Here is a 281,851-nt window from a genome sequence, read left to right on the forward strand (position 1 = left end):
TGATAGTAGTATAAGTTTTCCCGTGGGCTGAGTAATTAACGAAATTTACGTAACAAAAGTGCAATTCGCTTTTATCTTCCGTTTTCTACCTAAATTTAAAAAACTAGAAGTGCTAGGCAAAAATAAACCTGATTTTCGGAATTCTCGTTCAATTTTGAGTGGAAATCATGTATTTTTACCTAAATCTAGAATTTAGCCAAAATTGAAAAAGTGGGAAGGGTATAGCCTTCCCACTTTTGTCAAAATCTGCAAAAACGGACATCTCTTGGAATTCAATAAAAATTACACTGTATACACAAAATTGAACGCTGATTTTGATAGTAGTATAAGTTTTCCCGTGGGCTGAGTAATTAACGAAATTTACGTAACAAAAGTGCAATTCGCTTTTATCTTCCGTTTTCTACCTAAATTAAAAACTAGAAGTGCTAGGCAAAAATAAACCTGATTTTCGGAATTCTCGTTCAATTTTGAGTGGAAATCATGTATTTTTACCTAAATCTAGAATTTAGCCAAAATTGAAAAAGGGGAAGTGGGAGGTAGGTAGCGCCCTTCCCACTTTTGTCAAAATCTGCAAAAACGGACATCTCTTGGAATTCAATAAAAATTACACTGTATACACAAAATTGAACGCTGATTTTGATAGTAGTATAAGTTTTCCCGTGGGCTGAGTAATTAACGAAATTTACGTAACAAAAGTGCAATTCGCTTTTATCTTCCAGTTTTCTACCTAAATTTAAAAAACTAGAAGTGCTAGGGCAAAATAAACCTGATTTTCGGAATTCTCGTTCAATTTTGAGTGGAAATCATGTATTTTTACCTAAATCTAGAATTTAGCCGAAATTGAAAAAGTGGGAAGGGTATAGCCTTCCCACTTTTTGTCAAAATCTGCAAAAACGGACATCTCTTGGAATTCAATAAAAATTACACTGTATACACAAAATTGAACGCTGATTTTGATAGTAGTATAAGTTTTCCCGTGGGCTGAGTAATTAACGAAATTTACGTAACAAAAGTGCAATTCGCTTTTATCTTCCGTTTTCTACCTAAATTTAAAAAACTAGAAGTGCTAGGCAAAAATAAACCTGATTTTCGGAATTCTCGTTCAATTTTGAGTGGAAATCATGTATTTTTACCTAAATCTAGAATTTAGCCAAATTTGAAAAAGTGGGAAGGGTATAGCCTTCCCACTTTTGTCAAAATCTGCAAAAACGGACATCTCTTGGAATTCAATAAAAATTACACTGTTAACACAAAATTGAACGCTGATTTTGATAGTAGTATAAGTTTTCCTTGTGGGCTGTGTAATTAATGAAATTTACGTAACAAAAGTGCAATTCGCTTTTATCTTCCGTTTTCTACCTAAATTTAAAAACTAGAAGTGCTAGGCAAAAATAAACCTGATTTTCGGATTTCTCGTTCAATTTTGAGTGGAAATCATGTATTTTTACCTAAATCTAGAATTTAGCAAATTAATTGAAAAGTGGGAAGGGTATAGCCTTCCCACTTTTGTCAAAATCTGCAAAAACGGACATCTCTTGGAATTCAATAAAAATTACACTGTATACACAAAATTGAACGCTGATTTTGATAGTAGTATAAGTTTTCCCGTGGGCTGAGTAATTAACGAAATTTACGTAACAAAAGTGCAATTCGCTTTTATCTTCCGTTTTCTACCTAAATTTAAAAAACTAGAAGTGCTAGGCAAAAATAAACCTGATTTTCGGAATTCTCGTTCAATTTTGAGTGGAAATCATGTATTTTTACCTAAATCTAGAATTTAGCCAAAATTGAAAAAGTGGGAAGGGTATAGCCTTCCCACTTTTGTCAAAATCTGCAAAAACGGACATCTCTTGGAATTCAATAAAAATTACACTGTATACACAAAATTGAACGCTGATTTTGATAGTAGTATAAGTTTTCCCGTGGGCTGAGTAATTAACGAAATTTACGTAACAAAAGTGCAATTCGCTTTTATCTTACGTTTTCTACCTAAATTTAAAAAACTAGAAGTGCTAGGCAAAAATAAACCTGATTTTCGGAATTCTCGTTCAATTTTGAGTGGAAATCATGTATTTTTACCTAAATCTAGAATTTAGCCAAAATTGAAAAAGTGGGAAGGGTATAGCCTTCCCACTTTTGTCAAAATCTGCAAAAACGGACATCTCTTGGAATTCAATAAAAATTACACTGTATACACAAAATTGAACGCTGATTTTGATAGTAGTATAAGTTTTCCCGTGGGCTGAGTAATTAACGAAATTTACGTAACAACAAAGTGTCAATTCGCTTTTATCTTAAGTTTTCTACCTAAATTTAAAAAACTAGAAGTGCTAGGCAAAAATAAACCTGATTTTCGATTATCTCGTTCAATTTTGAGTGGAAATCATGTATTTTTACCTAAATCTAGAATTTAGCCTAAATTGAAAAAGTGGGAAGGGTATAGCCTTCCCACTTTTGTCAAAATCTGCAAAAACGGACATCTCTTGGAATTCAATAAAAATTACACTGTAACATGATTTTGATTATAACAATTTGAACGTAACAAATGTGAATTTTTTATTTGTTTTCTACCTAAATTTAAAAACTAGAAGTGCTAGGAAAATAAACCTGATTTTCGGATTCTCGTTCAATTTTGAGTGGAAATCATGTATTTTTTACCTAAATTGAAAAGTGGGAAGGGTGATAGCCTTCCTTTTTTATTTCAAAATCTGCAAAAAGGAACATCTTTTAAATTAAAAAAAAAAAAAAATATAAAAAAAAAAAAAAAAAATTTTTTTTTTAAAAGTATAAGTTTTCCCGTGGGCTGAGTAATTAACGAAATTTACGTAACAAAAGTGCAATTCGCTTTTATCTTCCGTTTTCTACCTAAATTTAAAAACTAGAAGTGCTAGGCAAAAATAAACCTGATTTTCGGAATTCTCGTTCAATTTTGAGTGGAAATCATGTATTTTTACCTAAATCTAGAATTTAGCCAAAATTGAAAAAGTGGGAAGGGTATAGCCTTCCCACTTTTGTCAAAATCTGCAAAAACGGACATCTCTTGGAATTCAATAAAAATTACACTGTATCACAAAATTGAACGCTGATTTTGATAGTAGTATAAGTTTTCCCGTGGGCTGAGTAATTAACGAAATTTACGTAACAAAAGTGCAATTCGCTTTTATCTTCCGTTTTCTACCTAAATTTAAAAAACTAGAAGTGCTAGGCAAAAATAAACCTGATTTTCGGAATTCTCGTTCAATTTTGAGTGGAAATCATGTATTTTTACCTAAATCTAGAATTTAGCTAAAATTGAAAAAGTGGGAAGGGTATAGCCTTCCCACTTTTGTCAAAATCTGCAAAAACGGACATCTCTTGGAATTCAATAAAAATTACACTGTATACACAAAATTGAACGCTGATTTTGATAGTAGTATAAGTTTTCCCGTGGGCTGAGTAATTAACGAAATTTACGTAACAAAAGTGCAATTCGCTTTTATCTTCCGTTTTCTACCTAAATTTAAAAAACTAGAAGTGCTAGGCAAAAATAAACCTGATTTTCGGAATTCTCGTTCAATTTTGAGTGGAAATCATGTATTTTTACCTAAATCTAGAATTTAGCCAAAATTGAAAAAGTGGGAAGGGTATAGCCTTCCACTTTTGTCAAAATCTGCAAAAACGGACATCTCTTGGAATTCAATAAAAATTACACTGTATACACAAAATTGAACGCTGATTTTGATAGTAGTATAAGTTTTCCCGTGGGCTGAGTAATTAACGAAATTTACGTAACAAAAGTGCAATTCGCTTTTATCTTACGTTTTCTACCTAAATTTAAAAAACTAGAAGTGCTAGGCAAAAATAAACCTGATTTTCGGAATTCTCGTTCAATTTTGAGTGGAAATCATGTATTTTTACCTAAATTTAGAATTTAGCCAAAATTGAAAAAGTGGGAAGGAGGGTATAGCCTTCCCACTTTTGTCAAAATCTGCAAAAACGGACATCTCTTGGAATTCAATAAAAATTACACTGTATACACAAAATTGAACGCTGATTTTGATAGTAGTATAAGTTTTCCCGTGGGCTGAGTAATTAACGAAATTTACGTAACAAAAGTGCAATTCGTTCTTTATCTTACGTTTTCTACCTAAATTTAAAAACTAGAAGTGCTAGGCAAAAATAAACCTGATTTTCGGAATTCTCGTTCAATTTTGAGTGGAAATCATGTATTTTTACCTAAATCTAGAATTTAGCCTAAATTGAAAAAGTGGGAAGGGTATAGCCTTCCCACTTTTGTCAAAATCTGCAAAAACGGACATCTCTTGGAATTCAATAAAAATTACACTGTATACACAAAATTGAACGCTGATTTTGATAGTAGTATAAGTTTTCCCGTGGGCTGAGTAATTAACGAAATTTACGTAACAAAAGTGCAATTCGCTTTTATCTTCCGTTTTCTACCTAAATTTAAAAAACTAGAAGTGCTAGGCAAAAATAAACCTGATTTTCGGAATTCTCGTTCAATTTTTGAGTGGAAATCATGTATTTTTACCTAAATCTAGAATTTAGCCAAAATTGAAAAAGTGGGAAGGGTATAGCCTTCCCACTTTTGTCAAAATCTGCAAAAACGGACATCTCTTGGAATTCAATAAAAATTACACTGTATACACAAAATTGAACGCTGATTTTGATAGTAGTATAAGTTTTCCCGTGGGCTGAGTAATTAACGAAATTTACGTAACAAAAGTGCAATTCGCTTTTATCTTACGTTTTCTACCTAAATTTAAAAAACTAGAAGTGCTAGGCAAAAATAAACCTGATTTTCGGAATTCTCGTTCAATTTTGAGTGGAAATCATGTATTTTTACCTAAATCTAGAATTTAGCCAAAATTGAAAAAGTGGGAAGGGTATAGCCTTCCCACTTTTGTCAAAATCTGCAAAAACGGACATCTCTTGGAATTCAATAAAAATTACACTGTATACACAAAATTGAACGCTGATTTTGATAGTAGTATAAGTTTTCCCGTGGGCTGAGTAATTAACGAAATTTACGTAACAAAAGTGCAATTCGCTTTTATCTTCCGTTTTCTACCTAAATTTAAAAAACTAGAAGTGCTAGGCAAAAATAAACCTGATTTTCGGAATTCTCGTTCAATTTTGAGTGGAAATCATGTATTTTTACCTAAATCTAGAATTTAGCCTAAAATTGAAAAAGTGGGAAGGGTATAGCCTTCCCACTTTTGTCAAAATCTGCAAAAACGGACATCTCTTGGAATTCAATAAAAATTACACTGTATACACAAAATTGAACGCTGATTTTGATAGTAGTATAAGTTTTCCCGTGGGCTGAGTAATTAACGAAATTTACGTAACAAAAGTGCAATTCGCTTTTATCTTACGTTTTCTACCTAAATTTAAAAAACTAGAAGTGCTAGGCAAAAATAAACCTGATTTTCGGAATTCTCGTTCAATTTTGAGTGGAAATCATGTATTTTTACCTAAATCTAGAATTTAGCCAAAATTGAAAAAGTGGGAAGGGTATAGCCTTCCCACTTTTGTCAAAATCTGCAAAAACGGACATCTCTTGGAATTCAATAAAAATTACACTGTATACACAAAATTGAACGCTGATTTTGATAGTAGTATAAGTTTTCCCGTGGGCTGAGTAATTAACGAAATTTACGTAACAAAAGTGCAATTCGCTTTTATCTTCCGTTTTCTACCTAAATTTAAAAACTAGAAGTGCTAGGCAAAAATAAACCTGATTTTCGGAATTCTCGTTCAATTTTGAGTGGAAATCATGTATTTTTACCTAAATCTAGAATTTAGCCAAAATTGAAAAAGTGGGAAGGGTATAGCCTTCCCACTTTTGTCAAAATCTGCAAAAACGGACATCTCTTGGAATTCAATAAAAATTACACTGTATACACAAAATTGAACGCTGATTTTGATAGTAGTATAAGTTTTCCCGTGGGCTGAGTAATTAACGAAATTTACGTAACAAAAGTGCAATTCGCTTTTATCTTACGTTTTCTACCTAAATTTAAAAAACTAGAAGTGCTAGGCAAAAATAAACCTGATTTTCGGAATTCTCGTTCAATTTTGAGTGGAAATCATGTATTTTTACCTAAATCTAGAATTTAGCCAAAATTGAAAAAGTGGGAAGGGTATAGCCTTCCCACTTTTGTCAAAATCTGCAAAAACGGACATCTCTTGGAATTCAATAAAAATTACACTGTATACACAAAATTGAACGCTGATTTTGATAGTAGTATAAGTTTTCCCGTGGGCTGAGTAATTAACGAAATTTACGTAACAAAAGTGCAATTCGCTTTTATCTTACGTTTTCTACCTAAATTTAAAAAACTAGAAGTGCTAGGCAAAAATAAACCTGATTTTCGGAATTCTCGTTCAATTTTGAGTGGAAATCATGTATTTTTACCTAAATCTAGAATTTAGCCAAAATTGAAAAAGTGGGAAGGGTATAGCCTTCCCACTTTTGTCAAAATCTGCAAAAACGGACATCTCTTGGAATTCAATAAAAATTACACTGTATACACAAAATTGAACGCTGATTTTGATAGTAGTATAAGTTTTCCCGTGGGCTGAGTAATTAACGAAATTTACGTAACAAAAGTGCAATTCGCTTTTATCTTACGTTTTCTACCTAAATTTAAAAAACTAGAAGTGCTAGGCAAAAATAAACCTGATTTTCGGAATTCTCGTTCAATTTTGAGTGGAAATCATGTATTTTTACCTAAATCTAGAATTTAGCCAAAATTGAAAAAGTGGGAAGGGTATAGCCTTCCCACTTTTGTCAAAATCTGCAAAAACGGACATCTCTTGGAATTCAATAAAAATTACACTGTATACACAAAATTGAACGCTGATTTTGATAGTAGTATAAGTTTTCCCGTGGGCTGAGTAATTAACGAAATTTACGTAACAAAAGTGCAATTCGCTTTTATCTTACGTTTTCTACCTAAATTTAAAAAACTAGAAGTGCTAGGCAAAAATAAACCTGATTTTCGGAATTCTCGTTCAATTTTGAGTGGAAATCATGTATTTTTACCTAAATCTAGAATTTAGCCAAAATTGAAAAAGTGGGAAGGGTATAGCCTTCCCACTTTTGTCAAAATCTGCAAAAACGGACATCTCTTGGAATTCAATAAAAATTACACTGTATACACAAAATTGAACGCTGATTTTGATAGTAGTATAAGTTTTCCCGTGGGCTGAGTAATTAACGAAATTTACGTAACAAAAGTGCAATTCGCTTTTATCTTAAGTTTTCTACCTAAATTTAAAAAACTAGAAGTGCTAGGCAAAAATAAACCTGATTTTCGGAATTCTCGTTCAATTTTGAGTGGAAATCATGTATTTTTACCTAAATCTAGAATTTAGCCAAAATTGAAAAAGTGGGAAGGGTATAGCCTTCCCACTTTTGTCAAAATCTGCAAAAACGGACATCTCTTGGAATTCAATAAAAATTACACTGTATACACAAAATTGAACGCTGATTTTGATAGTAGTATAAGTTTTCCCGTGGGCTGAGTAATTAACGAAATTTACGTAACAAAAGTGCAATTCGCTTTTATCTTAAGTTTTCTACCTAAATTTAAAAAACTAGAAGTGCTAGGCAAAAATAAACCTGATTTTCGGAATTCTCGTTCAATTTTGAGTGGAAATCATGTATTTTTACCTAAATCTAGAATTTAGCCAAAATTGAAAAAGTGGGAAGGGTATAGCCTTCCCACTTTTGTCAAAATCTGCAAAAACGGACATCTCTTGGAATTCAATAAAATTACACTGTATACACAAAATTGAACGCTGATTTTGATAGTAGTATAAGTTTTCCCGTGGGCTGAGTAATTAACGAAATTTACGTAACAAAAGTGCAATTCGCTTTTATCTTAAGTTTTCTACCTAAATTTAAAAAACTAGAAGTGCTAGGCAAAAATAAACCTGATTTTCGGAATTCTCGTTCAATTTTGAGTGGAAATCATGTATTTTTACCTAAATCTAGAATTTAGCCAAAATTGAAAAAGTGGGAAGGGTATAGCCTTCCCACTTTTGTCAAAATCTGCAAAAACGGACATCTCTTGGAATTCAATAAAAATTACACTGTATACACAAAATTGAACGCTGATTTTGATAGTAGTATAAGTTTTCCCGTGGGCTGAGTAATTAACGAAATTTACGTAACAAAAGTGCAATTCGCTTTTATCTTACGTTTTCTACCTAAATTTAAAAAACTAGAAGTGCTAGGCAAAAATAAACCTGATTTTCGGAATTCTCGTTCAATTTTGAGTGGAAATCATGTATTTTTACCTAAATCTAGAATTTAGCCAAAATTGAAAAAGTGGGAAGGGTATAGCCTTCCCACTTTTGTCAAAATCTGCAAAAACGGACATCTCTTGGAATTCAATAAAAATTACACTGTATACACAAAATTGAACGCTGATTTTGATAGTAGTATAAGTTTTCCCGTGGGCTGAGTAATTAACGAAATTTACGTAACAAAAGTGCAATTCGCTTTTATCTTACGTTTTCTACCTAAATTTAAAAAACTAGAAGTGCTAGGCAAAAATAAACCTGATTTTCGGAATTCTCGTTCAATTTTGAGTGGAAATCATGTATTTTTACCTAAATCTAGAATTTAGCCAAAATTGAAAAAGTGGGAAGGGTATAGCCTTCCCACTTTTGTCAAAATCTGCAAAAACGGACATCTCTTGGAATTCAATAAAAATTACACTGTATACACAAAATTGAACGCTGATTTTGATAGTAGTATAAGTTTTCCCGTGGGCTGAGTAATTAACGAAATTTACGTAACAAAAGTGCAATTCGCTTTTATCTTACGTTTTCTACCTAAATTTAAAAAACTAGAAGTGCTAGGCAAAAATAAACCTGATTTTCGGAATTCTCGTTCAATTTTGAGTGGAAATCATGTATTTTTACCTAAATCTAGAATTTAGCCAAAATTGAAAAAGTGGGAAGGGTATAGCCTTCCCACTTTTGTCAAAATCTGCAAAAACGGACATCTCTTGGAATTCAATAAAAATTACACTGTATACACAAAATTGAACGCTGATTTTGATAGTAGTATAAGTTTTCCCGTGGGCTGAGTAATTAACGAAATTTACGTAACAAAAGTGCAATTCGCTTTTATCTTAAGTTTTCTACCTAAATTTAAAAAACTAGAAGTGCTAGGCAAAAATAAACCTGATTTTCGGAATTCTCGTTCAATTTTGAGTGGAAATCATGTATTTTTACCTAAATCTAGAATTTAGCCAAAATTGAAAAAGTGGGAAGGGTATAGCCTTCCCACTTTTGTCAAAATCTGCAAAAACGGACATCTCTTGGAATTCAATAAAAATTACACTGTATACACAAAATTGAACGCTGATTTTGATAGTAGTATAAGTTTTCCCGTGGGCTGAGTAATTAACGAAATTTACGTAACAAAAGTGCAATTCGCTTTTATCTTCCGTTTTCTACCTAAATTTAAAAAACTAGAAGTGCTAGGCAAAAATAAACCTGATTTTCGGAATTCTCGTTCAATTTTGAGTGGAAATCATGTATTTTTACCTAAATCTAGAATTTAGCCAAAATTGAAAAAGTGGGAAGGGTATAGCCTTCCCACTTTTGTCAAAATCTGCAAAAACGGACATCTCTTGGAATTCAATAAAAATTACACTGTATACACAAAATTGAACGCTGATTTTGATAGTAGTATAAGTTTTCCCGTGGGCTGAGTAATTAACGAAATTTACGTAACAAAAGTGCAATTCGCTTTTATCTTCCGTTTTCTACCTAAATTTAAAAAACTAGAAGTGCTAGGCAAAAATAAACCTGATTTTCGGAATTCTCGTTCAATTTTGAGTGGAAATCATGTATTTTTACCTAAATCTAGAATTTAGCCAAAATTGAAAAAGTGGGAAGGGTATAGCCTTCCCACTTTTGTCAAAATCTGCAAAAACGGACATCTCTTGGAATTCAATAAAAATTACACTGTATACACAAAATTGAACGCTGATTTTGATAGTAGTATAAGTTTTCCCGTGGGCTGAGTAATTAACGAAATTTACGTAACAAAAGTGCAATTCGCTTTTATCTTCCGTTTTCTACCTAAATTTAAAAAACTAGAAGTGCTAGGCAAAAATAAACCTGATTTTCGGAATTCTCGTTCAATTTTGAGTGGAAATCATGTATTTTTACCTAAATCTAGAATTTAGCCAAAATTGAAAAAGTGGGAAGGGTATAGCCTTCCCACTTTTGTCAAAATCTGCAAAAACGGACATCTCTTGGAATTCAATAAAAATTACACTGTATACACAAAATTGAACGCTGATTTTGATAGTAGTATAAGTTTTCCCGTGGGCTGAGTAATTAACGAAATTTACGTAACAAAAGTGCAATTCGCTTTTATCTTACGTTTTCTACCTAAATTTAAAAACTAGAAGTGCTAGGCAAAAATAAACCTGATTTTCGGAATTCTCGTTCAATTTTGAGTGGAAATCATGTATTTTTACCTAAATCTAGAATTTAGCCAAAATTGAAAAAGTGGGAAGGGTATAGCCTTCCCACTTTTGTCAAAATCTGCAAAAACGGACATCTCTTGGAATTCAATAAAAATTACACTGTATACACAAAATTGAACGCTGATTTTGATAGTAGTATAAGTTTTCCCGTGGGCTGAGTAATTAACGAAATTTACGTAACAAAAGTGCAATTCGCTTTTATCTTACGTTTTCTACCTAAATTTAAAAAACTAGAAGTGCTAGGCAAAAATAAACCTGATTTTCGGAATTCTCGTTCAATTTTGAGTGGAAATCATGTATTTTTACCTAAATCTAGAATTTAGCCAAAATTGAAAAAGTGGGAAGGGTATAGCCTTCCCACTTTTGTCAAAATCTGCAAAAACGGACATCTCTTGGAATTCAATAAAAATTACACTGTATACACAAAATTGAACGCTGATTTTGATAGTAGTATAAGTTTTCCCGTGGGCTGAGTAATTAACGAAATTTACGTAACAAAAGTGCAATTCGCTTTTATCTTAAGTTTTCTACCTAAATTTAAAAAACTAGAAGTGCTAGGCAAAAATAAACCTGATTTTCGGAATTCTCGTTCAATTTTGAGTGGAAATCATGTATTTTTACCTAAATCTAGAATTTAGCCAAAATTGAAAAAGTGGGAAGGGTATAGCCTTCCCACTTTTGTCAAAATCTGCAAAAACGGACATCTCTTGGAATTCAATAAAAATTACACTGTATACACAAAATTGAACGCTGATTTTGATAGTAGTATAAGTTTTCCCGTGGGCTGAGTAATTAACGAAATTTACGTAACAAAAGTGCAATTCGCTTTTATCTTCCGTTTTCTACCTAAATTTAAAAAACTAGAAGTGCTAGGCAAAAATAAACCTGATTTTCGGAATTCTCGTTCAATTTTGAGTGGAAATCATGTATTTTTAACCTAGAATCTAGAATTTAGCCAAAATTGAAAAAGTGGGAAGGGTATAGCCTTCCCACTTTTGTCAAAATCTGCAAAAACGGACATCTCTTGGAATTCAATAAAAATTACACTGTATACACAAAATTGAACGCTGATTTTGATAGTAGTATAAGTTTTCCCGTGGGCTGAGTAATTAACGAAATTTACGTAACAAAAGTGCAATTGCGCTTTTATCTTCCGTTTTCTACCTAAATTTAAAAAACTAGAAGTGCTACGCAAAAATAAACCTGATTTTCGGAATTCTCGTTCAATTTTGAATGGAAATCATGTATTTTTAATTAAATCTAGAATTAAGCCAAAATTGAAAAAGTGGGAAGGGTATAGCCTTCCCAATTTTGTCAAAATCTGCAAAAACGGACATCTCTTGAAATTCAATAAAAATAACACTGTATACACAAAATTGAACGCTGATTTTGATAGTAGTATAAGTTTTCCCGTTGGCTGAGTAATTAACGAAATTTACGTAACAAAAGTGCAATTCACTTTTATCTTCCGTTTTCTACCTAAATTTAAAAACTAGAAGTGCTAGGCAAAAATAAACCGGATTTTCGGAATTCTCGTTCAATTTTGAATGGAAATCATGTATTTTTAACTAAATCTAGAATTTAGCCAAAATTGAAAAAGTGGGAAGGGTATAGCCTTCCCACTTTTGTCAAAATCTGCAAAAACGGACATCTCTTGGAGTTCAATAAAATATATGATTTTTATTCAAAATCAAACGCGGATGTCGAAAATCAAGTTTTTTAAAAACCCGGAATCTGTACTTAAAGAGTTATTCAAATTCAACGTGGGCTCTCTGTAGAAATAGACAGGCTTTAAGTCATGCTTTGTCAAATGCAGTCGCTTTGTAGTTAGCGATGCCAGCAGTATATGCTTTGATAATATTGTGACCCCGATTCACGAGTACTTGTGTGCTGCTTATGTTAGCTGACCTCTCAAATTTGCCAAACGTGAAAACAAACTTGATTTTTGTTACTGTGTTCAACTATGAATTGATATCATTCATTCCGTTCGATTCAGAGAATGCATAGTAACGGGAAAACCATTATTTTTTTTCCAAACTTGGTTATAACAGAACAGGAGTAATCCAAGCACCTGATGGTCCTAAAATGTCGAAAGTGATCTTATAGTCCTGAATTTTATTTTATCGCGTGGCGTAGTCAATTTTCGGTATTTCACGCCATGATAAACCCAAACCAATTGCTAGTTTCTGGCCTTTTTGGTGTATTCAACATACAGTTATTAAAACCGTATGATGCTGACTCCCAAACTTTACGCGTACAAGCTTACAGACGTTCACTTCACTTCGTTTACTGACGTTTGTAAGGACTTGTATTTGTTGGTTTTAATTATTACTGTAGAACATGGTTTGAAAATATATGAAGTCTATTGATTGATGGGTTTAAATTTAATTGAACGTAATTACAATTGTTATGGAGTTGAGCAAGTAAACGTGGAGGTTTGCGACTTACCGATGGGACTCATTATCAACATAAGGCAGACTGCGGTAACCGAATACGTTCAAGGTAAATATACAACGCAAATGAAAACAAATAGCACCAAGTTGACGCCACCTAGGTCTTCAACAAAAGACTCAAGAAAACAACCGGCAAATCCTACTCCCAAGTCGTCTTCAAAGCCGGCTCCCGACCCCACTAGGATAGTGCCTAAGCCAGTGCCAAAGCCAGTGCCTAAGCCAGTGCCTAAGCCAGTGCCTAAGCCAGTGCCTAAGCCAGTGCCTAAGCCAGTGCCTAAGCCAGTGCCGAAGCCAGTGCCGAAGCCAGTACCGAAGCCAGTGCCGAAGCCAGTGCCGAAGCCAGTGCCGAACCCAGTGCCGAAGCCAGTGCCGAAGCCAGTGCCGAAGCCAGTGCCGAAGCCAGTGCCGAAGCCAGTGCCGAAGCCGACTCTCAATCCCACACCTGCCACAACAAAATCATCTCCTGTTCCACCACTGTCGGACATGAAACCTCCAATAACTTCAAGACAGCCGCAGCAGGCCAACAGAGATATGGCACGTCCTATCCAAAGCAACGAAAGCACGAAACCAGCCAGTGCTAGAAAAAAACCCGTCATTAAACCAAGGGCTGTCCCCAAATTTCAGCAGCCGGTGGTAGAGGGAGTTGCAGACGAACCTGGCGATGAAACTGAGGACGGCGACAGTGAGCCGGAGGTAGAGGGAGTTGCAGACGTACCTGGCGATGAAACTGAGGACGGCGACAGTGAGCCTGTGGTAGCCGCTAAACCTCCTAGAAAGGTGCACAAAACTACCGATAAGGTATCTTGGAATCAGGTCTGGAGAAATGTCTTGAGATTTTACTGCTGTCTCTGCTACCCATAAAAATCTTGCTGCTACAACCCAGACAAAACCCCCAGAGCGTTAATGACGAAGCAGAATAAGAATCGTTCGAAGAAACCTGTTGTTCTAAATGAAAAATTTGGATTTGAATAAAATGCATTAACACTTGACATGTTTGTCTCTTAATTCGTTCTCACCTTGTAATCCTTGCGTTGCAATAAGCCACTTGTTTCTCTCTCTCGATGGCTATTAAATTAAAGCATTAAAAACAATGCAGAAGGAAAATTTCCTTTGTTATCAACTTACACGGGCTCTGTCCGGGACTTTAGGGGAGTGAGGGAGCTTCTGAATTATGACGTCATAATCGTGCGAGAAGGCGATACCCTATGATGTTGTCTGACGAAGTGGGAAGGGGATGACAAGAAACATCAATCTATGTGACATCTTTTACATTTCCCATAAATCGGAAGGCTAGGGTCATAAATAAAAGCAAGCTGAGAGTAAAATTTCTAAGAATCGTATTGAATAAATAAAAATCATTTCTAATTTCTTAACATACTTATCGTTTGATAATTAGCGAAGACGACAGTTTCTTCACGCTTTCAACCGCAAGACACTTGCTAGGGCACTGTAGACAAGAAATCTGCAACATGAAGGCTATTGTAAATCAAACTTAGCTTTTGTTTTTACAACCTGTTTTTTTTTTCACTGGAAAGGCGGTACCTTCTTCTGACGTCAATAATAATATAGTTGTTTTTCTATTTTGCTCCTTTTCACCAACGACCTGTTTGCGAACCTGCGTCAGCATTTCAAGGACATGCTTACCAGTCCCACCTAAAGCTGATTTTAAAAACCTACCATTCATGTTGTATATTGGGAGAAAAAAGAATAATGTTCATTTTTATATGTAATGTGCTAGTCCTTTCAAAAGAAAAATGAACCAGCCAAACCAGTTTGTCGATCGGATGTCTTGGGTACAAAATAATTCCCCTGCTGTATCCATGTCACCTTTTACCCTCTCAGATCCGCTTTAAATCCGTCCTACTCCTAAGTTCCGGGCTGTTCAATCTATATTTCTGCTAATGGTCTTTTCTCTTGGTTTCGTAATCGCAACATCCATTTGCCTTAAATACGAGAGCGGGTAGAAACCTAGCTTCAGTAAATTGCTAACAACCAACTGTGGATCAATAGTCTCCCCGTCACGATCAGTAAACTTCTTTTGGTTTATATTTTAAACCTATCATTGCTTCAACTACGGCAGTTAAAAAGTAACAGTTCAAGGTAATTAATAATCATATTAAACGTATATACCATTTACTGGATGTGACAGTGCTCGCTGACCTTTTGGTATGTGTGTTAGTGAAGCATTCAAACTGTGATCAATGAATTAGTCGCCAGCGTGCGCGTTACTTGCCTTTTCTTCGACAATTACTTGAACTGTTTTGCTTTCCAAGTTGGTTTTGGATGAGTAAAGACCCAGATGTTATATCTTTCAGTTGGTGTAAATACGCAAGGAGTTCAACAGTCGTGACGGGTTTCAAAAGAATAATCCAGATCTTTTTTTATCCGTCTGCAGGAATTCTCTACAATGCTAAGCTGCAAAACATTCTTCCAGACTTATGTTAGTCCGAAAATGAAGACGTTGGTCATTGTCTTAACTCCACTACTGCTCCTGCCATTAATTTTCAATGGAGCGGTAAGAACATTATTAGCTACCACAAATTCTAGAAAAAACAAAACAATTATTGTATAAAACGATTAATAGGAGGCCAGAGCCGGTTACTGTGTCTTACTCATGACAATTTTTTGGCTTACGTCGGCACTTCCCGAAGCAGTTACTAGTCTCTTGCCAATTGTACTTTTCCCGCTGTTGGATATTCTAAGTACGTCCGAAGTCTGCGCTCTCTACATCAAACAATCCAACATTGTCTTCTTTGGAGGCGTCGTGCTAGCACTAGGCGTCGAAAGATCAAATCTGCACCGTAGAATTGCACTCAGAGTCATCCTCACTTTTGGCACCAATCCTCGATGGTATAACATCCGCTTCAAAGCCTTTACCTGTGGCTACATGTTCTTTATCTCTTCAACAGGTTGATGCTGGGGTTCATGTCAGTTAGTATGTCGCTGTCTTTGTGGATCTCCAACTCCGGAGTTACAGCCATGTTGATCCCTATTGTGAATGCGGTAGTCGATGAGCTGTTTCATGTAATAAATACATACGTTTTTTTAATTTTTACCCTACTAGACAGTACAAGTAACCTATATAAATTTTAATCACCTGATCTTAATAGGACTCCATGGATGTAGAAATGGGAGCCAATAGCCTGGCGTCTCAACATTCCTCTATCGTCACCCTCCAGGAGACGGGACAGCCAACAAAACAGTGGTAAAAGTCTTGACATTTTATTATTTAGTTACTTAGATATCTAATTGTTGAATTTCGATGTGACAGCAGTAGATCGAATGACATCAAGCTAAAGGTCAAAGTTCCATTTCTCATTGCCGTCAGCTACGCCGCCAGCCTCGGTGGAACTGGCACCTTGATCGGCTCCGGAGCTCCATTGGCTTTCAAAGGAATTTTTGAAGAGTAAGAAAACGAATGAAATAATAACATGAGCGATTGTTTTCAATAAAGAGTGTTTACTTCACTAGCTTGTACGGTTCGGACACCGGATTAAGCTTTGCTACTTGGATGGCCATTGGTGTACCCGTTGCACTAATCACCACTCTTCTAGCTTGGATTTGGCTTCAAGTCTTGTTCGCAGCTGACTTCAAGTATTACGATCACCAAAGAGGCTCAATGTCGAAACAACAAAATTAATGTGTCAATTCATTTTAGGTCAACTGCAAATGATGACTGTGGTATGAGGAACAAAGAAGACATCAAGTCGTCCATTCGCAACCAATACACAGAGCTAGGACCAATGACCTACTACGAGAAATCCATTCTGTTTCTATTCGGTTTGCTCATCGTTTTGTGGGTCTCGAAGGATCCTCAGTTCATGCCTGGTTGGGAAGATCTGTTTCATCAAGAGTAAGTTTTTTTTTCATAATTACATACCACAGGCGGATTAACTAACGAACAACGTTTGATAGGAACCGGATTGGGGACGGCACTGTAGCCATTGCCGTTGTTGTTCTCGCTTTTATTCCTGCCATCAGAACCTAATTTCTTGTGCTTCCGCAAAGCGGGCGAAGGTAACGACAGCAAATTAATTAGGCAGAATAAAAAATCGCCAAAGAGACTTACCGGTAGTGATATTTTTATTTTAGAATCCAGCTCCAGTCCAGCTTTGCTAGAATGGAGTTACGTTCAGAGAAAATTCCCGTGGAGTGTTCTTCTTCTTCTAGGAGGCGGCTACGCCATCAGCGACGCTTCTAAAGTCTCTGGACTGTCTGTTCTGCTTGCCAACTATCTTTCTTCTTTGGCTACTTTGCCTCCATTCGCCGTTCTGTTGATCATGTGTTTCCTGACCTCTGCTATTACGGAAATAGCTTCGAACACAGCAATCGCGTCCATCCTGCTTCCCATAGTAGCCCAGATTGTAAGATACATCCTGCAATTTTTATAACATGAATCACAAACTCGATTATTAAATTTGTCTTTTTCTTTCACAGACCGAGGTGGCTAAATTGAATCCACTTTACCTGATGATGCCCGTCACCTTCAGCTGCTGCCACGCGTTCATGCTGCCTGTTGGCACACCTTCCAATGCGATGGTTTTCTCTGCTGGAAAGATGAAACCTGGAGACATGGTATTACATTTCTAATCACCTGTTTGTATATTTTAAAAAAAATTATCATGAAAATATTATTTACAGATGAAAGCTGGAGCAGTTATGAAAATCATCAGCATCTTTGTTTTATGCAGCATCATGGAGACAGTCGGTGTTGCGATCTTTGGTCTCAGCAATTCGCAACAGTCTAGCTGTATCGAATAAATAGGCTAGCTGTATCGAAAATTCTCGCCACTCAGCCGTTCATCCGCAGGCACCTTCAACCGAAAAGGAACAAACCTAAAAAGAAAGAATGTTATTATTTCTCCATCGCTTTCCTCTTCTGCCAAAACAAAAGGCAAATTCGTCATTCTAGTGATTTCAATCAATTTATTCGCAGAAACGTACTATTGTTATGCCGGTCATAAAAAAAAAAAAACTAAAATGCAAAAGTGATATAGTTTGTTTAAAATGTTAACTTTTACGCTTTGTAAATAAGTAAGTCATAAACTTGTTGTGTAAATAAATCTTGAGCCACTTAATATCTTAGAAAAGTTTTTTAATCATGACGAGAAGACTTACTATTCCACTTGATCCGCCCTCGCGCAAATAACTAACATTTAACTTCGCAAGTATAGTTGCCAAACCTGCGGTAATCAGAGACTCGAACTGAACACAATGAAACCAGGAGGTTGAAACGATAGTTCTAGGCACAAAATACATTTCCGCTTTTGTTGGGTTGCTGACGTCAACTTTCATTAGAAGATAACAAAATTGAAACGTTGATGTTGCAAAGTATGCGCTGTACCTTGTGCGGCCGGTCATCCATCAAAACCTTTAGAATTTTGGCGAAGGCGAAAGTGAACGCGTTGCTAATTAAAATCAGCTGATTGTTATCACTAGTTTGTTGCTTGCCTACAATAACTGTAAGCCGACTTTGTGAGCGTTAGAAGAGGGACGGGGGGTTGAAGGGTGTGGAGCAGGCTTATTTCCTGAGGGAGGATCGGCGATGGCAGCCGCCGTGATTGTGCCAAAAACAGTACAATATATACGAGCGCGTTCTCTTCAAAGGAAGCTTTTGTCATTAGAAATCCACTATTGTGCGAATTCCCTAAATTGAACCCTTTCATCATCATCATCACGATCGCTGTAGCTGTAAGTAGAGAGCAAAATGAGCAAAAGCGAGCCAAGTTGGCCGAGTCAAATGAATATAAGCTGCAGCTCCAGTGAACGAGAATTGCTGCCCCCCCCCCACCCACCCCCTTACGTATCTTTGAACTTTGGTAAATACGCGAACGGTAGATAGGGAGCTGGACAGAATGTTACTCAAACTCTTTGAGGCGAATCATCTATCTATCTTATATATTTGAGCAGGCTCTGTTGATGAAAGTTCAACCGTGCAAAGTAACGCGAGGCGGAAACTCGAACTCAAACGAAGCGCGCAAGTTCTCCTCTTATTCGAAACAGATAAGACAGAAGACGGGGCAGGCAGTGGCAAGCCGTCGGCGGATTCGATTTCTGGGCGAATGCGGACGAAATGCGAGTGTGCCCATCCTTTTACAAGGGCAACTCAGTTAATCGTTCCGGGTGATTGCCTTTGCCTAGATACTGTGCAACTTAAAAGATCAACAACGTTAAGCCTGGGCACGTACACGAAAATGGCACGGAGCACTTGCTCCTAGTAATTCCCATCTAATTATTCAATTTTTTTTTTTTCTCTTTCCGTGCGCAAGCGCTTCTCTTTTAGCATACTTTTTAGCGTATAAAAAGCGGACACATAAGAAGGTTCTACTAGGCCTATCACGAAAAAGGGGTGTAGTAACGGCTACTCTTCTTTCGCGTACGCGTATTGGTTATTCGCTCGGCCTATACGTTCCTATCGATAGGGCGCATGTGTACGTTACGTTGTGCGGGGAGAGGGCGGAGAGGCGGGGGAGGCATGAAAAGAGAGAGATAAGAGTATGAAGGCTGTCGAGAAGAATTGAAGAAGCGCTCACGCGGCCTATCATTGGTTCACAATCAATGCGCAAAAAGGTGGGGCCGTTTTTAGGAAATCCAGCGATGTCGGTGGGCGAGTCGGCGCAGATTCTCGTCCTATTAAATAGGCCCAGTCGGCGGAAGCCATCATGGATGGTAGGCGGAGTGAGCCGTGATCGACGGCAAGTAGGGCGAGGGAACATTACAAGGATATTGAATAAATATTTATATCTTTTTACCTCAAGCGTGACGGATGAAAATACGATGGTTGACGGGTACATTTCCACAACGGAATATTATGGTGGATGGCACCGCATACTGAATAGAATGTCATTTGCATTCCAAAGCTGTTGACTGCCGACTCCCTTCTCGTAATTCATTTCCTTCGTCCGCTGGTAGACGACTTAAATTCCTGTAGTTTTCGGATGCATTTAAAATGAAATTAGAATGATTTAGCAGCACTCGGAGCGGTACACAAGGCAATGAAAAGATATGCTACACTACCCACCCGCAATGCAGTACTTTCAAGCAATGCTTAATAACGAGCTGAAAATTGAAAGTTATGGCAAAACTGAGATAAACGGACTTTGTTTATCAAACATTCTGTCCGTGAATGGAAATCCATCCCCTCGTGGTGATTCCGTAAAGTTCCAATTCCAGAATGTCAAAAGGTACTCGCGATATTAATGCATTTCTTAAAAACAAAAATTGCAGCAAGTCAAGAGAGAAATCAGCACTTTCAATTCCCAAAATCTGAAATTATTCTACTTTCGTTGTTGATTAAACTTGAATTTGTTTTTTTTTGGTAACAGTGTCCTTCCTGATCTGAAAACAGCCAACGTCTTTTCAGTTTTGAGTCACAGATGGCGTTGCCTACCATATTTTTCGCCCTTTAAAACCTCACCATTCCTCCCACCTCTCTGTGGTAAAAATCAAGACATTTTACAAGAGCCGAGTTCAAAAATATTTTTAAAAATAACTCTTATCAATTATTACAGGAAAAATATGAGAAAAACTTGAAAAAAAAAACATGAAAATATTAATAACTTGTGATCGAATTCATCAGGTAAACAAGACGCGTCGAGTAAACAAAACACCGTAACCATAGCCGACCGCAAAAGGGAAGGGATAAGAAGCATCCAAAGACTCGATGACTCGACACGTAATCGGAATGCCTTTGACATAAGCCGCTAACATCTCACAACAATACCACGGCCGCGCAAGAACAACGACCACAACAAGACGAGTCGGTGTTTTGTTGTCGGCTAAAAACAACAAGCCCGACCCATTGGCCGTGCCGCCTAGCGTTTAAGATTGCCTATACGCACACACCGCAACTGTGGTTTTATCCCATGGTAAAGGTTCACTCGAATTCGATCTCTCTCTTTTATTTTTATTTTTTTAAAACATAGGACGAAGATACGCCGTCTTTCCGACAACGCAGGCAGAACAAAGCTTTACATTTTACAACAAAAAAATTAGTCATTAAATTACGCACCTGTTCCCGATCACGTCTCGACTCGTAACCGGATCCATCAGACGGCAAGACCACAATGTCAGCCGCCCTTCCTTTTCTTCTCCTGACTTTGTTTTCTGCGGCATTTAAAAGCGACTAGCCGGAGACACTGCGTTGCACAAAAAAAAAAAAAAATAAATAAATAATAATCAAAATTTGACTAACACAACGACATTGTTCACGAAAAAATTGTGTGCAGTCGACTAGTATGATAATGTATAGACACACCAAGTCCTTTCGGTCCGGATGTAAGTTCTATGGTTTGACACCGGACAAGGGTAATCAAACACAAACGCGGTGGTGGTGGTGGCGGATGGCACAATCGTCATCCGAAAAGTAAAAGACATTCAGTCGGGTATATCACGCGGCTACTGCATCCGTCATCACGATTCACTCTCACCACCGTCAATTCGAACCATGTGCCAACACCGTGATGGCCTCCGCCCCGGAAGATATCGTTAAACATGGAGGAAATAAAAATTCCGACACACAACTACACAAAATAGGAAACAAAGAAAAACAAATAAATTCAACTCAAACGACTACCTTCCTACCACGCCAGAAATGTCAAATAAAAACCAAAAAAATTTAAATATGGAAAATAATGACTCAACCCGCTGTTTTAGAGTAATTGCGATCTACTTGCGAATTTAAAAGAATAAACAGCGGTCTGTCATTTGGCCCAGCTAATGTCTCTAATTCCGTACATCTGATGCTACATTTATCCGTTTCATGCGGTTGTTTATCAAACGAAACGAGGGCGTGAAACTGGCCCGTCGTCAACGTGGCGCCCCCTGCTGTCCAAACAAAAGAAAATGGGCGACGAAACAAAGGTAACAGCTAGAAAGAAAAAACAAAATCCTATTTAAAAAAAAAAAAAAAGGTTTTGTGATGAAGGGCGGCCGACACGCCATACATTTTCGAAAAGTTGGATAGCTCTCAAATCCACACAAAAAGTTGACATTTGAAAACGCAAAGGGGCAGTCGACCACCGGGATCGTCAGTAGCAGGGGAAGGGGGAGGGAAAAAAATTATCTGAAAAAACATGTGGAAGGTGGAGAAGAAGGGAAAAGTATGGCGCATGTTTTATTCCCGCGTGCAACGCCAACCAGCCTATTAGAAGTAAGAAGAAAAAATACATAAATAATAATAATAAATAAAAGCAACGAGCAGGCAAGGGCGCGCGCGCGCACATGACAGATGTCACCGGGCGCTGATGACCGTTTCACGTGCGTCAGATGCGGCCGGGACTCTGGGACTGCATGTGTTTATCCAGTTTTTTGTTTCCCCCTTCTTCTTCAATTCAAAAAGAGTTTCAGTGCAACATTTAAAATAAGAAAAGAAACAAAAAGATGAGCTATATTATACATTCCCTATTCGGACCTGCGTGACTCTTTTTCACAATACTTTTCCCCCCTCCAACCCGCATTAAATCATCATTTTTCGTTTCCTTTGTTGTCTTCCTCGTTTGCTATTGGCATAAAGAAGCGAAGCGCGCGTGATGTTCACATCGACACAAAAAAAGGGGGGGATATTAAAACCTTTTAAGGTTGCATCATCCTTTCGGTTTTTCTCCCGCACGGTAGCACAGCGTGCCAAACTGCACGCTGCTCTATCTCGCCCAAGTGTTGATGAATACATCAACGATGTTGTTGTTTGGTGCAAAGCTCATAAAAAGAAAAGGTGAGTGGTGAAGAGAGTCGTTCCGCAGACATGGCTTTTACGACACGTCTCGTTTCTTTCTTTTTTCTCTCTTTCCTTTTTTTAAAGAATAAATCAAATGAAATGACGGGATCGAGCTACTGGACGGGAGCGTGAGACCGGTCCGCTCTGTCGGTTTGCGTCGGCGACCCTGATGACTGAGAGGTAGAAAGAAAAGGGTTGTCCCCACCGCGTCCCACCTGACTTTATTTTTTTGTGAATAAAATAATAATAAATAAAAGACCTTGTGCTTTCTCCCCTTCGATGCAATTAAGCCGTAAAAAATGAATCGGGTTGTTGAGAGGTCCACTTTTTTTTTTTCCTTCAAAAATGCCCAGAAGGAGTTTTCGATTCAAAGATCCCGATGTGTGGAAAATTCTTTTTACTACCTTGTTGTCCACTTACAACAAACAATACGATGACCAGAAAACCTCTTCTTCTGGACAGTGGGAGAAAATGTAACATCTTCAACGAGAAAAACGTAATACTCAAAATTGTGACGCACCAGCAATCTCACGTGGAGGTTTGGATTTCTCGACAAATACAAGCTCGTTAGTTACGGACTTTATGGTGATGACAGATGACATTTTCTAGAGAAATCGAGACAACCCCCCTCGTGTCCCTTTTTGTTTGTCTAGTGTCATTGGAAAAGTTTAAATCTCTTTGACAAGCCCTTGAAAATAAAAAGAGAAGGGGCATACACATTTTTTAATGTCATCTCGTGTTTTTATGATGTGCAATTAGCCAGGGCAAAGATGATCTTTCGGTATAAAATGGGGAAAAGAATAAACAAACGATAAAAAGTCAAGTCGCCCGTGGACCGAAAACAGAAACGGGTCAATACGAGTTTCGTCGGACTACATGAAACCCCAATATTCCTTAGTTTAAAAAAGGTTTGCCAGTTTCAAGTCCCACATCAAGCAACGAGTATTGAATAATGTTATGTGACTGACCTTATGAGGAGTCTGCGGTTCCCATGGAAGACATCGGGCACAGTATCCACTGAAGAAAAAAATCAACAATTTAATTTAAATTATCATCGAATAAAGTCAATGCAGAGATTGACTAAGTTGTGCTGTTGGACTAATATACTCGTAGTCTGATGACAAGAGGCTCCTTGAATATTGTAACAGTTCCATCTTTTCCCATTACAGGGAAAAGCCAAAACGGACTTTCAAGATCAGGATGACCTTTTTACAATTAGCACATCGTCAAAGACGGCCATTACAAGCCACACGTGGCAGACCATGCAAAAAGGATACAGAATTAGGTATTTTAAACGCTCATAAAATTACTTGTACCACGACTAGAAATTGTACGTGACTTACCACGAAAAGATTCTGCGTAAGAATTTGATTAACCTGGCACGTATAACTGGATTCCCTAACTACATCATTCCGAATGAATGTGACACTTACGCAGTTTCAATCTTCCAAACAAACAGGTGACTCACAATTAATGAGGAGTGGAAAAACGTTGCAAATTTTCCTAATACTGGCCTGCTTCCTGGCGGGAAATGGGGAAGTGCAACAAATGAATGAGAACAATGCTCATGCTCCTTAATTCAATCTCGTTGCTCTTTCTTTGACACTTGGTCTGTTCGTCATATATGTAGGTCTACTCAAGACACTTTACACGAATGAGGTATTTCCTGTTGGCATTAAATATACTGATACGTCAAGCTGATACGATCTAAAAACTACAGAATTATGACGTACGGCTTGGTTGTTCCATCCATTACGTCGCAGGTGAACACAAACGCAGTGAAAAGACCAATGGAGAAGAACAAAAACTGGATTGTACGTCCCTCTCCTTTTTATTTCTTCCGAGTACTTAAAACATAATCTTTTCTTCAATCAAAATAACGACTACAGATGAAATACGATTAAAGGCGGCTCAAAATAAACTACGTTTCTTGTTTCTTTTATTTCTTTATCGCCACCCAGTGGAGTCTTGAAGAGGGGTAATAGTGATGGCTCTGTTACGACTGTTTGTGTGCATCATGGGAGGGCACAGGTACAAACATACAGGTAGCTCTACTCAATGCATCACTGATGGTGGTCTTTGTTGATGATAGGATCAGACTAAGGAGAATTCCAAGGGTGAAGTTATATTGATAATGCACGAGGGTAAAAAAAAAAAGAAAAAGAGGATCGAATGTGTCACATAGACTAGCAGAAGAATAGAAGAACCCCACTCAAAATGGCTGGCTGCTTTGAATACCAATAAGATGTGAGTTGGATGGTAGGCATTCGAAAGCAAGAGTGCAATGCATTTGGCTGTCTTTTGATTGAATCACAAATGGTAAGAGAGTGCCAGTTAAAAGTGGGGTGCTGTAACAGCATAAAAATCTGTTGTACGACTGGCAACATCCTTACACGGCACCACCCATAGCCGAACAGGAGGAAAAGAAATGCAATCAATGTGGGGAAAATGAATTCTACTTGTCTGTCAATGGAAAGAGAAATGTCACGACACTTAATCGAAAGTGAACCCTCCTTCCATCTGCGTTTCATTTGATTTATTATTTCTCTTTTTGATCTTTCATGGTGGCGTCAGAGTGATGGAATTCCTGTGCCAGATTTATGCAAAATAAAATGGCCTGATTCGTTCACTGCAATTCAATGGGAGAAAAAGGATTAAAGATTCACACACTTTTTTTTTTTTTCAATTTTCGTTTATTCCACTTGTCTTGTCAACTATTACACGGACACGATCAACGAGACAGACACAGTGAACAAAAAGATAAAAAATAATAAAATAAAAATTGCGCACAAAAATGGGGAGGGGCTAACGTATGTAGGAACACAGAGCCATAAGATTTTGATGAGAAAATGTTCATACTGTTTGTTGTTTTGTTTTTTTACCTTTTGTGGGCCACGATGTAACACAAGTCGACAAAAAGAGGGACAAACGGCTGTGTAGTGGAGGAAAAACAAAAAAATTGAAGACGTAACAGTGTTGTCGGCAGCTATCAAACACATCTTTTTTGGATGGCGGGGGGCAGGGAGAGAAAAAGATACATTTTTTTTTTAACGCAAGATTATGACACGAACGTAATACAAAGCTTTGAAAATGTCTTTTTTGTTTTTCCATTTTTCCCCGATGAAAAATGTACGTGAACATTGGGTTTTTGTCTCCTTCCAAGAGTTTACGAAAAGAACATGGCAACAGGCTTTTACTTTTTTTTTTTTTTTTTATATTTATAATAAACGGGACCATTTTTGTTTGTTTCCTTTCACGACGCACTTTCACGAATTTTTTGTTTGTTTTTTTCTAGTCTCGGCATTTGCTTTTTAGCATCATTTACATACACAATCAGTTACACCATCGAGATCCAGCTTCAAGCTCGCACGAATCAAATTGTGTCATATTTATTTTTTTTTTGTCAGACAGGAGAGGAGGGCAAAGAATTCGAAAACGTTAAGAAATAGACTTACTAGAATTTGAATCAATGGCTGCGCAATGGGCGTATTGGGGTAGCCATCAATCATTGGATTGGATGGGGAGAATGCGCCGATTCGAAACTGGGACGCGCAGGATTTTAAATCAATTTTTTTCTCATCCAACATAAAAGACACACAATTTGAGTTATGTGGACAGCACAATTCCACTAGTAATTTTTTTTCTTCTCATTTCAATTATAATATATAATACGACGAAAAGGTGAGGGACATATCCGAAACTGACGATCGCGATTGTGAAAGAAAAATTCCGCATTATTTTTTTCTTCACATAATTCAAATTTTTTCTTTTTTTTTTTTATTTATTGGCCTTGATATTTTAAGTGTACGTACGTATGTTTTTAATAGAGCTTTTATTTTTCTTTACCGGGAGACTAAACGAAAGTATTGGGCGTTATGAACGACTGAAACTATTTAAAATGGGAAATTCATTTTGAGATCCGCGCTAAATAAAGAAATTTTTAAAACTTTTTGTTCACGTCACCGGGAGAAGTTGAGTTTGAAGCAAAACTGAGGAAAAGGATGGGAAAAAAATAACAGGTAGTGTTAACTTATCATTGAATCGACGACTTATGTTTCTGTTTTTCTTTTACAAATCCTGGACTTCCATGATTGTCTCGGATAGGAAAAAAAAAAAGCGTTAGGATCGGAGTGGACAGCAGAGCAATTGTTGAACGAAGTTAAGTAAAATGTTTTAGAGAGGTGCCGTGAGAGGGAGCACAATCTCCGTCGGCATCTGATTACCAGCAAAGGCAAAGCAATTCAATCAGGCAGGGGTGGAGGAATCGATATACTTTACGTTAAAAGAATTGAAAATAAAAATTACTGATGATAATAGTAATAATAATAATGGCAATAATAATAATAACAAAAACAATTGACAATGTTCGAATAAGGGCTAGACTGTAGGATAAAATAGGTGCTCTATCGTCCGTCTCGTCAACAAGTAAAGTCTGCTTTCGTACAAAGAATATAGGCATAATGATTTCAAAGTGTGTCCGTCTACAAGTACCCGTCGTATCGCATTGGTCTGCCTGTTGGATTGAAACGTCCCTATCAAATGAGCCGAATTTTGGTGTTTTTCTTTTAAAGATCAGAGGCAGAGAGAGTAAACACCGGTCCTGTTCTTCTTTTGTTACGATACCAGTCTATGATTGGCAAAAAAAAAATGCCGATTGAATGAAAAAGGTTTGAAACCGTTTGGGACGTCATTATAAAAGGACAAGGGCCTTAAAACTTAACGCCATGCTTATGATATACAATTCACTGTTTTTTTGTTTTTGTTTTTGAAAAGATGCAATAGGAGAGTCGAGACATCTAGAGAGACCAGGATTTAGAAAAAAACAAACAAAAAAACACAGAAATATATCAGTTACACAAATAATCTAGCCATGACATCGGATAGTGGCCCGGTATAGGTACAAGTAAAGTATGATGAAACATAACATTTTTTTTTTTTTTTTAAAAGAGAACACACAACTCGGTTTCGTTTCAAAGAAATCAAATGATCTCCCCCCACCTTTTTTGTTGTTGTTGAAAACAGCATATTGTAGAAGCTGCTGGATGTCTTGGCAGACACGTTCTTCCTATCTTGTTCTCTTTGCTTTCATTCCGGAGGAAAACAGATTACATCGGCTTCCTCTTCCCTCCTAATGCAAACACACACACACAGACACGATTGAATCAACTTGGGGAGGACAGGGAATTGAAAAAAAAGAAAAGAAAAAGAAACAGTGGGATGAGAGAGACACTTTGAGTCAAGGCGCGACGAACGTGAGAGTTTTACCGCGAAACAAATAGACGATTATTACTATTAAATCTTATTTTTCTTCTTCTTTTCATTAGAAAAAAAAAAAAAAAAAAAATGTTCTTGAATTGACACTTTACAAAGGGACATTGAACCGTGCACGATTAGGTTTCGAGTTTGTTTTGTTTTGTTTCTTTCATTCCTTATTCAGGAAATTCGAAATCTTCACAACAAAAAAACGAGAAAATGATAAACAATAATGTGGGAAACAATACAATTTGAATACGTTTAAAAACATTTGCCTTTTTTTTTTTTTCCATTGAATTTTGTGCAGTTTTCTGATGTCTCTCGTTCCAAACTGGGACGACGTCAACAAACGACTTCGTATCAATGCGGAGTCTGCTGGTGTTGCTGTTGTTGCAAGTGATGTTGGCTGGTCTGCTGATGTTGGTGGTAGGCCGCCTGAGACGATAGGTGCTGGCCAACCAGATGGTGCTGAGATTGTTGTTGCTGTTGTTGCTGCTGCAAACTCTGCTGCTGATGATGTTGCTGCTGCTGCTGCTGGTGATGTTGCTGTTGCTGCTGCTGCTGCTGTTGTTGTTGCTGCTGCTGTTGCTGCTGCTGCTGCTGGAACTGTATTTGCTGCTGGTGGAGGTGTAGGGCCGGATGCGGCTGGCCAGGCAGAGCGAAACCCAGCGCTTGGTGCAGCCGGATGGCCTGTTCCAGCCTGGAGTCCGTGTAACCGACAGAAGCCGATGAATGGTGAATACCACTGCCGTGGCTATGGGCACCCGACGCCGACGCAGCGGCCAATCTCAAAACAGCTTCCACTCCGGCCGCTTGGAGGCGACGTGCCACGGCCGCTTCTTCGGCCGTCAGCGCCGCGCTGGAAGAGTCATCCTGTTCCATATCCACAGCACCATTGTTACCATTAGCTGCTGCAGCTGCTGCTGCTGCTGCCCCTCCCTGTTGTTGTTGTTGCTGCATGGCGTCGTTGAGTTGTTGCACTGACATGGCCGCCCCTTGGCCGAAACCAACTGATTGAGAAGAGCCCAAATTCATGGCCGATCCGGTGGCTGTTCGCCCCAACGATCCGCTCGGACTCGTCAGCCGATTGTTGTTGTTGTTCATGACACTGGCGTGAGCCGAAGACGGCCCTGTAGCCGGACTAGGAGCTGCAGCTACCGCGACAGCCGGACTGGCTCCCGTTCCAGTCGATGTGGCTTCAAGACCCGCGGCTCCGGCCGTGCCGTGTCCGGAATCAGCATCGGAATGATGACTCGTCGCGCCAGCCGAAGGGCCCGGTCCAGGTGAATCTCCTCGCTCTCGAAATCGCCGCTCGGCAGCCGCTCTCGACAGCATGTACTGGGCAGCAAATTGATGTTTCGGTTCCATGCGCATTTGTTCCATGTGAGTTAATAGGCCTAAAGATTTTGGTTTTTTTTAATTGAAAAACAAACAAAAAAAAGGTTAAACATGAAGGTAACACAGTCACTTGAAATTTAAAAAAACAAACAAAACACGACCAATAATAAAAAAGGGGGGAGAATTATTGATGGATGTACATCGCCGAGCGGAAACACACACGTAAACGTCGAGGTATATAAAGAAGAAGAAAGAAAAGGAGCAAAGTCAGCAGGTAAATCGTTCTGATGCATGTCCGTTGCGCCACTTAATTGAATCACACAAAAATGCCATTCGTAGCTGATTGCTAGTGGTAGTGCATTAGATTATACATAATAACAACTTGCCCGCCTTCACCATTTTCTAGTCTCTCCGTTGTGACGGTACACGTCCATGTCATCATTTCGAATATTTATTTGATGAAAAATAAAAAAAAAATAAAAAATATGTGTGTGTGTACATAATTTAGAGTAGACCGAAGAAGGAAACAGTCGGAAAGCCTTGCCTCGCTTCCCTTTCCCTTTCCCTATCTGTGTGTGTGTGTGTGTGTGTGTCTCAGTTTAAAAAGCGATTCGACCACAGGAACGAACCGGCAAGGCCAAAACATGATACATTATGCTGATTATGTAAATAGGCAGCCAAGGGAAGAAAACTCTTTGATAATATAGCGAGACACGGAGAAGCAGGAAGAGAACAAAAATTTTTTATTTTAAAAAAGGAGGGAAATATATTAAAGATTTTGAAATTGGCTCAACCATTTGATGGATAGACCCCACAAAAAAGTTTATGGGTTAACCAGTCCAGCGAGATTGACTGAACCACATGTGTTTTCATGTTCAATAAATTTAAAAAAATGAGAGAGAGAGGGCGACACAGAGTCAGCGTTTCAATCAATAAAGCCTTGATCATTTCAACTGAATTTTAGACGGACGAAAATTTACGATCGGCCCTTTTTCGTGTGACCGTGTAGTAATAACGAACGTTGTTACCCAGTCGGATGTGTGGTAGCCGCAATTTGTTTTTTTTTTGTTTTGTTTTTTGTTTCTCCATGTTTGACAGCAAACATGGCCGTCGGCGCGCGACGAATCATAGCTCACGTACGCATAATACAGCTGCCGCTATTATGAGAAACGCAAAGGCCAGTATGAAACGGCCATACAATGCGCACACACACACACAAAATAGGGCGGCCCAGCAAGTTCGTTTAAAAAAAAAATAATCTCTACAACTAAACCACAACAGAAGGGGTTTCATTCTTTCAGTTTGGCTATTTATTTATTTTTTTCATTTCCCCGATTGGAAAATGTGTTTTATTGACATTGGAACACAAGCAGCGCCCAACGAACGTCCATTGTGTTTCAATGGAAACCGGTCAAGCCTACCCCTTCATCCTCCCCTCTTATATTCCATTGGAAAAACAACAAGAAACAAAAAAACAAAACCGGTCCAACAGCCTTTGCTTGCAGCCATGCGTGAAAGAATAGCAGTTGCACAGGGTCTATTCGAAATTCGAGTCTACTCGCTTTTAAAATCGAAATCAAAATTGCGAAAAAAAAAAAGAAAGGAAGAGAGACTTCTCTTACCGGTTTCGTGTGGAAAGACAGCCGGACAGATGGAGCAGGGCCACATGCGCAGGGCGGAGGTGATGTGGGCCGTCTCCGGATGAGCGGCCAGATGTTTGCGCAGGCTGCCCTCGTTGACGTAGTGTTTGCCGCACACTGGACAGGCGTGCGTCGGTGCTCGGCGCTTGACGGCGCTGGGCGCCGGAGCCGAAACGGCCCATCCGCCACCTACGCCGCCCGTCAAACTGCCCAGGCCGTTGATCACGTCCGACGCGACGCCCAGGCCGCTCAGCGACGCCGACAGGCTGCTGCTACTGCTAATTTGCTGCTGCTGGTGCGCGTTCGATTGTTGTTGATGTTGTTGCGACGCCAGCAGAGACGACACCGACGCCGACTGTTGTTGCTGGTGGACGTGATGGGCCAGCGACGGAAGCAGACTGTGCTGATGGGGCATCAACATCGACGAGCCGGCCGAACTTTCGCTAGTCGCCGCCGATCCTTCGCCTATTTGCCGTTATCAAATGAAATCATTTCAATTCGAATTCAATTGGAATCAAATGTAGTTTCATTATCGCTGATTTGGTCACTCGATGCCCTAATCTCTGAACAGGCCGTCAATCTGCCGACCGACTGTACATCAAACGGAAAAACTAAGGCGCAATCGGCCGTCAATTTAACGTTGAAATAGGCGGCCGTATTGTGTTAAGGCGCAACAGTATACACAACGAAATATTGATCTCTTTCTCTTCTCTCTCTTTGCATTTCATTCGTTTCATTTCTGTGTGTGTGTGTGTGTGTGGCGACTTTTTACGTATACATCAAGAGAAAGAGAGATGATTCGAATGATTCATGTTGTGTAGCAGCACGCAGCCAATGGGGGAGGGCATTGTGTAAATAGCTCGGCGTGCTGAATTTGCGCAGCTATTTTCGTTCAAAAAGGGAATCACGACATCTGTTTGCCTATAGGCTGAAAAACCAAAGAAGAAGGAGGAAACGAAACGGAAAAATATATGTGTGTGCGTGTGCGTGTGTGTGTGTAAAAGAAAGAAGCGAGTTTTACAAGGGGAAAGGAGAAAGAGCTTAGAGAGCAAAAGAAATGGAATCAAAAGGGAGAAGAAGAAGAGGGGGGACGGAGGGGACTTTTTAATCAAGTTGTCGGAATGGACTGCCAGAGCGCAGAAAGAGAAATAAATAATAATAATAATAATAATAATAAAAATAAGAGAAAAACGGGGCGTCGCGACGCTTTCATCCGAGTAGACGCTAGCGACGCTTCCTCTTTTTTTTTTTTAACTTTTGCATTTCTTTTATTCCTTTTACGTAGTCTCATTCGATTTTTTTCATTTTCTTTACAGTCCCCCTTTTTCCATTTCATCACATGGAGAAACAAAAAAAAATTTAAAAACAAAACAAAACAAAAAAGGCCTTTTTTTGTCTAGCCCCTTTTTGCCGGTTGGGTCGCATTGATTTCTTCCTTTCAAGAAACAAAATTTAAAAGATTGTCACGACGCCGACGCTGCTCTCTTACACCCTTTCCTATTCACGCTAAACTACATACATTTTTATTCTAGTTATTTATTTAGCATATTTTTGTCGAGCGCCATTAGCGTCCAAACGAGTGAGACACAAAGGATTGAATAATTGCGATTAAAAACGCAATTCTTTCGCGACGCTATCGCACTCAGTCGGATTGCAATCAGTCCGACCTCTTTGTGTAGTCTAGTAGCGCCCCATCAGCACAAAAAAAAACCGGTTTCTCTTTTTGTTTTGTTTTGTTTTCTTTTTCACTTGCTCCCAATTTGAAATTGAACATCTCGCGCGCCTACGATACACAGCCCCCCCCCCCAGGTTGTTACCTAATATATCTACCTGAGAGTATTCGTTCTATCCTTATACACATTTTGCCTTTTGTTTTCTTTTTCTTATTCTCTGATTATCTCTCTCACTTGTTCTTTTTAATACTTCCCTTCTTCACTTTCCTCCCTAACCCTGGAGAGGGCAACTCTGGCTGGCGTCGAACAGAGCGCGCTATATTTATACACATACACAGTATATATACATGTGTAGTTGCTACGGCATCAATTCATTATCTACGGCTTCCATCTCCCTATTTCGCTGTGTGTGTTGGCTGATGAACGAGGAGACCTATGCCTACACGACTCGCATTTTCTACGACATAACAAAAAACATGGGGGGAACACAACAAAAAAAGAGGCAAGTTTTTACTGGATACTCCCAGTCAGCCAACCAGAGCTTTTCTTTCAAACGCTTCCCAAATGTTTTCGCTTCTTTTACAATAGAAAGAAAAATATATAATAAAAGGAGGAGAGTTTTCAAAACAAAATGTTACACAATGCGGACTTTAAAAACAAAACAACGTAAGCTTCTCATTTCGGCTACGTACAATGCTCGTTAAATCAAATTGAATTAAAAAAAAAATCCCGTTTTTTATTTTTCTTCTTTTGTTTTTAAAGGGATGGGATCTACTTAGTCCAGTCATTTTTATCCACTTTAATGATGAAATTAAGGGAAAGAAAAAACGGTTTGAATATCGACAGGGTTTCTTTGCCCTAGACGTCATCCATGCCTAATCTGATTCTTGTTTGTTTAGACCCTTTTTTGTTTGGACGCAGGGGAAGACACGCCATGGATATAATACCCCACCCCGCAAAAGAATAAAAAAGAAAAAAGAAAATGAAAACATGAAAAACAAGACCGCACATGTATGGCCACATCAGACGGCACCGATGTCGCCACTGAATGTCGATGTAAAAAAACGGACATTGTAACAGACACAGTTGGCAGTTATCGTCGTCCCTTTTCGAGCTTCAGAGAGTTCCAACCCCAATCCCTTTATTCGTTTTGTCCGGACATTAGTCAATCAATCCTTCAGTTTTTGTTTTTACAGCTGAAGGTAAAAATTGAAGTCGCCTATTACGCGTCTCAAAGTCGCCATTGTCTTTGACTTCGCCTAGGTCCAAACACATTTCGATCGTTACACACAAGCGACTAAGCGGGCCGACGGTAAATGACTGCTAACGACCGAGTATACAATCGTGCAGACCGCTGTCGTTATTACCATAAGCGTGCGATTTTTTTTTCTTTTTTTATTATTATTATTATTTTCAAAGTTACACAACTCGACTCGCCCTGCAACATTTCGTCTTTGACTGGGAAGAAAAAGGGACATCTCGGATGTATGCCCTCGAGCATTTTATGCGCAAAATTACAACAACAGCAGCAAAAAAAATGCTTCATTGACGACTGGGTCCTCTTTTCATGTCAAATGAAATGAGGGCGAAAGAAGAAGAAGAAGAAGAAGAGACATCAGGCAGAAAAGCGAAGGCATCAAGGCAAGACGTTTAGGTACAATTCAATTATGCAGATTCTTATTCGTCCCGATTGCTTTTTTGGCGGTGTATTTAGCCACCGACCCATCCGTCCTCCCGCCCTTTTTTTGCTTTTTAACTTTATCTTTATTTTGTGTCTTCTCGTAGTCTTACTCCTACACACGCGCGCGCTCTTTGGTCCGTCGCCGCTTTCAAAATGGAATCAATCAGATTTCTTTCTCCTTTCTTTTCCGGTCAATTAAATAGCCGAGAGACGTTCGAAAATGACATTTTCAAAATGTCTACCCTCGCCTACCCTAACCCTCCCCTGGTGACGTGGATAATGTAGTCACTACGTGCGTAGGCTGAACAAGTGCATTCGATCTAGCGCCATTTATTCATCGGCCTCCTCCTCCTCCCCTCCCGCAAATAAAACAAATGCTGACACACACACACACACACACACACAAGAAAAGGGCGAACGTGTTCCAATTTCTTTTTTTTTTTTAAGACCCCGAGAGAAGATTCAAAAAGAAAAATTTGTTTACATTTCTTACCGGTCATGGAGGACGTGCCGGCCGAAGCGGCGGCCACAACGTCTTTGTGAACGTGTTTCATGTGTTCCATGAGGGCCTCGTTGCCGAGGAAGAGCTTGTGGCACAGAGAACAGCAGGTCGTGTTGGGTCCGCCAATCAGGGCCGCGTGCTGCACATCAAACGGACGAGCAAATCATTGAGAAATAAAAGAGATGAATGAATGAATGAAACGTTTGGTCATCTTTTATACAAAGAAGAAACTAATATAAGATGCTCATTGAGTCCCTGTTTGGATCATAACAGGCATACAACTAAACGTATACAAACTGTCTGTAGTAGACCTTTCAATACGTTCCATGTAGACAACATAGAAAGTACGTGAAAATTGGGGCATGCACTAATCAATCTACCGACTACATTATACGTCAAAGTACAAAAAAACAAAACAAAACTGAATTCATTTGATAGAAAACAATAGGGACTTTATAGGACTTGATTACTAGTAGGCCTATGGGAATCGTCAGAAAGATAAAGAAATGATCGGGGTAGAGCGGGGTAGAGCGGGGCAAAGGTCTGGAAAAAAATAAAAATGTACACACCCCCACAGAACAGACGCAACGCGTATGGGAGAGGGAAACAGTTTCGTTAGGCCTATGGGAGAGCGGCGTCAACGGCGTCGCTTCCCATCCCTCATTTTTTGTTGGTTGGCTTCTTTCTTTTTTTTTTTCTCTCTTCCCCATTCTTTTTTATTTAATGGACTGAGTGGCTCAGCCCTAAAAAAGAAGAGAGGTTTAAAAAAAAATAATAATAAAAATTGATTTATTGCATTTCCCCTCGCCAGGCGTGTGGGGTCGGATGCGTGGGCCGGAGAGGAGGAAATAAAACGTTCGTGATAGTTGAAAAAAAAAAGAATGAACAAAACAAAAAGGAGGGAGGAAGGGATAAAAAAAAAGGAGGGGAGAGATGAGAAAAAATGGGAGGGAACAATAACAGCAGGCAGGGCTGATGACGTCGGTCGAATAGGAAAAAATAAAAGTGGGGAGGACATAAAAAAAGAGAGAAAAATATTTAAAAGAATATAATACAAGAGAGAGAAAGAAAGAGAAATAAAAAAAGGAAGTCTCATCATAAAAATGGGGCCGCCATTGCTGGCGCGCTGGTGGTAGATAGGGAGGGGAGGGTGGAGCGTTCCGCTTCCGCTCTCTGCCCATATCCTGGGCGCCATTGGCCCACCACCACCCCCCCCCTAGAGCAGCCTGTGTTTAGACTCTTTTTCTCTCCAACATTGCATTTCTATATATTTATTTGATGCATGATAAAAACTCCTCCCATCTTTTTTTTTTCCCCCTCCCTCTCTCTACTACCTCCTCTGCCAGGATAACTAAGTAATAAGGGAAGATGGAGAGGCAAGACAGTGAATAACTTATTTCTTCCGCTTTTTTCCCCCTCCCCTGATTATTTAACTGATGATTTCTTTTTGTTACGTTCTCTTAATTCCGTCTCACTTTTTCTGCCTCTCGGAATTTGAAAAAACAAAACAAAAGTAGAGCACTAGAACGTTGTGTGTTGAAAGCAGAAACGAATATTATGATAAGGGCGGGTTTGCACACAAGACGCGCGTAGAAAAGAGAAGAGCTCAAATAAAAACGAGGGGAGCAAAGAAGGCAAAGAAAAATCAATGTTGCTGCTACTAGGACGACCAAGTCTACACTTTTAAAGCTACTAGACAATGTGTAAAAAGTTAAGAGGCGATAGATGCTGTATACCAAAGTCAAAACTCTAAATAACAAAGAAAAGGATGTAACAACGGGAGCGAAAGAGTCTAAAAAAATATGAGAGAGGAACTTTGAGGGATTTCGGCGAGCGCCGCAACATTAAAAAAGGAATGTCTAATTTGCATATAATTTTCTCCTTTTCGAGAGAACTAATCGGAACTAAAAAAAAAAACAAACAAAACCCAATGGATTGGGGCAACGAACCATTCGACACTGTGGCGAATGTCGTCGCGATTCAGAGTCTTCCTCCAACGAAGAATTCAAACCGCAACGACTCTTTTTCGACTATCAATTGGTTTCACGGCGTAGGGGGTAGGTGGAGGGGCAACACACACACATAAAAGACGAGACAAAGACACGAACAACGAAAGCTAACGTCAATTAACAATGAACGAATAGACAAATCACTTGAAAATCGGATGCGCCAACGAATCAACGGGCGAGAAATTATATTCAAATTTCATAAAAATGAGGAGTGAAAAAAAAACAAAAAACAAAAAACAAAAAGTTTGATTACCTTGGCCGTGTGGGTGCGCAGAGAGGACTCGGTGGCGAAGCCTTTGCCGCATATGGCGCACTGAAACGGCCTGTTCTTGGCCCGCTCCAGCTGGGCATCGTGATTGCGAAGGTGTTGCTGCAAATTCGACAGCTGGATGAAGGCTCGTCCGCATTCCGGCACGTGGCAACGGTAAGGTCTTTCACCTGAATCGAGAGGCACCCAAAAAAAAACAAAGAACAGATTTGAAATTTTTGAATCAAAACAAAAAGACATTTGAAAAGAATAAGCCGCCACGAAAAGAAAAGCGGAAGGGTATTAGTCAAAATGAAGAAAGAAAGACACGAAAAAAGGGGGCAGCCATCATTGACACACGAGTACATTATTCATCGTCAGAAGCGGCTTCACAGCTTCCGTTTTCTTGCGCTGCTTTTAAATGTCGTCCGCCTCCCCCACCCCACCAAACTTTTTCTTTTTCTTTTAAAGAGCAAAGACGATTCACCCATCATCAAATGCAGATGATGGGAACGTTAGCAGCCGGTTTTTTTCCCCCCACCCAACTGGCAAAGAAAGAATCAAAAATAAACAAATGAGAAGACAATAGTTGGCTCATTTTCTGGGAAAATATGATTCGTCAAACCATTAAAATCACATTTTTTTTTTCTGATTGTAAAAGGAAAATGAAATTCAAAATGAGGAGGGTGGCCGATAGCGATACACAATCATTTTTGACTTGAGGGAGGGCCGTGTTTTGCTGCACATATGACGGAGAGGTGAAGACGTCCAGCGCATGCTAATGAGAGCCACTTGGGGGCCGCTCTCTTTTTTTTATTTCATTTCTGACGTCCCTAGGCTGTGCGTTAATTATGAAAGCCGCGACGATACAGAGCGAACACAAGTTTTTGCAGCCGTTCCCAGTTTTCTTTCCCCCCTTTTTTCTCTCGACAACACATTTAGAACAAATAAAATTGAATTAAATTATTCGTACAGACATCGAATCATTTCGACTTGACATCAGGGCGTACTGTATACACGTCTTTGGGATATGCAGATTCGTATTTTTGTGTGGCTGTTGCTTCCCTTCGTTTGAAACATTTCTTATTACTCGCCAATCTCATCGGCCACATCGTATAGATTCGAAATCTATCGAACTCTTTTGCGTCCATGTCCAGGATCGGCGGCGGACGAGGGCGACATGAGCACGACTTTTCATTTGACACTTTGATTTGTTGTTGTTGTTGTTCTTATTCAAATTTAGGGGGGGGGTGCGGACGATAAAGAATGAAAAATTAAACATCACGTTTGTTCATTACGAACAAAGCCAATCAAGCGCCATGACTTTGTGATTTGCTCGCGTACGTATCTCCTCACAACGAAAACAAGATTTAAAAAATATTTGAATTATAATTGGCATCGCTCTCCCTCTGTGCTCGTAATAAATTTTTATTTTTCAAAAAATCGTATAGGTGTCTGTTACCAAAGTCAAAGAAATTAAAAAAATAAAACATGGCCGTTTCCATTCTTTTAAATCCACGGCTGAGAGACATATACGCAACTAAACGTGTCCATTGCGTATGGAAATGTTTCGATGACGTGGCACTATCGGAAGAGAAAGAAAACGGGGGGACGCCGACGAAGAAGAGAAAAAAAAAATGCAAAGCAGAAAATGCCTCTGTCCTCTTGCTCATCTGCATATCGGGAGGGGGCCATCGAGACATGAGTCGACCAGACCTCCTGGCTCCCCATTTGATCGACTCTCTTTCCTCTCTCTCTGATCATTTTTGAGCTTGGCTTTGATTTCACACGGTCATCGCAATGTGGGACCGAAGGCGCCCGGAGCAAACTGAATCGCACAAGAGGGAAAAAACAAAATCCAATCGGTGGAACACGCAACAATCCGTTGCTATTCTTTTTAAGAGCAGTAAACTTGTATAGCGGACAAACCGGTCGAGCCGGCGATGATGCAACAGAAATAAAATTGAAAAAAATTGAATAGACCGAGCTCGTCATTGATTGAAAGGCGGCCAAAGAATAGCGACAATGTTTCACAGTTGGGGCTATAGACATAAAACTACACGTAGATTATCTGCATGTACGCATCGCATTTGCATACGGTGATGACGACGATCGAATTGCCTCTCCCCCCATTATTTTTTTTATTATTATCTCGATTTGTCGTCAATAGAAAAAGAACTGGTTTTACGCCGAGATGTCCCCCCCCCCCTCTTCTACCCTTCGCTATAACTCCCAGCCCCCTTTTTTTTATTTTCAAATACAACTGTAAAGCCTACGATGACCAAAGAGCCGAACAGCGTAGAAGCAGAGATTATCAGTCACCCAGTAAACTATAAAGAAATAAAAAAAGCTAAACAAAGAAATAAATAATAATAATAAAATATCTGTCTGTGTTAAGAGGGGGGCTGGACGGGGGTGTAGTTGGCCAGCTGGACGAGACGGAATGAAAATAGACGCTGAAGAATCACGTGACCTACTGGTACATGCGTGCCGTTAACCGATGAATATACAACGAACGATGTGAAATACTTTAAATATTTAGAAAAATGTTGATGAAAAAGAAAAAAGGAAGAGGATTATTCGTTGGCAGCGACGGATTTCCTGCGGCTCAAGCGCCAAATGGCGTCCATCTTCTTGTTTGATCCCCACTTTTATTTGGTTTTTTATTTTAAATTTAGATTTCCTTAATTCAACAGACGTTATCCGGAAACAGCACTCGTTTCCCCCCCGCTTTTAAGCGCAACATCGAAGCTGGCTGAGCGATTCTTTCACGACTTAGTACGGACAGAGTGCAAGAGCCAAAAAAAGAGACGAAGACAAGGAGAAGAAGCTTCTTTTCACGACAATCGGCCATCGTCACGAACTCTTCCCCCCCCCCTCCTAGAACGAAAGAGGTTTTTGTTGATTGATTCAGGCCGTCGTCCTTTTCAAGTCTTTATTTGTACGTATATCCAAGCGCCGAAATGTTTATAATCCGTCCTTTTCACTCGATTCCTAATTCTGCTTGTGACTTGTTTCGTGAAAATAAAAAAAAAAAGAAACAAAGCAGCTGGTTTTTTAAAAAAGAAATTCTATTTAGTATGTGACTGCGTGTGTTTTTTATTTTTATTTTTCGTATCAGGACGACGACGCTCGGCAACCCAGCCTCCTTTTGCTTGGAGGTTTTGCGGAGATATGAAAAGAGACGAAACGACGCGCATGCACAAACGAAAATGGGAGGAAAACGAACGAGACGAAGAAAGAAAAAAATGTTGCAACGGCGCGCGCGACGCTAGTCCATTAACTATCGATAATCTTTTGAAATATTCAGATTTCATGCATTCCAAATTATTCGCCCCCCCCCCCCAACGTTATATTTAAAAAACAAACTCTCGTAACAACAAACAAGAGAAAGAGAAACATTTTGTAGCAGAGCAAATCTACTGCCGTGCACGCTGGATGGACTACAAACATCAACTGGCATTCAATAAATGATGGCTGTGCGTAAAAGCGTGTGGCACAAAACTCGAGGAGCGCTTTTTATACTCGCGACCTTTGCCCTTTTGTCCCGATGTTAAGCAAAACACGAGAAAGGCAATCGTCTTTCAAACGATTCAGTCCAAAGTGAGTGTATCACAACATCTAAAAGGTCCTGCAACTTTCCCGAAAGAGCCCACGGTCGCATTAAACAATGCATGTCCGTCTGCACACAGATACACATGTCTCCTATAAATGAATTGATTCGGAAAACTTAACGACCGACGATAGACGTGTCAACGGCACTTTCAAAGAGACGCAGCGGATGAACAGTATAAAAAAAATACACAGTGGGAGGGAGTCTCTTCTTTTCCTCGTTCGTCTCTGCTTTTCAATTTGTGGAGAAGCAAAAAGAAAAGGCAAAAGCTAAAAAGCTGCAGAGAGGAAAAAAAAAAAGAAAAAATAATAAGCCGATTGGCTCTGGAAAGAGGGGTGGCGTCGTCGAGCACGCGCACACACTAGAACATCAATCCGTAACAAATGAGAAACGGGCGTCGCTTTTTTTTTTCTATTCTATTCTCCATTTTTTTATTTATTTTAAACGATTATTTTAAATTCAAATTCTTATTTCTGTGAGGGGATTTGATTTTTGTTTCCCCGAGCGTGCCACGTCATCGACGTCGGATTTAGGGCGTTCCGCGGACGATTCAGAGTAGACGTCAATAATAATTTTGGAAAAAATGTCAAAGTCGAGTCATGGGAGTGACAGAAATTCGGGTCTGCTCGTCGCAGTTCATCACAACAGTCGAGGTCTTAGAAAGAAAAAAAAAACAAGGCGCTTGAACGGTCAGCCGTTTTTGCGTGTTGCGAAGTAACAGACGTATCGAATGGAAAGTTCTTGACGCACGGCACTGAATAAAGGGCACAAAACAGGAGCCAAGGAAGAGAAACGGACGAAAACACATTCATTTTGATTAGGGAAAAAGGCCGATTCTTTATGCACGAGTCGTCCCTCTTACAATTCACTCTCTATACACTAAACATAAGGCTTTTGTTCCGTCTTCTGCTACTCTGACTTTTTTCTATCCTTCTACCCATTTTTTTCTTCTTCTTCTTCTTCTTTTTTCTTTTTTCTTTTTAATTATCATTTTCGCCCGGGCTCCCCAACTCGTTTTCTGGTATTGACGGCCGGAAAAAAAGAGAAAAGAAAAAGAGTCGCCATCGTCGTCGTTTCTTCTTTTCTTCGCCCCTTCCATTCCTATTAGAACAAGTCACCGTGTGCTTGCGTGTGATTAGGTTCATTTTGGCGCGGCCAAGCGAACGAAAAGATGGCTGCCTTTATCTTTTCAATTAGAAAAGAAAAAAAAAACAACAAACAAAGAGGCACTTTTAACTCAAATTGTCAAACTATAATGGCCCAGTCCACATGTATAGCCAATCAACGGCCAACAGTTTTCTTTCTCCCCTCCCCCCTTTCAACATTAAGAAATGAAATTAATTGCGATAAAGAGCAAAGCCAAATCTTTAACAGAAGAAATAAAAAAATCTATGTCTTGCCAATCGGATTTCATCGGTTTTTACGGCCGAAGCGGCACGCCCTGGCCGTTCGTCGGCGTGACGACTGCGACAGGTTCCAGATGGCGGACTGAAACGTGACACGAACCGTGATTTGACATGACTTTGAACACAAAATGTCATTTGCAGTCAGCTGGAGACGGGCTCCCAGGAGAAAAAAAAATTTAAAATTGTGGAACACCCTGTAAGAGTTAGGCCTATACAACCCGACCGTTTGGCGCGCCAGTACGTAACATCATTCACGCTTTTCATCATTCAGAAATTGATTGACAATTTTTTTTATTTCCCTTTATTTAAACTGATTTTAACCTGATTGTCTTACGGCCCTGTTTCTACGTTAGGCTACTCGTAATATTATTGAAGTGCGAGCGCATGTACGCGTAGCGCTAAGAGGGCGCCAATCAAAGGGGCGAAATGAATTTGGCAATGACGCGATAAAAGGGAAGAAGACGGTTCATTACAAATCATTTGATGTCGTCATCCACCATAACAAATGACAAAAATTCAGACGGAAAGCGTTACGAAACATCAGCGGAAAGTCAAACAAATTGAAATGGATTCCTCTACTTTATCCGATATCTTGACATTTTACTTTGAAACAAAAAAATATAGAAACAAAAACGAGGTAATAAAAACGAATCCAATCATCATCGCAATGCTCTGGGAAAGCAGAGAGAGAGAGAGAGAGACGGGGGAGGGAAGCTAACGAAGTTACGAGACCGGGGAAAGGTAAGACGACCGCACCACCAAATACCGACCCTCATTAGTCATGGCTGATGTTATAGACCGGCAAGAAAACGAACGTGTAAACAACACGGCAGGCAAAAACAAAAGCCAAACGTGTTGCGTTTCTTTTTTCATTTTCTGAACAAAATCCTCCCCTCATCCAATTTTTCCTTCTTCGTTTCGTCGAGGTAACAGGTAGAAGAAAACTAACCGTATCATTCAGCCTGGTGTGCATTCGACTTTAATTGGCGAAATGAAACCGAGCACGACGAGACATCCAAAAACAAAACAACTCCCCACCTCATTAGACAACTGCTACTACCTTCTTTTGCACTCGTTATCCATTTTTCCCTTTCTAATTCGCAGGTATCTTTATTTGAAAGGGGAGAAATTCCGGTAGTGCGGATCTCGCGAGTCAATGTCAACAAACAAAAATAATAAACGTTGAAAAAAAAATTTAAATTCAAATGGGACAGATTAAAAAAAATCATTTAAATATTTTTTTTTTTTTTGGGTAGAATATAAAACCAACAATATCGTAAAATAGAACAAGAAAGAAAAAAAAAACGAGAGAAAGAGAACGTGCCGAAATGACAACAGCCAAGAGGTGTGGCACTATATCAGTTCCCTTTTTTTTTCTCTTTTACAGATTAAACCGAGAAATAAAAAACCCCAAAAGACAGGGGAAAAAAAAAGGGGCACTTTAACAATGAAAGATCCCCCAATCTCCATGATATAGTAATAGCAGTAGTCCAAGTAGCACAAACCAGTAGTGTTTGATAGTAAAAATAAAAAGGGCGATGCCCCTGATGCAATGCGTAAAAGGTGAGAAAGAAAAAAGGAAAAAAAAAAGAGCGTCTTTTGTTGGTGATTCGAACACGATCCACGCCCTTTTCACACAGATAGCGCGTACCGACAAACACACCAGAGCAATAGAGTGTGTGTGTGCGTGTACACAACAATCAAATATGGAAATTCCGTTTTCACGCTGCTGTGTCCACCCCAGATTCGTTTCTTTGATTTATTCCTTAGAATGCGTCGTCCAACGTCTTGATCCCCCCCCACATTCGTTTCACGCGACAAGAAACAAATGAAAAAACGTCGTCGATTCAAAGGAAAATTGGAAATGACTCGACGATGGTGAATCAGGATGTCGGCTTCGCCCTGAATCGAATAGCCTTTTAAAGAATCATGGGAACTCGTACGTTGGGCTCTGCCAGCAGTTGGGCAGCGTCGATATGAGCGGCTGCACAAAAGGAACAGTCGACGCCTTCGCAAGCAGCACACACACACAAAATAACGGCCAACGGCTCTCTTTGAATAACACAAACGCCGATATGCAAAGATCAATTTCACGATTCTCTTTCGGCCCTATACGTGCAACCTTATAATCCATGGTGATGTAATATCAATCCGTTTTTTTCTTTTTTCAATCGTCACGTCGTCTGTTCAATGGAAAAATAAAATAAAAAAGTCTCATCATCTAAAGGCATGTGAAACAACTGCTATAGACGCCGCTACACTATACAGTTGAAAGAACTGTAGAGGGGCCACCCCAACAGAGGTACCGGTGAGAGCGAAAAAGGGGTCCCCCCTATTTGCATACGACGGACGTGACATGACGCTGCACATCTATACACAAACGTTCGTAGGTATTCACAAACACGACACACACACACACTGTACAGAAGAATCCACTACTCCCTTTGCTCCTCGTCTTTCAAACGTAAAAATTTGCATATGATTTTTCTGCCCCCCCCCTTCTGCCGATGATGATGGACGAACAGAGAAAGAAAAAAAAGGGGGGCGCTATTTATCAATACACCTCTAACGTAAGAAATATTTTTTTTCTTTCTTTCTCGCATGTTCCGCCGATACTCTTCCCTACCCCCCGCCACATTTGCATATACATAGAAGAGCTCAATCATGTATACCGCCCCGAGCGCGGCATTCCCTTAGACTCAAAATTGTATACGTGTTACGCGAGAGACCCCAGCTGCTTTGCATGTACTCGAAAAGCCGCCAGATTTCTTTTTTTTTTTGTCTCACTCTCAAAAAATTCATATCTAATAAAATTAAGTGTTACATTGGCAGCCATTCTAGTAGCAGCTCAAACGCACAGTTCTTTTCTTTTCGAAAAACAAAATAGAATTTTGGAAATCTATAGAAGGAGGGGGGGCTGACTAAGATCGTCGAATTGCTATTTCTCACGTTCGGACGATGTTCTCACGACCCCCGTATATCCTTCCATCTCGATATATATCTATACATGTTTGATGGGCGTGGTCCACACACAGACACAGACACACAATCGTAAGATTTAAAGAAAATAATAGGATAGGATAGGAGAAATGAGTAAGAAAGAGAACTGACCTGTATGAAGGCGAGTGTGTTGCTGGACGTGACTGAGCTGCTTGAAACGGCGATCGCAATAAGAGCAACGATAAGGTTTTTCGCCCGTGTGGACGCGGATGTGCTGCACCAGCTGGTGGTTGGACGAAAACGACTTGAGACACTGCTGGCATTGGTGCGGCTTCGTTTCGCTCCGGTGGGCGTCCCGGGCGTGCATCTGCATCGCCGACTTGGCCATGAAAATCTAACATTTTTTGTTTGGAATTTGCGGGAGGAAGAAATTAAGAAAAAAGAAAATTCGATTATGATGATGTCATGTGTCAATCATTTGACAAGGAACGTGACGAATAAATCATATCAAAATTGCCATTCATGTCTAAATCAATTCGACACAAACAACAACAACAAAAAATGAAAAGAAACTTGAAATGAATGAGCGTTTTGAAACGGAACGAAACGCTGCTGAACTTGTGATAATACTCACCTTTGTCGGCATTACATTTTTTTTTTTTAATTTACAAAAAAAAAGAGACAGACGAAATAAAAAAAAAAGCACATCAATGGAACGTGCGAGCTTTTTTTTTTTGCGTCACGATACGTAACACATTCCAACATGCAAAAAAAAGAAAAAGGGGGGATTTTAAAGAAACCCCTACATACCGCAAAAGACACACACACAAAACTGAATAGGGAGAAGACCTGCGCACTGGGAAACAAGACACACGAATAATAACAACAAAAAAAAAAAAAAAACTAAAATTCTTGGGGTGTATAAAATTTGGGGTTGATCCCTTTTTTTTTATCTTCGTTGTTACTTTTGTTAAAAAAATTGAAATTAGTTTTTTTTTTTTCTCTTGTAGAAGGGGGGGGGGTTCACCCTTCTCTTGTTGCCTTCATAATTAGCCTCGTTGTTGTTACATAAAAGGCCCACGTCGTTGCACAAGACATCACACGCGCACTGATGCGACAGTCAAGACGCGTCCCTCCTCCATTTTCATTCAACACACTGGAAGGGGCGCTATAAATAAGAAATTTGAATTCGAAGGTCGAAAACATTTTTTGAAAAAAATCTTTTGATGATCGAAATCGTTCAGGTGAAAAATTATTTAAAAAAAAAGCGAGGCAACATTTTTTTTTATATCAAAATTTTTCTTCTCGTCTTTTTCAAATGAAATGAAGTAAAAAAAAATAAAATAAAAATGGAGGGGTTTCATCGTCGATTCATCAAACTCTGAACACAAAAAAAAGAGCTTGTTGTATCATGTAGCTACAAGGAGTTAAATAGAGCCCTTTTCTTTCCTCAGAGTTATTCTTTTCGTTGTTGTTTGTTGCCACGTCTACGTCAATGCGGTTCAGGTTCTCTTGGCGAGACGAATGATTCGGCAGTTATTATCGATGCGGAATTCAGATTTTTCTTTCAACTCTATTGTCCATTTTTTGTTTGTTGGAAATTTAATTCTGCGTCAGGTTCGGCTTTTCTTTTCGCCGTGTTATCGATCAGCCATCTTTCAATCTGAAACGTGGACGAGAAAACGAGAAGAATTTGAAAACGTGAACGCTCGTGTTTGAAACGAGTCGATCGGGAAAAAACGATAACGACACCATCGCAAAAGTCGGAAATCAGATCGAAAATAGTTGAATCCATCTTCTCCAAATTGATTTCTCTTGGATCAAAAGTCACACGACATGTCCCCACCCTTTTCATTTATTAGGAAAGGCCAAAGAACAGAAAAGAAATTCGATCGATAGTTTCGGTTGCTCGTTTTTAAAAGAAAAAAAAAGGAAATCCAATCGAAAGGCGAGCGGCCGCATTTTTTTTGTCCCCTCAAGTACCTGAATGCGCAATCAACTTGTCCGCATCCTAGTTGCACATTCGTTTTTATTTGATTTTGATTTATTTATCTTCTCGTCCCTTAGTTTATTATTCCACCCACTGGATGGCGGCCGCGTGTGACCCTCTGCCTTTTTCTGATTTGCGATGGCGGCCATCCGTGTCGTGTACAGAATTGTAGGGAATGGGAGGGAGGGGGGTTCTTGTGTTATGTTCAAAGCCTCGCTTATCTATTCACGATGCTAGGCAACCATCCAGTCACCCTCCTCCTCCTTTTCCTTTTTTCCCGCACAAACTACACAGGACTCAAATCCCTCCTACTTTTTATTTGGGGCATAATTCCTGGTATTTATTTTTTATTTTTAATTTTTTTGTTCTGTGTGCGTCCGCGTGTTTGTTTCATTCGGTCCGTTCATTTGCGTGCGATGACCGTTTCCTCCCCACCTTTTTATGCAAGAAAACTGTGTAATCAGCAGCGATTCACGGCTCCAATTTCAAAATAAACGAGCATGGAATAAACACCCCCATCCAACAGTTTTGAAAACCAACCATTTCTCTGTGCGTGGATGAAATATAAGAAGGGAAAAAACATGCGAATTAATGTCGGGTGATGAATAAAAGGCGACCATAAAAATTTAAGAAAAAAAAAATAAAAATAAATAAATAATAAGAAATAGGTCGACGACTTTTGGTAAATAAAATCTGAGGTCATTTCGTGATGTTGAAATGAAAGCCGGGGAAAAAGACACGCTGTGGACGACCTATCAAAATTCATTTTTTATGGATGTCAACCGCCGCAGCAGCGATCGAGAAACGGACCAAGGAACCAATGACCGATCCGGAGACTGTTTGGATTTGTGATGGACACGCGGGCAAACGAAATAAAATAATAATACAAAAAAACACAAACGAAAAATAGCCTGCGACAGCTGGTTGATGCCGCAACGATATGGCAACATCAAAAGACCCTTAAACTACGCACGTAGAGGCATAGAAATACGGAGCTTTTTTTTTTTTTTTTAAATAGAAAAATGATGTACGGCCACGAGCCAATTGCGATTGATTTTCTTTCGATCGCCGTGGAAAAAGCTCCTCATTTATTGATAGCAGAGGTCTCTGCATTCGATCACGGGGTTTGCGGTTATATTCGTCTACTGGCAGCAGTTGGGAGCCCATGTTATTTGACAGCCAAACGAAAATAAAAAACTTTGAATTTCAAAGTTGTCCTTCGATTTAGAAAGACCTCCCCTCCCCAAAAAAAGAAGAAGAAAAAAAAAAAAAAAGAGTCTTCTATTGTTTTAGAAAACCCTTTTGTTTTTCAATTGTCATTGATTTTAGATTTTCAGTTTTTCCGTTTTCAGTTGGTTGTTCCGACTGGCAGAGTCGGCCGGGGCAACAACAAAACGCTGATTAATCACCGATGTCAGTTGTGGTGGGTGCCGACGTCGGGGTAAATAATAAGTGAAGTAGTAAAAGCTACAGAAGAAGGAGGAAACACAAAAACATGTTTTTCCACCCATTTCCTCTCTACTTTCTTTCGTTCTTCCTCTATTTTTACATCATTTTTCAATAGCTGCAACCATCAGGGAGAAAAAGAAAAAGGCCTTTTTCTGTTCATGCTCTTGAGCGGTTCAATTTCAGCCACAAAAACAAGAGACGCGGGCCAAACAAAACAAAAAATCGATGAGCTTCGCAGAGATTAAGAACGGGCCGCAGAGTGGCGCGTGCAAAAGAAGAAGAAACAACAACAACAACAAATAAAAAAAGTTGTTGCGGCTGCGGGAATAAATTTATGTATTAAAAATAAAAAAGAGAGATGGTCGTGATAATATCACAGACTCGTTTTGCATTGCTGCTGGGCCAACTAGAAAAGGAAACAAAAATCGAAACGAAGAATAGGCCCTTCTTTTTTTAATGAGATTGTGCACACACCACGATCCAATCGTTTCTTTTTATTTCTTCTTCTTTTGCTTTTAATGCAACCGCCATTTTTTGTGTGTGTGTGCTTTTGTCTCTTTATCTCTTTTTTCTTTAAAAAGGAGGGCCAAGGAATTGAATAGTCGAGGGAGAGAGCACCTAAGCTGTCAGCTAAGAGATCATCTTCGCTATGCACCCAACAGTTCTAATATTTGAACTTGGAGCTGTGGACATTTCTGTTCCAAGTTTCTTCTCAACATCGAAATCAATCAAATCTTTCCCTCCCCCACGCAAAAAATCAATGAAAATCTGTTTCGACTTTGAGAGAAGAACTGCGAGATCACCTCAATACGTTTCACTCTAATTCGCAACGTTGAAAGTTAACACACAAAAAAAAGGGGGCGGGGACAAGATTGTCCGATCAAAAAAGTTTCAGAATTAATCTGCTTATATTCAAACAAGAATTAAAAATGATTCTCATCCGTTAGGGGCAGCATTCAATACAACAAAGAGCTAAAAAATAAAACAAAAAAAAGCCCTTGTAGAACTTGCAGACCGGTGTAGTAGGCCTAAAAGTACAAAGACTAGCTCCAAATTGTTCTACACGTTAGTTTTAGCTTTCATTTTCAAACATCCATTCTCTTTTACAACTGTCTTTACCTTCGGAAAGAATAGGAAGGATAGAGAGAAAAAAAAAGAAGAGTGCTGGCGCTCGATTATGCATAATAAACAGCTTCGGTCGTCAATGACGACCACGACGAATATGAGAAGCCCCCTAACTCGAACGCTCCATCACGATGAGAAAAAAGGGTTGGATGTATATTTTTTCAAAGAATGAAACAAAACGGAGAGTAGGGATCCTAGTTATAAACCCCTCCCCAGTGTTCTCAAGGCGAAGCCGGATGGTATGGTATGTATATATCGGTATTACAGCATACTATCACACACACAGCATATTTCAAATGTTACGTATGCATATGTAAAATAAGACGACAGGGATATATAAAAATTAAATTTCAAAAAAAAAAAAAAAGGAAGAGTGCCGGAAGGTAAAGCAAACCACCTTCTGTTTCCTTTCAGCAGCCCCCCCTTTCCTTTAAAAAAAAAAAAAAAAAAAAGTAAAAGGCATCAAAGGGTTATAGTAAAGGGGGTCCTTGTATCGCCATGTGTCGCCTTCATATCTGGTAGCCCTAGAATTTGCATATCAAATGAACGGTACAAAAGATTCATCTTCGTCGTTTCTCCCCCCTCCCGTGTGAAAACTGGCGTTCGCATCTTCTTCCTTCGTTCTTCTTCGGCTACAGGGGGACGACCCCACCCTCTTTTTTTATTACATAGTGCCGCATTGTTCAAAACTTGCATCAATTTTTTTTTTTTTTTTGCTTCTCAAACTGGAACAAAACATTCAATGTGGCAATTGAGAGCGCCAGTAATAATAGACAAGGACCATGTCATGATCCACAAGGATCTAGCGGATGAATATAAAGAAGAAATGATGCGTCATCAAATTTGTTTTTCCTTTCAATAATAATAATTTCAAAAAAGAAAAAATTAAATAATAAAAAAAAATACTCTAAAAGAATTGATTTCAATTAAAAATGACGCTGCAAAAAAATCTACGGCGTTAACTATCAAAAATAAAACAACCTCTTCCGAATTGAAAATATTAAAAAAAAAAGAATAGAAGAGGTTGAATATGATTAGATTTCTTGATATTGTAACTTAATCTCTTCCCTTGCCAAGTCTTTTCGACTATTCTTCCAAACAACCTTTGAATAATGGCCGGCATGGCGAGTTATACAAAACAGCAACAAACTAAACGATATCATGTCGCGCTTGTCCCTACTCTACGATACACACACAGACACAAGAAATCTTCTTCAAACGTCTTATCTTACCGGAGCCAAAGGGGGGGAGGCGACTGAGGTAGTCAAAAGAGAGAAAAAAAACAAGATACGTCAACCCCCTTGTCGCAGAGCACACGGAAACACATGTTTCGGCGGTTACGTAACAACAACAGCAGGACATTAGATGAGGGGGACAACAACACACACACAAAAAAAGAGCCGCTCAAACAAAATGGGAGATATAAAAACGAGACAAAAAAAAAATTTTTTTAATAAAAAAAAGTGAAAGGGTTTTTATTTTTTGATGTTGTCGATTGCCTCCTGTGTGTAAGGGTTACACGATAGCTATGCCTCTTTACACATTTTTGTTTTTTAGTACACCCCTTTCGGTTTCAACTCTTCTCTGACCATCATTAAAGGTGGGAAAGGGGAGAAAAATTTATTTTTAAAAAACTGGGGAGAGAAAACAGACTCCCATTTTTTATAGGCGATATTTGTTCACCAGCAACAGACGTGAAGAGTGAAAGTCTATACACGTACGAGAGATAGGGAATGAAAAAAAAAAGGAATAATTAAGTCATAGGAAGAGGGCGCCGTGATGACGGCAGGCCATCTGGCTAATCTGTGCTGCGCTGACTTAAAGTTAGAAAATTCTTGTTTTCCGTGTCCAACGAATAAAAAAAAATTGAAATTAAGAAGAGAAATAAAAAAATGATGTGTAAACTCACAAAAAAAAAATTAAGTCAGTCTGCGCACACCGTGTGTGGGAGACACACAGAGTCACAGTTTTTGGGGACAATGAGAGAAACAAAGAAAAGTTGGATAACAAAAAGTTTGCGTGTTCGGACCGACAGCGCTTACAACGACACACTCGTCTCTCTTTTTTTTTCTCCATTTCTCGAAATGAGAGAAGAATAAAAATTAACCCAGAAAAAAAAAGAGACGGGGTAATCATCATCATCAATCCATTCCCCCCCCCCCTCTTCCTTGTACATACACATACAGAGATAATCGCAAAGCCATCAACCCAAAAAAAAAAAAAAAACAGGGATCTCCCCATTTTTGTTTAAAATAAAATAATAATTGAAATTAAAAAAAATAATAATAATAAACGGTCAATGCCATGCACATAGCACACAAGACGAGACACATCCACAAGCGATTCACATGTTCGGCCTTGATTTACTACCTTCCAAAGTTGTTCCATCTTCCAGCGGTCGTCAAAGAAAGGGAAACTGCGCGGCGGTAGTTTCGACTGTCGGTAATCAAGAAAATGCACAGACCGACCGAACAAGGAAGAAAAATAAAGAGGGGGGGCGCGATAGACGCATTAGTATTACGTTCATTCACGATCGACTTCTTAATGAATTGCTACGATTATGTTATTCAATCCTAAATATACCGCAACGAGATGGATGGCCACCGAACATATTTGAACGCACAACACTGGCACACAATTGGCAACAGCTTCTGTCGATGTTTCACTCATTTAAGAGACTGCTAACATCATCCTTTTGTTTTATTCCCTACACCTAAACATGAGGACCGTTTGAAAAAATGTCCCCCCCCCCACTATTTTCACAAAAATAACTAACGCATGCGCATTTCATTTGACTGTTTGTCGTATTGTGTCCTTTTTTTTTCAAACTTTCACTCTCTGCTACCAACCCCCCCCATTAGAAAGAGATGGGGGGGTCCATGCACAGTAGGCCTAGAGAACAGTTGTACAACGAATAATAAACAGAAAGGAGGGACGTTTAAAATGCAACAATTCTATTCTCCTTTTTTTTTTTTTAAATTTAAGACGAAAGAAACACAACCGCCGATGTCACGGGAGGGCCACTTTGCTGCTGGGCAAAGATGACACACACTATGAAGACGGGGGGTCCCCCCCTTATTTACCTTTGCGCGTGTATAATCATGCGTCACTCTTTTTTCTTTCTTTCCTACCCTCTACTTTCTCGTCTATTTTTTTCTCTTCACCGTCAAACAGTTTCGCCTGACAGGTTAAGAGAGGACACACACACACAAAAAGACGCAAGAGAAATGAACAAGGAGAAAAATGAGACAGACGAACGTCAACATCTTGACGTAACGTGTGTGTGTGTGTGGGCTAACGGATGGGGGGGCGTTTGTGTTTATTTCAAGGAGGAAACTGGTCCTTATTTTGACGTAATCAGGTCGACATTATTACGGGGCTAGGCCTAGCAAAGAAAAAGAAAAAAGTGGGCGGTAAAAAAAATGGAGATGCTGTTTAGTCGACATTTTGGGGGAAAAAATGAGACAGAAATTGGCTTTTGAACAATCAAATCAGACGGCACGCAAACTGCACACAACAGATGAACGACCTGAAATGTTGCGAGATTTAAAATAAAAGATTGCGCCACGAAAGGACGACCGACATCAACAAGGTCCGTCATCGCTCGTCAACTCGGCCCCATTTTCTGCCACACTAAACGCACATTTTAAAAAAGAAGTGCGACTAAAGTACGCTAAACAGCTGTTGTTTTGTTTTGCCAGTCAAATTTAAAATAAATGAATAAATTCGGTGGTTAATCTAAAAAAAAAAAAAAAAAATCGATCTGCCATCAAATGAAAATAATACGACGCTATAAAGATGAACATCTCATTAAGATTTAGGCGCTCTAACGAGGTAAAAGGGCCTTTTAATAGTGGCCTAACCTGAAGATCTTGGACGAGTTTTTCCATCATAGACGGATCGTGAGAGACGGACGATGAGGTGCGGGTCGTGGCCGTCGACGTGGCCAGCAAATTGAGGGCCGCCATGGCGGCTGAATTGGCTTGCTGTTGTTGTTGTGGTTGTTGTTGCTGCTGCTGAACATTGCTGGACGGCGATGAGGACGGCCAAATGTCCACCACATCAGTCGCGCCATTACCGACGCTACCGAGACCGGCCAAATGGCCGGCCAGGCCGCTCAAACCGGCGTTACCCATTTTATGCGCGTTGGCGATGGCATTGCTGACCGTCTGCTGCAGTTGTTGTTGAAGCTGTTGCGGCTGTTGTTGCTGCGTCGCGGCCGCGACGGCCGATGGCGGCGGTGCCGGACGCACGCCAACCTCGGCCATGCTGCTGCTGGAACTGCTGCTGCTGCTACTCGAACTGCTCGAACTGCTACTCGAACTTCTGCTGCTGCTGCTGCCGCCGCTGCTGGCCAAACTTCCGTGATGGGCCAGACCGAGCGGATACGTCAGTGACAGATGATGGTGGCCGTGATTGTGAGCCGAATGCTGATGAGCCAACGACGACGCGATCGGCGTCGACGTCAACGAAGACGCTTGGCTAGTTGGCTGATTGGAAGAGGCCAACTGAGCCACAGTCTGAGCTGCAGCTGGTGGTCCTGGACCGGCCTCAGCCGGGCCGGCACAGGCCAACTGATAGGCCAGCAAGCCGACAGCCAGCTGGAAATCGTCTAGGCCGTCCGTGGCGTGGCTCAGGGGCTGCACGTTAGATGCCAACACCTCCAGAATGCTACAACTACTGGCCAGCGAAGACAGCCACCCAGCAGGCACAAACGAAATTGATTCACACGCACGATCTCCGACCGACTAATTTTCGTTTTCTTTTGTTTTTCTTTCTTTCTTTCAAGCCACTGGAACCCGACGCCGGAATTTCAAAAATCAAAAACAAACGCGTGCAACGATTGACCCGTCGGCAAATGAAATGTAAAGGCGTCGATCCGATTCACTCTGTTTTGAGGGGGAAAATGGACACCTCTTACGGATGGATCATTTGGCTCGAATTTTGATCAAACGCGCAAATGTCGAAATCGGCAACGTCCCAGTCAGTCCAGCAAAACGCCTCGACGTATTAAGTTTAGCGGGCAAACGAACGCACTGCCGTTTAAACAAGAAATCAAGTCAAAGCTCCTTAGGCCTCTCTCTCTCTTCCACCGTCTAATTTCGCGTGTTCAAAAGCAAAGGCGCAAGAGAGTTCAGCTCGAGCCGGAGGTTTTGGCAAGTGTGTGGGCCTGCGACGACCGGCGTCCAGCTTATTTACTCCAAAAAAATGTACTGTGCGGACTGCGACGGCGACGTCGAGGCGTCGTTCAACTAGAGCAGTAGGTACAGGAGTACAAAACTGGTGCACAGCGTGCGTGCGTCTGCATGGCGGAGGTGGGGGTTGGGCATCGCACGTAACAGACGTCTAAACGGCCTCTGTGCTGCCAGACAACCCAGTGCCGGTGGGTGGCGGTGGGGGGGGAGGTGGAGGCGGATTGAAAACTCTTTCGAGGCTGCGCGGGAAAAGCTGCGTCGCAAAGCGTTGGCCTCTGTCCGATCTGCGCGTGCCCGACAGTCACTTGTTTTTACTTCTCTACTTTGAATCGTTTGAGTTTCTTCCGTTCAAGAAAAGGACAATTGCAAACGTTGATTGTTTTCACCAAAAATATGCAAAACTACACTGCGAGGGATCAATCTAAGATAAAATTGAGATAAACGAAAGCAAATCACGAGAGTATCGAAAACAAGCAATCACTGGTCAGAGCAGCCCGTCACGACGTCGATTCACGCAAGGAGAACACCACAAGCCCATCACAACGAAGGGAAAAACAAAACAAAAAAAATTTGAATTCTTGAGGGAGGGGGGGGGGAGCGATTCCCGTTTACCGGTTAAAATGGCGCCAGAACAAACAATTTAAAACGCGTCCATTCCGGTCTAAACTGACTCAACTGTTGAAACGCACTTGTCACACACAAATCTAAGACGCGCCAATTCAATTGTTTTTAATTTTTCACAAAAAATTTTTTTTTTTTAAATTTTATTACGCCAATTTCGCTAATCAGCGCACGTCGTGTCAGCGGCCCAGGCGGCCATATACTGGCACACTCGAAGCGACACACTCACACACCCGTACCGATGATAGATACCCATCCTTCCCGTTCAAAAAAAAAAATCTTTTTTTTTTTATTTTCTGGTTGGTCGTCTATCCCCATCCTTTATTCTATTTCATTTCCCCTTTATAAAAAGAATATCCCATTCAATTTTTTTTTCTTTTTTCTTATAGGCTCCGCCTAACTGGTCCCCCCGAAAAAAAATTTTTTTTTTTTTTGCTCTTCCTTCCTTCCTCCCTCCCAAAACAGTAAGGAAGTTGCTGACATAGGATAAAGCCCTCTACACACACACACACACACTGGAATAAAAGGGGTAATAGGGTGGGTGGCTATGGAAATGCCACCCCACTTCTCCAGGTAAAAAAAATAAAATAAAATACAAACCTACCAGCCTATGTATAAAAACAAGAGGGGAAGACATCGAAAAGAAATGTGTGCTCATGAGGAAACAACAACGAGAAATAAAATAAGTGAAAGTATCGTTCGTCTCAACCGGAACTGAACGTCATCATCATCTGCTTATTTTTTTATTTGATTATTTATTTTATTTTATTTTTTAAATACAAGACCAAAGACCATAAAACTATTATAAAAAACAACCCCCTCTACTGGCGAGCTGTGCCAAGTCGTAATAGCCATTCTAAACTAGCGATAGAGACATTTCTATTATTATTCTTTTTTTTTTTATTAATCAACCGGTGGCGGTGGACAGTGTGTCCACACACACACAGTGTTTCGTCCAAAAAAATAAAAAATAAATAAAATTTTAAAAAAAAAAAAAAAAAAAAAAAAAAAAAAAAAAAAAAAAAAAAAAAAAAAAAAAAAAAACCGATAAGTCAAGTCTTCAAAAGATACATTTTAAAAAAAAATAAAAAAGAAGTAGAACAAGTCAGTGTGTTTGCTAAATTTTGTATTCCATTACATGGGCATATTGATGAAATGGAAACAAAAAAAGAAAATGAAATGTTTCATCAAAAAGCCCATAACACAAGAATGGGCCTTTTTTTTGTACAAATTTAGGCAACATAGAGATTTCATTTTGAAGGAAGCTGGATCATGCTTAGAGAAAAAAAAAAAAAACTTGACTGTAGTAAAAAGAAAAAAAAAAAAGATCATTCCTGAATCGAGTTTTTTAGAATGTTGAGGGGATGGTGTTAAAGGTCGAGTTGCTACTTGATGAATTATTTCATGATGATTGCTGTCTAGGGTCCCTTTTTTTTTTCCCGGGTTTTAATTTTTCTTTTTTTTTAAAAATTTTTTTTTTTTTTTAAAAAGCGAAGACAGATTTGGAAAATGACAAAAAATTTGAGTTGGATCCTGTCGCCAATATATCTCAGTTTGATAAGTCACGAAAGATGAAATTGGCTGGCCTGGTGGTTCCTAAAATAAAAAAAAAAAGAAGATCAGTACACAAAAGTTAAAAAAAAAATTATGAAACAAGCGGCATTGATTTTTTTTAACATCAGTTAACTGATGGTCTTTCCAATAGTTCATCTGTGTTATTATTGGAAATTACTTATTTAGCCTGTTCACATAAGATAAATAATGAGAAATGAGGCTCTTTTGTTGTATAGGCGGCACATTTGACATTCTGCACACGACAACTGATGAGTGAAACCTATGACATTCCGAACACAAACAAAGCACTTTTGTCTTATCTGATATTCAATAGATACAAATGAAAAGATAATTTCATGAAATTAAGATACAGAAAAAGTGGTAAATTTGCAAAATATTAAACAAGAGGTCGATTCGATCAGATAAAAAGACACAAAAATCGCAAAAAAAAAAAAAAAAAAAAATGATTCGAAAAGAAAAAAAAAAAAAAAAAAAATAGATGATAAAAAATAAAACAAGAAAAAGAAATAAGAGGGAAAAAAGAGGGGCAGATAAAGAAAGGAGGGAAGGAACGTGCTCGGCGCGTGTGTTCAAGATTTCCAATGCGTTCGAGTTGACACCGCCAAAAAGATGTTATCTCCCCACACCGCTATTTCCAGTGAGGTTACGTTGTCATTTGCCCCACGACTCCATTCGGTTTAACACCAACTTTTTTTTTTTTTCTTCTTCTTTTAAAATTAATAGATGAAGAAGTAAAAAAAAAAAAAACGAAGAATTCAGTAACACGATCCCGAGACCAACACCTTCGATAACACTCGGAAAGAGAAATAGGAAAACAAATGACTTGACCGTTTTCCCACGGGCCGAACGTTCAAACGATACGAAGGCGGCCATTTTATCTCTTCAATTTTTCTTAAAAATTTTCAAGCGCAGAAAAAATAACAAATTCGGATTGTTGAGGTGACAAAAGATTTGATTCAACAACAACAACAAAAAGATGTTGCTCATTTTTTTTATGGTGGCCGTCTGCCGTTTTGATCGCGTCGTAAAAAAAAAAAAACGAACGAAAAAGAAAAATGTCGGGACAACAAACACGACAACACAATTTTCGGCTGTAAAAAAACAAAAAATTATACAAGAGACACATCATCAAAGTGTGCGCCTCGATTTCAAGAAGAAAAAAAATTGGAGAGATGAGAAACAAAAGCATTTTCCCTCAGAATCAAACGTCTAAAAAAAAAAATTCAAAAGAAAGAAGAGAAGATTTAAAAAAAAATATTCATAATTCTTTCCCGGCAAACAATAAGAAAAAAAAAAATTGGGGGCCATTTTTCGTTGTCAAGAAAGAGAGACGCAACACTTTCTCAACCTGGGATTGTTGTGTTGAATAATGAAGATGGGCGGCACAAAGAAAGAAAAAAAAAGAAAAGGGCTGGTGTATATTTTCTTGGTAGGAGGCCATGACGATGCTCCGAGCCACACAGCGTTACCAAAAAAAGAATTTTCTCTATTCATTTTTTTCTTCTTCTTCTTCTTCTCCTTTGTAAAGAATTTTTTTCGTTTTTTTTTTAGCCAAGTCACAGAGAGAGAGAGTTGAGTGTAGAAAACGCAAAAGAAAAAGAACAACATTGTTCAATTATTTCTCCTTGTACAACTTCCGAAAATCAAAAAGAAAAAAAAGGGTGTTGTTTATCATTTTGCCTTCAAAATGGCGCGTCGATGTGAGCTCAAAAATGGCAGGAAAAAAAAAGAAAAATGCACATCAGCGCACGCGCTCTTTCGCAGCGTGAGGTGAGTTCGACGGACGAAACAGACTCCAACTACCGCGATCTGCCGCGCTGCCCGATGTTTGAAAACCGAAAACGTGCACAAAGACAACTAACCTCAGAATGTCCATTGTTGTTGTTGTTGTTAAAATGAGAGTCGGTCGATTCGATTTTAGGACTTATTTGATGCATGGCAGACGTCGGTGGGTGACCGCCGTCGGTCGAGCCACCAGAGCGGATGAGTTGCGACGTTTGCAAAAGCAGCTCGTCCGGCTGAGTTGTCACTTCGCGTGGCAACTGCATCGCCACGCTCACACGACAATGATTTCACCGTCGTTCAAAAATCACGAAAACAAAACGACGAATTTCGTTTTTGAAATGCACTTGTCAACGAGTCAAGAAAAAAACAAACACGGCGACACGACGCACCGACGCGCACTGCCACAAATTCCCGCACAGGCGACACGGGCAATGCGTTTGCCGACCGGGGGTGGGTCCTTTGCTCCGTAGAGAAAAAATCACGAAAAAAACAAACCAAACTAACAACAACAAGAACCAAAAGTAAATAGATAAAACAGACACCAAAGAGTAGAAAAGAGGGGGAAAACAAAAAAAATTTCAAATCAAATAAACAAGCGCAGCAGCCACAACACCACAAGGTGCGGCCAGTACCAGATGACCGACTGGTGGTCCGCGCGCTCTTTCGGCCCGTCTATGGGGCGCATGCGCCAACAGCCCAGCCTTTTCCTTTCCCCCCCTTTTTTTTTATACTTCTTCTTCTTCTTCTTCCTTTCTTCCTCCTCCCTCTTTCCTTTTTCTCCTTCTTCTTCTTTCTCTTTGTATTCAACCATTTTTTTTTTCTTCAGCATTTCAAATTTTCCTTCGTGTTTTTTATGGGAAAAGAACAGCGGCGGATGTCGAGTTTTGTTTTTTTTTAAATTGGCGCCGTTCATTTGGAAACGCGGGAATTCACGGCCATGATAATTTGCACATTTCATTTAAATTTAATTGCACTTTTTTTTCTATCCCCCCCCCCCTTTTCTTCAATTTAAAGAAACATTTAAAATGAATTATGGAAAAAGACGGTATGTGCGAGGCGGCATAGAAATGCAATGCCAAACAGACGCCGCCGCCAGCAACACCCTCTGGCGGCCACTGATGGCCTAGCTCGGCCGCATCTCATTCGGACTGAACGAGGCGCTCACGACCCCTTGTCCTTTTTTTTATTATTATTTTTTTTTTTCGTTTTTAAATAATTTAATATTACGGCCTGTACCGCTGCCGATACCTCCGAGCGATAGAAGACAAGAAAAAGGGGAAAGAAAAAAAAAAGAATCTCCCAAGGCTACCGAAGAGGCGGAAGAAGAGGATTAGGCAGAAAAAGATGAACGAACGCAAAGAGGAATAAAAAAAAAAAAAGGCAAAACAATAGACGAATAGAAAAAAGAAAGGATAAAAAAAAAAAAACATAACTTCTTTTTCCCTGGCGCGTCTTCACGCAACTAGCGGCTCGCAGCATCCCACGCGCAACAATACGATGGCGAAGCGAAAGAGGGAAGAAGAAGAGAGAATAAAAAAAGAAAAGAACAAAGGGCGACACATCCCCCCGTTCTCCAGTCTCTTCTCTTTTGATTTACTACTTTGCTGATCACTTGTTGAATAGACAATTAACCCAAATGAGATGTTAAACAAAAAATTAAATGCCTACATAAAACACTAACGGGAATGCATTTCGCCATTTCAAAAACAAAAAATGAATCATTTTCAAAAGAAGAAAAAAATAAAATAAAAAGGGAAGGCCAAATTGTTTTGATGGCCGCATTTATTCCAGGTGAAGATCCAAATGCAAACAAACATACCCCCCCCCCTTCAATCACCAACGTGAGGCCGCGTGCGGGACGTGACAGATCGGCACGTGGAATGATAAGCCCACCCATTCCGATGATGGATGTCTACGTGTGTGTGTGTCTGAAGAAAGAAAAAAAAAATCGCTTTCTCGCCGCTCGTATGCATTTTTTAAAAAATCTATACCTGGATGAATGAAGTAAAGCGCTTCGGGCGATGAAAGCCAGTTTTTAAAAAATAATAATAAAATAAAGAATTTTTCCTTTTTTTTTCTTCAAAAAGAAGAAGAACAAATTTCTATATCAACAACACACACACCTGATAAAAGAAGAAATGGTTTTTAAAAAAATTTAACGTTGCGCGTTAGTAGGCCTCACAATTCAAAAAGGGCCCCTTTTCCGATACCTCCCCCCACCCTCCCCCCCACGGTACAGAAAGAAAACGATGCTTTTCGTGTAGCGAGTAAGAGAAAAGATAATAACAGGTACGAGTCGAGAAACAGACAATAGCCCTCGAGCAAAATTTAAAAATGATAGATATTACGATTGAATAACCACAACATCATAGTGGGTTTCACTACACAGATTGCAGATTTGCAGCCAAACAAAAATTAAAAGGGCTCTCTCTCTCTCTCTCTCTTCGAAAAACCCTGTATTTTAATGTTTTCAAATGCTAACCATCGAAACCCGCCAAAATAAAAAAAAATAAAAAAATAAAAAAAGTCTTTTGGAAAGGCAGGTAGAAAAATGAGCTAACCATTTTCTTCGGTTCTTTTCCGCCCTTTGGAGGCAAGGGGGGAATTGATGTAATAACGACAAAAAGTTTCATTTTTAATAGCTCGAATCGCAACGACCGACCTCCACCTTCTTTTTTCATTTATTATTCGCATTGAAATGATTTCAATATTTTTTTTCGAATAATATAAATTGTTGATTTCATCGCCTTTTAAAATGTCTTTTGAATCTAAAAAAAAAGAATTGAAAATGGCGCCAATACGAATATTAAAAGAAAAAGTTAAATAAAAGAATTCAAATCGTTTTAAAGAAAGAAAGAAAAAAGAAAAATCATTTCCCCTCTTCACATAGAGATGTTTTGATTCAGGCTGCTGCTGCAGTTGGAACGGCAGCATAATGACAACATAATGACCGATATAAAAGTCGACATGGCCAAGAAAAGAAACAAATAAATATAACGGAATAAAAAAAAATTAAAAAAAAAAAAAGAGGACAGAAGATTCAACTGGAATGTTTCTGGGAAAACAACAAACAGAGAGAAGTAAAAAAAGAAACAATCTAAAATGATCGTAAAAGATGAAAAGAAACAAATAATAATCATAGTAATAATAACGAGAATCAAACATTAGGGGAATCTCTGCTCGAGGCCAACGAGTGTCAAACCACGACTTTAAGAAGAAAAAAAAATAAAAGAAATGATTCCAAAGATATCATTTAAGATTTTGAAGGGAAAAAAAAAATTATTATCCTATTTGATTTGAATCTCATTGACTGGCAACTTTGAAAATAACATCACGGCTGCGCTTCAGGGCTTTCAGACACGCCCCGAATGGAACGTCCTACTCGAAACAAAGCAAAAATTATTGGTTCCATCTCGAGAATGTGGAAAACATTCGTTCACTGACGATTCAAATCTCAAATTTTTCCATCCAACAACTTTATCGATCACGTTCTCTACCGGAGCCGTTCATTCAATCGGTTTGAGAAAAAAAAATGAAACGGGGGAAGAAAAAGAAAAATATGCGCATCAAAAATCAATTTGCATATCAATTAAAAAAAGATTTCCGTCAATCCCTTTTTTTAAATACTTAAGCCTAGAGTTAGTCTTAACGGCTTTTTATATGGCAACGACCAACAACTGTCTTGGAAGGACGGACCGTCCCGTCACCTTTTTGTCACGACCAAATGAAAACCACACATTACAAGAACCGGTTTTGCTTTCATCACGCGTCCGGCTACTAGCCGTGCGAAAGATCGTCAGAGCCTGGGAAATAAAAATGCTTAGACCGTTGCATTAAAGCTCATTGGCGTACCTCAACATTGCCATGCATCGTATCCGCTATGATCTCCTCCCTATTTCAATGCACCAGTCAATGACGAAATAAAGAAAAAAAGGGATTTCGATCGCAAAATAACAAAAGGACATTTGCATAAAAAGAGGAAAAGACCGAAATGATAACAGACAAAATATTACTATCGAATTTCTATGCCGTACGACGGCTACGACGCACATCAACCCATGAGAAAGCGGTCGGTGCCATTTAGTTTGCACGGCCAACGAAGGATGGCGCCATAATCTTACGGGGCCGTCCAACAGCAATGCGCAGCCGCCTAGCCGGCCTATCCAACACTAGATCCGCTGCACGAAAAACTTAAATCATCTATTTCAAACAAATTAAGTTAGGTCAATAAGTGGACATCTTCTGGGTTTCCATTTTATGCCTCGTCCATTTCCCAACGTTTCGTTGCTGTGTGCAATCCTCTGATCAATCCTCGAATGGTTTCCATCTTCAACTGCTTTGTCGTTAGCCAATCACCTCGCGTTCACATCTCATTTTGATTGCTCGCATTTTAAAAAGAAGCCAACTTTCCGAGTGTCTGCCATCGATCGTTTTTATTCCCTTAAAAATAAAATAAAAACTAAACTACGGTAAAGCGAAGATGAATTGAATTTTTACACAAATAGAAAACAACGGCGATGCAACGTTGTTTTAGGCAGCGCGTTATTACAGTTTGCTGATGATGTTATTGTTGTGCCAACTTTATTCAGCACCACCCACCCCACCCCCCAAAAAAAAGTCGCATCGTAAAAGAATAGACGAGAAAAGTTTTCGGGCTCGATATTAAAGCAAAAACCCGGCAGCTATGGGCGCTCTCCGTACACGCATCCACCACACTCATTAGCGCACAGGTAGCTACTTTTCTCTCCTTTCTCCCGCACAAATTCCATTGAAAATAGTTCATTTCATCAACAAAAAACTCGACGATGGCCATGTAGAGATTTTTAAAACAAAAAACAAAAAGGTCAAAGCCAGAAAACAAAAAAAATAGTTCCAGATTCGACCGCTCGACCGAGTGTGTCGCACCGTCTGGGACATTAGGCCGAGCGATATGTGAATGGCGAAGAATCGGCTCAAGTAAAAACCGTTGAAGGCGGTTCTAAACGATCGAAATTCGGAAAAGAATGAAAATAAATTTGTGAATTTCCATAAGGACGTGTCTGATCCGCTGGAAAGCAATCGGACTAAACAACGGGGGCTGTTGAATACATGCACGAGAGTGATGATGAAGAGTTGCATCGAAAAAAAATATCTCAAGATGTGGGGGATGAATAGCCTCCCCTCTACTATTATCATCGCCAATGTATAATACCCACTGCGGACTCAACGGTTAGGGATGTCCGCGTATGCAAATGAAGCGCCAACAGGGGGGAATTGCGAAGAGGGCGTTTTTTTTCAAATATTTTTAAACCCAAGGTGATCGGTCACTAAGTAACCGAATCCGACAAGGCGGACGATGTTTGCGGCTCTTGTTTATGCGCTACGCACTCACTGACATGACCACAACGTAAACTGAAGTAGATAACAGCGCAAACGTAACAATAGGCCTTGGAAACGATAACGGCCCTACTCAACATTTGACCGTCTACGTAATTACACGTAGCTCCCCCACCAAGAAAAACAAGCAAACAAACAATTGTGATATGAATGACGTAGAGCAATTTGTCCAATGTTTGACGTGTAAAAATGTATTGTGCTACTCGCTACCCTACTAGCTGGATTCGAAATCTGACCACCACCACCCCCAACCTACGAAATCTAAGGTTTTAGAGCTGGACAAACGTGACACTTGAGTGACACAGCAGGGAGACCCCTCACCTGTCTGTTGCAATTACAAACACACGGCCAGCAAGTCACCAATCTTTGACTACGCATTTTCAGACTTTCAAGTCAAACATGAAGCAAAACAAATAAACGTCTACTTTATGTCTTGTTCTTTTCGGAGGTGGAGCGATTAATAATATGCATTTACCTGGCCATTTAAGGTCTTGTCAGTTTCACATGCATCTCGTTGTGCCATTGACATTCGCGTGGCCAATGCAAATTCACGGACCAAAAGCAAATAATTAAACGCAATCAACAAAGATAGAATCAAGATGGAAAACAGGATTTGACGCATCGCGTCCGTCTTCAAATGATGCAACAAACAAAACGAATCAGAGGAACAACATCATAGGCCTAAAAAATAATGAACAAAGAAAAAGGAAGAGGGTCGTACGGGATGTTGTTCATCACCGGGGTTTCAAAACTGTACATATTTTTCGTGATGCTCTACTATATAACGGTGATTATACGTAGACTTTAGAATTTCCTTTTTTTTCTTTTTTTAAAGAAGAGAAAAATGACTAGTTTTATGTTTACACACAGTACGGGCCTATCGAGCGGAAGCCGAGTTCTTTCGCTCCGCAGACAACCACACAGCGGAGGTAGAACAAAAGAAAGGGTTAAATTAATTTATTATGTTACTACTACAGCATGTTTTGACACAGTCTCGTTGGGTGGTGTCGTAATAAATGTATACAAGGAAATAAAAAGACGGTAGACCTAATGCATTTCGCGCTGAGAGAGACGGTTTAAATTTTAAAAAAAAGGGAATAACTCTGAATTCTAATTCTTTTTTCTTCTTGGATTTGTTTCCCCCCCCCCCTATACGACAAGATACAGTTAACACACGGCACACCTGACCCGTACGACCCACCATTTTTTCTTTTCCTTCTTCAGAAACTGACAAGATGACACACACACACACACACACGACCGTCTAGCTGCTGCTGTCCAATCATTGATCCCACCCTTGGGTCTTGTCAGAGGTACACGATCGTCATTATTTATTCTATTTTTTGCCCGGCTGTGATGAAACAAAACAGTTATTTGTCATGACATATGTCACAATTCATAAGGGGGTGGACCAAAGCAAGAAAAAACGCAAAAAAAAACAAAATTGTAATTTTTCCCGTTTCTTACTGTAAAAGAAAGAAATAATTTCTTGGCTAGTATAACGTCAGTATTCGGTTGCTTCTCGGACTCGATCAACGCCTCGTCTAGACCGTAAGTCACAATCTTTTCTTTATCAATTAGATCGGGGGATATTCCAACGGGCCTATGTACACAAAAATTAGAACGACATAGGCCCCCTGCAATCATTTTTTATTTGATTTTAAAAACATGATAGTCAGTTATGGAGGGACGGCTGATTTGTGCGAGGAGTTAGTGAAACGCGAACGAGTTGATTTCAATCTGAAAAAGCCAGACACATCTGTGTGATGTGATTAGAATTCACAAGACACCAAGTACATCAGAAGACAATAGAGGGAGCATTGGGAGCTCGTCGTCATAATGGGGTTAATGCAAAACGCGGGCGACGACGCCAGACCAAGAAATATACGCCCATGTTTTTTTGTGTGTGTGTTAAATCGCAGAGTCGTCTTTAGTTCGCAGGACTTGATTACTTTCGCTGCGATATTCTTCTCAGACTTGTCTCTTGCAGCAGGCGCCAGTTGAAGCATGCACTCATTAAATCACGTACCCAAAAATGTATTTCGTTCCCAATGAACACGACGTTTGCAGCTTTTATAGAATCGACTCAATCAACATTTTCCCGCGCTGCTATTTAAATCCGCTTTTAACCCAACATCCCCAAATTTCTTGGCGATTAAATTTGATTTACCATTTTCTGTTTTTAAAGAAAGAAAGAAAAAGTTTTGGAACGCGATACATTAGCCAATCGACTCGCTACACACGCCCAATAAAATAACATAATAAAAAGCGCTTGGATCTCTCGACGCAAAGGTTTATAACAACAATCAAACGCCCATCAGAGCCGAAACTTTTTTGCGATGCCAAAAACAAAAGAAAAGTCCGCCGCTGGCCACCCAATTAAAAAAACCCAGCGTGAAACCTCACAGAATTCTTTGGCAACGGTGGGGAAAAATAAAAAACAGATCCCACTTTTGTTTTAACTAATCAAGAGACTGAACTGATATTCAAATGATAAGAAACACGAAAAACAGGGTTGAACGTTCGATAAATCTAATAGAAACATAATCACGACATTGCATATAGGCCAATTAGAAATCAAACTCTGTAGACCTACGTACGTAAAGAGTCTGTGCCGACCACGTAATTCTAGACGTAGGCCTTCTAATCAATTCGAGGCCCTCCCCATTAGTATAGGATTGCCAGATAGTTCCAGTACAAAAATTAACCCGGAAAAGGTCTCATTTTAAACGACATCGTGTAGCCCTACGTGATGAGCTTCACGATGTCCAAACAGAGATGGACAATATCGATTTTAGGTGTACACGTTTTGTTCAAAGGATTGGATTGCAAATGGAGAAAAAGAATCGACAACTCGCAACGATCGATTTTGACATCCCCCCCCCCACCCCATTTGGAGAGGGGGGGGGCTAATGATTTATCCGAAAACCTTATTGGTACATCAGTCAAAAAGCAGAGCTCGTTAGATTCACAAAGTCTTTTTTAAAAAAATAACGAACCCTTTCATTCGTCGGCATTGGAGAAGTTTCATCAACGGCAGCAATCAAACGTTCCTCATTTTTCTTTTAACAATTGAAGAGAGAGACAAAAATGCAAAGTTTTTTTTCTCTCGTTTTCTCATCATCTTTCGACATTTCTCGACGAGCTTTTTACGCGCATCTTTCATCATCAGAAGACGCGTAACGCAATTTCCCGAAACTACTCGCACAAAGACTTTCGCTTCTCTTCGATCACGAAAAACCAAGGAGCGAAATGAGAAATGTTTTAAATAAGAGTTTTGTTTATTGGCTGCTAGTGCCAACAATCTGAGAGCTAAGGGTCCTGCTCGTATCATGTGAAGATGGTCGGGTTATATAAAACAGATGATTAAAAAAAAGAGAGAACGAGGATCGAAGAGCTCGAAAAAAAATAGACAAAATGGAAGAAGAACAAGCGCGAGTTCTCCTTTTAGCTCAACGTCCCTCTAGCAGTTGCTGCCTTTTGCAATTATCCATCAACGCGGGGTGGATGTATCACTCGCGAAGGAGGAGCTTTTAACAAACACACACACAAAAAAAAGATGGGATGGAGCAAAGAGAGAAAACCGAAAGAGCTAAAGAAGAAACTTAACTTTTTTTTGTTTCCGGCGGGGAGGTTCCACCCCGGCGGCGCGCCGTTGCCCAGATATTGGAAAACCCAGCGAAACGAAACGAATTCGAAACCCTCTCCGTGAAACTTCAAAAGCTTTTTGCTCCGATGCTGAGCAGCGAATATGATCAATTTGTTTTTTTACTTTAAAGAATAAAAAAAAGAAAACAAAAAATGCACCGTTGATTGCTTTCTAAAAAAAAACAACAAGAAGATTGGATAAAAACAAATGTAATATTTAAGAAAACGTTCTTCATCCCGCTGATAAGATGACGAACGAAAAATGATGACGCGCAAGTCTCTTTTAATTTCTCTCTTAAAAACAAAACAAAAATCCGCCAAGAGTTGAAAGATTTAAAAAAAAGAGCTACTGCACTTTTGGAAAACAAGGAAAAGTGTTTGAATTATTCAACAGCTCCTTGCGTCTTTTTCTTCCGAAACTTGTTCGCTTTCTATTACGATTCTCTTAGTGCTTGCGTCTCGCTCCTATTTAAATATCAGACGAGGATAAAAGCTTTCATTTTATCTGTTGATGACTTGTTTCAATATAGATCGACACAACAAGACGAGCTCTCTTCCATGTTCACAGTTAATATTAACCATTGAAGTCTTACTTTAATAGCGAATGCAGTCAAAGCAGGTGTGTATGGGATGGGTGGGGAAACAAAGGTTTATTCAACGAGTCTAAGAAAACATTACACGATCCAGAAAGAAAAAAAAAGGATCTCGTAAACTTTGCGTAGCCTCCCAAAAATAGTCAAATTGCAAGTCACAATCCAGGTGCTTGCAATTATTGCAGATTCACCTGATTTTTTACCTGGTCTGATACAAGAAAGGGCTTAACGTTGTTGCTGTTTTGAAGTCTGCCTTTCTTTTTTTGCGGACACACCCAAACCGGCCGAATGACTTGGCCATTTTTCACAACCCACCAAAAACACACTGCCCCCACGTGTCATGTCACGACCCTTTCACATTGCAGATTACTAATTAATAAAGCGACAGTCTTATCCATTTACGACATGGCAAAAACTAGAGAGAGAGAGATGGACAACAACACGGCCAAGAAAATGTCCGGCTCGGTCTTGGCTTCATCGGACACTGACGGCATGTTAAAAAAGAGCGCCGTATCAAAAACGACGGTTACGCATTTTCCGATTACGGGTTGAGAAACACGCAAAATAAAAAATGGCTTACAATAAATACCAGTTGCATCATGATCGCTATGGATAATGGGCCTTTAGTGTAGCGAATAGTCATAGAGACACACGATTCTCTATAAAAAAAAACCAGTTTCTTTGAATACGAGAGCGGAAAACATGTAGCGTTCGCGATGATGTATTTTTTTATTTTCTTTCCCCCCCAAAATGTTGTGAATGCGTCTCTTTGGTTCGACAGGGATCGAACTCTACGTCGCTCCTTTTTTTGTTTTGTTTTATAGTAAAGCCTACATTTTTCTGGTCTCAAAATAAAACCGGTCAATCCCCCCCTCTTTCTTTTGCTTCCCTACGCAACCCCTTTTTTCTGCATGTCCACCGGCCTCTCCATCAAAGATTTCAGGTTCGAACACAGTGGACACACAATCTGCATACAAACTCTCTCAAAAGAGAACAGGGAGGGAGAGCGTCCATCTTTTCTTTCAAACGACTTTCAATAGAAGAAACTCGTTTCCTCCACCCCTTTTTCTTTGACTATTTACAATAGCACATTTAGAAAAGGTGAACTCAGCACATAGGGGACATTTCAATGATCGTCTTTTTTTTTTCCTTAAAAAAAAAATGGGAAAATAAAAAAAAAAAAAAAAATATCTTTAGAAAAGCGTAGATTAAATGGCAGATCGAATAAGCGCCAGGCCATCAAGTTTTCAACATTCCCACGAGAAGTAGCGCACACACGTCAACGCAAGGAAATGAAACAAGGACACACACACACACACCAGGAAAAAGAAAAAGCCTTTTCTGGGAGGTGCACATAGGAAAAGTCATTTGACGAAGAATTTCAGGAGATACTCAAAGAAAAAGGGAGAGAAGGGGAGAACCTCTTTTCATTATCTATACATCCACACACACACACACAGATGGTGCATGGCAGAGTGTAGGAGCAAAAGTCGTCGTCGATCTAAAACCAATTACTGCGCTGCATTATTTGCCCCCCATCCTTTTCTTCTTTCTCGCTCACGCTGAGAGTCGACTACAACGAACGAGATAAAAAAAAAGCACGGCCTAATTAAGGAAATATACAAGAGCAAAAATTAAAAAAAAAAATTAAGAAAGAAGATAGTCAGCAGACGTTTCGTTATTCTCATTACACTCGACTGCAGTTTTGCATAAATAAATGAACATGCTACTACTTTGATGTCAGGTTTATCGTCGCTGATTGGAGTTGATGATGCGTCAAGCCACGCCCATTCTCTTGGCCATTTTTTTTTTTTTTTCCAAAGATCAAAAGAAAAAAAAAAGTTTTGGTGAATAAAAAAAAGGCACAATCCTATAGGACGAGGAACTTAATTGGTCTGGAACGAATTGCAAAGTTAGGCCTACTGAAAAATCGGGGTAGGAGGCCTATCATTGGGAGCGCAGCCCTTAACAACCCCCTCTGCTAACCAATCGGCATCCAGTAGGCCTACCGGGGTACATATACGTCCGTGCGTTTATGAATAGACACGCACCGCATGACGTATACGTGTGTGTTGGCCCGTTGCGCAGTTTGAATGCGCGCCTTTTGAAAAACAAATTTTTTTTTCTTTCACCCCTCACCGCATCTCCCCCCAACTCGATGGAAAAATTCTCAACACGAAAACCCTTTTCGACCAATCCTCGTCAGCCATGGATGGAAAAAATAATGAAAGGCATAGGCCGCCCCCACCACAACATTTTTCATTAACATTTTGTTTTTCTTCAAATCTCCCCAACTCGTCCGCAGAAGAATTGCCATTTTCAATTCTTTCAAAAAACGCAAAATGTCTACGAAATTATTACTTGTGAAAAAAATGGTTAAGCAAGTGAATAATTGAACAGTCACATTCGCAGTAAATTTTATTAGGCGTTTTGTTTAGTGGGGACGGCCCGGTCAGAGAGACAAGAGAAAAGTTTTCAACTCGACGCGCGCGCGTCCAGACGGCCAATGTGCACGTGGGAAGGCAAACAGATGCTGATAATGGAAAATTGAGACTCTTTTTTAAGTTTCCATCTCACAATATCGAACGATGATGTAACCCGCATCTCAACCATTTTCTTTATTTCAAACATTTAAACAAAAAAAAAAGAAAGAATTGCGTTGTGCGCGCGTTGCTGATGCAAAAGTTTGAAAACGCGCAAGATAACAAAAAAAGAAACACGAGACATTGGATAACGAACAATTTAAGCGCACATTAAATTTCAAAGCGGGGTGAAAAACAGCAGTGACGCAAGCCTACCTCATTTTTTTTTGGTTTTTCAAGTGTGTACTTTTAACCCAATTTTTTTATTTTATTTTTGCATCCCAAATATGACGACGTCGAGTACAAAAACACCGGCCAAAGGGAGGCAATTCATTGAGCCGTGTGTGTACACCGTGCCGTGGAAAAACAAGTTTTTGTCAGACGCCATCAGGCTTCCTCTCTTCCATAATGAAAAGGTGATGCCTTTTCATAGAAGCACACACACACACACTTTTATAAATATGCATATGGGGGAGAAAACCGGTTTTATCCCACGTTTTTGAATTCAAAAACTAAATTTCTTTTTTTTTTTTCCTCAAACATTCGTTACTCTACGTGTACGCAAACAGCCCCCGCTGAACGAACCCCTTTCGTTTTCATATTTTTTTTTTTTGGTTGCCCCTCCCAAATCCAAGGATCACGTCAACTCGTTCCCTAGCGAAGCTCAAAAACAAGTAAACATCATCGTCTCTCTTTCAACATGTACGATAAACAAGTATATGGGGAAAATATCATTTGATTGCATAGAGGCAAAAGCGTTTCGGTTGGCAAAAAGACATTTTCTTATGAAAAGATGGAAGAGAGAAAGAAAAATAAAAAAAAGATGGACGATACGCAGCCATGGATGCGAAAGCTACATGCCCCTTTTCAAAAGTTTTGTAAGACGTCGACGACGTCGTCGTTTTCTCTTGTCGCGTTGATTCATCGAATTGAATCGCCGCCGACTTCATTTCCTTACCCTCCTTCCACTTCGCCGCTAGGTTTCTCATCCTTCTTTGTTCTATCTCTCTCTCTCGCTCTCTATATTTTCATTATAGTCTTTCGATCCCTTCTTCTCGTCAGCCTCTGATGATGAAAACGCAAAGCTCTATTTATAAAATATTAAGTCGGTCTCTCTCTCTCTTTTTGCGTTCCCCAGTTGGATGGTGAACGCGGCACATTCTTCTTTTTACTTGCACATCCGAAATCGTCACAAAAAGGAGATGAGAAAATCCCTCATCAAACAAGTTCCTCCTTCACATCCTTTTATCATAGACTCTCCGAAAACTCCAAACGTCCACCAGAGCACGTGCCTCGTTTCCTTAAAATGCGACGTCTCTTTTCCTTTCTTCCAAATAAAACCCTCCAAAATTTAAAAAAATAATTAAAAACATTTCTTTTCTATTCAGAGTTGCTTTAATTCAATCATCTTCACGACTCTCGAACCGTTAAGTATCAATTGATTTGCGCTCGTCTTTGACGATTTAAACAAAAATTAAACCAACTCATTCGAATTCAAATTCACATCAAGTTAGAAAGGAGAAAAATTTTAGCCTGACACGCGTGTTGTCCCCCCTTAAACACGCCCTACTTTATTATTCCCTCCACTTCCGTGAAAACGCCATCTTTTTCGTGACACACAACGCGTACACGTAAAAGTCGCGTTGTCATGGCAACACGTGAAAAAAAAAAGGAAACGAGAAGGAAAGGGGGAAAGACTCGATTCTTTCGCATGTGGGCGCTACAAATAGATAACGCAGAGCGTCAAAGAAAGGCCCCCACCGATCGACGTCGACACGATACGAAAGAAAGAAGGGAAAAAAAAGTGGGTGGAGTTTTCTCTCAAATCATTCCAATGGCGTCGTATTCACCCAATCGGGGAGCGGCTGATTCTACCCTCACAAAAAAAAGGGAGGGGGGAATTTAAAAAAAAAATAAAACTCCCTCCGACGTCGGGCTGTGTGTTAACACGACGCGAAACACACACACACACAGGGGGAGAAAAAAAGAAGAAGAAAAAAAGTTGGTGAAACAGGACGTCGAAAGGCTCTTCACCTTGCCCTCCACCTACCCCATGAAATTTGATGATGTTCTTCCTGCTATTAACCTAGTTATCCAGCGCGCGCGCAAGTTTTAGACAAAACACGGTCGCTACATTTTTGGTAGATTCGAACAACACCAAAAGAAACGTTTCAATTCGACTTTCAAATGAAGACGCGCTTTTGCGTTACGGGAAGAAAGGCGCAAATGCGAGGATTCGAATCAATTAAATGTCTGCTCTAATGTTCTTTCAGTTAGTGGAGGAAATGAAGCTTCTACTATTCGCGATTCACAAGCCCCCCACCCCTTTTTTTTGCAGAGTTTTTTAATGATCCTCTTCTTCTCCCAATCTCTTTTAAAATGTACAGAATTGACGTCACACCCTAGCGTCGCCTTTCGTTTCATCTTCTTAATTGGATCCTTTCCGTGTTCTCAATCCCAACATCACTTTCTTATTCTCTTTTCTTTTTCTTCTTTCTTCCTTCAAAAACTCTTGCCCATCTCACGAGTTTTCCCTGGAGCGTCATTCCATCATTGGCATCTTCATCTTAATTGAAAATGTCATTCAAATGAGCTTTCAACTTTATTCATCGACTTTCCACCGACGCCCCGCACAAAACAACAATTTCAACATCGCCAGTTTTAAATTCCAAGTGAAAATTTAAAAAGTACAATTTTATTTCACTAGTATCGAAATTCGACACCATCGAATATCTGCATGAAAACAAAAGTGAATCTAACACCTTGGCGTAATATTTCCAATGCACCGATTCCATTTTGTTGTCATTTCGAATTGGTATGGGCCCACTGTTGCTCGCTAAAAACAACACGGACGTGCTGTGTCTTTCGGGTTAAAACAAAAAAAGGGGGATTGGTCACGGGGTCGCAATAACGAAACCAAAGCATATGGCGCATTTTAGATATCCGTCATTGGCTAGAAAACAACAATGCAACTCGAAATCAATTGTGAATGACCCCCGTGTGAAATTGAACCAACTGTTTTCCCGATCACAGCCTTTTCGTTGGCCAGCGCGCTCCGTCAAACATTATCTCTGCGACACACAAAAGATTTAAAAAAAAAGACAAATAGACCAATACTCTTGAATTGTCTTCGTTTCTGGTGCACTGCGTACTGAATCTACTGTCGTATGCAAAAGGCCAAACGCACCCCTTTAACTCCGTTGCATTGCATACACAAAACCTTGGTTGCTTAGCGACCATCTTCACGGGAAAGGAAAAATAGGAAAATTCATAATAACATAGAAAACAATAATTAAAAAAAAATCAAGCCAATGGCAAAAGTAGTAAGTCCCGCGTGACTGCTTTTCTCATTGGCCGATAGAATCATCAAGAGGCGCATTTTCGAAAACGATTGCAACTATCCAACCATCAGTCCTTCAAAAGCCTGCATAATACTGTGTACATTACCAACTAGTCTACTATCCTTTTCTGATTTTTTATGTCGTGTATTCTCTCATTTGCCTCAGTGAAATTTCAAAAGATTTTCAAAAGACATTTAAAATCCCCTTGATGATAGATGCAAAGATGGATGGGAAAAGTTTGCTCCATTTCGATATAATCTTGGCAACGTTGAGCAAATGCTAATAATCTCGCCCGTCAGCTGGAAAAGAGATGACACAATTCTACCAAGAAACACACGCACATTTCATGAATAACGTATCGCAAAAATTCAAAAAAGAAAGAAATCCTTTTTAAATTTCAACGTTTACAAATATTATTTTGATTGGACTTTGATTTAAAGCTTGGAATCGGCGCACGCATAAAAGCTCACGTCTGATTGGCGGTGTATATGTGCGTACCTGTCGGGCGAATGTTTCATTAGCGGCAGAGAACTGAGAGCTCATTAAAACGCGAAGAACGAAAAAAATTGGACATGAAAGAAGTGGTGGACGCGTGCTCCTTGTTTTTCCATCCCGATCTAAACAAGAGTTCTAAGATGAGGTAGACGCGAGTCTTTTCTGTCTATTCCCCCCACCCTACCCACTTTTGTTAGCTCCTCTGTGTTAGAAAGATAAAGAGGTAGGAGGAGTCTTTGCAATTCAAATTCATTTGTGGCCCTCTCTTTGCATCATTTTCTTTCGTTAAAAAAAAAAAAAAAAAATCCATAGTTTTAAGAGAAGAGACGCACATTTCTCCCATGCGCAACTGATTCGCCAGCCGGAGCTCGTGTCTCTACAAAATAATGAAGGGAAACATAATCAGTACACGAATAGTTCATGCGCAAAACAGGGGGGAAAAAGGCAAGCTCCCACCGCCAAATGTATTAGTAAAAGAGGATTTAGAAATTTAAAAAAAAATGACTAGGAGGATCAACATCAATTTTTTTTATTGTAAACTCTTTTTAGAATTGAGAAATGAAAGTTATCCGATACGCCACCAGGGAGATCTCCTTTCGCATCATTATATCTAATGTCTCTCTACAAAGACCTATGCAGAGAGGCATATCATTTCAAATAAAATCACACTTTTATAAAAGCGTTACGACAATATTGCCATTAGATATAAAACGTCTATTGACAATCGATCGTATCTTTTGCTGCACAAAAGACGAGAAAAAGACCAACTCCCAGTTGGGGGTCGGGTAGACAGATCAATAGGCCTAAACTTGTTTTTCGAAGAACCGTAGACGAGAGATCATTCAACACGCAGTCCGTCCAGGACATTGAAATGAAGGCTGTGACGGAAATGGCATGTCCCTCATGTTTGTTTACATATCCAAACAAATTCAATTAAAACCGGTTTTGCCAATACAATACCATCCATTTTTCAAAAATTGAAAGAAAAATTATATGCACAATGTTGTGGGGCCTATATTCCGAAAACATCTGGCCCCGACATTGAAAAAAAAAATTGTGTTTCAAAATTTCAGAAAAAAATGGCCGCCATCTTGTCAACAACTCAAAGCAAAAATGGCGCGAAATTTTCAGCAGCTGCAACATTTAGAATTGCGATCGCAATTGAATTTTCAACAGAAAACCCAAACAAAATCGATTCCAATCAAAAAGTGCCCACTTCATAGAAACTAAAAAAATTGCCATCAAGAAAATGACGTAACAAGCAGACGAAATTAAAGATTGCAAAAAATCTAGTGTCTGGTGGATTTACTCGTCTAGAAAGATCACTACAATAGACACAAGCTTTGTTAGCAAAAAGTTTAAATTCTTCAAGTTCAAAGATGATTCAACACGCCTATAGACGAGTGGAAAATGCCCAGCAGCCATACGTAATCCATTCACGCGGCCGTAGCTTTTCATTTCACGCGTCCTATATCCAAAATTAACTATGCAAATTGATTTGGGCGCTTGTAGTTTAGACTCCCTTGCTTTTACCGTCTTAGTTCACTCCTTTCTACGTCGCGCGTGACGTTCACCAACACACACACAGGAAGCCAAAAGTCTTTACATTGGGCAGAAATCAGCGAAACGAAATAATTCGCTGCCAGACACAAAAGTCGAATGCAACTGAGGGCAGACATTTTGGACCAACAAAAAAAAGAGGAACACGAGGACGTGAGTCATCAAAAGAAAGAAAAGACGAACGTTGTTTTTCAATATGATAAAAAATGTTCGACATACTTGTGTAAACTCAAGGACATCCAGAAGAAAGATTCCCGCCAAAAATGTGCACACCCAAAAATCTCTTCAAGTTCGTACCTTTTGCAAGATTTTTCGACCAATTTCGTCTCGAATTGCTCTGACAAAAAACAAATATGCAAGACATGTGCAGACAAACGGGGAAAAATACGTGCAACACAAAAAAATTTCACTTACTTTTGGACGCTTTGCTCGGATCGCCCTAGGCTGCAACGTGGTTGGCACATGTTGGGCAAGTTCAGCAGCAAACGACGGATTCAACGTGAAATGGACTTACCTGGAAAGGAATCAAACAGAAATATGCATTAGTTCGTGAAACTTTGTTACGACAAACGATTGATTGGACGACATTTACTGTTGGCAAAACGTGACTTCAATCTGATTTTGAAATTTAGTTACGAGGTAGATGAAGTCAAGTGGCAACTTTCAAGGTGATTTGCAGTGAACTTACTTAGCTGATGCTCACGATATTGTTGAATGATGTGTCTCACTGAAATCAATCTTGCCTTCATGCTGACAATTACTTGTAATCATTTCCAACAACTGATCTGACCTTTTCTCAGATTCGGAGAGCTGAAAAAATGACCCGAAATCGCAAGTCTCCACTTCGCACATGGTCTCTGACTGGTTCCTAGAGCCTAGTACCTTTAGTAGCCGCTAGTGGCGTACGAGTACAGTACCAGTAAACCGCCCACGGCCTAAGGGGGGAAAGGGTATTTTTCGTTTTTCTAGGCCTCGATATTTTTCAATGGCCATCTAACGGTCGTCATTCCAACTCGCAAGAATAAAAATGAATCTAGTTCGCGCCTATTGGGCCCTTTCTTAAAAACCGCGCGTTTCAAAAAATAATGTTTAAATCGAAAGTTGCACATGACATTGCAATTGCTAAACATCCCTTGCTTTATGACACAGCCAAATGAAACTGAAAGAAACTACGAAAAAGAAGTTGCCATTCTGTCGTTACCAAACATTTTTCATGTCTGCAAAATTGAATTACAAAAAATACACGAAATGGAATAGAAACAAGGGGAGAGCCATAAAGGTTCATAGCCGGCCAAGCATGGCAAATTAACAGCTCGTGACGGACATAAAAGCACGTCGACCATCAGGCGCGGAAATTATATCGAGTGTGAAGTAGCTTCATTTTACATCGAATCCCAAATGGCAGATCGTTAAAACACGAAAGAAAAAAAAATAATAATTAGGATGCCGTTTCAACGTCAATAATCATCGAAAACAAGCATCACCTACAAAAAGAAAAAGACTACACGCAGTGGTATCTATGTATAACGACCAAATGATAGGTTTTATTTTTCCCGCTGTGGGAGGAGTACAACACGCAAAGACGTGGGAATGTTCCGTGTTTTCACGCTCCAACGGACCGTGGTTATAACACCAGCTGAGTAAGATATAAAAATAATCATCTTGAAAATAAAATAAAAATACGCAAGTAATAATCATCATTGAATAAACGACTTTTCTTGTTGTTGTTGTTGTTGCAAGGGCGAAACAACATTTTCTAATTATAGCCAGCTGCATTTAGTGCGTGTTTTTCCATTCGTAACTTTTTCGGTGCAAGCTGCAAAAGTGCTGGCAACTTGTTTCCAAAACAACTTTGAAAATGATCCATTGAAAATGTCCAGAGAGTTGGGAATTTTGACTGCGCGTTATATTTCTGCTGATTGCCGCCAGGGAAAAATCTACTCAGCTGGTCAAGCAAATATAGAATTCTTCAAAAAAAAAGAAAACTGCAAATCGGATGCAGCATGCTTGTAATGAGCGAGAACTTTCACTCGCACGAGTATTTTTCCGCAGAAATAAGGCGAGATGTTTACGAAACTTTCAATTCGAATTCTCAGTTTTCCATCACGTTATAGCGCTGTCTATATTTATTAATTCTTGTCTGTTAGTTTGAAAGTGGAATATATATATTTTTTTGTCTTGCTCCCCAGCTATGTGAACTGCGAACCAATTACCAGACTATGAAATATTATATGCATCAATTTGTTTGACGAGGTAGTTGTTGTCGTAACGACGTAACGAAGGAGACGGTTGGTAATTACGTTGCTGAAAAGTTGTGTGTTATTTTCCAGCGGGTCATAAACAATCGAGCAATCTAGGCCAGTCATTTATACGAGTTCTTGGTATAGTTGCAAATAAGCGTCCCAACCAACTGTTTCCTTTCCAATGTACGGCGCACGAAATACAGCGATTTGCTTAGTCACAATATACTAGAGAAGAAATTCATTTCTTTGAAATAAATTACAATTAAGGACAACACACGTAAAAAATGTATAACACGGCTTTCATTTTATGCACTAAACTATTGAGCTTAATTGCTCTCAATTATACATGCAGGTAGTATATAATCAGCAGTCATTCAACTAGGAAAAAAAAATCGAAGAAAAGAAGATGACCACAATGGATCGAACTCGTTCATCACTTTTAAAGAGCCTTCTAGCCGAGACATTGACCAGCAATTGGATTCAGCAGTTTCTCCAGTTAGATTCGTTCATTCATCATCATCAACGCCACCGACGCCCTTCCAGCATCACGCTCGTTTGAAAAGAAGAAAATGGTTTTATATCTCAAGACATTCCATCGCAAACCATGACTGATTTATTGTTCAATTTTATTCCTTATCTACTCAACTTTTTATTCCAACTGCAAAACCCATTTTCTTTTGAACAATTCTCTCTCTTCTATACGCTCGAGACTCTCTCCATCAAATCCTTCACTCTTTGCTGCGCTTGATGCACTCGAAAACGACGTCACTCACGACGGCGTGTTTTCTTTCTTATATGCTGCTTTTTGTGCGAGTGCTTTCTCAATCAAGTGATTGCCTGAAGGCACAGCAGCTCTTTAAATACTTGGCCCACACACACACAGACGCGGGACAATATTTTAGCGGATCAATAAAATGACTCTACTAACACGGACACGATCAGTTCTGTGTGCTGTATATTATATGCGAGCACGCGGCGGACGCGATAAAACAGGCCATCATTTTCATGGTAATAAGAAATGGATAAGCCTTTGAGAGTGCCTTTTATAATAGTGTTGCTGTAGAATGAAATTAAAAGTATAGCAAATGCACAGCTCGGCGGCAGTCGGCCGTGCAATTAAAACGGGGCTATAATTCATGAGTTTATTGGGCCCATGTTTGTGTCCTCACTAATCGGCAGTGAAAAGTTTCAGGCCGGGGGATGAGTATTTTGCATAATTTACGATAGGGAGAGAGAGAGAGAAAGGGGAGGCCGAAGACGCAGGCAGTGAAAGATGATTACGGAACAAACTTTAAAATGATTCATTTAGGCTGTTGATGCTTAAAAGGCGTACACATCCACCGCCGCCGCTACATAGGCACAGACCGGAAGAGCCTATGATGGTGCGCCTGCGCTCAAAACTTGAGGCTACTTCCCTTCCTTTTTGCGGAAATTATGTCGCCTTTTCTTCCCGCCCACGTTCCGGATGGCAGCCAATCACGGCAAAGCGTATAGCTGCAGAAAAAACATTCGGCCAGCGGCACACACACACGTCACACACACACAGTTGTGTATCAGACAGGAAACAACTGCCGTCGCTGCTGCCGCCTTTATTATCCACACCCTTTCATCATTCGGAAGCGGCAGCCCCCCCATCCCTCCCTTTTACTTTTCATCGTTCTCTTCTTCATCTCATTGGTCGTCGCGACGCCCTTTTCTGTCAGACACAAGAGACCCCCCCAATCCTATTTTTCAACCCCCTTCTCCTACCCAGGCTTAGTAATACATGGGGTGTTGAACGCTTTTCCATCCGGCCTATAATGCACCATCTACGGTGGATAGCGCGAAGGCTAATTATACATCCATCACATCGCAGCGTGTACAGAGCAGCAGCCTATCAAAGTGCAACTGTGGCAACATGGCGCTATACTTTACATACACGTACGATTATTATTATACGTAGCTGCCACCATAATTCATTATTGAAAGGCGGCAAAGCCCCTGGCCGAATAATACTGGTCGAGATAATAAGCGACATTTTGCCCGTGTAAAAGACTATTCGAATATTCATTGGCAAGGTATTAATTCATTCGCCATCGGGAGCGCATTCCTCGTTGCAAATGCACATCGCATTTAAATGTTTTAAGAGAAAACATGGAGGGCAACAAAAAAACGAAAACAAACAGTGGAAATAACGTGTCAGTCCGACATGATGTGGCCGGGCAATTTCGTCGAGTCTACGTGAAAAGAAGATCGTGACCGGTGGTCGTATGATTGTGTTTTATTAGACGTCACTCGCACGGCGATGAGAATAAAAGTTGCACTTAAATATCCAACGTATACCCAATGACGTCAATGATATGATTGACGAATCGGTAACTGATGGAGAGAAAAAAAGTGAATGTCAATGTGCCAAGCAAACGCCGTGTGTGGTCATCCATTAAACCAGTCGTTCGAATTTTCAATTTACATATATGCACTCCTGTTAGATATACTCGGTAAGATAAACTATACTCCACTCTTTCCTGATGGATTTAGACTTTTGAATAATCAACACGGCGGACACCGTGATCAGACCGCACGTGATCTTTTAAAAGAAATTTTGAAAACGTTCCAAGTTTTTAAACTTAAACAGCGATGATTTTAATTTAAGGCATGGTAATAGCGCTCAAGTATGAAAATTGCAAATCAAACGATTTTGAACACACGCGGGACGAATTGCCGTTTCTGTTCATTTCCAACATCGTTAGAAATGAAAAAAAGAAAAAATGGAAGCGACGCGTCACGACGCTGGGCAAAGCGTTGCCACGGGGATATCCTGATTGCCTTCCAGATGAGAGTCCCGTCACCTAATTTTCCGTCCCCCATTTTCGCTAAGAAAATAGTTGACTGCCAGCCTCTCATTTTACGCAATTTAATGCTCCAACGAGAATAAACGCGCGTCAATCGAAACAACTTGGCAACTCTCAGACGACGTACCACCTTGCTGGCATCTCACAAGAGAAAAGTAATAACATCAAACTGTCTAAACTGCTAAATAGGAATCTGTCAAACTAATGGCAGTCCAGCAGTAACACCGTTCCATTCGTAGAAATGATGGACAGCCCAAACAGAGGGAATCGTCGCGATAAGAAAATTAAGAGACAAACACACGATCCACAAGCCAACTGGCAATAGACTGGCAAAACATTCATCGTTCCCACGGCCAGTAAAATATCTACGTTTTTTTTTCTAAACTCTTCCTCCGACAAATATATCTAACCGTTCCCCCGATAAACAAAAAAAAAAAACTCGTTTTCTATACAAGTAAAAAGAAGACAAAAAATATTGGGTTTATAATGTGCATCTCCCCGAAAAAAAAGGGGTTGGAAGTTACCCACCGGTTTTTTTTAGCACAATATCGAAAACCATGTGTATCGACACAGTTATTGTATGCAAAACAGGTTTGAGACAAATAAATTCGTCGTCCTTTTCATTATTGCATATATCCGATCAGATGATGTTTTTGTTTTTTTTCTATCGCAAAAGAAATGTAAGAAGAAATAGAGTGTGTGATGGAATGAAAACCGGTCGGGATATCGCGCTCGGACATTTCACACGGGGTGAGGGGGTCTTTTGAAAATCACCTCCCCCCCGCGTTTCGCAATCCGATTGAACTTTTTCCATCGGAAAAATAAAAAATAATAAAACGGGTTTTTCTACAAATACAGTTCTACATTATAACATCTCATGTAGACTAATAAAACTCGCTTTTCTATACACATACCGGTAGTGTCCAAAACATGCGAGAAGGGGGATGATGGATGCGAAACAATTGCTGACCAAAACAAAATACATCCATGACGATGGGTTCACACGCTGCGAAGAAACAAAAAATGCACAAAGGGTTGGGTAAAAAAAAAAAAACAAGATTCGCCTTTATTTATTACACGAGAAAACCTGTATTTCTATGTGATGTAGAGTGTGTGTGTACACAGTCGATTGGCTGGGATTGAATCTTGGGAAAAGCCGTTATGCATTTCGGGAACTGGTTCATTATTATTATTTTTTTTTTACTTGGAAATGGATCCAAGGGCTAATCAACGGGTTATCTAAACAAAACCGGTTCACCCAAGTCTTCAAAATAGGCTAAATATATGTGGTGTGTATTTGCCTTTGTTTCGTCGATATTTCATTAGTCCTCAACATCGCAGTGACATTTTTCGGACGAACGTATCAAAACAAGTTTGGGTTTAACATTTTCCATTTTCTTGGCTAGTACGAGAGCGATACAAATCAGTTCTATATGGATTTCGTTATGTTGAAAAGAGAAAAAAGTGTTGAAATTTTCAAAATTTGCATTTTACAGAAAACTTTGTCGTTATTTCCATGGGAATAATAATGGAGGCATCCCGCTGACCCCTTCACGTTGGCCAACACGCATTAACCTAAAAAAAAACAAGAACTTGGGGGCAGGGTTTTTTGTTTTTTGCCAAATCTGATCCCCCTCCGGTGATGGAGAAAAAGAGGGAGCTATTCACCATGTTTGCATAATAGGTTGGCGACGACGCTTCCATCATCACGAAAATCGGCTCTTTTACGTAACAGGAACAAAAAGATGTTTTTTGGGGGGGCTACATTTTTTAAAAAATCTCTTTCTGTACGGAGGGGGGGAGAAATCTTTATTGGCTACATCATCGCTAAAAAATATTTGGACCGGTTTTGACCCCCTCCATCCAACAAACAAGAAAATGAAGTTTTGAAAAATTCAAAAAAATAAAAAACGGACAGACAACGGCCATGGGAACTTGTGCTGGCCGATTATTGATCGTGTACGGGAATGTAAAACTCGGGCGCTACGTGCGAAATGAGATTTTCCATATGCAGTTGGAGGATTGGTGCATGAGCCCCGTTGGCTCTTATTTGTACAACTCTCTTCTAATCTACATGTTCCTCTCCTTTGCCTTTATTACAAACATCATAATGTTGGCCGGCGAAACCTTCTAAAATCTTCAAGCCCCTGGGCAGCATCCGACAACAACAAAATCGCCTCCGACGAAGATTTCTCTCTCCCCTCTCTCGCTCCGTGATGACGGAAAACAATTAGCTAATGAAAAGAGGAGAAAGGGGAGTTGCCATGGCTGTGTAATGAGTCTAAAGAGGCAGTATAGCTCTTGGGGCTCTTTCCTCTTGGCGACCTTTTCTAAGAATACACGTACTGGCTAATATTTACTCTAGAAATATATCAAAGCAAGAAGATGTTGAACGGCCATGTTTTTTTGTGTGGGGGGGCGCCATTGTTGGCTAGATCTTTACCCCCGACTCTATAGTTTTTTTTCAAAGTTTACATATAAATCCTTTATTTTATACTTGTCGCACAACTAATAGAAATAAAAAAAAAAAAGATTTAAGTTGTCATGCCGAGAGACGAACTGGACTTTTGTGCTTTCCGTCAAGTTTACAATCTGCTGCGTGTAGCCTTGGCATGTGTTACTTAAAACTTGGGTCACATGTATAACTATATAGCGAAGCTAGTTTACTTTATATTATAAGGCGACATCTACGACCCAACCGATCCGACGGCAAAGAGAAATTCAAGCAAAAGGTTCGACGTTGCGCACCACCGCCAAATCGCGTGAAACTTGCGCCCCGGAACGATAAAGTTTTTTTTTTTTTTTTAAGTCCATTTCCTACATTTATTTTTGTTCCCTGAGATTTTCGGTTGGAATCACGTCTTGCGTTCATTATCAAGATCGCCGATTGGTCCTTTGCAAAGATGCCATTATACAAAAGTGACGAAACACTTTGGATCGGCGTCAAGATCTCGCTTTTAAAAACGCTCAACATAAAAATTAAAAAAAAAAAAAATTCATAACGCCATACAGTTTTGATAGACAGGCCTAAAATGGCTGTTGGCTAGGCCTCCGCCGCAACGAATTCCGCACGCGGGGAAAAAAAAAAAAAGAAAATTCAAATTTCGGGCATCTCTTTGAAAACACGAATGCATTTACATCAAAATAATCATTAAAATAACTAAATAACTAAATAGCGTCCCGGGAGAAAGCGCATCGTGTAATGCGCGTCTGACGCCAGCTGCAAAGCGACGCCGGAGACTCAGGAACTTGGCATCATAGAAATAAGATATGAAGGCGCGGGGACTCGCAAGGAAACTGTTGGCAATCCAATCAAAAGGGTTGGGTGCGCGACAGACGACGGCAAGAGCCTTAACATACTTCAATGCTATATTGCTGTTATATTGTCTTTGACTGATATGTGTCTCCTTGGTGGATGCCTACGGCTGCTCATCACAAAGAGCCCCTTCCATCACTTGATTACATTTCTCTGCTGGCCGAGTTACTTGACGAACCGAAGGATTTTCATCCAAAGCTTCGAGTGCATCTTTAACATAATGAAGACCTTCATTATGCAGGCTTTGCGCATCAAACAAGGCCCATCATCAAGCGCTAGGGCTGATGCGGAATAAAGCGCAATTGGAGACGCAGCGCATCAACATTTTCCCAATGTCCTCCTTTATCCGTTTTTTTTTCGTTTTCGTATTTTTTTCATTTATTTTCTAAGCAGGCTCTGTAATTGCTAATATGACGTAGACACACTCTGTTGGATGAATCTCCCTGGACGTCTTTCGCTTTGAAATGTGTACGATGATGCATTATGGAAAGGATATTTACATTTTCCTTGATAATCATAACGGCCAGCTCATGTGCCATGCTGTGTGTTTTGGAGCACATCATCCCGGTTATAAACACAACAAACCCCGTATTTAATATTTTACTAAATTTCTGTTAGTTTGAAAAATTGCGCGTTTTTTTTTTTTTTACATTTCACCGGTGACGTAACGGACAGTACGAAAATCGGCTTTTCTTTTATAATAGCGGACAGCTCTCTTAAAAAATCAGCTCAAATGCAACGGGACATTCTATCGAGCCTAAACACATATATAGGCTGTATATCCGTAAAGTGTTAAGCGGATTGGCTGATTGTTTGCGCCGGCAAACAAACAAAAAAACAAAGTTTTTCTAACGGGTAGGAAATTGTTAGAGTAGTGAGCCTCTTTGGAAATAATCCTTCCTTTATAGACACACATAGGCAGGGGCTTTGATCGAAACACGTAGAGCTCTTAGGGCAATTGCAGCAATCAAAGATTCATTCACATTTAAAAGAGATGAAAACTATACAAAAGGCTTATAAAATGGAGTAGGGCTATACAAAGTGTGAACCGGTTGGGGTTTGACTTTTGATTCAGTTGCGAAAAGGGTTTGCGGCTGCGTCAGTGAAATCAACAAAAGGTCAGTTAAAACTAACTACGTGCATACAATGTTATACACGCGTAGCCTTCAACACGGTCATCGTAAAATCTAATAAACGGGCGAATATCAAATGTCGTCGAGTTTAATTACTAAAGGAAATGGGATGCCGCCATTTTGTGTGATTGTTTGTGTGTCTAATATATTTAGGTCAGAGCAGCAGCAGCAGCACCGGCCAGATGAGCTCTATTGCAATTTAATTTGTTTATGACTCTAAAGGAGTTTCCTGTTTCAAAACTATACCGTTCAAGATGCGTGAAAGTCAACAAGGCCTAGATCGTAATACAATCTTCGGCATTTCTTACAAGAATTGACTCTTTTCCTTAATTCCGTACGATTGCGCGTTAGGCCTATACACCAGGAAATAAGAGACGCGCTAATATAAAATTGCGCGCGATAACGTGATAATAGGTAAACTTTGAATCCTGCCAAAATGCCACCGGCTGGCCATCAAAAATAAATTAGGAGAATCCTGAATTACCGGTGAAAGTTTTTGTATCCAGTGTGTGCCACCGGTGTGTTGTATATACGTACGTATATAGGGAGTCATTCTTTTTTGATACCCATAATAATATGTAATAATAACAATAGAGGCACGGTTAACTCTCTCTCACAGCCGGTGGAAAGCTCACATGAGCTCCTACCAAATATACACACCATAAACATGGCAAAAAGAATACAAGGAAAAAAAAAAAAAAGTTTTTATTGTTAGCGGTCGTCATGACCGCAAGTTCGGCTCTTATTTTCTCTCTTGTTAGAGAAGAAGCTTATGCTCCATTAGCTAGTCGATGAGTATTTTTCTGTTAATGATTCGATTGGGCTAAAAATAGCTTTCCCCCTATTCAAAGTTTATGGCCGTTTTCACGATCAAATGTTTTCAAGAGAAAAATGATTGCCGACGGAGGGAAAAGGACGCCATTTTGGCCGTCCTTAATCAAACGACAACAGACGATGCGCACTTGAAAGTCTCCAAATTTTAGACGGGCCATCTCAAGAAGGACGAGAGTTTCGAGTTGTGCCCCCGATGCGGGGGTTAAATTGGCGAAAATCTCTTCTTATTCAAGTTTCAAAACTCTGGCAGCTGGTAAAGGCTCTGTATAGAGACGGCCCAGGCGACGACGAATGCGTAGATATATGCAACTGCAGCAGTTGCCGATAAAGTTAACTTTATAAAAGCAATTAGAGCTCAAGTCTTCAAACTCTAGCGACTCTCGCATTATAGGCTAGCATATGTAAGATCATTTAGCCGCTTGCAAAACTTGAGGCGGACTCGATTGACTTGTGCGCACAAGACGCAAATCCAAATGTGTTTGGAAAAAAGACAACTGGCAGCGCATTTTCAATCAAAATTGCACATCAGCACGAAAATTTCACAAAGATTTCTGGCCTTTAATATTCAACAATTTCTGTTCATCAAAAGGGCGGGGCTAAGGGACAGAAGAATTTTTTCAATGTCATCTCGAAAACACGAACCGGTAAGACGATTCCTCTTCAAATTACTACCCCATCCTTGCTTTTAATTAAACAGTTTGCGCCATCAGGTTGCGGCAGCCATGTTTCAATTATAGAGTTTGCAAAGCGGAACGATTCCGCCTGGCATCTTTTCCGCATTGTTGCCAGCGCAAAAGGAGAAAACAAAAATGGCGGCTCTAGGTATCAGCTGTTCCCAAATAGTGTCGCCGTCTCATTGTTAACAAGCCTCGTATTTTGAGCAATGTGACGTACGAAAATAAATTGTTCCAGCCGGCGGGGATGTAACTGTGCCAAAAGAATTTAAACAGTTTTGATTCATACGCGCACGCAAAAAAAAAAAAACATGAAAAGAATCCAAGTTTATAATATTTGTTGTGATACACAATATGATGAGATGATGAACGGCGGACTCTTAACATCGGGGGGTTGGGATTTCTCCTCGACCAAGAGCTCGTTCATAATAAACTCAACGAGACAAGGATCAATCACAACGTTTCCACCCAACGTTTGTGTACACTTTCAAAAATGGAGAATTAAAACAACGAAATAACGAGAGTGTCTTGTAACGCCGGTTCAGCGTCGGGTTTCTATTTCGTTAGTAAAAAGAAAGGACAAGTCACTGATGGACGTCATTTAACATTTGATAGACACAGTCCTCGATGGAAATTGTGCAAAACTTTTCGACAGACTGAAAAAAAAAAGGTGATTGGATCTATGGACGTATAGCCAAAGTGACATCCATCATCCTTTAGCTCCATGTTTGACAAAGCATAAAAGAAAAGAATTTTTATTCGAAACTTTTATTTTTTTTTTTTTTGCTTTATCAATTTCAAACGCCAGCAAACTCGTAGCACCAGGTTTCTATTCAACGTCTGTCTGCATGGAGAGTTTTTGCCCCAAAATAAAAATGAACTTGGCAAATATTTCGACAGCGGAAAGTCTTCAGCGATTTCGCATCGAAATTTGACTCAAAGCTAAAATTCATTTAAAAAAAAAAGGTAAATGTTCAAAATCAGGCGAAAAGTGTTTCAGTCACCATTAAAATATGATGCAAAGTGTTCCACTTCAATCAAATGTAGGTGTAAAAAAATAAAAGACATTTCGATAGCCTTAGGCAGTAACCTATGCCGCCATCTAGTGGCCGATCGCTTCAACCCGTCGAGAAAGTGCATAAAGGGCGCTCAAATTCAAATCAAACATCCGTTTCCTAATCAGAAAAACGCTTCCCCACATTTCACCAAGAAAAGAGAATTAAAAACGAAAAATAATTCGACCAGATATTTTATTATTGAATTATCGTTTTATTATTTTTATCGTCAAGAAATGATTCTCACTTTTAATTAACGTTTTTTTTGTGTGTTTTTTCAAGCTTGAATGGAGCAGATAAAAAGGAGACACAAATAAAAAAAAAAGGAAAAGAAAAAAAAATCTTTTAAGGGGAAAAAAATGGGATGAAATGGAGATACTGTGTGTAAGTAGCAAACTTGTACAAGTGAAAATGGCATTTTTCGTGCGTGTGTGTGCACAGGAATTGAACACGACACTCTGCGCACACACACAGACACACGCACACACATACAGTAACATACACATGCGTATTTAAAAAAAAAAAGAAACAAGAATTCATGTTTGTTCGCTGTTGTCAAAAATCTTTTCTAGAAAAACGGTCAAACGGGTTTCCCAAATGTTTTGAGAAAAAAAGGAGAAAAAAAAAACTATTTTGAAATCGAGAAAGAGAGACCTGTTGGCACCGTCTCCTCTCCTAATAAATCGCCATCCAAAGACAAAACAAAACGACAGCACAAACATCAACAGAGAAAAAAAAAAAAATTAATTCGACCAATCCCCTAGATGACAAAACAGAACCGACAGGGAATTTTCAAAAAAAAACACAAACAAAATGGGGGAGCGAAATCATTGAGATAAAGAAACGTTGGAGAGGTGGGAAACAACACGCACGAAACGGAGGGATCGGAATTTTCAAACAAGTCAATTCACCTTCCCTTCCTTAGACGGAAAATACAAAAAGAAAAAAAAACAAAACACTTTCTTACGTATGTACAAGAAAGAAAGAAAAAAAAAAGTAGAAAACACGACACGTTTTTTTTTTAAGTTCTCCTTCGACGTTTTGTTATCGTGAAAATACACCTTTTCTCTTGATGTTTTCACGGAGGAGAAACGACATTTTTTAGGGGGCAGTCTAAACAAGTTAGAAACGAACGAGAGAGAAAGGAAAAAAAAAAAAAAAATAGTTCCAGTTCAGCGAAGAAGAAAAAAATAATTACTTGGAAAGAAGAAGACGAGACTCGCATATCAAATTGGGGAGGAGAGTAGACACGACATTTTTGCGCATTCAAAAATTTTCACCGGGCAATTTTCATATAACGGCAGAGACCATCAAAAAGGAGAGGAGAGAACAACAACACGACGATATAATCATAAAAAAAAAAAAAACGAGACAAAGAGTTTTAAATTAATTAGATCAAGACGGGCTTCCAGTTGCGTCTGATGTGTGTGTTTCGATCGAGAATATATTACGGCGTATAAACAAGCAATTTCAAATTGGAGATACTCTGTCACAAAAAGAACAAGCCACTGTAATTGAATGATTTCTGGAGAGAAAACAAAGATGGGGAAATAAAATGGGACAGTTTGAGGTATTTGAAATTGGAACTGGACGAGACAACGCCCCCAAATGAGCTTCGAAAAAAAAAAAGAAAGGGCGAACAAAATCTCTTTGTCTCCAACTCTTCATTAGTGTTTCCGATTAAATGTTTTTAATTGAAATCCGTGAGACTGGAAGAAAACACACACAAACTAGACAAACACGATGGATTGTTTTTTTTTGTTGTTGTTGTTGTTCAAATTTCATTTTAAAAAAAAAAGAACAAAACAAAAGGCACCCGTTAATTAATTATTACAAACTCTCGAGAGTTTTGTGATGGTCTTCATTATTAAATGACAAACGGACTCCTCCCACTTCACAAAAACAAAATCCATCAGGTAAAATGAAATTATCTCCTCCTCCCCCTCCCCTCCTCACCACGATCTCGCTCTGCAGCGAGTGGTTGGTGTCAATGGCGTTCGTTCAAATCGACAAGACACCAAACTGCTGCACGGTCGCTGGGCAGATGACATCATAATGCCCCCCCTCCCCAATGGAAACGAAGAGGAGCGATAGAAATGCGTCGCCGGAAATAAAATAATTTAAACGATCGGCAAAAAAAAGGTGTGACGAACAAAGCTGGAGGTGGTGTGTTTTGCGCCCCGAAAACAAAAAAAGGAAAAAAAAAAAAAAAAAATTTCAAAATATTCTATTGACCACCTTTATCTTTAGTGCCCAAACCGAAATCAAAATCTTTGCCGGGCGACATCAAATTAGCGGCCGCTGCTGCCGCCACGGCCGGATGATGCGGATGATGCGCGTGATGGGCGTAGTTTTTGATCTGATGCAACGAGATCAGCTGATTGGTGTTGAAGGCGTTGGCCGACTTCATCGATTCCATCGTCATCATGGCGCCTCCGCCCATCTGCGACGTGGAAGACGACGGCGTCGACGACGAAGAGGACGGCGGTTGTTGGGCCGTTTTGGCGAACGCGCCCAAAGGATCGTACGAAAAGTAGGAACGGGAAGCGGCAGCGGCTGCGGCGGCCGCTGCTGCTGCTGCCGCCACAGCTGACTGGACTCCCCCTCCGCCCATTTGGCCGCCGCCGCCGTCTCCACCTCCGCCGAGCATTCCACTTTGAATCGGCGTGAACGCAGATATGGATGATGATGACGTCTTGGAACTGTCGTATCCGCTCCCGACGCCGCCTCCAATTTGGTGCGGATGAATTTGCTGTGCCAGACGGTCGTCGTGCAAACGGTGTTCATTTTGTTGTTGTTGTTGCTGCTGCTGCTGTTGTTGGTTGTTGTGAACGCAATCGTCGTTCCGCTCGTGACCACTCGAGTGATTCATGACCGAAGGTTCCAGTCCGTTGGCTTCAACCGATTTGTTCCAGTAATTGGAATCCGCTGCATTCGCCGAAGCTGCTGCTGCTGCCGCCGCCGCCGCCGCCGCCGCTGCACCTCCCCTGGATCTTTTCTCCGGTCGTTCCGTGTGCTTTTGCATGTGTTTGGCCAGGTACGTTTCCTGAGTGTACGACTTTCCGCAATAATTGCAAATGTGCGTCTTGAGATGTTTGGACTCTTTGTGCTTTGGAATGTGTTCCAAAAGTGCCGTTTCGTCTTGAAAACACTTGTAGCACGAGTTGCACTTGTACGGCTTGTCCGTCTGGTGGCACCTCGAGTGCGACTGCAAATTGCTCAGCTGCGAAAACGCTTTGGTGCAGTGCGGATGGCGGCACTTGTACGGCTTGTCGCCCGTGTGCGTGCGGATGTGCTGCTGCAGGTGACTCAACTGGGTGAACTTGCGCTGGCAAATCTCGCAGCGGTACGGCTTGACGCCCAAGTGGATGCGCGAGTGCTGCGACAGGTACGAGCTGTTGGCGAACGACTTGGAGCACTGCGTGCATTTGTACGGCTTGGCCTCGCGCATGTGGATCTGCGTGTGGAGCTGGAGGTCTGCCTTGGAGCCAAATATCTGCACAAAATAACCAGAGAGAGAGAGAGAGCAAGAGACCAGTCCAAAAGACCAGACAGAGAGAGAGAGAGAGAGAGATGACTAACTGATTGTTTGATTCGTTTTTCCAATGTTTTCTTTTAAATTAAAATATAGATCTGCGGGGAGGGGGACGAAGGCGGGAGCTCTGTCTACGTTTGTGAAAATCCGACAGGGGGAGAAAGAAGAAAGAAAAAATTCTACTCCACAACCAAATAGCCATTACCGAAGAATCATCAAAGCGGAAAGTTATACTGACAAATTTTTTTTTTATTTTGAACTACCATTTTGGAAAGAACCAAGACACCAAAAAAATAAAGAGAAAAAGCAAAGTTTAAATATCAAGCCAATAGAAAAAGAAAAAGACCAAGTATCTCTGTCGTTGTCGTTCTTATTTTTCAATTCCCCCCCTAAAATGAATGCAAAGTCTTTACAGTTTGGATTTCTTTTTTCTTTTAAATGCCCCGCCCTGCGCACGGACCACACACACACACACACACCGTAGAAGCCCCAAGTCGATCGCCAGCATCGCAACATTTTTTGTCAACACTTTTTTTTTTTTACTTTTACATCACAAAAAAAAAAACAAAAACACATCGGGTGCCACAAATTCTTTGTTGCAAAATATTCACAAATGCACTAGTGAAAAAAAAATAAATAATGCATCTCCATTTCCTTTACGACGAAAAATGACAAGGATCGGGGTGGTTAAGGGATTGAACTCAAAAAAGGAAAAAAAAATCTGAAATCGATTGGTAATTTTTAAAAGCGTCGCAATAAGGAGGTTCCTTAAACGAATTATTTTAAAATAAACGTTTAAAATAAGGGAATTTTTTCAAATCTTTTTTTTATATACTCCTTTAAATCTGATTGAGAGAAAAAAAACATTTGGGTCGTGTGAATATCGATGACGCAATCAAATTGAAATAAATCTATTTTAAGAAAAACAAAAAAAAATTCGTGAGAAAAGCCAAAAGCAATCCCACGGTGTGCGCCCCTAATCACTTGTACGTCTGAATTCATTAACCTTTTCTCGCATCCGAAAAAAACAAATGTCTAAAAATAAAAAAATAAAGAGAAATGATTCATCAACAAGACGGATGACTGTACAGAGTTTCACTGCTCTAACACACACCTGTGGCTTAGAAAACAGCAGCACAGGTTTAAAAACAACACAAGAGTGTTGACTAGATTCGAAATGATTCGAGACAACAAGAATGATTGTCGTACGCTTAATCAACTCGTGTTGTTTGAAAGCGACTGCCAAGGTCGCCTTCCAACGAACGCAAAGAGGAAAAGGAACGTTTTCTAGTAGCTCAATGGACCTATTAAATAGGCATTAGAGAGGAAAGGTATAAAAGCTCATCATCATGTCTCGGTGCACACTAAAAAAAAAGTCCCAAAGAATATGGTCACCAGGCTCAGCCCGAGGGCAACTGAGAAAAAGAACTAAACAGTAAACCGGCAAGTGAACATGACTAACCGTAGAATGCGGTGGTATGTCTCTCTGTGTGTGTGTGTGTGTGTAAAAAATAAGCCCCTATCGACCACCTGTTACTCTCCAGAGGGTTTTTTTTTTTTTCCTCCTCCACAAGATACGCCGTGAGGGTCCCCCACACACACACACACAAAAAGATGGTCTCTATACAAACACTGTGTGTGTGTGTGTAGTAGCCTGAAAAGTAAATTACCTCTAGGCCATAAACTCTTGCCATATTGTGTGTGTATATATTTTTTTTCTTTTCGACTCGACAACGACTCGGATTTCAGAAAACCAAACGTGAGAGAAAAAGAAGAAAAAAATCTTCTTTCAAAGAGAAAAAAAGTGAAACAAATCCTCATGCCAGAAGGAAGAAAAAAGAAGATGATGGCTTATTTCTCCCCCTCCCCACCCCTTTTTTTTCTATTTAAAAAAGAAAAAGTGCATTTTTGCGAGAATGTTTTCTCTAAAAAAAAAGAAAAAGAGGGGGGAAATGGTGTACCTTGCCATCGCCATTGTTGGCATTGTCGTTTGGGGTGTCTGACCGGACGGAGACATTGACTGGTGGCGACGACGAAACTGAGGCAGCATTTTCTGCATGCTGTTGTTGCTGTTGTTGTTGTTGTAAAATGTGCTGTTGTTGTTGGTGATGATGATTCATCAAATCGTGACCAGACAAATGCAGTAAATGTTGATAACTTTTGTGGTAGTCCATAGAAGCAACTGCCGCCGTTGCGTACGGATTGACCAAATGACCTTTCATTTGGTCACCTAACAAGGCCGCCATTTTTTGTTCAACTTCACCCTAAATTCACACACACACTTCCTCAAATACGAAAAGAAAAAGTGGGGGACACTATTGGTCAACTAGACACACAATGACCCATTTTCCCTCAAATGATTGAGTTTTGGTTTCATCAATGGCCACCATGTCGTTCCGCGCAAACTATTTTGTTCACCTTTTCTTTTATGTTTAACAAAACAAATCTTCCTTTTTTGTGCTCCCAACACACCAGAACCGCCACGTGTCTGCCAATTCGCATTCACACACACACACACACACCCCCAAAAACAGAAGAAGACAACTTGTTTTCTTTAAATACGCACACCAAACGTTAAACACCAAGTTGTGTTGGGGAGATGAATGTTTTTTGTTGTTCTACACACACACACACACACGCACATAGGACACGATAAGAATAAAACAAAATGCCAGAGAGCAAAAGGACCACACGACCGGTTCGGTCCACAACTACCAACACGTCTGAGTGACTGCCTCTGCCCAACTGGTAAGAGAAAAAAAAAAAAAAAGATGGCCGGCCTCCTCTCTCTTTTTTTGTGGGGGGGATATATTTTTTTATTTTCCCGTTCGACTGGGGGGAGGAGACCAAGGAAAGAGAAAAAAAAGAGGCAAGCGAAAATAAAAATAAAAAAAATGAGAAAAGGCGCCCTCCGGTGGGATGGGGAAGCCCCATACAAAATGGTCCATAGCGGTGGCGCTGGTGTCTTTTTTTTTTTTTCTTTCAATGTCTCATCTTTCTCGTTTATATCGGGATCTTTTCAATAGAAAAAAAAAAACGGTCGCTTTTTTTTTTTTGGACGCCATTTTGCGAGGATGACGTCATCGATTGAATGAGAAAAGAATCGTAAAATAAAAAGGTCATGAAGCGTCGCAGAAAGAAACGCCCCGACTCGCTTTTGCAGGTGATGGGCGTTATCTCTACAAATAATTTCCCAGGCTCGAAAATGTACGCAAGAAAAATGGTCGAAATTCAGAGAAACGAGGGAAACCAGTTTTGGACGCACCGAAACAAGAAAGGAAAAGAGATCAACAAGTGAAACCGTTCGGCGAATTTTTCGATATCCCGACTACGGTTACTCTAGAAAAAGAAGTCTGCTGCTACTTCAAATCAACAACAGAACACGCTTCAAATCCCGGCCAAGGTCTCTTTGATTTTTTGTCTTCTTTCTATCCAACCCCAAGAATTTATTTCGTTTGCGGGCACAACATTCTTTTGACACGCAAATTGGCTCATTTGCTTAAATTTGAATTTCTTTATTCATATGCAAATTTTCTTTTTCAGACTAGTAGGCCTGTATATTAAAAGAAGAAGAAGAAAAAAAAAGAAAGGGGGGAGAGTTTAAAAAAAAATGATCGACTTGATACCCGCAACAAGGAAAAGGGCACGTGCGGTCTTTCAACCCTCTCCCCACTAAAAACACTACTAACGGATAATCATATATTCTATTTGAATGCAAAGTATACACGTTCCATTATTAGGTGCAGTCGAAAAGCTATACGTGCACAGCAGGTGCTAATTGATGTTTACGAGGTGGAACGTTCGAACTGAACAGCCTCAATAACCATCGGAATTTTTCGATCCGTGTGAATTTTCGTTCATTAAACATGTTGTCTTTAATTAGAAAATTGCAGTTGGGGTTCTTAAACAGCATGTGTTAATCAAGTACAAATCCGTTTGCTTGTTGCATCTGTCGAAGCTAAAAATAATATTCAAAAATAGGAACGCGATAAAAAGGTTTTTTCTTTCTTAAAACGGTCCGCGCTTTCACCTATTCTTGACTTGCTGCCACAACGTCCCGTATTTTAAATACAACAACAACCAAAAAAAACGGTTGCCCAGGCAAAGGAAAAAAAAGGAGCATCTGATTACATTGGCGGTTGTTGACGATTGCACATTTTCACCGTTTTCTAAAAATAGAAGAAAACTGGGTGTGGCCGATCAAATCATTCAATTTTACAATTTATCCTCCCTTCTGCCGTCCCACCGATTGTATGAAGAACTTGCTCCCCAACGTCCGACATGAGGGTTTTACAAAAGGTCCGTGGGAAGGCCAGAAATCCTCCCTCCCGCATTTTGGATGAGATCCTCCACATATCTTTACTAACAAAATAAAAAAAAAAAGCGAATGTCTCTTTTGTTGAGCTCCTCTTTTTTTATTTCGATTCTTCTTCGTTCGGGCCATCATATCTCCCTATATACGTATATACCTATTTTTAAATGTGTACGCGCCATTTCATGTCGAGAGATCCTCCCAACCTAATTTTTTTCTTCCCTTCTGTGTGTGCGATTCCCTTTCTCCTTTTCTTTATTATTCAGAAAAAATCATTCGGGTTTGATGGGTTTTCTTATCCGACTCATTCGTAATGAGCAACGCCGTGTGAGGGCGCACACGAGATTTCGAATGCCATCAGGAACATGGAGCGGAGAAGATGACAGGATTCTCACTTTTGTTTCTCATGTGGCGCACATCAAATCCTGTTTGCAACAGCCATTTTTCTTCTTCTTCTTTAAAATGTGTTAAGTACAGAGCACTCTCTTTTTTTCTTCTTTTTCTAATCTGATGGCACCTTATCATTCGGTCTCTTTATATGGGCACCCCCTCTCCTCATCCAGATTTTTTTTTTTTGATCGAATAAAGAAAATTTCGGACCGGACTGTGGGAATCACACACCCTTACTACTACCACTACTATTTGTAGACTCTATTTTTGTGTATCAAAATGTTGGGTGCACTTTTTTTTTTTTTTTACTTGATGGGGGGATTTCGATTTCATTCAAAACTGGTCTTGTTTATAATTCCCTCCCTTTTTTTGGGAGGGAAAAATAAAATAAAAAAAGACGAGGGGGATGAATGACGTCCTACTCTTGGATTCACAATCCAAAACACATTCTTTTACATCATCCCCCCACCAGCGAAAAACGAGTTTGGTTCAATCTTTCTATTTTTTCGTGTGTGTGCGCGCGGGGCAGAGATGCGAAAAACAGAGACGAAAAATAAAAACGACGTCGTTAGGCGTCGCTACAAACCGCGCGTCCAGCAGCGCCAAAGAGAGGGGGGGAGAAAAGCAATCCGTCATAGCCATTGAATGAGAAGAGGGGGGGGAAACGAGGGGTTACCAGGAAATATATGTAGGATGCTGTTGCTTCTTCCGGAGATCCGCACCAAAAACGGCGGCTTTTTTTCTTTCTTTTTTTTTTTTTTGGCACACAACAAGAAAACAACCCCTCCCGTTTTTATATCAATAGAAATGGAGGGGGGAAAAAAATACGAGGGGAAACAAAAAATATACATCTCCCCCCTTGTCCCAAAAAAAAGGACGACGGCGACGCTATGCGTACCGCATAATACATAGGGGGAAAAAAAATATATAAGAAGAGCTTTAGAAAATGTAATCATATAATATAGTGGGGAAAAAAAAAAAAAGGGACCTCTGGTATAGTCGATGGCCGTTTTTGCCCAACGTTTTTTTTCTTCTTCTTTCTTGTATAAAAACCACTGGTCCTCTCCCTACCCTTAGGAGAAAATTCAAAAAAAAGAGAGAAAAGTTGTTGTTATATAATATCGTCTCCCTCCTTAGTGTCGCATTCCGTCTCTCTTGTACGGTTCTTCTATGGCGTCCGAAGAGATGGATGCTGTCGTTATTTCCCAGGCTCTTTCACCGTTCGTCTTTTTTTTTTTTTTTCTTAATCTTTTATTTATTTTTATTTTTTTCTTGTGTCCGTGACGTAAGGGAAATGTGTCCCCTGGTCGAAAACTTTGAGGGGAGATTAGAAAAACGGAACTACTTTTTTTTTTAAATCCACAGGAGGGAGAGAAATTCACAACAGTAGTAGAATGTGGTGCCATCAAGGTGTAACTTTGATTTTCATTTAAAATTATTCAATTTTTTTTTATTTAACTGGCCCAATTTTTTTCGCCTCCCCCCCATAAACACGATTGAAAAACATAACGGGTATATTACACCCCACAGAAAAAAAAGGGCACGTGCCTTGAAAAATCCTCTCAGCCGGAAGGTAAATAGAAAAACATGAATACATTATTTTAAGAAAAAAAAAATAAAAGAAAGAAAAATATTTTTCTTTAGGGTGTGTCTACGTGTTAAATAGTATACATCACATAGGACGATGAGAAAATGATGCAATCAAAAACAAAAGGAGTTGCAATCAAAGTGGTGAAAGAGACGGATGGCCGATTGCGCAAGTAACTCGGTAGTTTTATACAGTGATACCCCCCACCTCTCGTCGTTGAATTATTCATTCCCAAACTGTTTTGCTACACTTTCCAGCTCTAGCCCCCCTTCTACTTGTTTATTTTACAATTCTCGTTTTGATTGGAGAAAACTGAAAAAGGCGATTACCTTCAGTTGGCTAGAATAGCGATGTGTAATCAACTTTTGGCTCCTAAATTAGAATAAACTTTCCTTTTTCTCGTAGATTTCGGATGATGATTCATTTCGTCATACTGCCACACTGTCATGTGCGTTTGTTATTTAGATCCAGAACGCGGCGTTCGTTATCTGTCGCTACCGTTACGACGCACGAAAAATGCAGTTTGGAAATATTTCAATTTCTGATGGAAAGATTTATTTCCACATGCCAAAAAAAAAAAAGGTCCCAGTCACACATAAATGAATATTACATTTGTTTTATTGTTGGCCACTGGTTGGCCCACTTCCATTCACCTAACGTACAAGTTTGTTTTGTTTTTTTAAAGCAAATGACCATTTCTCAGAATGGGGCAAAAAAGAAACGAACTGCCAATTTAAATTCTTTTTACTGCGAAAAATTTAGTCCGTTCCGTCCATTCATCATTCGGGGGGTTTTCGTTCGCTAAAAGCCATTTCCGTTTGGAATCATGTCGCTCCGAGATAGACAAATTGCAAACTGTTGTAAAAGACACAAGAAAACTCGAGTTTTAGAAAGAAATTGGCTAATATAACCTTGCCTCTTGTTTTTTTTTTGTCTTCTTTTGGACAGTTATACAACTGCCCACTTGTTTTTGTTATTTTTTTACGACTTTGCAAATCAAGAAAAAAATAGCAGAGCGGTCGTAAACTGTTTACGATCTTCCAGAGAGGCCTATGCAATTGTTTCCTTTTGGCAACAAGATCAATAAAAAAAACAAAAAAAAAAATGCGAAATACGGTGCCACTCATAAATCAAATGAAAAGGCCAATGGGTACACACTTTCGTTCTAGTATGTCAACGAGATGGAGTTGTACATGTACAACTTGTATCTCTTTGCAGCGGGGTATTATCTAGATAATGAACGAACCATTTGAGCGTACGGTATGCAAATGTTGTTATTACCAGTCTGCATTCCTCAAAAGGAACACACAAAAAAAAAAAGAGAAGCCAATCGATGAGGAATGGGGCCAAAAATTTTTCAGCGGGTCGACGAGTTATGTCAAAAATTGAACACACCTGCGCGGAAAACAAAACAAAACAAAAAGAAAAAAAACCATTTGGAAAACCAGTGGCTTTTAAATGAAAATCCCCCTCCCCCCAAAATCTATCTCGAAAATGTGTCTACGTGACACTTAACAAAGACATAACAGATCGCCAAGCAAGTCGCAATAATCGACACAACCGGTCCCACCATCTCGCCCAGTGAATAAAAATCCGACATTTTTGCTAGTTAACTAAATTAAAAAAAAAAAATCAAACACAACAAATCAATTCTGCCCCCCCCCTCTTTTTTTCTTTTTTAAATTATAGTTTTCTCTTTTACAGCTCATTCTCACACCCAAAAAAATAAATTAACGATACATTAAGCAGCAGGAATTTGTGGGATTGGACGCTTTTTATCTAGTCGCGTTTATTCTCGTTTACCTTAGTCCCGCGTGATGGTTTGACCGTGACTCTGATGCCACCACCCATTAAAAAAGTGAAAACAAAAACAAAAACAAAACAAAAAATCCTTGATGTGACCCAATTGTTAGCGGGTCGTTTTTATCTTTAAAATATTTGTCGTCGTGTCTTTACCAAGAAATGGAAAAAAGAAAAGCAGCGATGATGGACACACAAGAGCTTTGCGTGTTGCGCAGCGAAATTTGGCTAACAGAAGCGAGACCCGCATCAACTAGCGCGTCAAATTGTTCCGTCAACAAGAAAATCATCCAGAAAAAAAAAAAATAAATACAAAGGAAAACCTCCTCGAAAATGTGTAAAATTTTTTTTTGTTGGGTCCCAGGAAATTGGAGAAAGTGAAATGATAAAAAAAATAAAATAAAAGGAGCAGAAAAAGAGAAAGGAAGTTTAGGTCAATTGCGAAAATAAAGCAATTAAAAATAAGAGCCCGCGTAAGAGAATTGGAGGGGTTGGGTAAAAAGCGAAAAAAAAAAAAAAAAAAAGTAAAAGGTGAGCCACGCCTACCTGTGGGCACATCTTGCATTGGTATTTCCTTCCCCCGTTGGACGTCGATCCCGACATTTTGCCCCCGGCTGTCGAACCGGAAGAAACGATGGGCGCGATCGGCGGCGACTGCGATGACGAGCTGCTCGTCGACGCCGACGTGGTCGATCGAGGGCCTCCGACGCCGTACAAATTGGCGGCAGATGCCGAGCCAAGTTGTCCGACGACAACAGGAGGACCGTGTGAAAGTGAGACTCCACCTTCCATTCGTCCGTCCTGATCCAGAGTTCCACCTTAAAGATGAAATAAAATTGATTAATAAAAATTAAAAAAAACGAGTTTATCGATGCTCTGATTAACTGTGAAGCATTAACAAAGAGACACAAGTTAATTGACACTCGCACCAGACAAAGCAAATCTACTATGCACTTTGGAATATGTTGAGTCGTCACTGTCTCCTATTTTCTGTTGTTCGTTTTTTCTTTTCTTTTTTAAAGAAAAAAACCTGTTTTTTTGTTTAAGTTTTCATTTTTATTTATTGATGTTTCGTCTGTGTCGTGTTTGGTACAAGTGCAGTTATTGCGTGCTGGGAAATTCGAGAAGAAGAACCGGTTTTGTGATGCGCGTCGTCCTATCTCTTTTGTGAAGCCCACCTTTCAGTCTGGGCGACGCTTATCGGTTCGGACATTTTGCGTGTTTTTCTTTTTTTAAATTTTAAATCTTTGATAGAAAAAAAAAAAAAAAAAAAAAAAAGAGTCAACACTCAGATTGATACAGCCAAAAACATTTGCATGTGGGACAACTGACGCCCTAACGTATACAGCGTCGCATTATGCAACTGGCGACGCACCAATGCGCGTGTGGCATTCCACATGTTTACATCCAGTGGAATTTCTTTTTTTTCTTTCCAGATAAATATCAAATGCGGGAAAACTCGGACGATTTAATCTGCGATAAAAAAAAAAAGGAAAAGAAATAGAGGAAAGGTATTCGGCCGCTTGATTTCACGACACGCAAACAAAGGAGAAAGTCTGTGCTGAATCACCTGGGCGTCAAACGCCTTAGATTATCCAACTCAATAATACTACCACCACTCCGATACTACGAAAGAAATATGAAATCAGAGAAATGTAGAATAGGCAACACACCGAATAGAAAATTAATTACATTGCATATTCAAATCGATTCTTTCGAAATCTTCCTAGTGGGATGTGTATATATACAAGACGCTAATGATTTCCACCCTCCCCCCCTCTCCCGTTTAGCAATCAAAACAATTGGAATAAGGAGCTGCCCTATTGGCCGGTGGTATCGTGATCGAGATTTGAATCACGTGGCTCCCCCTCCTCCTCCCCCCCTTCGGCCGAAATAGAGCCCTACAGGTGTGCATTGATCAGGTAGCTCATTCTGTGCAATTGCCGTACAAACTATATACGTCCACTACGCATAATAGCCTGCGTTTATTTATACATCTAAACAGGGAGCGAACAAGAGATTTCTCTCTCTCTCTCTCTCTTTGCCTCTCCACGTTCCGTGAACTGATATCAATCGCGTGATTGATATAGTGAAAAGCGGCCGTGATGAAGCGCTGGCATATACGGCGCGCCATATAATTATTTTACTTCGTTTTTTTCTACCGCCGCTGGAACAGTCTTTTGTTGTTGTTCTTGTGGTGATGCCAGCATTTTTGCGTTCGTGATGAATAACCCCACAGCTCATGAAATAGCCTCAAGTGATTGAAAAGTTTATTCTTAGAACAGATCTCTGCAAACGGCTGAAGAGAGAGAACGGGCAAATAGGTACGCAAATGTCGGAATAGAAGAAGGACAGGTTATGGCCTCAAGCGATTACTTTCCGTTCAACCATTTTTCTTAAAGATTCCGTCAAAAAAAAAAGGGGGGGGTGTGCAACTTTGTCGATGACGACAGTCTCAAATGATAGGGGGGGGCCTTTAATCTGGTCGATATTCTTTGTTTTTTAAGTAACAGGTTTTTCATCAATTCTGTTTTGTCGGATCAAACGCATTTAACGACACACGTGAGACATGCAACCGCCGCCCACCCTCCTTTTTTAAAAAAATGTTTTCATCAAGTTCATTTTATTTTTTGAACGCACGCAACTCGTGAAATCTCGTCCGTACACTCGCAGACGAGCAGATGAAAACGCGGATAAAAAGGAAAGGGTGTTTGAGAAGGAATAAAATGGGTGATGACTTGTGCGTCTACGTCAAAATAATTAAAGATTTTCAAATCGTTTGAAAACGTAATTTTCACATAAAAAGAAAAAGTTGATTCCTCGCTAGGGGCTTGATTATCTGTTCTCACGCTTTTGATTATTGCTCTTACGCTGTCCGACAGGCGTCAAACACACCCCGTTTTTTTCTTTCCTTTCCAGTTTTTCTGCTGAACTATCGCCCAAACGTACAATAGGTTATCAACAGATCGTGATCGATAACAGGTCCCCCCCCCCTCCCCACCAAAAACCAAAAAGAGAAACTTTAAAGATGACGTTTTTATACGCAACAACATTTGTGAAACTGGTTGGCGAATACAAACTTACCAAACAGTTGATCGTACGGATCGAGTCTCATGGAAGTGCGATTGATAACGTTCGTGTATCACGTAAACGGCACTCGTCAATGACAAGACAACAAATCACGTTAGCCGCGGCGATTTGTTCACAACGGGACTGGCGCACAAAAATGGCAATTTTATCCTTACCAAGGTGGACACACCTCCTTCGATTTTCTGTTTTAAAAGACAGACATGGTGGGGATAAGACTCGGATAGTTGCACAGCCGATTTCAATTGGTTGTCCGTTTCACGCTGCCTAACGTGCTCGCTTCCCTTTTTTCAAGTGTTCGTTCTCGACCTGTTGCTCATATGGCATTCATTTCTTTTCGTTTGCGTGTTTCTGTTTTCACGCCGAGATTTTTTCTCGTCTGTGTTTCTTACGCGCTCCTTCCCCCCAACTCAAAGAAAAATTCAACCTCTTTGCGTAGCTCGAGGCGAACTTGTCGTGCAATTTATATTTTTCTTAAGATTTTCTTTTAGCTGCGCGCGCACGTTGAGTAACACGTTCAAAAGAAGAAAACAGCCGGGATGGGACCGTCTATCCGTGACGCCTGTCCCAGTCAAAAATAAAATGTTTCGTGTATCCTCACCCCCCCACCCCACCCCCCCCCCAAACTCCAAATGTTTACGACACCGCTGGCGTGTTATTGTTTTTACGACACTATGGCCGTTTTTTTCTTTCTTGTTTCCAGCCTCCGACTTCTTCTTTTTCCTGTCGTATATGAATAAATGCGTACAGTAAAAAATATTGTCCCTCCTCTTTTGTACTTGAAAAAATAAAATAAGGGGACCGGTTGCGTTTGTATTATTTGATTTAAACTGTTGCGCTTGCAATGGACAAGGCGAAAAAACATGCGCTGAAAATGTCGATTTTTCAATTGTGTGTTTCTATTCAGTGAGTTTTTGAAAAATATTTTCTTGATACGAGATGGAAATTGCCAGTCTTTTATAATAGCTCAACGGACCGGTTCTTTGAACGGGGGGGATTGCGCATTTGAAAAAATGTAGGGGAAAAAAAAAGAAGAAAAATTTCACATTCCAGTAGAACTTTGAATTCCTGTAGCCCTGCATCCAATAAATGAAAATTTAAACAAAAATAATCATAAAAAAATGCATCCCATTTTCTAGATAGCCAATCAGAAATGCTGCGATTTTGTGCGCATACTTTTCACAAAAGCGCCTCGCGTTATGAAAAAATCGTTCAAAAAAAAATTTTTTTTTTTTTTTTTTGTTTTCGATTTATTTCCGAAAATAGAAAACGAGTCTCTTGTGTCCATTTTAGAGTAGACGATCGTTGTTCGGGTTAGACGAGACGTCTCTGCCTTGTTCTAACCGTTGATAACGAACCCACAAGACGGCGTGTAGAGAACACACGAGAGATAAATGGGGCTAATAGTAGACACGTACATTCCTTAGCTAGTCAATCAGTTTCTGTTTTTACCTTTTTGATGCATGGAAGAACCGGTACTGTTACTCTGGTCGGACGAGCTCATTTTACTCTGCAAATCAAAGAAGAAACAAACAAACAAAAAAAACGAATGAAAACGAGCTTGAAATCATGTTAAACAATAGTCATATCATAAATAAATCCATTTCTCCCTTTCCTTATTGGTCAGTGTCTCCTTGTCGAAGACCTGCACGAACGAAACACGAAACAAAAACGGACGCGGCTTACAGATTTTTTTTTTTTCAAGACTCTCTCTCTCTCTATGCAAGACCTCCGACAAAAATTAGACAAAGAATGGGGGGATTTCATTCAAAGGAACGGGAAAAAAAAAGAAAGTGCGTGGTGTCTAGGCATGATCAGCTAGCGGGCGGATTGATTACGGCATGCAAATGTTGCTCGTTCATTGCCGCTCAAAGTCGGCGCGTCTGGTCAACATTTTTGTATTTTCTTCTTTCCGAAAAGCAAAGATTTTCGATTTGATTTTTCCCTTTTTTTTTTTCTCGGAAAAAACAGCATGCGTTGCTGTTTGTTGTCTTTTGCGTGTGCGACATGCCCCCCCTCCATGCTTGTTCAGCGCGGGAAAAATAAAGACGGACCGTGCCGACGTTCGTGACTCTGCACGAAATAGACCCACACTTTTCCCGCCTTTTACTCATTTCAATTCAACCAAAAATAAAACAAAGGCTTGTAAATAGAAAAATCAGGTGTTTCCAATGGAGCCATTTTTTTCTCACCCCCTCACAACCAAAGTTTTTTTTTTTCTCTTTTCTTTCAATTTCCCAAACAAAAAAAGAAAATACTCGAAAATCCATTTGAATCCATCCACTTTTTTTTTTAGAGCAATTGTCTTGTTTTTGTGTGTAGACCCTTTTATTTATTTATTTTTTTTTTATAGATGTACACAGACAGATTTATCCGAGTATAACCCCTTCTTTTCGTTTCTTGTGTTGTATAACTTGAAAAAAAAAAAAAAAAAAAGTTGGGCAACTTGTCCGAAAAGATACAAATTCTTCTCGCTTCAAAAAACAATTCGTCACGCGTTTTTGCCGACCAGAGAGACATAGTGTCGGTTTCAAAGAGTTGAATTGTTGTTATACAACATATCGGCAGGGGGACGGGGTTTGACGAATTTTCTCACAGCCGGAACGGATTCTCCCGTCTTCACACACAAACACACACACAGAAAAAAGGGTTCATTTTTATTTTTTACAACACTTTTATGTAATTTTTTTCTTTTTGAAGGGGGGGGGCTCTGTGTGTTAACCCTTTTTGGGACGGTGGTTGTCGTGGTGGTGTAGACAACTTACCGCCCCTTTTTTCAAAATATAAAAATCCTTCACCCCCTCCCCTTTAAAAAAGGGATTTATAGGTCTAAGTGAGTCCACAAGTAGTAGTAGGCCTATTACCTTACTGTTGTAAGGGTTGAAAAAAAGAAAAAAAGAGTTTTACGACATGACGAACGGGTTGTGTGTGAAACAACCGTAGTGGCCCCCTTTTCAACCCCTCCAATGAAATTTACCCTTTACCATAGTGCAGCTGAAAAGACACCAATCCTTGTTGTATATGTGTGTGTAGAATTCCTTTATAGTAGAGAGAATGTCTTGAGAAAAAAGGAGGTTTATAAACCCCTTTTGGGCCTGGTTTTTTTTTTAAACGCGCAATCGGGGTTCTTACACAACAATCGGAGAAGAGCAGACAATCAAGCGTGACCGAAAAAGGGTTTTTTTTCCTCCATAACATTGTAAAAAAAAAAATGGGTTCCTTTTATTTGTGGGTGTTATCTCCCAGAGAGATGTTTCAATTTCCCGCGCCCCCACTTGTTGGAACCGCATTAACCACCATCGGGACAACAAAATCCTTTACCCTTCCAACTGGGGAAAAAATATTAAAGGGTTAGTATACAACATCAATTTCCCTATATACTTGTCCAAAATTGGACAGAAACAAGACGGGAAAAAATAAAAGACCTAAACTGTCCACACCGCCCGCCATTTTTTTTTTTTTTACGACAGACACACAATCTCAGGTATATCACCATTGTAAAATAGGCGTTCCAATAACCCTTTTTTTTTTTAACACGAATTAATTTAAAACGAGTTTTTATTTTTAAATATAAATTTTAGACGTAATCGTATTAAATCCAATTAGCGAGAGAAGAAAAATATGACTGTGCGACACTTGTGATGCTTGAAATTCAAACGAAATATCAACTTATGAAAGGCTGGAGATCACACCGAGTGCGTGTTTGAATTTCTTTATTTTAGTTCCCCGTTTGCGTGACATTCCACGCACGTCCGTCTGCGTACGAAAACCCCGCGTGAGTGCATCCACGTTTCATCATCCGGTAACCCCATTTGTTTTTTTCCCCAAAAATTTTTTTCCATTTTTCACTGTCAACGAACAAAATATCTACCGAGAGTGCGCGCGTGATTGTTGCGTGTGAATGCACGCAATCTCTTGCGTAACTGCAGCAAAAAGAACCCCACGTCATTTATCAAACATTCATACAATTCCAAGACGATGGAAAGCGAAACACGGAGAGTGTTGGCTGTGGAACTAAAATATACAACATCCCACCTGCTGCCAGCGCCTGGCTTTCTATATTCAACAATGCAATTGGCAAAATAATTGAAAGAAAAAGGAAAAATAGTCAAAATCAAAATAGCGGCCATCGAATGACAACAAGACGCTCGACTTGTTTCAAATGCGGCATTGATTACAGGTCGTCAAGTCATTTTTTTCTACATCAGAAAAAAAAAAGAACCTGTCAGAATCTTACAGACTGTCCGGTGCACTGGAAAAGAGAGAGAGAGAGATGGCCGTGTAACAATAGAATCCCGTTGCAGCTGTCGGGTATTTGGGAACGAATGGCGACGTTATTGTGTGACCCTAAATGTAACGAGATCGTTGCATGTTGTTCATCTATTCTCTACCTGCCTCTCGGTCACTCCCGAAAGAAGACTTGAATAAAAAAAAAAGGGGAGCACCCCATTAAGGGCGATGATGACCCAAGACTACACCTAATGATGATGAACCTTCCTTTATCATTGGGCTCCTATCTTTTTCGATTATGATCCTAAAAATAACTGGCCTCATTTTTCTTTATTCTAAAAATATCTTTTTTGTTGTTATATTAATAGCTAGGCCTTAAAAAAGGGGGGAGGGGCCGGTCTATAGAGACAGATGGATTTCAAATGGAAAATGGATGATAGAATTACCTCGACGCCATTCCACATGTAGTGGACGTCGTGATGGTGCGGATTGGCGCTCGTCATGTGCTCCGCCATGACGGACATCCAGTGCATCAAACCAGCCTGAGGCTGCGAAGATGTTGGAGGATTGTTGTTGTTGTTGTTGATGGAAGACGCGGACGGACCGTGATGATGAGCAACGTGGTGGTTGTGAGTCTGATGGTGATGATGATGATGAGGTGCAACAGGATGTTGGTGATTGTTATTGTTGTTGTGCTGCTGATGCTGCTGTTGCTGTTGTCCACCGGTAGATCCTCCGCCGACGCCAACGGGAGTCTGTGCCGGTGTAGGCGGAGTTCCAGCTGATCCGCTATTCGGACTGGGCTTGGAGACATGCGCATGAGCTGCTTCCGGCGCCGGAGACCAGACAAGCGCCGCTTTCTACAATTTTCAAAATTAGAATTAATTATTTATTTTTTTTATTTCATTTTTTAGATTGACACGTTTTTATATTTTATATTTTAATTCTAGACGTAATGATAAACTTTTTCCTTTTCAATTATTGCAATGACCACCATGTGAAATCATCCGTTGAAATGCGGGTCCGAAAAATGCACACGATCGAATTTGATGATTGCGATGCAACAACAGAAATTTGGGCGAATTAAAAAAATGCCGAGATCTGTAAAAAGTGCGTAGCTATGCCAACGATTAACGTGTTCATTTCTAGTTTCTAATACAATTCAACGGCAATACGAATCCCCAATTGGATGCAATGCTGATTCACGATTCACAACGATAATGACCCACGTCTCTCGCTCACTCACACATTCATAGAAAGCTAATCATTAGAAAGGCATTCCGAGATTTTTTTCTTTTCTGTTTTTCTTATTGAACACTTGACGGCTTCAGGCCATGTAACGTACATACAATGGCCCAGTGCGTAATGTAGATAACAGGTCAGCGGTCTGTATCACACACACACACAGACACATATACACAAAAAATGTTTTAGCCGTCAGCAGCTGCTAATCAGCGCGCGGTATAAATTTCGCCTTAGACTTAAACTTTGTGAATCTACTTAAATTATAGACAGGTAAAAAGAGAGAAAGAAGTGCACCTGTGTTATTCAAGCACGCTTTTTGGATTATGAAAATCACGAGGCATTCTCGATTAGCTTGAGGCCCATTTTTGGACTGGGAAAATAGATGCATTCCAAATAATTTGAAGAAAAAAGAGGTGGATTCGAGAAAGAGAGTAGCAATAGTGCTGCATTAATTATACAAAAGAAGAGATCCCGATTCGATCGTGATCGTACTACTGCTGCTGCGGTGTGAGCCATCCACCTAACAAATCGTTTTTGTTTTCTTCTTTCAATGTTCGTTTTCTAAATTTGAGGGCAGGCCAACAAAAAGAAAGGTACCTTCCAGGTCTTAATGATAACAGAGTAGAATATGTATACCCAAGTACGAGAAAATGAAGATGATTAGGGTCGATCCCCAATCCTATGCTCATTTTCTTCGCATTCCGTTTTTCTTCAATCATTTTTTGAGGACACGACGAACAAAATAGGAATTTTAACTTTTTTCTCATATCCAAAGTTTTTTTTTTCTTTGAGGGATTGTCATTCAAGAAACACGCGCCACAACAACAACAACAACAACAAAAAAAAAGGGAACCACTTAACTGAAAAAAAAAAAAAAAAGCTTCCACTTCCTTACAACTGTAGAGCACGCGGCATTCATTCACGAAACCCAACACGTCGTGAAAAAAAAAAGGAACAAAAAATGAAAACGGATTAGAAGAGAAAAGAAAAGGTATTTTTTTTCTTCTAACCGACACACAACAATAAACAAAACGGGAAAGAAGAGAAAAAAAAAAACTCAAACTTTTGGGGGAAGCCCTCAGTTTTTTTTTGTGTGGGAAAGGCAAAATAAAAAAAAAAAAATAAATAAAAAATGAGTAAGATGGAAAGGCTTCAATAAAAAAACCTCTCCACGTTTTTTTGTTGTTTGTTTTGTTTTGTTTTGTTTTTTTCCCTCATTTGTCCCCTGTTAGAAATTGCCGAGTAATATCACAAGCGACCAAAATCAAAAAGCCAAATGAAAAAATATGAAGCAATTCTTTTTGGCATATGCTCTTTAATTTAAAATATTTTATGAACAAAATTATCTCGTCGTTTGACCAATTTTGAATGCCCAAGTAAAGAAAAAATAAAACAGCAATGAACTTGCTCTGAATTTCCAATGAAACAAAAAATTCGTTAGAAATAAATGGAACAAACATTTGAATTCGCTGCAAAGGACTGGCTGTGAATTTCCCACGAAAAATAAACGAATTTAATTAAAGAATAGACTGACTTATCAAACGAAACCGTTAAATGGCAGCCATAAATCATTCAGTTCGACTAACGTCAGTGATTAGTTTCTCTTTACAATGCATTTTGTTGTCGAGAGCAGCGACGTTCCACCACCAAGCGGTCACCTACGAAACTAGCTCGACATAACCTGACAGAAAAACTGGATGGACGAAAGCGCAAAAATGGAGTTGGCCACACATATAAGGGCAGTGCTGTCTAAAAAGAAAAAGCTCATCCTTCAACGTCGCCTTCTGTCTGTCTTCAAGAGTCCGTGGGAACAAAATCCAGTTTCATTAGCCGACCTGTCTCTCAGCGTATATAGTAGTCGTAGTACAACAAAAGTAATTAGTTGGTAAAATACACACACCATTTAAGAAATAGTGACGACACAGAATTTTTCAAGTCTTTTCCCTTTCTTTTCCTGACGTCGCACGTAAGTGGGAAAAAGTGTTTGAAACACCCACCGGATGGCGACACGATCACAACTTTTTTTTTTTTAAGCCAGAGGGGATTGTTTGTGCATATCGTTCAACACCATCGCATGATTGACACGAGGCTTGTACAAAATATACATAAAATATAAAAAAAGAAAATAATAGGAAGAGTTTTTAAAATGACAAAGAGCTTGCCGTCCGTTCACCGTCTCGTCGGTCCCTTTTATACTGCGGTGATAAGACACGTCACACACGCATACAAGAATAGGGAAGAACGGAACGGACAATGGCAATTTAAAAATCATAAAAAAGAAGTAGGGCCATGTCAGTTGACAAAGCTCTTCCTCGTGTAAGTCGTGCGTACGTCCAACAGACTAAAAGGCTAATCATAGAAATCGAAAGAAGGAAGCCCCCCCCCCCAAAATAAAAATCGCAATTAACTAAAATGTCCCATTCCTTCAAACGGATTTTATTTTCAAAAGGAAAAAAAAAAAAGTGTAAATAAAAAATTAAAAAATACTACGTGTCAATATTCAGATTAACAATTCTGAAGGACAACAGTTTTAAACGTAGATTTTTTTTTCAAGGTCTTTTTTTTTTAATTTTCTGTAGTCAGTCAGGCAATCTACACAAAAATGCCGGTGCGTTCATCCCGATCGGAACTGGCACGTTAGTCACGGTGCATTCTTTCATCCCCCCCCCCTCCTTTCTTTTTCTTTTTTTTTTCAATAGTTTTACACACACAAAAAAAAAGCCGGGACAACAAAAGAGGAAAACGGATGACGAAACGTCCGTTCCATTGTCATACAACCATTTAACCATTTTCGTTTTCATTATCCGGTCAAATTTTCTCTTGCCTTGTCCGGTCCCAACTTTGTTTTTAAAAAACGTTAATAAAAAAGAAAAAAGAAAAAGAAGAGGAAACAAGGCTAATGGAAACAATTCGGCAAGCTAAGAATAGTTTGATCGTGCGTACGGTATTGACCTACTTCCGTGTCTTGGTGTGTGTACCCACACACGACATTCGATTCATCCCCCGTTCTCTCTGTCTCTCTGTTTTCGTAACAAACTTCATTCTTGAATGAGAGTTGGAACGCGTGCGCAAAGACATACGAATTGCCTGTTGCGTCTACACTACAACTCTTGTCCCGTTGCTTAGAGAGAATTAAGAGGCTCTCATCACGGCTGGCCAAGAACAAAAAAGAAACAAAACAAAAAATGATACGACAATTGAAAAAACAATCTTTTTCAGACGAATTCAAGATCCCTCCTGTCGTCTACCTCATCGTACATTCACCATCAACAATTCACAGAGTTCTTTTTTTCTTTCTTCAAGTTGGCTCAAACTATTTCGAAATCCCCGTCGTCTATTCCTTTCGTTCTAAATATTACGTATTCCTGATCCTTTCATTTAATTTTCATGTCTAGCTGCCGTCTGCCTTCCGTCTGTCTGGATCCTGATTTCTTTTTTCTCTGCATTTGCAGACGCTCTTTTTTTGTTAAAAAGGAAGTTCCCCCTTTTAGCAGAAAAAATAAAAAAGGAATTCCCTTCCATTCGTCCGACTTCTCCAGCCAGTCAAAGACATAGTACTCAGAATACGTCCGTCTTTTCGGGATAGATGGAATACTGGACTCCGTCCCCGTAAAGAAGCCTGGGCATCAAACAAGGCGGGGTGGGGGAAAAAAAAAGAGGGGGGAGGGGAAGAAATAAATCAATAGTTCCCTCCTTTTTCGGTCGGCAAGTCCGTGATCGAAAGCTGGACGAGTGACGTCAACATCACTATTCTCTTACCGCACAGAAGCTGCCGGCCAAATCTTGGCCTTTTCAAGGCTGGAAACACAAGTCAATTTCGTTAATAACGGGACACAGCAAACGTTTTGACCTGGCCTCTCAGCTAAAGTTGTTGCAGCTTCTGAAATAACCGGAATTTTTTGTGTATCGTACGTGGCCATCAAAGGTAACTCATTTGCAACCAACTATTTATTTTGTTTTTGTTTTTGATTTATTTGGTTTACCCGCATCACTGGACTAGAGACCAAAAAAGAATGTTTGAAAGCATGGAATGTTTGGATTCTAGAATTTTTGAAACGAATTTTCATTCCAAACGAGTGAAAAAAAAAAGAAATAAAATGGAGAAGGGGGTGATCTTTGAAACGGAATGGAACGACACACATCGATCGGCTTGCGCTCGGGTCATTGTAGTCGCAGACGACGGGCAAATGCTGTGTTAGACATTCCCGCGGGATCGTGTCTCGTCTCCTTTTTCGCGACACACACACACACACACGGAGGGGAGAGAGGCAGTGCCGATTGATCCAAATACATTCACCCTCCCCCTCCCTCAAATATAAGAAGAAGATTATAGTCTCCGACATGGCTCATCTCCATCTTTCACGGCCTTTTTTTTCCTCTTTGAGATTGGCGCTGCCTGCCGCAATCTTCGTTCGTCTGCCGACTCGCTTTCGTTCCCCCTCTCCGCCACTGCTCTCTAATTGGCCAATTGAATCAATCGCCGACGATCGGCAAGCCCAGCAGAAAACGATGGGATCCATGGCGGTTCGCGCTATTTCCTATACGTGTAGTAAAAGATGAAGCCGTTTGAGGGCATTCTGCCAACTACGACTACGCATTCCCTCCCCCCTTCTTTTCTTTTGCTTCTTCCATTTGTTCGGCGGAGGATCGACTTACGGAGCAAGATCTCGTTGCGAGTTATGCCCAACAAAGCGAGGCCCGATTCTCCAAGTCGCAGCCTTTTTTTTTCTACTTGGATATCGTTTGATGATCTGATTGCTACACCTGAACAGAGAGACTTGTGCAATCCATTTAAGGTCTGATTCAATTCTTTCAACCAGACATGTCAAACAAAACGGATTTTTCTTTTTTCACAGTTCAAACTATTTTTTTTTTTTCAAAAATCGCTCCCATCAACTCTGCATTTCTATTATTTGGACGTGTTTTGGGTTGATTGAAACTCATCAAAATGAAAGAGAAATGCATCATCGAATAGTGCACTATCCAAAACACAGAGAGGAGAAGAAGAAGAAGAAGAAGAAGAAGAAGAAAAAAAGGTCTCTAGAAACGCCTCACACGAAAGAGAGCCTATTATACTACATAATAACATGGGCCTCTGCCTGAAACATTCCACGCCATACTGCACACACACACACACACACACACACACGGCGTTATGTGTTTATATTTATCCATCAAGTCGAGGGGGTTTAGGGGGAACGGAGGAAGAAAGAAGAGAAAGAAAGAGAAATATAAGCAAACGGGCATTTTTTTTTTTCCAACTGACCTGCTTCCCGTTCAGCACAACCATGTATAGGTTTTTAAGGTCCGTTTTAGTTTAGTTTTTTTTCAAAGGGGGGGAGGGAGTTTTCTTGCTGTTTTTCTTTTCCTTTTTTTTTTTGGTCACGGATATATTTGTTTTATCGACGTTCTATCGACACGGTAAAAAGAAAACTCGGCGACACGGACAGATAAACTCACGTGCACGGACGTACCGGTTGACAAACGATGCGTGTTTCTTATTTTATCCTTCCACAAAAGAGTAAAGAAAAACCATTTAAAAATGGAAATATAAACGAACGATCATTAAAAAAAAAAAAAAATCACGTTGCACTATCCGTTTGGGGTGAACGCTCCAAAAGACGAGCAAACACAATGCGAAAAGTGTGTAGTCCACAATTTTTTGTTTTTGGGGAGGCGGGCGAATTCGAAAACATCCAAACCAGCAGCCAGAGAGATCAAGAGTTGCAGCAGCAACAACAACAAAACAGAAACGCGTGTCACACGGCTGAGAAAGTGGTCCGAAGGGGTTAACACTCTTGTCGTTGAGTTGTTGAACGCTACGTCTCAAAAACGGCCAGTCGTTGGGCTCGTCATTTTTCACGCTGCCGCCCAGCAACACTAAGCCACCACGAATGGCGCGAACGGCAGGACTTGCACGACCGTCTCTCCTCTCCCCTTACGTTTTGTAGCGCCTAGTTGTACGTACGTACACACCCAAGAACCAGGGAGAGAGAGAAACGAACGAAGTAGGAAAGCTCTTATGGTATCCCGAACCTTTTTGGCTTGCCTTTGCAGTCGCTTTTCGGGTTAGTAGTCGAGGGGTTTGGTTCACATTCCCCATCTTCCTTCGTTTCGTTCTCTCTCTCTTTGCCCCACAATATTCGGGAGAACGAACAGAGAACAAGATATACACCCATCGAGCACAGACAGAAGCGGCTTGATTTTTTTTTTTCTGGCCTCCCTTCATCGGCTGACTGACAGCAATGCGCCGGTCACGAAAAAAAAAAAATAATAATAATAAAGAGAACTTTTTTTCTTTCTTACTGTTGTTGGCTCGCTTCTTCTACTCCTGTAGGCTATTTATTCTTTTTTTCCGCCCTTTTCAACTTCCTTTCATCACCTACGTCTTCTTCCCTTTTTATTTCTTTTTTTTTTTTTTTGCTTTACACGGCCGTTCTCCATGCCGAACGCGCCTCCCTCTCTCGGCCTGTTTTTTCAACAGCCAACAACAAAACACACAAACACAAAAAAGGAATCCTGCTTTCGAGAAAACAGAAGCAAAATGAAATGGAAAAATATTAATCTCATATTCAGTACAACCTAAGAAAGATGAAAAAGGAAAATGCCCTTACGCAAATCCGACCCCGAATGCGTTGTTGTTATTCAATTCTGCCAGTCGTACATCTATTGCATAACGCGAGGAGCTGCCTGGCCTTTTCGTTTGTCATTGACAACCAACAAGTTCCTCCTAGTCGTGTTTTGTTTTTGGAATTGTCCGTCAAGCAGCGCAGCTTTTTTTTCCTCCTCCCTCCTTATTTCTTTAATTGGCCTTTCGTAACAGCATTTTCGTCTTATCAATTGAATGTTCCCCAAACGAAAGATGACGGAAAAAGGAGATTGTAAAATAATAAAAAGAGCTTGGCTTATGTGCTATTTTTTTTTTCTTCTTCTTCTTCTTCTTCTCTCTCTCTCTCCCCCCACTTTTTTTTACTATTCCAGCGACCCTTCCTGCAAGCGCATAACGCGCCGCATGTGCGGTATTGATTTTTTTTTTCTTCGTATTTCACCGTCCCTCTATATCGCCCGGCCATGTCTAGGACGGATCAAGACGAGTAGCAAAAAAAAGAAAGAATACCAATCCATTTCCAAGAAAAAGGAAAAGAAAACATGCTAAACTTTATTAATTAGTACGTCTTTTTTTGTGTGTGTGTGTTGTTGCTGATGAGGTACACTTCCTGTCGTCGAGATGTTTGGGTAGCGTTATACACGTCAAAGGTGTACAGTATACTTGCGAAAAAAAGAACAAAAAGTTTGACAAGAACAAAAACCAAACGACGCGTTTCTTCTTGTTTTAACTCCACCTACTCGTGCCACACCTTTCACGCAAATCAGTTCTATTCGGTGTTTGTTTTCAAGAGCGTACGTCGTGACTTTAGAGATATCTCAAAGGCATTAAGAGGCTTATAATTGGAGCGGCTATGACCTTCGTAATGGCACAATTTTTTTATTAATTGCGTCCCAGAGATATGTTTTAAGACAATTAGCATAACTCACACAGCCTTTGGCCCGTTACGACATTAATCCGTGTAAATCATTTTGCAAGAAAAACTGTCAAACTGTTATCACATCAAAATAAAGCAATAAATGTGTCGTTCTTTAAAATTTGTTTGGTTTGTCTAAGTTAAAAATGATTTTCATCATCAGGCACGTAAATTTAAAAAATTTGAATAAATTCAAACTCAAAGAAAAATGAAAAAACAATCGTATTAAATGTGCCTAACGAGCCATCGCTGACTTTGTGCGAGCTGCTAGGCAAACTATATCCGTTAGATATCACAAGACGTTTCTCTTTTACAGTTTCCATGACAAAGTTTTAGAAAAAAAAAATGCAATCGAAAAAGCGAGACGACAAAACCAGTTAAGTAGTGGGGTAGTCTCGGATTTTCTTCTAAACTTTTTTTTTCTCCCTTGCTTCTTCGTCGTTCTATTGAAAACACTCAGGAGACGAAATTGAAAAAAAAAAATTTAACTTTATGTTTCTAGAGAAACACTGGGATACAAAGAATTAGAAAATATTCAAAGTTTGTTTTTCTAACAGTTTGTATCCAACAAACAATTTTTTTTCCCAATCGAACAGGAATCGTTTAAAAGAAAAATTTTTCCCGACCGTAGAAACACGTAAATGAACGTGGCTTTACTATCGGCGTACAGACACCACAAGGCGACTACACTTTGTGTGGGGTGTGTGTGCATCATATCGTCAACCACAACGATCAATAAACGGGCGTCAAAAACGAGTGACGATGACGTGTACAAAGTCACACCAAAAGCGATTGAGACGAAGAGAATGTGCAGACACCACGACAACATTTCGCCAATCAAATTCTTTCTTTTTTTTTTTAAAGAAAAAGGGGAAAGCTTTCGTTAGATGATTGATTTACCTGCACCACAAAATTCGCACCCATGAGCCGTTTGTATTGCGTCACGTCAGCCTATTAGGGAATGTTACGCTCCTCACCGCCCTCCTCGAAAAATTAAGTCGTTTTCAAGTCAAATTTCTCGACCTTATTGTTAAGAATGTCACTGGCCACTTTCACACTCCATCACACGAGCCGGAAATCCCACATCGACGGCCGCCCTTTTAGTCTCCACCTCTCGTCCGTCCCCCCTCCTTTTTATTTTGCAAAAGAAAAAGCGAGAGGAAAACCAGCCACACAACAAAATTGTTTGATATCAATTCAATAACGCACATTTATGCAAATAATAAAAGAGTTTTACCTTCCCCAAAAAATAAATAATAAATTGCATTTTGGAAGTCTTATTCGGATTTTTCAATTCCTTGTGTCACGAATGAAAATTCAACTTTTTTTCCCCAGAAGATGAGAGTCGATATTTTTTTTGGGGGTGGGTATTCAACGAGTTATATGGTTCAAAAAAAAGAAAAAGAAAAAGAGCAAAGGGTTATGGTTGTCATTGCCGCTCTCCGGCTGTTGCCTACATCTCTTGACATTTTCCGCGCTTGGCCCGTTTCATTTTGATGGCAACGCCAACGACGACCACGTTAAAATAAAATATACGTTAGCATTTCGTGTGCTGACGGTTTTTTTTTCTTTTCTTTTCGTAAAAACTTAAAAAAAATATATAAAAATAAATTCTGGAATATGAAAAGCGTCCACCGGCGGCGCACCCCACACAAATAAGGTGGTACATGACACGACATGACACGGCCGTTGCAGTTGTTGATACCCCACAAATAGTTTCGCCAGTTGGCATCCGAACCGATGGACAGACTCCTCCCTTTTTCAAATTTTATTACCAACTCTTGTATAATAATAAACACGTATATAAAAAAAAAAATAAATAAATTCACGATGGCTGGAGATCGATCCCACTGGATAGTTATTAATCGATGTGTGTTGTATCGAAAAATAGCAAAACATATTTTTTTTTTTAATTGGCAAAATTGTCCCGGCCTGTTCGTCTTGGCGTCAGTTTTCCAGCCCATCTGTCACGTGCCACCTTCCATATAAAGAGTTGAATAGATAGATGGGAAGAAAGAGAGAAATGTTTGTGGAGAGATTTCGTGATCCGAACCTTTTTGTGGCGCGAATTCAAAAGAGACAGATGCGACCTTTATGTGTCGTGCCTGTCGAAACAGTTGCCATACGCCATGTTACGCCAGATGAAAGCCAATGATAAGAAGGAAAAGAAAATGGCCTCTGTGAGTCTCTATATACATTCACTCCTATATATAGGCATATGTTACTGGCAAGAAAATCATAAATTAAATATAACTCCAGTACTGTTCTTATCACCTAACTCGAGAATCTATATAAACTCGCCCTGCCTGTTTTGCTCGCACGACGGACCAACCCACCCTCAGAAAGGAAAAAGAAGATGATGAATCGACTGTCCATCATCCTCCAGCTCGTCGTTACTCTTAAAAGAGATAAACCCGCATCAAAGAGAAGAAACTTTGAATGTCAAATGAAAAAGTGTCACACGCATAAACCCCCCCAAACAAGCAGATCGACTGGCAATCGCTTCGCGTGTCAGCATCGTGAGAAAGTCACTGAAAAAAAAAAGAAAAAAATCCCGTCAATTTTCACGACGATCCCGATCCGCTTTAGAACTGTTTGCAACTGCCGTCTGATGGCGTATTTATAAATATAGACGGGGAGGAGGAACGAATTCAGTCGGGCGTAAGTCTCTCCAACCATCAACGATGAAAAAAGGTCAAGGACAATGTTGGAAAACGACATAAATTCACGCAATTTTAGAGTTAAATGTATCGTCTATCCCATTGCTGGACGGAATGATCCGTACACAATCAAAATTTCGGGATTCGTGAGATTGACGCCTGGAAAACTGAGTAGGTGAACAGCATTGGCTAATGTTCTTTCGTTTGAAAACGTACCGCCAAAGTGCAACGACAGATATCCCCCCTCCCCCAAAACTGAGATAAAAATCCATCGGTGGCATTGAGGGTGGGGACAGGATGACAAGCGGAGCAAAAGTCACGCACACACACAAAAAAACGAAAAAAAACGAAATGCTTGACAACCGACTGACTGACGCCATTCACGCAGAAGGAGGAACGATCCAAGCCACTCACTCGTTCAAAGTTCATTAGTCAAATGTGACGCGTCGTTCTCTCTTTTCATCCGCTCTGACCCGCTCATTACACACGCCGAGAAGACGAGACGTTTTTTGTTTCCTCCCCGAAAATGCAAAGCGAACGCAGAAAACACGCGGGCAAAAAGAAAAGAGTAACCAACAGCTGGCGAGTAGCTCTCCCCTACCATCGGAAAATTGCTCTTCTACATCCCTCCGAAAAAAATGTGTAGCTAAATCCACACACATATTTGCGCGTATTAAACAATAAAAGAATGCGGGGGGACGATGGTTTCATCATCAAAGGCAGTTCAAACGTCGTCTAAAAATTCGAATAAGGACGTGAGTTTATATCAAACGCATTGCGAGATAATAATTGGGGTCCGTAGAACAACAAACAAAACCATGACGGAAGACGATTGGCATCATCGTCATGTAAGGCCTAATAATATTAGTATAAACGCTTTACACAGAGACGTTATCAGAAGGAAAAACAACCTCCCATGGTCCTTTCGACTGATATATTATTATCGTCCTTTGACTGCCTATTATAGTGGCACATGGTCGATGACACCAGGCAAAAGATATTGCGTAACGGACGCACACATAATAGATAACAAACACAGAAATTCTCATCCGGGTCGTAGAGTATCGTCCTTTCAATACAATTAGGCTGACCTACTCGGATTCTTTGCTTACTCATCTGGCTCGAGAAAACCGTCTGCTCCTTCGTTATTGAATACTGCGACGCGCATCAAAAAATCATCCAATGAAACTTTTAAAGAGCTACGTCCCTCCTATCTACGAGGAAAAGGGAGTTGTAGCCAATTAAAATGCACATTCTCAAATATTTAGCGATTAAAAGAAAACGAATCAAAAGGCTCTTTCAGTAACAAGAAAGGGGTCATTAGACTTTGATCCGTAAAATAAGAGACAAAGTCAAGGGACAAAAACATGTCCCGTCCTAAACGGAGAAGGGTGAAACAAATTGATTAGTTAAAACACTGGCGGACGAATTGCTGTTACGTGTATGGCGTGACACACAATTTAGTGGCGTCATCATCACGCAGACAGATGGAGAAAGATATACAAGACACGAAAGGTAAGCCGACATGCCAAGTGGACAATCACGGCCATTTTGTCCGCTCTTGTTATCATTTTTTATTTCGTCTCAAATGGGGGGAAAAAACAAATGAAACGCGTCACTCTTCCTCCATTCTTACGAAATGATGATGAGATTAGACGGCTCTCTTCCGTCGATGACGAAAGAACGTTTCGACCGAGACAAACAACACGGGATAGAAAGCGAGGGGGAGAGAGAGAGAGAAAGAAAAGAACAAGACGTCGAATCTAAAAATCGATGCGTAGAAAAGAGAATAACAACGAATTATGGACATGGATTGCGTGTACGGTCGCTCTGTGTGGGGCGGTTATATAAGAGGGGTAGATTAGATGCTCGGCCATCATCCACCACGCCAGCAGACGATACGGTAAAGATGCGTAGACAAACTAAGCCACACAAAAGGCAAAAAAAAAAAAAAAAGAGAAATAAAAAAACAAAACAAAAGACGATAGAATGCGCACAGCAGCGCCACAGCTGGCGAGTTGAAGAAAAAAGAAACGACGAGGAGAAACGGGTCACGGGACTTTGCGCAACCCAGTGGGAGCTGTTTGTCGTTTCGTGCGGAGCACATCATCATCATCATCATCCTACACACACACACCACCATCACCGACACAAGCCACACACACAAGCGCAGCCATCGAAACCCATGGTAAAGTAAAAAAAGACACGTCCTCCTTTCTCTCTCTCTTTCCCCCCTCTTTTCTAATCAAGTTGGCCAGACGTCGTCGAACTTGTGTAACGCGCGCAACGGAACGAGAATTATAGCGCTAGGTCGCGTCTTAACTTATACACAGACCTAGTAACATGGTCCAACCTCCCCCCCCCCTGCGTCTCTACATGTAGTTGTAAATGGTAGCGAGTGTGGCAAAGTCCCGATCTCTTTTATTTTGGTACGACACTGTCACGAAACGAGGGATTAAGAACGACATTGAAAACTGAGCGCGCTGCGTTGATAATAACAAACGATTAGGCATCGATTGGCAAACAGCTGAGGGTGTTGTGTGTAGCCAGTTTTTGAGAAAATGGAGCTGATTATGTTTTTTTGTATGGTCATTTATTCACGATTCGTGACTTGATGGTTCATACCAATGGAATGCCATTAAATTCAATGTGGGAAAAAAAAAGTCACCCTCTTTTATGAGGAGATAATTACTGATTAGCATTTTCACGAAACTAGTCCAAAGTGTTCCGTTGCTTAACGTGAAACAAACAAAAAAAATTGTAATAAATTTCAAGTTTTTTTCACCATCACGAATGAATGACTGACACAATCTTATCGGGAGTATAAGAAGAAAGAAAAAAAAAGGGTCCCCAGGTGTCTAGCTTTTCTCTTGCCAAAATGGAAGTATTTCAAGGAGACGATAATAATGAACACAAAAATCGACATCGTTATAAAAGAAAGAGACGTGAAATGGATTGCCTGGCTATCAAAAGATTGAAAGCACACGTGCTTAATGACTCGAGGTGCAATTTTCGTTTAGTTCCAAATTCCTCCGTTAAATCCTGCCATCAAAAATTGTCACGGATGCAAAAATTCTTTAACTTCATTCCACTTGCCATTATCGTGCCAATAACATCATCGATCGTTACATTTTAAAAGAAACGAACAAGTACGATGAGATGCTACAAGACTTTCTCTACAGAATTTGCCCCTTTCTCAGAATCGATCAGCCCCCACTTCGTTTTTTTTTTTTTATAAATGCGCAGCTCTTTTCACGGCAGACATCGAAACACTTTTCCAATAACCTGCTGGCGGGCTGCTGATAATCAAATCAACGGCAAATGGAGGTGGAAAGAGCCCCCCATTAGATTGGATGGTGATGTGTCAAATTCTGATGCTACTGTCCCTGGGAATCGAATCTTTTTTTTTAAAGCATCACCCCCCACCCGCCCCCATCTGGAAATGAAACGTAAGGAGCAGAAGCGAGTGGGGGGGGAAAAGAAGATGGAACGGCCAGCATTGCGTGACTGCGTAGGGCATCGAGAGCTTATGTAAATGAATGTAACAGTATCGGTGCAACTGCTCTGGTATCGAGCAAAGCTCTAGAACGAAATGTAGACGACATGGCGGATGATTGGGGCAACTTTTGGAAAGCGTCCTTCTCTTAAAAAAGAAATGGCGAACACGTATTCGGTTTACAAGTCTGAATTACGTTTATATGGTGAAACAAGGTTGTCGTCATCGTTGGTTACGCAAAAAGCTAATAAAGACTGCGAGATGACGGCTCTGGCCAACCGGAATTAAACCAGATGGAAAAACGGAGGCTCGTCTTCCTCGATACGCAAGAGAGACGAGAATTTTGTAGTAACACAGACAACGAAAAAAAAAAACTGTTTTGATGTTGTTCAAGTTGCTGACGAAATCCCATTTCCTTTGATCGTCGATAGCAAATTCAAAAAGAGCCAAAAATAAAAATAAATTTAAATAAAATCTACAAAATTTGCCTCCGTTGGATCGCATTGACCGAACGCATTGTTCGTTTTTTTTTAAATTGCGAGTCAACAACAAAACAAAAAATGAAAGACTTACGGCAACTTCTTCGTGGTGTCGCAAGTGATGATGGTCCCAAGGATAAGGCATGGCTGGTGGTAGTGGTGGCGGAAGTGATGGAGGCCGAGGCGGATTTGTTGCTCCTCCTGCTGCTGGCGCTGCTGCTGCTGCTCCTGGTGCCGGATAGCTGGTGGCGGCCGACGTTTCGTCGAGGCCGAAACCAGCATGGTTTGTGGCGCGCACGCCGCCCAGCTGCCCAGCCTCGTTTGCCGTCGAACCAGCCCACATATATTTAGTCCAAACACTAAGGGAGAAAGACGAATCAACGGAGCAGTTTTAGTTTTGTCCTTCCGTAAATCGACAACTGGAATGAAGGACGACAAAGACGAGACACTGGGACCGGTTCACAGCGCCGGTGTGCACAACACGACGCACGGTTTTCACAACGTTGTTCCGGTGCAACGCAGCCAACGGGAAAGAAGGGAAGGCAGTTTCGTTAAACCAATCAACGACTGGCCAATGTTGCTCTTCCAGTGAAATTAGACGAGAAATGGCCATGAAGGATCATGCGATGCAACTCGTTTCATTGTTAATCACGTTTGATTGTTTTTATCCTGGCGGGCCGAATTCTTCGCTGCCGACGGACAACAACAACAACTGCGGTGAGTGGTGGTTGACGACAAGTGTCACTTTGTGACCTTTGATCATCGGCAGGGGCAAAAATCGGTCGTGAGAGCCAACGGTGGCCGGACAGCTTATCTCCTTTTTTACTCTAGCCCGCTTTTAGCCATGAAAATAACGGCATGGCCCGGCTAGGCGGTAGCGCGCACTAAAAAACACGAAATCTTTTGAAAAAGACCCACTTTGTTCCCTATACAGGCAGGCAGGCGCACACACACACACACACACACACTGACACACACGCACACATGTACACACACGGAGGAATCCACAACAACGTTCTTTCTTTCGTTTCAGTTCTTCCTTTAATGGTCTGCGATTGACTCATCACTCTTCACTGTTTTCGTTGCCCTTATTTCTTGCGCCCCCAACTTGTTCGGTGAATCGACGAAAACGTACGGCGCCGCGCACAACACGACAGCAATTTTCACCACAAAATGAAATAGTAAATCCGAAAAGAAGGCGATGAAACCGACAATCTTTCAAACGACAGCCAATGGCTAAATAGCAACGGGTTGTATTTAGGAGCTCAAGCCGCTGCCGAGGCCCCCCGAACACTAGCGTGCAGAGTGCCATGCCACTGACGAGAAATACACCACACACGCGACAGACGATCGGTGGCGGCAGCAGCGGCGGCGGCTAAAAAAGACTTTTGACATGGACACACGCTATACGCCAGTTCACCAAGCATTGCGCGGCGCCTCTCTTTTCTTTTTTTCTCTCAAAGTGAGGATTGCAGATGTAAAATTTAGAAACAGGGGGGAAGCAATTAAAGAGCTGTTTAGCCGTGTCATGTGAAAAAGAGGAAGAAGCGCGCAAAAGCCAACAGATAAAATTGCAACGACGCAATCCTTGATGGGAAGCTAAAGAAACAAATGCTGGGAACGAAAGCTTGTTCTCCAAGACTCGAGCGATTGACTAACTCGTTCGACTTGTTTGACGATATCGCTCACCAGACTTTTCTATCGAAAGATAATCATTTCTTTTTGGGATGGAAAGAAAGAAAGAAAGAAAAAAAACTCGTCTGGGAAAAAACAAAATCTAAAGAGCAAGGACATGCGTCAGCTACACACAATGTTCTACGGTTCTAGTAGTAGTGTGTAGTATAGTATAATTAGTATCGGTAACCGGTCCATCTGATTGATGGCCGAACCGTGATGAAACCGGACCAAACTTTTAATTTCAAACAGCTCTCATCGCAGTCTCTTCTTCTTTTACCTCTCTAAACACAAACAAACTCTCAAAAATAACTCAAAACAAAACGTTGATTGGGAAACTTGAAGCCTCTCCCCCCCTTCCCAAAAAAAATGTCCGCATTATTTAGGCTGCACAGTCAACTCATTTCAAAGAGGCTGGAAAAGCCGGTTAAAATTAAATACGAAGCAGAGACGTTGCCAAGTCTGTATAGTAAAGATGCGTGTCGCCGTGACTTGTCCACTTTCGAAAGTTATTTTTGTCAACTCTATTTCCGAAATGAAGTAGGGAGAGCGAGTGAAACAAGAGCTACAATATTTTTTTAAAGGCTCCAAGAAAACAGGAAGTAAAAGTGTCCAACGAAAATGGACGACACCTTGGCGCAATTTAATGCACGCCCCCCCCCCCCAAAAAAAAGTGGAAATAGCGATGAGATAATTCAGTAAAATGAGTTTTAAAAAACAAGAAAAAAGAAGAGAATTTGTTCTGCGAAATTGGTCAATTTAGAAAACGAAATTGAAAAAACACTTTGAAGTAAAGTGTTGTTTTGCTTATATCATCAGTGACAAGGGATATCTCACGCAGATGACGTAAGGTATTATCTTACTCCCCCGTCTTTATCAGAACGGGAAGCAAAAATTGTCTTGCAACTGGTCGGACCATTTTCTTCCCTCTTATCGCGCTATTAGGGTGGACTGATTTCACCATTCACGCATCAGTTCTTTCATTCCCCCCTCTTGAACAAAAAAATTGGAGAGACTAACTCGTTAGATCAAGCCCCCCGTCGACTTAAAAGAAGGAACCACTGGCTGGTTACATAAAAAGGATAATAATAATTGCGCTGCTGCTGCGGGATATTAATCAGAGCACCATGAGACGGACCAGATCAGAGATTATTACAGTTCTGATGGATCACGAGTTGTCCGTCGGTTACTAACTGTTGTACTGCGAAAAGCTGCTGGGCATCCGGGTCGTTATTGCGTCACATCATCATGTGTTTATCCGGCGTCTTTGTTGTTCTTGATGTGCAGCTCGCCTTTGACCATTATGTCTTGCCCACTATCTCTGCCTCGCCTATGGCTTTTGAAAATATCCTCCCAGTTAATGCGCGATTACAGCGCGGGGCGGGAATCATTTTCGAATCGTGTGTTTCTTTTTTCCGTCTCGAAAGAATCAAAGGAGGAGGAATTGAGCGCCCTGCTGATTATGTACAACACGGCACCATTTGAAACTCCCGCCGACGCAATAACGCAAAGATGAATGAAGAGACAAAACAATGACATAAAAGAAGAAGGGGAGAAAAAAAGATGTAGCGAGATTGTGGAATATCCAACCGTTGAGAACGGACGCATTTCCCCTACGACGATCTGACACGAGCCCAACAAAGTAAGAAAGAAGAACGGAAAAAAAAAAAAGGTGAATTATGAAAATGAAGGGTATGGAATAGTGATGGAAGTAACAAGACAGATGACGATCGCAACTAGACAAGAAGAACAAGAATGGATGGCCCTATCAAAAGTATCAGAGACAAGCCCTACAACAACAAATTGATCGCCGCCCTTTTAACCGTCAGTTTCCACCACCACTGATCATTCACAACAGACTTGCTGCTGCGCTAAGAAAATAAAACGACCAAGCCCCGAATGATCATCGGGTTTTTTTTTATTGCTCTTTTTCCTCCCAAAATCAAAACGTACGTTTAATTCTTGCATCAAAGACGAAGCAACAACTCGGCCTTAAAAATTCGAGCACTTTTCTAGCCCAAGTCTTCCGCGAAATAACATTCTGCCACATTGGCCGATTGCATTAAAAAAAAATGAAACTTGAGAGGTTCTAGCGTAATAGCCGTTACGAGATGTGTCGTCTACAGTTAGCAGCAAATTCAACGCAAACATTGAGGGAGGGACCTATTTCCCCTTTTTCGCGTCTCATCCGCCAGCCATTCCACAATCTGACGTGCTGCATTGATGAAGAATGAAAGTATATAAGCAAATTTTACAAGAAGAGATTCCCCTTTTTACTCGCGTATGTCCTGTGTGGGTTCTGTTTGTGAATGCAACGGACGGATGGTGCTTTTGTACGTTGATGAAAAGGAAAGGGGAAAAAAAAAAAGGAATAAGAAACGAGTCCAGTCCACCGTGTGACCGCCGCATTAATCCGCTACCCTTCCGTTTCCACCCTCTTCCCACCCCCTTCTCGTCAGCAATGGTTCTCCGGGATATCGGTCCGAAAAAAAGAAGAAAAGGGTTTTTTTTGGTTGCGCGGAACATTTGAAGGAAAAAAAGGGGGGGAGTTGAAGATGACAGCCGGATTTGAATGTGTTGGGATCGGTGAAGCGCGACACATTTTCAGCGTGTGTGAATATGCGAACAAGCCAAATCCGAAATCCCTGCGTGAAAGACCTGCAAAGAGTGGAGAACGCATGAAGAAGAAAAATGAAAGAGACTTTGTCGTGTTGGCTGCAATATTCAAACTTTTTTAACAGCCACTACACCAAAACGGTTATTTGAAATTATTCCCTTTTTTTTTTCTTTTCTCCCCGTTCAATCTCTCGCGGCACTTCGTGAGCCTGGCTCACGGCGGACCTCCCGCCGTCACATCGTCTTTGGCCCTCTTTACTCTTGTCGATCCCTCCCGTGTGTCCGGCGCAATGGGAGCCATCCATCACGCACGGCCGTGACAGCGACCGACGTAAGTCACTGTATCCCGTCCGCGCTGGCCGACTCCGTTCCTGACATGCAAGGACGACGAACCGAACCGTTTGATGCAAGCGGTCACAGATATGCGTGTTTTAACATTTCGATTTCATCTTTTCAATTATAAACGAACAAATTCATTTCAAGTTTTTTTTTTTTTCAAGTACCTTTTAATTTCGATTGTTTCGTGATTTCAAAACGGGATAATCAGAAAGAGGGGGGAGCGCTACATTTTCGAGAGACAGAATTCTTTGCCAACCAGTGTAGGCCTGTTTTCCACCCACAAGTCAATAGCTGCCAGCAAAAATGTCTTTGCATAGGAAACGACCCAAAGAATCAGGAAACCAATTCGGCCAACCCTTTTATAAGAGAGACATCCATCCCTGAAAGAAAAAAAAATCCCCTTGAGCTAACAAAGAAATGAGACCACTCTTAGAGGGTCGTCTCTTTACATCTAGACAACAGTCTTTGCCAAAAAAAAAACCCGACTCTCAGTGAATGATGCAACCCTTTTTTCTTCGACCCATGTGTGTGTGTGTGTGTGTGCGAGCGCCATGTTCGTGTACTTTGTAGTTGTATTAAGTAGGTTTTGGATGCGTGCGATCTTTGGCGCCATCCATCCGGAATATGGATTGGAAAGAGACTTTTTATCCCTTTCTTTTCTATAGTTGGGTTCTTTCTTTTTCTTCCTTTCCTTTTTGGGTTTTTTTGTGTCTTGATGACATATACAAAAGTTTGCTCCATCGTCGGCTTTGCGTCAGTTTGGCCAGAGATGGATTGGGGAGGTCCGTGTTTCGATTAACGTCGAGGCTGCAATAAGGGACTGAGGGTAGACGAGCTGACTGTCATCCGACCCGTCGATCTGCAGAGACCAACTGAGAAAGAGCAAAACTCACGCCAATAGCAGCCACAGTCTTCCCCAACCACTTTGGCACAAGTTATCTCCAATAATGTTTTTCTTCTTTGCTGCCTATCGTTGACCTTCCTCCCATGCCTATACACACCACAGGAACACGAGAGGCTACTACTCTCTCTGAGAAATGAAGCTCGCATTGTTATGGTAATGGTTAGGATACAAAACATGAATAGCGACACGGCTATTTAACAACGATCCTTGACCCGGCAAACATTCGGCACAATCCACCAAATAAAACGAGGCGAGAATCACTTAATGAGCGTATTACAAGACATTCAACGTCCAAATGTTAAACGCAGATCCTTGTGTGTTATTATTTTGGTTTCTTCCAACTGCAATGGAGAATCGATTCACGCCCTAACCGGTAGAAGCAATCAGCGGCGGTGCTGCACCGCAACAACAACAGTCATCAATCGCGACTCCTCCTTTGCTTCCTTCTTGGAAAGCCAGACATTTCAGAGCAACAACGAAAAGCACGGACGCTATGGAGAAACGGCGGGGAGTTGTTTCGAGTTCCCCCATTTTTGGATCAAACAACAATCGACTGATTCGCTGTAATCCAATTTACAGCGCACCTTTTTTCTTTTCTTCTTGTTTTATTTGGTTTCGCTCGGTTGAATTATGGGCCACCTTCCAAAAGGAAAAAGCAGCGGAAAGAAATAGCTGATCGCAGTCGATGATCTACAAGCAATTTCAAACAAATAGGCGGTTCGCATATAAGCTATTATTATTGTCGCTTTTACGAACCCATTCCCTAAAATAGAAATCCACAGCATTTCAAATGATGACGCAAAAAAGAAAAACAAGTCGGCAGTCAATAAATCACTATTTCAAAACAAAAAGAAGCTCCCTGTCATTATTGGTTGCTTAAACCAAACAGGTGTGTGGGCTGCGTGAAAAAAAAATAGATGTCTCTTTAAATAATAAAAAAAAAACTCTGTCCATGCAATGAATTATTAGCGTGCCTTTGCACCGCTTAAGTTGTCCAGTGTGTGATTTGATTACCACCTAAGAAGAACAATGAACCTTCTAAAAAAAAAAATTATTTTTTAGATGGACGATGTTATAACTGCCCAGGTGAAATGAACGTCGCCTCAGAAAAATATGAATGATGAGTGCGCATTCGATGTGAGCCGCATTCCAATTCAAAAATGAATCTTGCTTGTCAGCAGCCTCTTTAATAATTACACTAGTACATATTCAGTAATTGCGACACCCTCGGGCACAGACCAACGGTTGGCCTGCCCTCAATCAAACCACCTGATTAATCACAAATCTAAAAAGGAAAAATCTCCGGGATTGTTGCTCCTCCTCTTTTATAACAATCGTCCCATTCCAATCGGGGCTAGTCACGGTTTAAAATCAAATTGAGAAAAGGGTAGAGGGGGCGAATGAGCGTGATGTAAAAATCGGTAATTTTTTGTGGTTTAGAAAAGAAAGGCGTCCGTTCATCGGCCTTTGTGGTCAATCGCGTGAAAACAAGAACCGAAACACGGGAGAAAAATGTCGAAAGGAAAAGCCGAGTGAAATAAATCAAATTTCAACAGATTCGAATGAGCGACAAATTGGGATAAGATGAAATTCTAGATGTCAATGTCCAACATTTAACGTACACCTGACACCTGGTCATCATTACCGGTCGTGTAGGGCAAAATAAGGAGCTCGTGTTTGTGTTAGCCGCGCAAAAAAAAAAAAATAGAAAACACTCCCAACGTCTTTGTAAAGCCGCAGTAATAGGAACCTTCCCTATCTCATTAAAGATTTAAAGGCCTAAAACGAGAGAGCATGTTGCTCAAGACGATCGCCGCATTTCGACAATATATACCCTGGCGCTTATTATATATTCAAATATTATTCAATTGATTATCTGACGTCGTCTTTTTGTTTAAACATGTGACTGAAACCGTGAGCTTCTTTTTCAAAGCTTAAACGGGTTTCAGTAATCAGTGCATCGCATATGGCGCCGCCATAGCAATCGAAGAGCCGGTTATGTTAAAAGTATATTAGAAGTCAAGGTTTTCTGTTTTTTAATATCACAAGTTTTCTCTAATGACAAAAATGACGACTTTTCTTTTGAAGACAATCGAAAAAGGACGGGCGTCAGAATCTTTTTTCTCCGAAAATGGATAGGATTCGAGCACAGCAAAGTGCTAACATCAACGAAATCAATCTCGCTACGCCACTGCATTAATTGTTTGAATACATTTAATACAGTTGACTGTCATTAGTTATTAATTCAACCACGAAACGTCAGTCTCTCTACATCGGCTACCGTTATGAATATTTAAAGCTCTACCATTTTCTTTTTCGGCTCAAGATGATTAAGAAAAAGAAACGATTGTCTTCACGCTAAACTTGAGAACAAATTTTGAAATGATCGTTGTGGGATCGCTTGTTCTTGGCCGTGCGCAATTCTTTTAGTCGGGACAGTTTTTTTTTTAAACCAAAGTTGAAGCAAATTCCCACAGGCTCAATCGGTGAAACACGTGTCATCGTGACGACTCCCCCTAACCCGTCCCCTTTTTTTTCTTTTCGCTATTTATACTGCGTAAGGGACCCGCCTGTCACGCACGTCCCGAAGACGCGTCTACCGTGAGTCGAAAATGGATGCATCCAACGTGTATACGCAGCTGACGGCTAACGATTTGGGACGATCTAGATGAAAGAAACTAAGTTGGAAACAAGAAACTCCGAAAAAAGAGCAAGTATATACATCAGCCATCGAGATGGTCGATCAATGTCAGTGTCGATCTCGCTCGAGGGAATATAAACATTCGAAGAGATGGCCTGCCTCATCAGCACAAACACTTTATAGCTTTTGCCAGAGCGACCAGAATCATCAAGATTTAGCTGTTGTCGTTGCATTGAGTTTTTTTTAAAGTAAGGACATTGCTGGCAATGCGGCAATAGAAAAAAACAAAACAAATATATATGAGGCCCTCGTTTGTTTGCATCTTAAAATGTTAACGACATAAAATGTGTGGCGTCAAAAGCAATCGATTTAAAAAACAAAAACAATTGATGAATAGGACTGGTGTTGGCAAAGAATCTTTCGTTTTTCGAAGGTGGGGAAGCAAAAAACCGGATCCAGGTCGGAATAAAAGCCAATTATTTCGTTTCATGAAAACGCTTGACAAACCCTTCGCGACTAATCCCCAAGTCTTTTCGATTGTTCTTCGCCTTTTTCAAAGAGCAAAGACTCGGGTGATGGCACTCTGATAAACACAGCGCCACGGAAAAATGTTTTCGACATCAAACCCGTTTTCCTTTTTTTAAAAAACGAAATCCATTCCATCAAGACACGCATCGACCAATTTACACAAAGTCGACAAGCTCCCCCCCCTGAGCTCAAGATCAAAAACCCACACACACAAGTTAAGAAACAAGCAATCAAACACGCGCATACAAAATTCCACAGACTTTCCTGTACGGTCGTGGTCATTCAAAAGAGGGAGCGAGAGGGCAAGGCAATTGTCAGCCTCGGCACATACGTACCATGTACACAAGAGACGGACAGACGGCATGCTGCAATCGAATACCTAGCTGGGATTCTTTGATTAAATCGATCAAATCTTATGGAACACTATACACACGTCACCTAAGTAGGGGAGGTTTTTTTTCCTTTCTAAATCAGCAATGTGAATCTATTCAAAGTTGAAGGACAAGAAGAGCCGATGCCATTGGAGTTGACTGACATTTTTCAATTCGTTCTAATCAAAGAGCATTCGTTACTGCTTCTATTGCCCTGTCACAAAACGACGACAGCCAACCTTCACAATCGACCCACCTTCATTTCCTTCGATTCAAAATTGAAAAACGAAATGAGGAAAAGTGAAAGAAAATATAATTTGACATTTAAGAGAAGAACAAGACCATAAGTGGAAGGTCCACTGTGCACGGGGAGCTGGTTATTCATGGGAAATGTTGAAAAAAGAAAAAAAAAACGAATTGAAAAAGTTGACATATCAAAAGCGGAGAGAGAAAAAAAAAATCTTCAGCAAGAGATAGGGGAGAATCGAGGTATGTAAACATGGTACCAGCACCCACCCTCATGATTGGCACAGATTGCAAGTGATGGATCGTAGAGCTGCATTTCATCTTTCGCTGACTTGATTTACTTGCACGTTTTTTATTTGTATACTAGAAAAATGCAGCATCTTTAAGAATAAATTTGGGCGGAATATCAAACAAAATGAAATAATGGGAATGGACTGCCGGTCTTTTGCACGTTCATTGAACAACAAGAGATCGAATTTCATCAAAAAGGAAAAAAAAAAAGAAAAATGGTCGCACGTGCGTCTCTTTTGCTACTGTAACAAAACAAAAAATCTGGCAAAAAACTGAGCGAAAAATTCAAAAGTATTTTCTTTTCCTTCCCGCAATTTATCTTTGACGAAGCCGCCCCGAGTTGCACCAGCAAATGAATAATGTCTCACATTTTCTAGACTTGGAAACCAAAGTTTTCACGTTTCCCACTACTTTTTCTTGTTGTTGGCCCCGTCTATTTGGGAATTTTTTGCAGAAGACGCATGTCATCACCCCCATTTAAAATAAATGAGGAATCAAGGGAGGAAAAAAACCAAACAAATAAAAAAAAAGGACGCGCTGACAGAAGGATAGGCAGATTATGAATCATTGACAATGACCAAATCTAGTATGAGGGAGTTGGCGAACCGTCTCGACTGCCGGTAAAACAACAACATTTAGAAAAACACATAAAGGAAAGTAAAAAACAAAAAACAGTCCTGGTGAATAATTCAAATAGGGAGTACGCAATTTTACTGGTTTCTGTCATTCCATTTCTTCCTATTTATAATCTAATATTGAACGTCGGAGAACGTCTGATAGCGCGCGACGCCCAAACAAAAGAGAAAAAAGGGGGAAAAAATATTATACGCAATCCAAAAACGGAGGAATAATAATGGTAATATCGAGAGAAACATTCCATCGAGAGAACGATTCACCTTTGTTTGCTGCCAACATTTCATGTAACTTTCTCAGCTAATGTCTGTGTGTGGGCCTTTCTATATACAATTCTGCCTCTTTCTGCTGCTTCACATGTGTTCCAAACCAACAAGACGGATGACCTCCTCCTCATCCCCTTTCCTCCCATCGTCCCGAATATCCCGACCGTCCCGGCTCCGACTTTATCCGTTTTCTCCGACTCGCCGTTTAATCCGCTCTGACGTTGGCTCGTCTCGTCATGGCAGTCTGCCATCTTCCTTTTTATTCTGCCTTCGACGTCAACCACCCCCTCCTGCCATCGTATCATTTTCAGCTGTGCGCACTCCCCACCACCCCCCACCCCTAAACAAGAAGACACATTCTCTCGATCCAGCGCGCCCATCCCAGTCAGTCAGTGCCGTAGAGCAGTCGGAGCTCGGGGCGAGAGATATCAGCCGACACACAAGAACGCGCAACCGATCGGTCATCTTTGATCGCTCCGTGAATAACCAAACGTGAGCAAGAGTTCCAGCAGAGACAAGAAGAGAAGGGTGTAGGTATAAACGCATTTACATAAATAGACCTTTTTACACGCAGACGAGTCACACCACCATACACTAACGTGGAGAGATAGCGATCGTATAGACGCGTGATACGTATACAGACGGATTTACATTAGAGGCACATCGGAACAAACGCCAAGTTCAAACGGACCCCATCACACAGAAACGCATTGATCCAAGTGCGAGATCGACGGAATATTTTGGCGCCAGGAATTACGCAGCGCCAATGTTCCATTGCGGTAGGGGCAAAAAATAAAAATACGTGCGGGACACAAATATCGATCCTTGCACAAGCCATAAGGCGACTCACATAAACTCGGTTATTAAAAAAAATAAAAGGCGGTCACATAACAAAGACAATATCGAAGAAATGATGGAAAAGAGGGGTGGGGGATATAAATAAAGATGATTTTTTTCGGTCGTTATTACACGATCGCCCATAGGGCCAGTATTGCGGGAGCCGTCGATTATACGTCCGCTAGCAAGTACTAAAGAAAACGATAATGGGATAGTCGAGATTCCTGCATGTGGGGTTCAATCACCTTTTTATCCATTGAATGATTAAGTTTGATGGGAGAAAAAAGATTCACCTCAAAACTGATGGACAAAAAACACGAGAATCGATGGACGAAATTCGCAATTAGACTGACGGGCCAAAATCCTTCGTTTTACCGACAAACGAATTTAAGTTTTTTTTTTTTTTAAGAAATATCTTAATGAGCAAACAATTTCTTGTTACTGGAGGGTAGCTGTAATGTAAGGAATAATAACGTGGTGATGGCGGGGAATGATCGATCATAGATAGACGAACAGGCATTTTTACTGGGAAACGGTTCCCTATAAGTTGACGTCGTGGAAGACGACACACAAACCAAATGGCTGTGTCGCAGATCAGATTAAAGACAGAACACGTACACACCTTTTAGTCTCAAATGGGGCTTTCACCTACATCAGCAAAGAGTAGTTTTTATTTTATTCATTTGTCCAATCCAATAGAATAAACAGGCGAGTCCGAGAAAAGATTCAAATCTCCCTTCTTTCCTTTTCCATCAAATAGAGAAAATGGATGATAACCCAAACGCCATTTTTCGATAGCAATTTTCCATCCCACATGGACAGTCGAGCTAAATTCTCATTTTGTTTACACATGAAAGGAAACACAAAAAGCCTAGCTGTTTAGCATCTACGTCACGCGACGCATTTCAAATAACGGGGACAAAAACATTGACACGGAATTAAGGGCGATCGTCATCGTAGTAACGGTAAAAATGTCGTTTAAAAGGTTGAAAACCCACCCACCCGAAAAAATCGGCAACGCTGTCTTCGATTTTATTTTTTAAATCCCGCCATTATAAAACAAAAGAAGTAGCCACCGACAGCCAGCCAAAGATACAAAGTGGAAATTCCCATCTTCAATATAGGAATTTGAATAGAATGCTTTTCTTTTTCCCGTGGAATAAAAATGAAAAATAAAATCGAATTCGCCAAGCACATTGTGAGCACTCGTCACCCGTCGTAGATGAGACCGCGGTCGTCGACAGCAACGACTTTGAAAGATGTCCCCAATTTGTTTACGACGGAATTCAATTCATATCTTTGTGCCGTTCTACGCTTCATCACTAAACGTGGTATGTTAAAAATGACTGACCCACATGGCCGAAACTACATGACCTAACAAATAGTCTAAAACCCGCATTTCTAGATGCTATCGAAACATTCCTTTGACTTGAATAAAAAATACTACTTGACTCTAGAGGACACTTGCAAAGGAAACAACGATCAAAAACTTTGGCGCCAAAAATGGGAGAATCACTTACTTTCAATAATGGCGGACTTTGTTCGACGCTGCTTCATCTCGTTGTCGAATCGGCTTCACCTCGTGGTCGTCTTTGTGCCCCTGCAACTTTCCAGGCTCTTCGTCATTACATGGAAATGGCGTGGTTGGATGGCTACGAAACGGCGTGGTTCAACGAGTGCAAAACGACATAAAACTAACACGTGTTCAGCACGCAGCAAGGGGCGCATAAATATAACGTACGTCGAAGAAAGTGGAACTCGTTGACGAGTCACATTTCTAAATATGGACATGTTCTCTTTCAATAGAAACGTAGTTCAATGTTCAGCGAAAAGATGTTCGGAAAATTCTTGGATTTGAAAGTTCTCTGTCTTTTATCACAATCGTTTCACAGCATGAGCCACATGTGAACCTTACGCCTTTCGCCCTACGACTCAACGACTGTCCAACGGAATTGCAGCAGCATTGCAATAATTTCGATTATGTTTCACCTAAATTTTAAGAAAGAAAAATTCTCTAAATGTTGAAATATTTCTAGATTGTCTCAATTTTAAAAGTGCTAAATATTGTCACGTCTCTGAATTATTATTAATCAAAATGGAGTTGAAATATTTGACAACACCACAAGTCGAATGGTGGACGGGCGAATCTTACCATTCCTCTTGACTGGTTTTTCTCAGTTCCATTTTGAAATAGGATCAAGTGACGAATGCAGAACGTGTCAAGGCCATTTCACTTTGTTGCACTCAGCAACCGTCGAGATACAGAATTCCAGAGTGGAATTATATATCGAGTCATACACAATCATACATTATAGAAAAAGAAAGCAAATTTACCATCTGCATATTAACTTACCGCATGTTTTTTCTTTGTTGCTCGTTATTCAGACACTTTCACCAAAACTCAGTTGGTGGCGGCCATTCTTGAAGCCATATGTGAAAAAAAGCCAACACTTATGATTCATAACCAGGAAAAAAAAATAGGGCACCACACTGAGAAGATAAACGCCTCTACTCCCGTTCTTTTCCTGTGTAATTTACCTATTAATTCATTTTTTTTCCCCCTATCTAGGAATTGGTGGGGGTTTTCCAGCCACTTCGTCATGTGTTCGTCTACGGCCATTTTGTACAGGGTCTGATTCTAGACGATGATCAAATTATAGGGTTATTGTACCGTGAAAACAACAGACATGGGGAACAATCCGAACGTGCAAAATGAGCGGAAGAATTAGGCCGACATGATTATTAGAATAACAAAGCAAGCCAAAGAAAACGTAATTCAGTTGTATGTAGCTACATTTACCTGGTAAGGCACACATCCTAGAAAATTACTTGCACAAAAAATACGACAATAATTGCTTCTTTTTAAAGGCATTTTGTTAACGAGGAGGCAACAAAAATAAAACGATTTGTTAAAGAAAACGCCCACTTGAAACAGTACGAAGTCCTTACATCGTTGGATGGGTATTAACGAATCTAATGCTTGGGTATAAGCAACGTGCACCTGTTGACGGATAATGATGCAACACTAAATGTGTCGGTGATGAAGTTGAAGAAAAAAATGTCTACCGTGCATGTTTCTCACGTGAGTAAAAGTCATCGACGCTGGATTCATTATGAAACCATTGTGTGTGTGAGAGAGAGTTGACGTCGAGCTGGATTAGCTTTTCGACAAGTTGGAGGGAAACTTTGCTTGTCGAGCTCGCTATTAAACGGTCGTGGCGTGATGCTATTTACCAGCCTCATTAATATCCAAGTTGTGTGCTCGACATTTTTCTAGTTTCGTTTAACATACCCCTCCCCCTCTTCTCACAGTTGCAACAACATCCAAGTTCTTGATGCCGCTAGACGTTTATCCATCACCTAAGAGGCAGTCATTTGCAAAACAAGGCCATCATGGACTTTTTGTTTTGTAGGGTAAGGGCATCACCGTACATAGTTTGGCCGTCTCTCACGTTCTCTTTCTGTTTCTAGATATGCAGATAAAGAGGCGATTTAAGGACTCGACGAAAAACTTTTGGAAGAGGAAAAAGGCGGGACCGTGTCCGTAGCGACAACTGGAAAACAATAAAATAGGTTGTATTTAAGAGGATCTGCGTGAAGTCGATGGTCAGTTTCAAGCTGACTGTCCATCCTGTTTATCATTATTCTTACGCACGCTATTTTAAAACTAAAGCAACAACACGTCTGATCGTTTTGGAAAGTGGAGACTTTTGAGAACCGCCCTGTTTCTGTCATGGGAGTGGCTGCAACATTTCGTTGTCACGAATCATCGTTCTATCCCCTTCTTGATCCATATTGAGCTAGGACAGAGGCTCACGTTCTTGTGGCCCATCAATCACGGCAGGGTCAAGACAGCCATGAATAATTCGTGCTCCTCCGTTACGGATACGTTTAGCCTGTTATAATTGTAGTGTGGTGGTGAGGGGGAGAATACGAGAATTCAATGATTATCATCAAGACAGTTAGGCATATTCGCATAGGATAATTACATTCAAATTTCTTCGTGTATTTCTTTACAAATTTAGTGTTCATTTAATGTTATATTTCGGTTTTGTTGCTATGGTTTCCTTACTTTTGTTTTCGAGATCCAATCACATAACAGAATTGAAGGTGAGGGGAATACGTAACAAGATTAGCAAAAGGATTTAAACATTCAGCAGCTGGGTATAAAAGTAAGAAAGAAAAATATCTATTGTAGGAACACGCATTTTTGTTCAACGAATGTTGGCGGGCAATTCGAGGGAGGATAAATAGCGTGGAAATGTCTCCCTATAAGTTGTAGTTTTTATTTTGAGCAGAGCAGAACGTACAACAAACAAAAAACCAAACAACTAAAATTTTTACCCACGATTTGTTGTTGTTGCTGTTTTGTTCTTTCCAAAAATTGATGCACCAGTTTAATATAACAATGATTTAACAGACAGGCGTATAAGAAAACCACTCGCCTTGCCGAGTCCATTTGGGATAGTCCCAAGTCGAATTTCTGTGTTTAGGCACTTGACGATTTCACTGCGTACGGGAACCAGCCCCACCCTCACAAAGAAAAAAAAAAAAGGCTCTTCAGCTGCGGAGGAGCTCTGTCCCTGTAAATCGCAACCCAATAGGCGAATTGTAAATACGTCTACCCAAAAGAAAAAATCAATGTTTGTTTTACCTTTAAATCCTTCCTCGGGGATAGCCGTTCGTGCATAGTCTTCCATAAGGGATGGATCTTCCGACGGTTCATCCGCCTGGAAGAAACGTACAACAAAATGAATACAAAAATGGGAACAACAAAACGTGATGGAATCATGAACATTGTCATTTGATTGAGAGCCAACTAATAAAAACAAAAGGAAAAAAGAACAAACAAAAAAAATTTATCTCTAGGACTCCATCCGTCTTTGCCTGTCGTGTTCTATACAAGGAAGTTGTAGTCCACGTTACACATGTTACCGACGACAATCAATCGTCCCCAAATCAGAAACAAAGAACAACATGAAAGTCTCGGCTGCATACACAGACATGGAACGCATGGACCGCAAACGCCGCAAAACGTATTCTGTACAAGGCAACGTTCTTCCCGTCCAATTCGTTGTAAATTAATGATGGACTTGGTGAGCGCCGGACGCATCTCGCTAGAAACATTCGCGTCTTACCAGGAATAAAAAGTGAGAAAATTGAAATCCCCCCCCTTTTTTAAAAAACATTTCACTGCTCATACCTGTCCATCATAAAAAATAGTCTTGCATAATCCCATGGTTTTATCATTTTCTTTTTAAATAAAAAAAAAATCGTCAACGGAGAGGATGAAGTTTCAAGGATAGAAACAGACAAGCGTCAACAGAGGGATGAAAAAAAAAAAAAAACTAGAAATTCGATTAAAACTATGGTATTTACCCACTACTGTTGCTACCACCACTATGGAGGTCGCCCTCCTCAAAAAAAAAAAAAAGGGCACCTCATCTTTCTCCCGCTGCGTCAACGATTTCGAACAAAACGCCGAACAAATCTTAGCCCCCTTGTTTCTTTCAAGGCTGTCAGTGCGGGAGCGGTTGAATTATTTCCCATTTAAAGTCAAAAATATCAAAAAGGAGATAACAAGTCAACGCCCATCATCGCGCGTTGTGTGTCGCCTTCTCATTTTCCGGCCGACATGACCTACTATCTCTCCGCGTCCATCCATCACGTCGCAGTCGAATTTTTCTTCATTCGTCTGGCTTATCTGTTACCTTATTTTTCAAATGCTGTTACTTCCTTGTCGTCTCGACAAACCATTACCGTAGAAAATCGATCGGCAAACAACTTCCCGCTTCCTGCCTTATTTATGTGCAACAGCGAGTCTACACGCGGCCGCGTTCAATTTTCCCTTTTCCCCCCTTACGGCCCCTGATTTTTTATTTATTTTTTTACTTCAAACATTCGTCAATGGGGGGAAAAAAAACAACAATCAACTAGCGGGAAACTCTGTTGTGTTACACCCCTATCATGTCCGTGTTTGGCTGCCACGGCTTTTTCTTGGTAGTTGTTTTCTTTACGAATCGTCCAAACATGTGATACACAACCACTTGTATCTGTGTCTCGCTCTTCTCTATCGCTCCCCCCTCAATTGTGTTCAACCGGTTGAGTCACAAGCCACATGGACAAATACGGGCGGAAATCGAAACGTAGCGATTCATCTCGATCCAAAAAGAATTAAAAAAAGAAAAGAAAAAAAGGTTTGGGGTTGTAATGTTACCTGAAGGATGATGACGGTGCCAGGGAAGATACGCAGGGAAGCCAGCGTGGCTTGGTTGTCGTTCAAGTCACGTCCGTTGCATGTCAAATGTTGGTCGAACGGCGCCACTTGAAACTTTTTCATAATCTTTAATGAAATTGAGGGAAAATGAGTTCCCATTTTTACGGCTCACGTTTAGAAATAAGAGACAAATACATCACGCTTGAGATCGAGTAAAGTTTGATCGGATGAGACGGTGATCTCTTTTTCTCCTCGCCCACGTCTTTGACGCGAACTCCTCCTGCTGGCCTGGTGCTGGCCCGTAGCAGCCGGAGACAGCGAAGGTGATGGGCACGACACGGCCAACGCTTGGCTGTCTAGTCGAGGCCTCTTCGTCTCTGATCCCATCTATCGTTGCGTAAAAATGGGTCACACACACACACACACAAGAGTAAAAAGAGAAGATGAACATTAAAAGGACCCGGATTCCTCTCCTTCCATATCATCCCTTCTCTCTCACATTCCACACGACTCATTTACATTCCATTCGGCAGGCGGCGTCAATCCTGCGCCACAGCTCAAGAGGATTACAGCCACATTATGGTACTATAAAATAAAAAACGGACCTCCAAGAGCGCGGGCTGCACAATGGCGTTAGCTCTTTGCCACGCTTGACGGCCATTCCTCCCTACTGTTTACTATATTAGGAGAATCGAGGTCATCTTTGTGTCAGTCAGCCCAAACTATCGATGATTGAAAGGGGAGGAGATTAAACAATAATCCCCCTCCCCCGTTTTTTATTATTTACATAAGTGAATGATGGACCGTTGTGTTGTGTGAGAGAGAAAGAGGAAAGTTGTTGTTTAAAAAAACAAAAAGTGAAACGAAAATTACCTGGAAGTCAGGATCTTCGGCAGTGGAAGATGAAGATGCTAAAATGGAGGGTGCGTCCAAAAGGATGTCGGTTAATGCACCAATTTTGTCAACTTGGCGGACGTAGATAGCTGCCCGGCTGTAGACTAGCTGCGACCGACGTTCCTCCTCCAACCGGTCCTCTAGGCAGCTCTCGCACACGGCTGCAATAAATCATTCCAGTGCCGAAATAGAATCGTTACACATTATTATTATTTTTTTTTGTTGTATACATGTCTACTACCCTATTCGAGTCGCTCACTCGATTTATTCATGCGGTACAAGAACTGGTAGACGGGGAGGGGGAAAGAAGAAAAGCATTGCGCAAAAAGACAAAAAAACAACACGCCTACTTCCGTCCGCGTCTCTTAATTTAACAGGACCGATGTCAGGGTCGATATACAACAAAAGGGAGGGGACGACAAGAATAATGGAGTCTTTCAATTGTGTTTCCTTTTTTTATTTCCCTTGTTTTTCTTCTTTCAACTTGGCGCACAAGAAGAGAACGGCCATTAACGATGGCGGAGGTGACTTGATCGACGCGCAAAAGAATTCTGCCGCCACCGCCCCGTTCCCAGTGAAGAAAAAAACTTAAACAAGAGCTCCGAAAACAAAACAAAAAAAAAAGTCGAAGCTCACCGCAAAAGCAATTGACGAGGGCGGCCAATTACAAATATCAGGCGCACCACAACAAGAAGTTTTATGGCCTTCGTTTCGCCTCCTCTTTCGACTCTTATGGCCACTGGACACGCGAGATTCACGCTGCCACTTCTCCCCGCCAAAACTCTCCCCTTTTCTTTTCGGCTACGGTCACAGCATTTCTCCAATCCAATTCCTCGGCTACTATTACCGATCACAAGGCTTCTCAAAGGTAATAATAATGATCGAATCGAGCAGAGCCATTCGGACGCATTGATTCACGACCGTTGATCACCCGATTCTTTTTGTTTTTTTTTTGCTATTATCTGAGACTGTTGTTCTTACAATGGGGACTCGGACTGCCGAGTCGTCATGTGTTATGTCTCTAGTTGTAACATGACAAGAGGCAAAAGAGCGTGAGAGTGGAAATGAAGCATCGGATTTTTATTTTCAGGTGATTTTCTATTTGCAACGTTTGCCTTTTGTATTGCAACAAGGGACATCCAAACCGCAAACGAAGAAGGTCGTTATCTCTTTTATAACAATAATGACACGTTACGTGCAAAACACACTCGCACGCACGCACGCACGCAAGAGAAGACGAGTGTTCTTTAATGGCATCGAGAACGACAACCGGCGACGATTCACACACAGCCGACTGATTTATGGACGTGAAGCGCTTACGTCACGACACACAACCCGTTTCGACTGTTTCACTTGGACAGCTACTCCCCTATTTACCGGCCCGCTATTGAAATCATACGTTGGACACAACAGCCGTCTCGATATAATGTGACATCATTTTCACATTTAAGAAGAAAAACGAAGGGGAAAAAAAAAAACCGGCGGTTGTTATCGGTTTGAGTTGATGATGTCCGACTGTCGGGGGGAACATACGATGTGACAGCAACAGGTTTCCCTTCCCCAATTTTGAAACGAAAAAAAAAAAAACGTCCACGACGAACAAATACAAAACGACGATAATAATTCATCAACGAAAAATAATCCGGCCGACGTCGGTGAGTGTGGAAAATGTCGCCCGCATAGCCGCACCGGTCCAAACAGAGCTTCTTTGGCTCTTTGGATATTTGTCCTTGGGCTTTTTTTTTTTTTCCCTTCTTTCTAAACGACGTAGAAAAAACAAATAAAAACTCGTTGCGACCGGTTCGAAAAACCGTACCGTTCCCTCGACCCGCATTTCGAGATCCTGACTTTCACAAATTGTAACATACAAATTTCTATACGTCCATGAACAACATCCGTCTGCGTGAATAGAACACGAAAAAGTCTGACGTGTCGCCATCAATAAACTACTAACGAATCGGCATCGTAGCAACACCTATCTCTACACCCTCCTCTTCTCAAAAAAAAAACGTTTCGATATCAAAAGACGGGCGACGATAATGTGACCGTTTCACATTCGTTTTCCCATCAGGGGGGGACATTCCAACGCCGCTGGCACGTATCTTTTAGAAACCATCGCAGACGACGCCTGCAAACTCACGCAGCACAAAAAGACCAAAGAAACAACAAAAAAAAAGAAAAATAATATAAAAGAGATAGAAACAAAAGGCCACGCCGCGCTCCATCGAACTCTTTGCAAACGGACCGTGGCATTTTCCTACTAGCTCTTGCAATGCGATGCGCCATTTTTATGCGCGTTCAAACTTTAGTGGCGAACAACCAGAACTGGCCAACTCGCCGTTCTTTACCGATGTCTGCGTGACGGCAAAAAAAAACAAACAAAAGAAAAACCAGTTACGAGCCTCTTTCGGATCGAAGAGAATCCCTTTGAACACGATCTCCAAACTGAGATATCGCGAAAGCGCATCAAGAAACAGAGAAGAGAAACGACTAGCGGGAAAAAAAGAGACGAGTCCGCGAAGAGCGTGATCGGTATGTGATGCACAGCGTGAATGACGCTGCTCCATTGGGTAGCATGTAACACAATATCATAGGAATAACGAAAGGTGCAGTTAAAAACAAGTCGAGCTCATCTCGGACGGTTAATTATAGATGTCTCTTTATGAAAAAGGAAATTGTTTAAAAATTCCCGTTGGCTTTTCAGATAAAAAGAGAGTGACGGCCCAACAGCGACACTTGTCAGTCACGGACAAGAGAATCCCGACTCGGTATGTGGTTTCACGTTCGAGTTTATCTTCAAGTGTACGTACCTGGTTCCGTGTTAAGAGAAACGCCAGTGCCATCTTCATGGACGATACGGCGCAAAAGAACGATCCTGTCTACTTTGGCAAATCTAGACAGCGCCTCCCATTCGTAGGGCCATAAATAAACGAACCTTCGGATGGCGGGGAAAATAGAGAGATGTGATTAAAAGAAGCCAAATTGATCGAAATCGTTTTACCTGGACTCGGATTCGATGTCTGGCGATGGCCGATGAAGCAGTCCTTCGTGATGGCACAGCAGCTGGGCGTTGGATAAACATGTGACTGGCTCTTTTCTAGAAGGATCCCTGTGACAGATAACACGTCATGGAATAAGCAAACTCACGTCAACCGATACAGAGTGCAATCAAAAATCACGAACGTTTACGATCCGTTTTCACCAATGGCAACAAGAAGAAAAAGACACGCAACCTCTCACAACGGAAAGCAAAAAAGGATTTTGTGAAACAAATAAAACGTCGGATAATGTCTGTCGTTAAAATGCATCAACAAAACAATCGTCATCACGAAAGACAAACGAAACCTCTCAACAAACCAAGTGTAAGAAAAACAAGTCAAGATGATTTCTCTCTTTCCAATCTTTTGTCTTTTTCGAAAAACAAAAGCCAAACGAAAATAAGAGAGTTGTAGGGGAAGCGTGTACGAAGAACGTCATCCATTCCGTCACACGAATGCGGGATGATCATCATCACTAGGCCATCGGGAGGTATGTAGGCTTCGCTAGTTACAACCCACCCAACGTCGAGAGTCTTTGAGCAATCAGTTCCGTACTGATGAAGCAAATCTTACCCATTTCTCGAAATTTCCTTTTGATTTTCTGATACATTTATCCCTTCTCATAGCATTCCGAACACATTTTCAATGGGCTTGTTCGTTTCATGCCCCCCTTGTTTTACGAGTACTTTTCTTCTATTGTAATTTGAATTTGACGGCTTTTTGCGTTGCTGTCGTTCAAATATCGCTATCGATTGGCTATTAATTTGGTACGGTACATTCATCGGCTAAAAAAAAAAAAAAACGATACCCGTGTAAACCTCAAAGACGTCAATTCAACGAAATGCACAAGGTTTGGTAGACCATTGAGGATACCGCCCTTTTGATAACCATCTCTTCCTTTACATAAATTGCCAGGGGAGAAAAAGAGAAAGCGACCACCCACCCCTGTTTTGCACACACAATCCGAATCCTTCAACCACGGATCAAAAAATAAAGTACACCGATGACGTCAGAGGCTATCGCTGATCAACGGTTTTCGACGTATTTTTTTTTTACGGATTATTTTCGCATACAAATAGCAATGCATTTTCAACAACCAAAAATCCGCCAAAATAAGAATGACGAGAAAATCCTGTTGACAGGGAAGCGGATCCCACAGGTTTCGCATATTATTTGGCCTATTGGTGGATTGTAAAATAAACATAACAAAAGCATAGCAAATAAACAGCGTCCCAACAAAAAGAAGCCCGACATTTTCACGGTAAAAAGGAATCAGATCAAAGTCTCGATTACGCGTCCCCCCCCTTTATCGAGGGCTATTGGAACTACAAAAGAAATGTGAGCGGATTCGAGCTCACTAAGGTGAAAGAAAAATAGCGCAAGAAAGTTTAGCAAAGACCTGCACAGCTGCTTTCGGCTGGCTCTTAACGACTCTGGTGAGTCCCGAACGCTAACGGCCGTGAATCTCCGAGGTGCGATCCGCCTCATAGCTCTTTCTTACAGCCAACCCCTTTGTCTTTCAAACGCGATTAACTATGACCGTCATTAACTTGCTCCGTCTACACACAGATTTTCAGTCCTTAGAAAAGAAAAAAAAAAGAAATCCTTCTAGCGAATTTAGCAAAGGGCAGAGGAAGTACTTTCGGCTCTTTTTGAAAGCATTGCCGTGTGTGTTTGTGTGCGAGTTGACACGCTGATCCGATCCATCGACTCGAAATTCCCATTCCAATGTGGAATATAAAGAGAGAGGTACACACCCCCTAGGACAGAGTGTAGTGAAAAAGAAAGAAAAAACTCGAGTGGCAAAGTAGTTTCGATCAAAGCTGTTGAAACAAACGGTTATCGACTAGAGGATTCCTCCCCCGCCTCTCTAAACACACAAGTCACTTTGATCGCATTTCAACAATCAGCCGATAATCAACAACACGACTTTGATGACTGGGCCTCTTTTTGGCGTCGTTCTTTTTTTCATTCCACAGAAATGGATAGGCGGGTCGAAATGGCGACATGATTGCGCTTCTTCTTTCCTCTTGGCTTTAGCTATACATAATACTATGTGCACAAGGAACAAAAAGAGGAAAGAGGTTATCTTCCACGTGATCGGTTGACTCCATTACGGTTAATGCGAGTCTGGAGACCCACTAAGCCTCAACGCGATAGAAGCCCCCGCTGCAAACTACACTATCACGCAAGGAAATCCACGTCGATCCGCGCCAATGTGCAGATGTCCTCCCGTCCATATCAAAATGATTTCTCATTAAATACTGAAATTTATCAATACATATGTAGTTTTTCCTTCATTGTCACTAAAAACTAGATCCAGCAAATGCATCATGTTTTGAATACACGAATCAAATTGCCTTATGATTTCCTATACGGGCTGCCAATCAAGTGGATTACGCCAATGAGACTCGTTGATGTAACAAGAACGAAATCGTACGATTACGTTGCGCTCGTGAAACTCGGAAAAATATTTCGAATTCAAATGACTTGGGCGAAGGAAAGAGGGCAGACACTTCCGAATGACGTCGCCCATTAAGCAACGCAACTGCAAACGCACAAGTGTAACAAATCTTGAACAACAACGGTGGCGGTTAATGACGGATAGAGTGTGCGACAGAACTCGTGAGTGGCTTTTGCGCGCTAAAACAACAAGACGGGTCATTAAATCGTCCCATAAAAAAGAACGACATTTCACGATGAAGAGGCACACGAAAAGGTGAGAAACGGCGTTGTCAATTACCAACAGGAAATCACGCTAACAAGAGCGAGACATTTGTTTACTTACAAGGGCCTTAGTAATCGGGCACAACATCGTCCTAACAAGCGTGCACAAAAAACCCCCCCTTTTTTATTCCAAACGGGTAAACATGTTTCGGTGTTGTAATACATCCGCCTTGCGTGAAGAGTGAAACATCAGTCAAGAGGTCGACAAACGACAATCTAACGAGGCCTACACGGTTCAAAGCCAATTCAAAAGTAAATCCCCCCAAAAAATAAATAAATCCAATTATTTTCATCTGCTGTGCGTGCGTTTCTAGCTGTTTTGGGTCGCATTTAACTCGCATTTTCAAACCTACATCTGCTGCATAGTGCAAAAAGTGAGTGCAGCAGCGGGCCGAAATTCCCGTTGGAATACATTTGCAACAGTGTCGACCTGGTTATAATAATATAATGGGGGCTTGATGTTACGGTAACTTTCCGTCGTCAACTGGGAGGGTTGTGCTTTGCATGGAACGTGCAATTTCAAAAGAAAAAAAGGACGCAAAAAACAATGCACCACGACAGAGAGCGCAGCAAAAGAAAAAGCAGGCCAGGATGGTTTGGTGATGGCCTTTTTCGCCCCTCACGGCCATGAATATTGGACGGAGGCGGGCAAATGTAATAGTAAAAAGTACAAGCAAAAGAAGAGGCGCCGCTAGCTTTTTAGAGCTTCATCAATTCAACTCTTTTCTCTCATTAAAACTTTCATTTCAGTCAGTCTGTTCCAGCCCCACTCGGCAACCCCATGGCATAGAGTCTGCGCGTGTGTGACACATGTGCATATTATACAATCTTCTAGCGCGATTGTTAAATCGCAATCCAGCTCTTTCACCTTTTCTTTTTCATTTTTTTTTAAATTTAGGATGAGGGATGAGGCGAAAATGCAAAAGCGCAAGTCGATCGAGAGGGGAAAGAAAGAAAACAAAAAAAGAAGTGTCAGTTGCAGTAATTGGCTGACAGCTTTCCCCCACCCCAAAAAATACCGGCAAAATATTAATGCCTCCCAACATCGTGCGGGATAAGGCGGTGAGAGGGGCACACTGCGAAACATTTGCAAAACTTTTCGCTCTATTTTGAATTATTTTTTTACATTAAAAAAAAAAAGCCATGGCTTCTATTTTCTTATTTTACGCTTTTAACTGTTTGCACTCTGCGCTATCCCGTCTACGTTCGAAACGGACGTGCCGGGAAAACGAGCAGTTCGTTAAGGAAACGTCGGTTTAGTTTCTATCGGGAGCACGTGCCGACGCGGATCTCTACACGATTTTTCCGTACCCCCTTAAATCGACACCCGCCTCTCCTTTGTATTTAACGATTCAACAACTTGTCCCGATGGTTTCAATGACAATGCGCAGTAATTAGTTCCAAAGCTGGCAACTCACGACATTCTAATCTCTTTTGTCGTGGTCGATACCGGCTTTTGTCTATTTTATTTTTTCTTCTTCTCTACATCGCAAGCAAACCAACAATCAGTTTGAAATCGCATTCTCCAGACAGCCAAGACATCGGCATTGAGGAAGAAAAAAAGGCCAAGGGAAAAAGAACGAAACAAACAGCGTGAACGATAAAGATTCAACGACACGGCCGATAGAAATCAGAAACGACAACAGGTGACGGGAACACATTTTTCAACGCAAAACTTCTGGATCGAATGTCAAGTGAAATTCACACGCGCACAACGTCGGGGCGGTGAATCGAGTGCGAGATGCAAAAGACATTGTTCTACATTTTAAACGCGCACTTTGCATACAATGTCCGCTTTTGAAACTTATCGCAGCATGGCACAAAATTCCAAATGTTTGCAATTCTCGTCTGAGAAACAATATGCCGATATGCTAATAATCAATTTCTAAACAACTGAATCTATTGACTAATCAGAAAATCCGCCAACGACATCAGAAATTCGGCCTGTCGCGTTTGCCTTTCAGCCCGAAAGATAGTTCCCATCGACCTTTGTGCAAACCTTACAATTTTGCTTGATTATCCCGATCGGATTCTTTAAAAAGATGAAACGACTAGCAAATTTCGAGACAAAAGAGTCAAAAGAATGTAGGGAAAAAAAAAATGGCATTTTCAAATCAATTGCCGTTGAACATTTTAGTGGAATGGCCGCCTGCAATTCGAGCGTGAGACCAAAAACGTCACGAAACCCGTTTGATTTTCGATTCGTCTATCGACTGCGAAATGCTAATGGCATTCCTGTCATTCTAGTGTCTTGGTGTACGGCTTTTTTCTGCGACGCGACATTGCCAACACACCGAAACAATCTACGGCATTCGACTATATTGGCATACTTTCGGATCGAGAGCCCACAGTTCCGGATTTTCTCCGGTAACGTGAATAAATAAAGGAAGAGTAAAAAAAACAAAAACAAAAGAAAGAGTAAGAAATGCGCTTCCTTCCGTGGCGGAGTGCATTGGAGAATGAGAGCAAGTCATCGAAGCTGATAATACACAACAACCCGGACAAGAGAGAGAGAAAAAGGAATAAAATCTAAAAAAAAAAAAGGGGGGGGGGGAGATTGACAGAACGACGAGGACAGATAGGAACGGGACTTTTGCCTGGATTGCATCTCAAGTCTCTCTCTCTCTCTAGCGTTGACAAACTCATCCGGATGACGGAGAGCGCCCTAAATGTTTAGCCGATCACGCGGGAATCTACGAGAATAATAATGATACAACATTATTTATTTCCTCCTACAAGCAAGGCGTTGCCTTCCAGCCCAGCAGCATCGTTCTTGGCACGACATGCCGAACGTTCCGTCAAGATGTCAGAGGCGCTTCTTTCTCTTCAATGCGCCACTCACGCGCCAATAGCAAAAAGTAAAAACAACAAAAAACAAAACCCAAAATAAAATAAACAATAAAAAACAAAACAAACAACACGAGAAGCAAATGTCAAGATAGAAGGAACCAGCGAAGCCTTTAGACATTCACTCCTCCGCCCACTCTGCCATCCATTCGTAAGCCAGAAGGTAACCAACTTGCCGAGGGCCCGACAACTGCCTAGAAACAATCTAGACTCAGCAGGGTGACGATACTTGCAGTTGGATTCACAAAGAAGTGCAATTGCGTAATCACTGGACCATACATGCTGGATAGCGAAGAAACCTACGATCTTCGGATGCGCAATAGAAACCTCCGCCCCAAAAAACGCCAAAAAAAACAACAACAACAAAATGTTGTGCCTTGGAAGAGAGAAAAAGGCAGGACAGCGAGGAGAAGACAGAAGAGCTGGCACAAAACAAAAGAACCCGATCCATCAAGCCGCTCGTCGGCATGGGGCCCAACTTGTGACAAATCAAGTAAAAATACAACTCCATCGAGCAGAGAGAAAGTTCGGCAAGGGAGGACAACACAACGCCATTGGAGATGCGGAGGAATCGCTTCATCAGACCAAGTCTACTGCAGAAATTGAACGCACTTACCTGACAAAGGCTCTCCACTTGTCGATCACTTCCTTGGCGATGACGTAAATCTCGCTGTTTCCTTCGGCAAATGGGTCCGGCCTGTTTTTACAACGAAACAGATCCTGAAGCACGGCTTTCTGTTGCATCGCCAGCTGTTTATTTGATTCCTTGGTTTGACCTTCCTGTTCCACCATTCTCTGTCACACGACAAATTCAAGCGTTTAAACACGAATTCGCAATGAAGGAATCCTTCTTCTCACCAATACTTACAATGCATTTTTCGCACGGGGATTCCGATGAGGAGAATTCTACAGCTTCGGGAAAATGACGATGTAGTATTTCCCAAACAGCTGCATGGATTAGTCTGCGTGGCCCTTCATCAGCAGTCAATTTATCTATTATAATGCGCCATTTGAGTTAGTTTGTAATCGCGTTATTGTTGGAAAATAGACAACACACCGTGAGGACACAGGAGATCTTCATTGAATCCTATTTCTCCTATCGAAGACGATGACGATGGTCGGTTTTCCCATTCTAATGTTTTCTCAAATTCCGCTTGCCATTCACTTCGATCAGGCTGCCTGTCGAAATACTTTTCCAATTCAAGTGAACCGGCCCCATTGCACTGACCGTTGCTTCTTTTTCTCTCAAACTAAAAATCACGCACAAGAACATAGTGTGAACGTAAAAAATTCATCGTGAACATCGATTTCTCATTCCTACCTTATATTTCGACTTGCTAGGTGCTTCACAGTGATTTTCACATTGATTGGTAGTAGTAGCTTTTTCGGAGCACAGTTCTCACCTTCACCGACTCTCGTTCGGAAATTATTCGTCTGTCCAAAACCATTTTCTTCCAGGAGCGTAAAGACTCTTTACCAATCCAGAAACTGGGTTGGCCCCTACGATAACAGATAGAAACGGATTAAGAAAGAAACAATAGTTTCGAGAATTTCGTTGATCATTACGGTTCGATTTTGTTTTTCATCAGATTTGTTATCAGTTTGCTTTCGTGGTCAAGCTGCGACCGAAGTTGGCTCGTAAGGCATTTGGTCGTAACGCATTCCCAACAGAGAGAGGTTTCATCCAGACGTTTGCCTCCGGAATACTCTTTGTACAACTCATCAGCCTTTAAAAAAAAAAGGATTAGAAAATTAAAGTTTCGAAAATCGAAACTTGATCAATCCAATTTACCACGCTGGAAGAAACGAGCTTGTACTCTCGAAATTTCTCAGGGTTTAGCTTGCCATGCTCACATAGTAAAATGGAATTGTCAATAGATCCTAGCTTCTCGTCATTGCCTAGCCAACTCATTAACCACTGGGTTGGTATAAATTCGCCTTTATCAAGCGAGTCGCAAGGAAGATTACCGTACTGTCGCTTCATTTTGGAATGCTTCTCTCTGCTCTTCTTCAAACTTTCATCCTAGTGTGGAAACTCATTAGACTTGGATGTCATTGAAGGAATCTGAACCAATGATTAAGACGTACTTTACGAGAAATCTTGTCGCGATTCCACTTTTCAAAGTTTTCGTTTTCATTGAACAAAGTAGTTTGAACCCAGGGAGGCAGAACGGCCGAAGGATCAGATAATTCGTTTGAGCTAGCAACGTGGCTTTCTGGTTTCGCAGCATCACGTCGGCTGTAAACAAGCATGTAAGCGTTGCTCGAACCATGACTGCCTTTGCCAACTTTGGGGCCAGTTCGACTCTTTTTAGAATCTATTAGAACAAAATTGTCATCCACATTGATGAGAGACAAAGAAGTAATAACAAAAACTGAACACTAGCTTTACCTTCCAAGTCTTCTTCGATGCCCAATTTGAAATTGGTACCCTCTATTTTCTGTACAACTTCATCATTAAATTTGTACCAAGTTCCTGAAATGGGATCCTTAATATGTGCTGCCGAATAACGTAAAATAAAGAGAAAAAAAAATGAAATCTCATAGAATTTTGCACAATGCTGTTCATGTGAAATACCAATATAATGCCCACTGTAGGCACTGGGTCCTCTGTGAATTAAGACGGCCGAAAGGTCATAATTCTGGTTGCTTTGCACCCCCCCCTGTGTTTTGACATAGTTCGACATGTCTATAGAAAACGGAAAATGCACTGTTGAACTGACCTTTTTCTTCAGTCCAGTTTTCCTGATAGATTAACACGAGCTTTCAATAGGTTTTATCAGTGATTTCGATGTGAATGTTTTCATACCGATCAAAGACGAATCGAAGGAGTTGAATGTTAAGCATCGAGGGCAAATGGCGGAGGCGGATGCTCCGCGTCGCATTCTGTTTGCTACTGCAATTTTCGCAAAAGTACTGATCTGTGCCTTCCAGTTTCTCTTCATGCAGAAACTCGGCCAGACATTCATCCAATGTTACGTCGCTTTTACTACCAAGGCTAAGGTCCAACTCGTAGAAAGCCGAGGGACTTGACGACTCTTTCTGGCATTTGGAGCACCTAGAATTTTAATTATCTGAGCACACAAAAAATAAACAATGTGTAATTTCAAGTCGATTACCTGGTTACGTATTCATATTCCCCTCTGAATTGATTAGGAACCATCGTTGAAACTTCTGGATCTGTCTGGAGCGACAGTTTTTCCTCCAGCAAGTTAAGAAATAATTTTGAAAATTCTTGTGCATCTTGCTGGGTGGTGGTATCTATTCCAAGTGATGCAATCAACAAGGTTGGATTAACACAGCTGTTGGAGAAAGATACATCAGTAGACTGTCTAAACTTACACACCTTACTATTGATAATACCTTCTTTTAGAAAACTGCATAAGAGCAAACAGTAGTTGTAATTTACCAACAGGTGAACTTGGAATAAACCCACCCTTTTCTAGTAAATCAAGAGTTCTGTTGCCTTTTTCTGAAGGATCAAAGAAGGGAACCCAGGAGTAGATGGCTTTGCGAAATATAGGATTGTGGAACCAAAGCTGCAGCAGGCTATTGATGTAGCAGGTAGCCCCAAGGTTGGTCAGCCCCACAAAATTTCCTTCCGTCCGAACAACATCACATGGATCCTCTGGTTCTTCATCAGTTACTTTTAACTCTTCTAACCATGCCTTCTCTCCTAACCCAGCAAGGCATCGGGGGTTAACTCTGCAATTTTTCCTAAAGAATAGCCAGCATTAAAGCTTGCAATGTTTTGAATGTACTTTGTTTCTTTAGCAAGTTGGCTGCAGCTTACTTGCATTTTCCAGGTTTGCATTTAGGGACTTTGAGTCTGTAAGAAGTGTGCATATGATCAATTGTTATGGCTTGAGCTTCTGTGCTATCAACCCACTGCCATGCTTCTTTGGAAGCCTGGTCCATTTTAGACATGACCTAGGCTGGAAGGTAAAGAGCTCAGCATATCATAAGTAAGTTTAACGTTATCACCGTCTACTGACCATGAAATGAAGTAGTAATGCCTGATGAAATGCTACAAATCAACTTTAATAATAAGCAAACAAACAATGTAAATTTGTTCGACACTCAACCCAAAACACCGGGTTTGACCGAGTAAGGCATAAAACTATAAAAAAATTCTAACGTTTCTGCCATCTATGCGCGGCGCTGTTAACCATTTAACATTGGAAACAACAACAAAGCAGAAGGTCACACAAGAAACCTCGTGCGCGTACGAAAAATGATTTTGAAAGATCTGTTAAAGCAACCGCCAGTTTCTATTCTAATTCAAGGTTTGTAAAGAAGTAAAGTTATTTTCATTCCATCGTTCTTGCAAATTTTTTTTCAATTGTAGATTCATTCTATGTTAAGGGAAGGCCACTGTTCCTCAGTTTGATTCACAACTATTCGAAAAATGGGTATTCTGTTCGTTACTTCAAATATGATTCGCCATTATCGTCAGAGAAGAGCGAAATGGAACAGCTCGAATTTTCCTGGCAGACTTGTATCTTTAATGAAAACCAAGATAGCTCTAGGACGGCAATTGAAAGCTGTTGGAGTTCAGATTTAGCCAATAATGGCAAACATCTTGTGGTTGCAATAGATTCATTATCTCCCCTTCTTCTGAACTGGACAGTTGGGGAACTTGCGTCAGCCTTAAGGAATCTCCAAAAAACAAGTGAGGTGACTTTTTAACAGTGGGCTACAGTTCTTGCCTAACATTCCGTTTTGCCATTGTTATAGCAGCAGTAGCTGTGGTTGCACTCGTCCATGGAGACGTCCACGATAAAGAGACTGTTCAAGCACTAAACTATATTTTCCATTGTCACCTAACTGTTCGGAAAGCACAGGGCCGTAACGTTTGCAGTGGTGTGTTGAGGAAAGGTAGCGGAAAGCTGGTCGACAGTGTAGGATTTGTCATTATTATTATTATTTTTAACTTCGATTTTCCTAAAAATTTATGTGTATAGGATGAATATTACAGCATTACAGACCAATGGGAGGTGAAAGATGTTGAAGAGGTTGTCGAACCTTCACCGAATGTCGTAGTAGACTCTTTGCCAAAAAATGCGGTACCAAAATCAACTTTCAAGCTAGATTTGAATGCAAAAGAAGAAGAAGCCAGGAGTCAAGTTGTTTTACCTTACATCAGGTAACTGATGATCAAAGTTGAACCATGGCAGTAGTCAGTAAAACTGGATTTTTATTCTTCTAGGAAGCAGGCAAGCTCTGCAACAAGTGAAACTTCGAAAGGCCAAATCATTTACGAAGCTGAAGCACCAGATTGGGATGATGAAGACCCTGACGATGACTTAGAAATCTGATTAACGTTACAATTATCAACTCAAATAAAACAGGTCCACTTGAATTAAACCAGTGTAATTACATATGTCATGTTTTAGTTTATTTCTGTGGCACAAAATGGCCATATGCCTTTGTTTTTATCTTCAATTTTTCGGTCTGAACTGTCAAGTCACGGATGACACAACGAAAGATAGAGAGCAAATGAGTGGACGGCACGTCAAGCGTACTAATCCCATATAATCAAATAATTCAGGTTAAAGAAGGGCGTAGGTATTAACGTCACTGTACTACAATTTTTCACGGGAGGAAACATGTTTCAGAAAATGGCGAAAATGCGTGCGAATGGGCACGGACGACACGTAGGTCGACAAAACAGAGCCATTATTTTGAATGTACACTTTGTTTTCGTAAAAAATAAAAATTATCATCACAGCTTTTAAGGGTGGTGGTGGTGGTGGTGGTGGTGGTGGTGGTAGAGGGGTGGGGAAAGGAACCCAGCCGACGCGACGCACTACTTTTCCTGTACACAGAATTGAACACGACAAACATTTACATTGAATGAGGCCTTGAATGAAAAGAAAAACACGAAAAACCAAAAAAAGGAAAAGTCTTTTTGTTGCGTCATTCGAAACAACAAATTTGACCGCCATACTGGACATTCAATCTACTACTTTTCCCTTTCGCTTAGATAAATTTTTTTAAAAAATAGAATTTGTATTTCATGCAAACGTCATATTGTGACTGCCACTTTTTACGGACTGGAAGCATCTTCATCCTGGCGGATGGAAGACGAGGCCTCAAGCGGCTGACCGCTGGCACATCCTGGCGCATTGGCTGGTAAAGTATTGGTGGCGATGGAGGCCGTGTCCGACCTCCGGCATAATTCTGGCGAGCTTGTCCTTATTCTTTCGCTACGCATCCACGTCTTGAGACTGCGGTCCACGTTGAGATCCTCGTCGCTAATCAATGGCTGTAGACGATCCCAAGCCGACCAGCGTGGAGCGGGAATAACGTTTCTCTCATCACTTTTGTCAGCCAACCAGCGGATTCGCACCTTTCAACCGAATCGTATCAACACGACGGAGAATAAAACAGAAATGCGTGCCAATTTGAATCACCTTATCAAAATCACGGGTACCGCCAACAGTGTGGCGTCGTTTGAGGCCAGACTCGCCGCTTCTCTGGACGAATTTTCTCGGCGTTTTCTGTCCGACGCTCGTCTGCCTCATCTCGCGCTCACGCGCTTTGGTATTACTCTCCGTTTTCTCGTCTTTCGTCAACGAATCGGAGCGCTTGACGGCTTTGCCGGTATCGGCAGATTTAGACTCGCGTTTCACGCTGACGCTCGCCTGTTTGATGTTGGGTCTATCGACTGGGTCGGCTGTTTCCTGCATGACAGATTTTTAGAAACCGAAATTTGTTAATGACGAACGGCAACTTCAAAAATGGCAAGTTGGGCGTGACTAGAAATCTCGTCTTGCCTTGGGCCCACTCTTTGGCTGGTCAGCGGCGTCGAGAGTCTCGTCCAGGTTCGATTCCAGTAAACGATTTGACTGCTCACCATCTGGCCCAAAATATGAAAATGTCAATGTCCTGAACGGTAAAAAAATGGCTCGTCACAAACCGGTCGTTGTTGCAGATTTCTTCGTCTCTTCCGTTTTGTTCGAACTGGCAGCGCTGGATTTTTTGGCTGGACTCGTCTCGGCGCTCTTCAGACGCGGATTCGTTTTGACGGGCAGTACTCTATTGGGCGATTGCGGCTGCATTTGGCCAGCTGACATTTGGCGCAGCATCCTGGGAGCCTGGAGTTCGCCGGCGCTCATCTTCTTGGCTGGGACGCTTTTGTTGAGTTCCACCGTCTTCGCTCGGCCAACAACAGCCATGGAAGACCGGCTCTTGACCGCCGTCGACGAAGGCGCCGTCACGGACTTGCTCGGCGACGTCCGAGTGGAATCGGTGGAGGCGGTCGCCACTTTGGCCGAGGCAGGCGATGATTCGTTCGATTTACTACTGGCAGACGGTTTAGGGATTTGAGATCGACCGACAGCGCCACCTCCACCGACTGTTGGCTGTTTGGCTGTTGTGGCTGATTTGGGGCCAGTGACGCCTCTCCCATTCGAGGATTTGACGGCATCGACTTCAACGACAGGTTTCTCATCGACCTTTTCTTCGGCCACTTGAGCAGCGTGATTGTCCTCCTCTTTCTGGGCAGCGTGATTGTCCTCCTCTTTCTGGACAGCGATGGCGGATAACGCTCGGCTCATTTGCGGCTCCTTTTCCGTATCTCGACATCGTTTTTCATCGGTGGCGATCGTTTCCACAGTTGGATCGATTTCAACTCCTTCTTCGGGCTGCTTCTCTTGTTGCTCTTCAGGTTTTTTATCTTGGTCCGAAGAGACGGAGACGTCCAACGTTGCCGTCGAATCAGTCACGTCTACGCAACAACAACAACAACAACAAATAAAAGACAATGAATTAGCGTCCATTTCTGTACAATCGAACGTCGTCAGCATTCCGCCAAACCATGCGGTTTGCATGCGTCTCTATCGAAAGAAATGTGGCACTAAGGGTCTAATCATGGAGATTTAAAAAAAAAAAAAATGACGTGAAAAAGGGGGAAAGATCATCCCGTGCAAAGACTAAATCGTGCGTCTAAACTAAAGACGGGATATCTTTTTTTTTTTTGTTTATCATCACACAAGAAAAGGGCCGGCACTTACGCTCCCTTCCTATTTCGATTTGTTTTATATTTTAGTTTGTGTTTTGTTTTTATGTATATATAAAATCCCCATTTGGTATGCATGGACCTAAATCGGGCCCAGTGACATCCAGGAACCTACACCCCGACAGTTAGAAACGAAAACGAACAGAAATGAAAAAACAAAGGTAAAAATCGAAACCAAAATGGGGGGGGAAACGAAAATTTGCAATTAAAAAATCATCTTTTTTTTTTTTTCATTTACAAAGAAATAAGAAGAGAGCTATTTAGTAGAGAGCCAACACTTACCGGAAGGATTGTCGGCCAGAACGTCGAGAAAGTCATCCGTTTCCATTTCTAATTTGGCTCGATGCCATGCAGACTCTACCTCAGTTTTGTCCAGGCGACGGGCTCCAGCAGATGGCGGAACGGGTTCGCCCTCTCTTCTCACTTGACGGGCCAAGTCTCTTTGTAACATTGCTTTCGTTTCCTGCATCATTTCGGACCGATAGTAATTTTCTCAACGTCAAGCGAACCACCGGAATTCAAATTACCTGTTCAAAGAGGCGAATACGCTCCTGGGTGACGGCACTTAAACCGGAATAACTTCGAATTCCGGCAGCATCGATGGGATGGAGTTTATTGACGACAAAACTTCCCGACGACGTCCGGCTGCGAAATGGCTCGGATGTGCCGGACGCTTGAGCCAGCCCATCGGCAGCCATTTCCGTAATTCCGGCCAAGTCATTCAGGGCTAGACTGGGCGACGGCGGTATGACGGTTTCGCCTCCAAGCGACGCCGATCGCTTCCTTTCTACCGTCGGAGGGGTCGACGGAATCTCTGCAGAGCTCAAACGGAATTCGGAAGCCTCCACTGGCAAGGCCGGCTGGCCTCCGGTGGAGCCAAGCTCGACTAGAGAATGAGCGGAGCCGGTAGGAACTAGTGCTTCGACTATTGTTTGAGTCGTCGCTATATTAGTAATAATGGTGGTGGTCGAAGTAACGACTGGAAAGGCTGGAGGGGCATCGCCCCGATCGCTCAAGTCGGGGCTGTCCAGTGACGTCTGTCTCTTCTTTCGCGCTGCTGCGATGATGGACGACACGATTTCTTTGGCGTAGGCATCTTTACGGTCATCCGTATTGCTAGCCAAATTACTGTTGCTGACCTGTCATCATCAACCAAAACCAATTACTCCACGACCGGATAATTAAACAACAAATAAATCAACAACAAACAAAAAAACCAAACCTGGGTGGGCGAACTGGGCTGTAAAGTGTCCACTTGGTCTTGATCGGGAGGGAAGAAGAATTCGACCTTATCGATGAGCGTTTCGACGATGCGACACTGATGAGACATATCAGTCACCATGGTAACCGTGCTGTCATCCCCTGGCCGAATGAGCGTCGGTCCAAAGACGATGGCTAGATTACGAGCTTCCATCTTGTTGACGTTACTCTTGCCGGCCACGCGCGACAAATGGCCCACGAGGTAGCGCAACGTGGAGTAATGGGGCTCGGGAAGCTCATCGACCAGCCGCTTGATGGAATTCAAACGGACTTGCTCCGGTTCGATCTTGCTGGCTTCGATCAAAGCGCCGTAGAGTTCCGACGTCACCAGCGGATCGGGCAGTTTGCGGAAGAAGGATTTCATCAGTGACGAGATCACGTTGACGTCATTCCAGCGCGGATCCGACTGATTGAGGCCGTCGAATCCACGGTTGAGCGAGTCGGAGAGAGCGTTAACGGCCACGCTGTTGCCCGGCACTCGATAAACGCCGACGCTCTCCAATCCGCGAGCTTCGACGATGCCGACGCAAAGTTCGACGATCAATGGAATGCTCTCCGACAAGGAGGAGCGAGGGCAGAACTCGAGCGGGACGCCAATGGTGGCCCCTTCGGGTATCATCTGCGGATGGAAAAGTCCAGCGGAGTTGGGCGAATTGCCCTGGATTTTCTTGAATTGCTGGACTACTTTGCGTCGCCACGTCGTCGGTTTGTTGACATTGGCCGGTGTGGAATGCGCGCCATCGCCGCTACCGCCAGATCCGCCGCTACTACCGCCGCCGCCGCCACCGCCACCGCCGCCGATGGTTCCAGGAAGACTCGGCTTTCGCGTCTTGGAGACGGGCGAATGTCCAGTGGGCGACCGGTTGCGGTGCAAAGTGAATCGACCCATGCGGCGTCCGTGAGCCATCGAATTATCAGCTTCCTGAGCCTGTCGGACTAACATCATTTCGCTGCTGCTGTAGCTGGACCCAGGGCCGTCTTCCTTGTCGCTATTATTGGCAGCCGTCTGCTCCTAATTTCGTTTGTAAAGAAGCAGAATATGTCAATTTAATAAATCAATAAAACAAAATAATAAAACAACAACTGCACACCTGTTGGAAACTGTCCAGCCAGAGGACCATATCGTTGTTATCTTCGCATTGCATTAGGTACTCGCACAGGCCGTTGAATGTGGAAAGACGCAGCACGTGCTTGCGTTTGGTGTAGTAGACTGCCACCTCGACGGTGCATCCTCGCAAGTCAATGACCATATCGTCGGCTCCAGTGCCCGGAGTGAAACTGCTGTTGTTGCTGCCACTGTTGTTGCTGCTGCTACCGGTGCCGTTGGCAGTGGAGGCGGACGAGGAGGCAACGTTACGATCTCTTGTGAAATGCACCGTGCCGCAACGTATCCGCGTCCACATTTGGCGCCAGGAACGGTCAGTGGATCGCCGACAATCGATGATTGTCTGTTTGACGTAGAGCCATCCTTCGCGTCCTTCCGTCTCGGACGGGCTGGGCGGATGAGCACCGGCCGCGCTCGAATTGGATTCGCCTTGCTGTTGCGATTTGGCAGCAGACACTTTTGTCGAGTCTCCAAAAAGCGAGCGCAATTTTTGGATACTGTGCGGCGGATGCGCCGGACGCCTGCGATATCAAACCAAAGAACAAATGGCGAATGGTGCGATTAAGACATGATTTCAACAAGCCGACCCAAAAACTAAGAAGGTCAAAAGAAAAGGAAAATGAAACAGAAGAGACCACCAGCAATTTTTGACCGATTTGCTGTGTACAAAAGGGAATTTATTTTATTTTTTTTTTTATTTTTTTTTTATTTTCTGTTTTGTATTTTTTGGAATGTGGTTTCTATCCATCCTGACTTCAAGAGACTGTCATTCGGGTCGGGTGAGGAGGAGATGGAAGAGGTTTCTCCTAACTTGTCTACAAATGAAAATCGTGCGATTAACAAAACAAACTAAAAGGCGGGAAAAGTCAAAGGAAGAAGAAAAGAAAAAAAAAAACAGAGAAAAGGACATTAGTACTGGGGGGGGGGGGGGTCCTAACGGAGTAGGGAGGGTATCGTCGAGTCACAATCTCATGCTGAATGATGGTGTGGGCTTTTTTGTTTTTTGTTTTGCATGTGTCACGGATGTTGTTCATCATCATCATCATCATCATCATCATAGTAGGAAGCTCACCGACTGGCCAGCGGTGGAGGTTGCGACGTCGCTTTGTTGGCAACAATCGAAGACGATAAGAGGGTAGTAGTAGTAGTAGTAGAAGAAGAAGAAGAAGAAGTGGCCATCCGCGGATGCGGAGTAGGAGGAGGAGGCCTGGATTTGTCTTCGAAATACTGCCGCAGGCGAGAAATCATGCCAGCCGCTGGCTGGACACGATCCACCACAGACACCATCACCAGATTAGTCTCCACTTTAACCACGGCCCACGAAGTCGAACTGTATGACACCATTGATAGATACATGGCCGAGAAAGAACGATCCGTCATGAAGAGAAAGAAACTAACGTCGTCATTCTGTCCCTCTCTTTTTTTTTATTTTTATTTGCGGGGTTCAACCAGGGAGAGAGAGAGAGAGGTGGGGTGGAGGGCAATGATATTTCTCGGGCCGACTCCCGGAAAGAGTTTGCGAAAAGAAAAAAAATAAAACAAAATAAAAAAGAGGGCAGAAAAGACTGAACAACAAAATGTCTCGCCTTTTCAAACGAAAAAGGCCGAATAAAAACTGAAACAAAAAAAAACAAAACAAATGGAAAACAAAGATGTTTCTCTTACCCTTTGGCTGAGTGCTCGTTGTTGGTGGGCGTAGACGTGGTGGTCGTGGTGGTCGTGGTGGTAGTCGTGCCACTAGTCACCACGGTCTCGGCTTCTGTTGTGACCGTGCCGATGGCCATCGGACCATCAACCGGGTTACCAGCTTGCGCTTTCAAATACGATATGCGTCTCATGCCCCGGTCAGAGTCGTCATCTAATCAAATGACCAAGACGCCGTTGAAAATGACATTCGACACTTCAGTTATTTAGCGCCATACCGTAAATCTTTTGGCGTCGATTGACGCTGGCCGTCGTTGCCGGTGTCGCCATTTTAGTAGCCGACTGGCTTTCGAGTTGCTGGACTGTCGCACTGCCGCTGCTGCTAATACTGCTCGAGCCTGGTGGCGAGAAACGACATTAATGAAGCAAACAGCGACGAATTGTTGGGTTGGATTAAATTTGAGAAAAAGAAAGAAAACCATTACAATGGGTGGAAACAAGTAGATCTAAAATGAAACAAACATTCCGTAGTTTTTGATTAGTGCAGCGATGGAGAATAAGAACCAGAGGCAAGACCAACCTGAGGAGGTACCTAAAGAAGCCATGAGCTGGTCGAATCGCTCCAAAACGGACAACTCAAAATCAGAAGCGATGGGACTAGGTCGTGGCAGAGATAATGGGCTACAACTTCTGGCCCTATCGGCCATGGCGGTGGCAACAATGTCAGCGTCGATATCAGTTTGCAAGCAAGGAGCTTTGGCAGAGGGACAACCAGTTGTCGTTGTTGGATGCAGCGCCAACGGCTGATGGTTGTTCAGGTTGTGATGATTGCCGGTTAGTTTCAAATGAGAGGGTCGCTTTTTAACGCGACTGACCGTCACAATGCTACTGGACGCACTCGTATTCGAGTTCTCATCCAGCGACGGATCAATCCGTAGTAGCGGACTAGTAGAAGCTGCTAGTATGCAATTCAAAGAAATAAAGAAAAACAACAAATAGGGAAAGGCAACAAAGCCAACAAACCATAAAATTATAAGGCATTCAAAACAGGAAAAATTGAACGACGAAAATTATTACAACACAAACAGCAAACGATGAAATTTAAGAAAAAAAAAAAGTCAAGCGGAAAAAAGAAAAAAAATTATCTATGCATTTTTTGTTGTTGCTGTTCTAAACGTCTAGTAAATGAGTTAGCGAGAAGGAGGCGCAGGCGAGCGGGCAGGGCGGGGCGGGAACGGGACTCACCGAAATCACGGACGGCGGAACGGTACGAGTGCTGCCTCAAGACGAGACTTTTACGCTCCTCCTCGTTCCACGTCACTTGTGCATCTACGATAATATACACACACACACGGCCATGTAGCCCGCATCAAATGATGTGTCTCATCGTTTAGTTTTTTTTTTGTTTTTTCTTTTCTGCTTGAAACATTCCCTTCGCCTCCCCCCGCTAGTTTAAACATTACCCTCCTAAAAAAACACTGAAACACTTGAACCTATCGGGCAAAGAAAGAGCAAACTCACCGTATGAATTGGGTGGAAATTCCAATTCTACCGCAGGCGGTTGACAATGTAAATTCGAACTGCCAATGATGACGGTGCGGTTCCCCGAACCGCCGATCGGCACCCGCTGAAAATCCGTCGCTAGTTTATCTTTATTCGTTTCAACAAAAAAGGAAGAGGTTGATGGTAAAAAAAAAAAATTAAACAATTATTATTAAGCGACGTAAACACAAGCGCTTCTTACTGGAACGTTCGGCGGCAGCAGCAGCGGCGGAGGCGGCGGCGGCAGCAGCAACGGCGGCGGAGGCAACGGCAGCAGCTTCCTGTTGTTGTTTGCCACGTTGAGCGATACGGGCCAGAAGGCCCTTTTCGGCGCCATTTTCAAACGGTTTGGTTCGCTTGACGACGACAGGCGCGTTGGCAGCCGACGTGGCCGCCGCCAATGGATGTTGGCCGGCTTTGGTGGGCGACGGCGTGAAAAACTCTTCGGGAGAGGCCAGCGGCGCGTGCATCAACGTCAACTGCCGACTCGGTTTCGATTCCGGCGCCGGATCGGACGCGATGTTCTCTTGGATGCGGGTCAGCGTCGACACGAACTGTTTGTTGCCAGACGGACTAGTCGTGTTGTTGTTGTTGCTACTGGTTACCGTGGTGGTTGTAGTCGTCGTTGTGGCATTGGTCGAACCGTAAAACGGTTTGGGTACCGTGTTGGGCACCAAGCCGAGGCCCACCGCGCCCGGCGACTGAGACGGGCTGACAGGAGGCGTAGCTCTTTTGGAGCTGAAAGAGACGGACCAAGGTTCGATGGACGTGATGCCCATCGGGATGATTTCTGTTTTCGTGACGGCCGAAGACGATGCCTTGTTATGATGCTGATGCTGATGCTGATGCTGATGCTGATGCAGATGATGGTGATGGAGCGGATGTGTCTGAGCTTGTTGTTGAGACGGCGTCGTAATGGCCGTCACCTCCGAAGTCAGCGAGTCGAGTGACGTGGTCAACGACGCGCTGATGGGAGGCCACACTGGCCGGGCGAATTTCTGCGGTTGGGCGTAAAATTCTTTGGGGACGGGCGGCGATTGCTGAGCCTCTTGAACGTTGACCCAGTACGGCAGAGCGGGCCTCTTCAGAAACTCCTCCTTCTGTTCGAAACTCTTCTTGATGCGTGTCATCACTTGCGCCTGTTGATGCGACTGTTGGTCGTTGCATTCCGACGCGGCCGAGTACAGACTGCCTTTGCTGGAATTGAGCGGAGAATCGCGAAGGTTCTGTTGCTGCAGGCTCGACACGCTGCCGTGGATCGCCGCAAACGTCGCCATTTCCATCGGATGCATCGGGTAGTGGAATTGTTGTTGTTGTTGTTGTTGCTGTTGATTGTGGGGGGGAAAGCTGGACGTGCCCTCTGAACCGGCGTAACGGGCGTGACCAGCGCTACCCGCCGCAGTGCTGAAAGTGGCAGCCGGGGCGTTAATGCTGGAAATAAACTCGCTCTTACAGGTGGGCGTTCCAGCGTAGGAACTTCGTTTCGAATGGGCGGCCGAATTGAATCCCGTGGCAGAGCCGGGATAGCATTCGACGCCTTGCCCGCCGGCTAGACTTCCTCGGCAACCGGCCGCACCGTTAGGATTGAAATCAGCCGATTTGCGCACGCTCTTGGACACGAGCGCGGCCGCCGCGGCGAGACGGGCCTGGGCCGCAACGGCTGCATCTTCGCTTGATCGGCTATTGGCCGTCGTCGTTGTGGTTGTCGTCGTCGTTCCGGCCGTCACCAACGGCGACAGGACGCGTCCGAGCGGCGCGCCAGTGTTTGGCTTTGGAGCTGGGCTCGTGTGGGATGTCGCTGGTTTCCTAGTTTCCACCTATGGCAATGAATAGACAAACGAGTCGTTGAAATCAATCAATCAAACAAAAAGTAGCGTGACGTTTCGGCATAATGGGCACCTGGAACGGTTGATAGGGTTTAGGCCGTGGCAGGTGCGACATGATGTTGTTGGGTTTCAAAGGGTCCATTACCATTTTGCCGGCCTGGTCTTCCGCAGTTCCAGCGGCTGGAATAACTGTCGCTGGTCTGGCGTTTGTGTACGGGTTGTGAGCCGTATCAGCAAAACACTAGAGAAACAAAACAAAAACAAACAAATGTTTTTGGTCAAGTCTGTTACTTGGCGATTCGATTGGTGTCGGTTACCTGCTGGAGAACGTCGTGCTCTTTCGGCATTACGACCAGCTGCAAATTGGGTCCACTTTTCTGTATCATCTGCACCACTTGGGCGTACGATTTGCACATGACCGACTCTCCATTGACACTCACCACCTGGTCACCTAAATTCACCAAACGATTGGATAGCCGTCATTAATTGGCCATCCATCACAATTTCACAAGAGAGAACAAAAAAACAAAACAAAACTATCGAAAGGGAAGGGTCCGGGCTAGACAGGATGGTATTGTGGTGAAAGAGAGTTAGGCCATATCATGTCGTATTCGATTCACGTACCAGTCGAAAGTCCGGCTTTGACGGCGGGTCCGTTTTCTCGAACATGCTTGACGAAGATGGTGTCCATCGGTATCATGGGGTCGAGCAGACCGGCCGACATTCCACGTTGCCATTCCTCGGGGCAATCCTTCAGAGTCGAAAAAAGAAGAAGAAGAAGAAGATGATGAAGAAAAAGAGGAAGAAGAAGAAGAAGAAACGAAAATGTATATCAAACAAGAGTGACAGATGGATATCACATGATACAAACATTCCAATAGCAAACAAATATACACAACGCACACACTCGATGGAACGGAGAGATTCTATTTAAGGGACTCATTTCCTTATGCGTGTGTGCGCGCTGATGATGACGGTTATGTCTAGTATTCCAATATAAGAGGGAGGGCAAAATGGGGAAAGAAAAAAAAGAGAGAGAAAGCAGCTGCTATATACGCTTTGAATTCAAAAGTGCCCCCTCCTTCTCTTAATCCCAATCTGAACGCCAACCAAAAATCCCATTTGGAAATGAATAAATAATCAAAAGAGAAAATATCTAGCACACAAAATGTGTTTTTTTTTTTTTTAAATAGGGATGCAATACACTTAAAAAAAACATATTCAAAGATTAAAAGAGAAAAGAGCCACTTGGGTCCGAGAGGTCTTGTCATCAAAAAGGGCGTCCGTGCTAGTTGAGTGTGTGTGTGTGTGTGCAATAGTCGGTTCAACGAATCAAACCAAACGAAGAATACAAGCCTCATATAAAAATATAAAAATAAAAAAGAAAGAACGGGCCGGAGGCAGGCCTTTCTCATTATATATGCCCGGGTCTCTCTAACTCGGTTCCACGACTTGACATCAAGGTGGGAAATGTTCTTTTTGAATTTCATCGTCACGAAACGATCGTAAAAAAAGGAAAAGGAAAAAGCGGAGCGATGCACAACAACGACGCACTAGACTACCAAACAATCGTCATAAAAATGAATGATGGCTCCTTATCTGTACACGTATACAGACGTACACAATCGGGTTCCTATGCGACAGACTTTATAGGAGAGTCTCGAATGCGTGGGCCACCCCGTCCCCCCTTACAACGACGATCTGGAATGTGTCCAACAATTTGCGTGCCGGAAGAAGAAGAGTAGAACATCCGTCCTTGCAAATGCAACGCTCCAAAAATGCTCTTTCTCTCTCTTTACTGACTCTCAGACGGGAAGGGAAAAAAGAAATAATAAATACAAAAAAAAAATCAAAAAAAAGTTCCAGCACGGAGTCTTGTGATGTGGTGTTTGTTGGTCCATGTCGACCTATCCACTCCCGCAACTCCCACTCGCGGTCTGTTCCAACCCTCCGGAGACGATCGTCCCACCGCCGAGTGGCTGTTTGTGTGTGTTTGTTGTTTGGATTGGAGAAGAGACTGCAACATGATCGATGGACCCGGTTTAATCCAATTCGGGTCAAGGACCGAAAAGAAAGAGCCGGGAGAAAGTCGCCATTACAACAGGCAAAAATGAAAGAAAAGAAAAAGAGGCACAGGGCCCATAATCTGTCCCCACTATTCTACTCTCTCTCTCTCTCTCTCTCTCTTCTCAGGGCTTACTTCCCAGCCCCGATATTATTATCCTTCCCTGCGGTCAGTTGAATTTTTCGTTCAACTTTCACAACGTTAGTGGTAGAAATTGTTGCCGTTGTTGGTGTGGAAACCTTTTTTTTTGTTATTTTTCATCGGCCTTCACGCTACACAACGCGAATGAAAAAAGGACCGGACGACTAAAACAAAACCGCTGGTGTTTCGTTTGGCTTTCGATAATCGACCTTAAACTCGTCGTGTTCATCGTCGTACATGCGGTCACGTAGACCGGCCCCACATTCGTAGACATTACTGATTCATCCCGTGCCGAAAAAAAAAAAAAAAAAAGAGTTTAATGTAAAACAACAACAAGAAATTGTGGTGACATATGCTTCCTTTTGCTGCTGCTGCTGCGCTTTATAACCCTTTCGCTACCGCCACACACACACACACACACAGAGATTTGAGAGAAGGAAAATCCAGTCTCTTTGACGTACCGCCAATCCGGACTTGGCCGCGCGTCATCCGATCAGCCGAGGCTAAATCGGGACTAGCCTTCGCAGCCTTGAAAGGTCTCCGACCGAATGAAGAGTCTCTCTCTCTCTCTTTTCGTCTCTTGCTAAACGTAAAGGAGAAGGGGGGGCTTACGCCAACTGGTTTGTTTGGCTTTTTTTTTCTTGTATTTTCTTTTTCTTTTTTCACGGTCTGGCCCTTTAACGACGCAGGCCATGTATGCAAGACGACTAGTAGTTGTAGTAGTATAGTAACATGAGCATTCCTCTTTCTTTATTCTTCCTCGGCTTTCGGGAGTGGCTCTCCGCTCCTGGCCGTTTTGTTTAGAGAGAAACAGACTCTCCCACACACACACACAAAACTGAAACCAAAAAAGAGCATTTCATGCATGCCGGACGCACGCACCTCGAGCTACCCCCATTGTCTTTTTTATTTTCCTCATTCTTTTGCAGGAAAAAAAAAATAAAAATAAAAAAGAGGAGGCATATACGAGCGGGAGGGCTTACGTACACAAAGTCATAGCATCAACCAGTCAACAGCCACCAAGGCCAAAAACAGAGGAAAACGTCTAAACAGAAAACAACTTACGGAAACAGAATCGGGCGGGTAGACGATAAAGTGACGCAAGGTAAATCCGAATCCAGCGCTGGAACGCTGGATAGTAATGCAGCGCGGTCCGCGGACATTGCGCCTATCTCCTCCTTTCAATAAATAAATAAATACAAGAATTAAATCATCAATTGTGTAATGAGAATTTTACATTTGTCGACACGTCTCATGTGAAAATTAAGAGAGAGAGAGAGAGAAAACAAAATTCACTATCCACACACCTGAATCTGTATTTGTAACCGTCCGCGGTTGAGTCGGCGCCGCCGCATTCAGCCGGTCACGGACGGCCAAAGTTGATATCTTGCTCGACGACAATTCGTTGGCAACAATCTGCTTACACGACAAACGACACAACCATCACCACAAAACCAAAATATATATATATTTTTTTTTAAAAAGGAACAAAATAGAAAGAGATAAAAACAATGTGAAACAAAAATTTAAAAAAGAAAACGGTCACGGTCCATCAATATGGACAGGTGCAACATTATCAGACGACAGATAAGCCTTTGGTCTAGTCTTTCGTTTCACCCCTGCTTACTCCCCTCCCCCTCCCTCAACGGTCGTGTTTAGAATTTTAAAAACAAAAATCTCCATCCCGCTTACCGTTACGGAATAGCATAGCGGAGAGAAACCGGATTTTTGTTTTGAAGGAAAATTACCTATTACGATCTGCGTGCACGGTTCCAGTTTGGCCCAATCGCAGTCGGTTTGGCGGACAAAGCGCAAACAGGACATGAACTCGATGGCAACAAAAATGTCTCAAATGATGAGCCGTGTGAATATAGACAGATAGAGGCGATAGACCGAAGAAGGTGAAAAAGAAACAGAGGCTCGCATTGTTGACGTTTGTTATTGTTGTTCCATGGAATATCCCAAAAAGAAAACTAACAAAATATCTGACCTTTCTTGGCCAACGCCACACGTATAAATAATCTATTGAATTTTCCTTTCTTTTTTTTTGCCCTTCTCTATTTCTGTTTACCTTCAAAATATATGTGTGTGATTACAAAAGTCTTTTAAAAAAAAAGACGAAATGTCGTTTGTCTAGCAAGTCATACACCCCACCTCCGTCCGTCGTTTTCCTGGTCCCTCGTTGGGGTTTTATCTCTGCGCTTGCGTGTTCTCTTTCTGGCTGGACCAAACGGCTAAAGATAGCATTAACGGCCGGGCGAGCAGAGGGAGAGCCTTGCGACAAAAACCATCTCCTCTCTCTCTCTCTCTTTCTCCTCGAGTATATAAATAAATTTGACGGACCGACTCTTCTTCTCTTATTTCCACCCCTTTTTTTTTGAACTTTTTTTTTTTTTTTTTCTTTTTCGCCAAATACACGACGGAATGTTCCGCTACAACTTTTTGGGTGCCACTTGCCGAGGCCGAAACAAGGCTCTTATTAGCTCCGACTTGTGTCTCTTTCTCTCTGTGTCTGTATAATATACCGCGCATTCCGGCCGCAGCTGGACTAACCAGCACACACGGACGCATACATACACACACACACACACGAAATACTAAGGAAAAAGGGGGGGAAAAGAAAGATTTTTTTTTTTTTTGCCGTCTAAATCGTTAAGGAATCGTTGAAAATAAACCGACCTCAGAGTCTATAAAAGGGCACTTCTCTTTTCGGTTTTTTTGGGGGTTTCGTTTTCCGTTCTCCTTCTTTCGTTAAAGGTTCCAACGTTAACCCTAGTTTGTTATGCCCACGAATGTTACCTGGTTTCACTTCATTAGCCGTTTTCTTCACTACAGCTCCCCATCCCGGACCTTGACGTAAAACAGAGATAATGGGTCAACAGTATATCTCTACCACTACTAACCCTCACCCCATTTTTCTTTTTTCTCTCTTTTAACTTTACGTGTTTTTTTTTTTCTCTTCGGTCAGATTTAAAGTTAATGATATCAAATGTTTTATTGTTTCTTTTTTTTATTTCTAGAAGTGAAAGGACAAAATTAGATTTGTCTATTTCCAAAGTCGATTTTTTTTTTCAATGGCTTCCTCCCTTTTTTTTTTCTTTCTATCTTTCAATTTTCTTTTGTCATCAATCCTATTCAGGTGGGCGTACCCGTATAATATAACCCGAAGAAAAATTTTACATAAAAAAAAAAAAGGGAAAAAGAATAATCAGTACTACTTCCAGCCGTACAAGTAAGAGACAGCGGCGACCTATAAAATATTTCTCTCTGCGCTGTTTTGAGCGTGTAATCCGTGAACAATTCAGACAACAGACAAAATTCTCCCAACTCCTGTAACTTTCCCAGGAAAAAATAAAAATAAATACTGAAATAAAGTGACAATATCGAGGTTATATACGGAAGTCGAAATAATAAGGGACCTCAAGAAGGAGGGGGAGTTTAGGGTTGGGGGTTCTTTTGTGGGTGCGAATCCAACTTTCTCTATTCTCTTTTGTGAGTGGCCGTGACGATCAAACTCGTCGGAGCGTGAACTTTACTCGGTAAAATGAGGTAAAAACGTTGAAGCAACTCAAAAAAAGGAAAAAAACTGGTTGAGCAGTAAGCGTCTCTCAGCCGACTTAACACAAATAACGAAAGACACACCAACAGAATATGAAGAAGAACGAAATCAACAAGAAATGGAGAAAAAAGAAAACCCCAGAAAAATGGTCGAGGCTTTTTGTGTACCTGCTGTTGTTGCTGAACCGTCGGCTTGCTGCTGGGCTCTGCCATCATCACGAGAGAGCCAACAGCCCAAACTGGTCGCCACCGTCTCAACTATCAAATGCTGATGTGATCAATCCCGGGCGCATTTTCCTCACTCCAGTCCTGCATTCGAAACCTAACCAAAAAACCAACGGCTGACGTCAGCATTCTTTCGATGATGTCATCTTCCATTAAACTAGCATCACGAGATTTCTCTCGTTCTCTCTCTTTTTCTCTCTCTTATACACATATACACACACAAAATTCCAACAGCAGAAAATGGAAGAAAACAGTCGATCGTCGGCTCTTATCGACCCATACCCACCCCCACACACAGACACACACAGACACACACACACATACAACGGCCCTCGACACACCGAGCAACGACTTCTTTCTCTTTTTCTTTTTACCTCTGGGTGGCGCCAGCCAAATGCTTTATATGCCACTTTGGGATTTGCCAGCTAATTACTCCACACCCAACACCACTTGAATTGATTTAAACTGGGTTACAACTACACAGCAGCAGCAGCAGTGGCGGCAGTAATACACACACAAACACACTCCAACCACACTCACACCCTCTCAACATACACACGGCGCGAAACTCGTCTCACTGAGCGTCGAGCGTCGCGGACAACACCAACTAAAGCCAACTCACGACTAAGGCCAACAGCGCCGGGATATTGCAGCGGACCAAATGACAAGAAGAAAACAAAAAGGAAATATCGAACACTCTCCGCCATCTAGCGGTCATCGGTCCAAATCAATCATAATGTATTTTCTCTCGTCAAATTTCGGCATCACATCAATTTTTAGGGGGGGTCACTTTATAACACGCACAGCACGCACACATTGGTGATTGAAGAATGCCAAGATGTTTGAGATTGTCAACTTTATACTAATAAATAATCTGTTGAAGTAAATTTTAAAGTCAATGGTCAATGGACAACTAACTACTACTACCGATTCTCCTCGTTGGCTAAGTTGTTTGCAATGGCCTGCTGATGGCCACCGTCGCTGACACCGGGTTGTGCCGACTTCTTGGTCATCAATTTGAGATACTGAAGCGCATTAAACGTAGCTTGCTTCTGCGCTTCTTCATACGACTCACCGCTGCCGCAAACGACAGCGATGGGAGTCAGTGACATTGTTAAAAGACACTGATATCGACCTGAATGCGTCTTTTCTTCGATGTCTACGTAGGTGGCGTCAAATTTCTGTTCTACAGATATCTCTTGCAACAATTTGAAGTAATCTGGATTAGGATCTTTCAAGACAATTTCCTGCGCAATGCAAAGCAAAATATTTTTTTAGCAAATTTAAAAAGCATTTAACAAAGACGACATATGAATATTTTTCGTACTTGTAAAGCTGTAATTTTTTCGCCCATGAGTTTTCTTAGACTTCGATGGAACTGCGTTATTTTGAGACCGTGGGAGGATTTGGTTGATTGGTTTTCCTTCAAGCCGCCACACCTCAATGAAGCCCTTTGCGCAATCTGTAAAAGTTGGAGAATGTTTATGACTACTATGGTTAAAATAATCACTTTCGATTGTAACAAGTTTCAATTACTTCATCCTCGTCCTCTAACCCGCCATGGTTCGGTAACTCTATAGGCGTGTCTTTAAGTTTCATCTGCATACGATAAGCCGCTTGCCTTTTAGCCAATTTTTTCGACTTGCCCACTCCAATTTCTTGGTGTTTTTCAACTACACATGTAATAACAAATTCCCTTTCATGTGGTAGGCCATTTTCTCCTTCAAGTATGTAGCTTGGTGGGGCCCATCTGTGTGATATGCACAGTTCTTGGAGATTACCTACTGGATTACCTGGAATACCATCATCTGCAATAATATGTACACAGTGTTAAACAAATATGAACAATCATAAATATGAAAATTGTAAATACCATATGGTGAGGTAACTGTCCTTAATCTGAAAAAGTTAATGTTAAATCATTAGGCACCAGTGTGTTGCATACACATTTTGAAAGAGAGCTCACGTGCCAACACCAAGATTTTCCAGCAATGTAGAACAATGACCACCCCAGATTTTGTCTAAGACTGCCTTAGCTGCAGCATGCTTGGCCTTTTTTTTAGATTGACCAGATCCCATTGCTACACAAAATTTATAATAGTGCAAGGATCACTTGTCATTATGTACAATTTTCTTAACATACCAACAAGTTCCCCAACGGAAACACGGTATTTGAATGTAGGTTCATGAATGGCACCCTCAATTTGAATTAAATCATATTTGGGGTTAATTCCCTTCTTCACATATAGCTCCTGAAGCAAGGAAACCGGTGTTTTTGCCGCACCCTGAGACAGAAAAGCAAATATGTAGACAATCGACAAGGAAATCAATGAAACATGTTTTTTTTTTTTTTCTTGAGACACCAGAAACTGTGGGAGACTTACCGAATCCATGCTCTCGGCTTGGATGCTTCCGTCGGCTTCGTCCGTGTCTTCGAGATTATATATTTTCATTTTCTTTTGAGAGGAAGATGCACAAGACAGTTAGTTTATTTTTAGATGTTGTTATGTGTTGTCTCATGTAGACGACGTGGGCAAGGAACGCCATCTGGAGACAAGAGAATTATTAAAAAACACTTCTACTTCCCAAAAGGATTTGTTCAAGTTTCAAAAAAAGATTATCAAGGAAACTAATTATTACATGTTTGAGATAAAGAAATTTATGAATGTTTCTTCTACTGTTTCAATAAACCAGTCTTTGTAGCTTATGTGTGTTTAATCTACTATTGATACCACAATTGCTGACCGTTTTTTAAGTCAGGTTTTCTTTTGTGCACATTTAGAGAATGTTTTTTTTTTTTTGCTGTTGTTGTTCAAGGAATAGAGTGTACGTGATGATGGAGACGTGAGTTGAGTGGCTAGCTACAAAGAATCTCTTGTTTGCTAGCGACGAGACTGGGCCTGAAGCCAAACCGTTTTTCGGTTGTACTAAGAGCATACTATCTCTATACGCACCAAGAAGCACTAAGTATAGATCACGAGCAAACGAGAACTGTGACTAGAAAGAGCAAGAAAAAACGAGAAAAACGCCAGGAGAAAGACGAAACTGACGGCTCATTGCTCTTGCAAGGAAACAAAAAGGAAACACATCGGCATTCCGTTTCTTCACTCCGTCTGTTTCGAATGCACCATGGGCCCAAGTGAAATATTGGCAGACATTTATCTAACAACTTATTTACCTAATAACCGTAATATTTTAGACCTAAATGTTAAAATGTGCGCAAAGATAAGACAAGATTTGAGTAATGAAACATGACTTCAGCAATCGTTCTTTTTTTAAGTCTTACTCTGATTTTTCAAAGCATAATTCTAAACATTGGAGTGGCGTTACGTGTATAATGAAACAGAAAATAAGCGTTTTCTATTTTAGAAAATTAAAACGCAGTATTTTTATCTCGGTTTGTCCATTTCTTTGATAACAAGGGAAATGGAGGTTTGCAGTAAATAAAGCCACTCGTCAAGGTCAGACCAAGTAATAAGGGCTTTTCGAAGTCGCCATTAGCCAAACAGACTTTTTTTTCCTCTTAAAAGGATATTTTGTAACTTCCTATTCCGCAAGATGCGTTTCTAGTTTTGTAGGGACTTCAATACGAAGGAATATGATATCACCATTAGCCATTAGCCTGCGGTTTTTTCTTTACGGCTAAGGTTATATTCCATCTAACGGGGAAAGCACATGGGGTGGCTAGCTTGCTACACAGAAACTTGAACTGGCGGCCAATATCTTTTTTCACATCTTTCTCGTAAGCTTAAAGTGCACCGTTCACATTGACAGAGTGAAAAACCTTAGAAGAATGCTGGAATTCCTCAAATTCAATAAAAAAATAGACCCAAAAATAGCTTTGGCCAACATCAAACAAATGTTTAAAAAAAAACGCTGTTCTAAACACATGCTTCGCGTTTAGCTCGCTTGGAGTCGTTCATCTGTCATCTAAATCGTGCTAAACAGCAAATTTTATTGTTGATCCGTCTTTGTTTACACAAGGACACAAGGATATCTGACACGGGAATTCCTAAGTATAGAATTAGTCAGTATATTCTGTGCCATCCACTTGTCTGTCAACTGAGTAATGTGAAAATTAATTTTGTTTGAGTTTCTGAATCTCATTTGTAAACACTACTCTCCTAACTGTGTTCTAAATGTGGTCTTTGAGGATGGTTGATCGTCTCTTCTGTTGCAGACCATTCACTCCTATTCTTATTGGAATCTGTGTGGGTGTAACCATTAGTTTGATTGTAACTAATGTCAGGATTGAAAATAATTGCCTGGAAAATATCTCTGTTTTACGGGATAGTTTTGATAGGAGTCACAACATTGATTCCATTTTCACTGATGACAGTAAAAATTTACAAGAGGAAAATACTGAAGACTTAAGTGATTACGATCCTAGAATCAACTTAGCTGGAAAACCTCATTCAGCTAAGAAAGAGCCCCAGACTTTAATAAGACCAAGATATTTGTCAACAGAGTTGGGAATCAAAGAAAAAAACTTTGTTGCTGTTCTGAGTTCAATCAAACAAATCCCTTCTCTAGGACTTGCAATCAATGAAACCTTGGCTCATCATGTGAGCCGCCTTGCCTTCTTTGTTGAAGTTGCCGGAACCGACAAATTGGATGTCAAAACTCTTCCCATTGTGGGATTTAAAGATAGCCAACAAGGCTTGCTGACTTTGCACACCTTAAAATATCTAGCTGACAAATTAGCAGTTGGATACAGTTATTTTTTTTTTATCAAAGACACAACCTATGTTGATGGGAGAAAGCTTGATAACTTGACAAAGCATATCAGTATTACCGAAAATGTGTATATGGGTTTACCTGGAACACATCCCACTTCAAACCCGTCTGTTTGCTCCTTGGGTAAGTTATCAATGATTTCAGATTTTTCAATTGACTTCTTGTACCTCTTTCACACTCCAACAGACAGTGGAATACTGATAAGTAGCTCAGTCCTTTTGGCAATTTCTCCGTTGCTGGAAACTTGCACGGAAGAGTTTGCGTTCAACTCAGACGATGAAAAAATTGGTCTTTGCATTTTCAAAGCCTTGAATCTTACCTGCCAGTCACAACTGCAAGTAATATTTGAGCTTGAAACAATGTTTTTGTACTCTTGTTAACTAGAATCCATATCTATGCAGGGACAAACCTTTCTGACATTTAACCTTGATGCCCATATTAGTGACGTCCGGCAACTGGAAAAAGCGTGGGAATCTCAACCGGAATTGTCTAACGCATTAACCTATTTTCATGCCAGAGAGACTGCATACTTTTTCATGCTCAACAAACAAACTTGCAATGTTAGAATAACATAAGACAATTTGGCGTATTATTACCTTAATTTGTTTCTCCTGGTCTTTTATTAGGTAGCTCTCCAAAATATCAAGTACTCTATTCGAGAGATGGAAACTTCAATATTGCGTTTAGCACCTGATGCCCCTGGTGGACTTCAGGCAGTTACATGGCCTGTTGGATATTCTCCACCTTCGAAACAAGACACTCGTTTTAGCGTTTTACACTGGGAGTATTTCAACGAAACCCATGTCTATTTTGACACCGAACACAGCGCAGTCAAACCACTGGCTGGTCCACATTTGCAAGACGTTGAGGTTATTATTCATAATAAATTGTCGTTAAAATTATTTTAAAAAATCCATATACAGGATGTTATAAATGCAGCTGTTAAAACTGTTTTGAAAGAAAGTCCAGAATTAAAGTACCTGCGTGTGAGTAGCGGTTACAAGAGATTTGATCCTACTCGAGGAATGGACTACATCCTCGATCTTTGCTTTTCAGACCCAGTCAAAGGCAAAATTACTCTGAGGTATTCTAATGGAACCTTATTTTGTTTTTTGTTTGTTTGTTTTTTTAGACATAAAATAGTACTTACGTCTTCTATTCTTGTAAATTTTGTAGAATGGAAGGTTGTAGACCAATCACTCATGTAGATACTGTGCCAATGCCTTACGTGACTGAATCATCTATTGTTCACATTATCGCAATAGTTCGGGAGGAGGAAGAATTCTCGGCAGCCGAAAAGTTTGTCGCTTCGTTTGGCAAAAATATGATGGCTAAATCTGATAAATCAGAATTGCATTTGGTGCTCTTCAACCAAAATACGGGAAATTTAAAAGCACTTGCGCAGACGTTGAATACGCAGTACAAAAAAATGGGATCTAAAATCAGCATAATCACGTACAAATTTTCTGGTTCGAACCGCTCAGCGTTGGACTTCGCCGCAGTTGACCTGATAAGCAGCAAAATGGAACCTGGAGCCCTCTTCTTTTTGTGCAGTCCGTTCACCGAAATCTATCCAGATGTATTGAACCGAGTACGGATCAATACCATCTCCGGCTGGCAGCTTTTTAGCCCTATTCCATTTGCAGAATACAATCCTGATGTCTCATTCCCCGGTTCATCGAAAAGCGAAGCACTTAACATTTCGACAAACCAGGGTTTTTACGATCTTCATGAAACGCAACATATAAGCTTCTATATGGCGGACTACTTGAGTGGTAAAAGCGTTGGCCTGTAAGAAAGTTCTTTCTTAATAATGACATTATGACCTTTTGTAGCACGAAAAGCCTTCGAATCAGAGCAACCGCTGGTGAAATCCGATCACGATCTTCAAGGGGAATTTTCTTCGCCCTATGAGACGATTTTGTCAATGTTTACCAGGATGCATCAGCTACATATTCTTCGAGCTGTGGAACCCCATTTGCGAATCCGCTATCACGAACGAAAATGCGAGACGAGGCGATGCTTACAGAGTTTCTTGCTCTCTCAAGGAACAAGATCTCAGCTAGCCCAGTTTGCTCTCGATCGAGAATCTCCTGCTGTAGCGGGGTAGCTTTTTCCATGACATTTTCTCTATAACCTGCTGCTTCAGTCCTACTAGCATTGTTTTGCTATTTGTGATACATACGAGTGCCAAGGCATGAAAAAGGCTGTTCTTATAACATTTCAATAATTGTGTTATTATATTTGTTATTTGCCTATGTCGTCTGAACCTTTTCTGACTCCTGTTTTTCGTTTAACTGTGTCGCATGTTGCTCACCATCCTGTTCTGCTCTCTGTTTATCCTCTTCCATTTGCTTCTTTTTCTTGACCAAATCTGATAGGTACTTGACTCGTAGCATACACTCCTCCTATGAGATTAATTGCAAACTTATTATAACGCACCGTTTACGTTTACGAATGATTACTTATAGTACTGAAGTAGTACCTTTGTTTTTTCTGGCACTGCTTTTGCTATGCGTTCCCATCTTTCAGAACATCCTTTTGTGTAACAAGCCAGAGCGGTCTCTAGAGATTTTTGTTGTTTTTGAGTCCAACCACTACTGCCGGGAACTTGTTCTTCTGCTCCCTCAATGCCATAGTTTGCCTGTGTAGGTTCTGCCAACAAAATATTATTTTTTCCTCCCCTAGTTTTTTCCTTTTTTTTCTCGACCCTCTCCTCCTCCTTCGAGTTTGCGTCAACTTCCTGACCTTCAAGTGGTCTGGGTGCAAGAAAATTGTGAAGAACTATGAATAAAGCATGTCGATTGAAAATGATATACCTGAAGGCGTTATCTTTTAATTTTCTAGCGAAATGAGTGACTTCGGTAACTGTTCGGTTAAGAGTTTCTGCAATCTTCTCCCAACGTTCTGTAGTTCCCACGGGATATTTTTTCATTAACTTGGCAAGCTCTGTTAAATCATCATCAGTCCACGGACCGGTGTTTACTCGAACAGGTTTAGTTTCGCTCTATAGATATTAATAAGCCACGATGTGATGAACAATTATATTTTGTATGTCACTGACGTATACCTGCTGCGGACAAGGTTCGTCAACGGCCTCTAAAACACGTTCTTCGGCCTCTCCAGTATAACTTGGCAAAGGAATAGCTCGTTTTCTTCGGTAACCTTTCTTCATCTCTTTTTCTCTCTCCATTTCTTCTTTCATTCGCTCCTCTTCTTCTGCTTCCAATTTTTCTTGTTCTTTCTTTGCTAGAGCCTCCTTCTTTTTTTCCCTTCTATACTCCACTAACCATCGACAAAAAGCAGGTAATGATATAATCATGTTAAATATCTGGAATGGAAGAGTATTCTTGTAGCTGGGTTTTGGGATAATAAATAATTGGTCTAATTCTTCTTCCACATCGTACTCATTCGGCTGCTTTTTTTTCTTGATTTGCTTTTGCAATTTCTTAAGTTTTGATGCTTTGACCTCATCCAGGGTAAGCTTTTTTTCAAAGTACGATCCCCAGGCAACTCCGTACTGTCCAATTGAGAATAAAACGAACAACCATATCGACAACTCCAGCATCCCCATTTTCCGAACTCGACGATAATAGTAGAGAGGGTTTCTCCAATTTGGTAGGCCTTCGACAAGAACTTGATCATATCTCGCTCGTTTTGCACCATCTCGTAGTATTTCGTAGACTCCTACCAGCTGGCGAAACTTCACCTCTGCATCTGTATTTTAAAAAATATATTAATTACAATTTATGGTGGAATTTTTTTTAGAACACATTTTAAAAAGGAACATTACCAGGAGCGTCATTTTTATCTGGATGCAACTGAAGAGATAAGCGTCTGTAAGCTTTCCTGATTTCTGATTGACTGCAATTCTGAATAATAATTTATATAAACAGGATTTAGATGATGGATAATATCTGTAAGAAAACAAGGGTAGTCTTTGAAATCTCAAATAAGTTCGATATGGCGATTTCTACCCCAATATCTCTACCACAGATGCCGGTAGAAGCAACATGCTATCTTCCTGAATGAAGGAATAACTAGGACACTTGATCAGTACTCACTTGTGGCACACCAAGCAGATCATAAAAATTTTGGTTGATTTCTTCAACCAGATCAAAAATTTCTAGTTCACTTTGATCCCAAGCACAACAAATTGAAAACATAGATAGGAAAACAAGTTAAACACATTTTTTTCATGGTGTTGACGTATAAGAATATCTTTTTAGCATAACAGGTCAAACAGCTGTCAAAACAACAAGTGAAATTTATAAAAATATCGTGCACTGCGGGCGACTGTCTTCTAAATGAGTTAAGCCAGCATGGCGCACGTTTGCCACTTTTTTCGTAAATGAATATTTATTTAAATAACTTTGGGAATTTTCTCACCAAAATACTATTCTTAATTTGCTTTTTTTTTCAAAGGCCAATGAATGTTTCTTATATTTGTTGACTAAATGAATTAAAATGTTGTGTCGATACTCGATAGACGATATGGTTTTTCCATCGCTTTTTCGATACGTCAACGATCTTGGTTCTGATTGGTTGTATGTTCTGTAGTTTTGCTTAGGTGGCTATCCGTGTATCGTGACGGTATACAGAAATTGTAAAAGAAAATGGCATTGATATATTCGTTTATAGTGCTGTTATTGGCTTCTTACATTAATGCCGACAAAGAAACTCTAGTACTGCTGGATAATCTTGCTATCAGGGAAACTCACTCGATATTCTTCAAATCTTTGACAGGTCAGTGTTCTTACTACAAATACCGGCACTGCCGGCGTGTAAACTTCATATTTGACAGCCACCTGCTCATTTTAATTTTTTAGACCGTGGGTATTCGCTCATATTCAAACCTGTCGATGACTCCAACTTGGTGTTAGCAAAGTATGGACAATATTTGTATAAAAATTTGGTTATTTTCTCTCCCTCTGTTGAGGAGTTTGGTGGATCCCTGAGCGTAGAAGCCATCACTAAATTTGTTGATGATGGAGGTAATGTCTTACATAAAACAAGTTCTTCTGTAGTTCTAATGTGTGGATCTATCTAGGCAACATATTGATTGCGGGAAGCAGCAATTCTGGTGATGTCTTGCGAGAAATAACAGCTGAATGTGGATTTGAAGTTGATGAAGAAGGGGCAGCTGTAATAGACCACTTGAATTATGATGTGCTTGATCAGGGCAAAGTACAGTTTCTGAGCAATTTATCAAGAAATGTTTTGTACAGATTTTTCTTTTTAGCACACAACTATTGTTGCAGACATTTCCAACCTTATTGATGCCCCGATGATTGTTGGTTCCAAGAAAACAGCCCCATTCCTGTTCCGAGGAACTGGCCTCATTGCTGATAAAGAAAACCCTTTGGTTCTTGAAGTACTGACTGCATCCAGCACTGCTTATTCCTACAAGCCAGATTCTCCTATTGAAGAGGTTATTTCTTTTTTTCTTTTCTCTGTGTCAAAGACATGCTCAGTAACTTTCTTTGAAACTAGTACCCCCATGCGGTCGGCAAAAACACAGTCCTGATTGCAGCATTGCAAGCTAGAAACAATGCCCGAGTTGTGGTGTCTGGTTCGTTGGATTTCTTCTCTGACGAGTTCTTCTCTTCTCCAGTTCAAAAGGCCTTGGTAGGCTATCAAGCAGTATGTCATTCATGAGTTAAAACTTATTTTTGTTGTTAAACGATCAAGGGTGGTCAACAATATTCCCAGATCTGGCAATCAAGATCTTAGCGAATCATTGACCAGATGGGTGTTCAAGGAGGAAGGTGTACTCAGAGTTGGCAAAGTTTCGCATCATAAAGCTGGCGAGAAAGATTCTCCTCAATACTACACCATCATGGAAAATATGGTAAGAAGTTTATAGCATCGTCTTGACTTAGCACAATGTAATATTTATGCTGGAACAGGTGTATGAAATCGAAATTGAAAAACTTGAAAAGGACAAGTGGGTCCCATTCGACGCGAAAGACATCCAGTTGGAGTTTGTTCGGATCGATCCTTTCGTTCGTACCGTGTTGACGCGTGGTGCTGATGGAGTTTTCCGCACCGAATTCAAAATTCCCGATGTCTACGGTGTTTATCAGCTTAAAGTAGATTACACTAGAGTCGGTTACACTTTCCTGAACAGCGCTACCCAGGTAAAGGCGTCACCCAATTCGTCGTTCCATTTTATAAGCACTCAGTTCTTCACATCAACTTTAACCTTTTATAGGTATCGGTCCGACCATTGGAGCACACGCAGTACGAACGGTTTATCGTCAGTGCCTATCCTTATTACGCCAGTGCATTCAGCATGATGGGGGGAGTTTTCGTGTTTAGCATCCTGTTCCTTCATTACCGCACGAACGAAGAAGTGAAAAAGAAGAGTGAATAGAGCGTATCCAAAGAGTCCATAAGTATGTGTGGTATGCAAGAAAGTGAAAACGAAAAAAAACTTGTCTGTTGTTGAAATAAAGGATGTAATTTCGACAAGAACAATGGTACACATTTTCTTTAGGGAGATTCTCAACATGAATCATTTATATAGATACCAGGGAAACTGTTAGGACGAAAGAAACAGGATAGATACACGATTTTTTTTTTAAGTTATTGCACCGCGTCACTGCTGATTTGAGCTGCCAGAACAAGATGTTTTTGCTTCATGAAGCTTAATTATAACTACGGTGGCAGAAGAAACAAGTTGACATAAAATGGCCAGAGGATGGGTTAACTCATAGCATTTAAAGAAAGCAAGTTTGGGAAAAAATTTATCCATGTAAGCTTAATATTGTTTAAAAACTAAATACAAATTAAAAAATTCGTCTGCCTGCTGAATATGAAGAATCTAGGCCGTACGGAATAGCTATCAGGAAAGGGCACCATTAATTACGACTCAAATTAACGTTTCTTTTTCTTTTCTTTTTTTTTTTAAATTCAAAAACCAAGCGGAAAATAGGGATGGAAGTGACTTACGTTACTCTTTACCTTCCGCTTCCAAAAAAAACGGGCGAAGGTGTAAACTTCTCAATCACATTACGTCGACAAAATATTCGCTCATATTGCATGGATTTGTCATGGCCATTCGGAAAGACTGACGCGATCCCGACATATCATCTGGAACTTGGTTCAACGGCCGGTCTCCACCTTGCCCACCTATCGGCCGCACGCCAACAGCAGGGCCATCGGGTAAACAGTTCACTGCTATCTGAGAATCCCCGTCGCTGCTTCCTGGGCATAAATCGTAAAAAAAATAAAATAAAAAATAAAAAAAAAAAAACAAAAAAAAAGAACAAAAAATAAAAAATAAAATAAAACGAAGCTGTTCTTTATTATTCCTTTTAAATACAAGACTCTTGATTGCATTCAATTACACACATGCCTTTTATAGGTTATCGTCGTATTTGTCTTAAAGAGACTGTATTACCCGTACTAGAGCCGCTGCTGCTTGACGAACCGTGGATTCCAGGTCCTACAGGATTCACTGCACCAACCAAAAGTGAAGGTGGTTGGCTTCTGTCCCCACCCATCAATCCGCTGCGCACATCTGACCCACTACTCCCTGTAAATACGAATTGATAGGTCAACATTTTAGAACACGATCAGTACAGTATGGCTGTAATGAACTTACCTGATCCACTATGGACGCTGCCTTCTCTCCCATAAGTGAATGTAGTACTTTGTACAGGCGCCGATCCGAGGGGATCACTGCTGTAGCTGTAAGGCATTGGCGCATAACCAGTGGGGTAATAAGGTATGTGAGGGGTGGCTCCACCGGGCACTGTGGCACCAGGCCCACTGCCCCAAGGAGTCGGCAATGGCAATGGAGCAAGCGTGTCCCTATCTGCTTCCGACGTCGTGTCATCAGTCAGACGAAGAGCCGAAACACCTGCATTTAAAAAATTTAATTATCATACCTCAAAATTTTAGAAAGAAACAAATTAGAGAATAAAAATAAAACGCGGTTTGATTTCAACTAACTTACCCAAACAAAGGTCTCCGAACACGTAATAACATTGCTCGGAGAACGTGTACTTGTTTACTGTATGCCGAATGTAACCAGCTCGCAAAAGCTGAGAAGCCAACTTGCGGGCATCACGGCGCTCCTCTAGTCCTTGCACGCGATTATGGAGCCAGTCGACAACGTCTGATCCAATAAACGCACTTGGAATTACTATTTTCAACCAGAGGCGATCTCTGACTTCTAGCCCGGAATCAGGACGCGCCATCGCTCGCACAATTGCGAGCATATCTGAGCGTACTGTAAGCGGTTGGGCTTCTTCAACTGGACCTATGACAAGAAGTACTTGAGAATAAGCCAAGTTCTTTAGGTCCGTCTGTAATGTTGTTTTGACATACGTTCGGTTTCTGGCATACTAGACATCATTGATGTCGTAGTGGACGACATTGTTGCTACCGATGGTGGCCTGTTTGGGTATTGATTTCCACCTGAAGTTTCGTTTTACAATTTATTTTGAAGGTCGTCTTAGTTGAACAACCGAAAAAATAAAAAATAAAAAGATATGTACCTCTAGCTGCTTCTGTGTGAGCAACCCATGCACCAGGATCAATAGGGCGAACCGGTTCGGTACGGGGTATTGTAAAGTAGCCTTTTGGATTAGGATCCCAACACTTCGCAACTACGAGTTTGATTGGACTGTGATTTGATAGGCAACCTTAATACCATGTAGTGAACAAATAAAATATATGAATGTTTTACCCAGGTTTTTGGACTACTTCCCGTAGGACACGAACTGCATCATCATTTGACATATTTTCAAAGTTAATATCATTGACTTGTAGGATCATGTCACCAGGTTCGATCCTTCCATCCAAAGCAACGGCACCACTACACAGGTAATGGATAATTATAGTTATTACAAAAATATCTAGCCTGCGTAGGTTTACGGCTTTACCCTTTCATTATGGATCCTACGTAAATTCCACCGTCACCACCTTGATGACTCTGGCCGACGATGGAAATTCCTAAAAAGTTGACTGTGTCCATGTTGAGGGTGACAGTGATTATATTGAGTGACATGGTGGAATCCGTGATACTAGAGAACGACGAAGCTCGGGATGAAAGGGGGGGTAGGCGGGGACGGCGACGATTACGTCTCCGGTTACGTCCTTGGCGAGACACACTGGTATGGTCTAAGGAAAGAAGTTCGAAACATTCTCTACCTTATATCTTTGTTTACTAATAAAACTTTAGTTACCTGTCGTTGTTGTGATCCGCGAAGACGCGTCTTCTTCAGAGTCAACGAAGCTAGTCGACTCCAGATCCGAGCTTATCATGGAAGACGATTCGTATTCGTGCCCGACTCTATGTCTCATTGCATTGTGACCATTTCGAGGCGCTTGAACTGAAGAAAAAAACAAAATGTTACTCGGAACGCGCAAAGTTTAAACTATTCCCCAGATTACACTTGAAAGCGACAATCTACGAAAAGCCATGCAAAACCAACTCACCATCAAAGCGATCATATTTTTCATAAGTTTCACGATGCACACGGCCAGAGCGGGGCAAAATGTGCCTCTCTTCATGGCAAAACATAAAGAACACAAAGAATTGCAGAAGAGAACGAAAATGAGATGCAACAGGACAACATCAACAAATAAACAAGTAGACGAAGGGTAAACAAATTTACCACTGTGCCTTGAACTGATGACTGATTCTGTCTCTGTAGCTGTTGTGTACTCCTCAGCCATACTTCTGTTGTGGCCAGGGCTAAAACAATCATTATAGTTAGCAGCATTGTTTATGTCAGAATGCTTAGTGACACTTACTGAAAAGAAGGTGGCCTTCCATCTGTAGTAGCAGTGCTCTCTGCACATTGCGATACAGAGTCTGAAATGCTACTTTCAGCAGATACTAGCTATAATAGGAAATATACATCTTTGACATCTATTACCTTACATTAATTTTTAAATGTCAATTACCCATGATATCACTCTGCCATTGAAACACGGAAGATGGGCATCATCATCAACAATTTCTTCTTTAACAACACTATAAATATAAACAAGTATTAGAAGAATCTAATTTCCTTCAAACAAAGAGAAATAATGGGAGCCATAATCTAAGAACGAATGACTGCCACTTGACAACGATTAAGAAAGGGGAAAAAAACAAGCAGCGAAACTGGTTTTACCCGAAATCGTCGTCCATTGATTTGAAGAAAAATTTGTAATTTGGGCGATTGAGAACATTCTTGAAATCGGCTAGTGTTACTTGATCAGGTGATATTGTAAGTTTAACAAGATATGGAGTTTCTTCTTCGTCAATATGGTAAATGATCTTTGTTTCCGCCATTAGGAAACTGCGTCGAGGCAACGACAACAACCAATCGTTTTGACAAGATTAGGAAAGCGTGATGGGCAGGGGCGTCAAACGCTACTACAATCTACGCACATCGATGAGTGTTGTGAATTCCCTCAGGGTTTCTTATCCAACATGGAGTCTCGTCTGCCTCGGCCAGCGGGCGTCGTCTTTTTCTTTTTTTTCCGATAACAAAATTGAACCTGTCCGCTAGGTGGCGAAAATTAAACTGAACGCCATCTGTTGGTCAAAGCATGATTCTTTTTTCAAATGCATTTGAACAGTGCAAATACTTTTGATAAATACACGAATCAATTACTACAATAAACAAAACTGTCTATTTCAATGAATAACATGGGCTTAAATGAGTTGTCAAAAGTTATTGTCAGTAACGAAGCAAAGGATTACAGACGTTGGTTTATGGTTGACAACTAAACGACGACTTCTATAATTAATCACGTGAATAAACCACCATCAGAACAGGGGAAAAATTCTCGACTAACAGGAGTTGTAGGAGCAGTGCCAGTCCCATCGTCTTCATTGCTTATCTGGTTATTCCACATCTCAGCGTAAACGCCTTTCATTGCCAACAGCTCTTCGTGACTGATGACAAAATGGTAAAATCACGGATTGATTAAAACCATTAGTAATTCCAATATAACCACACGTTATTACCTCCCACGCTCTGCAATGCATCCATCATGTAGAACAATGATTTGATGAGCATTAATAATGGTTGATAGTCTATGGGCAACAACGAGCGTTGTTCTGTTGGTACACACTCGTGCTAATGAAGCCTGCACAAATGAAATAATGAGTTAAATTGTTGAGGCTTTGATAAGGTGCAATCATACTTGAATATTGCGCTCCGTATGGGTGTCGAGGGCAGACGTAGCTTCGTCGAGGAGCACAAATTTGGGAGATTTAAGTAGCGTTCGAGCTATTGCTACACGTTGCTTTTCGCCTCCACTCAACTTTAAACCTCGCTCACCAACAACTAAAAAACAGAAAAAGAAACGAGATTCAGCCTACGTTTGTTGACTGATCCAAAAAGAAAAATACCCACCAGTTTCATATCCATCAGGGAATCCTAGAATACGATCGTGAATATCTGCTGCTTTGGCAGCTTCATATATCTCTTCCACAGTTGCACTAACCCGTCCATATTGAATGTTGTCCCTAAGTATCATCTCGTTTTGGTAAACGGTGGAACGAAAATGTTAAATAAACAGTAGGTATATTCACTTGATTGTGGTGTTGAATAAGACCGTATCTTGTGGTACAACGCCTATGGCCTGCCTCACTGATGTTTGTTTCACGCCTCGAATGTCTTGCCCATCTAATAGAATTGCGCCCTCTTGGACATCGAAGAATCGGAATAGAAGCCTAATAATCGTGGATTTTCCCTCACCTGATGATCCGACCTTGATGGATTAAAAACAAAAATAACAATAAAATAAAAATAAAAACCGGAATGAAACTAGGACACAAAAATTGAAATGTATTTACCAAAGCCAGTGTTTTCCCCGGCAGGACTGTGAAGCTGATATTTTTCAAAATTGGCTTGTCAGGTCGATAACTGAATGACACGTTCTGAAATTCAATGGTTCCTTCTTTAACTAGTAGGTCCTTAGCTCCGGGATTATCTTTAACTTCTTGCCGCTCTTTCAGAAGATCGAGCATATTCTCCATATCGATAAATGATTGTTGAATCATTCTAAAAAAAAAGAATATTTCATTTTCATCCAAACAAATAGGAAGGCATAATTTTACCGATAATAAGTTCCAAACCAATTCAATGGCGCGTAAAGTTGCACGATATAGGTTCCTTGGAAAGAAATGGTTAGTTTAGCTAACAATAAATCTAAATATGGTTGTAGTACTACCGAAAAGGACAAAATCTCCAACAGTCAACTGCTTTTCAGAAACAAAGTGAACGCAAAGAAGTGATCCAGCTAGAAGTCCAACGGTCATTACAACATTTTGAACTGTGTTGAGTAAATTTAAAGATGCGCTTGATCTCCATTCTTCTATCTAAAAATGAAAAATGTTATTGGGCAAATGCTTAGTTGAGGTTTCGTTGAAAACTAGGCTAAACCTGATATCTGATCATGATATCCTTATACTGCTCCACTTCATATTTTTCAGCGCCGTAGTATTTGACTGTTTCGAAATTCAAGAGGGAGTCAACAGCTCGCCCTCGTAATTTATTATCTTCTTGATTCATTTGTCTCTTATACTTTGTCCGCCACTCGGTAACTGCGATTGTTCCAGCTGGGTGATACGAAAACGTGCGGTAAGAACTGGAAAAAGCACGGCAAAGTTGCAAGTAAAGCTTACCCATATAAACAGCCATTGTGACGAATACGATCAAGCTGAACCATGGATTGAAAGCGGTTGCAAAGTAAACAATAGCGATGAGGATGTCGGCTATTGTAGGGAAGATGTTGAAGAGGAGATAGCTCAACAAGCTGTTGATCGAGTCTGTTCCACGATTGATGACCCGCAACACTTCGCCCGTTTTGCGACTCAAGTGCCAACGTAGACTAAGACTATGAAGATGTTCGAAGAGTTTGACCTGTAAAAGAAAATAGAGATTAGAACGTATCGTCCGTTTTTACATTGGGACTGTTATTTTACCTCTGTTTCTCGAGTTGTAAACTGCTGGATGGGGATCCACAGGAAACTTCTGAGATTGTTCAGAAAACCCACACCTCCCATACCTCCGCCTTGGAGAAACTTGACGGCGACATAGATCAGAACAAGATCCCACCGAAAAATCACGTTGCCATCAGCGGGAGTCATACTGTCAACTGTGACCAACAATTACAAATTTATACATTTTGGTAAAGGAGATATATGGTGCACCTTCAGTTGCCAATTGGATCGATTTTTACCTAGCATTTTGTAGAGAACTGGTACGTATACATTGGCTACTCGACCAGCACCAAGAAGCAGGAAACACATCAGAACCCGTATCTGAAGAGATGGAGCTTTTGCCGGCCATACGAATGGTAACAGAGTACGTAACTTTGAAAAAAAGTTACTCCAAGGAGAGGAACTGGAAGTAGATGAATCCGGCTGATGTTCGTCCAGAAGAGAACCAGCCTTTTTAGCAAACACCAATTGTTAAAATACTATTAAAATAAAATAAAAACTTGCTGTTGTGCAGGACTTACACTAGATCCAAATCCTTCTCTGTAGAGTCTTTCTGACGTGTACAACCCAGGGGCTTTGAGGCCAAGGAGGAATGCAATACAAGTGCATACAAAACGCACAACAAAGAGGGAAAATTCTACAACATCAGATGTGGTCTCTAAATCAAACCACCAGTCTTCATTTTTCATATTAAGAAAAGCCAAGTTTTGAGCAACAAAAGTAAGAGTCCAAAATATTAACAAAATGAGCCCATGACCCCTTGCAGGAATGGATGGTAACAAAGCATTTCTTTCCAAGTAAATCAAATGAAGAGATAAGGGCCAAACAATAACATTGCCAATAGTGTAGAGCAAAAGATACCCATATAGGACTCCATTGTGCACTAGATAGAGTTGGACTACACATTCCACTACAGGCAAAATAGTGAGAATTACGGCAGCCATAATTTGAAGAATAAATAATTTTGATCTCTGCCCTGATCTGGATTGGATGGGTGAGCCATATTTCCTATAAACTATACTCTCAATGGATCCAAATAGAATCAAGAACCCAGTGATGACGGATGTCGACACAGTATCGAGAAAACATCTCGTCAATCCATGGTTCACCCAAGGATGATTGAGTGTTATATTGGGTGGGCAATATTGGACAAAACCCTCCATGTCAAACTAAAACAGAAAGAAGTTTGAACTGTTTTTATGGCTTGCAATAATGGTAAGTTACCTATATGAACTTGGCTTTTAGCAAACAAACAGTGTACAAAGCAGATTATCAGCTACTGACACACTGTCAAAGAGTTAAAACTCCAAAACCCTGTAGTCCAGAAATCTATCTAATGCAACTGATGATTATTAGACTGTGATGGATTAGTAGACTTTCTTTAATGTCATTGTCGACTACCGCAACTCTTGCGTTACAGCGCAATGACTTAAATTGAGCCGAGTTTTGTTACACAAGCTAGTGGGCTAGTGGCGCGCCGCCAAACACAGGACGTGATGTTTTGCATTATTTTTTTTTTACACCTACCGATTTAACCGCCATCTATCGTACGCTTTTAAAAATTTTATTTTTTATCGTTCGTTTTCTAGATGGTGCCTGATGTACTTGAAACAACAAGATAAATAAAGTTAAAAGCTGTACATGTTTGTCGTGTATTGTTTTCAATTTTGACACTACGATGAGATGAATGTGAATAAGAAAGTTAAAAACAAAATTTTCAAATTCATCTTCCATAGAAGAAAAATTCAATTTCTCTTCTTGTTGGCTGATTTGCCAAATTGGCTTCGACGAGCGTTGCTGACGCATTTCATTTTCTCGCTGTCAGGCGCGCTGGTATATAACGAGACTTGGGATGAGAAATAGGCTGTACTGATCTTGTTTAGTGTGTCTGTATGACAGAAAGGGCGAGAAAAAAAATTGAAAATCAATCGGTTTTGCGGGGTGTGCCGTCAGCGGGCACACACGAGGCCTTACATCGGCGTCTACGTGTTACACCGGAGATTATAAAAGGGCGACAACACGTACCTGCAGATGACGTCAATAGGCCCACTATAGAGTGCAAGACAACATTGTTATAGATACACACTTATTGGTGTCTTCTTTTTCTTTGTTGTCGGTCTATTGTTGCCAGTCATTGGCCAAACTTGTATATATTTTAAACTTGGCGCGGCTTCTTTAACGGCCACGATAGACGAAAAACACCTAAAAGTTCTTTCCACTTGATCCTCGTAGGACAACTTTTTTTCTCCTCACCTTTTACTGGCCATCACGTGTAAAGACAGAGTCAGTGAGTCGACCAATCTTGTACGCTTAATCTTGCATATTCTTTTTGTGGGGGTTGGGGGGTTGAAGAAAAGCAGCAAATGATGAATGGCTGTCATTTAGTGTTTGGAACGTTCATTATCCTCCTGGCCATCATCGCTCTTTTTGCAGTAGGCCTCTCATTATAATCAAGACGTATGCCTTGCTGCTGTTCGATAAGATATTTAGAGCGTGCCTAATGAAAAATCGATATAATGCACCAAGGCCTACTACATTGTACACATCTCGTCTATCGATTTTAGATTTTTTCAGGAATAAGTCGTCGCATTATTTTTTGCTGCCTCACATCAATGGCCTCCCTAGCCATTACGGATGCTCCCTTTTATTTTTTTCACGCTGAAAAATTCCCGTTCCCAAAGAACGAGTGATCATCAGCCTGTATAGCAAGGCCTATATACGTAGATGAGAAAATGGTGCTCTCTCTCTCTCTCTATTTTTCACGCTAAAGATTTCCTTTCGTGTAATATGGTGGGGAAAAAAAGAAAAGAGGTTCCGTGATTGAGTTGGAAACGCGCAATCAAAGCCGGAGGGGCCATGCGTATGGCCTTCTTTTGTCTTGTTGATCGCATTGAGCATTTTCCCGCAGCTGGAGAATGAAGAACGGCAAGATTGTTTTGTTTTGAATTGTGCGTCTGCTGCGTGCAAGATGTATTATTTCGGCGTTGCGCAGGGGGAAATAAAAACGGCTCTCCTGAGAGACACAGCACACACACCCCACCAGCTATTATTCTACGTATATGTAGGCAAGAGCAAGAAAGTCGGCGTCGCGCAATCAAAACTTATAGACGCGCCTCCATCTCCGGCCTTAACCGACACGGGTGCATGTACATGTAATGAGAGAAAAAGAAAAGGAGGGAAACACGCGCAACTCAATGAGGGACTACCGTATATAGAAAGGGCAAGAGGCTTTTGTTTCTCGACTGCAGCAAGAAAAAGAAAATCAAAAAAATAAAAGGCCTAGAGCAGCATGTCGGCTTAAACGATCGTGTCGCGTGCACCCTGGCCAAAGACTTGGTCTTTTAACATGTATCGATCGTCTTTCTCCCCCTTCCGCCTACAATATATAGGTGTCATACACCAGCCTAGATATACACAGCTCTTGTTAGAAAGGCTCAACACACAGCGCATATATATACGTAAGCTATTAGTCCGTTTTCTAGCACCCTTCCTCTTTTGTAGATGTTGTTCCTTCCTTGATGAGTTTACTTTTCTTTTTCATCCAGAGTGGTACTTGCTATGGAAATGAGAAAAAAAAACAGCCGTGGATGGAGATTTGTCTTGTTATATTACTCTCTCTCAGGCTGTTTCTATATCGACCCGGAAACTTAAAAACTTTTTTTTTCCCCTTTTTCTTTTAAGGTCTATATGGATCCGGGTCAATTTTCTTTTTTTCTTGCTTAAAGAGCTATAAATATACAGACGAGATGTTTGTCAGTTGGACAGACCAAAAGTTTTTTTTTTCTTTATTTTTTTATTGTCGTTGCCTTTCAGTGACAGACGTTTTTCTCTGTGTGTCGATCGTTTGATAAAAATTCAGTTTCTTCTCCCCCTAGCAGCCGAAAATAAAAAAATAAAAAAAACTAGTTTCTCGTTACATTGATGCAGTACTGTCCAAAACCTAGCCATATTTTCTACATATGTATAGTATATATACTGTATATTTATTTACAAACAACATAAAAGTAAGCTAATTGGATCCGGCTGGCCTTGTGTATAGTGCCTAGACACATTATTGGCTTATGTCTACACGCTATAGATGTGCAGTACTGCATCTCTCTATACTTTTATGCAGCACACAAAGGAGCAGCAGTGGTCGATGTAATCGAATCATGGCCTCCTCCGCTTGATGTAGGCCTATATAGCCATGTATGATGTCATCATCAAATATTTGGTGCTGTATACTGCGCCCAAAAGTCTCATTAGTTGAATTACATCAACGCACACTCTGACGATCTTATATACCTTGGCCGTGTTTACTAATTGTTGATGTATACAGACTTAAATTTAAACGTGCGTGTGTGTGCGGACGATTGTAAGAGGTGCTATATACTTTTGGCGTGCGTGTAGTTGGTATAGTCTGATGATGTTATTGAACCTTTCACTCTTTTTTTTTCGGGGAGGCAGCTTTGCTTTGCTGCATATCAGATCAGCCAAAAGTCCGACTGTCAACCTCTGCGCTGAATTTTTGATTTGATTTTATTCCATTTCCCTTGTCGACCGTGCCTTTTATTTGATTCCCACTCCCTTTCTTTTTTTGGGTACACGTCTTGTGTGTACAGAGCAACTTGATTCGATTGCTGCCGACTCTCTTCTTTTTTATGTCGTCGTCGCACTTTAAAAGAAATCCTTACATAAAGAAAAACTCGGCTAAGATACAAGTAAAAATGTTTAGGTTTCTCTTTCCCCTTGACTTGGCAAACGAAAAGAGAGAGAGAGAAAAAGTTTTTATTTTTTTTTTTGCTTAAGAGGCACGGTAAGATAGCGGCCATCATGGATTTTTTTCCTTCTTTTTGTTTCGATATAAAAACAGTTGGACAGGGGCGGGAGAAGGGGTTAGCAAATGATGCTCAACTTCAAGAGACATGCCTTCGAAAATTTACATTTTTAGTGGCAGACTGCAAGTCGTCGTCGCTGTACACTTTAATGAGTGCGTGGAACAATGTCTCGTGTGCGCATCTATAGTTTCCACGGTTATTCATCGCTTGAAACATCGATCCCGACAGCTATAACTGGGTAATCACGTAGATATACTATACATCTCTCATTTGAAAGTCGTCATTTCCCGTTCGAAAAACGAAACACGCATCAGTTATATAGCAGCAAGTTTTCTGTTATTGATTTGGCCTTTTCTGTATGTAGACTACACGTCAATCCATAACTGTTAGCAAAAGCCCAGCAACCACTTCCGTTTCTCCATGTCGCTCACAGCTTGAGGAAAGTGATCGTCAAATAGGCCAGCTCCCTTTTATATACAGTATATATCTATACGAAAAAGGGAAATACGAGAATATAATGGAAAGAAAAAAAGGTGCTGACTCGTACGACGAACGCGATAACACAGTGAATAGCCTCCTCTCTCTCTCTCTATTTTTTGTGTCATTTCGATTTCTTTTTTATTTCTTCTTGCTTTCTCAGCAAGTCGCAGTCAATAGAGGGGCCTATGTATATATTGGTGCTCGTTGCTTTTCTATCCATTTAAGGCCGTGAGGACCCGCCTACATATTGAACAAAGTTCGACAGTAGTATATTATTAGAAAGATGGAACCAAGCACGTTTCGAAATTGTTGTTTAATGTCTATCGACTCTTTGACATGTAAAATTAATAACATACCTCGTCAAGTGTTGCGATAAGAATTTCCGTTTTTCGAATAACAATTTTTGTTCTTTTTTTATTTAGGACGGATGCCGAATCATCGTATAGTCTCGCCCATTTAATAAGGTAAGTTACTCGCGTGTTTAATTAGGACAGCTTTAGTTTCTTGTTGTTCTGTTTATACGAAAACATAACGTGACTGCTGGGCGGGAGTATACAGAATGGCAGTGACCGAGCATCTCAATTCTTAACGTATATATATAGTCGACGGCAAAACTCTGAAATTATCATATTCCCTCCCGTTCAGTCCCGCGGGACACACGCGTTCGCTAAATAACTTTTCCCGACATCGTTTGTCCAGCATAGATAGATCCAATACTGCTCTACATAGTACATGTGGCCAGCACGAAATTATGAATCACATGTTTCATCAAACTGCCAACTCTGATGGGTCCGGCTGCCCGTTTTCTTTTTTTGTTTTTCATCCAGTCAATTTTGGATAGTTCATTATATTCAAACTCCATCACCTTTTGCCCCTGACTGGTGTGTGTTATTTAGACGAGCACTTGGACTGGGATATAGAAAGAGAAATGCTCATCTAGTGCTGCAGCACGTCACGGAGGCTTCACGCAAAGCTATTACTATAAATGGACTTTTCGATGCGTCTAATGCTGTGAATTGGGCTGCTGCCTATCGATCCATCACGCTCGTCTTCTCAGTTCCGAGTCTGCTGCGTTTAGGCCAAATCTAAAGTCCTTCGTCGTTTCTTGTCGACTTTTATAGCATCACACTGACAAAGGTAGATACATAGTTGAAACAACGCCAGCGTGTAATCTTACGGTATCGAACGATTCAACGTCACGTTCAACAATATCCATTTGGAATAAGTCAAACTTTGAAAGACGTTCACGCCACTGAAATGTCATTGGCTTTTCTCATCTCCTCTTGGACATGATCGAATTTTCTTATTATTTCCCTAGCCTCTCCCCCCCCCCACCTTTTTTTCATCGCCACGTCTTATTTTCCGTGATTCAACAAACTTCCTTCTTCGCATCTTGACGTGGACGCTCGAAAACCTTTTCCGACTTTGCTGCGTGCTATAGATAGACACACATTTTGCTTCGCACATTGGACAGGTCCAATTCGATCACTTTGAAGAGCTTGCCAACCCCCGCCCAAAAAAAACGACAACTATCAAGTAAAAAGTAATGGACAGGCCACGACAAGCAGCGCAACTCAATTTGGATGTTCTTCGGGGAATCCCTGCTTCGCTTTCAGTCATTTTTGAGTAGATGTACTATACACATCCAAGCTGCTGCTGTGGCTTTATGTGCAACTGCACGCTTCGTTTGAGCTTCACTGGCGATGACGGCCAAGCCGAAATAGGAGGACACTATACCTTAGTCCCACTGTTCCCCGCTTTTGTGCGTATATATACTTATCCATGAGCGAGCGGGGGTTGTGTGTAATAGACACTACAGACGGAATAATAAAACACCGTCGAGTTGAGCGTCCGTTTCGATATCCATCGCCCCTTCTTCTGCTGGGGTGAAACTCTTTCGGGATGTGTGTGGCTGGACTTGAATATATCCGTTGGTGCTGGAGGGGGTTATGTTGCTATATATATCCTGTATACGTATATATATATATTCCCCGTGAGAGATAAAAGCGACGACGATGATGAAGGGCTAACCTGCCATCATCATCTCGTGTTTTATAAATCAAACAAAAAGAAGACGAGGCACGAGGGCTTTTCTCTCCTTGGCCAATTCCCTGAAGTTACCCTCCCATTTTTATGATTCATATTCTTTCAAGTTCGATGTCGCTGAACAATTGGAAAGCCCAATGCGTTGGAATTAAGGGTTTTAAAATAAAATAAAGGGGGGGATCTAATGGAATGTTAAACCATCTATAGCCCTATATATATACTGTATGAGAAGCCAATAGGTCTTTACGTCTATGAATGTTTGCTGGTCACGTCGAAAGAGACACGAATGCCTGTATAAGAGAAGCAGATACGTGGACGCATACAAAACAGGGGGGGTGCAAGCTCGTCTAACAAATGGGTAGGGGCGATGTCAAGAAAACAAGAGATGCAAATCCTGAGTTACTGCAAATAGCTTCTCCAAACCAATGTCGGGGCTCTATTCTTCCATCGCCATCCGTTTTCCACTTAACTTTTAGATGTCACCTCGTTTCTTCTTGTTCCCCTTTTTTTTTTGTGTACGGTATATACGTATATCTATTTTGTGTGTGTGTGTGTGATACACACCTACACGTGGATTAGATTCGCTCGGATTCGAAAAAAAGACGTCAAAGAGTGCCTTTGAACTTTTTCTTTTTCCCCCTTTTAGGGTAGGAAAAATATCTCTTTACCTATACGTCTGGTGTACATGTCACGGCAAAAACACACACACGTTGATTGCCAATGAAAAAAGTTGTTTCCAGTACGCAATTGCTTGCGGCAAGAAAACGAGGTCGGCGAAAACGATCATCAACTGGCGTTGAGTCGATTACTCTCTCCCTCATCTTATAGTAATAGGGGAAAGAGCGTCGTGAAAGTATATAGTGCGCTGTGGCAATATATTTATAGTTGCGCTCGTATCAAACGTGTGTATATATACAGTACCGCGCGTCTATAGATCTCAATTGCTTTTTCGCTACCCACTCACTCGTCGACTGCTTTCGATTGATTTATATACGAGTCGGCTCTATAAAATCCCGCGTCCGTGCGAAATAGACGCACGCGTTCGACTGAGGGCTTGAAGCACTTTGCCCGCAACTGGCAGAATTGACCTGTTAATCGTCCAATCCCTCGTTTCCTTTTTATGAAAAATGAGAAAGATAACGTTAATTATGCAATGACGAATTTTTGTGGCTAGAAATAAGGGGGATATTCGAAGCGGATCGATATAAGGAGCATCGCGTAGAAAAGAAGAACTTGTCTTGGTCAAGCAGCTCAACTGCTATCCCCCCCTCGTTTCCAAAAAGGAAGGATTTGGTACGCTGGAAACTTGCGGATCGCTGGAGCGTGCAATCAAACTATAATGGGCAGTGCGGCTACAAAAGACGGGAAAAATGTTGTGCAGACGTGCCGTGCATTGACGATTCAGCATTACGTAGAGAACCAGTTCCACATCATGCATTTTCGGATAGTCCAGCTTTTTTTTCTGGTTCCATATCGTTTCGTTATGTCGACGGCCATCTCGTTACTACACTCTGGACTTTTTCTTTTTTTTTTTTGTCTTTCCACCTGGCTGGCCCGCAATGTGGCTGGACCGCCTTGCAGCACGGAGGCCATAATTGTCATATCGCCAATCGTTTTCGAATCCATTATTCGCCAACCGATTGGAAATGTTGACCATCACATATCGATCAACTGCTCTATTTCTTGATCATAAAAAAAAATAAATAAAAAGATAAATCAGCACATTAATGGAGCCGATTTATTGGCTCGGACCCTTTTCGATAGATTGGATTGCTTTATATGGACGAGTTTGGTGCTATATGATTATTTTCTGTCGCTTTAAGACATGGCGTCTTTTAGATGTACGGCAAAATGGAGAGAGAGAGAGAGGATCAGTAAATTGATGCAATGAAATCGTACAACTTTCTTTTATCGCCGTATATACTCTATTATCAATCCCCCCCCTCGATACGTAAATGCGCTATTAAAAAGGTAGGGACGTCCTATCGAATTGCGATTGAAAAAAAACTGTTTAGATCCCTCTCTACTTGTTGTTGCCTAGCCAACTCGAATGGCATCGTATTCGACAAGGCCCTGCAAAATGAATTTGAAAAAAATCGAAATAAATCCGCATTAAAAAAAAATCCCCGCAGCCATAAAGATCCGCGCTGCTTTTAAACAGTCGACGCCAAATAACTTGCAACAAGGGTGTGATCCATCTGTCGGTTCTTTTTCTCGCCTTTTCATACGAGGAAGGGACCACATTTTTTTTTTTTTTTGTTACTAACAAACCGTTTGAGTATAAGAGCGATTTTCCAGTCGATCAGGCTTGTCATTCTGCCATCGTGGCGGCGTTTACAAAAAAAAGAAAAGAAAAGAAAACGATCGTTTTGGTTTTGGTGTGTCTGTAAAAAGCGCTTCCGACCTTCTGCAGCCCATTGTTACGCCCAGCTCTTCTGCTATTAGGTCGCTAAAAGAGTAAGGAACAGGAAGCTTTTGAAAATGTGTGTGCGCGATGAAAACCTTTTGTTGTGCGGCCTATTGCTGCCATCTATTAAAACGTTATCCAGGTAGAAATTGTGTGACAAATTCTTTGGTTCGTTTCCGGTTAGGAATGTGTTGAGACGTAACAAGTCTCCCTTCGGCATTTTTTATTTTTTCTTTTTACCTATGAGAAATGCTTGTCTTTGCCGTCAGTTGATAATGACGACAGTCCCCCCTCCGAAAAAATCATTCCCTTTTTCTTTCATTTCACAAGTAACATGCTCACGAGGACATTTATCAGTGGATTCCTCTTATCGATCGAGTTCGAGGATATCCGCAAGACTGCTTCTCTCTCTCTCACATCCAATCGCCGTGTTTTCTTGCTCTTGCCGCGTACTCTCTCTGTGTGTGCAGTGTGTCAACACATGATTGAACTCGGAATCGAATAAATTCACATTATTTGTGTGTGTGTGTGTGTGTGTGTGTGTGCCGCTAGTCGTTGTAAAGAATGGCGGATGCATCCACACAATTGGACGAGACTCAACTTATTGATTGATCGATTGACGTTGATGTACCCGGCCCCTTTAAATGTTGTGGACGTCGCTATAAATACAAAGACAACCTTTTTTCTTTTTGCATAACGGCATTGACCATCATCAAGTCGATGAGAAATCAATTTCCAGTCGTTTTTCAAATTTTTTCGAATTAAAACAGTTGCAGATTTCATGTTGAAATTCATAACACGAACACGTTTGCTTCTTTATAAAATGACAATGTAAGGAGAAGAGGCGTCTTTATTTCGTTCTATCAATCTTTCACTTTGTTGGCTTGCGTCAGATCGTTCAGTGGAGCTTCTTTCCGGTGACGAACCTTTTTTATGTGTTTTTGTAAATCTAAAGGTTAAAAAACGGGTCAGATTATTAAAGCCCAGGAAATTGGAAAGTGGAGACGGGTCAAGAATCCTCATAAAGTTTGGATGCGAAATCTTAGCCATTGCACGACAAAAGACGGCCGACCAAAAATATCATCTGCGCCAGTGAATATGTCTATATATACATGCATAATAATAACAATAATGGAAACCGTCTGCCTAATCCCGCTCTGATACGAGAGAGCCTTTTGTTGGACGGACCGAGCACTTAATAACGCTTTCTATATACTACATGCATACACATCAAATTGGAATCGAGAAGCGAATAGGAAGATGTGGCGAGTGTCTTCTTAAATCAGTCGACAGTGGCTGACGCTTTGAGCTTATAGAACTTTGACGATCCCCTGTGTGTGTCTGTGTGTGTTGACTGTCGGGTTGCGAACGGACTCGGTGACAAGTTGAGATGCGACACGAAGAGACTGTCATCAAGTCACACGACGTTGCAGGCCTTCTACGCACACCTACCTACTAGTCTACGGTGGAGTTTCAGTTGCTGGATGATTCCGGTTCGTCGGAGCAGAAAATCAAGTCTGTTGTGTTGGATGCACGTGAGTGCATGAAAAAACTCTCTGCGCGCACACACCGTGATTGCCCTCCACTCTCTGCATTTTTGTTTTCTCTTTTTTCGGGTCCAGCTCAGTGTCTCCAACTACAATCAAGTCCGTTCTAGCTACGTAAAAACTTGTCGTGGGAAAATAAGAAAAAGATAAGTACAACCCCCCACTAGGACTCGGATGAGTTTGTCAGATTACAACGATATGTCTTTTCTTTATATCATTTTTTTAAATACTGTACACTGTATATATAAATGGAAGGCACCATGAGAAAAACCGTACGAGATGCGTTTATTGTTAATTCGCTCAAGGCACTTGTTTCAAACATTTTTTTGATTAGAGCATCTTCATTCATCGTCTGATGAATCGACGCCTTCTTTTTTTTTAAAACTTCAATGAGTTTCATTGATTTTTCTATGGTGATGGCGAATGATACGAGCCCACTTGTATCAGCTTGCTAGTTGCTGTATAGATTAGCGTACTGTTTGATCCAAGTGAACGTGATCATTAGCGCCCGACGAATTTTTTCAGTTGGGCAATTACAGGACATTGACGGGCTCATTAAAATCGTCCGTTGGATTTTTCTGACTGTAAAAGAGTGACGTCTGAATATTTCATCGGTGAACAGCAACAGCTCGTCAAGTCTTGAACAAAAAAAGTCCATTTCACAATACGCGAGTGGACATTTTTCGTCTAACGGCGGATCGCTGCGTACACACGAAAAAAAAAAACCAACTCGGCTTTCATATTCTTTTAGCGAGTTGTTGAAAGAAACTATACATAGAGCACTGCGTTCGCCAGTTGAACGAGAGCAGAGGGGGGAGGTGATATATCCGGACCACAGTGGCGACATTTCCGTCGGGAAGCAGCAGCTGACAAAATGCACACCGATCCATCTAATATACAGTAGATACAGCGATCCATGTATCCTTATAGACTTTTTTTTTTTTTTTAAGTAGACACGTCCCTTTCCATATAGATTTTCGGTCTGAAAGAGGTGGGGGAAATGGAAATGCGAGACTTTGGCTGAAGAAGAAACGCTTTCTCCTACTCACTTTACGGAGGGAAAACGATCGTTTGTCAATCGCTTACGCAGAGGGAAATGGGGGAAAAAAACGATTGAAAAAATAAAAAAGGGAAGAGGAAGTCATTTTTCTCTCAGCACCACCAAAGAAAAAAAAATTGAATTTGTTGTTGTACTTGGGTGTAGGCAAATTTAACCCTAGAAATCCATTTGTCTCTTTGATAGTTTTTCAAAGACTTCGTTTTTACTTTTTGATACTTTTTAGAAGATGTTCAGGTCACGTAGAGTAAGTGTCTCGATTTTTGTAAGTAAGAATAGACTTTTATTTATTTTACATCGACAACTGAAAGAGAAACATTCAAACAATTTGATTGTGCTGATAGACGGATGCCATTGTCTCTGTTCCTATCGCCATAAAAAGTCGAAATAACGGCGGCAAAAAGTTCCTTTGACACATGTTATTGGGAAACGATAAATATTACACATTTTTACAGACGTAGTATATAAAGTCCCCACGATCTATTGGACGTTTCACATCGTAGTATGTAAAACATATTTGAATCTCCCTGTGTTTGGAGGAAAACGGCAGCCGCGCGTGATGATGGACAAGAATCGATCAACATCAGTCTATATGTACACACACATATATATAGCTGGAATGTCTATAGTCTCTTTTATTTTCTGCTATGTATATCTATTTTTTGGGGGGGGAGAGAGAGAAAAAGGCTGTCCGACAAAAGCCCTGGCCGTCTTCCTCTTTTGGACATGGAGAGAGAAAATGAGCGAGAGAGAAAAAAGGGCATTAACGTCAAAGAATGGTCATTCATCAATGCCAATTGGTTGGGCTGGTTCAGTAGTCTGCTATCCTACTGTATTATATACTGCCCAGCACCACACACACAGATATATAATAAATGCGCGGCGGAACATGTCGTCGTTTGAATTTTTAGACGAATACGTTCATCTTTTTTTCGTGTTGTTGTCTTGTCGTCATTCTTTCGTCTTGTTTTTTGAACATTTTCAAGTTCATTGGAGTTGTTGATACACCGGTCGGCTTTTGTTTTCCGATGCGTGACGGTCGTACAAACATCGGCCAGCACCGATGGTTTTCTCTGTGTGTCTATACACATTTGATTTTTTTGTTGGAAGTGGAACAGGTTGTTTGACACGAATTGTTGTATATACGTCTGGCTACTTTTGTAGTTCACGCGTGTTTGCATATTAATTCATTGGAGCAGACGAGGCCCCCACACGTTACGCCATCAATTGTGGAGCAGATTCAATTTCAAACGAGTCGATGGAGAATCGTCGTCTTTTTGTGCTGACTTGTTTTGTCGGGCGGTTTTAATCGACCCCCCGCGTGACAAACGTGAGGAGGAAAGAAATCTCGCGTTACCGCCTCGCTTGTTTACGACCAGTTTCACCTTACCGACTTGCAGCATTTGTTTCTATTCCAATATGCTGCTGACCGTTGGTTATAATACACAACAGTTCAAATATATTTAGAGACGCTTCGATTTTGTGCAGCGTCACATATCGCCAACAAACAAATGGGAAATGTTCGACCAACACTCGACAGCACTACACACGTTTTCATTAGGTCCTATAATCATGGAAAATAAGTTGGTCGGATTTCCATGACGACGTTCACGGAATCGGACGCACTAGGCAACAACAAATCGACACACACAAAAATGCGTCGTCCGTTGGGCGGAATTGCGGCAAGACGAACCGGATCCGATGGCATTTCTCGACAGGTATGACATCATTTACATTTTTTCATACGCACAGTACACGTATAGATATTGGGGAAATGTCTATGGCGCAGACGATTGTCGATAACCAGATAGCGGCATTCGCTTCCTGTTTTGATTATTGTTTTGGAAAGCAGCGAATCAAAGTTGTTCAACCGATTCACGGTTGACTAAACATCATAACGAAAGGCATTATGTTATGAGAAAACGATCGTATTTTGTTTTTTTTTCTCGTTGAATCTCTCGTTTCACGTCAACAGACGTGGCTCTCGTTTATTGGTTCCTGCCTTCCTTTTTATTGCCCGTTATTTCGAACAACAGTTTTTCTTTCATATATTTATTTTTTTAAATAATCGATTGTTGTACTTCCGACCTGGTTTTTTTTTCTTTTAAAAAACAATTTCATTTTATTAGCGAATTCCCCCAAAGTTCTTGACATGAAATTATCTTTTGCCGCCGTCCCCTTCATTTTTCGCTACCTTTTATTCTTATCTGCGCCATTGCGTACTAATGGCCTTGTTTTCTTCTCTTCAAAAAAAAAACGACCATCATATGCGAAAAGGTTCAGGTCGAGGGTCACTTTTTCCGTCTGTGGGAAACAAGAGAAATGAAGTTGCAGTGGGCCTACAGTCAACATTGTTAATGAGACGAAGGCCATCGTCAGACGATTGGCGTCACAGATTCCGAACCCTCTTTCGAATTTGTGCGGCCACCCAAGTTTAAGGACGAGTCGTTGTTGATGCCGTTCGACTCTGGCTCGCAATTAGGTGCGGAAGCGCTACACGCGTCTTTTGATGAGTACAATTTAAATATATTGCGTGTTTTTTGTTTTCGGGGGGTTGGGGGGGGAGTAAGTCACACGACATCATTAAAGAGCAATTCCTTTTTTTGCTTGCCTCTCTTCGAACAAGAAAAGTTTTTCTTTCCTCCAAAGTTGTTTTTGGTGTAGACGAGCCAATCAAACTTTCCGACTTGTACCAGTTGTTGTTGTTATTCCTTGTGTTCAAGGAAGGACTTGGGTAGCCCAAAGTTGTTGTGCCAAATGTCACCCCGTTTGCGCCGCGCTAATCTTCTTTTCGTTTTCTTCTGGTTCGTCCTGCAGAACAAACTCTGTATACGCCAGACAACTTTTTCATCGTTTACACGCGTGAAACTTTGCCCCCCCCCCCAAACACGTGAACATCACCTACTACTGTATACAAGTGGTACAGCCTTCTTCCGACTCCTCGTACGTTATACGCCTTCGGCTAATTCAAGTTTTTATTTGCGTACAGACTTTGTGCTGTATGTCTGGAAATCACCCAAACTCTATCGCTAAAAGTCGAAAAGAAAATAAGACTAGTGTTTGTTCCAAAACGATTGTTGTAGCCCAAGAGGCCAAAGTCCAAACCGAGGCCAACGTTCTGTAACAAGAAAAGAGAGCATCCCGATGTTGTGCGTTCCAGATTGCCACAGTCGTCGATCAATGACCACACGCAGAGACTGCAACACATCATCTATATGTACGCGTTCCATAAAAAAGAAAAAAAAACAAAACAGGCTTAAGAACGATGTTTGTTGCTTCCCGAATTGAAGTGGGGCTTCATATTTTTTTTTGTTTTCTTTTTGCTGCCGGTTATCGATAAAAGGCTCACAGATTTTCCAGCCTCTCCAAAAGTGACTCACATTTCATCCGAAATTTCCCACGACTTTGAAGTCACAAGTGCATTCACGCTACGATAGCCCCTGAATTTCCTTATTGACTGCAGAACTGAAACTGAGAGAAAATGTAGAGTTTTGTTCAGCCGAGCGACCAATGATTGAGCTTATGTTATATGCATCTGTCAAAAGAGGCAGCAACCAAGTCAACCCTCCAACAAGATGTAGAACGACTCGGTAAATGTACATTTATTAAATAAGCCGAAAAAAGAAACGCTAAACCGTGTCGACAGGATCGTGCATGCGACGACCCTATCGTTTTGCTTCATCATCGCTCTTTGCCACTTGCTTCCTCGTTCACCGTCAGTCTGGCGTACACGATTGCTTCGGCAAATCACGGCCCGAAATGGATTCAGTTGCACCGACTGGAGCAATCGAATCAACGTGTTCTTTGATTGCAGTGTGCGCCTCTCGTTAAACAGATAGGACGTATATACTACGTAGACCATAAACATATCTCGTATAGGGTATAGAACATTTTCCAGCAGCCGCGCGTTCCATCATGCGTTCGTTCGTTATTTAGGCCATGCTAATGACATATTGGTCTTCATTTCCTCTGGTTTTTCTTCTTTCTATACTGCTCGGCGCCTCTTCATTAATCACGTCCCCATGGGCCGACGTCGTCCGCCCTCCCATCTGGGACGGTGGCCAAACACCACTGACGTCTATTTCTGGCCGGGCCACCAAGAAATATTAGACGCACACACTGTTGTTTCAATGTAGATGAATTGTTTCGTCCAGCTTATTTATGGCTCACGTGGAAATGGATTGTCCAAGTCCACCAAGTCAAATGGCCAAGTTGTCGTTGGTTCTTGACAAAGTTGAGACACTTGCACTAGGAAATCATAAAGGGAAATTCGGTTATGAATTGTTAGGGCCAAAGGACAGTCGTAGAAGCTTTTGAAAATCTCCTCTTCGATGCATCCGATGTTCGTAATTGAAATCAAACTTATTTTCTAACTTGGATGTTCAAACTTTTCCTTGCAAAATTATAGTAACGTTCGCTCCGTGTGTAATCCTAACTGGAATCGGATTGAAAAAAAACCTTAAAAAAAAAATTGCTACAGCTCTAACCGTCTTTTGAATTCATATTGTATAGAATATTGGCCTGTGGAGATAAGCCGCTTGCTCTTTTTAATATTTAAAAAAGAATGGGGTGCATATTTCGAAACGAGGGCTAAATCGTTCATTTTTTAAAAAAGATGTTACTTAAAAACGGCAATGAGCCGCTTTGTGAGATGCGTTTCAAATCACCTGCTTAGAGCCATTTAATATTCATAGACATATCATTTTTTGGCTGGTGAATAACAAATTGATGTCGACGGGGGCCTTTGTCGCTTTTAAATGTTTTAAACCTTTGATGGCGTTTCTCTGTAGCGAAAATGAATGGCTTTTTTTTATTTTCGAAATTTCCGAGGACCGAGTGCGGATTTAGAAAAATCAAAGCGGATGGATATCAATTGCTGTCTGAAATGTGTCTCTTTCTCCAGATAAACTGGTGAATAATGGAGCCGAGTCATGATGTGTTTAATCCGATTTGTACTTAACCTTTACGGGAAATGGTTTAAATGAGTTTTGACCTGACACACGCGAGTCTTTGTTTGTTTTCGTGTCCATCCTCCGCGCACACATCTCAAAAAGAAAAAAAGCTTTTACGATTTGAATAAAAGAGGGTAGAGCAAGCAATGCACAGACAGAGCCATAATACTAACATATAGACATAAAAATAAATACAGCTGAGCAGCAGTTGGGCTAATCTTTCTGCTTTCCGTATACGAAAAGGACGAAGGGAAGGTTTTTGGTATCGCTCTGAAAAGGCATTGAGTAAGAGTAATAGGGCGAAGCAGCGCTGGACGAGTAAAGTTTGATCCCGTTTGCACTCAGCTGAAAACTTGGCCCGACAGTTTACCGAAAAGCCGGAGAGGAGCCCATTACCCACGGAACTTCTATCGGGCCAACTGTTCCCCTCGTTCTCTACCTCTGTGTACGCGGCATTAGACGAAGTGATGGAGACTTTGAATGCTCACCTTGACTGATTTAAAGTCCAAACATTTGCATCCCCCAACAATTTCATTCGAGTTATTGGTGTGGATGTGTTCGACTGGCCCATAACGCGCGTTTGCCGATAGCATCCAGCTGCCGTGTTTGTGTCGCTCGTCACGTCTCCAGCCGTTTATATCCGTGGCACCTTGTAAAAGTTGGCGCAGCAACTTTGGTTCCGACGGCTGTATTAATATACGCCAAGTCTCTTTACGTTTTTTGATGTCACAGACGTTTTTTTTTTTCGTTTTTCGACCAACGGCCATAGACTTTTGCTCTGCATTGCGACTGGAATTTGTTTGTTTAGTTGGTTTTTTCAATGAAGAGCTGCTATTTCCCAACAGTTGGACAACCTCGTAGCTCATCGTCTGTGTTACGCAGTAAGAGAGGGACTCGTCATGCAGACGATGACGTAACGCTTGTTCAATTCGTGTGTGTGAATCTTTGTTCCAGCAATCACGCGCTTTCCGGTTTGGGGTGAGAAAAGAAAGAAAAACGGAAGCCACAAGAAATTCGATTCAACCGAAATAAAAAAAAAGAGGCAAGACTCTTTAGGGTTATGGAAGAGAAATAGGAAAGAAAGCAGAGGGGGATTCAAATGAAAGAAACCCCCCTTACTGGTTATAATTTATCACAACGCCACAGCAGACGTTTCCACAATGAAGCGAGAAACAAACGCGATGAGAGACGCACGGGATTACGGTTCCTCCTGACCGTACATCAGCTGACACACACACACACTCCCATTTTTTTCGTTTTTTGTGCGAGAGAATGTTTGTCTATAGTCTCTTTACGAAGGTGAAACGCAATAAAAACAACCCAAAATCGGTCACTTATTTTTTTTTTTTGGCGACGTTTGTCGTCCAAAATGGGCGCAAAGTGCATTTTTGAGTCTTCAATTTTTGTTTTGAAAAAAAAAAAGAAATGGAAAACGATGGAGAAAGAATGTTGACAGCGATATGTTCCAGGCGCCATCGGTTGTAAACTGGAAAAAGGTTTTTTTTTTCTTTTTTCCTTCAATTTCTCTCTCTTTTTACGCTAATGGAAGTTGTTTGGCTTTTTCCAATCTGTGTGGGAACACAAAGAGTTGCAGCCAACTCTGGAACGTTGCAAAGTAGCTTTCCTCTAATTGTTTTTTATTATTTCTCTTTCCCAATGGCCAGGGAGAGGAAAAAGGTTTTCCTCTAAAGATAACTGCGTCTCCAATTTTCATTTAAAACAATTGCAGGATAATGTCGTCTAATGCCGTGAATAAAACGGATCGATGATGGACGTTTCGTGTCTGGCCAAAACGGCCTTACTCGAACCTCTTAACAAAAACAAAACAAAAAAGAAATGGATAAACGTACAAAATGTTGTGTTTGAACGAAGGCAGCGTACACGTATGATGCATCTATTGATTGAGAGAGGGCGTGGTTCGAGTGCATTTTCAATTGTTGCAATACATCCGCAAAGACCAGTCCTCGTTTTCCTTTCTCTACGCATATATAGCGGGCGATGTATGCCTTTCTTGAAAGCATTTGCATAGAGCGATATTATCATGTACGTCATGTGCACTTGGCACTATATTTTACAAGTCACGTGCCCAGCCGCTTTATATATCGAGGCTTCTCTTCTGCTTGGCAGGGTGGCGTACACACACACCAGCCGGATTAGAAAAATATCCATCGGAGACATGCACACAATAGTCTTTTTTTTCTTCTTTTGACCCTCTCTCTCTTTTTCGTTTAACACAACACAAAAGAAACAAACAACAGAACCTTTTTAGCCATCAGACTCCACCCTTCAATATTCTTTTTGCTATGAGCGGTTGTGATGGATGTGTGGTCGTACCACAGTCTCGCAGTCGACGTGTACGAAAAGGGGAGAAGAAGCGCACAGCATAACTTAATGAAGCCTCGAACGACACATCTAATCAGTGAACCGACGGGTCCTCCATCTCACTTTCCGATGTATTTAAAGATAAAGGCACTACATTTGATAGGGGATCATATCCATGAGGTAGAGACGATGAGGCCCGTTGAATCGTGGACCAATAAAGATATCACAATCCCTTTAGGATTTTTCCGATACGGTTCATTGACAGTTTTGTCAGCTCTTTCATCACCCTCCGTCTTTGCGGTGGAATATATATCTAAAGGCCAGAGTTGGAAACCAGCTGCCTCTTTTTTTTTTTTTTAACTCCCCCACCCCACCATTCGTTTGGAGATACGGCCGTGTGTGCTGACAGGGACGTGTAGAATTCATCAAGAGCAACTGTGTTTTTATTAGAAAACTACAATAGTCTCAACTCTTCCACAGCAGTGGAACAGAAGGCAAATGTGGTGAAGCCATTTTTTTTTTTTTTTAACTTCAAAAAAAAAAAAAAAAAAAAAAACCAAATTGCACCGGTTGTTGAACATGTTTGTCAATGACGTGCCTACGTGTGTTTATAATTTGATGAGAGACGAGTTTATTTTGTCTTGGTCTTTTCGGCTTGTTGACTCGGTTCCGGTTGTTTTCATTCACACAGGCCGAAAAAAAAAAAAAACTAAACAAAAAAAAACAACCGAAAAACCGCAAAACTACACCGACACACATCATCTTTCTACTCACGGCCATACAGGCAAAGGCGTGTTACCGGCTCGTTACACCACCCAACAACTCGTTCCAGTATGGGGGATTGTGGCGGCAGTCGGCTAATGAGCCCACAGACTTAACACGTACTGAACGACATTTCGCTGTTTATGACCGGAATTTTTTCATCGATTTTTGCTCTGAATGCTCAATACTCATTTCCAATTCGTTTGGCTTTGAAATCAAATTGGTTTTTGAATTATTTCACTCTATTATTACATTGATTTGTTTTTTGTTTTTTTCCTTTTTTTCCCCCCTATTACAAAACGGGTGTGTAGCAGCAGGTAAAACTCCATTTTATTTTCTAGAAAAAAAAAAAGTTCAACATTTGGAAGTTTGTCGAAGGAAAAATTGTTCCGTGAATCGCTCCCGGGGCATATTTTCTCTCGTCTATTTAAAAAAAAAAAAAAACATTTTACGTTTCGTTTGAGGCCTTAGCCGTTGGCTTCTTGCATATAAGCGGCGGCGGCGGCGGCGACTCCCCAAAGTGAAGCTAATGAGTTAAATACCGTAATCAACGCCACTTCACAGGGTCCACCGCTGCCGCCACTTGCCCTCAAGCAAAAATGCATCCATTTTTTTTGTGTTTCTTTTTGAAATAAAAAGGAAGGAAGAACTCGACAGAAATAAGGGGAAGGGAAATTTAAAAAGAAAAAGTGAGTTGAAAACCAAGAGTGACGTTTGATGGTTCCGACTTTTAAAAAAATTCAGTAAAACCAATAAAAAGAAGAAATGAATTTTATTAGACATTAAAAGCGATAGTCTAATGAAATGTTTCATCCATGATAGGCGATAAATGTTGCATCATTTGATTGTTGATTTTTTCCACCCCCCCAAAAAAAGTCTAGCCCTTTTTTTTCTTTTTTTGAATGTCACAGCACCAAGAAAAAAGAAACGTTCGATACGTTACAATCATGAACGCACATAAAAGACGCATCCGGGTAAGACACTTGATCGACTCCATCAACGCCATAAAAAAAAAAGAAAAAGAAAAAAAAGAGTCACCTCTTTTCATTTACACGTGAATGCACTGTGTTATTATTATTGGACGATGGCGTGCGATCGCAATCGAAATGAAGGGCCCATTTTGGCGGATGAGCTCTCAATCATGTCGCAGCCAGAAAAGAAAAAGGCCTGTGTGTTTCTACCTCGTTGGCTTTGGCCATCCGCGCTTCCTTTTTTCGACAAATAGACACACGCTGCGTCGCAATCTCACGACGCCACGCTACTTCGTTAGTGTCCGTTCCATCATTGTAACGCGGCTCGAGAGAAACAATAGCAGCTTTTTATTTTCGTTTGGGCGGTGCTTTCCGCGTCGCCATCCTTGATGACGTCCTTTAGAGACTGGCCTCTTGACGCAGCCCTAAATTGTTATATACTAGTTATATACCGGTACTGTATACTGTAGATTATGTAGTTATGGAGGGTGTATCGACGATGCTTCGAGTGTGATTGATCGGTTACGATTTTCGTTTGAGCTACGGTGTGGGCGCGTGCGTTCCGCAAGAAAAGAATGAAAACGAAATGGCGGCAATCAGCAACGTCTGTAATTTATAATTGACTGGGTGAATCAGCAGACAGTTTCATTTGAACGTGCCACTGGCCTAATGACTAACAACAAGAGCCTAAATTCCACGTTGGGCCTTTTCTTGATTATTAGGTTGGCAAATTGAAATCATTCATTTTCATACCTGCATACGTAATGTTTTGGAATAGGGGATGGACCAAACGTTACAAACAGTCAGCGTTTTTAACGAGTTCCTAGTATAACACAAATCAAATGGGAAAAAAAGAAATGATTTTCAACGTCATTTTCACAGCTAGACTCTATACAAGAATCGCCAAACATCTCATTATGTCGTCACACATCCACGTCACAGTGTGTGTAATCATCACGTGTTGACTCTTTTTTTCTGTTTCATTTTTCAAAGGAAACCCATTTTTCTTTTTCTTGATCGTTGGGTCATGACTAACCCGACAGACTGAAAAAAAAAAAAAATTGTCATCATGGTGTGAAACGAGGCGAAAGAGAGAAATTAGTTGTCCTCCCCCTTTTTTTCTATAAAACGCCAAGGCACAAAAGAATACGATATCACCCAGTAGCATCTTTTATTTTTCAAGAAACATTTCAAGAGCTGGAGGGAGACCCATTGTATTGGCCAGCATCTCTCTCTTTTTGCTGGCTCGAATGACCCAGACAAGAAAGAGGCCATCTTGCACGTAAGCGTCAGTTGGACATTTAAAGAATGACAGTGGAGGAGGTGTGCAATTAGTTTGTGTGTGTGGCACCCCCCCCACAGCAGCCATTAACGAAGCTGCTGCTGAATGCAGTAACGCTGGTCACGGACGATTGTCCAATACACAACTGCATTTTAAATTCAACTATTCTAAAATAGATGAGTTAATCACGTCATTTTTGTTCTAATACGAAAGTCGAATCCATTCAGAGTTCTGCAAACTTTGTTTTGAATTGACAAATATCAGTCAATGAAATTCCTTAATTCCGGGTCGGAAATCCGGCTGACGCGTCATTGACGCAGTCCTGATTAAACGTGTTATTACCAACTAGACGTCGTGTAATATACGAAAACTTGAAACGTGCCGGAGTCTCGATGAAACCGACAAAGTCATTAATGAAATTTACCTTTGGCACGGATTCTTGGCGCATTGTTTGGCGTGTGGCTTTGTGTAATCACGATGGCAGCACGTGTGTGTCGAACCTCCATAAAAAAAAAGAGAATTAAATTTCTTGTTGAAAGGAAATAGAGGGACGTGAAATAATTTGGTATGCACGACGTGGTGTGTCTTTCGTGTGTCCTTGTTTCTTTCGTCATTGACATATCAGCCGGACATTTTTCATTGTCTCTTTGTCTGGCGTGGATCCTCCTTGAACTCGGACGTCGTTTTTTGCGTTTGGTCAATAAATCTTTTGGCTTCAAAAAATCAGACCCCCCCCGCTCAATTGTTTTTTTTTTTTTAGCGTTTTCATCCGAAATGTTTGGCTGAAATAATTCGGCCGGCCTTCAATGGCCTTATGATCTGCTTCGTGGTCGAGATATTGGCCATGTCCGTCACGTATCGAACGGATATTCGTCAACGTTTGAAGATTTTTGCTGGCCAATCGAACGTTGTGCAGACATTAAGAAGAGAAGGACACGCGAGATGCTCGTTGACATTCAATCCTCTTCTATGCGCCTATTTCCCAATAAGAAGACGGCCGGAATTGGATATCGTCGTCAATCACGTTCAGCATTTCCTCTACCAGGATTTGTTTTTGTTTTTTTTTTTTGTTTAAATTTAAAAAAAAGGGGGGGCCCGAGAAACAGTTTTCAACTCTGTAAATTACGACTTTGACTTGAAGAAGAAGAAGAAGAGATGGGGTCACAAAGTCTGTTGAATAAAAACCAAAACATTTTTCTTGCTTTTCTTGTTTGTCTTGACATTCGACTCTGTGAAATGCTGGCCAGCCGAAATGTAGGCTCCAAAATAAATACATGAAAATAAAACAAGTTTTTACGTACGTACGCATCGTTTTGTGTGTGGCACAACTCGGGGGATTCGAATAACTTGAGGGAAACGCTTTGAAGCAGGAAAAACGGGCCGGATTGGGTTTCTTTTGATGACATATCAAACGGCGACTTGTTTATACAATAAACATTTTGTTGGCCAGCAGAGTGAAGACGTGTGAAATTATTGTTATAGCCTTTTTGGGTTTTTTTTTGGGGGGGAAACGGTCGTCCCAACTCGAACGGTGTCGTTTTCAATGTTTGAAATATAAATAGACCTACGCAGCAGTTTGTGTTTGCCCGGCTTTGATTTTTCGATTAAAGACCCGATTTGATTTAACTTGTCCTTCCTTACTTTTCATAGAAAATGCAGCCGCGTCAGTCGCTTTTTTTCGTTCTTCATTTGTTTGCTCGTTGGTGTCTCTCTCTCTCTCTTCGAAAATGCAATAAGGTTTTCCTTTTTTTTCCCCCTTTTCTTTGTAGAAGAGTGTCGTCGTAACGGATGCATCCGCCGCAGAGCCCCTTTTTCTTCTTTCATCGTGTGTTTTTTTTTTTGAAAGCTGGACACGAAAGGTAAGTGCTGGTTACCATCTTTGATATCAATGTGGATATGTTTTCAGTTTTTTAAAGAAATGTTGGGAGGGGTTCACAATATTGTAGAGCCATAAATCAGTTCTTCCCCCCATCCCCACCCAACAATGAAAAAGTCCAATATAAAAAAAGCCTCTCAAAACGGAAACGTCTGCGGAAGAACGCGTCCAATGTCCCATTTGGTGGATTGAACAAAAAAATGGATCGTGTTGAAACGAATCATTTAAATCGAGTCAATATAGAAGTTGGCTGTTTTTGATGTTTGGCTGATGGCATATTCGTTGCGTGTTCAATAGAAAAGGGAAATTTTTGGTTGTTGTTGTTGTTGGCCCGTTGCCTTTTGTACCGGCCGAGTTTCTCTGGTTGTGATGGGTGAGCTCTTTGCTGATAAGCGACAACAATTCACGAATCCTTCAAGTCATACGGGGAAAGAAAATGGGGGACCTGAGTGTGGGCTCCAAAGAGGTTTTGTTTTCTTCATAATCGATCAAAGTAAAAATGCGATGGGATCGAATGGCTAATGCAAAAGCCAATTTATCTGTAGACGTTGGCCTGTGTTGTGTTGCGCTACCATTTGTCGTTTGTTGCTATGCGCTTCTCTCCACCGGAATTTCCGTCATTTCTCTCTCGTTTTCTTCGTCGAAAGAGAGCGGCATCAAGAGATAGAGAAAGAATCCAATTACCAAGGCACGTCATCACGGCAGATTATGCCCGCATGGACATTATCACGCAGGCCTTTTTGTCGTGTCCCTCTGAAGCAAATTCTTCAGACTGTTGTTTGAAAGCCATTTTTTTATTCCTCCTCGCCGTCATTGCTTCAATCGAGACATTAATAAAGTCGACCTTTAGTTTTTGTTTGCATTGATTCAAAGTTAGTCATAAATTATTCAATTTGAACGTGTACGCGTTTCTTGCAGCGACCTTGTCACTCGGCGACTGTCGCCTTTGACGGATTTGCCGTGCGGATGAACGACTCGCCGACGGACGATAAGCGCACACCATTTAATGAGCCAGTTCTTTTTGTGCAACGATATTTCGTTTGGCTTTAGACCATCGTTTAGATTCATTAACATCATTTGTGTTGGATATTGTCAGTTGCTCCGTCGTTTGGCGCAAGTGGGGGACGTTTTCCTGGATTCTTTTCAATTCGTTCAGAGTTTTATTGCGTAGCGTCGTGTTTCGATTTTGCGCAATATGCGGGAGTGATGAATAGAGAGACAAATAGCTGCGCCAGTCTTTTGTCTTGTTCTCAAGAACATGTTCCTTATCAGGCCACTTGACGCGTTGTGACGAAGGTTATTTATCAAATTATTGAATATAAATAATTCAACTTTGCATTGTGCAAAAAACTGGACAAGGGTCTCTTTTTCTTTCTTTTATAATTCGACCCGTGAATAGTTTAACGTCGTTACACACACACAGACACACACACAGACACACACAAAGGAGAAATGAATTGAAAACGAAATAAAATGTCGTAATCGCCGGTGGTGTTTCCATCAACACCGACTGTTAATCTTTCTATTTTTTTGTGGGTTTCTCATTCACTAATTTATGTGAGCAAAACCAGTTTTGTGTGTGTGGGGGGAGAACAAACGAGAAGAAATTCGTGCATATCTAAAGGGCTTCACCGCATGTCATCTTTCTAGAATTAATAATCGATACACTATGTGTACAAATCAAACGGACGATCCATTACAACTCTCTGCTTCGTTATACTAAACCGGTTTTCATTTAACTACAACACAAATATTTTTTTTTTCTTTCAAGAGGGGAGGGGATTAATACAGGAAAGCTATTTATCTAAATGTCACTTCTCTTCTAGTTGTTCACACACACACAGAGATTTTCCGATATTAAACGGGTAACCGCATCGCCCTCATTTTTATTCTTCGTAAGGGGTGGATGGATACGTAAAAGAGGGAGGGAGGGGCTCAACTGTGACCAACTAATAACAATCATCTTTACGATGCATTTTGCCCTTTGCCTATTTTTGCGGGGTTGTCGTTCGTCCGATTTTCACCCCCCAAAAAAGACAGAAACCCTTTCCATTTATTTGAAAGAAAAAAAAAACTGTTCTATTTGTGCTGGATGTGAATCATGCTGGCGGTGTAAGACACACACACACACACGCAGTGGCGTGTAATGAGGTGGTAGTGTTGCCCCTCGGCTCATTATTGCTGTCTCGACTGTTGTTGTTGTGGAATTTTCGGCTTCATTTTTTTGACGTTCTTTATTTTTCGAAAAAGAAAAAAAAAAACAAAAAACAGAATAGAGTTCACTTGGAAAAGGTGAACCACCACAGTCTATATAGATATACCCCCCTTGACGTCAAAGTAACAGGATGGCTCGACATGAAAGAATAAGAGATGATGCGCATGTCGTGACAACAGTAGAAAGAAAAAGAAAAAAAAAAAAACCCGCATAATTACACAGAGAAAGACCAAGTCAGGTATATATAGACAACTACTACCCGACTATAGTACATGTGTATAATTATTATAGACTCGAGGTCTCCAGCTGGGCGATGCGCAACTTGTAGCTTATAGCCTTACTTTTTATTATTTAGGGTCACATATGCATATGTATAGTATAACCTTGTTCTTCTGGGGCTTTTTGTTTGTGTTTCCCTCTTTCGAAATGTGTGTACATTTGTTAAGCGTACACACATTTTTCATTCCGCCTTTTTGGGCTGTTCTTGTTGTACTGCGCTTCCATCTGCTGCTTACCAAAACGCACCTCTTCTCGTCTCCAATTTTGTTTCGAATTCGACCAGCAGACTAGTTTATTGGGCTGTGATTGCATTATTGTCTAATTGTCTGTGTTTAATACGACCTTAATATCTAAACCGCATCAGCTTATAATTTCCCGTGTCTCTGCGATGATGATCCGTATGAGACGCACAGACAAAACGACGTGATGCGCGTGAGTGACGGGCGCGCATCAAGAACCGTAACCAGCGGGTGGCATTTCCTTTTCGTGATGAAGAGAACTAGAAAACGAATTCAAAAAGGTTCCACGCACATGACGTTTTTACCGCTTGTCGATACGTTTTTAAAAATGTCTTGCCTCTATAAATAGAAATGGGATTTCCGTGTTGCTGCGGACACGCCTACGATCTCTGCGACCTTACATCATTAACTAATGTCTTTTCTCTTCTACCACTAAGATCAACACATATTTAAAATTGTTTCAAGTGTTTCCGTAACGGTAGACTATCCTTCCCAGAAGAGAACAAAAAAAAAAAGAAAAGAAAAAGAAAATAAAGGGTGGCAGATGATGAATACGACCTACCCATCAGGTTGATGATGCATCATGGGTACGTTAGTCTACATGTTGTATACGCACGACATGGATCTCTTTTTACATTTATTTTTTTCTTGTCTATTGCTCTCAACCCCCACGAGTGCAATAAAGTTTTTCTCTCCACATTGCAGCCCATCTGGCGTCGTTTCGGCCAGGGGAGGGGGAGCAGCTACTGATATTATTTGATTGTGTGTATCGTTTGTAGGCGTCTGTGTGTAATGTTTCATGTTCGATCCGTCACTGCTGGCCTAGCAATAACAACACTTTTTTTTTCCGTCGCCATCTTGCCATGTCGGATGTGTGTAACAACACATTTCTAATATAAATGTCAGACTTTGTTAGATTCTACTAATGGTTAAAGAAAATACTAGATTCCCCCGCGTTTGTTTCATTGCGGCTGTGTATAGGCGCCTGTGCGGATGATGGAAGAGTGTGGAATAAAACCAGAAAAACTAACAAAAACTAACTGGGACTGGGATATGCAACTAGCGCATAGAAACTATTGATTTCCCTGCTAGTCCTCCTATAACCCAAGTGCAAAGATGCGAGCCTTGTTGTCTGTCGCTGTCTCTCTCTGTGTGTGTGCGCGCCTTAGAGGAAACGCTCAACTTGTACGGTACGTAGAAGGATGATGGCGCAGGGGGAGGGGTAAAATCACGCGTAGACAATGTCAACATTGACAATGAAAATCTGTCTGTGCTCTGTGATGCGACACGAGCGTTTGACATCCAAAGTGTAGGCAACTGAACTAGACGAGAGCGTCCAAGATCCACTTGCTGAAAGAGCGGAAGGAAAGGCGGATGGGCTCCGTGCCGTTCATCTGAGCCAAGGGAAAATGTCGAGTGTCAATAAAAGAAAAGGTGCCGTAACGAGAGCCAATACGTTGTACCTATTCCCTACCTCCTCTATTTTGCTGATGTTGTTGTTGGTGGTCCGCTGTTATTATGCATTAGACTGGTCAGCGTGTCTAAATGACGTCATACCCAACGGCTATGCCAGAAGGCACGTGTTTTTCATCCATTTTCCTTTTTTTTTTTAACTAATGTGTACGTTCTTTTTTTTCGTTTTTTTTTTTGTTGTTGCTTTCATTCAGTCGATTCTTTTGTGTGCAATTGATACGTACGCGAACATCTGTTCGAACCGATAGGCGGGGGCTGTGATTGTTGCAGCCGGAGCACAACTGGATTCTTTTGTCCCCGCCATCCCTCCTCCTCAAACACCCGTAGAAAAAAAAAAAAAGAAATGAGCAGTGATATATATACATGTACAAGAATGGAGAGAAAGACTTATTGGGCGTGTGTGATATACGAGAATATCAAAAGACTTGATGAAAATAAAAAAAAAAAAGGGAAAAATTGGAATTTATTTCACAATTGGGTTGGATGGATGTGCGTCTTTTCCCCCCACAAAAAAAAATAAAAAACCAAAAAAAAACAATCCTTTTCTTGTTGTTTGCCTGCTGTCGATACACTCAGTTGTTTAAATAAAGGCTCAGCTCACACACATCGGACATGTACACCAAACAAGCAGCTATTGCCAAATATATACGTATGTTTTTGCCGTTTTTATTTCTTTCATGCCCAGTTGAGATAAACCGAAAGAAATGCTAACACGTGATGATGGAACAGCCCACCATAAAGGGACACTGTTGTTTCGTGATTGAATGAAGAGGGGGGTCACGCCCGTTTGCCAGCAATCGTACGCACGTTTTTTTTCCACAACCATTTTCTTCTCTCTGTTCTTTTGCTGCGTGTGCAACATGACGCTATTCGATTGTTATACGCATATCCCGATGTCACCCATTTTTCGCTTCGTCATTCCGAGTTCGATGACGTTGGCTTTGGTGGCAGATGTTTGTCGTTTGAGCGCTGGCCCTTTCTGCCGACTTGCTCCTATTCTCGTTGCTGTTTATCACCGTTAGAATTCAAGTCAATTGTTTCCGTTGCACAGTGATGTGCGATTCGATGAGAAACTACATGAATCAATTTTGAAAAAAAAAATAATTCGTTTCTCGCAGCATTTTCTGCGACTGTTGATGGCGACGGGACGGACGACCTCCCGCGAGCGATGGAAAAAGGAATAAGGGTAGCCGTCGGAGCGTGAAATGAGTCCGTTACGGCGGGGCCCATCTACAGACGTGGCCCCGGCAAAAATGTTGCTGACGCCCACACCAATTGCAGCCAACCCCCTGAACGTTTCATTTTTTTTGGGTTCTTTTCGTTGTTTGGAACAACAAACGAAATGAAATGATGTCGACAGTAGCCCTCGTCTGCTGTAATAGACTATGCATTCGAAATGAATTGTTTCGACCGCTTTTGGGTGTACGGGTTGCGTGTATAATTTGCTCGTTAAATCTTGTATCGATAGCTATTATTTGTGTCGTCGATCGACAGTTGATTATGCATAAGAATCGTTAAATCGTTAACGTGACGAACGAAAGGGCTGGCCCAATGGCGGCGCTGACGATAAATGGACACAAATTTGACACGACAAATGACGAGAAGGAAATGAGAAGAAGAACGAAAAGCAATGGCCAGACAGCAACTGTTGGCTCCTTTTGACGAAGCAGGAATCAATAACCATTGACCGAAAATGGGAGAAAGACGTGAAACAATCAAATTATATACAACTTGTGTATTTTAGAGAAGAGAATCCTCGACATGTAGACTCGAATCGATCAAGAAGGGATCATCCATAACTCTTTTTCCATGTCGTGTCAAAACACACTGTCTTCTCTGCTATACAGAGGATAACTTTTTTCTTTTCCTTTTTTTCTTTTTCTTTTTCTTTTTCTTTCTTTGGGGGGGATGGGGATGGATGTATCCAGCGGCCAAGTGATGAACCCGAGAGCGAAATAGACTCGAAAACAATCGATTTCTTTTGGCTCGTCTCTTTCTGTGTTGCTGTTCCGGCACCGACTTTTGGGGCAGGGGACATGTAACCCAGTAGTACGTGACGAGCCTTTGTAAAAATTGAAAAAAAATAAAATAAATAAAAATTGTTCTTCCCCTTCCCGTTTCTTTTAATTCCTACGAGTCCTTGATCCAGCCAGAGATCCTTGAGATGTCGAATCGCGCCTAATTCAATGATTTTATTTGTCGTGGAAATTGCATTGATTTTTTTGTTTATTTTAACGTCAATTAGAGGAGACGGTTTGACACACGAAACGCAATGCGAATCGGACAGTGGGAATAAAGAAATGGAAACACAATTGGATTTGTGTGTGTGCGTGTTTTGCAGTGTAGCAGTAAATGTCGTCATCCATCAGGAAAGTCGATTCGTTTTCAACTCGACGTTTTTGTTTTTCACTTAAACACTTTGCCATATTAAATAAATAGAAAATGTTCAGTTTCTTTTTTAGACGGCTGATCTTTTTTTCGGTTGTTGCTGATTACAGCAGCAGCAGCAGCAGCTACTTTCCAATTTCCCCTCCGCACGGGGGGAGGGAGGAAAAGAATTGAAGCCAATAATAGAATACATTTTCGGTGTATATGGGGGGAGGAGGAGGAGGATGGAAATAAAATATAAAAGGAAAATGCAATAACTTTTGATGATTTTCTCTTTGAATCGCTTGACTGCGTTGCGTCGATAACTTTTTCGCATATTAATTAGAACATGTTCACCTCATTTTGCCTCTTTTGAACTTTTCAGTAGTACAAAGGCTCATTATATTTTTGTATTTTTAGAGATAAAGAGGAAAAGGAATATACTTTGCAACAAGCATGCACCAATATCACAAGAAATATATGACGAATTTTGAAAGGAAAACGTGTTTTTTCTTGTATGTGTGTGACGCGCGGTTGTCCCTAATTGAGTCGATTCCTCCGGCTATAAATAATAGCCCTCAAGGGGGGGACGACGACGATGACATGATGACAAAGGCCTCTAGAAATTCAGCTGGGCGGTCTTTGCTACCTACTTTGGAGAGAAATGCGCTCAAAACAAACGGATGAACCGTGAGAATAAGTCGACCAATCTCCTTCAATTTCTCCAATCATTGCCTTCGTTACGTTGCACGGGGATCAAAAGGTCATTTCTTTTTCTGGATGACATGTAAGGCCGCCACTTTGATGCAGCCTCGCCCCAAGAGAAACAAAAAAAAATATATACGAAATGTTGATGATGAAGCAGAAAGGTAAACAGGTCAGAAGATGCCACCCTCTTTTTCTTATTCCCTGGCGAAACTCGATTTAAGTTTCCGTTCACCTGAAAAACAAGTTCACACGATCCACTTTTCTTTCCAAACACAAACAAACAATGATTATTACATAAGACCGTTTGTGACGTGCACATGACTACTGACTTTTTAAAGATCATCGTAAAATTTGCCCATTTTCTCCATGCAAAATCCATACGTATTTGTTTAAAAAGAAACAATTCTGCTATGAGGACAGGTGAATATTTTCGATTAGGTGTCGTAATTATTCAAAGAAAACACCCCCCCAACAAAAAATGGCTGAAGGTTTTCGGCAATGGATTTAGAAGCGGTTCTTTGTTGTTGTTTGGCTTCACCTTGAAAGTTTGTCGCCACTGAACCAAAGTGGGCCCCTGTTTAAAACATAAAACAAAAAAAAACATCGACACCGACTCTTTTTACGGTGTCCCTTGGGCGGCAGAATATCACACGCTTCTCTCTCTTTGATGGAAATGTATTTGGCTACTGCCACTTGTTGGCCAATGTCATCAAATAAAATGCGGCCTATGCTTGCCCCCCCTTTTTTTCGCATGTCCATATCACGCAATTTGCGAGAATGCGCTCAGCGATATTTGGAAGAATCAAATGAAACGAGGCCGTGTGAAAATGAATTGTCGTCTCCCCATAGAATTTGAATTCTCCGACGAGGCCAGCCGTCTTGAGAACAGGAGAACATCTAGTTTTCCATCCGCTGTACACTGCGCACCTGAGACAGTGTTATTGCAACAATGTCCACGTCTTCTTCCGAGGGCGGATATGATATACGTTGAAAAATGCGATGCCAACTTTGATGATGAGAGTCGTTACCGACGTCGACTCGTTCGTGATTTGCTGTGCGCGTATACACGCAAGAGGCAAGAAACGAAAAAGGCGTTGCTACGCGACCGTTTTCACGAGACGCACCTGGATTTCAAACGAACGCAATTTCATCTTTTACTCTCCTTTACACATTTAGGGCTGTTTTTAATGGAAGCGGGAATTTGGAAAAATAAAGTCCGATCCATCATCGGCCGTGTCGGGACACGGGGGTCTTTTCTAAATTCATTTGTTGTTTTGTTTCATTTTTATTAAAAAAAGATTTTAAAAATGGCAGTTGGATCAACAAATAAAAGAAAATGGCGATACATTTGGCATTCATTTCCACGATGACATTAGCACACATTTCTCGGTATAGCATCCGACATGATTTTCTCTTGAAATTTGTCGAGTACCAGAAAAATGTCACATGAAAGTCCTAACCGAATTGCTGGAAAAGAGCACGTCATGGAACAATCGACATGGACGCGATTGAGGTGAAATGTCACCCCACTGGAAACCAAAAATAAAAGTTCACGGAAAAAACAAAACAAGAAAAACAAAACACAAAAAAAAAAATTCGGTTCATCGTCGAGTTCAACAACAGCAATTGAAAACATTCTTTCGAGTCGCTCATAAACACGACAGAGGAAAACCACCAAGTCACGACATTTTTCAGACGACCGCCGAACTTTGCAATCAACCCGCAGTTGTGTTTCTATTTGATTCTCGTGATCATCATTTCCCCCCGTTGACAGCTCGACTTGTGTTTTTTTCTTTCTCAATTTTGACTCAATTTCCCACTCTCCGAAAACAAAACAAACATAGATGATGATGTATTTATCAAGATAGCTCTTTTCCCCGTCCACTGATGCCACTCTGTAATCAGCGAGCGTTCATTCATTGCGACACACACAAACGGATGTCTGTCTGCTTTAATTTTCATTATTTTTAGATTTTGTTGTTGTTGAAATTTTAGCCATGTTCGTTGGATGATGACTGCCACTGCCACACGACAGTGGAAGCCAGTCCAGGTCACGCCATTGCCTCGTAAAAACCTGGAACAAACTCGTCCAGCAGCTGACACTCGACGTTTCACAATAAACAGAGGGCCTCCTACTGTTTATAATATATCATCACTTGGAACGTAGGAAATAATAATGAAGCGAGAAACAAGCGACTTGGAAAAAAATTATGTTTTTGTTGTCTTTTAAAGAGAGAAAAATGAAAATTCAGGGAGACAAAAGAGATTCTTAAAAACGAGACGATTCGTTCCAGCAAGAAAGAGACAAACGATGATGAAATGCAATGAAAACCACACGCATTTTTCGTCTGCTACGCTCTCTCAAACTCCAACTTTCTTTGAGCATAGAAAAAGAAAAAAAGATTGAAAGAAAAAAAACGTCCCAATTTTCTCCAGGAAGAGAACACACACAGAAAAAAAAAAAAAAAAATAGTTTCTAATAAAGATCTAATAAAACGTTTGTTTAATGACCGTGTCGGGGGGATACAGGGGCGGGAGGGAAGATGTGACGTGAATGAGAGAACAAACGAACCAAAAAGTGGATAGATGAAGGGGATCTACGTTTCGAAGAGAATGAGAAAAAACTAAAGTCCCTCTGATGAATTCACGATCGCTAATTAAAACTAACAAGCAAAGACATGTACTCGCCTTAGAGCTGCCAATTAGCAAATGATAAAACAAAACAAAAAAAGAGAAATCGAATCAGTGATATGAGTCGAATTCGATTATTTGGAGAAGGAGTGAGATTTGTCGTCTGCAGTGGCATCATGTTTCACTGGAAATACACCGTAGGCAACTAATGACACGAGCTATGCAAACAAAAGAAACGCTAAAAACAAAATGTGTTGCAAGTTCAACTGTTTTCCCTCTAATGACTTCCACGGAAATTGAATTAAACCTGTCGTCTTTTTGAGAGAGAAAAAAGAAAAGTGTTTTCGCAAAGGAAAGACGAGTGGTTACCGCCATTGCTCTTACGTCTGTCGTCCATTTGTCATTTCGTCCTTCACAAAAGCTTTTCCTTCTTTTTCCCACACGAAATTACTTTTGTCCTCCAGTAATAAACGTTTTTTTCTTTCTTCTTTTCCTTTTCAAGTATATCAAAGCAGCTTCAGAAAATCTCGGTTAGAAGCCAAGAAAATAACAGAAAAAAAAAAGCAGTTTGACACGATCCTCTGTGTGTGTAACGAACTCGACGTTCGTGAGAATCAGAAACGAGACCTGCCGCGGCTTCATCCCTCCATTCAAATAAATAATTCTCTTTCTTTTAATTTTCTTTATTTTTTTTTTGTATCATACCAAGTTGGGTTGTTAGAAGAATAAAGAAAAAAAAATGACTGAATTTCTTTTTTTTTAATGTAGATAATCATAGAGTAAACTTGGCACGCCTGCTTTCTGTCTTTCTTCCTGGCGCTCAAATCACTCTGTGTGTGTTCCCCGCTTTGCTGCTCGTCTTTTTCCTTTCGACTGATTACATTTCGGAAAAGAAAAAAAAAAAAACGTTTCCCAGGATGGTGACGAAGGTAAGGCTCCTCTTTTTTTTCTTTTTGCTGTGATTTAGTTTTTTTTTGTAAGTTTTGTTTGTTTGCCACACCGAATGTCGTGTAACTACCGGTACCGGCCAAGCCTCTCACAGCCAACAATAGAGATCATTATTTCGTTTTTTGTTTCGTTGTTGAAGTGCAATGGACTTGAAGGTCAACAACATCAATGGAGTCTGTAAAGTTCCCCGTTTTTTGTTTATTTTTTCATGCCCCTCTGTGCAAGGCTACATGGCTTTCTTGTTGATTTAGTTATCTTGGTCGTTGGTTATGTAGGCCATGCCAGACTATTGGCATATCGTATTACAAAGAGATACAGTTTGTTTCATCATCCTTAACCAGGTTCTCGGTCGTTTTCAAGTTATTATTAAAAGACAGACGAGATTCTATTGAGATGCTGGCGAATGTAATGTGATTCTTGTTCGATCGCTTTCCCATTGCTCTAGTATACTGTAGCCGCCATTTTGGACCGCGACCCCCCTTCTCCGCCCCCACACCAAAAATGGCTGTTTAGCCTCAATCCTTAACCGAAATGATTGACGTTGACAATGCGTCTGCAGTCTCTGCACCGAAATTGATCAGATTTTGAAGAGGTCAAATGAAAGAGCTAGTTGTGGTGGGGGTGATATGGAATTAAAATAGTTGAGCTACCTGGCGAGGCGTTTTCTTCCTTCAATTAGAACCAATCGTTTGGAAATGATGACATCTATTGGTTTTCTTATCGTGCCCCCCTGTTGCCCATCTGTAATGTCTGTGCAGCACACGACACAATGCTCAATCAACTTTAATTAGACACGGGCACGATTCTTGAGTTCAATTACGTCGTTTGCACGCGCTGCCACCAAAGTGATGAACCTTTTCCCGATTTTTCCCATTAAAAACACAGCAGAAAGGGGATTCATTTGCCTCTTATCATTTCAGCTCGTATTTCTTGAAGCCTCGTCTCGTGTAAATGTAGATTAATTATAGGACCTACCACAGTTGAAACATATTTTATCCGCTTGATTGAACACGGAAGGTCAGGGCGTCCGAAAAAAAAAGTTCTTCACGCTTTTCCAATTGCGAGTGAACGTTGCGCGGTAATTGACATCCGGACTAAAGTATTTAAGTAAAAATAGAAAGAAAAAATGGTGTGCTGTGAGAAACACGGCATTGATTCCGTGCTAGACATCTAATGTTTTTTAAGGGCTAATTTATAAAGGTATATGTGTGTGTGTGCTCCAAAGTTGCTCAGAGGGGGGAGAGCTCATTAAGAAAGTTGCTATAGAAACCCCTAAAACAAAACGGATGAAAAAGAAAAAGAAGAAAAACCCTCCTCCTCAAAATGACTTTTAGTGAGACTTTGAGCTGGCGGGAAAGCACAAAAGTTTGGCTGTCTGAACAAAAGAGAGAGAGAGATGACGTAAAATTAGATGAAAAGTGCCGTTGGTAACAAGTTGGAGTTTCGTCTGTGCTCCGCATCGCCCACCCGTCAAACGTCAAAGACTATTAGCGACGTTTATCGGATCAATCCATTTTAACTGCACTCCCAAATGGCAATTGAATTAGATCGTCCTACGCATCGTCGTCTAATGCATCGCATTTTACGTCTTATTTCTTTCTTTTTTTTTAATTATTTAAAACGTGACGAGCCGAATAGGTTCGAGGCATTTTTTGTTGTCTCAAAAATTGTTGTTGCCCCCCACTAAAGTCTTTTTTCTTATTTGATTCCAAAGCGCAGGTGGCAAGTAGTGATGAATAGTCAGCGAGCTCGAAAAAAATAATTGTGAGGGAAAAGTGGGTAGGAAATGTCTTTTGCGCTGCCTCTTTTATAATAATCATGCGTCGCTTCTATTACAGTCGACACACAGCGTTCGTGTAATGTATTCACGGCCGTCCAGGTCGTTCGTGACACCTGTCAAGAGTCTCCGACTTGAGAAAAAAAAAAGTCTTGTGTGGGGAGACCTTGACAGTCCTTGACCGAATCGTCCCTTTTTTTTTGTTGTTCTTGTTCTTTTCGGGTTTTTGCTCCAAATCAGTAGATGTAGATTCCCACTTTATTCAAATAAAAAGAGGGCGTGTCAGTCGCCACTGATAATGCCACGGATGTTGTTCCGCGTACACACACACACACACAGATGTATATAATGTTAATAATAATAATGGTATTCATAAAGAAATGGTAAAAAAGAAAAAGATTAGGGTTGCATGATAACACCAGGTGACGTATAACTGACAGTAGTACAACCTTTAGAAAATATCGTTCATCCGTACATACTTGTCCATCTCGTTATTTCCCGCTTTATTCACGGCGTCCGGTTTTTCTTTCCCTCTCCTAGCGAAAGAAATAGATAAACACGATGTGTTTCGTCACTTTTCTCTTTTGCTTCACCAGAAATCCCATCCCCCTCTTTTTTTTTAATATTTTATTTTATGACAACAAAAAATGAAAATGAGCTATTGATGCTATCGTCATCGGTCTGTTGGTCTGACGAATTGAGTGACACGCATCCTGTTTTTCTTCTCGCTCTACACGTGTACATCGTATTCAATTAAATTTATCTTTTATTGTGGAACCCGTCGCCCGAATTATTTTGTTTTTTTGTTTTTCTTTTTTTCTTTTCGAAATAAAAGAAACCTATAGTCCAATTTGGTTAAAGAACCCGCATTGCAACAAATCATCGGTTGTACGACAGCAGCAGACGACAGCGAGCTGTTTTATATTTTTTTCAAACGTTTCATCTATTGTAGCCTACACCCCCGGTGATGGTACAAGTACCATCACTAGGTGATTTATTACCCGGCTAATAAATCACCTCATTTACGTATTATCGACATTTACGCAACACCTTGTCGACCTCGGCCGAATTTTCAGGCATTTTATTTCATTCTTTTTAGCAATTGAAATATTCCGAGGCACATCATGCAATAAGGGCTTTTTTTTTAAATATATATATATTTACGTCACGTAAGCTGAAGGGGGGTAGGGGGCTGTCAACTTGTATATATAGCGGCACATTAGAGACATCCCTCTGCTATTATATATATTTGAAAAAAAAAAAAGAAAAAAACCTGTTGGATGGAGATTAAGGAGAAAAAGGTAAAAGATGAAATTCATTGTTAAACTAGAAACCGGCTCCTTTTTCTCACTACCAAAAGTGAAATATCTACGGCTTTCAAAAGATGGATAGGGAAAATCGTGAGAATTCCAATGCGAGATTAACAAACCTCTCCGTTTGTCTGATGGCCTATATAATATTTACAAGATTTTTCCTTTTCTCTAAATAGCTCGTCTCCGCCTATGATGTCCATTCAGTTATGTGGTTTCTACCATCTCGTATAGAGGTTTCTACTATCTCGTATGGATTTCCAAAAAAATTGTTCCAGCTCGATAGGTTCGTTCTTTTTTTTTTTACTAATGAGATTTGCTGTTCTATGACATCGTAAAAAAACAGAAAAAGGGAGAAATTCTTCCCCAAAAGTGAAGAGCTTTTCTCTTGGAAATGACCAATTTCAACGATAAATAATCATTTTGATACAACAATTTTGATCGACCTCCTCCGACTTGAGAGGAATAACTCTTTGAAAAGTGTTGAAATGTTTCCCACTTTATTTTCCTGCCGCCTATGTAATTACAGACTTCAGGTCTAATGTACCTGAAATCCAACTGGAAGCGACGACTTCTCCCAGCCCTCCGTACGCGTTCAAGTGACCAAAGAGAGAAATGATTATACGTATCTCGAATGCAAATTTCTTTTTCTTTTTCGGGGCGTCGGGTTCAAGCTCTCCCCCCAGAAAAAAAAAAAAATAAGAATCCCTCTGTCCTTGCAGCCGACAAAGAGGGCGCTGAAAGGGGCACCCCAAAAAGCTATCTATAGTCTATGTGTGTCATTAGGGAGGATGTAGTCAATCAACTTAACGAGCATCCGAAAAGGTTAACAATATAAAAAGCGAAATTATTTTTCTCGTATTTTTCGAGCAGCAATTCACTAACGTTTGTTTACACATTGACTGAAATAAAAACTTCCGGCCCCCTGTAGATTTTGGCCCTGAATTTTTTTTTTTTTTTTACTTTCAAAAATCTTTTTTTGAAAATTGAATATTATTTGTTTATTTGTTGGGAATGACGTTGGCGAAACCAGAATGCTTCATTAAGTATTCAATCGATTTGAGATAGCCCTCGTAACAGACACACTGCCCAAAATCTGGTCCCTCTCAGCGTGTTCCTCCAATGTCCGCAATAAAGCCCTTCTTTTTCTTTCTTATTTTTTTTTTTTTAACTGAAAAAAAAAAAAATGAAATATTTAAGTGGGAGTCTATAGCGATCTCCCCCCCCCTCACTTTTTTTGTTGTGTTGTTGATGCCATATAAGGTCACATCATCCATCAGGAGGAATGTGGATTTTTGTTGTTCTTCTTCTTCTCGTGTATTTGTTTATTTATGTCAGGCATTTGAATTCACAGACGGACCCATTTTCTTTTGAATAATTAAAACTGAGACAAAACAAATAACAAAGAGAAGCTGTTGCCATTATTTATAGCCAAATAAAGTCATCGATCATTTTGGAGTAGAAAATGAATTCAAGGGGGCACCACAAAAATTGCGTCAATGCAGCAAGGAGAAAATGAGGAACGTAATGAATTGCTATTATTATTGTAATGCCCGATGTAATAAAACAAGAGAGGCCATCGAGTACGGCCAAATGCCAGAGGTTCCTGCTTATTTTAATATTTGAAAAGAAGAGCAAAGAAATAGGCCATAAAAATGCCTTTTTTCAAGTCAACTCTAAAGTCTTGAGAAGTTGACCCGCCTTTGACAATACTCGGAACAGTTGAGGTGTTTTCTCCGACTGTCGTGACCCGTCGCCCTTCCTTCATCCATTTTTCGCTTGTTTTTATTTTTGAACAGAAGAAGAAGAAGAAGAGAGGCATCGTAAATAATAAATACAACTATGTGCACTCTGTGTGTACACAAGCTAACCAGACAAAAGGAAAATGCCGTGTGTCCATCGACCAGTAACAAGTTTATGACTTTATTGGGTCTCCCTTTTCTTTTTATTATTATTTCTTAAAGGAAAAAGAGGTTGATGGCAGCGGCAGCATTTGTGTGATCCCCTCTTGCACCAACATACACGACAAAGTCTAAGAGAATGAAAAGCTTTTTTTTTAAATTTTTTTTGACGACATCTTCTTCAATTTCAGTTTGGGGGGGAGTTTTCTCATTTCAGATGCCACCGTGAAATACAAAGTCTCCCCCTTTTTAAAAATTTCTCTTCTGAAACTGCCGTATATAATAATGGTATAATAAGATTTTATTGTCTCTCTATTTAATTTGAAGGGGACAGGAAACTAAATTGAATGAACTTGTGATTTGTGTGTCTCATTCGGCATTTTCTTGAGGCTGTCGGCGTAATCAGGATTTCCGGTCTCGAAATTCTAGAGACATTGGTTCGTATTCTAGATTCAGAAAGCCAAAACATTTGCGACATTCTCCATTTAGCTGTCGAAAATTGCACCTTGTTTTCCCCCAAATTTTCCCACCGCACCACCGCACCACCGCACCACCGTATCCCCGTACGCACTCGTTTTGAAAGGGTAAGCCGCATGATAGCGTCGCCGACTTGCCCAAAATGAAAACTAAATGTGTGCAGGTCTAGGGGGCTGTTATCGATCGACTACTGAGAAAGACCGAACACCATCCCCTATCGGGAAATGGAACGAGTCTTAATAGAGATAAATGCGCCCTGCAGATTTCATAGGGTGTGCTGTATGGCACTATTCTTTTATAGACGTAGACTCGACTGAGGCCTTTTCCCCTCTCTCTGTCGTCTACACCGACTAACGGACATCATAAAGCTGTTGAAGCGCGTAGGTCGCACACAAAAAAATGTCGGATGAAACAGACATTTTTCATTTTGTTTTTGAAAAAGTGAATTTTCTAGTTTGCAAACGGCCTTTGATATTCGAGCTGAGCTCCTCAATTTGAAAAGACGGGCCTCATATTTGCTGTGCTGAGCCTTGATTGCACACAAGTGGCGCATAGGCCTAGCCTCACAAGACAACTTCAAAAGTCCTTTGCTGCCATTGCGTTCAGTCACACAGCCGCTGAGTAGACTAGAATCTTTTATTCGCCCTCCCTCTGAAAAAAAAAAAAAAAAAAAAAGAATCCTCTTGATTTTCTCCGGCTGCTTTTCTTTTTATTTCAATACAGGAGGACGGATATATAATCAAACACACAAAAAAAAAAGAAGGAGGAGGGCATGATACATACTGCCGCCGACATAATGAAGCTCTGCGAATAAAAAGAGGAGGGGAATATCTTCATGCACATAGACGCAGAGATATCGAGTGTGAATGAGAACATTGGAGAGGCCCGAAGAAATCAGAATCTATTTTTTTTTGTTTTTTTCTGAATAGCTGAAAAAGATCGCTGAGGTAAGGGACACTGAACGCTTGATGACACGTAGGCACGTCGTGCCTAACCGGAGAGAAAAAAAATATAATAATTCTTACATGATATCAGACGACTCGACTATTTTTTTGCCTCTTCTTCTTCTTCTTCTTCTTCTTTTTCTTCATTATGATTGACTTATCAGCCCTCCCCTCTTTTGTGCTATACTCTTTTTTTCTGTGTGTGTCTTGCCGATCTTTCAATACGATTCATTTTGTCTCTTTCAAAAATTTAGGCCTCTCGCTATGAAATGCTAAAAGAGCTAAAAGAAAAGAAAAAACGAACGGCGACATCGGGGGACCCTGGGAAATGTCGCACACGACCTGTTCCACAATTTGCTCCGTCTTCAAGTGGGCAAAAGCCGAAATTTTGGAACAAGGTCCATCTCGCCCTATAAACAAGAACGTTGTTATCGTCCAGGTGCGTATCGTTTCTTAGTTTTACGTTAGATATGCTTCAAAAGGATGTTGACAGACGGGTGTGTGTTGTTTCTCATTTTGGGTACAAGATCAATCGATTTTTCGGGGGGTAGGAGGACAAGTTGGCCCAAAACGTGTTTCTGTCGGGCTAACCATTTATGGCCTGCAACAAGAAACAGTTTTATTTAATTAAATACGACCGATTTCAAAGCGACATTCTTCCTGTGTCGTCTCTAATGTTGCACGCGATCGGCGTACTTCAATATCGATCACGCATTGACAACTGTCTTTTCGCTTGTTCGACATTTCTCGCCGACAAAACAAATCCCTCGATCCACCAGTTTCGAATAAATACAAGGGAAACGTGTTTGTTGCACTTTCGTCATCAAACGGAAATATACCATCGTCGTCGTGATATATTTATTCTTTGTGATTGCCCGCTAGCGCCATTGTGCGGTGATGTGTTGTTGTTTTTTTTTTTTCTAGTCAAGAAAAAGAGAAGAAAAAAAAAAGACGAAGGCCTTCGAATGATGTTCCAGATGGGGCATATAGATTTTTTTTTTTTCTTTTCCTGAACCTCCACATAGACTTTCTTCTTTTTACACATTCTTTGCCAGAAAAGAAGAAGAAGAAGAAAAAAAAAATAAGGTGGAAAGGAGAGAGAAAAAACTTTTGCCTTGCGGGCCAGAAAAAGAAAAATGTTTTCATTTTACAATGGCTGCTGTTGCTGGCCGTGTTGTCTGTGAATCGCTAGCGGTGGCGCTGTCGTTCATTGCCCTTATGCTCGCCTGCCCCTCGAGGCGTGTTGGAAGCCTCCCTTCTGGCGTGTCGAGACTTGGCCGCAGCGGCCAAAGACAAGTCAGTCGACGCCGAGTAGTGCTGGTGAAAGCACGTACCTTTTCCTCCCTCTCGTTCTCTCAACAACAAAACATTTTCCCCCCTTTTTTGAAAACGTGGTGGTGGCGACCCCCCCTCCCCCATTAAAAAAGAAAACGTTACGAAAAAATCACGAGACATTTTCTTTCGTGTGTGTGTGTGTGTGTGTTCAATTCCAGTTTTTTGTTTTTCCTTTTCTTTTGGTTGATCAACTCATGGATTCGTCGTGTCGTCTCGTCTTTCATTTCGCCCAGTGAAACTATTTCGAAACTCGTTTCCCTTACCTTCGAAAAGATCCGTGGATTATTTATATTTTAATTTTCGAGCCAAATCGCGTGGTGTTGGTGGCATTTTGTTTTTTTCGTGGTCTTGGAGACACACGCTCCAGACAGAGGGAAATCTTTTTTAACCCCCTCCCCCTACAATCGCAGGTATCGTATTGTTGTTTGGGTTGCAAACATTTTCATTCCACCATCTTTGCTTTCCATCCTACCCCCACTTTTTTTTAGGGGACTTGGAATGGCGGCCATTTTTACCCCCTCATTTCTTTCTTCAGGCTACTGTTTTTTTTTTCTCTCTTTTTTTGAAGGAAAAATTCCTTTTTCTGTAATCGGGACAACGTTTCCTGGGGAAAAGAAATGAAATTGGATATTAAAAATTCAGTGAATCTAAAATTGAGAAATGATTCATTTCGGGAGGTTCCTTTTTGTTACCTGGCAACCACCACGTCAGACGTGTCTTTGATGGATTCGTTTCACTGAGAGAAAAAAAAACGTTGGCTGTTAGAATTTCAAGTTCCATTGTTAAATTGTTTAAATTTTGTCTGAACACAAACAGAACGAGAAAAATCAATGGTGGCCGTCTTTTGTTTTTAAAAGTTTCTCGTTGATTAGGGGGGTGGGAAAGGTTTCCCGTCGAAAATGACCCGTGACCATGTGTGTGTGTTCTTGTGGTCTTTCACGGTGGCGGCCATTAGCTTGTCTCTTTTTCTTCCACCGGCACACGGTCATTTCTCTCTCTCTTTTTGAAAAGGAAATAATAATAAAAAAAAGAACGTGTCGAAGTTGAGATTTACAACCGACCAGCAAATAAAAGAATCTTTGTACAAAAAGCTAATAATAAATTCTTTTCTTTCTAGACGGAACGTCTTCGAGTGTGTTTTCAACGACTCGTTCAAGTGAGACCAATGACATTTCAACGGAAATAGCCGATCTCCTTTTTGTTTTCTGGTGTGTCGTTTACGGTGTGCCAGTGTTTTGTGGTTTCGTGCAAGACAAACAAAAAAGAGAAAATGGGAAGAGTGAAGAAGAACTTTTCGATTGCGCAGCATCATCGGTTACGCTTCTTGTGGATAAATCTTATCGCCCTGCTGGCCCACATTGGCCTATCCTCTGCTGATTACGGTAAGTCTCCCTTTTTTTTATTTAAAAACTAAAATGTTGTAATAAGATCCGGAAGATCCGTCCCTCCATGACCAGAAAACACGCAGGTGGTTGCTCTATTCCGCGTGATCCGTTGTCGTTTTTTTCTTTTTCATTGTCTCTTCTTGTGAAGACCCTCAAACACTTGTCGATGGAAACTAAAAATTCTGGGGCGGAAGCCACCAGCGTCGGAATTCAATGCCCCCAGCACTTCCGCCCTAAAACCCCCCTCTGAAATAATAATAATAAAAAAAAGGTTCTAACGTAATGAACCTCCTCTTTTTCTTCCCTTATCAAACTGATTAGCTCACCTCCAACGAGTAAGTAGTAAGACCCACTAGATTGTACACACACACACCTGAAGGAGGGGGGCTATTTCTCTTTCCCAATTTTCTTATTTGAAAAAAGAAAGAAAAGGCGTAGGTACACAACCAGGTAGAAGATGTTCTCTTCAAATGCTCCGGGCATTGGTTGTGAAAGAAAAGAAGAAAAAAAAGGGGGCGCTTTTTGTCTCGCTCAACGTCCGATCTTTCACGCTGCCGCAAAATTTTTAATAACGAAAAACTTTGTACACTGTGTCCAGTTTTGATATTGTTAACTAAATAAAAGAGTAGTAGGTCAAGTAGTGGGGGAGTCTTACCTGGATTTCCGTCACACACACACACAAAAAGTTGGTGCGGAATTCTTTTGTCTCGATAGGAGGAAAATGCCCCGAAGCGAATGTTCTTGTGTACTCTTGCGGTAGCGGCCGTGATTCTTCACTCAACATTTTCCATCTCTTAAAAAGTTACTCGTCGTTGTGCGTTCCATTTTCAGTTGGTGCCGTTCGTCCGGATGGCACAGAAACGCAGAAATTTATGTGAGATTCTTCTCACCTGCTGTGTTTGGTCTTTCTCATTGGAAATAAGAGAGGGGGAACAGATAGACATTTAAAAAATTATTTAAGATTCTGAAGATTCGAGCCACAAAGTTCTTTTCGCTTAAAAAAAAAAAAGAGCGAAACAAAACCGAAATTAGACCGCAGATGGTGTCGGAATTGACCGAAACTAATCAGCGAGAAAAATAAAGCAAGGGGTTTGTGTTCTCGTTTCCGCAGCACAGAAATTGCGCCCGTCCGGCTGGGAAGGAAACCTTTTGTTGTACGCAACGCCGAATCTTCCCGTTTTCTCTTTGGTGGGGGAGGTTGTCCAGTTGAAATCGGCAAGACAAAAAGGATGGGAAAGAGGAGTAGGTTACGAGGTGAGAGAGGCAGGCGCGAAACAAAAGTCATTTAATAATAAAATGAGTTGTTTCTCTCGTTGGGTGTGCAAGAAGACGCGCCCTTTGTTGTGCGATGTCGGAAGAACGGAATCTTTTGTCGTGTCCATTCGACTACCAACTCCATCATGCACATGCCAACCCTGTTTTTTTCCTTTCGAGTCATGGGGGTTGGAGCAGTTGTGTGTCATTTGAGAACGAAGGACACGACCAAATTGGTGTTTCTTTTCGTGCTGTCGGGTTGTGCGCCCCGCTTAGGGTGGTCGCCTTTAAACCTTGTCAAGTTTGAAACAAAAGAGGAGCGTTTCTTTTTTCAGTTGTGTAGTGGTGGGTGGAGAGGGACCACCTGTTATGACAGAGAGGAAAATGCAATTCTTTTGTCGAACGCGACCTGATTCTCCGCTTTTCTGTTTTCGTTTGTCGTTGTGGAACAGATCGCCTCGACTGATCAAACTCAATAGTCTCCATCAACCGTTTCGCTCTTTTGTTTTTCTCTTCCGTTTTGATGAACTTGGAAAGTTGGCATTTTTTCAGGGACCCCTTTTTTTTATATCTTTCTTTCTTTTTTTTTAGCAACGGGAGGGCGTTTAGTTGGCCGAGAAGGCCAGGTGGCGCGCGCGTTTCTTCCTAAAATCCCCCAAAAGACAGGGAAAAAAATGGCAGCAGGTGGCGGCCGCTCCATATTCACAAAATTTGGAGAAAAAATGAATGCCCCCCCTCAGCGACTTGTCTCTTTTGAATACCATTTCTCTCTCTTGGCTGTTGTTGTTGTTGTTGTTGTTGTGGCAAACTTTCTATCGCCGTATTTACGTGTGTGTGTGTGTGTGTACAAGTGGCGTGGATGGAAAGGTAAAAGTGCGTGTGTGATTGAGAGGGTGGTTGGATAGGCAGCTCGTCTACGCACTGCTTGATGTTTGATTCTTTTTAATTGTGGGGCTGAGGCTTGTTCCATGAGCGCATGTGGGGAGGAGGAGGAGACACACGAGCCATTGGGCATATTATTTTCGATTCTACCAGAAAGAAAAAGAAGAAGCTATCCACACATCTCAGGTATCGACTAGAGAAATTCAAAAACATTCCTGTGGCACATGTTGAATTCCCACGAGCATCTTATTTACGTTTATTAGCTTAGTTCGATTTTTTTATTTTTTTTTGGCAAAAGAAATTTCCCTGGTGTCTCTTAAATTCAAGTTTTCACAATTTTTATGGAATGAAAAAAAAATAGGGTTTAATAAAGAGGGCCATTTAAATAAAAGGGGGCAGCCTCTGGTGGGGTTCTGCCTGTCTGAGACGGAGAATTATGAAAGCTAAGGGACTTGTACATAAGGAGGAACCCCAACAAAATAGTAATAATAATAATGCCACAGGTCTCTAACACACACACACTGGCAGTCTCTTTTTCTTGTCTGTAACCCTGAGGCGAATTTGTGTGGCGGCTACTTGCTTCTTCTTTTTCAATGCAGCATACAGACGACGACTTATCCACCTCTTCTTTTCTCTTCTTTCCATTTTTCTCTCTCTCTCTCTCACCGCCGTTCTTTTTACACCCCACCGAAAAAGAAGAAAGGAATGTGCCCAAGCTTCATTTTCTATATGCCAAAGAGAGGTGTGTGTGTATATCTACGTTAGCTGGCTAAGCAAAAAAAAAAAAAAGGAACGACTTCAACTTCATGTTTTTTTTTACTTGTCCTTTTTACTGTCCAAAATGACGTGGATACTGAACTGGGGTCCGACAACAAATGGTCTAGAAAGTCACGTCCCAAGTTCATTGTCGTTTTTTTTTTCTTCCTCTCTTCTTCTTACCAAACCAACGAGTTGTGTCGTGATGATGTGCTTCTTTATTTATTTTTACCTTGACGCCCCGAGGACGACATCGAAGAGGTGGGAACCTGGAAACGGGGTGAGATCCCCCTCCCTTTTCAATCGTCGGAGAAACAATTAGCCAAACTGCGTAGAAGGGGTTGAAGCTTATCTTTGAGGTTTCAAAAAAAATAAATGCAGGGGGTTTAACAGATAGGTAAAGAGGGGTTGATGGAGAAGAGAGAGAAAAAAAAGAGGGGTTGTTTCCATGGCTACCTGTGAGTTAAAGATGCCCCAGCCCCTTCAATTTTCATTTTCTGCCTATTGATTTTTTTTTTATGCGATAAAAGTTTTTTTTTGTACACCTGGAGAGAGAGAGAGAGACGAGAAAAAAAAGGTGAGCTGAAGGGGACGTTTTTCTTTTGTTTGTGTCCAATAGTTGGACAGGTGATGCCCAATGCTGTTATTGTTGTTGTTTTTTTTATCTGGGGGGGTGGTGGGAATAAGAAAAAAAATAAAAGTGCGTTTCCGTTTTGGCTCTGGCGTAGCTCATGTGAATAAGAGAAAGGTAATCAGCCACCGGTGTGGCAGGATCTTCTTTTGATTGCCGTCCCTCCGTCGTTTTTGTGTGTGTGTTGATCTTCAAAGGAAAGCAAACAAATACAAGGGGCGACTATAAAAGTAGGAGACTCGAATGAAATATTACAAGATTGACGACTATTTTTGTGTACAGGGTGAAAAGCTTCTTTTTCAAAAAAAAAAAATAAAAAAACGAGAGAAAGGAAAGATGAAATCTTTGAAAGATAGCGTCCGTTGATGTTGTTTTGTAGCCGCTTGAAAAAGTTTTAATAATAATCAAGCCATCGCAGGCACAGCTAGCCCTTGCTTGCTCTTATTTATGATTGTCTCTTTTCTTTTCTCTTTTCCATAATGGAGTAGCGGATTAAAGCGTTGCAAGATGAAAAGAATGGCTAAAGGGGGGATGGGGAGTCATTTCAAATGTATCAAGAAGAAGAAGAAGAAGTAGCATCTTGTGTAGATAATGTGTTTTCTTCTTCTTTTTATTCATTTTTGAATAATGGCGTTTTCTTTTTAAAAGAATTAGAAAAGCTTAAAATATAAATGAAATCCTCCTCATCATCGTCAAAGATGTTTAAAGATTAAATGTGGAAAATGAAGACGAAGAAGAAAATGGAAGCCGGAAATGTGTGGACCGACGCATGTTTGTCGAAATGTGTGACGATTATGACGACATTTCGTGTTTTTTTTTAAATGTTTTATGGAGGCCCTGCCGGATGCATTGAATTCCCGTCGTCAACTCTTGGAAAAGAAAAAGAAAAAACGAAAAGGAATTCACCTCGAATCAAATGGTGAATTACATTTGATGGTAATGAAACGTTAAAGAGTTGTAATGACGTCGTGCTGGCTTTAAGGACCTCCCAACTGGAAACGGGAGAGCGAAAAGGGGAACGCGCGCAGACGTAAATCTTTTTGGCTTTTCTTTTGATTGTGTGTGTGTGTGTGTGTGTTACGAGAAAGACCTTGGAACGTGATCGTCTTTTTCATTCCCGCTTTTTATTTTTCGATTTGAAATTTCTGATTTGTTTTTTTCTTTTTTGGGGAGAAGGGGGAATTTAGCCTAAAGCAAAGCTCGAGCCTTTTTTCTTTCTTTTTTGGATCTCATCCATCCATTATCCGCTGCGTTTGGGATTTTTCTTCTACCGGGCACAAAAACAAAACATCACTGATCCCGAGTCCAGAGAGTGAAAATGCGCGTGTGTTGTCTTATTATATTCAACAATGTGAGTCTGCTGCCGCCCTTGGGCTCTTTTGTCTGTGTGTGTGTGTGTGAAATGATCGAGACAACGTACAGCAACGAAATACCATTTGAGTTTGATCTCTTTTTCTCTTCTCACCTTTAGACAGGAAACTGACATTCTCTCTGTTTTCTGTGCCAAGTTTTGGTTTCTTTTTTCGTTGGATGATCGCCCCCTAGAGGTGATTCAGTCAAAGATCCTCGCCTCTTTTGTATCGACTTGTTCTTTTTAAAGCTGAAAACAACAAAAATTGACACTGGCACCCAGAAAACACAAAAGAGAATGCGCTACTGCGACCTTTTGTCTCGATTCTCCAGCGTTACGCTAGACGAATGTTGGAGCTCTTCGTCGTCGAGTTTCCTGTTGTTTTTTTCCTCTGTAATTATTGAAATGAGATGGCGTGGAATACAGCGCAATGGGGTGTGTAGATCGACGATTCCAAAGAGCGCAAAGACGAAAAGTTAATGTCGAAATAATCGCTTGTCTTTGTCGTTTTCGTGTCCTATTCATTCAACACAACTATTTTTCGTGTGTGTGTGTGTGTGTGTACCGTAGGCAGCAGTCGGCGAGAGACGCAAATCAACTTCTTCTTCTTTTGTTGTCTCGATTTTATTTTTTTGGACAAGGGAAGCAAAAGCCAACGAAAAAAAAAAGAGGAAAAAAGAGGAGGTGTTCTTGTTACATAATGGGGTTGGTCCTTTTGACGTTGAAGAAGAAATGGGGTCGGTCTTGTGCGTTCCTTTGTGTCAGGCCCTCTTTTCTATACGTCGTGATAAATGGTGGCTCCTGTCTTTTGTTCCTCTTGCGGAAACGATTCAACCGGGACCGTTTTGGATTGTGTCCCACGTCCAACTGCTGTCCCCCCGTAGAACGTCGCGCATTCATTGTAACAATGCGCACACAACGGAATAAGAATCTTGTTCTCGGTTCGCACATTGAGACGCGAGGGCCAAATGCGGACCGATTCGTTTCGACCTCATTGAATTCGTCGTCAACAACATTCTGTACTTTCGCAGCTCCCAGGTGTCGATTCGTTTGAGGAATGCCAACATTCTCTTCTTTGTTGTACAATAATCGTCTGTCGTTTATCACACATTTCTTGTTTTTCTCTCCCCAACAGTTGTGCTGCTCGATACGACCAAAGAGGATTCACTGGACTGGACTCGTTATCCGTTTGGACCCCAATCAGCAACGCCCGGGGTGAGTTACACTTTCAACTATTTTTAATCGCCTGTCACATTCAGAAATTTTTTTTTTTTTCAAATTAAAGAGAAGAGGGGGAGGGATCTGAATGAGTTGGGTATGGTCTGTTTGCTTAGACGATTGCAGATGATGATGAGAGAGGCAACTCGGCGTGATGCATTATTCATCTCCCTCGACGCCGTTTTTGATTAGAAAGTAAAAGACTTTTCAGCAGCAGCTGATGGCAAAATAACTTGGACAAAAAAAAATAAAGAATATAGGGAAGGGAGACGTCAACTTTGCGTCGTCGGAATATTCATCATCCTGTTGTATTCTTGATTGGATTTTTTCCCTCTCTCTTCAAACAAGTCAACAACAAACTTTCTTCTGTCAACTTTCAAACTATATATCCCCCCACCTTTTGTGATTTCACGTCGCCAGTTTCGCTTTCGGGTTCTCTAGTTTCCAACGTGAAGCCTCTCTCCCTTTTTTTTAGGCCCAATGTTTCGCCTTTTTTTTTGGCTGTCGTGTTTTGTTTAAGGCTTCCTTGTTTCCCTCCCATCCGTCGTCTCAATGCAATTTGTCGGTGTTCTCTCCATCAAGAAACAAAAGCTCCTTTTTCTTCAACGTGGGGGCAACTAGAAAAGAAAAAGACGACACCAGTTTTCTCTTTGTTGAAAGAAGAGATTCACTCTGTTTTTCTAAGTAGATTGGACTGTCTGCCTCTTTTTTTTTTTCAGGGAAAGGACTTCTCGGGTTTTTATTTTGAGGGGGGGCTGTTATGGTGTCCACGTTAAGTAGAGAGTTCACCTGATAGGTAAACTTTGAAAAGAAAAAGCCAAGGAAGACGATTATGTTGACCTTTAAGCGAACTGTTTTTTTTTTACATCGCGGTGGGACATTCAAAGTATTTCTAGTGGGAAAAAAGCGGTCACGATTGATGGATTCGTGATTATGGATGATCGTCATCATCCGGTTTTTTTAAGAGGCAAAATCGGGAAGACATCCATTTTATTTAAATTGATTTTTTCTTCAAACTTTTGCTTCTTTTGACATTTTGGAATGGGGGAGAGAAGAATTGACCAGATCGACTAGTTCAACAGTCTTTTCGATTCTTTTAAAGGCTTGTGATAATCATCAATATTTTATACAAGGAAACCCATTTTTTGTGCAGTTGTTGATCGGGTTTCTACATTTCTCTGCATCGGCTAAAAAAAATAGAGAATGAATTCATATGATCGCAGTGTGTCCCGACCAGCACGTTTCAATCATTACATTTCCATTCTTTGCTGGGAAACGGTGCGTACGTCGTGGACTTATTTTATCTGACCAAAGAGGGGCTGAGTGTGTGTGTGTATGCTGAATGAGGAAGAGACGTGGAGGGGAACAAGACATTCCATCGCAGCTCAAGTTTTTACGGTTGTGGGAGGAAGAGAGTAGGTGGGGAGGGGGGAGATCATTCCGGACTGCGTAGGTTTTTCGTGGGAAATGAAACGCGGAATTATAAAGAATTTTCTTCTTCCCCTTTGACCAACTTGTGACGCTCTAGCGCGTTACCTTTTTATTTTTTTTTCCCTCTTCGTTCTTTTGTGTGTGTGTGTGTGTGAGCGTTGCTAAAGGAAAAAGAAGCCAGAACAGTTGTGTTCGTTTAAAAAAGAACGAATAAAAGAAAAAAAGGTTCTGTCGGGTCTGTTCCAATTAAATGGTTGACCGCGGGGATATTATCAATGTAATGGAGCGGTCCACCGGTCCAGCACGTTCTCTCCAGGGTTGGGTGTGTTGCAACATGTCGATCGATTTTCCTCTTCTTACCCCTAGGAGAAAAGTACAAGGCTGGAATAAATAAGATGTGTGATTATCCAGCAGAGGGGGGGTAGTAGTAGGAGCATCAAGAAACCGGGGGAGGGGGAGAGAGAGAGCAGAAGAAGAAGAAAAGGGTGGGGCATCGTGACTGAAATCGAATGAACAAGAAAACGGCCATTGTAAAAATCTCAAATGGGAAAGTCGGGTGAAATGGTCGAAACACCAAAGAGGCGGATTTTTCTTTCGTCTTAGCGAGAAAGCCTTAAAAAAAAAGAGGAAATGTTTCGACACACGAAGAAACGAACGTCTTGGCCAGCGGAGCAACGCATCATTTTCTGCACTTTCGACCGACACGTTTGCTACTTTCATACAGCACGCGGCCGTGTCTGTTTTTAATGCGCGTTGTATGTGTACATAAATAACAAGACAAAGCGGGGAACAAAAAGAAAACGAAGCGAAATGATGACGTATGAATAATAAAAAGGGAATTCAGTTGAGAGATATACAACAACAACAACAACTGAGGCTGCTAGATCCAATGACCCCCTCAAGTGCAAACGGGGAGGGACGATGGAATAAATGGGGAGGGGTTTAAGCTTTTCGATGGTGCCAGAGTGAATGAATGGTAATGTCGCTGGAGGCTCTCTTTTCTCTCTCTCTTTGAAAGCTACGCCTCGCTGACAGACGTGTAGTTGAAGTCGTGATTGATACGAAGAAATGACGATGACGGGAGTCGGTGAGTGCCCACAGGGGCAATCAAACAACAACCCCAGGTAACAACAACAGCAAAAAACCATCAGAGCGTCACTCTTTTTTTCGTTGCTCCCCCTCTCGTCTCAACGTTTTGATTGCACTTGCCTTTCTTGAATAGTTTGGTGTCGTGACGTCGTTCAATCGGCAATCAACCGTTATCAGTTGGTGTCACCGTTCACTGGGAAACAACCAAACAATATTATTATTTTCAAGGATTTTTCCATGTTGAACGGTGGATTCACCAAGTGACCACTTCCGTCTCGCCACATTTTTCTTTTTTTCCTTTTCTTTAAATTTGAAAATGTGTAAACGCACACGTGAAAACGCGCGCAATTAATAGGCAAAGTGACAGCGCACGATAGCGATGAAAACCAATTTTCTCTTTTCTTCTTGAATCAACAAAAGAAAAAAAGAAAAACGAACCCCCCGCTTTGATTTCCTCAACAATTTTGTGGCTCTTTTGTGGCGAGTAAGAGAGGGAAAAGAGAAAAAAAAAATCTGACATTGGCGGCGTCATTGGGCTTGAATTCAGTGCGGTCCCCCGTTAGGAAGAGACCAAGGCAAACCGTGCACAGCTCTCACAACAGCAGGAGGAACGCTACAAAAAAAAAAAAAAAGGGCTGGGAAATCCAAAAGGCTTAGCATTCTATAAATAAATATTTATTTTATTTTTTCCTTTTTTTAAATAAATTCTGTCGACCGAGCTGGCCCAGAGTTGAAGTAAAAGAAGTCGAGTCATGTCGGAGGCTCCGTGTACAGACTCCTCCTCCTCCTTCCCAGCGACAGTTGCGATTGTTGTTGTACACATATAATATGAAAAGGTTCTTTTTTTTTCTTCATCCCATTCATTTTTGAGGGAGTGAGTTAATTTCCTTGGAGAAATAGAAGAGGCTCCCGCCATCATCATAACCCTCCTCCTTCTTCTTCTTCGTCTTTTTCGTCTTCTTCTGTTTTGTATGCTCCGTTATTATTATGATGATGATCACCGGGGCACTCTGATGGGGGATTTGTCTCGGCTGGCCTATTTTCTTTTCTTTCCCTCGGCCGTCGTTGTCTTTTTTTTTTTTTTTTTTTTTTTTAACACGGGGAAGAAAAATGGAACAAGAAACAGTTTTTTGTGTATGTTGGAGGGGTACATTTTTCCTCCCCCCGTTGGGACACCATAACTAACTACTACCCCCGAAAGAAGGGAGCTCAATTGCACGGTTTTCATTTTGTTATTTTTCGTTAAATGTAATAAGAAATAGCGGTTAGCGGATTAATTATTATTTACTAGACGAGACTGCTGTGTAACTGGTTCGGTTGAGATTGTTTAGATTGGCGCCAGTTTGAAACAACAAGTTTGGTTGTTCTTAAGAATTTTGGAAATAGTTAACTGATCACCTTCACTAGAAAGAAAGAAAGAGAGAAAAGTTAAGGGTTTATTCTTTATTCCCGTCACATGCACACTCATCAATGCACCGACGAGAAAGAAAGAAAAGCAAGAAAAACAAAGCAAGAAGAATACCTTATCAGGTCCGGCTCTCTCTCTGTGTGTTGCGCCCGACGTTCTTGTCCCTTTTTTTTTCTTCTTCTTCTTCTTCTTCTTCTTTCAAAACCCAAACGTCCGGGCAATAATATAAATCGCTCTCTTGGTTCTGCGACAGCACCTGATTCTTATCTTCTTCTACTTTTCTCTTTCCTTTTTCAGATGTACACGCACAGAAAGACATTCTACGTTGTTTTGTTGTTTTATTTTGTTGCTTTGCTTGGACTTTTTGGTGGTGACTTTTATTTACGAGTTCGTAATGCCCGTCGGACTCAAATGAGAGAGCCACACAAACCGGACACACATAGTCGTGCTAGTGTTATTTCGCCGTTTATTTGCGTCTGCCAGGCAAATGTATAAATTCGTTGACTTTTTTTTTTGTTTGGTTTTTGACGACGACGACGACAAGTGAAGAAACGGAATGTTTTCCTTGTGTGCGCGCGCGTACGGCTGGATTCGAATCGAGCAAGACAAACGTTTGGTGACGTGTTTAATGCGTGGGGTCTTTGGCAAAAGATTTATTTGTATTGGAGGAGCTTTTGTTTTTTTTGTTTTGTCTTTTTATTGAAAGGCAAAAGACGAATGTGTGAGAGCCTAGCAATGACATAGTCTGGCTGTGTGTGTCTTATCACCTGCATCGGGCAACCAACACCCAGCGTTTCGATTGGTTGTTTTGTTTCCTTCACTTGTTTTTTCCTTTTTCTTTCTGGCGATAAAAAATACAAATAAGGCTGGCGTGTATGCCTAACCCAGATATTCTTTTCTTTTGTATCGTTGGCAATGCCGAAATGAAAGGGAATTTTTCTTTTTCGATCCGATTTTTTAAGAGGAAAATGTTGGGCTGGCGATGCGTTTCACAATGAATGGACTTTGGCCAAATATGTGCTGCTACACATTGACGGAAAAACCTCCACACACACACACACGCGCACTCAAAAATGGGGTGAATGAAATGATGAATCTAACCAGCAACTTGAAACAGAAAAATAAAAAAAGGGGGGAATAAAAAGCGTCAAGTCACGAGGAAATTGTCTATGCGTAAAGGCAGCGGCCAAACAAGATGGCGGCGACACGGTCCGTGAGATTTTATTGACCGTTTGCTGTGTGTGTGTGTGTCTTGTCGTGACAATCGAGGGGATCCGTTAGACCACCTCAACACACACACACACCGGGGTCATGTGCGTGTATTTTTTAACGGCTGTTTAGTTATTGTCACACACACACACAGTTTCATTGTGTGTTTCGCATCTAGCGGCTTCTTCTTCTTCTCAAAAACAAGACGAATAAAGTTTTTCCCTTCGTATTGTGCTGTGCTGTACGCGACTTTGAAGGGCCAAAAGAAATGGAGGAAGAGAGAAAGAAAAAAATGTGGAAGACGAATGACCACAACCCAATAGGCTATAATGATGGTCTTGGTGTGATAAAGGCTGGAATAGTCGTCGTCTACGTTCGTGTGATACATTGATGCTGTCATGCAAGGACACCGGCTCCTATTCCATCTTCTTGTTTGTTTCTTTTTTTTTTTTCTTCTTGTGGCGACCACCATTTTCTTTGTTACAAACACACGGGCATATTTATTATCCTTGTCACCTTGTCGGTCGATGACACGCTGCACCGAGATTTGAAAAACCACCCACCCAAACAGAAAAATCTCGCTGCATAGCCTCCCACTTAATCTTTCCCTTTTGTCGTGATTTATTGTGAATGATTTCGATCCCCAATAGATTTTTTTCTTTCAGGGGGGGTTGCCTCAGCAACGCTAGAAGACGTGGCCGTATAATAGGGTATCTATTAAAAGCTGTTCTCGTTAGTGCTGACAATCTAGGGCGATTGTAAAATGAAAAAAAAAAACACAAAAAAAGTGGACGACTAACGAGAGTCTTCCGACGAATAAAGTATAGACCGACCGAAACATCCCTATTCGGATGATGGTCGATGATATCTCTTCGGCAAAGGAGCTGTCGTTGTCCTCATTAGTTAGTTCTAACCGCTCGACTGAATTTTCCTATTTGATTCGGCTGTGCGCCCCATCCCCCGTTTTGGCACACGTCGGCGAATGATGGTGAAATCCAAACTAAAACATTTGTGTTTTTTTTATTTGTTCTGTCTTTATTCCGCCAGTGGGTGGAGGAGAGTTTCACCAACTTCGAGAAGGGCATCAATTGGAGATCGTACGTGGTGTGCGACGTGGCTTACAACAACGTCAACAATTGGCTGTGGACGCCGTTTATCGAGCGAGGCGAGGCCAACCGCATCTACATCGAGATCAAGTTTTCGATGCGCGACTGCTCCCTCTTTCCCGGCACGGCCCTCTCATGCAAAGAGACGTTTTCCTTGCTCTACTACGAGTTTGACGCTGCTACGCGCGAACCGCCGCCTTGGGAACCTGAAAGCTACAAGCTCATCGACCGCATCGCTGCCGACGAGGGACGGTTCACTTCATCCAACGAGGTACTACGTCTGTTTCTTTCTTCTTTTTCTTCTTCTTCTTCTTTAAACTATGTACTTCGATACGACTAACTTTTTCAGAAATGAAAGGGAGGCAAATTGATTGTAGCGTCCATGTTGCCGCTGCAAATCAATGAGACCACACACACACACACTAGAAAAAAAAAAAAAACAAAGTTTCGGTGGAATTTGAGTGAAATGAATGTGCCATTGTTTCAAAGTTTTTTCTCTTTCTTTCCTCACGACCGAATCAAATTTTCACCAACACGAACTTTGGTGCTCAGTTTTCATGTGGTGTGTCGCGGTCGGTGTGGGATTGAGAGTGTTGGTTCGTGTACAGCATATTTTCAGCAGAGAAAAAAAGGGGTTCAAGTTCAGTTGTTGAGGAAGAGAGAGGATCTTTTTTAGCCGTTGCAGCAAAACAAAAAAAAAACCAAAAAAAAAAAAATGATGACAAGACCAGCTGGAGAGTTTTGTTGGGCGGCGGTTGGGAGCAAGCTTTTCGGGCTGTGTCGTGAGTGCGGTTTGTTTTTCTTTTGGTCCAGCTGTTTGGCTGCGGCATCCGCTAATGACTCAAAGAGGAAGGGGAATCTTTTCGTAGAGTGACTTTGACTTGAAATGTGCCAGCAATAACAACAACTGTGTTTGCTTTTCAAAGAGTTTGAATTCGCCGTGATGTAAACCCAACAGATGGCACTTTTTGTTTAAAAAAAAATTCAAAACCAAATTAAAGTCCAAATCAAAATCCAAAATTTCTTCAGGTCATCATCAACACGGAGGTGCGTTCAATTCCGGTGACAAAGAAAGGCGTTTACTTTGCGTTCCGCGATCAAGGCGCCTGCATTTCTTTGTTGGCCATTCGCGTCTACTACATCACCTGTCCAGAGGTGACGGCCTCGTTCGCCGCATTCCCTGCCACGCCTACCGGCCGTGAGTTGACCTCGATCGAGCAATCGAACGGCGTCTGCGTGGCCAACGCCGTCGAGGATGCGCCGCCTAAATACCTGTGCAAAGGCGACGGCAATTGGTACCTGCAGGGCGGCGGTTGTCTCTGCAAGCCGGGCTACGAGGCCAACGCAGACAAGCAAACATGCAACGGTATAATAATCATTTTTTTTTTTTTTTCTTCTTCTTCTTCTTTTCTTCTTTTCATACGCAACTTCCACTTTTCTTCCATCTCTCTCCCCCCTCCACTCTTCATCTTTTCTTATTTTCTTATTATTTAGCCACGGTCTGGAATCTCTTTCTATTCGACCCTTTTGCCCGTTCTTCTTACTTTCTTAGTTTCTTGTTTCCTTTTTGGAGATCAACTTCGATTCCATCATTCCACACCGTTCGTTCCGGCAGATTACCAACAAGAAAAGAAGAAGGCAGAAATGTGTATAAATCCCCAAAAGCTATCTTGACTATAACTATATATAATATCCGGGATTTAGCTACGCTAAATCGTCTGACATACTTTTTTTTTTTCTTTTCTTTTTCCAACACAGCGTCCCTCGCTTTTCCAGCTCTATACAAAATTGGTTGGGCTGGGAAAATTGTCGGTTATTGTGTGTGTGTGTGCTTTGGCATTTTTGCTCGGCTTTTGTGGGTGTGTTTGTAACGACTTTCGACCTTTGCGAGAGAAAAATGCTCTTGTTACGTCGTCATCTTGTTGCGTTGTCGAGGTCTTCGAGGCCAACGCTCCAAGAATCTTCTTTGGCCTCTTCGTGTTCCCGACTCGCTTTGACTTCTTCTTTTGTCAGTCGGATCGCGTTCACACGCCTTTCTGCAATCAACGTTTTCGTTGCAAGTCCTGCCATCTATCAGCTTTTTCCTACCTACTCTTTTTCCATTGGGGGGGTAGAGAATGAGTTGGGGAGTTTAATTTATTGTTGTATTATTTGGAAGCGAGAGCGAAGACGAGAGGTCGAAAAAGAGAAGCCGAATGTGACACGGGAAAAGAATAAGACGAAGAAAAAGATAAACATGCCACGTCAACCATCTGTCATTTCAGGGCCCAGTGCCCTGAACACACACGTACGGTGGTAGAAGAAGAAAAAGGAAGAAAGAGACGAAGAAAAAAAAAAACAACCTCTAGACACTAATAGAATTGAAATGGAACCCCCCCAGAAAAAGGGAAAAGAATTTGTTTTTCTTTTTGGTCTTTACCTAAGTGACGCAGATAGGAAAGAATAATAGATAGATGTATAAAAGAAATATTTAAATATATTTATAGATATATTTTATACATTGCCCGAAAGTGTAGAAGGGGGGAAAGATGAAAGAAGCAAAGAAAAAAATCCCTACTCTTTTTTATTTTTGGGGGTTATGGGGGCCTCTTTTTTTTTTTCCCCGTTCCCGTCGATGCCGGCCTTTGATAACCCAAAGATATCTCTCCTCTCTCCATGTTTGCTATACTACTCCTTCTCACTCAGGCTTACACACATACACACATACACACACAGAGGAAAAAAAAGGGGGGATTGCTGTAGAATGTTTAATATTTCCTTTAAAAAATGTTTTTTTTATCTTGTTTCCTAGCAAACATTGAGGATGTTTTCCTACTAGAAAGAAATTACCATAGCTGGGTGGCGCAGTAGCTGCTGACTTTCTTCTTGCATGTCCTTCCAACTCAATCCATCAAATATTGAGGAGAAAAAAACATTTGCTGCTGCCACTGCAATTGCTACGCTCAGTCAGTCAGTCAGAAAAGTTTCCTTGGCGGGGGGAGTTGGGTGGAAGGTGATAGATGCTTGAAAACGGTCGTTGATTGCATTCCCTCGCTAGACGAAGACATGTTGCATCAAAACTATTTGCAGCCGATAAAAAAATCAACAAAAATACTTGGGAGGGAATAAATCACCACGTTTGCTTTACAGAAAAAAATGTTGGGCCTTCCTCAGGGCATCTTTCGTTAAAGAGCCAAGAACTAGAAAGCGCCTCTACGCGTGCGCTTCTTCCTTCCAGCTTCTTTGGGAAACGACCGGACCCGCGTCGTCCGTGATGCATGGCGTGACAACTTGACCAATCTCGTCCTTTAGATCACTGTCACATCAGCCCCTTTTCTCTCTCTCTCTTTCTCATTTTGATCCTCCGCTCGGCTCCGTTCTTGTGTTCAACCGTACGGAAGAAGAAGAAGAAAACATTCTCTTTTTCGAAATAATAATAATAAAAAAAAAGGTCGCCCTTTTCTTTCTCTCTCTGCCATTCGACTCGACTCGTAAATCACCCAGCAAAGATCAGTTACCCCTCATCAGACCCGTCTACCGAGCTGCTAGCAGAGCCGGGGCCCCAAAGGCCATTGAAATCGCGCAGCAGACCTTTTTTCTTTTTCTTCTTCTTCTTCTTCTTTTATAGCAATTGTCACTAAGCTTCTTTGACATGGGAAACGGTCGACGCCCAGGTAGGCAGTCCTTGCCAGTAGGGAAAGAAAGAGAAGAAGAGGGGTTGAAATGTTTCTTTTTATGGCGTTGGTGGTTGTGTACTAAAGTAATATAAAAGAATTTTCCATAGCGAGTCTTTCGTCCAAAAATACCTTTTTTCTTCTTCTTCTTCTAGACATCCTTTTGGTTTTCCTCAACTCTTTTTCGTTCTGTTTTTCCTGCTTTCCTCGTCGCCAGATCCTCATCTTTTTTCAAGGCTGAGGGGAACAAGGAAGACACATTCTGATGAGCTTTAAATAACCCCACGAAGAATAAGAGAGAACGAGATTTTGATTGTCTTGTTTCATTTCTTTTTCCTTCAGTGTGTCCGCCGGGCAAATATAAGCACCGCAGTGGCGACGACAAGTGCCAAACTTGTCCAGACCACAGCATGGCGCCCTACTCTGGATCCTCGGAATGCCGTTGCAATCAAAATTATTACAGAGCTCTTAAAGATCCAAAGTCGATGCCATGCACGCGTAAGTTTTTTGGGGGTTTTGTTTTTTAATGCGCAATCAAACACTCGATTAACTAACGTCTATTAACTTTCTCCTCACAAAAAACTAACAGAATCTCCATCGAAACCGCAAAATTTGACGGTGAATTTCGTTGACCAATCGACGGTCGTGTTGTCGTGGAATCAGCCGCACAACTTGGGCGGTCGCTCAGACACGGTTTATCGCGTCGTCTGCGATGCTTGCAATGTTGGTGTTACCTACAATCCGCCACAGGTAAAAGACCACCACCACCCGCCAAATGAAATTAGAGAATAAATAAGAATTGTATCGTCCACACCAATTGAATAGGGGACGTTCAACGACACGAAAGTGACCATCAGCGGCTTGAATCCCGTGACGACCTACCGGTTCCAGGTGTTTGCCGACAACGGCGTTTCTGACCAGGTGCCACCGAACGAGCATCAATTCATCGACATTGCTGTCACCACCGAAGCCTCTGTCCCGTCCAGCGTCTCCAACGTGCGCATCATCAATGTCCGTCCGACCGAATTGACGCTACGCTGGGATGCACCCGACGACCCGTACTCTGACATTGAAATGTACGAGGTGCGCTACTTCCAAAAGGGATTCGAGAACAATGCCAGCAGCATGCTCATCAACCGGCCGGAGTCGGCCTTCAGCAGCCTCAGGCAGCAAACGGTGTACGGGTTCCAGGTGCGAGCCAAGACGACCCACGGTTGGGGAGAGTTTAGTTCGCCCGTCTTCAAAACCACCGGCGCCGTACTGGCCACTTACGAGCACACGGAAGAGAATCTACAAGTCAGGATCATTGCCGGCGCTGTTGTCGCTGGTATCATCATCGTCGTCGTCATTATCGTCGTCACTGTTCTCTATCTGCGCAGGTACATTTCTTTTTTTTAAATTTTTTGAATTGAAATTCTTCGCTTTATTTCAAATGATTGATTTTGAAATTTTCTCTTTCCTTTTCTAGGAGCAACGACGAATGCAACAAGAAACAACCCAGCGATTGCGATACATTAGAATACCGCAACGGAGAAGGTACGCATCTTCTTAGTTTCTCGTTCCATCAGCATTCCACCCATTCCAATTCTGGTAGTTGTAATACAACGTAGTGTAGTAAGAAGAAGGATGGGGTTGGATAAGAAGGGGGGGGGGGATCTTTCTGCCTTTCGCTATGTATATGATAATAAACCTCTCACGCTCTAGAAGCTTATGGGGGAGCCTTTTTTTTTTTTTTATTATTTATTTGCTTGTGTGGAAGTTATGAGGACCATTTATTAACCAATGGTTTTTTTTTTTTTCTATTTTTCTTTTTATATTTTGTGCCATCTTTGGTTTTTCTCTCCCTGCTTGGTTTTTTGTTTTGTTTTAACTACTCCTTGCTACCACCAAAACCAAACTACCCGACTACTACTACTACTACTATCACCACCTTATACCTGTGTGTATTTGTGCTGGCTGTTGTGTTGGTACCGTTACACAATTCCAGGACTCGTCATCACTTACAGTAAGTTTTTGTTGTCTTCTTCTTTTGTTTTATGTGTTTTTTGGTTTTTTTTTTCATTTCTGGTGGGCACTCCTTCTTTTCAGACATTTGCTATTTTTTTTATTTTTTATTTTTATGGGATACTTTGTTCTGTTAACAACTGGCGGGGTGATGAGGGATCGACGACCTGCTTTTTTCCTTATTTGCATTCGTTTTCTTTGTTCGTTTGATTATGTCGCGTTGTGTGTTTTACTCTTTGGGACATCGTTACTTATTTTTGCAAATGCTTATTTTTTTTTTGTCCTTTTGTTTTGCCCATTTTTTTATTTTTTTTTTATTATTCCAATAGTGCACAATCACCTGGACAGTCCCCCGATTATACCCACGCACACCAATGGAAGTAAGTAGCGAATTCTTTATTTACATTCCCCCCCCAATGTGTTGGTTGCTTTGTTTATTTCTCTATGGCTTTTGCTGGGGAACCATTTTGGGCTAATTGAGTTAGCATTTGACTTAAAATTTGTTGTTTGATTAAACTGCTCGATTTGAAAATTCAGAAGAGAGTGAAGCGAATCTGGCAATTTCATGTTTTTCTTTTATGATTTCGTCATAAAAATAGTGACGACGCCGCTGTTCACACAAGCAAACGCGCCGCGTTCCTACGTTGACCCGCACACCTATGAGGATCCCAATCAAGCCGTGAGAGAATTCGCCCGTGAGATCGATGCCGCCTACATCACCATCGAAGCCATCATTGGTATGAATTTGGAACTTTTAAAAATTCAAACTCGATCACAAGATGAATACCTGATCCGTAACGATAATAATAATAACAACGATGTTGATGTTTTATAGGTGGTGGCGAATTTGGCGATGTCTGCCGCGGCAATTTGAAGCTGCCTCAACGTCCCGAGATGCTCGTTGCCATCAAAACACTAAAGTTGGGCAGTTCAGACAAGGCTCGCGTCGATTTCCTGACTGAGGCGTCAATAATGGGCCAATTTGAACACTCGAATGTCATTTATCTGCAAGGCGTCGTCACGAAATCCAATCCCGTCATGATCATTACCGAATACATGGAGAACGGATCACTAGACACTTTCCTTAGGGTATATATCCATTAAATGATGGCAAATTTTATTTATTTAAGTTTTGGAAATTAACAAATTTCGTCATCATTCAGGCCAATGACGGCAAGTTCCAGGTTCTTCAACTATTGAGCATGTTGCGTGGCATTGCCAACGGCATGCAATATCTTTCTGAAATCAACTATGTCCACCGTGACTTGGCCGCTCGCAATGTCCTCGTCAACTCGCAACTTGTCTGCAAAATTGCCGATTTCGGATTGAGTCGCGAAATTGAGAGCACAACCGAAGGCGCTTACACAACCAGAGTACGTCCAACATAAAAAATGAAATATTGAGAACCTGTAAAAATGTTTCCCTTTTGTTTTTGTTTTCCTATGTGCGTCTTTTAGGGTGGAAAGATTCCCGTCAGATGGACAGCTCCGGAAGCCATTGCCTTCCGCAAATTCACATCAGCTAGCGACGTTTGGAGCTTCGGCATCGTTTGTTGGGAGGTCATGTCGTACGGCGAACGACCGTACTGGAACTGGTCCAATCAAGATGTCATAAAATCCATCGAAAAGGGTTACAGGTAAAGTGCCTCTTATTTTTATTGCTTCCTTTCTTTGTTTTTGTTTTTTCAGACTTGATTGCTCCCTCTCTCTGCTACTTGTGTAAAAAGGAGAAGAAATATCTTAACTTGTTTGTTTGTTTTGTTTTAAAAAAATGCTTTTTGCGTAGATTGCCTGCTCCGATGGATTGTCCCGAGGCCATTCACAATCTCATGTTGGATTGCTGGCAAAAGGAGCGAGCACACAGGCCAGCGTTCACCGCCATTGTAGCAACTTTGGACAAATTGATCCGATGCCCTGAGCTACTCCAAAGACTGGCACAGAGCAGGTAACACACCCAAGCTTCTTTTTCTGTAACAATTGCCAAAAACAAACATTCTTATAACACATAGAATTTAAACAAAACAAAAAACACACTGGATTATGGTGGTGGAATTATTTAACAATTAAACTGATTGAAGCTTTTTTCTTATTTTTTTCCCTTTCCCATATCCTGTATGTCTCCCCCATTTATTTTGTTTTCTCTCTTTTGGTGGTTGTGTTTGTCTTTATCCCTTGATTGTTTCACCTGGTGACAGTAGGCGGCCTCCCCCTCTCAATCCCTACTACACCACAATCCCTTCTATGCACACCTTACCTCTAGGGATGCCCAGTCTGCCCAACATATCCAACGTGCATATCCCATCCTATGCCATGCAACAGCCCACCAATAATTGGGGGACTCTGCATTGGGCTTGAGAACAAAAGAAAAATTCGAAAGAAATCTCGGCAGCAGCAGCGATATATACGGTTGTTCCAGACGTTTATCGCAATCAACAAGACATCATCATCCTGAATTATTATCATCGTTATTATCCTATTCTTCCTAATCCTCGTCTTTGATTCCTTAAAAAAAAATACTTCCTCCCTTCTTCCACGTGTGTGTGTGTGTGCGCGTGCTACTATTTGTGAACGAGAGAAACAACTCACGACAACACGACGCAAACGTTAAGCAAAAATAAATTTGAATTGGGTGTCATGGGCGACCGCTAGATGGCGTGGTGTTGGTGGCTTTTCGTTACATTAAAACACAACCACACACGTTTTCCCGACCCGACAAATGCAAGCAAAAGTCGAGACGAACAAGGTAACCTTTAACAATGAAGTGCAGACATCCTTGCCCTTTCCCTTTTTTTTTTTTTAAATTACTAACCCAAACGTAGAATTTATAGTAGCTTCTTTTCATAATAATGATTGTCGTTTGATTGTGAATCGTTCACCAACTAACCCGTTCGTATTCATCTAATCTAATGAATGATAGGCACACGGAACCATTGTGTCCAGAAGCTCCAGACATGCTGCAATTCAAATCAATTGAAGAATGGCTGGCATCGCTGAAGCTGTCGCGTTACGTCGACAACTTCCAGCAGGCGGGTGTGACGACGCTGGACGCCGTGACGCGCCTTTCTCACGCCGACCTGTCTGGACTGGGAATCGTCTTGTTGGGTCACCAACGCAAGATCATGAACAGCATTCAGGCTATGCGAGCCCAGTTATCTATTAGTATGTCGGAAGGATTCCTTGTGTGAGTTCCTGTCGGAGCTCCTGCTGATTTTGCATCCGCTATTACTACTGTTACGCCAACCAATTCCCGTTAAGACAAGGGGCAAACAAAAAACAGGCGCAGAGAAACTGATCAAGTGAGACCACCGACGTGGATCCAACAACATTTCGTGATGGTGGAAAGCAGAAAAACAAAAAGGAAAAGAAGAAGAAAAAAACATGATAAATCTCGTGCGCCAGCGTCCGACATTGCGCCCCGTCTACTCTCTTTGTGTGTGCGTGTGTCTGTGTGTCTGTGTATTAGCAAGAAAAAGAAGGTAAACCAAAAAAAAAAAAATTAAAAAAATGCGTGTTGTTTGGTGAGCGGGAGGGTGAGATGAGAAAGAAAAAGACGGTGCAACAACAACCGGAGCTGCTTGGTACTTATGTGATCGACTACATCAACTGGACCGTATATGAACCGGCATGCGGTTGCTGTCAGAAAACGGCAGCATATATTATATACATACTATACAGTTTCGTTGTTTGTGTTGTTGTTGTTGTTGTTGTTGTGAAATAGGGGAACCACCGAGAAAGAAACTGAGAAATATCATTCCCTTCATCCTCGTTTACCACGTCTCTCCATCCTGCCGGAAAACATTGTACATTAGTGTAAATTATGATATCGAATCATTTTGTCGCTTTATTCTCCTCCTTGTTTTGTTTTTTTCAAAACATTTTTTTTTTGTTTCCTTTTTCTTTAATTGCAATTGTTTGTTTTAAAATGTGAAAAACAAACGTTTTTGAGTCCATGCCCTTCGCGCGCCCCCTGAAATTTGAATTCTTTTTACGTTACGTTTTTTTTTTTTATATGCTACGTGTACTCTACTTGTATCATATAACAAGAAATCAAGAGACAAAACTACAACTTAAAAAAAAAAAAAAAAATAGCAGCCAATTTGGAAAAGTCCTTGAATTGATTTGCGTGTGTCCACCGCCAATTGAAAGAAAAATCGAGAGGAGGGGAATGTTTATTATTTTTTTTTTTTCTCAAGCAAAATGTTTCACGCCCTTCTTTTTATTGTTACAATTAACTTCATTTTTACAAAACGGTTTGAATGGCCCTCGACAAAAACGACACGTAAAATCCTGAAGGGAACTCTATCCGATCTCATTCTTGTTTTGCTACACACACACGTTTATTATCATTTTTTATTGGGTTTCTCCTTTCGCCATGTCCTTCTTTCCGATCAAAATCCCCTCTGTCCACTGGTTTTTTAAGTAACACATGAGAAGAAATATTTTCTTTAACAAAAAAAAAAAACATTAGAAAAAAAAAGGAAAACAACCACCTTATCCTTGGATTAAAGTGTCAATTTGTAGAGAAGAGCCTGTTGGCCACACTCTCCCCTGTGCCACTTTGCGTAAACGCCACCCTCCGCACACACACACACACAAAAAAAAAGAGAGAAAATCAAAGCCACACGTAACGAGAGAGAGAAACACACAAAAAACGACGGATTACTTTTGATATTCTTTTTTTGCGTGTGTGTGTGTGTGTGTGTGATATGAGATCATCCCGTTTAGAAAAAAGAAATGTAATTAAGGGCTTGCTGGCAACCACATTCTATTCGTACACGACTCTCCAATGCTTTCCTTGGGAAGGATTGATGATTCGCTGTATGTTGAATCACTTCATTTTCTTACTTCATTTGGTTTTTTTCTTGGTTTGGTCAATGCACGTTTTAAAAATTCTCTCGTTCGGTTTGTTCTCTGTCCAAGGTTCCTAAAAAAAAAACAACAAAAAAACAACAAAAAATCGTGCCCAGCTCTTAATTACTTGCTGCTCTCTTTATCCTTCTGGAAATTAGGTTTTTGTTTCATTTTTTTTTGGTTTAATTGATTATTCTTTCCCTTTCTTTTTCTCACGCTGAAATTATCAACATGAGCACAATATTAGCCATACAAACAACAGATTTTCAAGCCTAACTAAGCGGTACTAAAAATTTCCACCTCTTTTTTTTTCTTTCTTTAAATTTTAAAATCGATTATTAGTTTTCGATTTACTTGGCGATCTGTGTTTTTCCCCTCCTCCCTTTTGTTTCCCTTCAATCGTTGAGTTGGATATAGATACTATACATAATGATTCTTTCAAGTGATGCAAGACAAGTAGTTTTGGGGAAATAATCGTCAAGTCAGCCGTTTCAACTTCATCGCCATTGTTATAATATGCCCTATCCATCATACTACACAAGTGAAGAAATGAGAAAACAATAACAAAAAAGATTTAATTTATTTCTTTATTTTGCTACGCCTCTTTTCCGTTTATTTTTCCCCGTTTGTTGTTATTTCAGTAAGATGAGCGAAAGAGAGATTTGAAATGCGAAAAGCCGCAACGTCGTAAACTTTAATTATTCAGACAATTTCTTTCCCCTTGGTGTAAATCTGACGTGAAAACAAGAAACTCGAATTCTGTGTACTGATGATGCAGTGTGTATTTTTTCTCCTTTCCTACCCTTTTTTTCCGTTTGTTTCTGCGCCAATAATTATAAAGAAAATGGAAATGTTAAAAAAACACACATTTTGTACATGATGTTGTATGTATGATGATTGATTATTTCATAATGAGAATATACGAAATCGAATGTAAAACTTTTGGCAGGGCAAAATCGACCAAGTTTTAATAGACTCGTTTTTTTGTTGAAGCTCCGTTGAGCATTGCGTATTAATCCGTCGCATTATTATCCAACAACGTCGACCGCACATGGAATTCATTTTTTTTTTTCTTTCGGACGTGATCATTTTCATTGTTGTGTACGGCCTTGGTCAATTTGACCGAAACCAGTGGTAAAAACACAGACGTATTGCGCGTCATTTCTTTTTTTCTTTCGTTTTCCACGCCCGGATTCACGCTGGCGTGCACGCAAAAAGCCTTTGGACAGCCATGAACTAGCCAGTACGTGCGACACCTGCACAGGGAGGGGAGTAAGTCCGCCTATAGAATGTTGTGATTATTTCGTTCAATTCTCTCGGCCGAAAAGAAAGAAAAACACTTGTAACCTAGATTCAAAAAATACATTTAAAAAAACAAAAAAATGTTGCGGTTTCGCCGGAACCACATACCATCAATTCGGATAAAATTCCTATACTGCACCACCGCCCAACCTTTGAAAGAATTTTTTGTTTATTTCTCCCCTCTGTCGATTTTCAATTGTTTCTTTTTCAAAGTAAATAAAAGGGAGGGGGGAGCGTCATGATTCTTTGCGGCCAGGTCTGAAATAGCCAGCAATGGTGATTTTCTACACGCATTACGTACACTGCAATGAGTGTATCCTGTCTGACAAGATGACGACGCCTCGTCTACCATCGAGAAAACGGTTTTCGACCCTTGTGGTATCGAAATAGTTGGTAGTTTAGCATAACAATAGGGCGACTCCCGTTCAACGTCAACTTCGATTGTCTCTCTAGATTTGAAAAGAGAACGTCTTTACATCATTGCAGCACTTTTTCTTCTTTTGTTTGGGTTGGCCGACGGTCATCACGAAAAACTAGAAACAAAAAAATGAAAAATAATGAAACGGGACAACAAAGACGTAAATAATAATCGATCGATTCATTCAATGCTCCAATGTACCAAATGAGGGGGAGGGGAATGTATTTATTTTCTGTATCCCTGTCGGCGGCGAATGTAATCTCGGCAATCATTACCACAATATGTAAAATAACCGACTCGATATGTCGTGACACGTCCGCTTCGTGATTTACCGTTTGAAAAAAAAAAGGACGGGGAGGGACTACAGACGATCTTAGATGCTAATCAACTGAAAGAGAGAAAAAAGATGGCGTCACTCGTAAAGGCGAATGTTTAGTGGAAATGCGACAGGTCAAAATGAACTCTGTGGAATGTGTCCATCTCACAAATTTCATGATAAAACTGATGGACCACGTTTCAGGTACGAACAGACGGTGGCATAATGAGACGACTCTTTGTTTCGTCTGCTCGATCAAAAGTTGCCAAGTGGTTTCTCATCCGCTTACTTAATGAACAAATCAAAGCCACGTTTTTTCTTTCTTCTAATCTCCTTTAGCTTCTCCTTGATGTCGTGTGCATTCAAGATTGAAGCCACTTGAAAAGGAGGGCATGTCAATGTTTCCAGTTCAATAGCAGTAGGTGAGCCGCCGTTTTTCACTCTGCACTAGCAGCTCCTGTATTTATTTTCTGCCTTTTTTGGGGTTTGTTGTTGTTGTAGAGGGCCTGAATGAAGTAGAACGCGGCGAATATAATGAGAGCAAAAGATAAAAAAAACAACAAAAGAAGAAGAGAGGAAAAGAAAACGGATCACAAAAGATTTGCCTTCGTCTCCAAAAACTGGAAAACACAACAGAACCGGGAAAACAAAAAACTTGAAAAGCTTGGCGAACTTGTAGCTGCTTCAACATGGCCGCAAGCAGTCGAAACATTCCTCCACTTGATGTGTGTGTGTGTAAAAGAGGATCTACTACAACAGGATTTATACATTCGTCTGTGTGTGTGTACCGAGAACGAAAAAAGTTTCTTCTTCATTTTCATTTTCAAAGCCCTGTGGTGATGGTGGTTGGTTCTTCCTTTGTTTCTCTCGTTTTCCCTCGTGTTTGTACTACAGCATACCTGCACCACCCAATGCCTCCTCCCCCACCACGTCCGCTCCTCCTGCACAGCGTTGCATTGTGTATGTACTACGAACAGACGGTGGCGAACGAGGGCCAGTCTTTGCCTGACGGTCATGGGAGTTGGATGTGTGCAGTTTTCGATCGCCGTGGTACGTGCTCAAACATTTGAAATCGCCACACACACACACACACACACACAGAACAAGTACCCAATTATGTTTTGGAGTGGATGACATTTGAAGACGACGAGTAAATCTCAAAAGGGAGACCTCCTTTGTCGTTTGCCCCCCAGTGAAAATTTGTTGTTGATCCGCCCTCTTTCGTTTTTTTTTTCAATCGATGGTGTGGAATTCCTATTCGTCTTGAATGCATCCAGACACGGAAAAAGGTAAATGTAACGGCTGTAAATCAACGACAACTACCTGAAGTTGTTGCATTTTTCTGCCTTTTTCCTTTCTTCCTAGTTTCCCTCCTTTTTTATTTTCAATCATCTCGGCCATGTTCTTTCGCGTATGCTGTTTAGTACTAAATACGTGGGTTCGTGTCGACTGCAAAGGTCTCCAGGTGAAGGTCATTTCTTATTCTTCTTCAAAATTTGGTTTCGTCAAACTAAACGGCCTTGTCAGCTCACACACTTGTCTTTTGTGTGTTTCATTTTTCCACCACACTTCCCATTTTCTTTTTCTTATTTTCCTGGAAAACAAATTCTAGGGTATTTGATAGCGTTTTGGCCTTTCTCACAGTCGTTTTACGATCGAAAGGGAGGATATATTAATTGAAGCTTACCTGTAACTATTGTTGTTGCTCTTAATGAGCTCGTTTGGAATTTGTGACCCAGAGAACGAAAAACAACCTTTAAAAGATGGCGTTGTCAACAAAAATGATTGGGTTTCTTTCAGTTTTTGTTTGGTTTTCAATTCCCGTTGAACCGACTCAATTCAAACGCGTCGAGCACGAACATTTCCCCTACCTTTTGGCTTTTCATTTCTCTCGCGAACAAGCACCCAACGATTTCCACGGCCAAGGCTGGAAAACTAAACTGTCCTCTCTCTAATCTTTTCCCCTTAGAAAAAACAAAAGAAAAAACCCCAAGTTGTTGCTCCGCTGGTTGTAAATTTCTGTGATTACATCTTAATGTGTGTACACGTTAACGAGCGATAACCAGGTAAGAAATAAGAAGGACGACCTTGCCTTTTTGTTTTCGTCTTGGATGCGGTCCAGGCATCACCACGAGATGAAATTCAAAAGACAAGAGAGAGATTGGCTAGAGAACTTTCTTTTGAATTGAGGAAGCAGCTGGAGTTGAAAGGCTGTGCAGAGAAAAGAGAAGAAAACGGCAAGGTCAAATGCAAATTCTGTCCAGAGAGAGAGAGAATATCTCATATCACGCACGGCTATACATTCCTGCTTGTCTGTGTGTGTGTTGTCTTTATAGTTTCTTCTTCTTTTGTACATTCACGTGAATTTTTCTTCCTTTTTTTCGTTCCTTGAGACTTTTTTCCAAGTTCTCTGGTTTTGCATTTTTGAACGTCGAAACCGGCTCAAATTGCTCGAATAGAGAAGGGCGAACGCCCGTTGCATTTTGTTTTTAACCGGTTCTCGTTCCATTCGAAAATTCACCCGATACGTGCTGACACAAAATATCACCCCACCTCCATAACCATGTTAGAAAAAGAGAAGTTCTATGAACCTTTGTGACTTGTTTATCCGCTGGTTTCTGTCTGCTTTTTTTTTTTCCTCTTGATTTTTCTTTGGACCGGTGCGTTCGTGCGCGCACACACCCAACAGGCGGAGTTCGATTAAGGACACACACACTACGCGTCGAGAATGTGGCGACGTTAATTGTTGTTGAATTTCAATAACTCGACTGTAGGCAGCTCTGAAGTGGGAGGGTTAGGGGATTATTGCTGGTCCGCAACGCGTTTGGTTTTTGGTACCTAAATCGTCATTGAAATTTTTGGATGGTCTCCGTCGGTAGATAGGGGGGGATTAAAATTTCGACCCCACACAATGCAACAATAGCAAGAATACCACCTTTATTTATAGTGTACGAGTCCCTGCTACATTGTTGCAACTGACAATTTTTCAACGCATCCGCCCACCCAGCGAAACCCCCCTGTTATTTTTCGAAGCTCTCAATCGAATCGATTGGATGTTATTATTGTGCGTGTGTGCCCTCTATTTTGACAGCACGTTCAAAGTCATTCGAAACTGCTGTGTGTCATCGTCAAAATAAGTCTTTGGTAGGCCCCTGCAAATCGTATTTCTCTTTTTAAAGCTGTGCAACAACTCCGCCCTTTTGATAACACGCTTCAACCTATTTTTCCCTTTTTTTTTTATTTTTTGAAAACTGGTTGATCCAAATAAGGAAGCAAGGGACAGACAGACAGTGGGAGGGAGAGAGAAAAAGGTGTGTTTGTTGGGGGGGATTTCGGATCAGTTGATGTTATATAAGAATTTTATTTGGGCTTCACACTGTATCCAATTATTTCCGCTTCCGATCCAGCAGTTTGACCGTAAATCCAATTTTTTTGCGTGTGTCTCTGTTGCCCCGTCCCCCCTTGCTACGTAACTTGGCGTATCATTACGTGCCATTAAATAAAAAAAATAAAAATTTCATTTGCCCATTAATTGTTTATTTTCTTTCAATATATAGGGCGATAAAATTCTCATTGGGATTCCATGAGTCACATCGCATCAGAGTTTTGACTTGGAACAACAACAAAACAAAACAAAAAAAAAGAGCGGTAGCAAGAAGAATGGACGGATCAACTGCCATCTGGCTGGGCCTGACGTTAGCCGCCCCGTTGACTCTGGTGCCTGAGATCGCCCTGCTCCGCTTGATGCATTCCAGACGGGCCGCTTGGCATCCGTTGGACGTGCTTTTAGTTGCCCTATTGGTGGGCCAGCTGTGCTGTACTCTGGTGACCCTGGGTCTGAGTGCCACCGCCCTGGCTCAAACGGCCGGTCTCCTACCTGGCCACGGTACGCCCAGCATGGTGGAAGGTGAAAGTACTAGTCCATTTGTAGCTCTGGAACTGCTTCATCATCATCGAACTCCGCTGTGTGCCGCCCTCATCTCCTTCTGGGCTGCCGCCCACACCCTTCACGCCGCCACGCTGACGTCGATGGCCGTCGATCGGGCCATGACCATTCGATGGTCGTACAAGTACCGATTGAGCGTTCGACGCACCCAAATTCGTTACCACGTCGTCGTCTTGGCGGTCGTCAGTTTGCTCGTTGGCGTTGCCACTCTGTTCGCCAGCGGAATCGGAACTTCCTCCTCCGCGTCGTCGCTATCGTTTTTAGCGACTCCGCGACCGTTACCAACGACGACCGTAGCAGCGGCGACAACGTTGCCACCTCCATTGCTTAACGACACTATGACCGACTCTGCTTTTATTGCCGAGGCCGCCGTCATGGCCATGGAAGCCAATTATTGCTCATTTTTGCCCTACACGTTCGATTCGCGTTTCGCCCTGTTTTGGCTCTGCTTGCACGGCGTCCTCTTCTTGACGACGCTCACCGCTGGCGCCATCGTCTTCGTCACCAGCGTCATGCTTCGATGCTCAAACGGATTCTCTGGACGGCTAGGACTGGCCGGCGGTTCTGGTTCGGATATGCGCACGTTGGGCAACGCGTCCGACGGATCGTCCGCTACTCTGCCACTTCCGACGACGACGTCTTCATCGTCGTCTGCTCTGCCCACGCTCCCAGCACCTCCTCCTCCGCCCCGCTACACTCCCGGACCGGTGGCTTGTCTCAGCGCTGGCAATGTCGGCCAGCACGGGACGGCCAAAGTGTCGCCCACTCCGCAATTGACGCGCTCCAGTCATCCGAATTTCATGTTCGGATCGACGGACAAGAATTTCATGAATCTCTTGCATCATCACGAGAGCGGGGGAATGTTGGCCGACCATCACAAAACGGGCACGGCCGATTTCTGCGCTGCAACTGTCGGCGGAGGCTGTTGCGGCGGCGGGAGCTGGAACAGACAAAGGCACTCGACAGTGGCAGCTGTGCTCATCGTCGCGTACTTTACTCATCATCTCCCATTGCTGGTGAGTTTGCAATCCCCTTTCCTTTTTCTTTCTATTTATGCATAGCCGTCTCATTATAATAAGCCACACTGAAAACCGATTAGCTATTCATTGATATTCATTTTTAAATGTCGACTGGGGAAAGAAAAAATTTTTTTTTGAATAGCCTATTGATAAAGACCCCATGGCGCGTGTGCTCGGCCGCACTTTGCTTATCCCCCCATCGCTTCCGCTCTTCACACTCGGATGAAGCGACATCCACTCTAATTCCAAAACGGTTGAAATGTTTCAAGAGGTGTTTTCTCATTCTTTTTAAAATTCCATCTGATCATCGTCTATTTTTAACGGCAAAGGGTTTTTAATGCTGGAACTCGTGATCGATTTGACCGCAGTTCGCTCGAAAGTGCCCTATCGTGGATCTCAATCGTTAACGCTCGTCTTACGTCACTAGCGGTACACAAACTTGTGTGTGTGTGTGTGTGTATGGTCTATGTGCGGTCAAGGTGTGCATAGGGTCACGCTTGGCGGGAGAATCGAAATGGTCAATGGTTGCTGCTTAATCTTGAAACACCTGCTCGCATCGTAGAATTGACCGACCGAAAGGAGCGAACGTATAGAGACCTCAAATTGTAGCAACCGAGAAATGTGGCAGGTGTTGAAATTGTTGAAGGCGAGACTGTGCGCTCATCCAAGCGTCGTAACGTACTGCGACAAATAGCCGTAATGAAATAAGCCTTTAACATGGGATGATGAATTCATTTTCATACATCTTTTCATTTGAATTTCATTTTTTTTGTTGTTGAAAAACTCATTTCAAATATTAAAGAAACATTGCCAAGTGTGGCCCACACACTTTGCTAGAAAGTTTGGGCATTAAATGGGAAAACAAAAAACCAACAACAAAAGAGATGGATTGACTTTTCACTCTTTCATTTGATTTTCGTAAATGGGTTTGGCCCCGGTTTCATCCACTCGTTTTTTTGTTTTTTTTTTTACTTCAAAACTATCTATTTTTTCTTTCCTTGATGATGAAACAAAATGAGCAATGAGTCGTTGATGAATTTGTCCAATGGTGCCAAAAAAGAACCGCACGCTCAGCGTGATGCCTCAACAACAAGAAAACGAACCATTCCAAAATGAAATTTAAACAAGAAAAAAAAAAAAATGTCGGGAGAACGGCAGTTGGTTTACTTTGGAGCCAACATTTTTTTTTTCTTTTTTCATTTTACATTTGAAAAGTTTGTGCTTACAGTTGAAAATGGACAAATTCATCGTGCGTGACTGGCAGTGAAGAAAAGAAATAAAAAATTGTCCTTCCCTTTTTTTTGTGTGTGTGTTTGCGCGATGACATTCAAGCTCACGGTCATTAAGTAAAACGCCTGGAATTCAAACGGTCGTTTCTCGCTTATAGAGCTCCCCCCTTTTTTTTTCAAGTTTTATTCGTCGTGAAGTTCATTCCTTTTTTTATACACTCGCCCTTTTATTGTTTCTATCTCGGCCATATTCCACCATCCGAATCAGATGGACAAGATGATCTAGTTTTCTCTCGTCCTTTTCATCAACAAAATATCAAACAAAGAAGAAATGAACAACGGTATTTCGAGTATAGCATCATTCAGACGGCAAGTAACGCGGAACTGAATAACCTCCCGAAATGCCGTAACACGACTGACGACTCGGAACCTCCCACTCTCTCCCGTCCAAGTCGACTGGCGTACATCGAAAATAATAACCTTCTCGTACCGACTTTGCCCCATAATAGACGACGTTCGGTTGAAACCCTTTGCTGGAAGGCCATTTTCCACCCCAAAAAGAGATGCGGACGAACGGACATGTAGGGATATTATTAAAGAGGGCACTCTTTTTTTCTCTTCACAACTCGTCGATTGTTGGCTAAGAAATACTCACGCTGAGCTATGGAGCGTCGCATCTCTTTTGTGAACGAAACGAACGAAAAATAAACCAAGAGCCAGTTCATTAATAGTGAAATGAGAGGGTCCAGCAATCGAATCCTCCCTTTTTATCTGTTCACGCCGTCTAATCATGCCAAAAATTGGGACCGCTCATATGTGCTGGGCACGTCGAGTGAACGAGTACCTAACGAGGTACTGTGCCACCATTTCCCCTCTGCGCCATGCAATTGTCTCTCTTTATAACTATTGGTGAGTATATACGTCTCACTCGAGGCGTAGTCCGCCGGGCAAAACAAAAACAAGAAGGCGACTCTGTAGCCGCATCGGAAAGGAGAAACAAAAAAACAAAATTGAAATGACTGGCACATAGCCACAACCTTCCTTGACTGGACAATCAGTTGCTTGTCTATGTGTAAAAACAAAACAAAACAAAACAAAAAAACAAAAAACAGAAAAAAAGGCAAACCGCATTGGCCAGCAAGTAAAGAACTCGATCGACGAGTAGACGTCCATGAAAAGTCCATCAGAAAAGCAAGAAGCAACGACAAGAAAAAAGAAAATGGTTTATTGCCCTTTGTTAGTAGAGAGCTGCTAAACTAATGATCTGATTGCCAAAAGGGGAGAGAAATGGACGCGTTGGCCAGTCGCTGAAAAGTCAGCCCTTTGGCCATCTTCAACTCTTATTTTAGCTGAAAGCAATTCGAATTTTGCCGCCAGTCAAATAGGCAAGGCACAATGATGCGGCACCACGGCGTCGACACGCACGCAGCGGGCTAGCAGTGAAACAAAAGACGCTAGCCCAACGTTTTGCTGTTTTGTTCGTTTTTAATTTCCAGCAGATTTTCTCTATTCTCTTCGTGGCTTTTGTGTTGATTTTTGTTCAGGCTTTTTTCAGCGGTTTGTTGCTTGAATGTTTGATAAAGCAGCAGACGATCAGGTGTCTTTTTGGCCTTTAGCATTCATCGGCAAGTCTCGCAGTCCATTGTTGGATTATTCATTTCCTTCATTCCGCACATTTCTGGCTTTTGCGGCAGCCGAAGATCAGAAGCCGGTCTCTTATTCTTGGCTCCACCTTCCTCGTTTTATAAAAAAAAAATAAATAAAATGAAATCCCATTTTTATGATTCGTTTGCGTGTCGCCAGTCGCCAGTCGCCATTCCATCCAACGACGTCCATCTTCCCGAAAAAGAGAAACAAGTCGCTTTCGACTCTTTTCCCCGCCATCGCCACTAGTCTGAATCATTCGCCAGATATATAGCACACACGGGTCATTCGACTGACACATTCTTCACCCGTTTTTCTTTTTCCGCTTCGTTCGTGAACGAGTCGATTCTCACTAGTTCGTCAGCTCTCTCCAATCTAAAAAACCTCGCCCCCTTTTTTTGTTGTTTTTGTTTGCGTCCCTCTTGGCCATGGTCTTTTTTTTTGTTTGGACTTGATAAACCACGTACCCGCTGGTTATTCAAGAGCCTCATTGTCAACACCAATCGGATCGTTTTTTTTTTCGTTTTGTTTTCTTCTTTGGATGTTGGACACGTCGGCAAAGGAAGTACGTCACAGTCGAGGAAAGACACACACAATTCGACATGAATCGACCAGCACAAGTTTTCTTTTTCTTGAACATGAACATGATACCCTCTTACATCTTTACATTCGCTTTCTCTGGTTTTTGTTTTGTTTGGATCGGGGAGGGTGGGTTGTTCGTGCGCCGCGACCAAGGAACGAGGGGACACACACAACAAAAAATGGATCCTGTAGAAAACGCGGATGTTGTGTACGTTACACATGTTCGCTTTTATATCGGTAATAATCTTTTCCTGGGTTTCATGCGCAAACGGTTGAGGGGAAAGAAGGAAAAAAAAAAAGTAGAATAAGAAAGCGATGGAAGAAAACGGATTCGAAAGGAAATCGAGAAGAGGGGAAGGCAAAAAAATGTCGGGTCTTATTTTTTCATGTGTGGCTACGTCAACAAAAATCTTTGTATTCAACGAAACCTTACTCTTCATTTTTCACTATTTTTTTGTTCCCTTCTCCCTGCTGCTTATCTTTGTATTATTTTGCGCGTGTCTAACACTTGAACACGAACAGCAGCTGGAGATTAGAAGAGCGTCCAGGTGATTGCATTTGCGGAGAAAAGAAGAAGACAAATGTTTGTAGTTGGAACGTTATCTACAGCGCAAACGTGTATAGAATGACGTCTCTATGTATCAAATATTATTGATAATCTATTTGTGCGAGGGGGAGGGTGTTATGAACGATTGTGCACACACACACACGCACACGTACAAACGCTGGGGTCATGCCTTTACCAGATGGGACTATTAACCCTCCGTAGCTTGCGGAGCAACAGCCCCGGTAAAGTTTTGGGCCCCCACAGGTCAGAGCTCTTTTTTCTTTCTTTTTTCTTATCTCTTTTGATATTTCTCAACTGGACAACACACACACACACCTAAGAACTAGTTTTTCCCTTTCTTTTTTCTTTCTCCCCTCTACGGGTTTGGATAAGTCTTCTGACTTTTGTTGGGTTTCTTGGGCTTTTTATCTCCGTCTCGTGCGGCCGTGCGCGTTCCATGATCTATCCCATCATCCTCGCTGGAACACCATCGGCGACCTTGGCTCCTCTAATAGGGACGACGTCGCCATAATGGGTGCCCCTTTTTCTTCTTCTTTTTCTTCCCTATGTATATATACATTTTTTAGTTCTTTTTTTTTTAGTTCTTTGATGTAGAAATAGGGAACAGCAGGGAAGCGGGACTAGACAAAATATGGGCTCTTAAGTCCCTCTCAAGTCTTATCCAGATTACGCCTTCAATGTCTTCCCTGGCCTTTTTCCCTCTTCTTTTTTTTTATTAGTTTTTACTGATACCTTTTTTTTTTTCTCCTGGCCTTCTTTTCCCCCTCTTGAATCGGTCAATTACGTTTGGTTGCTGCTTCTGACTCTTGGACTGGCTCTTGGAGGAAGAGATGATTATAACCAGCGGATCCCCAAAAGTTTTGAAAAACGTCTGTAGCCTACGATGTTGATGCAACAGCTTTTTTCCTGCGTTGTCTTTCATTCTCATTAAGAAAAGAAAAAAGGGGAAACGGTTACAGAGGAACGTGATCCCTCATCTGTGTGCGACTTAAAAACAAGTTTTAATTTTCAGTTGTTTTCTTGCCGAAAACTTCTTCTTTAAAAAAAAAAGTTAGGATGTGTGCTTATTTATCATCAGTGCCATCGCGTTAGATTGTCGTTGGATCCCATATCCAAACAAAATTCTCGTTTATCCAGTCCATTGAGTTACGGGCAATTGGAGAATCGGAACATTGAAATACGGACGAAAAATAATCTCTGAATCAAAACCGAAAGAAACAAAAAAACCATGGAATCCAATGAAAACCAGTTGAAATCGGACCATAGAAAAGAGGTTCCCTTTTTCGACTCATTAAACAACTGGCCGCGTTTACGAGAACTGTACAAGAAAAAGTAGAAAGTCGGAAATAAATTCAACGAAAAGCGGATTGAAAAAAAATAGGGAAAACTCTGTGCGACAAGTTACTTCTAAAAGAGAGAGAAATAAGCGACGGGAGAAAATGTTTCTTGCATTTCGGGCGACATTCGAATAATAAGGTAAACGCAGATTTCTTTTTCTCGACACTTTTTCCGGCCCGTCACATTTCAACGATTTTCATAGACAAACACCAGTTTATTCTTTCAACGTCGTACTTGTTTTCAACAGTCGAGTCTTGATCACATGGACAAGTTTGAGATTATTTGCGCTCCGAGAACGTGACGGTGAAAGGAAAAGTGTTGACAGGGTGAAACAAAAAATAAAAAGAAGAAACAAGCGTTGCCACAATTAATTCTAGCTCGTTAAGAAGGGAAAGCCGAGCGAAATCAGTTTCAACTGTAATAACAAATTGAAGCTGTGTGGGCTCTTAAGAACGAATGGGGGGAAAGTTTTTCTTTTTTTTGCGTCCGACCAAGTGCAATACGACTGGGGGGACTTGTATCGCGTTGGCAGCCCAAGGCGTAGATTCACGACGACGCCAATATAAAAAGAAAAAAGGTAGAAAGAAGAAACGGAAGTAAGAGCAAGCCCTTGAGGTTCTTTTCTCTGCGACATCCGATACTCATTTGACGTTTTTTTTTTGTGTTTTCTTCTTATTGCAATTACATTTTATTTCTCACATTCCACGGTGCCATCGACCGCATCCCCCTCCTTTTTCTAGTTGACGATGCGATTGAAACAAAAAAAATTGGTTTCGCATCCCGAATAGTTGGAACGAAAAAACCCCCCAAAAAAATCGATATTGCACGAGGAAAGAAAAGAGGCAACCCTTCAACCAGTTAGCAATCTTTTCTCTTAAGAAGATGTAGAGAGGTAGTAATAGAACCTGCCGGTTATCATCATTTCACGTCCACGTCGAGAGTTATTTAGCTATGAAATTTTGAAGAATTCCTCCACCTATATATCTGTACACGTTATCATCCCTTTCTCATCTTTCAGTTATTTATTATTCCCCCCCCCAAATGGAATGGGCGTCGTCCTTTTGTGTTCGTTGCCCACTCATCTTTTCTTCGTCTTCGTCTTCTTTTTTGATTATCACGCAACTGGCATTCGGCGCGACCATTCCGCTTTTGAATATCTGCATACCTTTCGTCATCATGGCAGCAGCTGTTTTCGCTATTGTTGCAGTGAAAGTCATCTCTCGCTTCAAACTGCTGAGGTGGTCAAAATAATCCGCCGACGAGTTGGAGGGCACGTCCAGCGCACTCACACACAACAACGAAACACATCAACAAAAGAAAAAGGCAAAAGAAAGCCAACGATTTGCAAACGACCGACAGCCACCAGCAGCAAGGTCTTATCCTATTTAACAACATCGTGAAAAACGATAAACCACAGTTGTCGGTACGTTAGACTATAGAGAGAGAGAGAGAGAGAGAGAGAGAGGAGTACGGGCATCGTAAATTTGAGCGGCCATCACGATCGTAATGGATGGAGCCGAGCAAGGCGCATTGGCCCCAGCCGAGAGAGGCGACCACTTTCTCTTTTCATTCCACCACCGTCGTCGCCGATGGCCATCGATATAATAACAGCGGTAGCAACACACACACACAAACTGCTCTCATCATCTTTCAGATTTTTGGATAACTGCCGGCTGTGTTTTATAAGCGACATTGCTTATCGTCTCACCTTTTTTCGGGCCCTCTTTTGAGTCGCTCACCCCCTTCCCTAAAGCTCTTTATTTTTCTTTAGTTCTTTTCGAAATGGCTAAAAGTCACGTTCGATTGATCAGTTGAAACAATCCAACATTTCCCACCTTTTCTTCTTTTTCATCGAAGCGTTGACGATTGCAAGCGGCCCAATCAAACGAGATCTTGTCGTTAGCAGTTGACCCAGCCCAAGTGAATAGAAAGAAAAACGGGTCTGACGTTTTTATTTTTTTCAATGACCCTGCGTGCGTTTCCTTGTTTGAAAAGAAATCACGTTTATTGGCCAGTCAGCTACACATGCCCAAGTTTTTCCTTCGTGTCAAAATCGGGGACACGAAAATCAAGTGGAAGAATATAATAAGGGATTTCTCGTTTTTTCTTTGCACGATGCACTAAAAAAGACGGGATTTTGTCTTCATTCCTAGAAACAGTTAAGAATTCATTTACCCCAATTCTTTCAAAGTCAAAATGAATTTTTCGAAATAAAAAAAAAAAATCCATCAAATAGTCACGCTTCCATATTCTTCTTTCTATAAGGAACCATTTTATGTTCACCCATTCACGGACCGTTGGCGCCGCGTTCGGCTGATAGCTTGTCACGCTCGATAATTGTTCCGTCGTCAACACCCAACCACATCACGCACGATCGACAGACAGACATAAAAATGAAATTACCGTTTGCTGAAGTGTTTTTTCTCCCTTTTGAGGGGCCTACAGCAAGCTGAGATAAAAAGATGCAAATAACACTCGGATATTTCCCTTTGGCTCCTTCAGCCTATATGGTTTATCATTTTTTTTAAATCTTAGTTTCTTTTTATGAAATCAATTTTTCCTGTCGGCAAGGCAACATGCTGACTTCATGATCGTTCCTCGCTAAGAGTTCGCTTTTTCCGAAATTCACTGCAGTTGGGGGAAACAGCATGTGCCACGCATTAAATATAATCACGCAATTTCATTTGAAAGCGCATCGTACGTATCATTTGAATTGTCGAACGCAACGCCCTTTTTTTTTATTTTATTTTATTTTTTATAGAAGGTCATCAGCATAGAACGTGAACCTCACAGCCAGGGGAATCCCGCCGTGATAATCGAAATTAATTCGGAAAATCAAAGCCACAAAAAAAGTTTTGCCATGTTCGTTTAATACGTCAGCAATGACTAAATTTACGTGAAAAAAAAAAAAATAATAATAATTGTAGGGCAGGAACATAATTTAATGTAAAAACGAGTCGTAAAATTGAGTTCACGAGAATAATTGATGCGCGATTCCCAGCAGTCGATGAGCTCGTTATTGTAATCAGAAGAAGAACAACGAGTTCAAACAGTTGTTTTTGTTTTAAATCCCTATAGTTAACGTGCAACCGTACAAACTCTTGTAGACGAACCGCTATAAGAGGATCGTGATTGACGTGGATGTGGGTTACTAGAGATGTAGGACGGGCCAGCCTACATGTGTATGAACAACATTTGACAGAATCTAAACCAGCCGATGGGAAAATGAGAACAAGCATCAACAAATGAATGTTGATGAAAACGAGAAATCAAAAAGGAAGAAGCCATTTTCGACTGAAAGAAAATGCTGGCAGCCAATCGAATGGTGAGCTCGTCATCGCGTAACGGTATAATTCAGCCAGTTGTCGGCAACACCAAACTCCTTGACCCGTTGGCCGTTTGTCTTCTGCCCTTCCGCCTTTGCCTGTTCAACAACAAACATTCCAGTCCAACTCCTTTTCTTTTTTTGGTTTTTTTCATTTCGCTTCTTGTCATAAATCGCGTCACTGCAGTTGTGCCAAAGGGGCGAACACACCAGGCGGCATCGTATTCACTAACTTTGTACCTACTACGTACTAAAGAATGAACGAATACGTACGCTACGTGTGTTGAGGCGGAGCGGAGAAGCTGGAGGTGTGGTAGTGTTGGATGTTTGCACGTTTCGTTTCGTTACGACCTTGTCCAGTAAATACGGAGCTCATTCTTTTCTTTTAACCTTTTGTTTATGGTTCGTTGTATATATTTGCCCTGCCCCAAAAGTCGTGTGTTGAGCCGGCAAACCCTTTGATTTTTGCGCCTTTTGTACGATGGTGTGGTGGCGTCTTTTCACTATTCGGCTCGTCATCCCAACTTCTTCTTCTTCTTCTTTTTTAAGACCTAAAAAAAGGGAGAAAACCTCGAGTTCAAAAAGAACAAGAAAAAAAGGAGATGAGATGGAACTTGAAAGAGGAGGAATGATCAAGAATATATCAAGTTGTATATTTGACTGGGATAGATAAGGACATGTTAGAAATGGCCCTTGGGTAAAATGAAAAGAGGGGGGGCTCGAATAACGGAAGAGTGCGGTAACCCGAGTACACATTTGCATTATTGCGGCTTCTTCTTTTCCTCATAGACGTCAAAGTTTATATTGTTTTTCAAAACGCGACATTCCTGTCTTCTCTAATTTATTTATTTATTATTCAACCGCACAAACAATTTGATTTACTGTACATCTTTGACTCGCTTTCATATTTATGAGGCTGCCATCGATCTGGCCAGCAGCGAACCATTAATTTGAAGCAAAATGTTGGATGACGGCCTTCAACACACATTTTGAAAGTGAAAAAAAAAAATCTATATATTTTTAAAATGCAGCCAATGATCATTCGAACACCGTCAGTAAAAAAAAAGGGGTTGATGTGTATATGGTCTTGGCTGCCCCATTGGGTATGATCTTATATGGCTAAAACGTCCTTTTGCATTTCTCTTTTCGGAATATACGACTCTGACTGTGTGCTGTCCAGAAAAATAGAAAATATATCACGAGCTGCTTGATTGAAACATTTCTCCATTTGTAATGCATAATGCATATAAACTGGCGGTAGATAGGGAGGGGGGAGAGCTGTACAGCGAAAGTTTATCTTGTATCCAGCTCTCGTTTTTCTTCCTTTGGCGACTGGCATAATGAGGGAGGTGTCTGTATCACTATCCTCTTTCGGTCGTTCACGTTTTACGCCGACAAAGCACCAGAGTCGGGGCGGACATAATATGTAGTGCACATTTTCCACTTTCTTGTGCTCCGGCCTTTTTCTTTTTGGTATTATTCCTTTCTGCCCACGCACGTACGTCTACACGCGTGTGGCTAAAAAAGAGTCCATGTGCGCCAAGTCAACATGTTTCCTAATAATGCAGCTTTAACAGACGCTTTGAGCAGACGTGCAATGCCATGAAACGACCGTGCACACGCAACGCTCCATCGATCGATATTTCCCCCTCCCCCCATTCCTCTGCCAACAATCCGTAGCAAAGATTTTTTAAAAAAGAAATGCGTAGGAGATCTATACATATTGTGAATGGAACGACACGAAAGAGAGAGAGAGCTATGGTAATAGACACGATTGAACAATTTTTTTCTTCTTCTTCAAGGATTCAATATCGTCTAATAATGAGACTATTTGAAAAATGTCTTGCACCACTTTCTCTCTTTGTATAGAGTCATGTATACTAGTCGTAGGACTTGATGCGAGCGGCTTAATTATGTCGTGTCAATTGCCGCCTAATAGCCGCAGCACAAATTGGAAATCGATACGATCATTAACGAAGGAGAAACGAATACAATAACATGTCGTGTTTTGTTTGTTTATTCGTTTGTGAAGGTATTGACGACGTTGGGCACGTTTTTCGTCGACATTCTGCCGGCCGGTTGGCCTTTTTCTGCCCTCATCTTGGGCTTGTCTCTTTTCTCTGGCCTCCTGTTCATGGCCGTCCTCGTTTTTATCGACCCGGTCCTTTACGCCTGGATGGTCGACTCGCTAAGACCGGCTTCACGACGCATTGGCGGCGACCGACATCGTCATCTAAACCACCACCACCACCAGCACCACCAGCGCTCGCCCGTGACGTCCGAATCGGCCACTCTGGAACCCAATCTCATCGCTCCCATGAAACTCGGTACATAAACGACAAAAAGAATGGAAACAAAATGCTGTTTGACGGAATAAAGTCGTGAATAAGCGTAGCGTGATAACAAGCTATTTTTTGATTTGTGATTTGTGATTTGTGATTTCTGAGTGGAGTCGCTTTAACAACTGCCTTTTATTTTGTGGAATAGACGATGACACCCGTTACCGGATGAGCCAGATTTATTCACAGGAACCGACTGAAGCCAAATTCCCTTTGACTAACGGTTCTCTTTTCGTTCACTTGATGAATCCTTCGTCGGGCGATGGCAAACGAGGTACGTCATCGACACTTGAACAACAATCTCATGTCGGCAGCATTGCAGATTTTGTGTAGCGTTCCTCTTTACTCACCGCCGTTCTTCCCCCTTTTTTTTTTTTTCCTTTTTTCTTACGGTGGACGTAAATAACAGGCAATCGGCGTCCATCACGAATGGGCGTTTCGGCCTACGACCACCGCCCAGCTCAGCAACGAGGAGTTAGTGTTGCTTCATCGAACGCTGTAATGGCGGCTCAACAGCCTCACATTGCCCAAGTCGTTTATCCCGAAGCCATTAAGCCGCCCCTTATGACATTTATGAGCCGCGCTAGGATCCTATCCATGACGTCGACCATCGACTCGTTTAAAAGCCAAACCAATGCCGACGGCAATAGCTCATCATCGAGGCAACAGCAGCAACAGCAGCAGCAGCAGATGGAACCGTTCTACAACGACCCATTGTCGATTGGCGCTCCGCCTTCGTTCGCCGACGCGGAGGAACAAATTGCCGATGCCCCCGTTCATCACGCACCCGTAACCACACTCTCGAAATTCAAGAGTCACGAACCGATTTACGCCTCGCTGTCCGAGACGCTCAGTTCGAGTCACACGCTCGACAGTGTCGAAGGCCCCGCGGCTCTGGACGACGAGTTGCGGGCGCGAGAAATGGATGAAGACGACGACGACGACGAGGAAGACGAAGGGTCAGCCACCGAGAGCGCCGGGGATGATTTCGAATTCCACAATATAAGGACGTCGCGTCAGACGCTCATCGCGCCACAAATGAACACGAACGGCTCTGCAGCAGCCAGCGCCACTCCTGAAGTTGTTTTCGCATTGGAGGATTTGAGACCGCGTTCAAGAGTCGCCCGTTCGGCCACTTATCGCATCCTGTGCAACGGACTGGACGTCAAATCAGCCGGCAAACACGACATCAACAACACGGTAGAAAACGCCGTGCTGGCGGCCACTAGCGAAAGCCAACACGGAATCGTCACCTGCGTCACCATTCAGGTCGATATTTCATTTGTTTTTGTTTTTCTTGGCTGCTCTCAGTGCCCGTCCGTCATTCGAGAGAAGGGCGAATAGTAGTAGTTGTAGTAACGCGTTTCTCTCTCGTTTTCAAACAGATCGGTCAAAAGGAGTTGCAGCCGAAGGCATTTGGAGACTCGTCGTCCAGTTTACGACGTTCCAAATTGCTGACGTCACTGTCGATGAACGACATCGACGTGCTTGGCGAAAGTCAAGAAGACGAACTTTGCGGCAGACTGGATTGCGGTGACGGAATCAGTAAATTTGACGTTTGCCCACCTATGCGCAGTGACTCGCTCTTTTCGCTGTACGTGGACGCGTCGGAGCCATCGCAATCGTCGCCAGAGTCTTCGTTATCGTCTCCCTTCAAAGAGACGAATCAGTCGTTGATGTGCTCGGCTATTGAATTGTCCAATCAGCTGGCAAACTACGAAAGCCAAGCGCGACGACCCGCTCTTCGACATCACCTACAACAACAACAACAACAACATCAACATCCACCACCGCCAATGGTTAATTTACGTAAAAAGTCGAGTCATCGAAGTCGTGCAGCCGTTCTCAAGCGGTTCCAGCAGAGAGAAATGTCGTGGCCGGGCCAAGTTAACGGTAGCCATCAATCGGGCGCACCTCTCAAAACGGGCAGCGTCGTGTCCATCGCCGCGCTCAAAGCCGCTCTAACCCAATCGCCCACGTCCCACTACCTGGACAACGGTGATGTCTACTATCCTCAACGGCAGCAAGTGCACAAGCAGCAGCAACAACAACAACAACAATCCAAAACGGTTTTCGTCAGCGATTACATTTAAACAAGATTGTCGTGACGAGTGTAGGAGAGGCCAAGCCAACAACGTGACTGGGTCATCGAGAGGAAACGACGAATTTTTGCTATTCATTTTTTATTTTTATTTTGTTGTTGTTTACGGCACGTCGGCGAAAAGCTTTAACAATCACCACACACACTCTCTCTCTTCCTATTTCAACTGGAAATGTACAATTCTAGTGAAATGGCAACCGATGTATTTAACGACTATATATATATATATATTATATATATTATTTGTCTCATCACTGTATAGAATAGTGTGCAACTCGAACGGTTGCAATTGTATGTGTACATTACTTACATCCCATAGTGTTTTGTAGGACGTGCTGCGTGGATTTTCATTTTTCATCACACATTTTCCAAGCTGGTTTTCCCTTTCCAGATTTCACCGTGCCCTCCTCCGCTCATGCGAAAATACGCGGATGAAAGACTTGTTGTATAGACTTCCATTTCGACATAAACATACAGGGGACGCATCATCAACAAAAAACAAACAAAACATGATGAATCGTGAAGAAGAAGAAGAGGAACAATTAAATAAGGGAAATAAACATCGGGAATTTTAAACGAAATCATTTACGTGCTCTTTTGGCATCCATCATCAGCTGTCTGTTTCGTCAGTCAGTCATCCCTCCCATTTCATCCGTACTCCCTTGAATAAGGTGGCTGTGTTTGTTTGATTTCTACTCGTGTGTTTTTGTACGACAGTGCTATTATATCGTATTCATTTGAAGACCCATGTTTTATGTATCTACGTACAGTATATACCAATGTATATATTCGTATGTTTGTGCGTGTGTGTATTCAGCAACTATGCGTTACAAACCAGTCACCTTTTTCATCATCAAGCACTTTCTACACACCTTAAAGTTTGCGTTTGTTTTTTTGTTTTTTTTTTTTTTCTTCGTTCTCTCTTTCCACATTTATACCAATCCGGGTTTCTTCTTCGTGTGTAAATATTCGAATTTATTATCAAGACAAACAAAGAAATAACTCGAATCGCTTCACGTTCTATTTATCTCTCACATTAAATAAGGCTGTGGTCGTCCATTGTAGATTGCTGACGACTGAGAGAGAGTGACGAATGAGAATCAAAAGAAAATATTTTTGCACACACAGACACAAAAGAAGTCGGTCAAGTGGAATTAGCATTGTCTGTCGTTACATTTCAATAGAGTTGAGGTAGCTGTCATCGTTGTTGTCCTCTTGCAATCTCGCCACAGTCGACTGACTTTCCAGGTTGTGATTTGACCAGGTTGACTGCAGTTGGGCATCCTGCTCAGATAGACGCTCACCTTTGGTCATGACGTAAAAGAAAAAATGGAATCCATCGCCAAAGGTCTCTGTGCCGATATTCCATCCGTAGTGCTGACGGGCATAAAGACGTTTGCGAAAATGAGGCTGGGCAAATGTGATGGAGATGAAACGGCCGTTACTGCTCAATACGTTGCTCACCTGCAATAAACCAGAGATAAGATCGCGATCACCAATTCAAAGTACTTCAGACTGCAAATAGTTACTTGAATGAGAATCTCATCCATCAGAATTCGGCTATTCTCCGACAAACGCCAAGGATCGCGTTCCCCCACCAGCAGAGCGTCGAGTGTGGCCTTTTCTAGCACTACATCAAAGCTGCCGCTTTCGAATTTCAGGTCCTTGATATCCATAACAAGCCACTGCATTGATCGAGCCTCAGCTGATCGATTCTTCATATTCTCGACAACCACAGTCGAGTAATCGACATTGGTGATTTTGTGAAATCCGTCCCGATACATGTCCTCGCTCAAACTGCTATTACCGCACCCTAAGACAATGTTGTACAGTGTCAAGGACTACTACTACTATACTACTACTTTTGATAAAATACTTTTGATAAAAAACATATTATTTGTATTGTAGGTTAAATCATTACCCAGCATTAGAATACGGTCGGTGGGTTGCACCTCCTTTCGGATGAGGTCCTTGAAACCAGCATAGCTTTTACACCATTCGAAGGATTCTTCAGTACCGTAACGCTCATTCCAATAGGCCATCGACGCGTAATCGGTATTTTTATCTGGCAAGAAAGACATGACCTAAAAAAACACAATTCACTTAGCTGGTAAATCACAGTGGGAGTTTTGAAAATTCAAGAGTTGCGAATTTAGTCGCTAGGTACCGCCACGTCTTTGACAACAGAGGGGTAGCAGAACACTTTGACGAACCGACAACCTCCTTGAATTCGGCTCAAGGAATAAACGTTTACTATTTCACGTGGTGTCTAACACGAATGTTACAAGATCTTTAGATTAACGTAAGGTGAACACAGTGTACGTTTTGGACATTGCACGATGAAAACGTTTCATACCACTTAGAATTGATTCTTCACCTGGTAGAAATGCACAACGTGTGGCTGAGCGTTTTGCTTTTAGCACTACCAGGCAGAGACATCTGGGTATCATAAAAATTAACTACTTTACTAATTTTGGCTGTTTTTAATACTTTCAGGAGAAATGACGAACAAATTTGTGGCTTTTTTTGCTACGCCTAACGGCCAGACAACATCAGCTGTGGCAGTTTTGGTAGCCACATCTTCAGCTTTATTGGCAAAATATTTACCAAATTCTTTACTGGTGGAGCAATCACGGGAATTTCTGCAACTATTCAAGTTGAACAATCTCCATCCGTGTTGATCAATCAATTTGACCACAAACTTCTTTTGCTTTGTCTTTATTTTTAATCCACTCTAGGGGTGGTTTACCGGTTCCAGTGTCTGCTGAAACAATTCAAAAAATAAATCAAGTTAAAAGTGATTTGAGACTGGAAGAAGATGTAGCAAACAGAATACCTACAGAAAAAGCCTTTACTGTTTTTGGTTTTGACGTACTCCACATTGGGTCTGCTACTTTTAAGACTGGAGCCCTGCTTGGAATACCCGTCAATTTTTCCTATAAATCTTCCATCAGCGAGGCAGACAAGAAAAAAATAGTTGTAAGATGCCATTTACATTATTTAACCAATCCCACCTTGTTCTTTGACTTGCGCACACACTGGAAAAAGTTAATTAGCTGGATTTCCCTTTCTTTTGTGGCAGGTAGGACAACAGACTGTCCACTGGAGTACACCTGAAGGACTAGCACTGGAATCTTCCTTGATTTTGTCCGATTCGGCTCAAAAGTATGCAATAGCCCGAGAAATGGCCAAAGCAAATACCCACCATGTGGCAATCCAAACGGGGCTCAATGGGGCCGCCGTCTTTGTCTATTACTACTTGACTTATACGTTCAATAGGAGAGCAAATATGTTTGCACGTCCTTTGAAGCTTCGTGTCGTACTTTACTCGCTATTAGGCTCTATAGCGTTTACTACATGGTTATTCTTGAAAGATTTCACAACCTATCGTTGGGAAGAGAAAGGGGATGAAAAGGCAGCCAGCGTATCAGAGGAATACGCGCAAGGGGCCCTCGAATTCTACAGCAAGATTTTGCAAAGGAATTTGGCAATGCGATCCCTTCTTGGCGATGAAGGACCCAAGTTGTATACCAGCTCCGGTAATGATCGTGAGACTTTTCGAACCAAACATGTCCCCTTTGTGGTCCTTCGAGACAGAGCTGCAGCTCGTTGTGAATCTTTTAAAAAGTCAAAAGAGCCTGAAGTACCGACTCCTACATAAATGGGATGAATAGTAATTCATCCCATTTCTATTGTCTAGCTGCCATTAGCTGTCTTGTAAAAGTAAAATAAAATTTAAATATCCATCTAAGGATGCAAAAGGAACGACTTTTTCTTGTCTTTGGGGTATTCTTAAGTCATATTTCAAGTAGTAGAATAACAGTTTTTAACGAATTTGAATGTTTTGTTTAGTAAGTTGATTATCTAAAGAATTTGGATTTTAATGAATTATGCAATAATCGTAAGTGCAATATAATTATAAATGAGTTACCTTCGTACATGAGTGATCAAATTGTTATTCTTAGGCGATGGTGCTTTCCGTTTGTATTTGGCGCCAAAATATTTGAGAAACGCCATCTAGATCGTTTTACAGCAGAGCTGCAGACGACTCATTCATTGCGCGGTTTCTACTCTTCAAGTCATTGGCAAATTGATACTTGGGAAAATCAGTTCACAAATGAGATCTTAATCATTCAACACAAAATCAAGGGATCCCACCAGGTTAGTTAGATAACTCTTTATGAAACATGCATGATTGGTAGAAAATAGGTCTTTGGTTCATTATCCTAACTGTATATAAGACTCAGGCTCAAATATTTTATGTATACATTGAGACGTGTATTGTGTCAACTTGGAATCAAGAAAAGTAACTAATTGATAATGAAGAAAAACCTGGCCAAAGGAAATGAGAATCACGATTTCTACTCTGTTTGAAAGCGATGGTATGGGTTTTGCTTAGCCAAAATATGACAGTAAAATTTTGTAAAAATATTTAGAATACCAATTAGTATACTACAGAAATGAAAAGAATGGATAGGAAGAGCAAGACATCTCCAGTTAGTTTTCTAGCATTGGAGAAAAGTCCTTGTTGCCTGGGTGTGTCCAGCGAGTTGCCTCTGATACCAGGATACCAAGGTTTGAAGGTAGTCTGTTGCCAAACAAAGCTGTTGCTTCTTCGTGTAGTAAAATCGTTGAAAGCTGGTCTTGTGCTATCTTGCAAAGGAATTGATGTTTCCCAGATTTCTTTAGCAGTCGGTCCTGCAGCTGGACATTGTGCAGAATTTGGTCTGAAATGGTGGTGGCAAAATTTTATTCTAACCATATTAATAGTCATTGGGAAGGGCAAGATACTAACACATAGTCCTCGCATTGCTTAAGAAGGAAGGCCAATGATTTTGAAAACATGTCTTTGGTAAACTGGACTGCTCTATCGTCTAACGATGCCCGACAGTTTCTCTCGGTTGCTGATAACATGCATTCGCGGAAAGCGTGATGTGCACTGTTTGAAAAAGACAGCGATAGATTTAGTTTTCGAAGGATAAAGTGCTTGGGATTTTTGTCGAAACTTGCCAGCAAATTTGAATGTTGGAAATAGAGAGCGCCGAGACTTGATCGATCAGGTAATTAAGCTGCTTCCGACACTTTCCATCATCCGTCGCCATGGATTTGATGCACGGTGCATGCTTCAAATAATCTATTTTAATAGTGGGAACGAGAGAGAAAGAGAATAAGTTTTTTTTCTACTTTGATATAGCCTTATTTAAAAACTCACCTGCTTGATAATTGGGATTCGAGCACATCTCGTCATTTTTTACGGCTTCATCTAGAGCGATTTGCAGTTGTTGCTGACGCCGATCGCTCGTCAAACATATCAGTGCGTAGCCTCTGATGCAATCGATGAATTCGTTTCCAATTCTTTCGTTGTGAAAAGCAAAAAGAAAAGAATCTCGTTAGATTTGAATTGTTTCGCTCAAAAGTGGTGGAAGACAATTCGCGCCTTCCAAATGTAACGACCTGCAATG

At 41.2% G+C, this 281,851-nt stretch overlaps 18 protein-coding genes, 4 long non-coding RNA genes and 1 pseudogene across 51 annotated transcripts in view; 11 read left to right on the forward strand and 12 right to left on the reverse strand.

The window, feature by feature from the left end:
- The first annotated feature begins 12,973 nt into the window (after positions 1-12,973).
- On the forward strand, positions 12,974-13,965 carry LOC116919044 (anther-specific proline-rich protein APG). Its single transcript, XM_032924909.2, has one exon. It carries the CDS (start codon positions 12,974-12,976, stop codon positions 13,835-13,837), a length of 864 nt encoding a protein of 287 aa, XP_032780800.2. The 3' UTR covers positions 13,838-13,965.
- A 763-nt stretch (positions 13,966-14,728) lies between these two features.
- Positions 14,729-17,756, forward strand: LOC123466747 (annotated as a pseudogene).
- LOC116919045 lies at positions 15,631-23,715 on the reverse strand. The gene is made up of 12 exons (XR_006641507.1): positions 23,660-23,715; positions 21,234-21,498; positions 20,988-21,114; positions 19,729-19,901; positions 17,616-17,812; positions 17,444-17,540; positions 17,046-17,352; positions 16,857-16,973; positions 16,440-16,801; positions 16,074-16,360; positions 15,854-15,991; positions 15,631-15,770 (listed from the first exon to the last, which is right to left on the reverse strand). It is a non-coding gene; the product is annotated as an uncharacterized LOC116919045 (long non-coding RNA).
- Positions 23,716-24,138: 423 nt separating this feature from the next.
- LOC123466748 lies at positions 24,139-24,626 on the forward strand. The gene is made up of 2 exons (XR_006641508.1): positions 24,139-24,350; positions 24,412-24,626. It is a non-coding gene; the product is annotated as an uncharacterized LOC123466748 (long non-coding RNA).
- Positions 24,627-25,361: 735 nt separating this feature from the next.
- LOC116918771 (zinc finger protein 91) lies at positions 25,362-136,386 on the reverse strand. Of its 7 annotated transcripts, none has more exons than XM_045166895.1 (12): positions 136,258-136,386; positions 135,626-136,094; positions 122,854-123,118; positions 107,803-108,216; positions 104,579-104,636; positions 100,586-100,857; positions 45,165-45,387; positions 37,041-37,225; positions 36,728-36,808; positions 34,761-34,917; positions 30,905-31,387; positions 25,362-29,341 (listed from the first exon to the last, which is right to left on the reverse strand). In XM_045166895.1, exons 3-12 carry the CDS (start codon positions 123,100-123,102, stop codon positions 28,305-28,307), a joined length of 3,159 nt encoding a protein of 1,052 aa, XP_045022830.1. In that variant the 5' UTR covers positions 123,103-123,118; positions 135,626-136,094; positions 136,258-136,386; the 3' UTR covers positions 25,362-28,304. The 7 variants fall into 7 exon arrangements, with proteins under 7 accessions (XP_045022830.1, XP_032780424.2, XP_032780425.2 ...); XM_032924533.2 differs by having other exon boundaries at positions 122,854-123,643; XM_032924534.2 differs by lacking the exons at positions 135,626-136,094; positions 136,258-136,386 and having other exon boundaries at positions 34,770-34,917; positions 122,854-124,090.
- On the reverse strand, positions 88,593-94,712 carry LOC116918772 (zinc finger protein rotund). Its single transcript, XM_045166900.1, has 2 exons — positions 93,911-94,712; positions 88,593-91,910 (listed from the first exon to the last, which is right to left on the reverse strand). Exons 1-2 carry the CDS (start codon positions 94,193-94,195, stop codon positions 90,642-90,644), a joined length of 1,554 nt encoding a protein of 517 aa, XP_045022835.1. The 5' UTR covers positions 94,196-94,712; the 3' UTR covers positions 88,593-90,641.
- Positions 136,387-136,765: 379 nt separating the features above from the next.
- On the forward strand, positions 136,766-138,113 carry LOC116918774. 2 transcript variants are annotated; one of them, XR_004391641.2, is made up of 4 exons: positions 136,766-136,908; positions 136,974-137,187; positions 137,418-137,519; positions 137,577-138,113. It is a non-coding gene; the product is annotated as an uncharacterized LOC116918774 (long non-coding RNA). The 2 variants fall into 2 exon arrangements; XR_004391640.2 differs by having other exon boundaries at positions 136,974-137,519.
- Positions 138,091-153,971, reverse strand: LOC116918770 (ubiquitin carboxyl-terminal hydrolase 48). Its single transcript, XM_032924531.2, is given in 22 exon segments — positions 138,091-138,688; positions 138,760-138,835; positions 140,323-140,448; positions 140,518-140,709; positions 141,196-141,377; positions 144,027-144,151; positions 144,218-144,325; positions 150,445-150,623; positions 150,697-150,821; positions 150,886-151,078; positions 151,150-151,209; positions 151,211-151,328; positions 151,395-151,555; positions 151,621-151,851; positions 151,917-152,146; positions 152,221-152,328; positions 152,407-152,573; positions 152,638-152,886; positions 152,948-153,130; positions 153,192-153,545; positions 153,622-153,763; positions 153,824-153,971. Coding segments are annotated over 21 exon segments (3,324 nt in total). The 5' UTR covers positions 153,756-153,763; positions 153,824-153,971; the 3' UTR covers positions 138,091-138,665.
- LOC116918773 (elongator complex protein 5) lies at positions 153,969-155,211 on the forward strand. Of its 2 annotated transcripts, none has more exons than XM_032924540.2 (5): positions 153,969-154,114; positions 154,177-154,500; positions 154,569-154,729; positions 154,793-154,974; positions 155,038-155,211. In XM_032924540.2, the coding sequence occupies exons 1-5, from the start codon at positions 154,063-154,065 to the stop codon at positions 155,144-155,146; spliced, it is 828 nt and encodes a 275-aa protein (XP_032780431.2). In that variant the 5' UTR covers positions 153,969-154,062; the 3' UTR covers positions 155,147-155,211. The 2 variants fall into 2 exon arrangements, with proteins under 2 accessions (XP_032780431.2, XP_032780430.2); XM_032924539.2 differs by having other exon boundaries at positions 153,970-154,114; positions 154,566-154,729.
- LOC116918769 (rho GTPase-activating protein 21) lies at positions 155,186-171,816 on the reverse strand. Of its 11 annotated transcripts, none has more exons than XM_032924523.2 (22): positions 171,592-171,814; positions 171,161-171,314; positions 168,742-168,850; positions 168,500-168,612; positions 165,853-165,979; positions 165,546-165,679; positions 165,374-165,469; positions 163,605-165,219; positions 163,382-163,510; positions 163,106-163,189; positions 162,441-162,818; positions 162,139-162,258; positions 161,882-162,074; positions 161,289-161,546; positions 160,203-160,737; positions 159,074-160,123; positions 158,379-158,990; positions 158,134-158,314; positions 156,751-157,560; positions 156,608-156,690; positions 156,245-156,514; positions 155,186-156,180 (listed from the first exon to the last, which is right to left on the reverse strand). In XM_032924523.2, exons 2-22 carry the CDS (start codon positions 171,206-171,208, stop codon positions 155,878-155,880), a joined length of 7,248 nt encoding a protein of 2,415 aa, XP_032780414.2. In that variant the 5' UTR covers positions 171,209-171,314; positions 171,592-171,814; the 3' UTR covers positions 155,186-155,877. The 11 variants fall into 11 exon arrangements, 10 of the variants coding, with proteins under 10 accessions (XP_032780414.2, XP_032780412.2, XP_045022828.1 ...); XM_032924521.2 differs by having other exon boundaries at positions 162,441-162,815; positions 165,302-165,469; XM_045166893.1 differs by having other exon boundaries at positions 162,453-162,818; positions 165,302-165,469.
- Positions 171,817-171,938: 122 nt separating this feature from the next.
- Positions 171,939-174,758, reverse strand: LOC116918418 (RISC-loading complex subunit tarbp2). Of its 2 annotated transcripts, none has more exons than XM_045166901.1 (8): positions 173,963-174,758; positions 173,602-173,764; positions 173,361-173,502; positions 173,184-173,298; positions 173,091-173,116; positions 172,754-173,025; positions 172,545-172,679; positions 171,939-172,464 (listed from the first exon to the last, which is right to left on the reverse strand). In XM_045166901.1, the coding sequence occupies exons 2-8, from the start codon at positions 173,668-173,670 to the stop codon at positions 172,141-172,143; spliced, it is 1,083 nt and encodes a 360-aa protein (XP_045022836.1). In that variant the 5' UTR covers positions 173,671-173,764; positions 173,963-174,758; the 3' UTR covers positions 171,939-172,140. The 2 variants fall into 2 exon arrangements, with proteins under 2 accessions (XP_045022836.1, XP_032780012.1); XM_032924121.2 differs by having other exon boundaries at positions 173,858-174,758.
- A 161-nt stretch (positions 174,759-174,919) lies between these two features.
- Positions 174,920-178,768, forward strand: LOC116918414 (chondroitin sulfate glucuronyltransferase). The gene is made up of 7 exons (XM_032924114.2): positions 174,920-176,077; positions 176,141-176,292; positions 176,356-176,514; positions 176,581-176,823; positions 176,878-177,038; positions 177,131-177,729; positions 177,790-178,768. The coding sequence occupies exons 1-7, from the start codon at positions 175,357-175,359 to the stop codon at positions 178,062-178,064; spliced, it is 2,310 nt and encodes a 769-aa protein (XP_032780005.2). The 5' UTR covers positions 174,920-175,356; the 3' UTR covers positions 178,065-178,768.
- On the reverse strand, positions 178,171-180,270 carry LOC116918416 (dnaJ homolog subfamily C member 1). Its single transcript, XM_032924118.2, has 6 exons — positions 180,019-180,270; positions 179,748-179,826; positions 179,025-179,671; positions 178,774-178,961; positions 178,440-178,713; positions 178,171-178,362 (listed from the first exon to the last, which is right to left on the reverse strand). Exons 1-6 carry the CDS (start codon positions 180,118-180,120, stop codon positions 178,210-178,212), a joined length of 1,443 nt encoding a protein of 480 aa, XP_032780009.2. The 5' UTR covers positions 180,121-180,270; the 3' UTR covers positions 178,171-178,209.
- A 216-nt stretch (positions 180,271-180,486) lies between these two features.
- Positions 180,487-182,431, forward strand: LOC116918417 (dolichyl-diphosphooligosaccharide--protein glycosyltransferase 48 kDa subunit). The gene is given in 9 exon segments (XM_032924119.2): positions 180,487-180,700; positions 180,784-180,948; positions 181,005-181,141; positions 181,197-181,385; positions 181,448-181,582; positions 181,646-181,660; positions 181,662-181,805; positions 181,864-182,094; positions 182,169-182,431. Coding segments are annotated over 9 exon segments (1,308 nt in total). The 5' UTR covers positions 180,487-180,570; the 3' UTR covers positions 182,331-182,431.
- LOC116918415 (segment polarity protein dishevelled homolog DVL-3) lies at positions 182,397-186,414 on the reverse strand. Of its 3 annotated transcripts, none has more exons than XM_032924115.2 (14): positions 186,088-186,414; positions 185,876-185,945; positions 185,723-185,811; positions 185,584-185,663; positions 185,405-185,473; positions 185,152-185,298; positions 184,849-185,086; positions 184,653-184,781; positions 184,462-184,589; positions 184,292-184,381; positions 183,918-184,223; positions 183,564-183,821; positions 183,360-183,494; positions 182,397-183,163 (listed from the first exon to the last, which is right to left on the reverse strand). In XM_032924115.2, exons 1-14 carry the CDS (start codon positions 186,246-186,248, stop codon positions 182,964-182,966), a joined length of 2,100 nt encoding a protein of 699 aa, XP_032780006.1. In that variant the 5' UTR covers positions 186,249-186,414; the 3' UTR covers positions 182,397-182,963. The 3 variants fall into 3 exon arrangements, with proteins under 3 accessions (XP_032780006.1, XP_032780007.1, XP_032780008.1); XM_032924117.2 differs by having other exon boundaries at positions 182,985-183,159; XM_032924116.2 differs by lacking the exon at positions 185,405-185,473.
- A 159-nt stretch (positions 186,415-186,573) lies between these two features.
- LOC116918413 (ATP-binding cassette sub-family B member 6) lies at positions 186,574-190,408 on the reverse strand. Its single transcript, XM_045166899.1, has 14 exons — positions 190,137-190,408; positions 189,434-190,081; positions 189,152-189,362; positions 188,895-189,067; positions 188,595-188,832; positions 188,353-188,528; positions 188,141-188,288; positions 188,028-188,082; positions 187,764-187,971; positions 187,500-187,678; positions 187,321-187,433; positions 187,109-187,251; positions 186,930-187,051; positions 186,574-186,857 (listed from the first exon to the last, which is right to left on the reverse strand). Exons 2-14 carry the CDS (start codon positions 190,073-190,075, stop codon positions 186,710-186,712), a joined length of 2,556 nt encoding a protein of 851 aa, XP_045022834.1. The 5' UTR covers positions 190,076-190,081; positions 190,137-190,408; the 3' UTR covers positions 186,574-186,709.
- A 33,722-nt stretch (positions 190,409-224,130) lies between these two features.
- Positions 224,131-255,918, forward strand: LOC116918424 (ephrin type-B receptor 1-B). 6 transcript variants are annotated; one of them, XM_032924128.2, is made up of 19 exons: positions 224,131-224,272; positions 230,480-230,703; positions 230,955-231,139; positions 233,153-233,417; positions 239,430-239,509; positions 245,697-246,026; positions 246,785-247,121; positions 249,751-249,906; positions 249,998-250,158; positions 250,234-250,787; positions 250,877-250,944; positions 251,396-251,413; positions 251,742-251,792; positions 252,012-252,149; positions 252,248-252,501; positions 252,576-252,785; positions 252,870-253,048; positions 253,198-253,356; positions 254,329-255,918. In XM_032924128.2, the coding sequence occupies exons 4-19, from the start codon at positions 233,306-233,308 to the stop codon at positions 254,594-254,596; spliced, it is 3,075 nt and encodes a 1,024-aa protein (XP_032780019.1). In that variant the 5' UTR covers positions 224,131-224,272; positions 230,480-230,703; positions 230,955-231,139; positions 233,153-233,305; the 3' UTR covers positions 254,597-255,918. The 6 variants fall into 6 exon arrangements, with proteins under 6 accessions (XP_032780019.1, XP_045022838.1, XP_045022841.1 ...); XM_045166903.1 differs by lacking the exons at positions 224,131-224,272; positions 230,480-230,703; positions 230,955-231,139 and adding an exon at positions 231,991-232,445; XM_045166906.1 differs by lacking the exons at positions 224,131-224,272; positions 230,480-230,703; positions 230,955-231,139; positions 254,329-255,918 and adding exons at positions 231,991-232,445; positions 253,607-253,780.
- Positions 255,919-256,442: 524 nt separating this feature from the next.
- LOC123466750 lies at positions 256,443-258,983 on the reverse strand. The gene is made up of 2 exons (XR_006641509.1): positions 258,184-258,983; positions 256,443-258,097 (listed from the first exon to the last, which is right to left on the reverse strand). It is a non-coding gene; the product is annotated as an uncharacterized LOC123466750 (long non-coding RNA).
- Positions 258,984-259,138: 155 nt separating this feature from the next.
- Positions 259,139-277,397, forward strand: LOC116918421. The gene is made up of 6 exons (XM_032924124.2): positions 259,139-259,587; positions 261,856-263,260; positions 273,982-274,276; positions 274,437-274,562; positions 274,698-275,557; positions 275,674-277,397. The coding sequence occupies exons 2-6, from the start codon at positions 261,959-261,961 to the stop codon at positions 276,379-276,381; spliced, it is 3,291 nt and encodes a 1,096-aa protein (XP_032780015.2). The 5' UTR covers positions 259,139-259,587; positions 261,856-261,958; the 3' UTR covers positions 276,382-277,397.
- On the reverse strand, positions 277,397-278,886 carry LOC116918428 (EEF1A lysine methyltransferase 4). Of its 3 annotated transcripts, none has more exons than XM_032924140.2 (4): positions 278,746-278,886; positions 278,311-278,473; positions 277,919-278,202; positions 277,397-277,853 (listed from the first exon to the last, which is right to left on the reverse strand). In XM_032924140.2, exons 2-4 carry the CDS (start codon positions 278,468-278,470, stop codon positions 277,560-277,562), a joined length of 738 nt encoding a protein of 245 aa, XP_032780031.2. In that variant the 5' UTR covers positions 278,471-278,473; positions 278,746-278,886; the 3' UTR covers positions 277,397-277,559. The 3 variants fall into 3 exon arrangements, with proteins under 3 accessions (XP_032780031.2, XP_032780030.2, XP_045022843.1); XM_032924139.2 differs by lacking the exon at positions 278,746-278,886 and adding an exon at positions 278,557-278,698; XM_045166908.1 differs by lacking the exon at positions 278,746-278,886 and having other exon boundaries at positions 278,311-278,481.
- A 4-nt stretch (positions 278,887-278,890) lies between these two features.
- On the forward strand, positions 278,891-280,154 carry LOC116918426 (transmembrane protein 177). Its single transcript, XM_032924135.2, has 3 exons — positions 278,891-279,045; positions 279,128-279,368; positions 279,472-280,154. The coding sequence occupies exons 1-3, from the start codon at positions 278,891-278,893 to the stop codon at positions 280,048-280,050; spliced, it is 975 nt and encodes a 324-aa protein (XP_032780026.1). The 3' UTR covers positions 280,051-280,154.
- Positions 280,155-280,392: 238 nt separating this feature from the next.
- LOC116918430 (zinc finger CCHC-type and RNA-binding motif-containing protein 1) overlaps positions 280,393-281,851 on the forward strand; it is a 5,638-nt gene continuing 4,179 nt past the window's right edge. Inside the window, exon 1 of one of the 2 annotated variants that reach the window (XR_004391523.2) lies at positions 280,393-280,550. The gene's annotated coding sequence lies outside the window, so the exon portion shown is untranslated. The remainder of the gene's footprint in view (positions 280,551-281,851) is intronic. The other variant, XM_032924142.2, reaches the window with a different exon arrangement.
- The window catches only part of LOC116918427, a 2,889-nt gene continuing 1,683 nt past the window's right edge, over positions 280,646-281,851 (reverse strand). Inside the window, exons 2-6 of the mRNA XM_032924138.2 lie at positions 281,844-281,851; positions 281,602-281,744; positions 281,400-281,523; positions 281,185-281,328; positions 280,646-281,116 (exon numbers count right to left, since the gene is read on the reverse strand). The exon at positions 281,844-281,851 is cut by the window's right edge and continues 149 nt beyond it. Of these exons, the coding sequence (XP_032780029.1) occupies positions 280,834-281,116; positions 281,185-281,328; positions 281,400-281,523; positions 281,602-281,744; positions 281,844-281,851 (702 nt within the window). The 3' untranslated portion in view covers positions 280,646-280,833. The remainder of the gene's footprint in view (positions 281,117-281,184; positions 281,329-281,399; positions 281,524-281,601; positions 281,745-281,843) is intronic.

This window comes from Daphnia magna, unplaced genomic scaffold (assembly GCF_020631705.1).
Source record: "Daphnia magna isolate NIES unplaced genomic scaffold, ASM2063170v1.1 Dm_contigs114, whole genome shotgun sequence".
Classification (NCBI taxonomy): domain Eukaryota; kingdom Metazoa; phylum Arthropoda; class Branchiopoda; order Diplostraca; family Daphniidae; genus Daphnia; species Daphnia magna.

What these genes read in the sequence shown, in the direction of transcription:
- LOC116918418 (XM_045166901.1), bottom strand. Translation starts at nt 173,670, where the DNA reads ATGAAAATATATAATCTCGAAGACACGGACGAAGCCGACGGAAGCATC. An exon ending in GAAAATCTTGGTGTTGGCAC is followed by an intron (nt 173,117 to 173,183) that starts GTGAGCTCTCTT and finishes TAACTTTTTCAG; the next exon opens with ATTAAGGACAGTTACCTCAC. An exon ending in AAAAAATTACAGCTTTACAA is followed by an intron (nt 172,465 to 172,544) that starts GTACGAAAAATA and finishes TGCATTGCGCAG; the next exon opens with GAAATTGTCTTGAAAGATCC.
- LOC116918424 (XM_032924128.2), top strand. Translation starts at nt 233,306, where the DNA reads ATGGGAAGAGTGAAGAAGAACTTTTCGATTGCGCAGCATCATCGGTTA. An exon ending in AGACAAGCAAACATGCAACG is followed by an intron (nt 247,122 to 249,750) that starts GTATAATAATCA and finishes TTTTTCCTTCAG; the next exon opens with TGTGTCCGCCGGGCAAATAT. An exon ending in CAAAGACTGGCACAGAGCAG is followed by an intron (nt 253,357 to 254,328) that starts GTAACACACCCA and finishes AATGAATGATAG; the next exon opens with GCACACGGAACCATTGTGTC.
- LOC116918771 (XM_045166895.1), bottom strand. Translation starts at nt 123,102, where the DNA reads ATGTGGGCTGGTTCGACGGCAAACGAGGCTGGGCAGCTGGGCGGCGTG. An exon ending in GACACCACGAAGAAGTTGCC is followed by an intron (nt 108,217 to 122,853) that starts GTAAGTCTTTCA and finishes TGAAAATTGTAG; the next exon opens with AAAGCGGCGCTTGTCTGGTC. An exon ending in ACATGTGGAATGGCGTCGAG is followed by an intron (nt 104,637 to 107,802) that starts GTAATTCTATCA and finishes TTTGATTTGCAG; the next exon opens with AGTAAAATGAGCTCGTCCGA.
- LOC116918414 (XM_032924114.2), top strand. Translation starts at nt 175,357, where the DNA reads ATGTGGTCTTTGAGGATGGTTGATCGTCTCTTCTGTTGCAGACCATTC. An exon ending in CCTGCCAGTCACAACTGCAA is followed by an intron (nt 176,293 to 176,355) that starts GTAATATTTGAG and finishes ATATCTATGCAG; the next exon opens with GGACAAACCTTTCTGACATT. An exon ending in TATGGCGGACTACTTGAGTG is followed by an intron (nt 177,730 to 177,789) that starts GTAAAAGCGTTG and finishes GACCTTTTGTAG; the next exon opens with CACGAAAAGCCTTCGAATCA.
- LOC116918415 (XM_032924115.2), bottom strand. Translation starts at nt 186,248, where the DNA reads ATGGCGGAAACAAAGATCATTTACCATATTGACGAAGAAGAAACTCCA. An exon ending in CATCAGTTCAAGGCACAGTG is followed by an intron (nt 185,474 to 185,583) that starts GTAAATTTGTTT and finishes TTTGCCATGAAG; the next exon opens with AGAGGCACATTTTGCCCCGC. An exon ending in TAGTATGCCAGAAACCGAAC is followed by an intron (nt 184,224 to 184,291) that starts GTATGTCAAAAC and finishes TTCTTGTCATAG; the next exon opens with GTCCAGTTGAAGAAGCCCAA.
- LOC116918772 (XM_045166900.1), bottom strand. Translation starts at nt 94,195, where the DNA reads ATGGCGGCCTTGTTAGGTGACCAAATGAAAGGTCATTTGGTCAATCCG. An exon ending in CCAACAATGGCGATGGCAAG is followed by an intron (nt 91,911 to 93,910) that starts GTACACCATTTC and finishes TATTTTGTGCAG; the next exon opens with ATATTTGGCTCCAAGGCAGA.
- LOC116918426 (XM_032924135.2), top strand. Translation starts at nt 278,891, where the DNA reads ATGACGAACAAATTTGTGGCTTTTTTTGCTACGCCTAACGGCCAGACA. An exon ending in GAATTTCTGCAACTATTCAA is followed by an intron (nt 279,046 to 279,127) that starts GTTGAACAATCT and finishes AATCCACTCTAG; the next exon opens with GGGTGGTTTACCGGTTCCAG. An exon ending in CAGACAAGAAAAAAATAGTT is followed by an intron (nt 279,369 to 279,471) that starts GTAAGATGCCAT and finishes CTTTTGTGGCAG; the next exon opens with GTAGGACAACAGACTGTCCA.
- LOC116918428 (XM_032924140.2), bottom strand. Translation starts at nt 278,470, where the DNA reads ATGTCTTTCTTGCCAGATAAAAATACCGATTACGCGTCGATGGCCTAT. An exon ending in CGACCGTATTCTAATGCTGG is followed by an intron (nt 278,203 to 278,310) that starts GTAATGATTTAA and finishes ACATTGTCTTAG; the next exon opens with GGTGCGGTAATAGCAGTTTG. An exon ending in TGGATGAGATTCTCATTCAA is followed by an intron (nt 277,854 to 277,918) that starts GTAACTATTTGC and finishes GGTTTATTGCAG; the next exon opens with GTGAGCAACGTATTGAGCAG.
- LOC116918413 (XM_045166899.1), bottom strand. Translation starts at nt 190,075, where the DNA reads ATGGAGGGTTTTGTCCAATATTGCCCACCCAATATAACACTCAATCAT. An exon ending in ATATCATGATCAGATATCAG is followed by an intron (nt 188,289 to 188,352) that starts GTTTAGCCTAGT and finishes TTTCATTTTTAG; the next exon opens with ATAGAAGAATGGAGATCAAG. An exon ending in CGGGGAAAACACTGGCTTTG is followed by an intron (nt 187,679 to 187,763) that starts GTAAATACATTT and finishes TAATCCATCAAG; the next exon opens with GTCGGATCATCAGGTGAGGG.
- LOC116918421 (XM_032924124.2), top strand. Translation starts at nt 261,959, where the DNA reads ATGGACGGATCAACTGCCATCTGGCTGGGCCTGACGTTAGCCGCCCCG. An exon ending in CTCATCATCTCCCATTGCTG is followed by an intron (nt 263,261 to 273,981) that starts GTGAGTTTGCAA and finishes TCGTTTGTGAAG; the next exon opens with GTATTGACGACGTTGGGCAC. An exon ending in CATCGCTCCCATGAAACTCG is followed by an intron (nt 274,277 to 274,436) that starts GTACATAAACGA and finishes TTTGTGGAATAG; the next exon opens with ACGATGACACCCGTTACCGG.
- LOC116918769 (XM_032924520.2), bottom strand. Translation starts at nt 171,208, where the DNA reads ATGATGGCAGAGCCCAGCAGCAAGCCGACGGTTCAGCAACAACAGCAG. An exon ending in AACGAGCACTCAGCCAAAGG is followed by an intron (nt 161,547 to 161,881) that starts GTAAGAGAAACA and finishes GGTGTCATACAG; the next exon opens with TTCGACTTCGTGGGCCGTGG. An exon ending in CCTCCACCGCTGGCCAGTCG is followed by an intron (nt 160,738 to 161,288) that starts GTGAGCTTCCTA and finishes TTGATATCGCAG; the next exon opens with GCGTCCGGCGCATCCGCCGC.
- LOC116918416 (XM_032924118.2), bottom strand. Translation starts at nt 180,120, where the DNA reads ATGTTTTCAATTTGTTGTGCTTGGGATCAAAGTGAACTAGAAATTTTT. An exon ending in ATCTGCTTGGTGTGCCACAA is followed by an intron (nt 179,827 to 180,018) that starts GTGAGTACTGAT and finishes ATTATTATTCAG; the next exon opens with AATTGCAGTCAATCAGAAAT. An exon ending in TTAAAAGATAACGCCTTCAG is followed by an intron (nt 178,714 to 178,773) that starts GTATATCATTTT and finishes TCTTGCACCCAG; the next exon opens with ACCACTTGAAGGTCAGGAAG.
- LOC116918773 (XM_032924539.2), top strand. Translation starts at nt 154,063, where the DNA reads ATGATTTTGAAAGATCTGTTAAAGCAACCGCCAGTTTCTATTCTAATT. An exon ending in AAGGAATCTCCAAAAAACAA is followed by an intron (nt 154,501 to 154,565) that starts GTGAGGTGACTT and finishes CCATTGTTATAG; the next exon opens with CAGCAGTAGCTGTGGTTGCA. An exon ending in GTTGTTTTACCTTACATCAG is followed by an intron (nt 154,975 to 155,037) that starts GTAACTGATGAT and finishes TTATTCTTCTAG; the next exon opens with GAAGCAGGCAAGCTCTGCAA.
- LOC116919044 (XM_032924909.2), top strand. Translation starts at nt 12,974, where the DNA reads ATGGGACTCATTATCAACATAAGGCAGACTGCGGTAACCGAATACGTT.